General features: G+C 39.9%; 8 protein-coding genes and 2 long non-coding RNA genes across 16 annotated transcripts; 3 read left to right on the forward strand and 7 right to left on the reverse strand.

Annotated features, from left to right (window-relative positions):
• Nucleotides 1–106600: 106600 nt before the first annotated feature.
• hyal1 (hyaluronidase 1) lies at nt 106601–113561 on the reverse strand. Its single transcript, XM_061932316.1, has 4 exons — nt 113420–113561; nt 107309–108201; nt 107160–107249; nt 106601–107087 (listed from the first exon to the last, which is right to left on the reverse strand). Exons 2-4 carry the CDS (start codon nt 108176–108178, stop codon nt 106755–106757), a joined length of 1293 nt encoding a protein of 430 aa, XP_061788300.1. The 5' UTR covers nt 108179–108201; nt 113420–113561; the 3' UTR covers nt 106601–106754.
• Nucleotides 113562–114097: 536 nt separating this feature from the next.
• On the reverse strand, nt 114098–132561 carry hyal2a (hyaluronidase 2a). 2 transcript variants are annotated; one of them, XM_061932337.1, is made up of 5 exons: nt 132498–132561; nt 126669–126714; nt 124946–125897; nt 120906–120995; nt 114098–115011 (listed from the first exon to the last, which is right to left on the reverse strand). In XM_061932337.1, the coding sequence occupies exons 3-5, from the start codon at nt 125852–125854 to the stop codon at nt 114607–114609; spliced, it is 1404 nt and encodes a 467-aa protein (XP_061788321.1). In that variant the 5' UTR covers nt 125855–125897; nt 126669–126714; nt 132498–132561; the 3' UTR covers nt 114098–114606. The 2 variants fall into 2 exon arrangements, with proteins under 2 accessions (XP_061788321.1, XP_061788319.1); XM_061932335.1 differs by lacking the exon at nt 132498–132561 and having other exon boundaries at nt 126669–127242.
• A 12005-nt stretch (nt 132562–144566) lies between these two features.
• On the reverse strand, nt 144567–151945 carry tusc2a (tumor suppressor 2, mitochondrial calcium regulator a). Its single transcript, XM_061932762.1, has 4 exons — nt 151841–151945; nt 151099–151323; nt 148964–149084; nt 144567–148887 (listed from the first exon to the last, which is right to left on the reverse strand). Exons 2-4 carry the CDS (start codon nt 151245–151247, stop codon nt 148822–148824), a joined length of 336 nt encoding a protein of 111 aa, XP_061788746.1. The 5' UTR covers nt 151248–151323; nt 151841–151945; the 3' UTR covers nt 144567–148821.
• Nucleotides 151946–152010: 65 nt separating this feature from the next.
• LOC133578377 (ras association domain-containing protein 1-like) lies at nt 152011–172716 on the reverse strand. Of its 3 annotated transcripts, none has more exons than XM_061932758.2 (7): nt 171897–172716; nt 170542–170898; nt 164504–164622; nt 157512–157616; nt 157170–157449; nt 156984–157099; nt 152011–153299 (listed from the first exon to the last, which is right to left on the reverse strand). In XM_061932758.2, exons 2-7 carry the CDS (start codon nt 170855–170857, stop codon nt 153153–153155), a joined length of 1083 nt encoding a protein of 360 aa, XP_061788742.1. In that variant the 5' UTR covers nt 170858–170898; nt 171897–172716; the 3' UTR covers nt 152011–153152. The 3 variants fall into 3 exon arrangements, with proteins under 3 accessions (XP_061788742.1, XP_061788743.1, XP_061788744.1); XM_061932759.2 differs by having other exon boundaries at nt 170542–170918; XM_061932760.1 differs by lacking the exons at nt 164504–164622; nt 170542–170898; nt 171897–172716 and adding an exon at nt 161092–161442.
• LOC133578379 (uncharacterized) lies at nt 171779–174904 on the forward strand. The gene is made up of 4 exons (XR_009811849.1): nt 171779–171993; nt 172078–172190; nt 174479–174573; nt 174666–174904. It is a non-coding gene; the product is annotated as an uncharacterized lncRNA (long non-coding RNA).
• Nucleotides 174905–175653: 749 nt separating this feature from the next.
• On the reverse strand, nt 175654–190351 carry zmynd10 (zinc finger, MYND-type containing 10). The gene is made up of 12 exons (XM_061932353.1): nt 190192–190351; nt 187512–187620; nt 185173–185289; nt 184364–184417; nt 184110–184265; nt 183956–184044; nt 181192–181286; nt 180930–181102; nt 179688–179813; nt 176149–176270; nt 175957–176082; nt 175654–175883 (listed from the first exon to the last, which is right to left on the reverse strand). Exons 1-12 carry the CDS (start codon nt 190278–190280, stop codon nt 175766–175768), a joined length of 1374 nt encoding a protein of 457 aa, XP_061788337.1. The 5' UTR covers nt 190281–190351; the 3' UTR covers nt 175654–175765.
• Nucleotides 178162–180928, forward strand: LOC133578161 (uncharacterized). Its single transcript, XR_009811820.1, has 3 exons — nt 178162–178376; nt 179682–179885; nt 180431–180928. It is a non-coding gene; the product is annotated as an uncharacterized lncRNA (long non-coding RNA).
• Nucleotides 190352–194089: 3738 nt separating the features above from the next.
• On the reverse strand, nt 194090–221761 carry nprl2 (NPR2 like, GATOR1 complex subunit). 3 transcript variants are annotated; one of them, XR_009811822.2, is made up of 13 exons: nt 221317–221463; nt 220977–221120; nt 218997–219088; nt 218745–218913; nt 209823–209931; nt 208527–208663; nt 201071–201168; nt 200921–200957; nt 198262–198355; nt 198076–198193; nt 197837–197979; nt 197577–197766; nt 194090–194740 (listed from the first exon to the last, which is right to left on the reverse strand). XR_009811822.2 is itself a non-coding variant. In XM_061932395.1 (12 exons), exons 2-12 carry the CDS (start codon nt 221046–221048, stop codon nt 197699–197701), a joined length of 1137 nt encoding a protein of 378 aa, XP_061788379.1. In that variant the 5' UTR covers nt 221049–221120; nt 221666–221761; the 3' UTR covers nt 197354–197698. The 3 variants fall into 3 exon arrangements, 2 of the variants coding, with proteins under 2 accessions (XP_061788379.1, XP_061788378.1); XM_061932395.1 differs by lacking the exons at nt 194090–194740; nt 221317–221463 and adding an exon at nt 221666–221761 and having other exon boundaries at nt 197354–197766; XM_061932394.1 differs by lacking the exon at nt 194090–194740 and having other exon boundaries at nt 197354–197766.
• Nucleotides 221762–222129: 368 nt separating this feature from the next.
• hemk1 (HemK methyltransferase family member 1) lies at nt 222130–239570 on the forward strand. The gene is made up of 11 exons (XM_061932235.1): nt 222130–222303; nt 224891–225064; nt 225127–225218; nt 234568–234661; nt 234941–235069; nt 235412–235476; nt 235532–235581; nt 235678–235783; nt 238255–238350; nt 238431–238541; nt 238696–239570. The coding sequence occupies exons 1-11, from the start codon at nt 222241–222243 to the stop codon at nt 238754–238756; spliced, it is 1041 nt and encodes a 346-aa protein (XP_061788219.1). The 5' UTR covers nt 222130–222240; the 3' UTR covers nt 238757–239570.
• On the reverse strand, nt 239512–242650 carry cisha (cytokine inducible SH2-containing protein a). 2 transcript variants are annotated; one of them, XM_061932237.1, is made up of 3 exons: nt 242016–242646; nt 240323–240489; nt 239512–240253 (listed from the first exon to the last, which is right to left on the reverse strand). In XM_061932237.1, the coding sequence occupies exons 1-3, from the start codon at nt 242033–242035 to the stop codon at nt 239751–239753; spliced, it is 690 nt and encodes a 229-aa protein (XP_061788221.1). In that variant the 5' UTR covers nt 242036–242646; the 3' UTR covers nt 239512–239750. The 2 variants fall into 2 exon arrangements, with proteins under 2 accessions (XP_061788221.1, XP_061788220.1); XM_061932236.2 differs by having other exon boundaries at nt 239512–240489; nt 242016–242650.
• Nucleotides 242651–245558: the final 2908 nt, after the last annotated feature.

Consider the following 245558-nt stretch of genomic DNA (forward strand, 5'->3'; position numbering starts at 1 on the left):
GGCGGTGCCGCGGTAACACCGCATTCACCGCTAATTCTAATACTTGCCAACCCTTCCGGGAATCTTCCAAACTTCAGCGCCCCTCCCGAAAATCGCCCGGTCTGCTTTTCAGCCAGTCCAACAAGTGCTGGCCCAGTCACATAACATGTGCGGTTTCTGCACGCACACACACACACGTGAATGCAATGCATACTTCATCAATAGCGATACAGGTTACACTGAGGGTGGCCGAATAAAAAACTTTAACACTGTTAGAAATATACGCCACACTGTGAATCCACACCAAACAAGAATGACAAAAACATTTCGGGAGAACATCCGCACCGTAACACAACATAAACACAACAGGACAAATACCCAGAACCCTTTGCAGCACTCACTCTTCCGGGACGCTACAAGGTGTGTGTGTGTGTGTGGGGGGGAGGTTTGGTGGTAACGGGGGTGTATTTTGTAGCGTCCCGGAAGAGTTAGTGCTGCAAAGGATTTTGGGTATTTGTTCTGTTGTGTTTATGTTGTGTTACGGTGCGGATGTTCTCTCGAAATGTGTTTGTCATTCTTGTTTGGTGTGGATTCACAGTGTGGCGTATACTTCTAACAGTGTTAAAGTTTTTTAATACTGGCACCCTCAGTGTAACCTGTATCGCTGTTGATGAAGTATGCGTTGCATTCACTCGTGTGTGCGTACAGAAGCCACACATATCTTGTGACTGGGTCTGAACGATGTTAGAATGGATGAAAAGCGGATGTTACGATAGCTCGTAGAGTACGTTAAAGGCAGTGCATTTAAGGTACGCCCCCAAGACTGTGGTCTGGGTGGACTACGAGATATAATGACTGATGAACACCTTCGTTCGATAATGAAGGTTGCCTCAGCTCAAAGCCTGAGCCCCGACATTAATGAACTAGCATCCAAGTAAAGATGGCAGGTATCTGGCTTGGGCACATCAGATTAGATCAGTGTGTTGCAAACTCAGCAGTTTAAAGTCCTGAATGGTTGTTTTATTCATTGTTATTTTATTTTCAAATTTATTAGCCTGTGGAAAAAGTTAATGTTGATATCTACCTCAGAAGGCTGCAAATATTTCAAAATATTACATTTTTATTTACGGTAAATTGTATTTGATATTATTTGAAACTCGATTTCGCATGTCACTATAAAGTTATATAACAGAATCTGGGTATTATCTTCGACCCAACTCTCTCGTTTGAATCACACATTAAGAGTGTTACTAAAACGGCCTTCTTTCATCTCCGTAATATCGCTAAAATTCGTTCTATTTTATCCACTAGCGACGCTGAGATCATTATTCATGCATTCGTTACGTCTCGTCTCGACTACTGTAACGTATTATTTTCGGGTCTCCCTATGTCTAGCATTAAAAAATTACAGTTGGTACAAAATGCGGCTGCTAGACTTTTGACAAGAACAAGAAAGTTTGATCATATTACGCCTATACTGGCTCACCTGCACTGGCTTCCTCTGCACTTAAGAAGTGACTTTAAGGTTTTACTACTTACGTATAAAATACTACACGGTCTAGCTCCGTCCTATCTTGTCGATTGCATTGTACCATATGTCCCGGCAAGAAATCTGCGTTCAAAGAACTCCGGCTTATTAGTGATTCCCAGAGCCCAAAAAAAGTCTGCGGGCTATAGAGCGTTTTCTATTCGGGCTCCAGTACTATGGAATGCCCTCCCGGTAACAATTAGAGATGCTACCTCAGTAGAAGCATTTAAGTCCCATCTTAAAACTCATTTGTATACTCTAGCCTTTAAATAGCCCCCCTGTTAGACCAGTTGATCTGCCGTTTCTTTTCTTTTCTCCTCTGCTCCCCTTTTCCTTGAGGGGGGGGGGGGCACAGGTCCGGTGGCCATGGATGAAGTGCTGGCTGTCCAGAGTCGGGACCCGGGGTGGACCGCTCGCCTGTGCATCGGCTGGGAACATCTCTACGCTGCTGACCCGTCTCCGCTCGGGATGGTGTCCTGCTGGCCCCACTATGGACTGGACTCTTACTATTATGTTGGATCCACTATGGACTGGACTCTCACAATATTATGTCAGACCCACTCGACATCCATTGCTTTCGGTCTCCCCTAGAGGAGGGGGGGGTTACCCACATATGCGGTCCTCTCCAAGGTTTCTCATAGTCATTCACATCGACGTCCCACTGGGGTGAGTTTTTCCTTGCCCGTATGTGGGCTTTGTACCGAGGATGTCGTTGTGGCTTGTGCAGCCCTTTGAGACACTTGTGATTTAGGGCTATATAAATAAAGATTGATTGATTGATTGATAAGCCTTGCTTCTTCATTATTCAATGCAAAACTTGTTTGGGTCCCTATTAAAAGGTTAATTTGTTCAACCTTGGCCCGCGGTTTTGTTCAGTTTTAAATTTTGGCCCACTCTGTATTTGAGTTTGACTCCCCTGGTGTAAAGTAAACAAATGTGAAACACAAAAACTGTTTAGCTTTTTTGAAACAGCTATGATTATTCTTCAAATGAAAAGTATAAAATATGTTCTCCAATACTGTAATATTTAAAGTTGCAAGCAGCGTTGAGAACATTGAAGGAAAACCTGACGACTGGGTCACAATTTTCATCATGCATACATTAAAGTCACGCGCACCTGGTGTCATGTATGAGTGCTGACCTTTGCCACCACATAGTATGTGGATAGGACTGGAGCATGTGGAAGGTAGTTATGACAGTCACCATTTTCCACCAGCAAGGGGCGACACCTAATATAAGTGTTCATGCAGTCACTTCTGTCCAACGCTTTAAGCCACCATAAAATATTGTAGTCCGATCGGACCATGTACAAGGTACTTATAATGGTTATACATTTCCACCAGTTGGTGGTGCCATGTCAGTCGATACCAACATGTAATCATTATCATACTCCGACCTTTAACCCTCACATGATCTATTAATTGGAAGTGAAGTAATGAGAGTTTGATGGTTGAGGGCGAGGAGCAGTCTGCGCCACTCATCCTGGTGTTATCAATCATCATGCTGACATCATCAGTCTGTTCAATGTGTGCTGCATGAACATGAAAGTGATTCATTAGGAGAAATGGTTATATGTGTGAGGCACGTAATTTGGGGGCACTTCCCGTCACCACGAAGAAGTGTCTTCTTCATCACACATACCAAATAGACTTTATTCATCCCATTATGGCGAAATTATGTGGTTGCAGTGCAGATACAAAAAGTACACAAAAATAAGGTAAACAACACATGAAAACATGAGGAGTGTCACGTGGGGGTCGCAGCTTGCTGCGGGGTTGTTCTTCCATCGCAAAAGACGGCTGCGGACGACAGCGTGAAGGTAGGCTTGGTTTTATTATCATAAATAATCCTTGGATTTATTAATATAAATAATCCAAACTACCACAAACGCAAACAATACAAGAAAAAAAAAGGCAAACGTTAGTGATGGGTCCGGCAACACCGATGCATCGGCGCATGCGTCGAGCTCATAGAGCAAAACCCTGTGCCGGTGCGCGTACCGCTTTTAGAAAGTCACGTGACCGATCATGAGCTGTTTTGGTCACGTGACCGATACGCGAACTGTGTCGCACTGACGCCTCCTCTGTGCCCTGTGAGCGGCTCTTTTCTACAGCCGGAGAAATAATAACTAAGAAGAGAAATCGTCTAAAACGTCGGAAAAACTTTTTCTTTTTTTTTTAATAAAAATGTGTAAAAAAAATAAAATAAAAACAATTCCCAGTCCACAATCATCCACAACACGTTCTCTTAGATTTCCATGTTATGATACATGTTCACATTATTTATTGACTGTATCTAAAAAAGATACAAATATATTTTTATTTAAATGAAGATATGAAATAATCCTAAATGAAATACAATGACTTGGTTTATATTATTGTATATACTAGGGCAGGGGTCACCAACGCGGTGCCCGCGGTCACCAGGTAGCCCGTAAGGACCAGATTAGTCGCCCGCTGGCCTGTTCTAAAAATAGCTCAAAGAGCAGCACTTACCAGTGAGCTGCCTCTATTTTTTAAATTGTATTTATTTACTAGCAAGCTGGTCTTGCTTTGCTCGACATTTTTAATTCTAAAAGAGACAAAACTCAAATAGAATTTGAAAATCCAAGAAAATATTTTAAAGACTTGGTCTTCACTTGGAATAAGCGGTAGAAAATGGATGGATGGATGGGTCTTCACTTGTTTAAATAAATTCATTTATTTTCTACTTTGCTTCTTATTACTTTTAGAAATACAATTTTAGAGAAAAAATACAACCTTAAAAATGATTTTAGGATTTTTAAACAAATATACCTTTTTACCTTTTAAATGTCTTCCTCTTCTTTCCTGACAATTTAAATCAATGTTCAAATAAATTTATTTATTTTTTATTGTAAAGAATAATAAATATTTTAGCTTCTGTTTTTTTGACGAAGAATATTTGTGAAATATTTCTTCAAACTTACTATGATTAAAATTCAAAAAAATTATTCTGGCAAATCTAGAAAATCTGTAGAATCTAATTTAAATCTTATTTCAAAGTATTTTGAATTTCTTGTTCTGGAAAATCTAGAAGTAATACTGATTTGTCTTTGTTAGAAATATAGCTTGGTCCAATTTGTTAAATATTCTAACAAAGTGCAGATTGGATTTTAACCAATTTAAAACATGTCATCAAAATTCTAAAATGTATCTTAATCAGGAAAAATTACTAATGATGTTCCATAAATCCTTTTTTTTATTTTTTCAAAAAGATTCAAATAAGCAAGTTTTTCTCTTCTTTTTGTCGGTTGAATTTTGAATGATAAAGAGTCGAAATTGAAGATAAACTATGTTTCAAAATTTTATTTTAAATTTTTTCTTGTTTTCTCCTCTTTTAAACCGTTCAATTAAGTGTTTTTTTCATCATTTATTCTCTACAAAAAACCTTCCGTAAAAGGAAAAAAAAATGTACGACAGAATGACAGACAGAAATACCCATTTTTTTATATATATAAATGTATTTATTTAGCTATTCTTGTTTAAATCACACTTACGTGTAACTTACAAATGACAATATATTTATTTATTTAAGTGTGTATCAAACTGGTAGCCCTTCGCATTAATCAGTACCCAAGAAGTAGTTTTTGGTTTCAAAAAGGTTGGTGACCCCTGTACTAGAGCATCAAATCAGTGTCAGTTGAGTCGGTCCATAGGTTGCCTGTAGGGATTTTTAATGTCCAGCAGATGTCAGTATTTAGTGACACAGTATCGACACAGTATCAATACAGTTTTGCAATGTGTCGAAACGCTTCATGACGCCTCATAAACCCATCACTAGCAAGCGTGCCTAAAACACAAAAAGTTACTCTTTAACAGAAACTAGGACATGGACATGGAAACTTACTTGGTCAGAATCAGATATAAGCCGGTGTGACATCAAGACGACGAAGGCAGAACGAGTGACTGGCAAAGGCGATTTAAATAATGCCTCTGATTAGCGCTCGGGAAGCAGGTGAGCGGTCGAGCACTAATCAGAGACAGGTGAACACAATGAGTGACCATGACAACCAAAACAAAGTCACAGGAGCACAAACAAGAACTAAAGCAGTCCAAAACTAACAGAAAATAACTAAACAAACATGATCCGGACCACGAATCATGACAAGGAGAATATTTGAAGTGTATTTCTGGTCTTGTCATCCTCGTCCGGACAGAGGGATGACACGGCAGTACGGCCGGATCAAAAGAGACGTCGGAGACGCTTTACTGAACCAAAAGTTGCTTTATTATAAGCGAGCGTCATTAAACAGGTCTGCAGTACCCGGAGGAACCTAGGTGTTTTGCTGCCAATGGAACTGGTGCTTTACAGAGAGTAAATGGGACAGTGAAAAAGGAGGATTACCTCCAAATTGTTTAGGACAACCTAAAATCATCAGCCCGGAGGTTGGGTCTTGGACGCAGTTGGGTGTTCCAACAGGACAATGACCCCAAACTAGAGACGTCGGCCGATAATATCGGCAGGCCGATAAATGCGTGAAAATGTAATATCGGAAATTATCGGTATCGTTTTTTTTATTATCGATATCGGGTTTTTTTTTGTTTTGTTTTTTATTAAATCAACATAAAAAACACAAGATACACTTACAATTAGTGCACCAACCCAAAAAACCTCCCTCCCCCATTTACACTCATTCACACATAAGGGTTGTTTCTTTCTGTTATTAATATTCTGGTTCCTGCATTATATATCAATATATATCAATACAGTCTGCAAGGGATACAGTCCGTAAGCACACATGATTGTGCGTGCTGCTGGTCCACTAATAGTACTAACCTTTAACAGTTAATTTTACTCATTTTCATTAATTACTTGTTTCTATGTAACTGTTTTTATATTGTTTCACTTTCTGTTTTATTCCAGAAAATGTTTTTAATTTATTTATCTTATTCCATTTTATTAATTTTCTTAAAAAGTACCTTATCTTCACCATACCTAGTTGTCCAAATTAGGCATAATGTGTTAATTCCACGACTGTATATATCGGTTGATATCGGTATCGGTAATTAAAAAATTGGACAATATCGGGATATCGGCAAAAAGCCATTATCGGACATCCCTACCCCAAACACACGTCAAAAGTAGTAAAGGAATGGCTAAATCAAGCTAGAATTAAGGTTTTAGAATGGCCTTCCCAAAGTCCTGACTGAAACGTGTGGACAATGCTGAAGAAACAAGTCCCTGTCAGAAAGCCAACAAATTTAGCTGAACTGCACCAATTTTGTCAAGAGGAGTGGTCAAAAATTCAACCAGGAGCTTGTGGATGACTACCAAAATCGCCTTATTGCAGTGAAACTTGCCAAGGGACATGTAAGCAAATATTAACATTGATGTATGTATACTTTTGACCCACATTTTCAGTAGACCCATAATACATTCATAAAGAAACCAAACTTCATGAATGTTTTTTGTGACCAACAAGTATGTGCTCAAATCACTCTATCACAAAAAAAGTTATAGAAATTATTGGAAACTCAAGACCGCCATGACACTATATTCTTTACAAGTGTATGTAAACTTTTGACCACGACTGTACGACCATCTGCAGTCAAATTATGACTTTTTGATGGTCAATGGCGAAGGCAGAACCTTCGATGCCATGCCACTGTTCGCAACTTAAGCTCATCAGTCTGCATGTCTGACACCCAATTTGTTTACCAAGTAGTCACATAAACACTTCCTGTCCCTCACCAACCTTCTGTATCTTAGCCAATGTTCCATGCATGAAAGCTGATTATGAATGATGTATACTCTTATTGCTCTATGCTGCATTGAGGCTGCTGCACGCTGCCGATTATCAGAGCGGATATTCAAGATCTGTGAACGGCTTATCTCGATTCATCTAATGGCTCAGTAATCAAGACATCTGCGCACGTGTAAATAGGCCAGTGCAATCTCCTCCATGGTTATTAGTAGCAAATAATCAGGCTTTTAGGTTTGGATCGTATTAAATGTTCTTCTCGCATCACTGGGATATTTGGCAATCTAGCCATAGGTTGTGCACGTTTTACGCATAAAAACAATGAAGAAGTGGACCTCCTATTCATTTTGGATCTACCGTCACACATATTGGAACACGTGCTGGAGCATGCGGGTTACAACGCAGATAAACATGTTCTATAATGCATTATTTGGCTTTGAGCCTCTTCACAAATCTCCAGCCTCTTTGTTGCTGCTAAACTGGGAGGAGGGACCTGCCAGTGGCGTACTAGACAGGGGATTAAGACCTGAATCAAAAATTAAACATAAAAATCGCTGTGTGTGTGTGTGTGTGTGTGTGTGTGTGTGTGTGCGTGTGTGCTTTACCATGTGTGCATCTCAACCTCAAGCGATCATGGAGACAATCCACACAGATGTCACATGCACCATACTTCTGATGATCAATAGAAGCGTGTGAAAGATGAAAAATCACACTCAATCTGGCACACTTTCCCCAAATCTCACCTAAAAGCTCGGTGAGAGGATAAGAGAATCATCCCAGGACGCAACAGGGTGTAATCCATCAAGTATAAACAAAGGTGATGGCATGAAGTCAAAGTGCTCCCAAATACGTACATTACAATGATCAAACTGAAATCTAAATATATTCATTTGACTGAAATTACTTCCATATTAATTTTTGTTTTCCGGGTATTGAAGGAATTCCCACCTGTGCCCATGCTTCACACTTTTGCACTTATTTGAGCCTTTATCATTGTTGTGTGCAGTTACGGTAAACTAGCAAAGCGAGTTGGAAGAAAGCAAGGACAAGGTTCCAATAACTCTGCATTAAAGCAAATTTAATTGACTGTAATATTACTTTGATAACTGTTGTGATTCGCATAAACTGTAATCATTTTTTCTCCTTTACAGAAAGAATAGAATAGAAAGTACTTTCCCTGGGGGAATTCAGCACCACAGTTCGCTCACAATAGACAATAATAATAATAAATAATAATAAATAATATATATAATATATTATATATAATATATAAATACTATAAATACATTCTACATATATTCATATTACATTATTATTATTATTATTATTATACTTTCACATAAACACATATGCATGTTTTATCATGTAATGAACATAAAATATATGTTTTTATCATACAATTAACATAAATGTTTTATTATATAATTAACATAACTTTAGTTTTTATTATACAAGTACCATAACATGCATTTGTATCAAACAAATAACATGTTTTAGTGCATAATTAGCATAAAAGGTATGTTTTTATCATAAAATTACCATGTATGTTTTATTATACAATAACATAACATTTATGTTCTTATCATACAACTAACATAACATGTATGTTTTTATTAGAGATGTCCGATAATATCGGACTGCCGATATTATCGGCCGATAAATGCTTTAAAATGTAATATCGGAAATTATCGGTATCGGTTTCAAAAAGTTAAATGTATGACTAAAACGCCGCTGTACAAAGTGGTACACGGACGTAGGGAGAAGAACAGAGCGCCAATAAACCTTAAAGGTACTGCCTTTGCATGCGGCTTTTCACACACACACACACACACACACACACACACACACACACACACACACACACACACACACACACACACACACACACACACACACACACACACACACACACACACACACACACAGGGAATGCAAGGCATACTTGGTCAACAGCCATACAGGTCACACTGAGGGTGGCCGTATAAACAACTTTAACACTGTTACAAATATGCGCCACACTGTGAACCCACACCAAACAAGAATGACAAACACATTTCGGGAGAACAGCCGCACCGTAACACAACATAAACACAACAGAACAAATACCCAGAACCCCTTGCAGCACTAACTCTTCCGGGACGCTACAATATACACCCCCCGCTACCCCTACCCCCCACCCCTCCACCGTGCCCACCTCAACCTCCTCATGCTCTCTCAGGGAGAGCATGTCCCAGATTCCAAGCTGCTGTTTTGAGGCATGTTAAAAAAAACTTTGTGACTTCAATAATAAATATGGCTGTCAGGAGTTGTAGGTGACGAACCCCAAGATGTAGAGAAAGCGGAAGGCATTGTGCGGCAAAACATGATTTAATGTCCAAAAGTAAAAATAAAGAAAAGACACAAACCAGGAACTAGGGGGACAAACTGGAAACAGGGAACAGGGATCCAGCAAACAGGGACTAGGAACAAAAAGACAGTAAGATACAAACAGCTACAGAATATAGCTTACCGCTACTTCATACAGCTACACTGACATCGACACGACAGGTAAGGACGACAATAATCCAGCAGTGACTGGAGGGCAGGGCAGGTATAAATAGCAGCTGGCTGATTGACACCAGGTGTGGCCAGGTGCCAATCAGCCACAGCTGAGGGGACAGCACTCAGAGAGAACAACAGGAAACTGAACCAAAATAAGAGTGCTGACAGGAAATAAAACAAACACAGAGGAAAACTAAAACTTAACCAAACTGTCAGGGACAAGCCTGACAGTAGCCCCCTTTCCCATTACAGATACCAGACATTTTAGAAAATCCCCCAACCCCCCAAAAAAACAGTCCAAAGTCACGGGAGGGTGGAGGGAGGACAAGAAGGTGGGCCACCAGGCCAAGTGTCCCCGCAACCAGTGGGGAAGAGTTAGGTGGCAACGGCGAGTTGAACGCCGCCGCAATTGGCGAGGCGGCTCGTCCGCCGGCGTGGGAGGACCCACCAGAGACGATGGCGGCGCCCTCTGCTAGCCCACCGGAGACGATGGCGGCGCCCTCTGCTGGCCCACCGGAGACGATGGCGGCGAATGCCGGCCCACCGGAGCGCCTGGTGGCGTCTGCCAGCCCACCGGAGCGCATGGTGGCGTCTGCCGGCCCACCGGAGATGATGGCGACGTAGGTTGCAGACCCACCGGAGATGATGGCGCCGTAGGTTGCAGACCCACCGGAGATGATGGTGGCGTCTGCCGGCCCACCGGAAATGATGGCGACGTAGGTTGCAGACCCACCGGAGATGATGGCGCCGTAGGTTGCAGACCCACCGGAGATGATGGTGGCGTCTGCCGGCCCACCGGAAATGATGGTGGCGTTTGTTGCAGACCCACTTGAGATGATGGCGCCGTCTTTTGCAGACCCACTGGGGCGAGAAGTAGCTGTGCCTCCCTAGCTGCACAGCCACTCATAGCCCCCCCCCCTCAAGGGACGGATCCCAGACGTCCCCCGAGAAGCCAACATAGGACAGGGATGGGTGGGAGGGATTGCAAAACGAGGCAAAGCTTTTCCTCGATTTAGCCATCAATTCTAACGCCTCTCCGCCAAGGAAATCTCCGCGAGGTTCGTACTAGGCTGGATTATTATGTCAGGAGTTGTAGGTGACGAACCCCAAGATGCAGAGAAGGCGGAAGGCATTGTGCGGGAAAACATGATTTAATGTCCAAAAGTAAAAATAAAGAAAAGACACAAACCAGGAACTGGAGGACAAACTGGAAACAGGGAACAGGGATCCAGCAAACAGGGACTAGGAACAAAAAGACAGTAAGATACAAACAGCTACAGAATATAGCTTACCGCTACCTCATACAGCTACACTGACATCAACACGACAGGTAGGGACGACAATAATCCAGCAGTAACTGGAGGGCAGGGCAGGTATAAATAGCAGCTGGCTGATTGACACCAGGTGTGGCCAGGTGCCAATCAGCCACAGCTGAGGGGACAGCACTCAGAGAGAACAACAGGAAACTGAACCAAAATAAGAGTGCTGACAGGAAATAAAACAAACACAGAGGACAAACTAAAACTTAACCAAACTGTCAGGGACAAGCCTGACAATGGCAGTGCCATGTTGGCATTTTTTTCCATAACTTGAGTTGATTTATTTTGGAAAACCTTGTTACATTGTTTAATGCATCCAGCGGGGCATCACAACAAAATTAGGCATAATAATGTTTTAATTCCACGACTGTTTATATCGGTATCGGTTGATATCGGAATCGGTAATTAAGAGTTGGACAATATCGAAACATCGGATATCGGCAAAAAAGCCATTATCGGACATCTCCAGTTTTTATCATATACTTAACACAACATTAGGGGTGTGACAATTTGTTTTAACAACAATTCAATTTGATTCAAAACTTGTGGTTTCTTATACGATTCAGGGACAATATTTTTTTTCCAGTAGGATATGATCCGAAACGGTTCAGTGAGCTGAAATCAATATAGTAACTTTTTAGCAAAACAATGAAGCAGTGTGACTGTGAAATAAATACTGGATACTGGACACTGCAGTTTCCTATATTCCTGTTATTTCTTGTAAGGGAATTATGGATTAAAAACAAGCAAGTAAACAACATTTAATGGCCAATGCATGTACATATTATCTGAATACAGTGCAAACAACACTTTAGGTTGAATTAACCAGAGGAAACCTCACATTTTCAATGTTCAAGCAATATTCGAATAAAAGTGCAGTAACCAACATGTTACCCTTACATTTACCTGTTAAATAAAGTTCCCCGACCTGGACATACTGTACAGTATCTGTTCTCCGCTTTGCATGCCGATGAAGGACAGCGTCCCAGGTGTACAGAAGCATTTATGCCCCTTCATTCCTGTTAATGGTGTTGGTCCCTCGCTTCCTAATTTCTATAACCTCCTTCACGCATCTCTTCTATTTATTTATTTCACATCCAATGACTTTTCCTTGGCTGCCAGTTGTTGTTGTGTTCGCGTAACTTGCTCCGCTGTCACTTCCGTTTTGTCCTTTTGTGGCTTAAAGTTGTGTTACGGCTTTATCATTGTGTTGTTTTGTCTAGTCTTTGTTGTGGCTTTTGCAATCGTGCTGTAGCTGAAAGTTGTTGTGTTGTAATTCATGATATTGCGTTTGTCATGACCTTCCTCGGCCACTTTTGTATTGATGACACTGAGAGGCAAATAGACTTAATGTTTAAAATCTTTATTCCTAAAAGTGCCAAACTTCATATAAATTTTGCTGTTCTTAAAGCCAATATTTTCCTTTTTCTAGTATCGATAAAATCGATCGATTCCCTTTTAAAACTATATGTGATCGATACCTATCGTCCGGAAGGCAAACTTGCCGAGCACAGATCAATATATTTGAAATTTAAGAATATAAATCGGTCTATTGACATATCGATCAATCGTTACAGTCAGGAACTCGCATGGCTGCGGTAGTTGTGACCCCAAGATGCAGGAACCAGGAAATCGATATGCAGGTAAGTGTCTTTTAATACTCACAAATAAGGAGAAGCAGTCATGCATGCGGAGGTCCAAGACATAGTAACAATCCTCAAGCACTAAAGAACAGGCGAGACAGGCATTAATAGCCGCCCCTAATTGGCAACTGCAACCAGGTGTGCCCGGCTGCCAATCAGGGGCAGGTGAGGGGGACGAGCGCTCAGGGAGACATGCAGGAAAAGCAACAAAAATGAAGGAAATAAACATCAAACAAGGAAACATACAGAAATTAAGTGACAGGTTGTCACAGTTGCACCCCTAATAAAAACATAAATTAATACAATTGTCTAATAAAACATACAAAATGTGTTAATTGTAAAATAAGAACTTACATGCTATTTGTATTTTATGATAAAAACATAAATGTCATGTTAATCATATAATAAAAACATACTTGTCATGTTAAGTGTATGATAAAATAAATATTATTTAAATTGAATAATAAAACATGCATGTTATGTTAATCGTATAATGCAACATACATCTTATGTTGATTGCATAATAAAATCATACATGTTATTAGGGGTGTAATGATTGAACAATACATCGTTGGATCGATTTTTATTCCTAAATTTAAACTACCGTATTTTCCGCACTATTAGCCGCACCTAAAAACCGCAAATTTACTCAAAAGCTGACAGTGCGGCTTTTAACCCGGTGCGCTTTATATATGGATTAATATTACGATTCATTTTCATAAAGTTTCGATCTCGCAACTTCGGTAAACAGCCGCCATCTTTTTTCCCGGTAGAACAGGAAGCGCTTCTTCTTGTACGCAAGCAACCGCCAAGGTAAGCACCCGCCCCCATAGAACAGGAAGCGCTTCTTCTTCTACTGTAAGCAACCACCCGCCCGCGTAGAAGAAGAAAAAGCGCGCGGATATCACCGTACGTTTCATTTCCTTTGTGTGTTTACATCTGTAAAGACCACAAAATGGCTCCTACTAAGCGTCAGGGATCCAGTTCATGAAAAGACGCAATCTCTCCATCCGCACACGGATTACCGGTACTATTTCACAGCAACTGATATTCCTGTGAACCGCACTGGATACAACGGGAGCACGTACGGTGAATATTCGCACCACAGGGAATGAGAAGTCATCCTTCACTGTGGTTCTAGCTTGCCATGCTAATGGCCAGAAACTTCCACCCATGGTGATATTCAAAAGGAAGACCTTGCCAAAAGAGACCTTTCCAGCCGGCGTCATCATAAAAGCTAACTCGAAGGGATGGATGAAGAAAAGATGAGCGAGTGGTTAAGGTAAGTTTAAGTTTACGCGAAGAGGCCGGGTGGCTTTTTTCACGCAGCTCTGTCCATGTTGATATACGTATGTTTGTGATTGCACATTTGCGTACATTTTGGGAGTGAACAGAGTTGTTAGAACGCTGGTTTTTAATATATTATTAAAGTTTGACTGACCTATCTGACTGTTTTTTTGACATTCCTTTAGCGCAGTTAGATGCGGCTTACAACACCGGGCGGCTTATAGGTGGACAAAGTTTTGAAATATGCCGTTCATTGAAGGCGCGGCTTTTAACCCAGGGCGCCTTATGGTGCGGAAAATACGGTATATCGATCTGTGCCTGGCAAGTGGAATACAGGTATCGATCCAAGATCGTTTTAAAAGAGAAACGATCGATCTGATCAATACTATAAAAAGGAAAATATTGGATTTAAGAATGGCATATGAAGTTTAGCAGTTTTAATAATAAAGATTTGAAACGTTAAGTCTATTTTCCCGTCTGTGGCGTCATCAAAACAAAAATGGCGAATAGCTACAGTGGCCGAGAAAGGTCATAACAAACGCAAACGCCACAAGACAAAATCAAAAATTACGACACAAAAAATTCCAGCTACAGCATGATTGCAAAAGCCAAAGACAGACGAGGCAACGCAATAAGATAAAGCCGTAACACAACTTTAAGCCACAAAAGACACGACCGACAAAGCAGAAGTGAGAGCGGAGCAAGTTACGGCGATGCACCGACTTACGGAACAAAACAACTGGCAGCCAAGGAAAAGTCATTAGACGAGGAAGAAATAAATACAAGAGATGGATCAAGGATGTTATGAAAATTAGGACGCAAGGGACCAACACCATCAACAAGGATGAGGCAGCATACACACTCACACACCTGGGACACTGTCTGTCTTCTTGGTCATAGCCAGGCGGAGAACAGATACAGTATGTCCAGGTCGGGGATCTTTATTTCGCAGGCAAATCTACTGGTAAAATGTTAGTTACTGTACTTTTGTTAAAAATTGCTTGAATGTTGAAAATGTGAGCAGAAAAGGTTTCCTCTTGTTGATTCAACCTAAAGTGTTGGTTGCACTTTATTCAAATAATATGTAAATGCATTGGCCATTAATTGTTGTTTACTTGCTTGTTTTTAATTCATAATTCCCTTACAAGAAATAACAGGAGTATAGGAAACTTCACCTGAAGTGTCCAGTATCCAGTATTTATTTCACAGTCATACTGCTTGATTTGTTTTGCTAAAAAGTTACTATATCGATTTCAATTCACTGAATCGTTTTGGATCGTATCGCTCTAAAATATAATATTGTCCCTGAATCGTATAGGCCAGGGTTTTTCAACCTTTTTAGAGCCAAGACACATTTTTTGCGTTGAAAAAATGCGGAGGCACACCACCAGCAGAAATCATTAAAAAAAAAAAAAAACTCAGTTGACAATAAAAAGTCGTCGCAATTGTTGGATATGACTTTAAAACATAACCAAGCATGCATCAATATAGCTCTTGTCTCAAAGTAGGTGTACTGTCACCACCTGTCACATCACGCCGTGACTTATTTGGAGTTTTTTGCTTTTTTCCTGTGTTGTGTTTTAGTTCTTGTCTTGCGCTCCTATTTTGGTGGCTTTTTCTCTTGTTTTGTTATTTTCCTGTAGAAATTTCATGACTTCCTTTGAGCGATATTTCCCGCATCTACTTTGTTTTAGCAATCAATAATATTTCAGTTGTTTTTATCCTTCTTTGTGGGGACATTGTTGATTGTCATGTCATGTTTGGATGTACATTGTGGACACCGTCTTTGCTCCACAGTAAGTCTTTGCTGTCGTCCAGCATTCTGTTTTTGTTTACTGTGTAGCCAGTTCAGTTTTAGTTTTCTTCTGCATAGCCTTCCCTAAGCTTCAATGCCTTTTCTTAGGGGCACTCACCTTTTGTTTATTTTTGGTTTAAGCATTAGACACCTTTTTACCTGCACCCTGCCTCCCGCTGTTTCCGACATCTACAAAGCAATTAGCTACCGGCTGCCACCTACTGATATGGAAGCGTATTACACGGTTACTCTGCTACGCTCTAGACAGCAGCGACACTCAACAACAACACATCATTTGCAGACTACAATTACTGGTTTGCAAAACATATTTTTAACCCAAATAGGTGAAATTAGCTCATCTCCCGCGGCACACCAGACTGTATCTCACGACACACTAGTGTGCCGCGGCACAGTGGTTGAAAAACACTGGTATAGGCAACCACAAGTTCTGAATCGAATCGAATTGTTGTTGAAACTAATTGCTACATTCCTAGTTTTTTTTTATCATACAATTAACATAACACGCCTGTTTTTATTATACAATTAACATAACATGCATGTTTTTATTCTACATTTAACATAACACATGTTTTTGTTTTACATTTAACATAACATGCATGTTTGTATTATACAATTAACATAACACGCATGTTTTTGTTACACAGGTAACATAACATGCATGTTTTTATTATATATTTAACAACATTCACCCTCCTGATTGGCAATTAGAGTCAGACCAATCAGGAACAGGTGAGGAGAACAGCGCCCACAACAGGTGTAAACTAACCACCAAACATATCCACAATGGAAGTGTGATTAAGATAATAAGAGCGCAAACAGGAATTTCATGAAAACAAAAGAGAATAATGAACAAAGTATTATACAATTAACATAACATTACATTATTATGTAAATAACATAACATGTATGCTTTTATTATACAATTAACATCAAATGTAGGATGTTGCTATATTTTTTGGAATGTAGGGGGATGCCAAAGTACCAGGAGACAACAGGGCGCCTTACAATAACGGGGAGAACATGCAAACTCCACACAGATGTTTCAACAGGATTTGAACCCTTGAGCTCCTGACTGTGCGGCCGACATCTTAGTTAAGTTTCTAGGACACAGGTGTCCAACTCAAGGCCCGGGGGCCGTATCTGGCCCATCACATCATTTTATATGGCCCACGAACACTTAGGAAAATATGCATCAATGAAGTACCTTATCTTTTCATACTAATTGTATTTGTTCTTTCCATTTTGACAAAAAAAATAGATATATGAACTGCATGCAATTGCCTACCTTGTAAATTACATTATGCAATATTGCAACAAATAATATATTACCATAGTTTCCACGCATTTTTATTTGTTAAAATGTGTGATTGTGAGTGTGAATGTTGTCTGTCTACCTGTGTTGGCCCTGCGATGAGATGGCGACTTGTCCAGGGTGTACCCCGCCTTCCGCCCGAATGCAGCTGAGATAGGCTCCAGCAACCCCCACGACCCCGAAGGGGACAGGCGGTAAAAAAATGGATGGATGGAAAATAAAAATAAATACTTCAATATCTGCTTGACTCATGGTTTCAAAGCAAGTTATCCATCAAATTGTACACTGTAAAAAGGACAATAGATATTATGATGTTTTATTTTTACAGCATATTCAATTGAAAAAAACACTGTTTTTACTATAAAATGTTGCCATCTATGCTGCCTTTTTTAACTCTAAAATCTATGGTTGTTGTTATTGTTGTTTATTAAAAAATGGTGACCAGAATTTGAATGTGAAGTATACAGGTTTTTTTTTTTTTTTTTAAAGTGTATGTAAAAAAAAAAATGTAATAATAAAATGCATAGGCAAATTCGTAAATTATTCACTGTTAAATGCGGCCCTCTGATGGCAGCCATAACTGCGATGTGGCCCTCAATGAAAACTAGTTTGACCCCCCTGATCTAGGACATTTCTAATATGTATGCCACCATTATAAACTTATTGTTGAGTCGTGTCCATCCACTGCATGCATATTGCATGCTAGCAGTGAGCGTCTTCTAGGCTCCACCTGTCTGCACCACACGGTGCAACATGACAACACAGACAACGGACTACTTTTAAGCTTTTGTTTCTGTTGTGATATTTATTCACGGTCTGTAAGTCGGCGTGACTAATGGCGGAATATGTGCGCTGTCAAAGCTGGCAGACTGATGACAGGATGCCGAGCGTCTGCCGCTGACTGGACTGCAGATAAACGAGAAACTAATGGCGGGATTTATCACAGGATTTTTAAAATGAAGAGCTTGGATTAAAAATGAGTTGGGATGCAAAGCAGGGTGTTTAAAATCAGGTGGAAGTACTAGCAAATACTGCATTGGAGAACAATGTCTGGAAGATAAAGGAAATGCAGATATTTGTCCTAAAATGATCACAGGAAAGAGAGATGGTGTGTTTGTTTCCACAGAAGCTACTAGAGCAGATAAAGTGGCTAAAGTGCTTTGATGCGACATCTTCAGTCCAGTTGTGGCCATCACACAGGATATTAGCAGATCCATTTGACACCGAGCACCGTGCTTATTGATCAGACCGGAGGAGCGAGTTTATTAATTAGATTGACAGTCAATTCCCTCGTCTGATTCGCAGACGGACACCTTGAGAATCCTGATGAGCGTCCGCTCTCCGACAGACACAATAAGATGAGAAGATGACCTGCTGCTCATGCGGCGTAAACCTGCAGCACAAAGTGACATCGGCGGCTTATTCGAGCATAAAATGAGCAGTCAAGCCCCTCGCAGTTCGCATCTTCATTTTCTTGGCCTTTGCTGCATTTGAAATAACGTCTCAAATTTGTTATGAGGCGTGAAGAGAGGAATAGAAAGCCATACAGAATAGGGTTGTACGGTATACCGGTATTAATATAGTACCGCGATACTAATGAATCATATTTGGTACTTATACTGCCTCTGAAAAGTACCTTTTTGCCACCCCCCCCATACTTCTAAATCACTAATCCTCGCCTCCATGGCGACAAATAAAGTAAGTTTCTTACAAGTATCATCCCTGCAGGACAAGGAATAGCTAAACATGTTTCACTACACACCGTAGCTCACCGGCGTCAAAATGTAAACAAACGCCATTGGTGGATCTACACCTGACATCCACTGTAATGATACCAAGTACAGTAGCGTATATAGTCGATACTACTATGATTACGTCGATATTTTTTGGCATCACAACATCTTTCGTTTTTTTTAATTTATATTATGTTCATAAACTCAGGAAATATGTCCCTGGACACATGAGGACTTTGAATATGACCAATGTATGATCCTGTAACTACTTGGTATCAGATTGATACCCAAATTTGTGGTATCATCCAAAACTAATGTAAAGTATCAAACAGAAGAATAAGTGATTATTATATTTTAACAGAAGTGTAGATAGAACATGTTAAAAGAGAAAGTTAGCAGCTATTAACAGTAAATGAACAAGCAGACTAATAATTCATTTTCTACCACTTGTCCTTAATAATGTTGGCAACATAATAGAATGGAAAATTACAATATGTTACTGCATTTGTCAGCAGCTAAATTAGGAGCCTTTGTTTGTTTACTTTCTACTAAAAGACAAGTTGTCTTGTATGTTCACTATTTTATTTCAGGACAAACTTGCAATAAGAAACATGTGTTTAATGTACGTAAGATTTTTTGTTAAAATAAAGCCAATAATGCAATTACCGAAAAGTATCGATATAATTTTGGTATCGGGACAACACTAATACAGAATTAAAATGACGTTTTAGCTAGCAGATGCTAACATGAGAAGAAAATGAGCAGGGAAGCTTTTTGACTTGATTTCACTTCCTGTTCCAGGTGACACTCAAGATCACAGAAGCGTTAGTGTGATGACAAAGATGACATGAAAAATGACTTCATGTGTGTTTTACAACACGTGTGTTGATTTCTATTTGTCCTGTCTTGCCTGATACTAGTGAAATACAAATTGTGCCTCCAAGTGACCCAATAGACCAGTTTTATACAATGTCTCAGCTAATTGTTATGTTTTAGGTTGGAGCAACAATTTGGGTGACGAGCCTCCCCACCATTAGTTGGCGTAGTTCAGGGGTGCCCACAATTTTTCTTTTCAATTGACCAAGTTGAAGGGATCTACCTCATTCATATATATCATTTATATTTATTTATTTATGAAAGAGATATTTTTGTTAACAAGTTAAAGGTGTTGAATGATAATACAAGCATGTTTAACACATATAGATTCCTTTCTTTCATGAAGACAAGAATATAAGTTGGTGTATTACCTGATTCTGGTGACTTGTATTGATAGGAATCAGACAGCAGTGATGATAACTTCCACATTTTCAAATGGAAGAGAAAAAAAGTCCTTTCTGTCCAATACCACATGAAAGTGGTTGCTTTTTGGCATCTTATTTGTCCAGCTTCCATACTTGTTTTTATACACTTTACAAAAAATACATTTGCGGCAAACTCCGTAGCTTGCTAGCTTGTGCACGCTGGCTTTCTGAGACTCTTATTTTGTTAGCGCAGGCAGGATGAAGCAGGGCTTTTATTGTGAAGACAGAAACTGTGCAGTCGGTCTTAAGAGTTTTAACTGCAGGTACGGTGCGAGAGTCTGTTGAAATAAAAAGGGTTTCTCGCCTTCCTGTCGGTCATTTTTTTCTTAATAATGATCTGGCAGCAGCCAGCGTCATCTCAGAAGACCCTCGGGTGCCGTCAATGTCAATCAATCAAGTGACGAAAGTGGCGTCTTAGTGAAGATTGATGATCACTAATTTTTAGGTCTATTTTTTTAATGCCTGACACACCCTGCGCCATCGACCGGTAGCTCGATCTGGCGTAGTGAATGGGTTCAAAATCTTTTTTTCTGTTGCAAATCATTTTTAGTTACAAATCTATTTTGGGGATTTGCAATTCGTTTTTTGTTTTTGCAAATCTTTTTTTTTGGGTCGCAAATTGTTTGTGGGTTACACTTTTTCATGGAAAAGCTATTTTTTAGTTACAAATCATTTTTGGGGTTGCAAATCTTTTTTGTGTACGTATCTTTTTTCTGTTGAAAATCTTTTTTTCTTTTTTGGTTACAAATTGTTTTTTGGTTGCAATTTGTTTTTGGTTACAAATCTTTTGTCTGTTTGCAAAAAATGTTTCGAATTATAAATCTTTTTTGGTCAAACATATTTTTAGGGGTAACAATTCTTTTTTGTTGCAAATTTTTTGGGGGTTGCAAATCTTTTTTTGTTGCAAATCTTTTTTTGTTACAAATTCTTTATTTAGTTTACAGGTCATTTTGGAAGGGGTGGTTACAAATCTTTTTTTGGGATTTGCAATTCGTTTTGTTTTGTTTTTTGTGTTTGCAAATCTTTTTTGGGAGGTTGCAAATTGTTTTTGGGTTACACATTTTTGCAAATCTTTTTTGTTGCAATAATTTATTTATTTTGGTTGCAAATATTTTTTTTGTTACAAATGTTTTTCATGGAAAATCTATTTATGGTTACAAATAATTTTTGGGTTTGCAAATCTTTTTTGTGTATGTATCTTTTTTCTGTTGAAAATCTTTTTTTTCTATTTTGGTTACAAATAATTTTTGGGTTTGCAAATCTTTTTTGTGTATGTATCTTTTTTCTGTTGAAAATCTTTTTTTTCTATTTTGGTTACAAATTGTTTTTTGGTTACAAATTGTTTTTTGGTTGCATTTTGTTTTTGGTTACAAATCTTTTGTCAGGTTGCAAAAAATGTTTCTGATTATAAATCTTTTTTGGGCAGACATATTTTTGGGGGTAGCAAATCCTTTTTTGTTGCAAATCTTTTTTTTGTTGCAAATTGTTTATTTAGTTTACAGGTCGTTTTGGATTGGGGGGGTTGCAAATCTTTTTTTTTAGGTGCAAATAATTTTTTGGTTACAAATCTTTTTTTGGGATTTGCAATTCGTTTTGTTTTGTTTTTTGTGTTTGCAAATCTTTTTTTGGGGGTTGCAAATTGTTTTTGGGTTACACATTTTTGCTAATCTTTTTTGTTGCAATAACTTATTTATTTTGGTTGCAAATATTTTTTTTGGTTACAAATATTTTTCATGGAAAATCTATTTTTGGTTACAAATAATTTTTGGGGTTGCAAATCTTTTTTGTGTACGTATCTTTTTTCTGTTGAAATGATTTTCTTTTTTGGTTACAAATAGTTTTTGGTTACAAATCTTTTGTTTGGTTGCAAAAAAATGTTTTGAATTACAAATCTTTTTTGGTCAAACATATTTTTTTGGGTTGCAAATCTTTTTTGTTGAAAATCCTTTTTTGTTGCAAATCTTTTTTTGGGGTTGCAAATCTTTTTTTTGTTGCAAATCTTTTTTTGATACAAATCGTTTATTTAGTTTACAGGTAATTTTGGAAGGGGGAAGGGGGTTGCAAATCTTTTTTTGGGATTTGCAAATTGTTTTGTTGTGTTTTTTTGTGTTTGCAAATCTATTTTGGGGGATTGCAAATTGTTTTTGGGTTACACGTTTTACAAATCGTTTATTTAGTTTACAGGTCATTTTGGAAGGGGGAGGGGGGTTGCAAATCTTTTTTTGGGATTTGCAAATTGTTTTGTTGTGTTTTTTTGTGTTTGCAAATCTATTTTGGGGGGTTGCAAATTGTTTTTGGGTTACACATTTTTGCAAATCTTTTTTTGTTGCAATAATTTATTTATTTTGGTTGCAAATATTTTTTTGGGTTACAAATCTTTTTTATGGAAAATTTATTTTTGGTTGAAAATAATTTTTGGGGTTGCAAATCTTTTTTGTGTGCATATCTTTTTTATGTTGAAAATCTTTTTTTCTTTTTTGGTTACAAATTGTTTTTTGGTTGAAATTTGTTATTGGCTACAAATCTTTTGTTTGGTTGCAAAACATGTTTTGGATTACATATACATACATATTTTTGGGGGAGCAAACTTTTTTGGGATTGCAAATCTTTTTTTTGTTGCAAATCATTTAGTTTACAGGTAATTTTGGGGGGGCGAGCGAGGGGGGGTGCAAATCTTTTTTTTTAGTTGCAAACCTTTTTTTGGTTTCAACTATTTTTTTGTTGGCAGATCTCTTTTTGGGTTACAAAGTGATGCAAATCCATGTTGTTTGGTTGCATAAAAAGACAAAAATACTCTTTTGGGTTGAGTTTTTTCATGCCCTGATGTGGGATCTGAGCCGAGGATGTCGTTGTGGCTTGTGCAGCCCTTTGAGACACTTGTGATTAAGGGCTATATGAATAAACTTTGATTGATTGATTGATTTTGTTTCCAGCCCCAAGATGCTGTACTTCAGGCGGAACCCTCCATGAAAGAACCTCTCTGACATCATCATGGAAGTTGGAGATGTATCTGCTGCTGCTTGAGGTGGACTACAGCAACATCTTGCATAGTGGAGTCTGATGGAATACAAGGTTTGCTAAAGAATAAAAAGGTGTTCTTTACCGTCCTTCATGTGCTGAGTGAGCACTAATCCATCCATCCCAAGCTGCCAGGCACCTTGTTCACCTCAGATCCTCCATTCGTTTGGATTTAGAATCTGATCCCTGCACAATTTCATGGCTGCTTTGCCGTCCTCTCCTGCTGCAGAGCACCAATTACTGACGTCGCACGAGCTTCATCAGAAACATTAAGTGGTCAACTTGCAGCTTCTTCTGCAACTTGACTTTTGTCAGGCTAGAAATGGTGTGAACAAATCAAAACGACACACTTCCATGGAAAAGTGAAAAGATTACGGGACAGCAGATGCCAGGGAGAAGAAATACGTTTCCATTTCAGAAGTTCACTTATCACGTGACCTTTGACCTCCCTCTGCGCCAGGCTAATCCAGGTTAATGATAGGACGAGCCATACGTGCGACACAACAACTTTTAAGTCATGACAGGGTTTCAGAAAACTTATCTCTGTGCTGCAAAAAAGTTCTTCAGTCCCGCCAGAGAGACAGGGGTCGAAGGTTAATAAGACTGACATGTCATATGAACAATAATCTTTGGACCACACACACACAAAAAAAGAAAATCATTGCATCATTCATTCTGGGGAAAAAGTCAAATATATTTCATATTTATTCGGGATTTAATTGGATTCTAACAGGCTGACACTGAGCAACTTTATCGTTCTACTGAGCTTCTTACTCACGAAAGCTCTTTTTTTTGCCGATTACTCTTACTATCATTTTTTTAAAGACTTCATTGAAAGTAAAGTAAACGATTGCTTAATAAACTTGTAAAACACTTACTTCTAAATTGAACACTACATATATTGGAGAATACATTCTTTAACTTTTGCATGAATAGTTTATTATATTTTTAGCATGAAATGCAACAGTAGATGCATGTGAAGGTTACGCAGCATCATACACGCACACACACACACACGCACACACACACACACACACATGCACACACACTCACACACACACTCTTGTATGTGTTACCTTCTTGAGACCTCCGAATAATGCCTACCTCTTTAGGACCACCTTTTCTAGATAAATAAAGATGTGTATTTACAACATTAATAATATACACATACTATGCAAATATAAAAAAGCTTGTTGTGAAAAATTAGTTGGAATTTCACAAGAAAAAGGTCACAATTTACCAAGAAAAACGGAGAATTTTGGCAGTATTATAATAATAGTCAAAATTTCACAAGAAAAACTGAACATTTGTGCGATATGATGATAAAGGTTGGAATTTTACTCAATAACAGTCGCAATTTGACAAGAAAAGCTTAACATTTTGGCAATTTTATGAAAAGAGTCGTCATTTTACTCGACTAAAGTCACCATTTTTATAAGAAAACTTAAACATGTTGGCAATATTATAATAATCGGAATTTTACTTGGCAAAATTATGACAAAAGTCGTAATTTTACAAAAAAAAATTCACTTTTTTACAAGATCAAAAAAATTGCCAATATTGTGATAAAAGTCAGAAATGACTTTTGTCACCATTTTCCATTAAAAAGTAATACTTTTACATAAAAAAGTAATAATTTTACGAGAAAATATTGCAATATTACAGAGACAGAAATAATATGAGAAATTGTTCCCAATTTTACAAGAAAGAAGTCGACACATTGTGAGAAAGACTGCTTTTAGTTATTTTTGTAAACAAAATTTTGTCATTGGTTTTTAATCTTCATTATTTACTTCACGTTATTACAGTATGTCTATATATACATGTTTTTTTTTATTTTTGTTATTAATTTTGGTCAAAGGGGGCGCATTTCAATTTCTTACACACACTTGTTATTTCATATGTTGTCCAGAGGGGGAGCACTTCAAATTTTTAAACACACTTGTTATTTCATATGTTGACCAGAGGGGGGCGCACTTTTAAAACCGTCCATCCATTTTATACCGCTTGTCCCTTTCCGGGCCGCGGGGGGTGCTGGAGCCTATCTCAGCTGCATTCGGGCAGAAGGCAGTGTACACCCTGGACAAGTCGCCACCTCATACCGACAGTCAATTTGAAAAATCCCTCCTTTTTGGGACCACCCTAATTTTCATAGATTTCACCACCAGGGGTGCAAATGAGACATTCTCTATTACATGCAATAGTTCTCCGTATTGGGACCATGATTTATGTCCTAACTTGTTCACCGGTCCTCATATGGAAGGTACTTTTCCCTGTTGATGTCTCAAGAAGGGTAGAAATACAAGAACACAGAAGTGCACACACACACACACACACACACACGCACACACAGAGATGTCCATCCATCCATTTTTTATTGCTTGTCCCTTTCGGGTATATCATTTTTAAATGTATGTATTTATAGCCTATACATATTTAATTTTTTTAAATGCTTATAGTGTGTTAATAAAGTAGACTTCTAATTTTAAAAGGGAGATAACTTTTTCATAATTATCTACCAAATTATTGTTTAATAAATGGATTTAATTAATTGAATTTATTAAATGTTATTACATTTTAAAATGATTTGAAAAAGTTTTGTATTTCAATGTAATGTATAATTGTTGCTGATGTTGTTGTGCTATGAACAGTGTCCTAACTGAGTTGACTTTAAATGTTATTTTTTTACATTGTTATTAGTTTTAATTATTGTTTACTACCATAGGGCGCACCGGATTATAAGGCACACTGGCAGAGCTATAATTCCCAAATGGAAGACAAGATGGCTGCCAATAACCTTGGGTCAGCATGGTTCCGTATGACAACTTGAGCCGGCACACAGAACGTAAACACTTGTGCACGTCACTTTAAATCATTTTAATTCAGACACTGATTTTGCTAATGCTCTTAATTAGTTTTATATATTGACTTCTTGATTTTAGTAAGGAAATACAAGAACTCAGTCTCAAACTTCACAGTATCCAAATGTGAACTATATGATTTTAGACCTACAGTCCTGACCTCTCTGCCAATGAAAACCCTTGAAAGGCTGGTGCGACCAGAACTTTTAAAAAAACATTGAACATGCTCTTGATCCACTGCAGTTTGCTTATAGGCCTACAAGAGGAGTGGAGGACGCCACACTCACTTTGATTCATTTGCTTTTTAAACACCTGCAGGGAAATGGGTGTAATGCCCGTCTTCTATTCATTGACTTTTCATCTGCTTTTAATATGATTCAACCCCACATTTTATTTCATTGTCTTTTAGAACATTTTAACTGAAGTAATAATCTTGTGGGCTGGATTTGAGACTTTTTAACAAACAGAACGCAAAGAGTCAGAGTGAATGTTTTTTTGCCCTGTACTTTGCAGTGGTTTGTTGGGGGAGCAGCACCAGCAAAAGAGACTTAAACCGGATTGACAAACTGATCCGGAAAGCCGGCCAAACTATTGGCACACAGTTGGAGGCGTTTGTGTCAGTGAGGGACAGGAGGACACTGGACAAACTGCTCGCCATCATGGACAATCCTGCCCACCCACTCCACCTGACAATTGAGGGACAGCGGAGCTCATACTCTTATCTTACTGACAGGATGCAGTGCGTCTCCCATAACAATGTGACCTCGGACTATGTTAAGGTAACGTGCAGAGTTCCTCGGGGTTCGGTTCTTGGCCCTGTACTCTTTAGTACATCATACGCAAATACGGTGTTAGCTTTCATTGTTATGCTGATGACAGCCAACTCTACATGCCCCTAAAGCTGACCAACACGCCGGATTGTAGTCAGCTGGAGGCGTGTCTTAATGAAATTAAACAATGGATGTCTGCTAACTTCTTGCAACTCAACGCCAAGAAAACGGAAATGCTGATTATCGGTCCTGCTAGACACCGACATTTATTTAATAATACCACCTTAACATTTGACAACCAAACAATTACACAAAGCGACTCGGTAAAGAATCTGGGTATTATATTCGACCCAACTCTCTCCTTTGAGTCACACATTAAGAGTGTTACTAAAACGGCCTTCTTTCATCTCCGTAATATCGCTAAAATTCGTTCTATTTTATCCACTAGCGACGCTGAGATCATTATTCATGCGTTCGTTACGTCTCGTCTCGATTACTGTAACGTATTATTTTCGGGTCTCCCTATGTCTAGCAATTAAAAGATTACAGTTGGTACAAAATGCGGCTGCTAGACTTTTGACAAGAAGAAGAAAGTTTGATCATATTACGCCTATACTGGCTCACCTGCACTGGCTTCCTGTGCACTTAAGATGTGACTTTAAGATTTCACTACTTACGCATAAAATACTACACGGTCTAGCTCCAGCCTATCTTGCTGATTGTATTGTGCCATATGTCCCGGCAAGAAATCTGCGTTCAAAGAACTCCGGCTTATTAGTGATTCCCAGAGCCCAAAAGAAGTCTGCGGGCTATAGAGCATTTTCTATTCGAGCTCCAGTACTATGGAATGCCCTCCCGGTAACAGTTACAGATGCTACCTCAGTAGAAGCATTTAAGTCTCATCTTAAAACTCATTTGTATACTCTAGCCTTTAAATAGCCCCCCTTTTTTAGACCAGTTGATCTGCCGTTTCTTTTCCTTTGTCCTCTGCTCCCCCCTCTCCCTTGTGGAGGGGGAGACACACAGGTCCGGTGGCCATGGATGAAGTGCTGGCTGTCCAGAGTCGGGACCCGGGGTGGACCGCTTGCCTGTGCATCGGTTGGGGACATCTCTGCGCTGTTGACCCGTCTCCGCTCGGGATGGTTTCCTACTGGCCTCACTATGGACTGGACTCTTACTATTATGTTGGATCCACTATGGACTGGACTTTCACAATATTATGTCAGACCCACTCGACATCCATTGCATCCGGTCTCCCCTAGAGAGGAGGGGTTACCCACATATGCGGTCCTCTCCAAGGTTTCTCATAGTCATTCACATCGACGTCCCACTGGGGTGAGTTTTTCCTTGCCCTTATGTGGGCTCTGTACCGAGGATGTCGTTGTGGCTTGTGCAGCCCTTTGAGACACTTGTGATTTAGGGCTATATAAATAAACATTGATTGATTGATTGATTGATACTCCAACAGGCTCCTTCAGCTTCGTTCCCACAGTGTTCGATTCAAGAACTCCTTCATTCCGCACTCCATCCAGCTGTATAATCACTCGCTATACAGCAATAGATGATATCTGTCTATTACCTGACACCTGACATGTTAGCTACCTCTCTTTGTTTATAGTGTATATTTTCTGCTGGATCTACTCTCTATTTTATGCTGCAGCTGTTACATATACTGTAATATTGTACATGGTAATTGTTATATATTGTATATCCATCCATCCATTTCCTACCGCTTATTCCCTTTGGGGTCGCGGGGGGCGCTGGAGCCTATCTCAGCTACAATCGGGCGGAAGGCGGGGTACACCCTGGACAAGTCGCCACCTCATCGCAGGGCCAACACAGATAGACAGACAACATTCACACACGAGGGCCAATTTAGTGTTGCCAATCAACCTATCCCCGTGCATGTCTTTGGAGGTGGGAGGAAGCCGGAGTACCCGGAGGGAACCCACGCAGTAACGGGGAGAACATGCAAGCTCCACACAGAAAGATCCCGAGACCGGGATTGAACCCAAGACTACTCAGGACCTTCGTATTGTGAGGCAGATGCACTAACCCCTCTTCCACCGTGCTGTATATATTATATAAAAATATAATATAATATAATATATCAGTATATATTATATACTGTATATATAATGTAAATATTACATATGTTATATTTTATATTGCTACTATGGTACATTTTTAGTCTACTTTATACCTGCATTATCCTTTCCATCCTTAGTAACTGAGCTACTGTGTGGAACACTTTCCCTTGTGGATCAATAAAGTTTGTGTAAATCTAAGTTTTATCAAACAGTGTGCTCCTCGACTAGCTCCCCACGAGGATGTGTGCTCTCGCCAATGCTTTTCATTCTCTTCTTCAATTTTGTGTCATAGCACTTTTAAGAATCGGACTATTTCAAAGTAAGCAGATGACACAGTAATTGTCAGTCTCCTTCAGGGCAATGAGAACAAACATGGGCCTATTGTTGATGAGTTTGTCAAGTGGTGTGATGCTTCCTATTTATAGGTGAACAGTTTTAAAACAAAAGATATGTGTATTGATTTTAGAAGGCAGGCAGGAATTACTTATGAGGGAACCATTATTAAGGGACAAACTGTCAATGTTGTGCAATCCTATAAATACACTAGTATTTGGCCACCCGTCCAAATGATGAGAATCAGGTGTCCTAATCACGTGGCCCGGCCACAGGTGTATAAAATCAAGCACTTAGGCATGGAGACTGTTTCTACTAACATTTGTGAAAAAATGGGCTGTACTCAGGAGCTGAGTGATTTCCAGCGTGGAACTGCCATAGGATGCCACCTGTGCAACAAATCCAGTCGTGAAATTTCCTCGCTCCTAAATATTCCAAAGTCAACGGTCGGCTTTATTATAAGAAAATGGAAGAGTTTGGGAACAACAGCAACTCAGCCACAAAGTGGTAGGCCACGTAAACTGACATAGAGAGGGGTCAGCAGATGCTGAAGCGCATAGTGCAAAGAGGTCGCCGACTTTCTGCACAGTCAGTTGCTACAGAGCTCCAAACTTCATGTGACCTTCCAATTAGCCCACATACAGTACGCAGAGAGCTTCATGGAATGGGTTTCCATGGCTGAGCAGCTGTATCTGATGGACGAGTCTGGGTTTGGAGGTTGCCAGGAGAACGGTACATTTCAGACTGCATTGTACTGAGTGTGAAATTTGGTGGAGGAGGAACTATGGCGTGGGGTTGTTTTTCAAGAGATGGGCTTGGCCCCTTAGTTCCAGTGAAAGGAACTTTGAACGCTTCAGGATACCAAAACATTTTGGACAATTCCATGCTTCCAACCTTGTGGGAACAGTTTGGAGCAGGCCCCTTCCTCTTCCAACATGACTGTGCACCAGTGCACAAAGCAAGGTCCATAAAGACATGAATGACAGAGTCTGGTGTGGATGAACTTGACTGGCCTACACAGAGTCCTGACCTGAACTCGATAGAACACCTTTGGGATGAATTAGAACGGAGACTGAGAGCCAGGCCTTCTCGATCAACATCAGTGTGTGACCTCACCAATACACTTTTGGAAGAATGGTTTTCACTGTGTAACAAAATTGTCATACTTTTATGTTGACAAAACCATGATGATTTTATTTTATCGGGCTTTCATTGAATAATTTGTTTATATTTTTGTCTGGTGTCATGGTTTGGAGAGCTGCCTCTGAAGGAAAGAAACCGATTAAGCCAAATAATCAAGTGCTCAAATCGACTTATTGGTGAGCCTCAGCTGAGTTTGGAGTCCCTGTACACTCGGCAGGTACAGCGGATTGCCAACTCAATTACAGCAGAAACCTCCCACCCTCTTTATGGTGAGTTCCAGCTCCTCCTCTCTAGTCGGGAGGCTTAGGGTCCCAAGATGCAGAACATCTCGGTATAGGAACAGTTTTTGAGGAGTTTGCTACGGTGTGTGAAGACTATGAGCGGTGGTAAAGTGACACAGAGGACAAGGGACAAATTGAACAAATAGAAGAGGATCTTGTGCCCGAGTTGGAGGAAAGCCAACAACACAAAGAGCTGTGGAGTCCCGGTAACTTACCCCAAAGTGCAGTCATGGAAAAGCTAAGTCCATCTAGCCCAATGCTACTAACTGCTAATCTTGCTGATAACTGGAAGCGTTTTAAGCAAAGATTGAATATATATTTAGCAGCAAGCGGAGCAGGAGGTGATAATGAAAAGCTGAAAGCTCATATACTTTTGCATGTTATTGGAGAAGATGCTTTGGACATATATGATAGCTTTCAGCTGGATGAAGCTAATTTGACTTTGGAACAGCTAATGACAAAGTTTGAAGAATACTTTGTGCCTCGTCAAAACGTGACATTTGAGAGGTATAAGTTTTTCACACATGACCAAAAGCAAGGAGTACCTTTTGATCAGTACATGGCAGAGCTTCATACACTAAGCAAAACATGTGAATTTGACACTCTGAGAGACTCATTAGTGAGATATAGGATTGTTTGTGGTACAATGGATAATGCACTGAGAGAAAGACTGCTTCGAGAAACTGGGCTTACGTTAGATAAGTGTGTCAGTATGTGTAGAGCAGCTGAGACCACCAGAGCTCAAGCAAAAGAGCTACGGAGAGGTGAAACAACAGTGCATACCATACATAAAGAACAATGGAAAATGTGTACCAAACAAAAGGATCCAAAAGACAAATCTGTGGAATTTAAATGTGGTAAATGTGGAGGCAGCCACAAGCCAAAATATTGTCCTGCATATGGAAAAACATGTAACAACTGTGGAAGGAGCAATCACTATGCAAAGTGTTGCAAAGCAGCTTCAAGACAGAAAGTTCACACAGTTGAAGAAGATGATGATAAGGAGTTTCTTGTCAATGTGGTGCAAGCATGCACAATTGAAAAAGAAGAATGGATTGTTCCAATCACAGTGAATCAGACGACAATACCATTCAAGTTAGATACAGGTGCTCACGTAAACCTGCTATCTTTGGAAGATTACAAAACACTGACTGTAAAGAGCAAAATCCATCCAGTAAAAACCAAAGTAAGTGGATACACTGGAGAACGAGTTCCTGTTAAAGGCGGATGTATTGCAACTTTTAAACACAAGGGTCGACAAATGAGAGCACAGCTACTGATCGTGGATATGAGTGTACAACCAATCCTGGGACTCAGTGCATGCACAAAGCTCAATCTTGTCAAAAGAGTGTTTGTGGTGACATCTCAAGAAACTACAAATGCTCAGGACACACTCATGGAAGAGTATAAGGACTGCTTTCAAGGACTTGGATGTCTACCTGGACTACATAAAATATGTGTAGATAAAAATGTGTTTCCTGTTGTACACCCGTGCAGGAAAGTCCCATTTGCTCTGCGGGAAAAACTGAAAGATGAACTAGCACGAATGGAAAAGTTGGGAGTCATTAAAAGAATAGATGAGCCAACTGAATGGGTCAGCTCGCTGGTTGTTGTGCAAAAGAAAACAGGTGCCCTAAGAATATGCTTGGATCCAAGAGACTTAAATAAAGCGATCAGAAGAGAGCACTTCAAGTTACCAACCAGGGAAGAGATCATGGCACAATTTGCTGGAGCAAAATGGTTCAGCAAATTAGATGCTTCATCAGGTTTCTGGCAGATGAAGCTTGACGAGGAGAGTTCAAGACTGTGCACATTTAACACCCCGGAGGGCAGGTACAGGTTTCTTCGTCTACCATACGGCATCTTGTCAGCGCCTGAAGTATATCATAAGACCATTCACATGATTTTTGAGCACATACCTGGAGTTGAGACAATGATGGATGATATCATAGTGTGGGGCTCAACCCGAAAAGAACACGACGAAAGACTGAGACAAGTGCTAGACAAGACAAGGGAGGTGAACCTGAAACTTAACAAAGAAAAATGTGAGTTTGGAGTGAAGTCACTTACCTTTGTGGGAGATGTTGTGAGTGAAGAGGGCGTGAAGCCAGACCCCAGAAAAACTTCAGCAATCAACAACATGGAAAGGCCAACCAACAAAGATGAGGTCAGACGTTTCCTAGGGATGGTCACCTATCTTGCCAAGTTTGTCCCACAACTGTCAACACAGTCAGCACCTCTCAGGAGTCTTCTTGAACAAAAGAATGAATGGATATGGTCCCACGAGCAAGAACAACGTTTTCTGAAACTGAAAGAGACTCTTATACAGGAGCCTGTGTTAAAGTTTTATGACCCCGAGAAGAGCACCAGGATCTCGGCAGATGCATCGCAGTACGGCCTGGGAGCAGTGCTACTGCAGCAACATGAAGAGCAGTGGCTACCTGTCGCCTATGCATCCAGAGCACTGACAAGTGCCGAGACCAGGTATGCTCAAATTGAAAAAGAACTGTTAGCAAGTTTGTATGCATGTGAGCGTTTCCATCAATATGTATATGGACAGATGTTTCAAGTGGAAACTGATCATAAACCGTTGGTGTCCATCATGAACAAACCATTTAATGACTGTCCAGTACGAATACAGCGCATGCTAATTCGACTGCAAAAATATGACGTGCACATGATGTATACACAAGGAAAATATATGTACACAGCTGACACATTGTCTAGAGCAGTGGATAAGAGAGAACTTGCAGACAGTGAAAATAGCACAGAGATACAGGCATATGTAGATATGGTAGTGACATCTTTGCCGGTGACTGCAGACAGAACAGAACACATACGGAGAGAGACTATTGCAGATGAAACTATGAAAGAACTCAAGAGCACAGTACAGAATGGATGGTCTGACAACAAAAAGGATTGCCCCTTGAAAATACAAGACTATTGGAATTGTAGAGCTGAGCTCACAGTGGTGGATGACATTGTGCTAAAAGGGAGCAAATTTGTTATTCCGTACTCACTGCGCAAACAGATGCTCGAAAAGATACACAAAGGCCACCTCGGTGAAGTCAAGTGTAAAAGGAGGGCTAGAGAAGTAATGTACTGGCCAAGGATCAATCAGGATATTAGCCAAACAACAACGTCATGTGGAGTTTGCCGAACTTACAGGCCAAAACAACAAGCTGAGCCACTGATGACTCATCCAGTGCCCCACAGACCGTACTACAAAGTAGGAACTGATCTATTTGACTTTGATGGAAGGAGCTACGTGGTAGTCACAGACTACTTTTCAAACTATCCGGAAATTGGAGCGTTGCAGTCAACATCGAGCAAAGCAGTTGTCAGTTATTTAAAGACTGTTTTCGCCAGACATGGTGTTCCATGCGAACTGTTTTCTGACAATGGTCCCCAGTTTTCTAGTTGTGAGTTTGCTGCCTTTGCCAAGGAATGGGGGTTTCAACACTCCACGTCAAGTCCAACTTATCCAAAGTCCAACGGCTTGGCAGAATGCTCTGTAAAAACAGTAAAAAACTTGTTAAAAAAATCACAGGACAAAGATGACTTTCAGAAAAGTTTACTGATCTACCGGAGTGCACCTCTACAAAATGGACTGTCACCAGCCCAAATGCTGATGGGTAGGCGCATTCGCTCCAACCTACCAGTCAACGAGGATTTGCTGACACCCAAAGGCACACACAAAGTCAGACACGCTAAGGAAGTACAAAAAGCAAAGCAAAAACAGCTGCATGATAGAACGGCAAAACACCTGCCTATGCTGAGGCCGGGAGACGTTGTGCGTCTCAGAGACATTTCTACAGGCACTTGGAGACAAAAAGGACAGGTGGAAGAGAAAGTTGCTCCACGTTCGTATAGGATCCAGATGGAAAATGGACCGACTCTGAGAAGGAACCGCACGGATCTTCAACTACAGCTGACTGAAGGCAACATTGCAGCTCAGGAAAAGGCTCAACAGGACTCAGCTGGACCTGCAGAACTTGCTGACACTGAGCCTGACCTTGTTGACCAAGGACTGACAGCAGTGTCCGCGTCACCTGCTGTTGAGAGACTGTCTAACTCTAGACCTAAGAGACATGTTCAGCCACCTAAGAGGCTGATTGAGAGTTGTTAAGGACTCTGAGGTTTTGAACATAACTGTTTATGATGCTTTGACATTTTTGCACTTTGTCTTTATTGAAAGAAATGTCTATGTAGAGAAAAGTTATTTGCAGATGTGGTTGCAATGCTAAAAGAATGAAAAGTTAAACACTATTTCTTTATAGGGGGAAAGATGTGATGTTATGTGCCAGGGAATATATGAACTACACTACCCAGCATGCAACAGGAATGATGAGCATGCTCGGTAGCCCGGAAGGTGGTATGTGGCCATGCCTGCAGCTAGAATGTTGTTATGAGCACGCTTTATGAGTAAACGTTTAGAACTCAGCCAACACGCCTCGTCTGCATTATTTACTAATAGACAGACAACACAGGGTCCACTTAAATTGATTCATGATACAGATATATACTATCATATATACTATCATCATAATACAGTCATCACACAAGATACTCATCAGGGTGTATACATTTAATTATTTACATTATTTACAATTCGGGATGTGGGGGGGGGGGGGGGGGGGGGGGGGGTTAGGTTAGGTTGTTATCATCAGTCATCAACAATTGAGAACAGAGAAATGGATATTGAAACAGTGTAGGTCTGACTTGGTAGGATATGTACAGCAAGTAGTGGACATAGAGAGAGAGAGAGGGATCAGAAGGCATAAGAAAAGTATCTACATTTGATTGTTTACATTTGATTATTAACAATCCGGGGAGGGTGTTAGTTTAGGGTTGAAGTTGCCTGGAGGTGTACTTTTATTGGGGTTTTGAAGGAGGATAGAGATGCCCTTTCTTTTATACCTGTTGGGAGCGCATTCCACATTGATGTGGCATAGAAAGAGAATGAGTTAAGACCTTTGTTAGATCGTAATCTGGGTTTAACGTGGTTAGTGGAGCTCCCCCTGGTGTCGTAGTTATGGCGGTCATTTGCGTTAAGGAAGTAGTTTGACATGTACTTCGGTATCAGGGATGTGTAGCGGATTTTATAGACTAGGCTCAGTGCAAGTTGTTTTACTCTGTCCTCCACCCTGAGCCAGCCCACTTTGGAGAAGTGGGTAGGAGTGAGGTGGGATCTGGGGTGGAGGTCTAGAAGTAATCTGACTAGCATGTTCTGGGATGTTTGGAGTTTAGATTTGAGGATTTTGGAGGTGCTAGGGCACCAGGAGGTGCATGCGTAATCGAAAAAGGGTTGAACGAGAGTTCCCGCCAGAATCTTCATGGTGCTTTTGTTGACCAGAGAGGAGATTCTATAGAGAAATCTCGTTCGTTGGTTGACCTTTTTGATTACATTGTTCCAGCCGCAGTTATTCTTTTAAACAAACTATAGCAATAATTCATGGTGGTTTTATCTTACTGTCCTTTACTCTGCCTCTTTTTATTGTTCATGTGACTTGTTCTTTCATTCTTCTTTCCCTGGTAATGTATATGCATGTGACATTCTCCCCTATTTTACACTGCAAAACAAATCTACCTTTGGTTACAAATAAAGTCACTTGACCTTGATTTGTACTACCTTATACTTAGATTAATACTTTACTTTTTCCATGAATATCTTTGTGTGTAAGTAAGAATAGTGAACTAGAGATGCGCGGTTTGCGGACACAACCGCGGAGTCCGCGGATTATCCGCGGATCGGGCGGATGAAATTTAAAAAAAAAAGATTTTATCCGCTCGCGGGTCGGGTCGGGCGGATTAGTTAGATTTTTTTTTTTTTTTTTTTTTTTTTTTTTTGCGGGTGGCAGTTAAACCAATTCGGAAATATATATACATAGTTAAATGTAGTTACCCACATACGAAAAACGAGCAGGCACCTGCAGCATATGCCACAATAGAAGAAAAAAAAAGAAAAGAGATGGACACTTTTACGGAGCGGAGAAGGGACGCCTCGCCGGGGTCCGGGACCGAGGCCCCTTCCCCCGAGAGGGCCCCACCGGGAGCCGTAGCTGAGGCGATCCGCGAGAAGGGCCCGACGCAAATCCAGGGTCACTACCGCGCCCACCGCACCGACACCCCGCCTCGTCCGCTTTCGCCGCGGCCGGCGTCACGCGCAGCAGGTAAGCAGCTTACCTGCCCGCCACCCCCGTGGCCGGGGGCTCGTAACATGGGTCACTCCGCGCGCTCCGCCCGCGCAGCTTACCTGCTTGCCACCCCTGTTGCCGGGGGCGCGTAACAGGGGTCACTCCGCGCGCAGTGCGCTGACGAAAGGGGTGGGGCTCACCCTGGTTGATATAGAGAGCAGGACAGTGGCCATGGAATTTCATTTAAGGTTTGTGATAAACCATCAAACTCATTCGTTAAAAGGACTCTATAGTAATATAAAGCAAATTTTTCTGGACATTATCATGCAAGAAAAGTTTATTTTTGGGATCGCGATCACCGCGTAATGATTTTTAAAGGTTGCATTACATTATTAACTGTCCCATGTGATCAGCCAGTGCGATTGGAAGTCCATGCTCAATTATTGCCTCCGTAAATAAAACTTCGGCATTTATCACATCCAAAGAATCTGTTTGGGCGACGAAAAACGTTGAAAGTTTTCCACTTGTATCGCTAGCAATGGCATTAGACTTGTGTTTTTTTGTCCCAACGTGGTCTTTTACATGGCTAATTCCTCCGTGTCCGATCGAAAAATCTTGTCTGCACAAGGTGCAATTCGCGTAGTTTTCACCCTTTTTTTTTTTTTAATTAATATTAGATATATAACAACGGGCGGATGGCGGGCGGGTGCAGTTCTGATCAAACGTTACATCGGGTGGATGGCGGATGGTTGACGACTTTCTGACGCGGTTGCGGATGAAATAAATTGCCTATCCGCGCATCTCTATAGTGAACACAAATGTACATGAAGCTTGTATAAGTTATTTGCTTGGTCCAGCCCTGCTTTCCTGCAACCTGAATAGAAGTGTGAGCATGCTAAACATCGAGCTAAAAGTGTGAGCTGTCAACTCCACTGAGGTTTAGCAACGTACTCATAACTACATCAACGTCCTGCCTCCATGTCACAAATATTAATTATATGATTGATTATACTTGATGATATGAATGACTTTAATGTGAAAGTGGAGCACATGTTTGGACGTTTTAACCTGCGGCCTCGAGAGGGATCATAACTGGAATATGAATATGATGAACCTGCACCGGCTTGTGTTTGTGTACAAGGTGTATCGCTGCAAGCGCCTTGAGATTCCAGAAGTTAATTACGGCGTCAAAAGAAGGGCCTGACAAGTGTTGATAGAAGGTTGGTGGACGTCGTTTTAATCCCCACTTTCCTCCAACGCCACCTCAGTCTGTTTACCGAAGCACGGCTACAATCCCAGCAGCAGAAGGCAATCAGTGTGTGTGTGTGTGCGTGCTCACAATGAGAAGAAAGCTACCATGATTTAATTAAATGCTTACCGTATTTTAAAAGCAGTTTAACAGCAGGTGAAACATTTTTTTTGCGCATTTGTGCTCAAATCAGAGCCCAATTGTATTGTAATGCTTCACGTTGCATGCGTTATATCACACACAGTTCATGCTAATTTATGTGAAGGGAAAAATTATTTTCTGTTATTCCCAACCCTTGGAAGAAGAAAACATTTTGCGGCCCCACCCCCACTCTCTGCCGCGACTAATAGTTTAGCCTTAACATTAAAGTCAATTAAAAAAAAAAACTATAGATCAACTTACAACAAAAAATAACTTTATTAACATAGTTGTTTAGTCTGTAAAAAAAACAATTTCAAATGCATCAAATTGCCTGAAAAAAAATGTCATACTTATTTAAACTATTAAACATTTGTTGACCGCCTTAACCCATTTCATATTGAAAAATAACATGTAAAAAACTCAATAAATAATGATAATTTTGAATTGATCACCATTATTAAGATGACAATTTTATTAATTACATAAAAGTACCGCTAAATAATACTTTTGAGTCCATTGAATACTTTAACACTGTAAACTACAAAAAAAATGAATAAAACTATTTGTGCTTTTTACTTTCTAAAATTGAGGAAGTCAAGATTAACGGATACAATTGTTATGATCAGTTGCGCCAGATCATATCCTTTCTTGTTTGCATTATATTTTTTGCCTGTGTTTAAAGGCCTACTAAAATGCGATTTTCTTATTCAAACGGGGATAGCAGGTCCATTCTATGTGTCATACTTGATCATTTCGCGATATTGCCATATTTTTGCTGAAAGGATTTAGTAGAGAACATCGACGATAAAGTTTTAAACTTTTGGTCACTGATAAAAAAGCCTTGCCTCTACCGGAAGTAGCAGACGAGTAGCGTGACGTCACAGGTTGTGGAGCTCCTCACATCTGCACATTGTTTACAATCATGGCCACCAGCAGCGAGAGCGATTCAAACCGAGAAAGCGACGATTTCCCCATTAATTTGAGCGAGGATGAAAGATTTGTGGATGAGGAAAGTGAGAGTGAAGGACTAGAGGGCAGTGGGAGCAATTCAGATAGGGAAGATGCTGTGAGAGGCGGGTGGGACCTGATATTCAGCTGGGAATGACTAAAACAGTAAATAAACACAAGACATATATAGCCACAACACAACCAGGCTTATATTTAATATGCCACAAATGAATCCCGCATAACAAACACCTCCCCCCTCCCGTCCATATAACCCGCCAATACAACTCAAACACCTGCACAACACACTCAATCCCACAGCCCAAAGTACCGTTCACCTCCCCAAAGTTCATACAGCACATATATTTCCCCAAAGTCCCCAAAGTTACGTACGTGACATGCACATAGCGGCACGCACGTACGGGCAAGCGATCAAATGTTTGGAAGCCGCAGCTGCATGCGTACTCACGGTACCGCGTCTGCTTATCCAACTCAAAGTCCTCCTGGTAAGAGTCTCTGTTGTCCCAGTTCTCCACAGGCTAATGGTAAAGCTTGACTGTCATCTTTCGGGAATGTAAACAATGAAATACCGGCAGTGTTTGTGTTGCTGCAGTCGGCCGCAATACACCGCTTCCCACCTACAGCTTTCTTCTTTGCTGTCTCCATTGTTCATTGAACAAATTGCAAAAGATTCACCAACACAGATGTCCAGAATACTGTGGAATTTTGCGATGAAAACAGACGACTTAATAGCTGGCCACCATGCTGTCCCAAAATGTCCTCCATAATCCGTGACGTCACGCGCTGACGTCATCATACCGAGACGTTTTCAGCAGGACATTTTGCGCGAAATTTAAAATTGCACTTTAGTAAGCTAACCCGGCCGTATTGGCATGTGTTGCAATTTTAAGATTTCATCATTGATATATAAACTATCAGACTGCGTGGTCGGTAGTAGTGGGTTTCAGTAGGCCTTTAATAAGTTTTGGTTTCATGCGCCACATGGATCCTTTGTTTACCTTCTGTTAGGAGCGAAAGCTACACACCTGTCCTCTTTTATGATCAGTGTTGTCACTTGGTGTAAGTCTAATCATCAACCTTATTTATACTTAGTTGCTGGTCCATTGTTCGCTACATACGACGGTTTGTTTGTTGGTTTTGTTGTTTGTTTCACGCCAACTATGTTTTCACTTTGCTGATCTTCATGCTACACTAAGCTAGCACCGGTTTGTGTTAGGTTGCCTTGTGTATGGAAGTAAAGAATCTTCTTACCTGCACACTGCCCGAGGTCCTCCGCATCTTTGGAATCGCAAATACTTCACAACATGCCTACTTGCCAACCCTCCCGGATTATTCAGGAGACTCCCGAAATTCAGTGCCTCCCCCGAAAACCTCCCGGGACAAATTTTCTCCCGGAGGCCACGCCCCCTCCAGCTCCATGCGGACCTGAGTGATGCGTCGACAGCCTGTTTTCACGTCCGCTTTCCCACAATATAAACAGCGTGCCTGCCCAATCACGTTATAACTGTAGAATGATCGAGGGCGAGTTCTTGGTTTCTTATGTGGGTTTATTGTTAGGCAGTCTCATTAACGTCCTCCCAGCGCGGCAACAACACACAATAACAGCAGTCACGTTTTCGTCTACCGTAAAGCAGTTCGTCTGCCGTAAACAGCAATGTTGTGACACTCTTAAACAGGACAATGCTGCCATCTAGTGTACATGCATATGTGACAATAACATCTAGGGCTTTTAGGTTAGAAAAATAGTGACAGAGAATAGAACAAGGATGGACAATTCAACCCTTAACTCTACAATGAGTAGATGAGTGTTATGTGTGTGTATATATGTGTAAATAAATGAACACTGAAATTCAAGTATTTCTCTTACTTATATATATATATATAATCTTGTTGATTGTATTGTACCATATGCCCCGGCAAGAAATCTGCGTTCAAAGAACTCCGGCTTATTAGTGATTCCCAGAGCCCAAAAAAAGTCTGCGGGCTATAGAGCGTTTTCTATTCGGGCTCCAGTACTCTGGAATGCCCTCCCGGTAACAATTAGAGATGCTACCTCAGTAGAAGCATTTAAGTCCCATCTTAAAACTCATTTGTATACTCTAGCCTTTAAATAGACCCCCCTTTTAGACCAGTTGATCTGCCGTTTCTTTTCTTTTCTCCTCTGCTCCCCTCTCCCTTGTGGAGGGGGGGAACAGGTCCGGTGGCCATGGATGAAGTGCTGGCTGTCCAGAGTCGGGACCCGGGGTGGACTGCTCGCCTGTGCATCTGTTGGGAACATCTCTGCGCTGCTGACTCGTCTCCGCTCGGGATGGTGTCCTGCTGGCCTCACTATGGACTGGACTCTTACTATTATGCTGGATCCACTGTGGACTGGACTCTCACAATATTATGTCGGACCCACTCGACATCCATTGCATTTGGTCTCCCCTAGAGGGGGGGGTGGGTTACCCACATATGCGGTCCTCTCCAAGGTTTCTCATAGTCATTCACATCGACGTCCCACTGGGGTGAGTTTTTCCTTGCCCTTATGTGGGCTCTGTACCGAGGATGTCGTTGTGGCTTGTGCAGCCCTTTGAGACACTTGTGATTTAGGACTATATAAATAAACATTGATTGATTGATATATATATATATATATATATATATATATATATATATTAGAGATGCGCGGATAGGCAATTTATTTCATCCGCAACCGCGTCAGAAAGTCGTCAACCATCCGCCATCCACCCGATGTAACGTTTGATCAGAACTCCACCCGCCCGCCATCCGCCCGTTGTTATATATCTAATATTAATTAAAAAAAAAAAAAAGGGTGAAAACTACGCGAATTGCACCTTGTGCAGACAGGATTTTTCGATCGGACACGGAGGAATTAGCGATGTAAAAGACCACGTTGGGACAAAAAAACACAAGTCTAATAGATACAAGTGGAAAACTTTCAACGTTTTTCGTCGCCCAAACAGATTCTTTGGATGTGATAAATGCCGAAGTTTTATTTACGGAGGCAATAATTGAGCATGGACTTCCAATCGCACTGGCTGATCACATGGGACAGTTAATGTAATGCAACCTTTAAAAATCATTACGCGGTGATCGCGATCCCAAAAATAAACTTTTCTTGCATGATAATGTCCAGAAAAATTTGCTTTATATTACTATAGAGTCCTTTTAACGAATGAGTTTGATGGTTTATCACAAACCTTAAATGAAATTCCATGGCCACCGTCCTGCTCTCTATATCAACCAGGGTGAGCCCCACCCCTTTCGTGAGCGCACTGCGAAAGCGGACGGTGGGCGCGGTAGTGACCCTGGACGTGCGTCGGGCCCTTCTCACGGATCGCCTCAGCTGCGGCTCCCGGTGGGGCCCTCTCGGGGGAAGGGGCCTCAGTCCCGGACCCCGGCGAGGCGTCCCTTCTCCGCTCCGTAAAAGTGTCCATCTCTTTTCTTTTTTCTTCTTCTGTTGTGGCATATGCAGCAGGTGCCTGCTCGTTTTTCGTATGTGGGTAACAACATTTAACTATGTATATATATTTCCGAATTGGTTTAACTGCCACCCGCAAAAAAAATAAAAAAATAAAAAAAATATCTAATTAATCCGCCCGACCCGACCCGCAAGCGGATAAAATCTTATTGTTTTTAATTTCATCCGCCCGATCCGCGGATAATCCGCGGACTCCGCGGTTGTGTCCGCAAACCGCGCATCTCTAATATATATATATATATATATATATATATATATATATATATATATATATATATATATATATATATATATATAATATAAAATAAATATATATATATATACTGTATATAGCTAGAATTCACTGAAAGTCAAGTATTTCTTATATATATATATATATATATATATATATATATTTATTATTTATTATTTACCGTCCAGACCTGTCATCCCTCAACAAGCGCAGCGAAATTGTAACAGCATGCCGCCACAGACGGAAACACCTCCTAGGTAACACATGAGCCAATCACCACGCCCCTACGCCAGCCTGTACCCACCCACTCTGTGCCCTATATAAACCATGGTATGTGAATGCTCCCATTAAAATCTCCTGATGATTGAGGGAACCCCCCCTCATGAAACAGGCCTGTAGAGATGAAATAGTCTTGTGATTTTTTTTTCCCCACACATACATATATATATATATATATATATATATATATATATATATATATATATATGAAATACTTGACTTCTAGCTGTAAATATACTCCTCCCCTCTTAACCACGCCCCCAACCACGCCCCCGACTCCACACCTCCCGAAATCGGAGGTCTCAAGGTTGGCAAGTATGCAACATGCATGCCAGCTTACGACAACAATGAGCACGTCTTGTAGTGTTCCACTATTTGAGAAGAACTGGTATAAAGTGAAGTAAAATAAAATCCGTCTATGGATATAGCATACATTTCTGCCCCCCGTACACTCCTGAAGGACCCCCCTCCCCCCAAACCTAACGCTGCAGCCCTGATACCCACACAATTGGTATGTTTACATACACTGAATTCATGTAATATGTTTACATATATAACATGAATTCAGCTTTTTAAAACACGTGGAAATCCTTATGAGGTTTTTGACTTTTTAAAGCAAATTTATGTTATATGAAGCCCCCTGTAATTTATGAATTTACTTTGTACATGCGTTTGTTTACGCAAAATGGGCCCTTAGCATGTAGTGTGCGCATAGGCAGAGGTGGCTGTGTTACAACATATCTAGATAAATCCCAAATATAATGTAATGTTTGTTTTAAAACAAGAATAGTTTTGTTTTGTTTTTTTCCACAAAAAACGAATTAAAAATAAAGTGACCGGAATATGAATTCAAATAATCGGCTAACCTGTCAATATTCACTTAGATATGATATAAATCTTTCAAGCTTTCCTTAGTACGGGGGTGTGCAACACGCGGCTCTCGAGCCACAAGCGGCTCTTTAGCGCCGCCCTAGTGGATCCCTGGAGGCTTTTCAAAAATGTATGAAAATGGAAAAAGATGAGGGAATAATATAAGTTTTGTTTTAATATGGTTTCTGTAGGAGGACAAACATGACACAAACCTTCCTAATTGTTAGAAATCCCACTGTTTACATTAAACATGCTTCACTGATGAGAGTATTTGGCGCGCGGCATTTTGTCCTACTAATTTCAGAAGTCATTGAACGCACCGTAGTTTGTTTTCATGTACATAAAAATGGGACCCATTACCTCCCTGCTTGGCACTCAGCATCAAGGGTTGGAATTGGGGGTTAAATCACCAAAAATGATTCCCAGGCGTGGCACCGCTGCTGCCCACTGCTCCCCTCACCTCCCAGGGTGTGAGCAAAGGGGATCGGTCAAATGCAGAGGACAAATTTCACCACACCTAGTGTGTGTGTGACAATCATTGGTACTTTAACTTAACTTAACTTAACAACTTTCCTTGATACTGCCACAGAAAGACGTGTTTTATGCCACTCCTTCTTTGTCTCTATTTGTCCATCAAACTTTTTATGCTGTGCGTGAATGCACAAAGGTGAGCTTTGTTGATGTTATTGACTTGAGTTGAGTGCTAATTAGACATATTTGGTCACTGCATGACTGCAAGCTAATCGATGCTAACATGCTATTTATGCTAGCTGTATGTACATAATTGTTGTATTTTAGGTATATTTGAGTTTATTTCATTTGCAGTTTCCGTTTCCTTCAACATGAACACACACATCTTTACCTTTGGCCATTCTAAGTCAGTCATTTCCAGGAGTTATCATACCTTCTGAAAAGTCTCTGTTTTAGTAATGTTTTCCAATGTTGTAAAAATGTGTAGAATAAATATTACATTTCAACATTTCTGTCAACAAAGATTTGCGTCAGCCTGCGACACATAGTCATTTTGATAGTAGGCTAATATAGCTAATATAGACACTTACATCATGTGTTGCCTTCATTATAACACTTATATAAGACTTTTAAAGTAATTTTGATAGTAGGCTAATATAGCTAATATAGACACTTACATCATGTGTTGCCTTCATTATAACACTTATATAAGACTTTTAAAGTCATTTTGATAGTAGGCTAATATAGTTAATATAGACACATCATGTGTTGTCTTCATTATAACACTTATATAAGACTTTTAAAGTCATTTTGATAGTAGGCTAATATAGCTAATATAGACACTTACATCATGTGTTGTCTTCATTTTAACACTTATATTAGACTTTTAAAGTCATTTTGATAGTAGGCTAATATAACTAATATAGACACATCATGTGTTGTCTTCATTTTAACACTTATATAAGACTTTTAAAGTCATTTTGGTAGTAGGCTAATATAGACACTTACATCATCGGTTGCCTTCATTATAACACTTATATAAGACATTTCAAGTCATTTTGATGGTAGGTTAATATAGTTAATATAGACACTTACATCATGTGTTGTCTTCATTTTAACACTTATATAAGACTTTTAAAGTCATTTTGATAGTAGGCTAATATAGCTAATATAGACACTTACATCATGTGTTGCCTTGATTATAACACTTATATAAGACATTTCAAGTCATTTTGATAGTAGGTTAATATAGCTAATATAGACACTTACATCACGTGTTGTCTTCATTTTAACACTTATATAAGATTTTTCAAGTCATTTTGATAGTAGGCTAATTTAGCTAATATCCCATCCATTTTCTACCGCTTATTCCCTTCGGGGTCGCTGGGGGCGCTGGAGCCTATCTCAGCTACAATTGGGCGGAAGGCGGGGTACACCCTGGACAAGTTGCCACCTCATTGCAGTATAGCTAATATAGACACGTACATGTGTTGTCTTCATTATAACACTTATATAAGACTTTTAAAGTCATTTTGGTAGTAGGCTAATATAGACACTTACATCATGTGTTGTCTTCATTATAACACTTATATAAGACTTTTAAAGTCATTTTGGTAGTAGGCTAATATAGACACTTACATCATGTGTTGTCTTCATTATAACACTTATATAAGACTTTTAAAGTCATTTTGGTAGTAGGCTAATATAGCTAATATAGACACTTACATCATGTGTTGTCTTCATTATAACACTTATATAAGACTTTACATTTTTTGCGGCTCCAGACAATTTTTTTTTTTTTGTAATTTTGGTCTAATATGGCTCTTTCAACATTTTGGGTTACCGACCCCTGCCTTAGTATAAAGTCGATACTAGTTGATACACATATATTATCATCACTGGATAATATTAATACACTATTATTAATTAAAATGGATATATTATTATTATCTCCTGAGAGTTAAGCAGTTCCCTCCGGGTACTGCGGCTTCCTCCCACCTCCAAAGACATGCACCTGGGGATAGGTTGATTGGCAACACTAAATTGGCCCTAGTGTGTGAATGTGAGTGTGAATGTTGTCTGTCTATCTGTGTTGGCTCTGTGATGAGATGGTGACTTGTCCAGGGTGTACCATGCCTTCCGCCCGAGTGCAGCTGGGATAGGCTCCAGCACCCCCCGCGACCCTAAGGGGGACAGGCGGTAGCAAATGGATGGATGGATGGATGCATCTCCTGAGAGTTAAGCCTCCCCTGTCTTTAAAAACAATTGACGCCTCTTGTTCTAACTTTAATCCAGGGTCTTTGAATGCACCACAGTTATATGCAAAAGTGAAATGTTATACATAACTTTGACTGATGCTGCCACAGATAGATTCATCAATTTTGCACCTTTCTTCTATTACCTCATCCTTGTTCCAAAAAAGCTGGTGCTGGGTGTGAATATTTAAAGATGAACTTTGATGACGTCTGTGTTGAGTGAAGTGTTCCATGTTAGGTTAGCTGCTTTCCCGGTGGAACAAAACAATTGGAACTGTGATGTATGGTTTTAATTTGTTTCAACCAACCTTATTATTGAACTTTCACAGCAACATTTATTTTTCATCTACATCTACGAGGTTAACAATTTACATATTTAAATGACAGGAAAAAAATGGTAACACCTTAGTATGGGGAACACATATTCACCATTAATTAGTTGCTTGTTGACATGCAAATTAGTAACATATTGGCTCTTAATTAGTCATTATTAAGTACTTATTAATGCCTTATTCTGGATGGCCTTATTATACAACTAGTAAGCCATTAACTAAGAGTCTTCCCTCAATAACCTCAGAATTATTGCTTATTAGTAACCCTAACCCTAACCCTTATATGTTCCCCTAGTGTCCAAATAACTCTAAATTAAGTCTTTATTACTTTAATAAGCAAATAATTAATGGTGAATATGTTCCCCATACTAAAGTGTCACTGAATTTTTTTTTTTAAACTTTACCAAAACTCAGGGGTACAACTAACCTCCATATTTTATGTTAAATTAGTGGGTGTTGTGTCAAATGATTTAAGTTTTGAAAAAGAGAATAAATTGTAGGAAATGTTGATTTTGTAAAATAAATATGGCAAGAAAGAGGCTAACGTGTTGCTTTTCTAGTGCTATGTACACAAGCTAATGTCCCTGACACGCGAACGTGCAGCAGCAAATACGTTGTGTTTCTGCTCTTAAATGGAAAAGAAGGATGCAGAGGCAGCAAATGGAGGTTGAAGTGTAGTTTGTGCGGCCGCTGATGCTAAGTGATGTTGACTCAGTGAGATTGTATGTGAAGTCGCCCGGCTGGATGCTTTATATGACTCACTACACAAGTAAATACACTCTCCTCTCTGGGTCAACACGCAACACTATTCACTTCACCACCATGCACCACATCTTACCAAAACAATGCCAATAATAACCGCAAATCATTTCAATTCTGAATAGACTTTTGTCATTGCACATTGAGAACGACGGCATTGCAGATGATCCGCCAGCAGCAAAGCACATAGAGACGAGACGTTTACTGTATGTTACAATGAAAAAAAGGTGTGTGTGTTTGTATATATATATATATATATATATATATATATATATATATATATATATATATATGTATATGTATATATATATATATATATATATTTATATATATATAGATATATATGTATATGTATATGTATGTATATAGTAGAGCATCATCATATATCCTCAAAGAGATATTTTATGAACTATTTAATTATTATCACTATGCTTTTCTCACCCAATGTCCCTTTAAATCAAACATGTACAAGTCCATTTGCATGCACTCTCCTCCAAATGATGAATAATGTATTTTTACATCCCCACTTTTATGATTTGATTTAACACAAGAACTATCAACAGCAGCACTGTGATTTTTAACACAGTATACATCTTTTACACACACTACTATTAGTTTATTACTCCAAAATATTTTGTCTAGGTGTGTACCAAACCCAAAATATTGATATCGGTCTGATATCAGCAAAAAAAAAAAAAAAGGATTTGAAGATATGTGCTTGCATGTAAAATGTGTAATATAATGTCTAATACAATCAGTCAATGGTAAATGGGTTATACTTGTATAGCGTGGTTAAGAGGGAGGAGTATATTTACAGCTAGAATTCACCAAGTCAAGTATTTCATATATATATATATATATATATATATATATATATAAGAAATACTTGACGAAATACTAAGTCAAGTATTTAATATATATATATATATATATATACATATATATATATATATACACATATACATATATATATATATATATATATATATATATATATATATATATATATGTATACATATAAGAAATACTTGACGAAATACTAAGTCAAGTATTTCATATATATATATACATACTGTATATATAGATATGAAATACTTGACTTTCAGTGAATTATAGCTATAAATACATATTTATTTTATTATATATATATATACATATATATATATAAAATAAATACTTGAATTTCAGTGTTCATTTATTTACACATATACACACACATAACACTCATCTACTCATTGTTGAGTTAAGGGTTGAATTGTCCATCCTTGTTCTATTCTCTGTCACTATGTTTCGAACCATGCTGAGCACCTTCTCTGATGATGCATTGCTGTGTGGCACACACAGAAGTGCTTTCATCAAATGCACTAGATGGCAGTATTGTCCTGTTTAAGAGTGTCACAACATTGCTGTTTACGGCAGACAAACTGCTTTACGGTAGACAAAAATGTGACTGCTGTTGTTGTGTGTTGTTGCCGCGCTGGGAGGACGTTAATGAAACTGCCTAACAATAAACCCACATAAGAAACCAAGAACTCGCCCTCGATCATTCTACAGTTATGACGTGATTGGGCAGGTATTGTGTAGGGTCCGCCTGAATTTCGGGAGATTTTCGGGAGAAAATTTGTCCCGGGAGGTTTTCGGGGGAGGCGCTGAATTTCGGGAGTCTCCCGGAAAATCCGGTAGCGTTGGCTAGTATGAAACAACACATGTGTCAATAAACAAGTATCAAACACTTAAAGGTGCCATGTGTAATAATGTGGCCAGAAATGGTACTGCAATCATGGTCAAAATGTTCTAGTCCCCTCCCACTCTCCATGACTGAGGTTGCCAGATAGGCAGCTGAATCCGAATCCTACTCCAAGGAACTTCGAATGGCAATCGACGAGTCCTACTTTGTAAGTTTCTCTTGTTTATGCTTCTTGCAAGATGGTTTACTAAGTAATTATGCCACATTATACTTATGTCGATTAGCCAAATGTATTTGTAAAGTTACGCAGCAAAATTTGGGTCGGGAGTCGTGACAGATTGTTGGCATTACCCTGCTAAAATGTCTAGTTTGACTGCACGGACCACCATCGAAATATTTATATATAATAATATATAATAAATTATGTATCACATAGGTCTACTTTGATGGTAAGCCAAAGCCAACACTAAAATTAGCGCCACATTTCGTTCAGCATAACCCCATGTTGCATCCAACCTGACGCACTGCATTCTCTTCCATGTACGCACATCACAAGAGCATCATACACAAATACAAAAAGACGGAGTAGACATTGAAAGGGTAAAAGAAATTAGATTTTTGGGTGTAATAATAGATGATAAAATTAACTAGAAATCTCATATAAAAAAATATGCAACATAAGGTGGCAAGAAATATTTCAATAATGAACAAAGCAAAATAAGTTTTGGACCAAAAATCACTCCATATTCTTTACTGCTTGCTAGTGTTACCATATCCGAGTTATTGCGCAGAAATATGGGGAAATAACTACAAATATGCACTTAATTCACTAACCGTGTAACTAAAAAGATTAGTTAGACTGAAACATAATGTTGGATATAGAGAGCATAAAAAAACACTTTATTTATTGAATCAAAAATATTGAAATTCAACGATTGGGTAAAATTGCAAATAGCTAAAATGATGTACAAAGCAAACTATAATCTGCTACCCAAGAACGTGTAACAATTATCCTCAACAAAAGAGGAGAAATATAACCTTAGAGGAAAAACTAACTTAAAACATTTGTATGCACGTTCAACATTTAGGAACTTTAGCATATCAGTATGTGGAATTAAACTATGGAATGGATTAAGTAAATAAGTTAAACAATGTACTGATATGATCCGGTTTAAGAGGTTGTTCAAATTAATAGTGCTTACAAAGTACAAGGAAGAATTATGAGAAATACCTTCAACCTTATTGAAAACGTGATATTCTTCATCTCAGTATGTTTATCATGACTGACTTAATTATATATTGCAATAACTGCTGTAGTAATCATTCACTGATGCAATAACAAAAAGAAGACAGTAAATGAACATATGTATTTGTAAACGCTCTGAAGTGGGAAAGGGGTAAGATTAAATAAGCTTTCTTTCTTCCTACTCCTTTTCAGACATGATGTAAAGAGAAATTATATGAAATTATGTGTGATGTATTATACTGTAAGTGTCTTCATGTTCAAAATAAACTAAACTCAATCAATCAATCAATCACCATCTTTCAGTGCAGAGTGCAATTGTATGAGCCAACCCACATTATGCATAAACCACGTTATGCATAAATCATATAACCAACTACCATGTCAATACACAAAGTAGAAAATCCTTACATGTAATGCATTATATTGTGCCAAGCAAATACCACCCCATATGTATTTGATGCACATACAGTACTAGAAACCGTAATTCGCCGTGCTAATGTCGGAACCCCATTTCTTCAGCATATCTGCATATTGAGAACAAAATAGGTACTGACACTCCCCATATCCAAAAAGGTTTTATTTGTCGAAAATAGATTTTGCCCTGTCAGTTGGATCACACATCAACATACAGGCTTACAGGCATATATTTCTCCCATTAGCCTATATGTTGATGTGTCATTGACCGGGCTAGCATGCTAAGCATCCGTTGCACGGACCTACTAGCTTTGTTAGACAAGATCATAGACTGTATTGGACAATATAGTTTACGTACGAAATGTCCATTTCCATTTATTACAAGTAATAAGAAAATGTAAATGCCTGACTTACTTATCAAGGAGGAAATTTGCAAGTTTGGCGTAGAGATGAAAACATTTTCTCCGGCTTCAATCGTCTCCATCTTTCAAAGGCATCCCAGATACATATCTTCGTTTTGTTCCTGGCTTTGTCATGAATAAGTTGAGAATCCTAACGAGGCCTTTTAGATTTACTAAGATCTGACATGTTTAGTAACTTTACCAGTGGCAGTAGCTAGACGAAGATGGCGGTGCGTAACTGGCAACCTGGATGTGACACACTCACAGACTTTCTAATTGGTCAACCGGTGGAGGGCGGGGCATCGACATGAAAACAATAAGAAGATTTCAGGGCTGTAAATCTAATTTTGAAATAAGCATACCCCGGCTGAACTACCGTTATCAGCTACAGAGGTATTCGTAAAAGAACATGATTTATTAATGACTTTTGACAGATCAGGGCCATTTAATGATGACTTGACATGGAATTATTACATATGGCTCCTTTAAAGTTGCATATTACTTACACATACAAAGGCCCTGACTTACTAAAAGTTTGCATGTACTAAAACCTGTGCAAACCGGATAGCTGACGCAATTCGTTTTTTCATACCTACCATTGTCCTCTGAATACATTCACTTGATCAAAGCTTTTCTAACATTCCACACTACAAAATAATACAACTATGTATAATCCTATACTACTGAGTATTTATATTTTTTGGTCATTTAGCTATTTTATGTATTAAAATGATTGATTTAGGCCAAAAAATAAGTAGAATACTTCTAAATAACAAAATAAATTTGTGTGATAGAATCAAGACTCGCAAGTATGGGGGATGTACTATGAATTTTGGCATCGATCCAATACCAAGTAAATACAGGGTTAGAATCACTGATACTGATATCGATACTTAAACTTGAAATGTCATAATCATTGACTACTTTTGTGAATTTGCCTCTATTTAGTAGATTATGATTAATATACCACTGGGAAATTATTGTATACTACTTCAAAAATGCTATCAAATATGACAATACAAAACAATGTCGTATACAAAAAAGTATTCATTTATAATCTTCTTCTACACACAATTCTACCAAAAAGTCAACAATGTCACAAAATAAACATGTAAACAAAATCACAAAATTTTGATTTTTGTGAAAAATAACATCAGTAGTCAGTAGAGCGGGGAGGGGGAGGGGTAAAGTGTGCCTGAGTGAGCAGCACGGAGAGAGAACATTGAGGAAAGTTAAGTCATTTGTTAAACTGTTGAAGAGAAACTGCAAAAAAAAGTATCGCTCTCATCGCCCTAGTATCAATCCAATACCAATACCCACTTTGGTATCACATTTATGGATATGTACATCGTTACGCTCAGTCGAACTTCAGAGCCCAATGTGACGAGGGACTTTCTTATGTCACCTGTAAATTTGTCTACTTGAAGATGCCACCTTTTCCTTTTCAGCTTTTCACTATTACTAAAATGATGACATTTTTCAAATGTGTGCGTTTGTGTGTGCGTTAGAGATGCGCGGTTTGCGGACACAACCGCGGAGTCCGCGGATTATCCGCGGATCGGGCGGATGAAATTAAAAACAATAAGATTTTATCCGCTCGCGGGTCGGGTCGGGCGGATTAATTAGATTTTTTTTTTTTTTTTTTTTTTTTTTTGCGGGTGGCAGTTAAACCAATTCGGAAATATATATACATAGTTAAATGTTGTTACCCACATACGAAAAACGAGCAGGCACCTGCTGCATATGCCACAACAGAAGAAAAAAAAAGAAAAGAGATGGACACTTTTACGGAGCGGAGAAGGGACGCCTCGCCGGGGTCCGGGACCGAGGCCCCTTCCCCCGAGAGGGCCCCACCGGGAGCCGTAGCTGAGGCGATCCGCGAGAAGGGCCCGACGCACGTCCAGGGTCACCACCGCGCCCACCGCACCGACACCCCGCCTCGTCCGCTTTCGCAGTGCGCTCACGAAAGGGGTGGGGCTCACCCTGGTTGATATAGAGAGCAGGACGGTGGCCATGGAATTTTATTTAAGGTTTGTGATAAACCATCAAACTCATTCGTTAAAAGGACTCTATAGTAATATAAAGCAAATTTTTCTGGACATTATCATGCAAGAAAAATTTATTTTTGGGATCGCGATCACCGCGTAATGATTTTTAAAGGTTGCATTACATTAACTGTCCCATGTGATCAGCCAGTGCGATTGGAAGTCCATGCTCAGTTATTGCCTCCGTAAATAAAACTTCGGCATTTATCACATCCAAAGAATCTGTTTGGGCGACGAAAAACGTTGAAAGTTTTCCACTTGTATCGCTAGCAACGGCATTAGACTTGTGTTTTTTTGTCCCAACGTGGTCTTTTACATCGCTAATTCCTCCGTGTCCGATCGAAAAATCTTGTCTGCACAAGGTGCAATTCGCGTAGTTTTCACCCTTTTTTTTTTTTTTTAATTAATATTAGATATATAACAACGGGCGGATGGCGGGCGGGTGCAGTTCTGATCAAACGTTACATCGGGTGGATGGCGGATGGTTGACGACTTTCTGACACGGTTGCGGATGAAATAAATTGCCTATCCGCGCATCTCTAGTGTGCGTGTATCCTTTTTGATGTAAAATATCAGTATAATAAAAATGTGTGTATTTTTTTTTTTTTGCAGTTGTTTTTTTTGTTTAATGAATGGTGATGTAAGAAGCCACTGTATGTAGTAAACATGCTGGCCTTTAAAAGACACAAATATAGTTCACATTTCAGATGACTATTGCAGTCTGAAAAACTATAATGCCAGAGTATTTTTTACAGACGTTTTTGTCGAGCTGCTATTTTTTGTCATCAGGGTCAAATGAATAGGGACATTAAAAGTAGTTTTAAAGGTTAGTGTTTATTGGCGTAGTGACGCTAAATACAATATGTAGTCTCACATCAACTCCTAATAACAAAACATACTATTACTATAATTATGTGTGTATTTAATTGAATGCCTCACAGTTTTCATTGGTTGTATTTTTACAGTCGCATTTGATTGATAATAGTATATAAGTGCTTTACAACATGTTTCCATGTTTAAATGAACAATAAAGACATTTACAAACGTTTGCAGAGGTTTATTAATCTCAAACCATGCTAAAGATGGACGTGTGACATGTACAAACCCCAAAACCAGTGAAGTTGGCACGTTGTGTAAATTGTAAATAAAAACAGAATACAATGATTTGCTAATCTTTTTCAACCTATATTCAATTGAATAGACTGCAAAGACAAGATATTTAACGTTCGAACTGGAAAACTTTGTTATTTTTTGAAAATATTAGCTCATTTGAAATGTGATGCCTGCAACATGTTTCAAAAAAGCTGGCACAAGTGGCAAGAAAGTTGAGGAATCCTCATCAAACACTTATTTAGCACATCCCACAGGTGAACAAGTTAATTGGGAACAGGTGGGTGCCATGATTGGGTATAAAAGCAGCTTCCATGAAATGCTCAGTCATTCACAAACAAGGATGGGGCGAGAGTCACCACTTTGTGAACAACATTTCTCAACGAGCTATTGCAAGGAATTTAGGGATTTCACCATCTACGGTGCGTAATATCATCAAAAGACTCAGAGAATCTGGAGAAATCACTGCACGTAAGCAGCGAAGCCCCGTGACCTTCGATCCCCTGCATCAAAAAGCGACATCAGTGTGTAAATGATATCACCGTGGACTTCAAATAACCACTGTCAGTAACTACAGTTGGTCGCTACATCTGTAAGTGCAAGTTAAAACTGTACTATGCAAAGCCAAAGCCATTTATCAACAACACCCAGAAACGCCGCCGGCTTCGCTGGGCCCGAGCTCATCTAAGACGGACTGATGCAAAGTGGAAAAGTGTTCTGTGGTTTGACGAGTCCACATTTCAAATTGTTTTGGAAACTGTGGACGCCGTGTCCTTCGGAACAAAGAGGAAAACCAACATCCGGATTGTTCTAGGCGCAAAGTTGAAAAGCCAGCATCTGTGATGGTATGGGGGTGTATTAGTGCCCAAGACATGGGTAACTTACACATCTGTGAAGGCGCGATTAATGCTGGAAGGTACATACAGGTTTTGGAGCAACATATGTTGCCATTCAAGCAACGTTACCATGGACGCCCCTGCTTATTTCAGCAAGACAATGCCAAGCCACGTGTTACAACAGCGTGGCTTCATAGCAAAAGAGTGAGGGTACTTGACTGGCCTGCCTGTAGTCCAGACCTGTCTTCCATTGAAAATGTGTGGCACATTATGAAGCGTAAAATACCACAACAGAGAGTCAACAAGAATGGGAAAAGCTTCAAAAATCGGTCTCCTCAGTTCCCAAACGTTTACTGAGTGTTGTTAAAAGGAAAGGCCATGTAACACAGTGGTAAAAATGCCTCTGTGCCAACTTTTTTGCAATGTGTTGCTGCCATTAAATTCTAAGTTAATGATTATTTGCCAAAAAAAATTACGTTTCTCAGTTTGAACATTAAATATCTTGTCTTTGCAGTCTATTCAATTGAATATAAGTTGAAAAGGATTTGCAAATCATGGTATTCTGTTTTTATTTACGATTTACACAACGTGCCAACTTCACTGGTTTTGGGTTTTGTACTTCATGTACAGACTGTAGTAATATATGTCTTCATGAGAGGGTGTGTTTGTGTGTGTGTGTTATGTGATTGTTCTGAATGAAATGTTATTCGATGCAGATGAGCTGCATAGTCATCGATATTGTGTGAACAGTTGTGACCTCTTTCTGTTTGCAAGGACAAAAAGGGGCGAGACAGACGCCTGCGTCCTCGCCTCCCTCGGCCTTCCTTCTTCGGGCCTAGAAAACGAGGCGCGTTGGTGTGGATCAGCGCTCCTCGCCAAATGGGTCGTGTCAGCTCACAGAGAGCATCATCATCACGCTGCTTAGTTTAGACTGCATGGAGCTCCCCTGGGAGGAGGCGGCTAATGGGTTCCAATACACACACACACACACACACACACACACACACACACACACACATGCACGATATAGAAGAAGCACACATCAAGGGACAGAGGTGAACGAGACAGATTTATATAGACTGTAATGAAGAATAAAAACAAGCCAAGGCTCATTCTAGAATACCGCGCACACACACACACACACACACACACACACGCACACACATGCACGCACACACACGCATGTTTACATAACAGTACATCCTCACCAGAATATGCAGTGAAACCTCTGAAGTAAACCACTTTAAAATTGAAATAATCTGTTCCAAAATCAAACTGTCCCCATCAAACCTTGACTGATTTCATTGTTTCAGTTTCGTTCAGGCATAAAAGCGTAAAAAGCAGAAGCACATGTCATCTTTTTATCATAAGTGTAGTAAATGTGTACAAATAAATGCATGTTGTCTTCTCCTCTTGTCATATAAAAATATATGCATACAAATACTGTAAGCATTCTATAATATTGCGAGCGCAAGCAAAGTAGGCGCAGGCCCGAGTCAACTTTCCGTTGCATCCCGGAAAAGCAAACACCCAGGACCAAGTCTTGACAGTAGGACGTCAGCCGACTCGCTTTTCCGCACTAGAGTTGGACATTTTGGACGAGGCTTCTTGGGCGGTCCTGTGCGCGATGGAGGAGGAAACTCGGCGCTACTCCTCCGTGGAGTACAGAAACTCCATTTGGTCACAGGAATGCGGGGACGCAGCGCGGTGCCGGAAGCGCCGCTCCCGACGAAGGACGTCAGGTAGAACTTCCGCGAGCCTGCAGGACACGCCGCTCCCACATGCCCCTCCCCCTCCGGGCGGAAGCAAGCGGCAGCCCTAATGACGTCAAAAACCAGGATTTTTTTTTTCTGAATTCATTTTCTTTTGATTCCCCGCCCCCAGGACTCAAGTCACGCCCAAGTCACAAACAATTTTTTTTTCATCCACAATTTCACAGGTAGAAAATAGACATTTTGGACAATTTGAAGGGGAAGTTTCTGCTTCCCTCCGCCCACCCCTAGAGAGAGTTCCAGACCGCAGGGAGCGCGTCTGGTATCCGCCCCTTGAGGGGGGGGGCTAGGGCTGGGAATTGTTCAGGTGGGGTGACTCAGCATGACCATGTCAAGCCACAGCCTCCAGCACGGCCGCTACCACCAGTCTTCCGACCTGCCAAGCCACAGCCTCCAGCACGGCCACCACCACCGGTCTTTTGCCATGCCAAGCCGCATCCCCCAGCTAGGCCACCTCCACCTGCACCAGTAGCAGCACCACGGCTAGAACCACGGCTAGCTGCTCCAAGGCTAGCACCACGGCTAGCTGCTCCAAGGCTAGCTCCACGGCTAGCACCTGTCGCAGCTCCACGGCTAGCACCTGTCGCAGCTCCACGGCTAGCACCTGTCGCCGCACCAAGCTAGCACCAGCTCCACGATGCCAAGACCAAGACCAAGACCCTCCACGCCAAGTCCTAGACCAAGACCCACCACGCCAAGTGCCGCCAGTCGCAGCTCCAAGACGCCAAGTGCCGCCAGTCGCAGCTCCAAGACGCCAAGTGCCGCCAGTCGCAGCTCCAAGACGCCAAGTGCCGCCAGTCGCAGCTCCAAGACGCCAAGTGCCGCCAGTCGCAGCTCCAAGACGGCAAGTGCCGCCAGTCGCAGCTCCACGACGCCAAGTGCCGCCAGTCGCAGCTCCACGACGCCAAGTGCCGCCAGTCGCAGCTCCACGACGCCAAGTGCCGCCAGTCGCAGCTCCACGACGCCACGTGCCGCCAGTCACAGCTCCACGACGCCAAGAACCGCCATGCCAAGACCTAGACCCGCCATGCCAAGACCTAGACCCGCCATGCCAAGACCTAGACCCGCCATGCCAAGACCAAGACCAAGACCAAGACCAAGACCCACGCCAAGACCAAGACCAAGACCCACGCCAAGACCAAGCCCCACGCCAAGACCAAGACCCACTGACTGATGCGCCACGCCGAGCTTCGCCGCCTGACTCACCACGCCAAGCTTCAACGCCTGCAAAGATGACGACGCGCCTGTCTCCTCGTCGGCCACGGATATGGCCGCTACCTGGTCGCCCGCCACGCCAAGTGCGCCCACCTCCCAGTCGGCCACGGATGTGGCCCGTCCCGGGTCGCCCACCTCGCCTGCTGCAGCGGCGTTCCACTCGCCGCCGCCACATGACTATGCCTCGATGGATTCGGGGCCACTTGGGCTGGCGACCCACCGCCATGTGTCCCTCCCGCCCTCCCATGACTCTTGTTTTTTTTTTTTTCATCCACAATTTCACAGGTAGAAAATAGACATTTTGGACAATTTGAAGGGGAAGTTTCTGCTTCCCTCCGCCCACCCCTAGAGAGAGTTCCAGACCGCAGGGAGCGCGTCTGGTATCCGCCCCTTGAGGGGGGGGGGCTAGGGCTGGGAATTGTTCAGGTGGGGTGACTCAGCATGACCATGTCAAGCCACAGCCTCCAGCACGGCCGCTACCACCAGTCTTCCGACCTGCCAAGCCACAGCCTCCAGCACGGCCACCACCACCGGTCTTTTGCCATGCCAAGCCGCATCCCCCAGCTAGGCCACCTCCACCTGCACCAGTAGCAGCACCACGGCTAGAACCACGGCTAGCTGCTCCAAGGCTAGCACCACGGCTAGCTGCTCCAAGGCTAGCTCCACAGCTAGCACCTGTCGCAGCTCCACGGCTAGCACCTGTCGCCGCTCCACGGCTAGCACCTGTCGCCGCACCAAGCTAGCACCAGCTCCACGACGCCAAGACCAAGACCAAGACCCTCCACGCCAAGTCCTAGACCAAGACCCACCACGCCAAGTGCCGCCAGTCGCAGCTCCAAGACGCCAAGTGCCGCCAGTCGCAGCTCCAAGACGCCAAGTGCCGCCAGTCGCAGCTCCAAGACGCCAAGTGCCGCCAGTCGCAGCTCCACGACGCCAAGTGCCGCCAGTCGCAGCTCCAAGACGCCAAGTGCCGCCAGTCGCAGCTCCAAGACGCCAAGTGCCGCCAGTCGCAGCTCCAAGACGCCAAGTGCCGCCAGTCGCAGCTCCAAGACGCCAAGTGCCGCCAGTCGCAGCTCCACGACGCCAAGTGCCGCCAGTCGCAGCTCCACGACGCCAAGTGCCGCCAGTCGCAGCTCCACGACGCCACGTGCCGCCAGTCACAGCTCCACGACGCCAAGAACCGCCATGCCAAGACCTAGACCCGCCATGCCAAGACCTAGACCCGCCATGCCAAGACCTAGACCCGCCATGCCAAGACCAAGACCCGCCATGCCAAGACCAAGACCAAGACCAAGACCAAGACCAAGACCCACGCCAAGACCAAGCCCCACGCCAAGACCAAGACCCACTGACTGATGCGCCACGCCGAGCTTCGCCGCCTGACTCACCACGCCAAGCTTCAACGCCTGCAAAGATGACGACGCGCCTGTCTCCTCGTCGGCCACGGATATGGCCGCTACCTGGTCGCCCGCCACGCCAAGTGCGCCCACCTCCCAGTCGGCCACGGATGTGGCCCGTCCCGGGTCGCCCACCTCGCCTGCTGCAGCGGCGTTCCACTCGCCGCCGCCACATGACTATGCCTCGATGGATTCGGGGCCACTTGGGCTGGCGACCCACCGCCATGTGTCCCTCCCGCCCTCCCATGACTCTTGTTAATTTTTTTCTTGGACATCTGGGATCTGTCCGTAAGGGGGGGTTCTGTCATGTCTGTGTAATCATGTTTTGTTTTAAGTCATGTTTTGTTTAGTTATAGGACTCTTTAGTTTCTGTCTTTTCACTCCCTTGTCTTGTTTCCATGATTACCCCATTAGTTTCACCTGTTCCACGTTTGGACTCATTGTGCACTCTTGATTGTCACCATAGCAACCCATTAGTTTTCACCTGTCACGTCACGCACCTGTTTCACGTCTTGAGTCACGCACCTGTTTTCGTTAATCATGTCTGTAGTATTTAAGTTCAGTGTTTTTCAGTTTGTCTTGCTGACGACATCACCACATTTATGCTCTGTCCATGCCTGGCACTTCTTCCCATGTCCATTCTTCATGCAACTATTTTTGTCCAAGCCAAGTAAGTTTTTGTTCCATGTTTATAGTCTTTTTGTTTTTCATAGTTTGTTCTCCGCCACTGTGCGTGCTTTTCATTTGTACTTTTTTGCTATAGTCTTTTGGTTTCATAGTTTATTCTCCGCCACTGTGCGCGCTTTCATTTATTCCTTTTTTTTGATAATAATAAATAAATCATGTACCTTCATTCCCGTCTCGCCCGAGCCAACTTTCCGTTGCATCCCGGAAAAGCAAACACCCAGGACAAAGTCTTGACAGTTTGTGTGCGCACAAAATCAGCACAACCACAAATAAAGTCCACGCTAGAGCAAACAGAGCGAATACTCGCGCAAACATGAGCCTGCATGTACACACGGTCCTTAGAGGCAAAAACAGTACACGCACACAGAGTTTGCGCGAGCGCAGGGTCCAGGCACACGTCGAGTCCGCACGCACCAACAGTCCGCACGAGGGCAAACAGAGTCTGTGTGCACAGAGTCCGACCATAAGCAGAGTCCACACGTGTACTGAGTCCGCGCAAGCACGAACAAACAGTCTGTGCAAACGCTGAGTCCTCGCGCACACAAAGTCTAAGCTAGCACAAACTGAGTCTGTGTGCACGTTGTGACGTCATCGCTCCAAGAGCGAATAATAGAAAGGCGTTTAATTCGCCAAAATTCACCCATTTAGAGTTCGGAAATCAGTTAAAAAAATATATGGTCTTTTTTCTGCAACATCAAGGTATATATTGACGCTTACATAGGTCTGGTGATAATGTTCCCCTTTAAGGACATTGTTCTGAATTACCTTTTACATACACTACTGAAATGCTCTCACATAAACAACTGAAACCTTTTTCTCACACACACACTACTGACACACTCTTATACACACTACTGAAACACCCTTATACACACTACTGAAACACTCTTACATACACTACTGAAATGCTCTCACATAAACTGTCAATACGTGGACTATGATGTGGTTGTTTTCCCGAGATGCAAGTGAACTTGGACTGGACATGGCGTGAAGGTAATGACATCTTTATTTTAACACTAATAAAAGGAATAAACAAAAGGCGCGCACAAGGGCGGAAGTACAAAACTTGGCTATAAAAACAAAAACTAGCACAAAGGCAGAACTATGGACAAAAAACAAAAGACACTAACTGTGGCATTAATAAACAAAACTTACTTGCGAAGACGTGAAGAGGGCAGCATGGACTATGAAACAAGCAGCGTGAACTAAGCATGAAACCGTAAACATGACATGAAGCAGAGTGATGTCGCTAGAAAGACAGCCTGGCAACAATGGGTTTAAATAATACAGACATGATTGACAACAGGTGCGCGAGTGCAAAACGTGAAACAGGTGAAACTAATGGTCGCTATGGTGACAAAACAAACAAGAGTGCCCAAAGTGTCCAAAAACCAAACCGAACATAACCAAAACAAAACATAATCACACAGACATAACATAAACAACTAAAATGTTTTTCTCTCGCACACCCTACTGAAACACTCTCATAAACACTGCTGAATTTTTTGTCTCTCACGCACACACACACACACCTGGAATTATTTTTTACCAGTATGTGTAAAAGGATTTCACTTGTATTTGTGACAACATTTCACTCATGTGTATGAGAGTGTTTCAGTAGTGTGTGTGTGAGAAAAAAGATTACAGTTGTTTTTGTGAGAGCATTTCAGTAGTGTGTATAAGAGTGTTTCAGTAGTGTGTGAGAGAAAAAGATTTCAGTTGTTTATGTGAGAGCATTTCAGTAGTGTGTATAAGTGTTTCAGTAGTGTATATGAGAGTGTTTCAGTAGTGTGTATGAGAGAAAAAGATTTCAGTTGTTTATGTGAGAGCATTTCAGTAATGTGTATAAGAGTGTTTCAATAGTGTGTATGAGAGCATTTCAGTAGTGTGCGTGAGAGAAAAAGATTTCAGTTGTTTATGTGAGAGCATTTCAGTAATGTGAAGTGAAGTGAATTATATTTATATAGCGCTTTTTCCTCAAGTGACTCAAAGCGCTTTACATTGTGAAACCCAATATCTAAGTTACATTTAAACCAGTGTGGGTGGCACTGGGAGAAGGTGGGTAAAGTGTCTTGCCCAAGGACACAACGGCATTGACTAGGATGGTGGAAGTGGGGATCGAACCTGCAACCCTGAAGTTGCTGGCACGGCCACTCTACCAACCGAGCTATACCGCCCCCGTAATGTGTATAAGAGTGTTTCAGTAGTGTGTATGAGAGCATTTCAGTAGTGTATGTAAGAGGTAATTCTGAATAATGTCCCTAACGGCCCCTCATAAAAAACAATCTACGCGCTATGTAGAGTCTGCACAAATTTAAACAAAATCAACGCAGGAGCAAACAGTCTGTGTGCACGCACAGAGCACGTACAAACGCAGAGAACACACGCACACACAGTCTGTGCACACATGAACAGTCTCTGTGCACAAACACAGTCCATGCAAACGCTGAGTCCGCGCGCACACAGAGCCCCCGCGAGCGCAAACTAAGTCCGTGTGACAAACAATCTGCGTGATTACAGAGTCCGCAATAGCGCAAACAAGAGTCTGCGTGCACACACACACACACACACACACACACGCACACGCACACACACACAGTCAGCGCGAGCACAGAGTCCATGTGCACGTAGAGTCTGCACGGACCAGCAGTCACGCACATACAAAGTACCGTGTTTTTCAGACTATAAGGCGCACTCAAAATCTTTTTTTTTCTCAAAACTCGACAGCTTATAACCCGGCGTGCCTAATGTGCGGAATAATTCTGTCCTCGAAGCAATTTTATTTGGTACATGGTGTAATGGTAAGTGTGACCAGGAAGAATAGTCTCTAATGCAGTGTAGACTAATCCTTAATGAACTAAACTAAACTAAACTAAACTAAACCAGTAGATGGTAGTCAAACATAAGAGATACATGTAGTCTGCACTATGATGGCAGTCTCGCACACAAGAGATACGTGTAGACTGCAATATGACACAAGTAAACAACACCAACATTTTATATGTTCCATTGAAAATATAGAACATTACACACGACCCTCAAAAATCAATCAAAATGTTTTAGTACGACTTTGGTAAGCTATGAAGCCGCACCACTTGATGGATTGTTGGCGCATTAAACATACAAGTATTATTATGGTGTGTGTATAAGGTAAGACATATTATCTGGCGTTTTGTTTCACAATATTATGCAAAAGCAACTCTTCTTACCTTCTGGTAACTGCTGATCTGTATTTTGGATCTGCATAAATCCTGAAAAATTGAGCGCGTCCGCCTTTGTAGTCCGTGCATACGCCATAGTCGATAAGCTTCTTATTTTTCTCTATCTTCTTGTTATGGGACATTTATCCTCCGCTGCTGCCATTTCTAATACAAAGTAGTGTAAAGTTCTTACTTATATCTGTCAGTAAACTCGCCATGAAAGCGCTAAAACATACCGGTGTAGTGAGTTTACATTATTCACCCAAGGAACTTTAGCTATTAGAGTTCCGGTCGGACGGTTTTTCACGGGACACATTTCCACCGTTGTTATTGCACTAGTGAGCCACGGATGAGGAGATGCTGCTCCGTTATTGATTGAAGTAAAGTCTGAATGTCATTAAAACAGTTAGCTCCATCTTTTGACTCTTCTTCCACACCCGTCCTTGCACGCTACACCGCTACAACAAAGATGACGGAGAAAAGACTTTGCCGAGGGTGAGCCACGTAAATAAGACCGCCCACAAAACGGCGCATCCGGAAGCGACTGTCAGAAAGCGGCTTGAAGATAATCTGTAAAACAATCTATGCAACATTTTGACCAAAGAACTACCATTACATGTTATGTAGACCCGTGTTTTTAAACCACTGTGCCGTGGCACACTAGTGTACCGTGAGATATTGTCTGGTGTGCCGTGGGAGATGATGTCATTTCACCTAATTGGGTTAAAAATATTTTTTTGCAAACCAGTAATTATAATCTGCAAATAATGTTCCGTTGTTGAGTGCCTGTGCTGTCTAGAGCGTGGCAGAGTAACCGTGTAATACACTTCCATATCAGTAGGTGTCAGCAGGTAGCTAATTGATTTGTGGATGTCGGGACCATGGTTTGTGGTGATCACAATATGGAGACGACTGCGGGAGGCAGCGTGCAGGTAAAAAGGTATCTAATGCTTAAACCAAAAATAAACAAAAGGCGAATGCCGCTAAGAAAAGGCATTGAAGCTTAGGGATGGCTATGCAAAGGAAACTAAAACTGAACTGGCTGCAAAGTAAACAAAAACAGAATGCTGGACGACAGCACCGACTTACAGCGTGTGGAGCAGCAGACGCACACTTGCCAACACTCCCGGATTTTCCGGGAGACTCCCGAAATTCAGCGCCTCTCCCGAAAACCTCCCGGGACAAATTTTCTCCCAAAAATCTCCCGAAATTCAGGCGGAGCTGGAGGCCACGCCCCCTCCAGCTCCATGCGGTCCTGAGTGACGTGTCGACAGCCTGTTTTCACGTCCGCTTTCCCACAATATAAACAGCGTGCCTGCCCAATCACGTTAAAACTGTAGAATGATCAGGGCGAGTTCTTGGTTTCTTATGTGGGTTTATTGTTAGGCAGTTTCATTAACGTTCTCCCAGCGCGGTAACAACACACAACAACAGCAGTCACGTTTCCGTCTACCGTAAAGCGGTTCGTCTGCCGTAAACAGCAATGTTGTGACACTCTTAAACAGGACAATACTGCCATCTACTGTACATGCATATGTGACAATAACATCTACGGCTTTTAGAGAGTGCAGTGCACAACTGCGCACACAACAAGGAGACGAAGCAGAATGTATCATCAGAGAGGGTGTTCAGCATGGTTAGAAAAATAGTGACAGATCAACCCTTAACTCAACAATGAGTAGATGAGTGTTATGTGTGTGTTTATGTGTAAATAAATGAACACTGAAATTCAAGTCTTTCTCTTATTTTTATATATATATATATATATATATATATCCATCCATCCATTTTCTACCGCTTATTCCCTTTGGGGTCGCGGGGGGCGCTGGAGCCTATCTCAGCTACAATCGGGCGGAAGGCGGGGTACACCCTGGACAAGTCGCCACCTCATCACAGGGCCAACACAGATAGACAGACAACATTCACACTCACATCCACACACTAGGGCCAATTTAGTGTTGCCAATCAACTTATCCCCAGGTGCATGTCTTTGGAAGTGGGAGGAAGCCGGAGTACCCGGAGGGAACCCACGCAGTCACGGGGAGAACATGCAAACTCCACACAGAAAGATCCCGAGCCCGGGATTGAACCCAAGACTACTCAGGACCTTCGTATTGTGAGGCAGATGCACTAACCCCTCTGCCACCGTGAAGCCCCATATATATATATATATATATATATATACACACATATATATATATATATATATATATATATATATATATATATATATATATATATATATATACACATATATATATATATATATATATATATATATATATATATAGCTAGAATTCACTGAAAGTCAAGTATTTCTTATATATATATATATGAAATACTTGACTAAGTGAATTCTAGCTGTAAATATACTCCTCCCCTCTTAATCACGCCCTCTTAACCACGCCCTCGCCCCAACCACGCCCCCGCCCCACCCCGACCCCCACCCCCCCACCCCACCACCACCTCCCGAAATCGGAGGTCTCAAGGTTGGCAAGTATGAGCAGACGGCGTCCACAAAGTACATCCGTACATGACATGACAATCAACAACAAAATAGGAGCGCAAGACAAGAACTAAAACACTACACAGAGGAAAACACCAAAAAACTCCAAATAAGTCACGGCGTGATGTGACAGGTGGTGACAGTACACCTACTTTGAGACAAGAGCTATAGTGACGCATGCTTGGTTATGGTTTGAATTTATATCCAACAATTGCGAGAAGGACTTTTTTACTGTCAATATCAGCTGCTGAGTTTCATTTTTTTATGTTTTCTGCTAGTGGTGTGCCTCGGGATTTTATCAATGACAAAAAAATGTGCCTTGGCTGAAAAAAGGTTGAAAAACACTGCTGTATGTCAAGACGTGGACTATGGTGTGTTTGTTTTCCCGAGATGCAAGTAAAGCTGGACTGGACATGGCGTGAAGGTAAATACATGTTTAATATTTTAACTCAAAAAAGGAATCAAACAAAAGGCGCGCACAAGGGCGGAAGTACAAAAAAACTTAGCTATGAAAACAAAAGACTAGCACAAAGGCAATTAACTAAGAACACGAAACAAAAACACTTACTGTGGCATGGCATGTGGACATGAATATCATGGGTAGCATGGATGGGTAGATAGATAGTGATGTCGCCAGAAAGACAGCCTGGCAACTCGAAGCTTAAATAATAGTGACATGATTAGTGAAAGCAGGTGCGTGACTCAAAATGTGAAAACGTGAGACAGGTGCGTGACATGAGGATGTGAACCAGGTGAAACTAATGGTTGCTATGGTGACAAAGCAAGGGAGTGAAACCAGAAACTAAACAGTGTCCAAAAACCAAGCAAAACATAACTAAACAAAACATGATCACAGACATGACACTGTAGACCACAAGGAAGTGTTTTCAATTTAGAAAAAAAAATGGGCCTATATATGAAGAAAGATAAAAAATACACCATTCATCGGCAGTGCGCCTTATAATCCGGTGCGCCCTATGGTCTGGAAAATACGGTACGTGCGAGCGAAAAACCAAGTCCAGGTGACAAACAAAGTCTACGCACACACAAACTCCTTGTGAGGGCAAACAAAGTGAGGTTGCACGTGCAGAGTTCTGTTTTGACGCCATACACTTTCTTATGCTACCTTCCTTAACACACCTAATGTGTCATTTTTCCCCCACACGGCTCTCCTAGTACAGTGTTTTTCAACCACTGTGCCGCGGCACACAAGTGTGCCGTGGGAGATCATCTAATTTCACTTATTTGGGTTAAAAATATTTTTTGCAAACCAGTAATTATAGTCTGCACATTATGTGTTGTTGTTGAGTGTCGGTGCTGTCTAGAGCTCGGCAGAGTAACCGTGTAATACTCTTCCATATCAGTAGGTGGCAGCCGGTAGCTAATTGCTTTGTAGATGTCGGGAACAGCGGGAGGCAGCGTGCAGATAAAAAGGTGTCTAATGCTTAAACCAAAAATAAACAAAAGGTGAGTGCCCCTAAGAAAAGGCATTGAAGCTTAGGGAAGGCTATGCAGAAGAAAACTAAAACTGAACTGGCTACAAAGTAAACAAAAACAGAATGCTGGACGACAGCAAAGACTTACTGTGGAGCAAAGACGGCGTCCACAAAGTACATCCGAACATGACATGACAATCAACAATGTCCCCACAAAGAAGGATAAAAACAACTGAAATATTCTTGATTGCTAAAACAAAGCAGGTGTGGGGAATAGCGATCAAGGAAGACATGAAACTGCTACAGGAAAATACCAAAAAAAGAGAAAAAGCCACCAAATTAGGAGCGCAAGACAAGAACTAAAACACTACACACAGGAAAACAGCAAAAAACTCCAAATAAGTCAGGGCGTGATGTGACAGGTGGTGACAGTACACCTACTTTGAGACAAGAGCAACATTGATGCACGCTTGGTTATGGTTTATAGTCGTATCCAACAATTGACTTTAAACTTTTTACTGTCAACTGTGTTTCGTATTTTAATGATTTCTGCTGGTGGTGTGCCTCCGGATTTTTTCAACGCAAAAAATGTGCCTTGGCTCAAAAAAGGTTGAAAAACACCGTCCTAGTAGATAGTGGCACATATAAATATACAGTATATATAAATATATCTATATGTTTCATAAGTATAATTGCAGTGTGCAACAGCGCGCACCTTGGAGGAAATGATTAGCAGCATAAAAAGAGCAATTACTAACCTGGCAGAGACTTGCAGAGGATTTGAATGTTTGTGCCAGCAAACGTCTGCTCTTTGTTTGTTGGACTAATGGTTTCTTTTGAAGGACACAACAAGACATTTGCAGCCTGCATTCCTCACGGGAACTTCTCAGACATGAAAGATTGAAACCCGCCTCAAGCCAATACTTCATATCCTGCTGTTGATTAGCTGCTGTGTCGCTTCCCTCCGCCTCGTCTGTCACGACCGACGCTTTGTCTTCCTCGCCGCTCGCTAATATGCTAACATTACAAATGTTCCGGAAGCTTCAAAGTGGACGAATAACCTTCATCTTCCTCTGCAAAGCAAAACTGTATCGCAGGGGAGGACATAACGCCGTGCTTCAAACAACAATGGCATGTTGGATTTCATCTTTCCCCCAAAACATGTAACCACGTTTCCCCAGCACTCATGCAGCCTCAGATAATGACACAGTTATCTTTCTCCTCACTTCTGTTTATGTGTCCACTCACTTTCAGTTGTCAGAGCTGTACGCTGACTACTCTAAAGTAGGGTGTCCCGATACAGCTTTGTCAATTCCAATAATGGAGCCTGGACAATTGGCTGATACGATACTGATCAGATACGATACCAGCAGAAATGAAACGGTTATTATTTTGTAGTGTGGAATGTTTAAAAAGGCTTGATCAAGTAAATGTAACATGGTCAAGGCTGCGATGCCGGGGTTCGTCCTTGCAGGATGCGGCGGAACGACAGGAAGCAGCTTGCAGGTAAGAAGAATGATTCATTCTCATAAATCAGGGGGAAAAAAACAATACAAAAAAACAAAACAAGCGTGCCTAACACAAGGGAAGCTAACATATACTTGCCAACCCTCCCGGATTTTCCGGGAGACTCCCGAAATTCAAAGCCTCTCCCGAAAACCTCCTGGGACAAATTTTCTCCCGAAAATCTCCCGAAATTCAGGCTAATTCCGCTAACCCACAATATAAACAGCGTACCTGCCCAATCACGTTATAACTGTAGAACGATGGAGGGCGAGTTCTTGGTTTCTTATGTGGGTTTATTGTTAGGCAGTTTCATTAACGTCCTCCCAGCGCGGCAACAACACACAACAACAGCAGTCACGTTTTTGTCTACCGTAAAGCAGTTCGTCTGCCGTAAACAGCAATGTTGTGACAATACTGCCATCTAGTGTATTTGATGAAAGCACTTTTGTGCGTGCCACACAGCAATGCATCATCAGAGAGGGTGTTCAGCATGGTTCGAAAAATAGTGACAGAGAATAGAACAAGGATGGACAATTCAACCCTTAACTCAACAATGAGTAGATGAGTGTTATGTGTGTGTATATGTGTAAATAAATGAACACTGAAATTCAAGTATTTATTTTATATACATATATATATATATAATAAAATAAATATACATTTATAGCTAGAATTCACTGAAAGTCAAGTATATCTTATATATACATATATACATATATATATATATATATATATATATATATATATATATATATATATATATATATACACATATATATATATATATATATATATATATATACATACATATATATATATATATATATATATATATATATATATATATATATATATAAAAGAAAAGAAAAGAAATATATATTTATAGCTAGAATTCACTGAAAGTCAAGTATTTCTTATATATATATATATATATATGTATATATATATATATATATATGTGTATATATATATATGTGTATATATATATATATATATATATATATATATATATATATATATATATATATATATATATATATATATATATATATATATATATATGAAATACTTGACTTTGTGAATTCTAGCTGTAAATATACTCCTCCCCTCTTAACCACGCCCCCAACCACGCCCCCGCCTCCGCCCCCGCCCCCCACCTCCCGAAATCGGAGGTCTCCAGGTTGGCAAGTATGAGCTAACAGGATAGCTCACAAGGGAAACTAAGACGAAACTTAGCGCAAGAAACACAAGGAAAACACATAACAGTTGCATGAGAGCAAACAAAAGCACCAGGATGGGTGAGGCGAAAAGGCGGGACTAAATAGCTCTCTGATTAGTGCCCGGCAGCAGGTGAGCGTGCCGGAAACTAATCGGAGGCAGGTGAAAACAATCAGCACCCATGACAACCAAAACACACAAACTCAAGGGTGCTGAAAACAGAACTGAAACCACAAGTGAATCACGACCTAAATAAACGTAAACAAACTCTGATCCGGGCAACGGATCATAACAGTAAAATTAGTCAAACAGGGAACAATGGTGGTATGAAAAAGACTAAAAATATTTATTATTAACCGTCTGGAATGGACTTCCGCTGCCTTTAAGTTGAAGTGGGGTGGTAACTTCTCTGTTTGGCCACAACAATTTATGAAGGTAAGCTCATGACGTAGTAAATTATATGATGCGGACACGTTTGTTACTGGGTATTTTCTAATACGCTTCTGCCTTGGAGACTTTGTAAGTGTAAATAATATGCAACTATAATTATTTGATACTTGTTTATATTGACAAATGTGCAGTTTTAGACTGCAATGTTGTTCAATTAATTATACGTGTCTAGTCCGGGGGTTCCCGAACTACAGCCCACGGGCCGGATCCGGCACGCGGGAAGTCCCAAGTTGAAAAAAAAAAATTTGTCTTGTCTAATCATAAAAGATGCAGACAAGGCGTGTTGGCTGAGTCCTTAAAGTTTACTCCAGAGCGTGCTCATCCAAAACTTCCCGCTGCCGGCATGTCTACATTAAACAACCTAAACGGGGCTACTGCGCATGGTCTTCACTACTGTGGCATGCTGGGTAATGGAGTTTTTGTGTTACCTAGCTCATAACATAACTATATATCTGCCTTAGGTCATCGAGAAGGTCAAAGGATCTGCGAGAAAAGGTAATTGAACTGCATAAAACAGGAAAGGGATATAAAAAGATATCCAAGGAATTGAGAATGCCAATCAGCAGTGTTCAAACGCTGATTAAGAAGTGGAAAATGAGGGATTCAGGTAGACCAGCAAAGATTTCAGCCACAACTGCCAGGAAAATTGTTCGAGATGCAAAGAAAAATCCACAAATAACTTCAGCTGAAATACAGGACTCTCTGAAAAATTGTGGCGTGGCTGTGTCAAGATGCACAATAAGGAGGCACTTGAAGAAAAATGGGCAGCATGGTCGAGTGGCCAAAAAGTTCAATTTTGGTCTCAACACTCCAAATTACTTTGTTCCAGAAGTTTTGAGGCTTGTCTCTGTGCTGCTTGGCGTAATGTAAGCGGGATACTTTGTGACATTTGCGCAGAAATGGCTTTCTTCTGGCGACTCGACCATGCAGCCCATTTTTCTTCAAGTATATACATACACAGCCCGGCCCCAGGCCAGATTTTTTTTAACCCAATGCGGCCCCCGTGTCAAAAAGCTAAGCCCTAGTAGCCTACACGTTTACCTTTTGTAAATGACTTGACTAAAATAGAAGAAAAGACCAACCATGGGTGCTTATTGGAGGACATTTACATGTTAACTGACTGTCCAGCTTGGCAGTTGGCACAAGTCGGCATTCTTGTATTGGACATTTGACATGCAAAAACGCATATCGCATACTTGTTTTATTGTTGTTTTCGGACCCATATCAGATAACGCTATTGGGTCGGGACACCCCGAAATAATAGTGTTGGTTTGTAAAATGTAAAGAGTGCATCCTTGTTGTTTGAAGCGCTTGCATGGTCCCTGGTTTAATGGCGAGATGCCTAACACACACACACACACACACACACACACACACACACACTATGCCTAACACACATGCCAGATAGTGAATGTAATTTCTGTCTTGATGTAATGCTCTCAATCCTGTTGGATAATGTGAAGTACACGTTTACACGTGCGTCGTGTATGAACGTGTGTGCTTCTCACTAGTGTGTGTGTGTGTGTGTGTGTGTGTGTGTGTGTGTGTGTGTGTGTGTGTGTGTGTGTGTGTGTGTGCGAGTGTGTGTGGCGGTCCCCCTCCACTAACTAGGTTTGCTGAGGTAAATTGAGTGTGTGACTAAATAGAATTCAGTGTTAGAGCGGCCTCATTTCCCTCGGCCCGCCTGCTCGGTCACGCCGATTCAGTGGCAGCACAAAATCCATAGCAATAAACATAAACGTCTCCTCCAAACACTCGCACTCATCGTCGGCCGCAGGAAGAAGCTATTTTCAACCCGAAGCGGGGACGCTGACGCGCAATTGAAGACAACAGAGTGCAGCAAAACATTACTGCTGCTGATTCATTTGTCCTCCATATGTGGAAGTTTTTACGTGGAAGTGTGGATCAGCGAGGCTAATTATCGTCAATAAGTGTAATTGTGCAGGACAACCTCACAGCGACGTCCATTTTTTTTGCATTGTTCCTCATGCAATTAGTTTAAGCAAAATAACATTCTCTTAATTCTGCGTTCACTTCCATCTAATCACTTTTAGTCTTTTATTATTTACTTAGCATTACAAATGACTAACTGTCATACAAACATAAAAAAAAGTTAACTACCTATAAACACAAAATACTTTTTACACAAGTGACGAGCTTCCCCGCTTTGAATGTGTTTATTCTTCTTTCTTCTTTTGGACTGAGTGTCGACAATAAAAATCCAGATAAAAAGCAAAAAAAATATGCCGAGTGTGAAATTTGGTGGAGGAGGAATTATGGTGTGGGGTTGTTTTTCAGCAGTTGGGCTTGGCCCCTTAGTTCCAATGAAATGAACTTTGAATGCTCCAGGATACCAAAACATTTTGGACAATTCCATGCTCCCAACCTTGTGGGAACAGTTTGGAGCGGGCCCCTTCCTCTTCTAACATGGTCCATAAATACATGGATGACAGAGTCTGGTGTGGATGAACTTGACTGGCCTGCACAGAGTCCTGACCTGAACCCGATAGAACACCTTTGGGATGAATTAGAAGGGAGACTGAGAGCCAGGCCTTCTCGACCAACATCAGTGTGTGACCTCACCAATGCGCTTTTGGAAGAATGGTGGAAAATTCCTATAAACACACTCTGCAACCTTGTGGACAGCCTTCCCAGAAGAGTTGAAGCTGTAATAGTTGCAAAAGGTGGACCGACATCATATTGAACCCTATGGGTTAGGAATGGGATGGCACTTCAAGTTCATATGTGAGTCAAGGCAGGTGGCCAAATACTTTTGGCAATATAGTGTATATAATTTGGTATTTTCAGTCCTAACTGTAAAGCACTTTAAGTGTCCAAAAAATGCTATATAAATCCAATCAATCAAAGTTTATTCATAAAGCTCTTAATCACAAGTGTCTCAAAGGGCTGCGCAAGCCACAAGGACATCCTCGGCTCAGATGCCACATCCATTATTATTGTTAATGTTACTGTTATTACAAAGGACACGGTATGGTACATTTTCTGCATCTCAAGAGGCATATTTTCCTCATTTTGTACGACCAAATGGTTCCAATGGGGATGTTTTTGCCTCTCCCTGAGGGTGCCCCCTACAGTTGTGAAAAATCATTTAGAATAAAGTAACTGGTAAAAACATGCTTTTGTTAAAAAACTAAGAAAAAAAGTAAAAAAATTTAAAAAAATAAAATAAACATACAGGCTAACACAGGCTTATTTTGTTCATTATTAAAAAAAGGACATTACATTAACAAAATACCACTAAAGAATAATTTTTTTAAAAATCCATTAAATAGATAAAAATGCCATTAGTTACAGAAAAATACCACCTAATATTTTTCTAAATCCATTAGGTAAACAATTATTTCCATAAAAATATTAAAAACACCACTAAATAACAATTCTTAAAATCCATTAAATAAGCTAAAATACCATTGATTACATGACAATATCGCTGAAGAATATTTTCTAATAAACGGAAAAGCTATCAATTACATAAAAACACCACTAAATAATAATTCTGAAAATCTGTGAAATAAATGAAAATGTAATTATTTATATAAAACACCAATACATCATTTCAAAAACCCATTAAACAAATGAAAATGCCATTAATTACAAAAATTCCACTAAATAATATATTTTTTTAAATCCAATGAATAGATGAAAATGCTATCTTACTAATAAAAATACCACAAAGGGAGGTTTTATCAAATCCTTTAAATAAGTGAACATACTATCTATGTGTGTGTGTGTATATAAGTATATATATATATATATATGTATATATATATATATATATATATATATATATATACACACACACACACACACACACACACACACACAAAATTCCAAAAGATAACTAAAAAATGTTTCTTAAAAACAATTAGTCAATTAATATGTAATGAATAATGAAATTGATATATTTAGTCAATGGTATCAATATCATTGTTTAATATTGACACCATTTAATCAATAGATCGAGAATTTATTTGACTTATTTTACATCGTGATTATTCATTTAACAATAGCAAACAAAGAAAGTCTATTCCAACTGCATTCGGGAGGAAGGCGGAGAACACCCTGGACAAGTCGCCACCTCATCACAGGGCCAACACAGATAGACAGACAACATTCACACTCACATTCACACACTAGGGCCAATTTAGTGTCGCCAATCAACCTATCCCCAGGTGCATGTCTTTGGAGGTGGGAGGAAGCCGGAGTACCCGGAGAGAACCCACGCAGTCACATCACGTAAAAATCAAAAGCCATGAACACAACATTGAAACAGCTGAGACTCAACACTAAATTCAGTCTTGACCAGATTCAACACACTTTTGATTCATTTTCATTCATTTGAAAGGACAAAACACATGTAAAAAATCCTGGAACATTAATAATAATTATAATAATAATACAATTATTACAGATTACAATAATAGAATGAAAAAAATATAAACACTATATTTTTTGTGTAGCATTTTGCGTTTGCCACTTGCCTGAGTACGACAAGTATAAATAAAGTTTGATTTGATACAATATAGATGGATTTTTTAAATTATTATCAAATGTCTTCCTTTTTTAATCCTCTTCACTTGTAAGGCTTTTACAAAAAAAATGATATGCTGATATACTGTATGTAGATATAAATGTGATATATGACCAGGTGAAGCATTTTTAAGTTTAGTGAGAAGCAGACAGGAGGAAAGAAGAACGTGTTCTGATGAAAGCTTCTCTCATTGTACTTCTTTTGTGTTTGCGCTGGAATGGCTCACTGCCTTCTGACAAAAACATCATGGAGACAATCTTCTCCTCTCAATGTTCTGATAAAAGTGCTCAAAGACGAGCAGTCGGCTTTTTCATCACACTTTTCTCCGCGCCACTTTCCTGCTGATGAGGTTTTTTTTCTCTTGCGTCACATGACCATCATCACACGCAGCATGTCACATGATCATCAAACTCACTTGTAGCCTAACAAACAGCAGAACTGACCCGAGTGTGTGAACGTGAGTGTGAATGTTGTCTGTCTATCTGTGTTGGACCTGTGATGAGGTGGCGACTTGTCCAGGGTGTACCCCGCCTTCTGCCCGAACGCAGCTGGGATAGGCTCCAGCACCCCCGCGACCCTGAGAGGGACAAGCGGTAAAAAATGGATGGATGGAATTCTGTTAAAGGAGCCACCTCCAGGAAAGAGAAACCACACGTATGATGTATGTACGAGTCTAAAAGTTCAGAGATTATTATTAATAATAATAATAATAATAATAGTATTAAAAGTGACTACTTTTCACATTTCTGCAAATATATTATCACAATACATCTTGTCAACAAACAATACTGTACATAGTAAGAAAGAATGGAAGAAACGCAACAATGGAGAAAAGAAGAAAGGATGGAAAGAAGGATATAAGCAAGGAAAGAAGGAAACAAAGTAAAAAATGAAGGAATGAAGCAAGAAAGGAAGAAACACAATAAGGTAGAAAACAAGGAAGGAAGCACAGAAGGAAGGGAACAAGGAAGGAAAAAAGGAAGCAGAGAAGGAAGGAGTCAAAAGGAGAAAACTAGGGGGGTCGGGGAACAAGAAAGGAAGCAAAGAAAAAAGCAAGTTCTGCAGGAAGGAGAAAGGAAGGAAGGAAGAAAGGAAGGGTGGAACAAAGGAAGGAAAGATGGAAGAAAGGAAGAAAGAAGGAAGGGAGGATCACAGTAACTATGTAAGGAAGGAAGAAATTCAGGAAGGAAGGCAGGAGAAAGTAAGGAAAGAGGAAGGGAGGAACGGAGGAAGGGAGGGCGGCAGGAGGAAAGGAATGATGAAAAAAGGAAGGAAGGAGTGAAAAAGGAAGGAATGAATGAAGGAATGGAAGGGGGAAGGAAGGAGAGGAAAAAAGAAGGCAGGAAGGAGGGGGAAAATGAAAGAGGGGAGGCTGGACGGAAGGAAGCAAAGAAAGAAGCAAAGAAAAAAGGAGGGAGGGGAATAGAAGGAAGAAAGGGAGGGTAGAAGGAAGGAGGCGAGAGGAAGGAGGGGAAAATGAGGGAAGAAAGGGAGGGAGTGAAGGTGGAAGGAAAGAAGGGGCCAAGGAATGAAAGGACAAAAGAAGAAAGGAAGGAGGGAAACAAGAAGGAAGAGAGGGAGGAAGGAAGGAAGGAAAGATGGAGGGGGGATAAAGGAAGGAGAGGAGGGTGGACGGAGAGAAGGGAGGAAGAAAGGAAGTAAGGAAGGTAAGAAGGTGTGTAACATGCAGTAGTTTCATCAGTGATGTCATCATGAAGAAGATTTCAGTAAAAAAATGTTTTGATTAATTCTCGTCCAAGAGGATATGTTGTTATGTTCACTGTGAAAAGTACCCATTAGTCTTGCAAATATTCACACAATCATGTTTGTGTGTGGATAGTCCATCTGATGTACAAGCTGTACACTGACTACTCTCGAGTATATCTATTGTATCGTCCTTTGAGAAGATAGGACGAGGAAATAAACACAAATGTCACTGAAAAAGCATCTCCACTTTGTGTCACTTAATGCTGACTTTAAGGCGCTTTAAAGGAGGTCACGTGCACCACTGATGAAGATGAAGGACCGTGAACATTTCCACAGTGAAGTTACACACAGAGAAGACTTAAAGGCCTACTGAAACCCACTACTACCGACCACGCAGTCTGATAGTTTATATATCAATGATGAAATCTTAACATTGCAACACATGCCAATAAAGGCCGGGTTAGCTTACTAAAGTGCAATTTTAAATTTCCCGCGAAATATCCTGCTTAAAACGTCTCGGTATGATGACGCCTGCGCGTGACGTCACGGATTGTAGAGGACATTTTGGGACAGCATGGTGGCCAGCTATTAAGTCGTCTGTTTTCATCGCAATATTCCACAGTATTCTGGACATCTGTGTTGGTGAATCTTTTGCAATTTGTTCAATGAACAATGGAGACAGCAAAGATGAAAGCTGTAGGTGGGAAGCGGTGTATTGCGGCAGGTGTTGTGCTGGATAACGCACCCCCGCCGTAGAATGCACCCCTTGACTGTTGTGCCGGATAACACAGCCGGTGTTTCATTGTTTACATTCCCGGAAGATGACAGTCAAGCTTTACCATTGGCCTGTGGAGAACTGGGACAACAGAGACTCTTACCAGGAGGACTTTGAGTTGGATACACAGACGCGGTACCGTGAGTACGCTTCCAAACATTTGATCGCTTGCCCGTACGTGCGTGCCGCTATGTGCATGTCACGTACGTAACTTTGGGGACTTTGGGGAAATATATGTGCTGTATGAACTTTGGGGAGGTGAACGGTACTTTGGGCTGTGGGATTGAGTGTGTTGTGCAGGTGTTTGAGTTGTATTGGCGGGTTATATGGACGGGAGGGGGGAGGTGTTTGTTATGCGGGATTAATTTGTGGCATATTAAATATAAGCCTGGTTGTGTTGTGGCTAATAGAGTATATATATGTCTTGTGTTTATTTACTGTTTTAGTCATTCCCAGCTGAATATCAGGTCCCACCCGCCTCTCACAGCATCTTCCCTATCTGAATCTCCCCCCTTCACTCTCACTTTTCTCATCCACAAATCTTTCATCCTCGCTCAAATTAATGGGGAAATCGTCCCTTTCTCGGTCCGAATCGCTCTCGCTACTGGTGGCCATGATTGTAAACAATGTGCAGATGTGAGGAGCTCCACAACCTGTGACGTCACGCTACTCGTCTGCTACTTCCGGTACAGGCAAGGCTTTTTCATCAGCGACCAAAAGTTGCGAACTTTATCGTCGATGTTCTCTACTAAATCGTTTCAGCAAAAATATGGCAATATCGCAAAATGATCAAGTATGACACATAGAATGGACCTGCTATCCCCGTTTAAATAAGAAAATCGCATTTCAGTAGGCCTTTAAGAGTCTCACGTGAAATAACTTCTTTGATTTCTTCCCTGGTCTTCCTGCAAGACACATTTGCCAAGGTGAGTGACAGAAGAAAGTTGAGAGGAGTGACGTGAAGGAAAGGCTGGCTTGGACAATGAAGGTGGAAAAGAGGAGAAGATGTGTGACGAGAAGAGAAAAGCACTTAAAAAGGAGCTCAGTGCGCCTTAATCGATTGTGAACGGCGCCGGGCGGCCAATTACAGCGCCTGCAACACTTCCACGCCACCACATGACGGAGAATACCGTAAAAGATTACAGCCGGCTTGAAAGTGACTTTGTGTTGTGTCATCGTGTACCTTGTGTTGTGTCATTGTGTACTTTGTGTTGTGTCATCGTGCACTTTGTGTCGAGTGTGTGCGTGACCTTCTTCCCGTCGCATGACATTACAAGCTCATGTTGGACGCCATAACTGCACATGACATTTTTAAATGTTTCTTTTTGTCTGCTTGAAACATTCTGACAAGCTCGCATAAACCGTGTGACCTCTGACCCAGCCACATGCTTATTGGATGATTTAAAAAAAAAAACATGATGAACGCAATCATTTAACCTTTGACCTGCCACAGTCATCTTGCACGATGGCCACAAAATCAATAGTGGTCTTCCTTACAGGGGTCACACAGTAAAAAATTAAAAGTCAGTACATTTTATGGCAGAAAAAACTGCAGCTCAGACGCTAGAATTTTGCCCCAAAAAAGGGTACCGTTTCTCTTTTTACAGTAATGCACTGTAAAAACAACCGTAGATTTTACGGTCCAAAAACGGCAACCAAAATTTCACCATAAAGATAACAGTAGTACCCTTTTTACATTTACAGTAATGCACTGTAAAAACATCAATCGTGGATTTTACAGTAAAAAAGCTGCCAACTCAATCACCGTAAATTAAACAAAAACGATTGTAGATTTTACGGTAAAAAAAAAACAAAAAAAACAGCAGCTTAGTTGACATAATTTTACCCTAAAAATAACAGTGGTAGAGTTTTTCCACTTACTGTAATTCAATGTAAATAACTGGCAACTGATCCGCCAGTTCTATACTGTATGTATGTATACTGTAAATGTACAGCAATGCACGGTAAAACAAAAACCATGGATTTTACAGTAAAAAAAATAAATTTAAAAAAATAAAAATTTCAGCTGTCCAGAAGTTTAGTGTGAAAATAAGAGTGGCACTGTTTTTTTTCATTTACAGTATTGCACTGCAAAAACAACATCCGTAGATTTTACGGTAAAAAAAAAAAAAACAGCAGCTTAGTTGACATCATTTTACCCTAAAAATAACAGCGGTAGCGTTTTCCATTTACTGTAATTCAATGTAAATAACTGGCAACTGATCCGCCAGTTTTATACTGTAAAACATTAAAAACATTTTTACAGCAATGCACGGTAAAACAACAACCATGGATTTTACAGTAAAACAAAATTTAAAAAAAATTCAGCTGTCCAGAAGTTTAGTGTGAAAATAAGAGTGGCACTGTTTTTTTTCATTTACAGTATTGCACTGCAAAAACAACATCCGTAGATTTTACGGTAAAAAAAAAAAACAGCAGCTTAGTTGACATAATTTTACCGTAAAAATAACAGTTGTAGCGTTTTTCCATTTACTGTAATTCAGTGTAAATAACTGGCAACTGATCCGCCAGTTTTACACTGTAAAACATTTTAAAAAAATGTACAGCAATGCACGGTAAAACAACAACCATGGATTTTACAGTAAAAAAAAAAAAAAAAAAGAAAGAAAGAAAGAAATTTCAGCTGTCCAGGAGTTTAGTGTGAAAATAAGAGTGGCACTGTTTTTTTCATTTACAGTATTGCACTGCAAAAACAACATCCGTAGATTTTACGGTAAAAAAAAACCCCAGCAGCTTAGTTGACATATTTTACCCTAAAAATAACAGTGGTAGCGTTTTTCCATTTACTGTAATTCAGTGTAAATAACTGGCAACTGATCCGGCAGTTTTATACTGTAAAACATTAAAACAATTTTTACAGCAATGCACGGTAAAACAACAACCATGGATTTTACAGTAAAAAAAAAATTTAAAAAAAATTCAGCTGCCCAGAAGTATAGTGTGAAAATAAGAGTGGCACTGTTTTTTTTCATTTACAGCATTGCACTGCAAAAACAACATCCATAGATTTTACGGTAAAAAAAAAAAACAGCAGCTTAGTTGACATAATTTTACCGTAAAAATAACAGTTGTAGCGTTTTTCCATTTACTGTAATTCAGTGTAAATAACTGGCAACTGATCCGCCAGTTTTACACTGTAAAACATTTTTAAAAAATGTACAGCAATGCACGGTAAAACAACAACCATGGATTTTACAGTAAAAAAAAAAAAAAAAAAAAAAAAGAAAGAAATTTCAGCTGTCCAGGAGTTTAGTGTGAAAATAAGAGTGGCACTGTTTTTTTCATTTACAGTATTGCACTGCAAAAACAACATCCGTAGATTTTACGGTAAAAAAAAAACCCCAGCAGCTTAGTTGACATATTTTACCCTAAAAATAACAGTGGTAGCGTTTTTCCATTTACTGTAATTCAGTGTAAATAACTGGCAACTGATCCGCCAGTTTTATACTGTAAAACATTAAAACAATTTTTACAGCAATGCACGGTAAAACAACAACCATGGATTTTACAGTAAAAAAATTTTTTTTTTTAAATTCAGCTGTCCAGAAGTTTAGTGTGAAAATAAGAGTGGCACTGTTTTTTTTCATTTACAGTATTGCACTGCAAAAACAACATCCGTAGATTTTACGGTAAAAAAAAAAAAAACAGCAGCTTAGTTGACATCATTTTACCCTAAAAATAACAGCGGTAGCGTTTTCCATTTACTGTAATTCAATGTAAATAACTGGCAACTGATCCGCCAGTTTTATACTGTAAAACATTAAAAACATTTTTACAGCAATGCACGGTAAAACAACAACCATGGATTTTACAGTAAAACAAAATTTAAAAAAAATTCAGCTGTCCAGAAGTTTAGTGTGAAAATAAGAGTGGCACTGTTTTTTTTCATTTACAGTATTGCACTGCAAAAACAACATCCGTAGATTTTACGGTAAAAAAAAAAAACAGCAGCTTAGTTGACATAATTTTACCGTAAAAATAACAGTTGTAGCGTTTTTCCATTTACTGTAATTCAGTGTAAATAACTGGCAACTGATCCGCCAGTTTTACACTGTAAAACATTTTTAAAAAATGTACAGCAATGCACGGTAAAACAACAACCATGGATTTTACAGTAAAAAAAAAAAAAAAGAAAGAAAGAAATTTCAGCTGTCCAGGAGTTTAGTGTGAAAATAAGAGTGGCACTGTTTTTTTCATTTACAGTATTGCACTGCAAAAACAACATCCGTAGATTTTACGGTAAAAAAAAACCCCAGCAGCTTAGTTGACATATTTTACCCTAAAAATAACAGTGGTAGCGTTTTTCCATTTACTGTAATTCAGTGTAAATAACTGGCAACTGATCCGGCAGTTTTATACTGTAAAACATTAAAACAATTTTTACAGCAATGCACGGTAAAACAACAACCATGGATTTTACAGTAAAAAAAAAATTAAAAAAAAATTCAGCTGCCCAGAAGTATAGTGTGAAAATAAGAGTGGCACTGTTTTTTGTCATTTACAGCATTGCACTGCAAAAACAACATCCATAGATTTTACGGTAAAAAAAAAAAACAGCAGCTTAGTTGACATAATTTTACCGTAAAAATAACAGTTGTAGCGTTTTTCCATTTACTGTAATTCAGTGTAAATAACTGGCAACTGATCCGCCAGTTTTACACTGTAAAACATTTTTAAAAAATGTACAGCAATGCACGGTAAAACAACAACCATGGATTTTACAGTAAAAAAAAAAAAAAAAAAAAAGAAAGAAATTTCAGCTGTCCAGGAGTTTAGTGTGAAAATAAGAGTGGCACTGTTTTTTTCATTTACAGTATTGCACTGCAAAAACAACATCCGTAGATTTTACGGTAAAAAAAAAACCCCAGCAGCTTAGTTGACATATTTTACCCTAAAAATAACAGTGGTAGCGTTTTTCCATTTACTGTAATTCAGTGTAAATAACTGGCAACTGATCCGCCAGTTTTATACTGTAAAACATTAAAACAATTTTTACAGCAATGCACGGTAAAACAACAACCATGGATTTTACAGTAAAAAAATTTTTTTTTTTAATTCAGCTGTCCAGAAGTTTAGTGTGAAAATAAGAGTGGCACTGTTTTTTTTTCATTTACAGTATTGCACTGCAAAAACAACATCCGTAGATTTTACGGTAAAAAAAAAAAAACAGCAGCTTAGTTGACATAATTTTACCGTAAAAATAACAGTTGTAGCGTTTTTCCATTTACTGTAATTCAGTGTAAATAACTGGCAACTGATCCGCCAGTTTTACACTGTAAAACATTTTAAAAAAATGTACAGCAATGCACGGTAAAACAACAACCATGGATTTTACAGTAAAAAAAAAAAAAAAAAGAAAAGAAAGAAATTTCAGCTGTCCAGGAGTTTAGTGTGAAAATAAGAGTGGCACTGTTTTTTTCATTTACAGTATTGCACTGCAAAAACAACATCCGTAGATTTTACGGTAAAAAAAAACCCCAGCAGCTTAGTTGACATATTTTACCCTAAAAATAACAGTGGTAGCGTTTTTCCATTTACTGTAATTCAGTGTAAATAACTGGCAACTGATCCGCCAGTTTTATACTGTAAAACATTAAAACAATTTTTACAGCAATGCACGGTAAAACAACAACCATGGATTTTACAGTAAAAAAAATTTTTTTTTAAATTCAGCTGTCCAGAAGTTTAGTGTGAAAATAAGAGTGGCACTGTTTTTTTTCATTTACAGTATTGCACTGCAAAAACAACATCCGTAGATTTTACGGTAAAAAAAAAAAAACAGCAGCTTAGTTGACATAATTTTACCGTAAAAATAACAGTTGTAGCGTTTTTCCATTTACTGTAATTCAGTGTAAATAACTGGCAACTGATCCGCCAGTTTTATACTGTAAAACATTAAAACAATTTTTACAGCAATGCACGGTAAAACAACAACCATGGATTTTACAGTAAAAAAAAAAAAAAAAAGAAAGAAAGAAATTTCAGCTGTCCAGAAGTTTAGTGTGAAAATAAGAGTGGCACTGTTTTTTTCATTTACAGTATTGCACTGCAAAAACAACATCCGTAGATTTTACGGTAAAAAAAAAAAACAGCAGCTTAGTTGACATATTTTACCCTAAAAATAACAGTGGTAGCGTTTTTCCATTTACTGTAATTCAGTGTAAATAACTGGCAACTGATCCGCCAGTTTTATACTGTAAAACATTAAAACAATTTTTACAGCAATGCACGGTAAAACAACAACCATGGATTTTACAGTAAAAAAAAAATTTTAAAAAATTCAGCTGTCCAGAAGTTTAGTGTGAAAATAAGAGTGGCACTGTTTTTTTTCATTTACAGTATTGCACTGCAAAAACAACATCCGTAGATTTTACGGTAAAAAAAAAAAAAACAGCAGCTTAGTTGACATAATTTTACCGTAAAAATAACAGTTGTAGCGTTTTTCCATTTACTGTAATTCAGTGTAAATAACTGGCAACTGATCCGCCAGTTTTACACTGTAAAACATTTTTAAAAAATGTACAGCAATGCACGGTAAAACAACAATCATAGATTTTACAGTAAAAAAAACTGACAATTCAACTGTCCAGAATTGTATTGTGTAAATAAGAGTGGCACTGTTTTTTTTCATTCACAGTATAGCACTGCAAAAACAACGTCCATAGATTTTACGGTAAAAAAATAGCATTTCTGTCATCAGAATTTTACCATAAAAATAACCATCTTACCGTTTTTCCATTTACAGTAGTGCGCTGTAAAAATGGCCGTAGATTTTACGGTGAAAAAAAAATGGCAGCTCAGTCTCAAGAATATTACCGTAAAAGTAACAGTGGTACTGTTTTTCTATTTACAGTAATGCACTGTACAAACAACCATAGATTTTACAGTAAAACGCTGGCAACTCAGCTGCCAGATTTTAACTGTAAAAATAAGAGTGGTACTGTTTTCACTATTTACAGTAATGGTCTGTAAAAACAACATCTGTGGATTTTACGGTAAAAAACAAAACAACTAGCATTTCGTCACCAAAATTTTACCATAAAAATAATACTCGTACCATTTTTCCAATGTACAGTAATGCACTTTATTATAAAATTTTGTGTAGAATTCTAGTGACTGAGCTGCCAGTTTTTTAAAGTTAAAGTACCACTGATAGTCACACACACACTAAGTGTGGTGAAATTACCCTCTACATTTGACCCATCCCCTTGTTCCACCGTCTGGGAGGTGAGGGGAGCAGTGAGCAGCAGCGGTGGCCGTGCCCGGGAATCATTTTGGTGATTTAACCCCCAATTCCAACCCTTGATGCTGAGCAGGGAGGTAATGTGTCCCATTTTGATAGTCTTTGGTATGACTTGGCCGGGGTTTGAACTCACGGCCTACCGATCTCAGGGCGGACACTCTAACCACAAGGCCACTGAGCACGCTGTATTTTACTGTACATTTTTTATTATTTTTTTACAGTGCATCATCTGAAGGTGTCAAGAGGTTTGTTTGTTTATAGCTCGATGCTTACAAGCAATGTGTGCACATTTCACCCTTCACCTGCCATTATCTGCCAAATGCGGTGAAAAATCAATCAGGTTCTTTATTGGTCTTTGTCTTTTACAGCAGTGTTTTTCAACCTTTTCTGAGCCAAGGTAAATTTTTTTCCATTGAAAAAATTATGAGGTACACCACCAGTAGAAAACATTAAAAAATGAAACTTAGCAGCCGATATTGACAGTAAAAAATCATTCTCGCACTTGATGGATATGAATTCAAACCATAACCAAGCATGCATCACTATAGCTCTTGTCTCAAAGTAGGTGTACTATCACGACCTGTCACATCACGCCGTGATTTATTTGGAGTTTTTTGGTGTTTTCCTGTGTGTAGTGTGTCAGGTTCAAACACTGATGACATCTATTAAACAAGACAAGAAGCAAGGAATTAAACAGAGACAGAATTCAATTTAGCTTATTGAGGAGAAACGTCTGGGCTGTACTCTTTGTACAGTCTTCCACCACGCTCTGACGAAAGGTCGCACGCCTCCTCTTTTATTTGGACTTTCCCTGATTACATGGCAACAGCTGTTTTGTAAACAGCCGTCGTCTTTGGTTACAAAACAGTTCAAAGAAAAGGTGCCTGGAGGGGGGTCAGGTCCTGCTTCCTTTCCGCTTTGTAGATCTTGGGTCAAGACAAAATATTCCTATGGATAACAATAGATCAAAGAAACCCACACCTTCATGTCGCTTCCCATCCTACACAGTGGAGTTTTTACAAGCCTTTTACTTGGTAAGATCAAAGACAGCTTTTGTCTGCTCGCCGGGAACTCGTGGCAACACAAGTTTTGTGATAACTTAGATACAATTATTGTGACATAGTGTTGTGGTTATTGTCTTGCGCTCCTATTTTGGTGGCTTTTTCTCTTTTGTTGGTATTTTTCCTGTAGCAGTTTCATGTCTTCCTTGAACGCTATTCCCCACACCTGCTTTGTTTTAGCAATCTATTTAAGTTGTGCGGACGCTATCCTTCTTTGTGGGGACATTGTTGATTGTCATGTCATGTACGGCAGTGGTCCCCAACCACGGGGCCGCGGCCCGGTACCGGTCCATGGATCGATTGGTACCGGGCCGCACAAGAAATTTAAAAAAAAATTCATAATAAAACTTTTTTTTTTTAATTAAATCAACATAGAAAACACAAGATACACTTACAATTAGGGCACCAACCCAAAAAACCTCCCTCCCCCATTCCACTCATTGTTTCTTTCTGTTATTAATGTCTGGTTCCTACATTATATATCAATATAGATCAATACAGTCTGCAGGGATACAGTCCGTAAGCACACATGATTGTATTTTTTCATGACAACAAAAAAAACACACAAAAAAAAAACCATACAAACCCCCCCCCCCCCCCCCCCCCCCCTCCAAACCCCGGTCCGTGGGACACATTTTCAAGCGTTGACCGGTCCGCAGTTACAAAAAGGTTGGGGACCACTGATGTACGGGATGTACTTTGTGGACGCCGTCTGCTCCACACGCTGTAAGTCTTTGCTGTCGTCCAGCATTCTGTTTTTGTTCACTTTGCAGCCAGTTCAGTTTTAGTTTTGTTTTGCATAGCCTTCCCTAAGCTTCAATGCATTTTCTTAGCAGCACTCGCCTTTTGTTTATTTTTAGGGTTTAAGTGTTAGATACCTTTTTACCTACACGCTGCCTCCCGCATATTGTGATCATGACATTAGCTACCTGCTGCCACCTAGTGACATGGAAGAGTATAACACGGTTACTCTGCCGAGCTCTAGACAGCACAGACACTCAACAACAGTAGTATTAGCGGATTATAATTACTGGTTTGCAAAAAATATTTTTAACCCAATTAGGTGAAATTACAATTACATAATCTCCCACGGCACACCAGACAATATCTCACGTTACACTGGTGTGCCGCGGCACAGTGGTTGAAAGACACTGTTTTACAGAACAACTGAAGTAGGCCAGCAGTGAACTTAAACAAGTTGGGAGTATTAAGGCATAAAAGTATCAAAGTCACCTGGAGCCATTTTTTTTTGGCAAGTTAAAAGTTGAACAAGTTATCATCTAATCTCAAACTTCATCATATTAAAAACGGAATTTCCTGGCGAGAGATAGAATTAAAAAGAGGACGTGTGGTCTCTTTGTTCTTGTAATACGTGTGAAGCCACTTGAAGTTCTCTTACTCACGTTGTCAAACACGCGACTGCTTGGAATGATTGAAAGCATCAGACACAATGTGCAAAGATAAATGTGTGATCATTTGAAGTACTACCTGTCTGTGGTGGTGCACGTTCAAAATCAATAGAATAGCGTGTTCCAAGAACCAGCGTGTCTGCGAGCTCCAAAGCTGAGGCATCATTGTGGGCGAGAGACACTATTTTTTCTCGCTTGACTGCTTGCATTTGTTAGTGATTCATTTCGCCGTAATCGTTCGTCAAAGCAGCGAGACGGATGGTCGGATGGAGACGTCTCACTCTGCATTGGTAATCGAACACGCTCAAGGACGGACGACTCTATAGCTGAGCTTGTTTTGTGTTGCTTTTGTTTTTAGCATTGGGACAGTACAGTACCGCATAGTCACTTGAAGACCGGCACACCCCTCTCTCAACACACACACACACACACACACACACACACACACTTGTATTTGTTACCTTCTTGAGACCTGAGAAAAATGCCTACCTCTTTACGACCACCCTTTCTAGATATATAAATATTTGTATTTACAACATTAATAATATACACACACTATGAAAATATAAAAAAGGTAAGCTTTTACTAATTTTTTTTGTTGTTGAATTTTTTGTTTAGAATTGGTTTTTAATCTTCATTATTTACTTCAAGTAATTACAGTATGTCTCTATTTACATAGTCTTTTTTTTTTTTTTTATTAATTTTGGCCAAAGGGGGCGCATTTCAATTACTTACACACTCTTGTTATTACATATGTTGGCCAGAGGGGGAACACTTCAAATTTTTACACACACTTGTTATTTCATATGTTGACCAGAGGGGCAGCACTTTTAAAACCGCCACAGTCAATTTTAAAAATCACTCCTTTTTGCGACCACCCTAATTTTGATAGATTTCGCCACCAGGGGTGCAAATGAGATCTGTATTTTTTGTTTTTTGTAATGTGCTTAAGGTCGATGACAAACGACTCACGGACCACAGATGGCCCCTGTGCCGCACTTTAGGCAACACAGCTGTTAAAGCTAACTGTTAATGGCCACTATAGTCTTAGTACCGTAGTGTATTTGTTCATCCTATGGTCACATATGGGACACGGGTTGTCTTACGTCAGCACCAGAAGTTGTAAAGTCAGCTGTTCACCTCGGGGGTTTTTCCGGGGATGAATAGGGAAGTCCTTCTTTAGCTGCTGTCTTGTTTTATGATATATTGCTGACTTTGCACCTGACAATGTTTACTTTTGCATGCACATTAAATCAACAAAAAATCCTGACTTTGGAGCAATGTTCAGGGACTCTAATATTTGGCTCTCTATTAGATGCAATGGTTTTCCATATTGGGACCATGATTTATGTCCTAACATGTTCACCGGTCCTCATATGGAAGGTACTTTTCCTTGTTGATGTCTCAAGAAGGGTAGAAATACAAGAACACGCACACACACACACACACACACACACACACACACACACACACACACACACACACACACACACACGTATCGCAGGCCAGCCATGTGTACATTTGTAAACCTCACCCCCTAACTCGGGGGTCAGCAGCCACATGTGGCTCTTCAGCGCCGCCCTACTGGCTCCCTGGACCTCTTTCAGAGATGTGTGAAAATGGAAAAATATATTTTTTGTTTTAATATATTTTCAAACATGACACAAAACTTCCTAATTGTTAGAAATCCCACTGATTATGTTATACATGCTTCAATGATGAGAGTATTTGGCAAGCACCGTTTTGTCCTACAAATTTCAGTGATGTTTGAACTCATAGTTTGTTTACATGTACGACTTTCTCCGATGCTGCCACAGAAAGACGTGTTTTATGCCACTCCTTCTTTGTCTCATTTTGTCCACCAAATCTTTTATGCTGTGCGTGAATGTACAAAGGTGCGCTTTGTTGATGTTATTGACTTGTTGGAGTGCTAATCAGGCATATTTGGTCAGTCCATGACTGCAAGCTAATCAATGCTAACATGCTATTTTGGCTAGCTGTATGTACATATTGCATTATTACGCCTCGTTTGTAGGTATATTTGAGCTCATTTAATTTCCTTTACTTATGACCCTTGTGTATTTAATTTATATTTGCATGTCTCATGACACATTATCTGTATGTAATATTGGCTGCATTTCTGATAGTTGTTTGTGTGCCATGTTGTTCCAGACCACAGCAAACATTACAAGCTTGCAAAGATGTAATAAATCCACTAAAAAAAGACAGCCTGCCATTTCCTTCAACTTGGACACACACATCTATAATTTTGGCCATTCTGAGCCAGTCATTTCCAGACGTTATCTCATCCTGTGAGAAGCCTTCATTTTACTAATGATTTCCAATGTTTCAAAAATGTGTAGAATAACAATAAAATACAACATTTCTGTCAACGAAGATTTGCGTCAGCCTGTGATAGTAGGCTAATATAACTAATATAGACACTTACATAATGTGTTGCCTTCATTATAGCACGTATATAGGGCTTTTAACTTTCTGCGGCTCCAGACAGATAGCTCGGTGCCGTGACCCGGATAAGAGTTAGGTTTAGAGCGGTGAGTGTAACAAACGCCAGCCATGTGTATGTGAGTAAACCTCATCCCTAACAGCTTAACCTCTAAAGGCCTTAGTGGCCACATGCGTGGACAGCACCTTTTAGCTCTTATTTCCAAAATTGTGTACACTACTGAACTGGGGTCTTATGTGCTTATGTGGACACTTATACTGCCATCTGGTGGTGTCAGAAGAGTATAACATACAGTGGAATTTGGGGGGGAAAAAAGTGTAAAAATAAGAATTAGCATGTCACTAAACATGAAGTACACGTTTGTTACTTATGGACTAAGTATATCATATAAAAAGATGATTCTTAGTTGTTTATTCTAATAAGGGTCCAATAAGCCCAAATAGCAAAGAGAAATAAAAAAAAAAGCATGTAAACAAACAGCTTGGGCCGTAAGAGGTGTTAAAGGGGAACTGCACTTTTTGGGGAATTTTGCCTAACGTTCACAATCATTATGAGAGACAAGAAGACAAAAGTGGGGTTTTTTTTCGCTTCCTAACATATAAAAATGGGCTCGTTCTAGGTGGCTAGCAATGCAGCTAACAGGAGCAAATCAATTTAAAGGCCTAATGAAATGCGATTTTCTTATTTAAACGGGGATAGCAGGTCCATTCTATGTGTCATACTTGATCATTTCGCGATATTGCCATATTTTTGCTGAAAGGATTTAGTAGAGAACATCGACGATAAAGTTTGCAACTTTTGGTCGCTGATAAAAAAGCTTTGCCTGTACCGGAAGTAGCAGACGAATAGCGTGACGTCACAGATTGTGGAGCTCCTCACATCTGCACATTGTTTACAATCATGGCCACCAGCAGCGAGAGCGATTCGGACCGAGAAAGCGACGATTTCCCCATTAATTTGAGCGAGGATGAAAGATTTGTGGATGAGGAAAGTGAGAGTGAAGGACTAGAGGGCAGTGGGAGCGATTCAGATAGGGAAGATGCTGTGAGAGGCGGGTGGGACCTGATATTCAGCTGGGAATGACTAAAACAGTAAATAAACACAAGACATATATATACTCTATTAGCCACAACACAACCAGGGTTATATTTAATATGCCACAAATTAATCCCGCATAACCAACACCGCCCCTCTCCCGTCCATATAACCCGCCAATACAACTCAAACACCTGCACAACACACTCAGTCCCACAGCCCAAAGTACCGTTCACCTCCCCAAAGTTCATACAGCACCTATATTTCCCCAAAGTCCCCAAAGTTACGTACGTGGCATGCACATAGCGGCACGCACGTACGGGTAAGCGATCAAATGTTTGGAAGCCGCAGCTGCATGCGTACTCACGGTACCGCGTCTGCGCATCCAACTCAAAGTCCTCCTGGTAAGAGTCTCTGTTGTCCCAGTTCTCCACAGGCCAATGGTAAAGCTTGACTGTCATCTTCCGGGAATGTAAACAATGAAACACTGGCTGTGTTATCCGGCACAACAGTCAAGGGGTGCATTCTACGGCGGGGGTGCGTTATCCAGCACAACACCTGCCGCAATACACCGCTTCCCACCTACAGCTTTCTTCTTTGCTGTCTCCATTGTTCATTGAACAAATTGCAAAAGATTCACCAACACAGATGTCCAGAATACTGTGGAATTTTGCGATGAAAACAGACGACTTAATAGCTGGCCACCATGCTGTCCCAAAATGTCCTCTACAATCCGTGACGTCACGCGCAGGCGTCATCATACCGAGACGTTTTCAGCAGGATATTTCGCGCCAAATTTAAAATTGCACTTTAGTAAGCTAACCCAGCCGTATTGGCATGTGTTGCAATGTTAAGATTTCAAACTGTCAGACTGCGTGGTCGGTAGTAGTGGGTTTCAGTAGGCCTTTAATGTTCATTCAAAAACCGCCAACAATACTTTATTCACGTTCCGTAACCTGTGTAATAACCAAACTGTAGCGACATTGTTATTGTAAGAGCGAACACTGAAAAACGATTTCTTGCGTAGTAACACATCGGCGTGCTACGGTATTAGCCGAAAAAAGCTAACTACGGCAAGTCATAAGCTAGCTTCTACAACAACACGAAACACATTTGAGCTTGTAATGCACAACACAATGCGATGGGACGCCAATCTGTACTGACTGAAAAACATGAACAACCATATTACAGTATCTGTAAAGTATCAGCCCACATTTCATGTTTTGTTTGTACACATCTAGCCAGACAGTGTATGTACTGTAGTGTATTATGAACAATGGTATAGTGACTTACTCGATGGACAGTTGTCCGTTTGGTCAAGCTGGCCGGGGTCATTTCCTGTTGATTTGGGCACTCCAATAATTCGGCATAGCTTGGCTCAAAATGTCCACATTTCCAGCATGGCCAAATCGCACCAACCTCACTCTCTGGGCTTCAGTCTGCTCTAACGTTTCAGCCTCTTCTTCATGCTCGCTACATCGGTAGGTCGTGAGTTCAAACCCCGGCCGAGTCATACCAAAGACTATAAAAATGGGACCCATTACCTCCCTGCTTGGCACTCAGCATCAAGGGTTGGAATTGGGGGTTATCACCAAAAATGATTCCCTGCTCACTGCTCCCCTCACCTCCCAGGGGGTGATCAAGGGTGATGGGTCAAATGCAGAGAATAATTTCGCCACACCTAGTGTGTGCGTGACAATAATGGGTACTTTAACTTTAACTTAAATAAGCAGCAGTTCATCCTCCGTTCGTATATTCAGCTTCAAAAAGATAAGGTTGTGAATCCTCATTTGTCCAAAAATAGTCATCTTTGTTGTCTGTTGCCAAGTCTGCCATGATTAGAACACACTTGCGTGTTTGATTGCGGAAGTAGGAACACACGGTAGACGCCGGAAGTCAAATGGAAATGGAAATAAACGCGCCAGAGAAGGAAGTGCCGCTAATAATTAAAATGAGCAAAATATGGTTTATATTAGGGGTGCAACAACCAATCGATTAAAATCGATTATAAAAATAGTTGGCGATTAATTTAATCATCAATTCGTTGGATCTATGCTATGCGCAGAGGAATTTTTTTTTTATAAACCTTTATTTATAAACTGCAACATGTACAAACAGCTGAGAAACAATAATCAAAATAAGTATGGTGCCAGTATGCCTTTTTTTCCCAATAAAATACTGGAAAGGATAGAAATGTAGTTTGTCTATTTTATCCGATTAATCGAAGTAATAATCGACAGATTAATCGATTATCAAATTAATCGTTAGTTGCAGCCCTACTTAATATTGTACATATTGTTATGAATGTGTCTGTTACCACATGATGTATAGGCTTGCAGTGTGTATATAAACTGTTTTGATGGAGGGTTTTGAAGTTGTTTAGAGGCTTTGAAGGCTGCTCCCATTAGCCGCATCTTGAAAGCATGTTTTATCATCTTTAAACCCCCCCCACAAAAAAATTACGTGTGTTCTTGTCTCTCATATCGATTGTGAAAAATAGGCGAAGTTCCAAAAAAAAGTGCAGTTCCCCTTTAAGAGCTTGTGCGAGATACCGAGTTGACAGCGCAATGCCCAATGCTCCAGACCGGGGATGTCAAACATGCGGCCCGTGGACAAGTTTTATCCAGCCCGCGAGGTGAGTTTGCTAAGTATGTAAATCGAGCTGCATCTTTTAATTAAAGAAACAGCTGTTTTATTGCTGGATGTATCAATTCTGTTAGGCAAGCAAATAGTTGAGCATATACCAAGCAAGATGTACACGGCAACGTTCCCTCTAAAGGTGCGCGCCTGTGCAATTGCACACTGCTCAAACGTCCTCTGCGCACGGCAAATCTATGCCACGCACAAAATCAAATAAAAAAATAAGCGCATAACAATTTTCGACACGACAGAGAAAACAGTTTTTGTCATCATTGTTCAAATATTGTAACGTCTGTCGAGACGCTTTGAGACATGAATTCCATCGATCACTTTACTGAGCAAAACTCTTTATTGTCAGCCATAAACACATCACCAAAACATTAGTAAAAAAAATTATATCTAGCAAAACTGGTCATTTTCTGCAGTACAAACCAGACCAAAATCAACTTTGTTATATCAACAGCAGCCACTCGCTCTTTCTCACTAGTGCCAACACATGCACATATGGCACTTAGCCAATGATGCGTTTACAGCCACACAAAAAGTCGGACAACTCCAACACCACACATAAAGTGTCATTCCAGGTCGTTACACTATGATTTACCAATCAAATGTGTGCTTTTTCTAGTGTCATTTATTAGGAATCTTAATTTATAAATATGAATCATGAAATGCTGTTAGTATATTAAATAAATACTAATAAAAATATATTTTGTGTAATGTACACATGATCCCCTGCTTACATCTCATTGTGCAACATGTGAATGTTTTAATGGGACCTAAATGCAATGTCTGAAAGGGGTACAAATTATTTCCAAATCAGGACCTCCACCCAGACAAACAATACAAGTACACAGTTCATGAAAAACAATATTTGTTGTTATTGTCATTGTAAGTGGGCCTAAACACTTATATTAGAAAATAACCTCATGGAAATGACTGCTGTCATTTGATTATAATAATAAGAGAATGTTGTCTGTCTATCTGTGTTGGCCCTGCGATGAGGTGGGGACTTGTCCAGGGTGTACCCCGCCTTCCGCCCGAATGCAGCTGAGATAGGCTCCAGCACCCCCCGCGACCCCGAAAGGGACAAGCGGTAGAAAATGGATGGATGGATGCAGGGCCGGCCCGTGGCATAGGCCGTATAGGCAAATGCTAAGGGCGCCGTCCATCAGGGGGCGCCACGCCAGTGCCACAAATGTTGGAGAAAAAAAAAAAAAAAAAGAAGTTGGTACTATTATTTCTAAATACAAAAAATAATCCCACGTTAATTAAAATGCAAAGTAAAGCCTATTTAATAGAAATATTATTTGTTACAACATTACCCTCCCCCCCCCCCCTCGTCCCCCCGCACGGTGCGCCCCCTCCCTTCCCGTATCATGACTCTTTTTGGACGTCACCACATCAAAAAATCAACACAAGATGTCAAAACGGCCAAAACTGTCAGGTGCCCAGGGAAGAAAAAAGAGAAAAGAAGAGGAGGAGAAACAAGAAAAGACAGAGGTAGCAGGTAGGTAACGTTAGCCTACATGAAATTATTTGTCTGTTACAGCTGTGATAGTAACCTGGCTTTTTAGCATTAAGCTAATGTTACATGATTCGGCAATTGCTAATCAATAAATAGCTAATTCTGTTTTAACGTCGGGTTAATATTGTGGAGGGGCTAAATTGTTATGGAAAATAATAATGTCACGTTAGGTAATTACAGTACTCCCACCTTACATTCCTCAGGGACATTTCTTTCTTTCTTTAGTTTATTTGGAACATGAACACACTTACATCATAATACATCACACAATTTCATATCATTTCATTTGACATCATGCCCGAAAAGGAGTAGGAAGAAGCAAAGCTTATTTAATCTTACCCCTTTCCCACTTCAAAGCGTTTACAAATATATAGAATCATTTACTGACCTTTTTATATAATAAAATAACATCTATGAATTAGTATACAACAGTTTTCTAATATGTAATTAATTAATTAATTCAGTCATTATTAACATACTGAGATGAAGAATATCTTATTTTCAATAAGGTTGAAAGTATTTCTCATAATTCTTCTTCTTTGTACTCTGTAAGCACTATTATTTTGAACAACCTCTTAAACTGGATCATATCAGGACAATTTTTAACTTCTTTACTTAATCCATTCCATAATTTAATTCCACATACTGATATGCTAAAAGTTCTAAGTGTTGTACGTGCATATAAATGTTTGTATTAGATCTTTTAAGCAGGTGTTTTTTGTTTACATTGTTATTGCCTTCTGGTTAGCTAATGTTTGCCCTGCAGGTAATAGTCACTTTTCCACCCCTTTATATATTAGGTATAGTTGTAAGTTAAAAAAAAAAGGTCAAAGACAAAGCTATTCGGGTTCTTGTGAGTATATACACTTCACTGCCGATGTGGGGGGGCGCCACCTAAAATCTTGCCTAGGGCGCCAGATTGGTTAGGGCCGGGCCTGGATGGATGGAGATTGAACTTGTTATTTAGTAAGGTTTGGGACAGGTGTGCTGCTGGTGTAGCCACAGTGTGCACGTCTGATGTTGCTCACATGGGCTCCACTGAATGCTCTGGGAGTTTTTGCGTTTGCTCACACAAATGAAAAACTAGAGGGAACATTGGTACACGGTAAAGCGGGGCTGTGACTCCTCCCCCTTGACCCAACGTAAAACAAACCGGAGTAAAATAAAAATTGGTAACCCCACTTTAAACGCTGCAAAAAGTCAGTGTTCAAAAACAAGAAAAAAAAAATACAAAAATTAGGGGTATTTTATTTGATTTAAGCAAAATTATCTGCCAATAGAACAAGAAAATGTGGCTTGTCGAGACTTTCCAAAACAAGTCAAATTAGCTAACCTCAATGAACCCCAAAATACCTTAAAATAAGTATATTCTCACTAATAAGTGCACCTTTTTGCTCAATAGAGACCTTTTTGCTCAATATGTTGAAAAATATTCTTAAATTAAGAAAATGCTAGTGCCATTATCTTGACATAATGACATGCGCTCGGCATTACATTTCTTGAAACCAGCAAACTTATACTAAAAACTAATTTAATGTTCTTAATGGAAAGGCAACAAGGCAAGCGCTTGTTACTCTCGGGGTCTCCTAGCCGCCCAGGCAAATCATATGGTCTAAAAATGCATTTTTCCATTGATAACATGACATCATCGCGCCAAATGCGTGCTCTTTCAGTCAATTAGTGCGCATATATACAGCCCGGACCCCGGCCAAAAAAATGTTGATTGTAATTTTGAGGAATTTATCTGAATGTGCATGAACTATTTCTGTTCAAAATTGTTTGAAATGTTAAATGTTTGAATATTAACTGTCAGTTTACTGTACTGTGCCAACTGTACTACTATATGAGTACATCTTTTCTATTGTTTCATTGAAAATAAAACAGCAAAGTCAATTTGGCTGTCATCTGTTTTAATTATGAGACACAATTGTGTCAAAATCATGATTTTTTTTTGTTCATGCTTGAAATATGAAATGATTACTTTAAAAAAACAGTTTTATACTTGTGAGTGTTGATGACACAGCTTTGCAACTCTTGATATTCTAGTTTCAAGCATGTTTTACTCAATACAGGTCATAAAATCTCAGCTCCAAGCTGTAATATCTTACTGAGATAATTTAGGACCAAAACCCTTAAAACAAGTCAAATACTCTAACATAAAATCTGCTTAGTGAAAAGAATTATCTTATCAGACAGAAAATAAGCAAATATCACCCTTATTTGAGATATTTCATCTTACTTAGATTTCAGTTTTTGCAGTGAAGGCTGCATGAGACACTGCACATTGATATAGTTCTGTGAAAATGATTGTCTTCTGTGCAAACTTAAAGAAAGTCAACAGTGTGTGATTTACTGCAACACTGTCAGTCTTTTAAGGTTTTATTTTTTGTTTGTTAAAATTGTTCACACATTGCACAGCTTTTATTTATCTATCGATACACATTGATCTTTAGAAGACAGGGAATAACTCAACCCTGTTGAAAGGTGTCTACCTCTGTTTCTTATGGTTTGTCGAGTTAGCACAGATTAATATGTGGAAATGACAATTGAGGTAGTTGATACATGAAATAGTTTTTATTTAATATAAAGTGCCAATGATTGTCACACACACACTAGGTGCGGTGAAATTATCCACTGCATTTGACCCATCTCCACAAGGGAGCAGTGAGCCACGCCCGGGAATCATTTGGTGATTTAACCCCCTATTCCAACCCTGATTGCTAGGTACAATAAAGTATTTACTGTAAGTCAGTGCCATTTGATGCTGTCTGTTCACATCATCACCCAGAAATATGGTAAAAAAAATTAAAAAACACTACTTTCGGAAAGCACAATTCTCTACTGCCCCCTGCTGTGAAAACAGCGCATACACGTGGACACACCACTGACCCCACATACTGCCACACCTCAAATACACTTTAATAAATACTATGACTGGTCAGACACTTTCATTATATATAATTGCAATGCCATTACTAGTCCTTCGTAATACCATGTTCTTGGATTTCTTATTAAAATACTATTTTATCATTTATATTATTTTTTTTTTTTTACACATATTCTACAATGATGGTGTGAATTAACATTTGAAAGAATAATTTGGTTGACAATAGTAGTTTGCTTGTGGGCGTAGTTGAACAAACTGCTGTCCACTGATTGCCCAAAATGTGAGGCGAGCCAGTAAATCAAACTGTGGGCTGTATCTAGTGGTATGCCAAAGAATCACTTCATTACAGCAGTGTTTTATTTTCCTATATTCAAACTAGTGTTGTCCCGATACCAATATTTTGGTATTAATTCGACACTTTTCTAAATAAAGGGGACCACACGAATTGCATTATTGGCTTTATTTTAACAAAAAATCTTAGGGTACATTAAACATATGTTTCTTATTGCAAGTTTGTCCTTAAATAAAATAGTGAACATACAAGACAACTTGTCTTTTAGTAGTAAGTAAACAAACAAAGGCTCCTAAATTAGTCTGCTGACGTATGCAGTAACATATTGTGTCATTTATCATTCTATTATTTTGTCAAAATTATTAAGGAAACGTGGTAGAAAATGAATTATTAATCTACTTTTTCATTTACTGTTAATATCTGCTTACTTTCTCTTTTAACATGTTCTATCTACACTTCTGTTAAAATGTAATAATCATTCATTCTTCTGTTGTTTGGATGAAATTTGGGTATCAATCCGATACCAAGTAGTTACAGGATCATACATTGGTCATATTCAAAGTCCTCATGTGTCCAGGGACGTATTTCCTGACTTTATAAACATAATATACAAAACGAAAGAAGAAAATATCGACGTAATCATAGTAGTATCGACTAGATACCCTCCTGTACTTGATATCATTACAGTGGATGTCAGGTGTAGATCCGCGTTTGTTTACATTGTGACGCCGGTGAGCTACGGTGTGTAGTGAAGCATGTTTAGCTATTCCTCGTCCTGCAGGGATGATACTTGTAAGAAGCTTACTTTATTTGTCGCCATGGAGGCGAGGATTAGTGATTTAGAAGTAGCTAAAACACTGCCGACAGAGGCTGGACTTTAGCAGCCAGCTAGCTAGCCATGTCTTAAAGCACCTCTTCCTGAGGGCGTTTCAGTGTTATAACTTCACCTTTATCGGTAGTTTTTAAGCCAAAATGCGTCCGTTCTCCCTTTTCTGTCTACACACTGTGTCTGCTTGTAAGTACTCCGTGATTGTGCGCTGCCGAACATGCTTCTCTGCTCGTAAACCAGCAATGACACGACGTTACGACGACGGGAGCACGGGGGGGTGGCGGACCGGTACTTTTCAGAGGCGGTATAGTACCTAATATGATTCATTAGTATCGCAGTACTATACTAATACCGGTACACTGTACAACCCTACTTCAAACACAGTGTTACTGTTCAAACGTTGTGTAATGTTACTGTGGCCAAAAATATTAACTATACTTGTTAAATAAAATGGTCATTACGGCAGTACTTGGAAAACCAAGTTTTTTCTGAGGTGGTTTTGGACAATACAGTATAATCATTTAATAATACTCATTATTTTCATTCCCTTGTTTCATTTTGCCCTGTACGTACTGCAGACGCGTGTGCTCGTTGCAAAACTATGTATTTACTGTGTCATAAATATGTCATAAGAGTAAAGTCTCGATGGCAAACAAACATTGTTTATGTAAGACAGCCTGTCCTTGCTGCAATGAAGGATATCAGCGATGAGGGCGTTGTGAGCGAGGAGGCGCCATTGTCGCCTTGGTAGCTCCTAACATACACTGACAGACTCCCCCGCATCAGCATTTTTGCTTCCGATACCGACCTCATCTCGTACGACTTTTCCTTGTTGAAATCCAACCTCATCCCATCTCTTTGCATCCTTCCGTGCTCACCTGGCAAAGGTGCCAGGCGGATTAATCGAGGCCAGAGCGACGGCAGATCTTTAACATCATCATGTTGACGCTGCTCCGCTGCCAAGTCAAGCTCGCCGGTGGCTACGACGCAAATGGGGGACCTTTCAAAACCAATCGCGTCGCTCACGCCCCTCCCGTCTCCTCGCCCGCCTCATCCCGGGCCGCAGCCCCCGCTATCAGGGCAGACAACGTGCTTCGGTAAAGGTTACGACTCACCATGACATTTGTGTTGAGAGGCAGAAATTATTCCTAACGACAGGTCTCCAGTTTGTGTTTGTTGTTTGGAATAAAAGCTTCCGGAAAAGAAGCGAATCAAAACGACCATTTTAGTAACATACTTTCTCACTAAAGTAAGCACTGCCTTTTTACTCTCAATCTTCTCGGGAACATACAGAGACATGCAACTTGGATAAACTTTAGAGTAGTCAGTGGACAGCTTGTATGGCAGCATGGAAATACATTTTGATGAGGATGACTTTGTGAAGGAGACACTTTACTGATTGGTCGCTCTAATTGTCCACCTAATCGACTTTGTGCAAAACTTAGTGTTAGTTCTTCCTTAACACTATTCTTTAAAGCCTCTAATGGGCTCTGGCGAGGGTGTGTGTGTGTGTGTGTGTGTGTTCTGGCAATGCTTACTTAATGGGGACATCGCTGTGTTTACACAGTCACCTTTAGGGGACCTCTAACGGTATGGGGACAAAAAAACAGGGAAACCTTTTTAAATGATAGTCCGATCCATTCTGAAGATGCCTAAGTGAAAAGTGAAACATTTGTTATCCTGGCATTAATAGTTATGTGATTCTGTATGGTATCCATCCTTAGTTAAAACTAATATATTTTTCCAAAAACAAAATCTGGTTTAGTGTTCCTTAGGATGACATTTTCATACAGCATGATTATAAAACATTATTACCTTAAAGTATGATTCACATTCAGAATTTTCCAGCCTTCTATATATGGTAGTTGGAGTTGCAGACAACTTCATTACTGCTAAATAGCAGTTTTCAGTAATGTCACAGAAGATGCAGGATTTGCTTTAACATTTAAGTGGTGAAACTTCCTATAAGAGGACAGCTGTAGTGCTGTATTCTGAGGATCATGTCATATTTAATTTGAACTTTTTTTCTTTTTTATATGGTCCTCACACGTACAAATTTGTGTGAATTATGCAATATTATTTAAATTTGGCCCCCATGAACCATATTAACTCTTTTTCCCCAGGGTGCCCAATAAGAATGATCAGCACATTACTTCATCAATCCAGAGATTTAAAGACGTGTATGAGCTAACTGGGCAGTGGCCATTTCACCTAATTTGTTTTATGCCTCCACAACCTGTAGAAAGGGTGGTGCCCACAAGTGATGATCAAAAACGTGGTCCCTATTCCAAATGATAACCAGTATATGTGTGTGTGTGTGTGTGTGTGTGTGTGTGTGTGTGGTGCAGGCAGGCAAAGTCAGATGTGACAGTCGTGTCAGGTCAACTCTCATCAGGGAGCTTTTAAACAGAACTATCGCTCAAGAACACAAAAGATGCACAACAGCCAGCATTTCCTTCCAGAGCTTTTCGTGTACAAAGGCGGCACTGATTTACCAGCAAATGTATTGATCAGCTTCACACCCTCACCCTCACTGATTCCGCCTGTTGGCAAGACGGTGAGGAGATATCCCAGCTTTAGCTCGTCAAAAATATCTACTCGATCACAAGCCAAAATACACCTATGTGCAACTTTGAATGTGCTCGTTTGTATCATACTAACATGTAAAACAAACTCACTGGACACTTCATCATGTACCGTATTTTCCGGACTATAAGGCGCACCTAAAATCCTTTTTTCCCCTCAAAACTCGACAGTGCGCCTAATAACCCGGTGCGTCTAATGTACGTAATAATTCTGGTTTTGCTCACCGACCTCGAAGCAATTTTATTTGGTACATTGTGTGACCAGTAGATGGCAGTCAAACATAAGAGATACGTGGTAAGCGGTATGATGGCAATATCACTCAAGTAAACAACACCAACATTTGATATGTTCCATTGAAAATATAGAACATTACACACGGCGCTCAAATATCTATCAAAATGTTTTAGTACGACTTTGGTAAGCAATGAAGCCTCTCCGCTTGGTGGATTGTCGGCGCATTAAACATACGAGTATTATTATGGTGCGTGTATAAGGTAAGACATTATCTGGTGTTTTGTTTCGCAATATTATGCAAAAGCAACTTTTCTTACCTTCTGGTAACTGCTGATCTGTATTTGGGATCTGCATAAATCCTGAAAAATTGCGCTTCCGCCTTTGTAGTCTGTACTGACGACATAGTCGATAAGCTTCTTCTTTTTCTCTATCTTCTTGTTATGGGACATTCATCCTCCGCTGTTGCCATTTCTAATATAAAGTAGTGTAAAGTTCTTACTTATATCTGTCAGTAAACTCGCCATGAAAGCGCTAAAACATACCGGTGTAGTGAGTTTACATTATTCACCCAAGAAACTTTAGTTATTAGAATTCCGGTCGGACGGTTTTTTCACGGGACACATTTCCGGCCTTGTTGTTGTTTCCGGATGAGAAGATGCTGCTCCGTTATTGATTTAAGTTAAGTCTAAATGTCATTAAAACAGTTAGGTCCATCTTTTGACACTTCTTCCACTCCCATCCTTGCACGCTACACCGCTACAACAAAGATGACGCAGAAAAGACTTTGCCGAGGGTGAACCACGTAAATAAGATCGCCCACAAAACAGCGCATCCGGAAGCGACTGTCAGAAAGCGGCTTGAAGATGATCTGTAAAACATAATCTTTGCAACATTTTGACCAAATAACCACCATTACATGTTATGTAGACCACAAGGAAGTGTGTTCCATTTACAAAAAAAATAATAATAATTTGACTCTTTTATTGTGCCCTATAATCCGGTGCGCCTTTTATATGAAAAAAGATCGAAAATAGATTATTCATCCGGTGCACCTTATGGTCCGGAAAATACGGTACACCCTTGTCAGGTAAATGCCTCAAATCCTCACACTGTCACTAATACAAAAGGACACAGCCAGAAAACATCATTAAGAAAAGATGAAATTCGGATGAGCGCAGTGTTAATTTTTTGGACTAAAAATGTTTGTCTTACATGAACAACCTATGTTCCCCAACTAAAATACGACAAGAACGAGTCAAAACAAATGCACATTGACGAAAAAAACGACAAAATTAATTGACAATTTAGCCGACAAATAAAAATGAGACAAAAATAATTGACAGAGACGAAATCCAATCATATTTAATTTCGTCTTTAGATGGGTGGGAATCTATCCAATCTGAATATGGAAACAATGAAGGAAAAAATTATAAAGAAACGACGATTAAGGTAAGAAGTAGGTAAAAAAAGATGGAATATGGCTAAAGGAAAATATGTTGGGAAGATATAAAGGAAATTAAGGGAACAAAGGAAAATATGAATACAATGTGGAAAAGATCATGAAAAAACTAAGGAAACAAAGGAAAAGATTAAAGAAACAATGATGAAGGTAAGAAGTATGTAAGAAAATGTATATGTTAAAGAATGAAGGTACGAAGTAGGCAAAAAAGGTTGAAAAAAAAGATGGAATATGGATGAAGGAAAAGACGAATGATACAAAGGAAACAATGATCGAAAAAATGAAGGAAAATAAAGTAAAAGGATAATATAAACAATGAAGAAAATGAAGAAAAAGATGATGGAAACAAAAGAAAAGATGAAAACGAAGTAGGAAACAATGAAGGAAAAGATGAAGTACAAAAAAACCCGAAGAGAACAATGAAGGAAAATATGAAAATGAAGGACACAAAGAAAAAAATTAAATGAAGAAGGAAATAATGAAGGAAAAGATAAGAACGATGAAGGTAACAATGATGGAGAAGATGAAGGAAACAGCAATGAAGTTAAGAAGTAGGGAAAAAATTGGGATTGAAGGAAAAGATCAAGTAAAGGATAAAAAAAATGAGAGAAACAAAGAAAAATCTGAAATGATGAAGGAAAAGATGAAAACAATAAGGTAAACAATGATGAAAAAGAGAAAGTAAGACAAAAGTAATGAAGGATATGATGAAGGAAAAGATGAAAACAGTAAAGGAAAAGATGAAGAAAACAATGAAGAAGGAAAGAAGTAGGTAAAAGGTAGGTAAAGAACATAAGTAAGTTGAAAAAGGTAAAGTAGGTAAAAGAAGAGAAGAAGTAGATACAAAAAGGTAAAAAAAAGAAGGTAAAAAGTAGGTAAAATATATAAAGTCTGTAAAAATAGGTAAAATATATAAAAGAAAACAAAGAGGGTGGTGTTGCACAAGACAACTTGAGCTATCTTTGATACACAAACGAGTGTGGCGTTTAATCAGACATCAACTCAGCTCTGCCATCCGGGGGGAGCTCAAAGTAAAGCCGCTGCTCCTCCACATCGAGAGGAGCCAGATGAGGTGGTTCGGGCATCTGGTCAGGATGCCACCCGAACGCCTCCCTAGGGAGGTGTTTAGGGCACGTCCGACCGGTAGGAGGCCGCGGGGAAGACCCAGGACACGTTGGGAAGACTATGTCTCCCGGCTGGCCTGGGAACGCCTCGGGGTCCCACAGGAAGAGCTGGACGAAGTGGCTGGGGAGAGGGAAGTTTGGGCTTCCCTGCTTAGGCTGCTGCCCCCGCGACCCGACCTCGGATAAGCGGAAGAAGATGGATGGATGGATGGATGGATCAACTTGTACCTTCAGCAATTCAAAATGGCGGTCAAAACAAACCAGCACCCTTTTTAAAATTTTGATGTTCATTTAAAGAGACCGCGCGGAATTAATCGCTCTTGACTGCAAAATTGAATGGTAACCAACTCACAACATTGTTATGTGCAGCAAATAATTACGGCAAAGTCAAGTAAACGGGTGTGGTCAATCATGTCATCAAAGCAACCGCTACAAAGGTAAGAAGTAGGAGGTAAAAGAAGGTAAGTATGTTAAAAAAGGTAAAAATTAAAAGAAGTTAAAAAGTACGTTAAAAAAGGTAAAATTTAAAAAAAAGTAAAAAGTATGTTAAAAAGGTAAAAAGTAAAAGAAGGTAAAAAAGTAAGCGAAAAAGGTAATAAAATAAGGTAAGAAGTAGGTCAACTATATAAAATTGGTAAAAATAACTGACAGAAGGTAAAACATAGGTTAAAAAGTTAAAAGGCATAAAAAAGAAAAAGGAAAAGAAGGTACAAAATAGGTCAAACGGTAAAATGTAAAAAGTCAGTTAAAAAAAAGATAAAATATTAAAATGTAGATAAAGAATTTAAAAAATACCTACTTTTACATCAGTCCCTCATCAATTCCTTCTACATTATGGCAGTGATACATACTTTGGTTTAGCGCCTTAGCATCTGTCTTTGCCCTGCTATTTGTCACCTGGAGTCCACTGCCTCGACAGCGGTTGTGCTCCATCGGTTGTTCCCAATTAAAAGGACATTTTACTGCACGTCGCCTGCCGTCTCTGCATCCTACAGGGTCCCGCCGCCAGCTGCCAAGTCGTCCCGTAACAAATTTAGCACTATTACAACATTAGTTGTGTTGCACAAGATACTTGTTGATAAATCTACATGCGGTCAAAGAGAGCTCAGTTTTTGGTTCCACTTTCTCATGAACTCCTTAATATAATTAACGTTACAGAGTAAATTGTTAAATCATTTTAAAGTTTGTAAAAAATCCGCCGTCTAATATATTATTTATCTTTGTCGTTAAAGTGAATAAATGCCTCGCTTTTAGTTATAGCCTTTACGGTATATGAGTTATTCTCTATCTATTCAGAAGTAAGTTAATTATGAATGATATATAAAAACAGATCATTGCAAGTGTTACAAAATATGAGAAAAATAATAGTAATTTGATTAGAATCAGCAAAGCACAATCAAAAAATTGAATAATTTTAAGTGGTTATGCTGTAAACAAGACAAATCGTTTCAAAATTCATTTTGTAGCAAGAAAAATAAATCTTCTCTTCACTTTCAAAACCATCCAAAAAGGCGGAATGAACACAGTGCTGTCTTTTCTTGGAAATGACTGAAAAAAATCAAAGTGACAGGAAAAAATAATACAAGATTGTTCACAGCACCACTGAATCTACCAAGGTCGCCATTTTTTTTCTTTTTTTTAGTCCTTTTATTGTGTAATTGCTGTAAAATGAGCAGGTATTGACTTAATCTGCAGAGTATTTGACCTCCATGAAGCGCCCATTAGCTGTAGAACTGCCCCCCCTGCTGATAGACAACAATACTACACAATGAAAGCTTTTCATTTCCTTTCAAAAATGTTGGATTTGGTTTTATTCTTGCTTCAAAAGCATTTTGATAACACACTTGGCTTACGTGGCGATGTTACAATGGCAACCCATGCATACATTCTAAAAGACTCGTGTCAAAGTTTAAAATAAAAGTCAAATCTAAAAGTATCTGTTGTTGGGTGTGGAGCAGCGCTCCCCAGCCCAGCCTGGGTAACACCTGCACTCAAACTGGGCCTTCATGTGCATTACCTCCTGTGTGCTGACGCGTCCCATCACGGCGTAGCCCGGCCCGCCTTCTGCCTTCCTCGCGGCCACCACCTTCCACCATGCGGGGTCCAGATGGAGGTAGACCCGCGACTTGGGGTCCTTCCTGGCGCACCTCCCCCTTGAGGAGCATACGGCTTGGCTGCAGAGGATGGCGGCCGAGGTGACGTTGACCACATACGGACCTAGAGTGTTATCGACGTACCACTTGACGGCATCGCAAGTTGCCTGAGAAGAAAAAAATATTTCTATTTCATGCAGACTGTGGAGGTGTGGATGTGACCGCGAGTTTGGTGGTACCTTAGAACTGGATAAATAGTTGTTCCCCCACAGCACCACCCCTGCAGATCCCAAGGCGGCACTCTCTCCGATGGTGTAAATAAGATGCTCCTGTGGGAGACCAAACAATGACTTTCTGGAAGCTCCAAAGTGTTTTTCCTGTCGCTTGCCTGTGAGAGAAACTCCAGCGAGTAAGTGTAGACGATGGAAGCGTAGGGGATGACAGGCCGGGTGTGCAGAGACGCCTGAGCTCCGACCCTCATGGCCTCCAGGACGCGGTAATGAGCGTAGAGCGACACCTCCTTGCTGAGGCCTCGCAGCTCCAAGCTTAGGTAGATGTCGGGATAGAGAGCGGAGGAGACGTTCCATAACCACGCCAGCTGGTCGTTCCTCCCGGACTCCACGGCCGAACACTCACCTGAGTAGCTGGTGTTTTTGTAAGAGTTATAGCAGCCGGGGAAGCCATAAAAACCCCACAATCCGCCCGGCCTCTCCTTCTGGCCCAGTTTCAGCGTCTCCTCCATGAACTTTCTAGCCGCCGCCTCAAAGTCTGCGTGGGCTAAAGCGTCCACCTGTGCAGGCTTCCAGTCTGGATGCCTAGACCTGACGAGGGTTTTTGATGCTTCCCAGTACACCTGCTTCGTGTCCCAGTTTCTCTCCCACACAGGCCTCCAGCTCTCCCAGTCCACCACAGCCAAGCCTTGGAAATCCTTGTCAGGGATACATGCACTAATATTCTCTCTGGCAACACTCAGGTGATCATCCAGACTGGCGTTCTGAGGCACCCCGCCGTAAACCGCCTTCCCTTGGCTGTACCTGGGATACAGACCCAGTTTCTCTGAATAAAAGATGGTTATGTTTTCACCCATGAAGGTTAGGTTCTGGTTCTGGCCGATGCTGAACGTTCCCAGGTCAAGATCCACGTTGTACTTGGAAAGGCAGTCAGCAGAGGGGGCGTTCCATACAGTCCGGAAGGGCAGCTGGAAAGAAGATGAGGTCGCCATGGAAACATGGCTGATCACAGTGAGGAACAGCAGCATGTTAGGATGAAGACGCCGTATCCCTATTAGGAAGAGAAAGGCAACATCACAAACTACCACATTTTGAAAAAAGCAGGAAGGGCTTACTTCTCCTTTTAATATTATTTTAACTTTGAAAAATGCAGTACTCTCGAGCTTTTTAAAAAACTACTGCATAAAATGCTTGTCAAAGATCCTAGATCAAGGGACCAGATGACAGTACTTTGGTTTTAGCAATGTGCTGTGGAAACGATAGCCCCTCTCAAGCCTTAAAAAAAAAAAAAAAAAAAGAGTTATTGGGCCAATGCGTTTGCGCATGCGTGCGGCAAAATAACTTTCTGTAGTGCTACTAGAGATTTACGACACTATGAGTTGTAAAAAATATTTAAAAAATAACGTGCATTATTCAGATAGCAAAACTTATTTTGAAAAATTCTAGCAATTAATGTCTTAGCATGAAATGCAAGCTTATTTAGTTTGGGCAATATAACTGGAGATGAAAAGGGCAGCCTCAAATTTGAACAATGAACGATGTGGATGGATACAAGTTGTTTTTTTTAAGTGTATCCATCCATTTTCTACCGCTTGTCCCTTACGGGGTCGCGGGGGGTAACCTGACTCTCGCCAGATCCTTGTAGTTCACTCAGGTTACGCGGGGGTGGCGCTGTAGTTGTCGAATAATAGAGGTTATCAGTAGATACTTTTGCAAACCGTTGTTTAAAAAAATAAAATAGTAGAAGGCCTATACTTGCATTTACCAGCTCAGTTTTGTAGTGTTTGCTACCAGCACCCTTGTTTTTTTTTTGTTTTGATTTTTTGGGGGGGGTTTTAAATATAAAAAGTCTTTATTTACCTAAATGCAAGTAGGTAGTTTTAAACTTGATTTGAATAAAACATGCACAAACTAACATTCTTACATCACTGCTGTACATTTTTATCAATTGTGTGGATAATCTTTTCACTGGCAACGCTATTCATGACACTTTTAATACAAGTATTCATGTTATGTTGTTATTGACGACTATTATGTTGTGTTGTCAATGACACTATTAATACATGTATTAATGTTGTGTTATTGATGATACTAATTCATTTTTCATGATGTATTGTCAATGACAGTATTTATACAAGCACCCCTGTTGTTTTACTGTACAATTAATAAAAGTATTCATGTTATGTTGTCAATGACACTATTGATACAAGTATTTATGTTGTGTTGTTATTGACAGCATTTAATACACGTATTCATGTTATGTTATTGACGGCACTAGTAAATTATTCATGTTGTGTTGTCAATGGCACTATTCTTACAAGTATCAATGTTGTGTTGTTATTGACAACACTATTAATGCAAGTATTCATGTTGTGTTGTAAATGACACTAATAATGCAAGTATTCATGGTGTGTTGTCAATGACAATATTGATACAAGTATCAATGTGGTGTTACTATTAATACACCAATTCATGTTGTGTACCTGCTTTTTCGTTTTGCCGTGACGTCATAATTTCTCTGATATCATACTAGCGCGTCAGTTTAAAAAAAAGCTGTGAATCAAGCTAAAAGGGAGCATTATCACCACCTTGTTTTTCTGAAAGCTTACATAGAAAACCCATTTATGTAGTAAATGTTTTTATCTCTATCAAGTCTCACAAAATCAGGCTGTAAACTGTTGTATTTATGTACATTCATGTTTAAAATTGCCCTTTCTTGGTAAGTGACACATGCCTAAATACCCTGGCAGAGGCTGTTGCTACACTATAATTGTGTGAATGCTCCAAAGTATTCACACGTGTGATTTTCTACACCAAAATCCATCTACCGTATTTTTCGGAGTATAAGTCGCTCCGGAGTATAAGTCGCACCGGCTGAAAATGCATAATAAAGAAAGAAAAAAACATATATAAGTCGCACTGGCGTATAAGTCGCATTTTTGGGGGAAATTTATTTGATAAAACCCAACACCAAGAATAGACATTTGAAAGGCAATTTAAAATAAATAAAGAATAGTGAACAACAGGCTGAATAAGTGTACGTTATCTGACGCATAAATAACCAACTGAAAACATGCCTGGTATGTTAACGTAACATATTATGGTAAGAGTCATTCAAATAACTATAACATATAGAACCTACTCAGTGGCCTAGTGGTTAGAGTGTCCGCCCTGAGATCGGTAGGTTGTGAGTTCAAATCCCGGCCGAGTCATACCAAAGACTATAAAAATGGGACCCATTACCTCCCTGCTTGGCACTCAGCATCAAGGGTTGGAATTGGGGGTTAAATCACCAAAAATGATTCCCGGGCGCGGCCACCGCTGCTGCCCACTGCTCCCCTCACCTCCCAGGGGGTGATCAAGGGTGATGGGTCAAATGCAGAGAATAATCTCGCCACACCTAGTGTGTGTGTGTGACAATCATTGGTACTTTAACTTTAACTTTAACTTTAACATGCTATACGTTTACCAAATAATCTGTCACTCCTAATCGCTAAATCCCATGAAATCTTATACGTCTAGTCTCTTACGTGAATGAGCTAAATAATATTATTTGATATTTTACGGTAATGTGTTAATAATTTCACACATAAGTCGCTCCTGAGTATAAGTCGCACCCCCGGCCAAACTATGAAAAAAACTGCGACTTATAGTCCGAAAAATGCGGTATTTATTATTCAACTTCTTCTTCTCCAGATTTTGGCACGCTCTACCTTCCACATTTTTCACCCGATTCAAACCGTCCCAACTTTAAACTGTTCAGCTTATTACGGAATCGCGGGCTTTCCCTTGACAAATTCCAAAAATTGCCAGAATTCCAGGTTTTCCGGGACATTTTTCCCATTCAAAATGAATTGGCCATTTTTCAAACTTCCACCATTTCCAAATTTTTCAACCAATTCAAACCATTCCACCTTCAACACATTCCACCATCCTGGGAATTCAAACCACCCATTTTCCAAGTTAAAAAAAATTCCAGGATTTTCCAGAATTCTTAGTTTTCCAAAGCCCTATTTCCACCCTTTTTTCTGGCGACTACTCCTTCCACATTTTTCAACCCACTTCAACCGTTCCACCCTCAAAACATTCCTCTTAATTAGGACAAAAAAAACAAAGTTGTTTTTTGAACTGCAAAAATTCCCGGTTTTCCCGAAATTCCAGGAATTCCGTAATACCATTTCTCAACTCAAAATGTTACTACTTCAACAATTCTCCACCGATTGGAAAAATTCCAACACCAACCATTTCAACTCATTCAGAAGTTTTTTACCATTTTGAAAAAAATTCCCTTTTTTCCCGAAATTCCTAAATGTTTTGGAAATTCCCGTTGAAATCAATGGGACATTCAAAGTTCCACAATTCTCACATTGCTCATCTGATTCAAACTGTTCTAACTTCAAAATATTCAGCCTGTTTGGGAATTGTGCGCTCTACTTAAAAAAAAAAAATCCAGGATTTCAATTCACCAATCACAATTCCTTCAGGAATTGCCTCGTCTAGTATGTTGTAACTTTGATCTTGACCAAGTGTGTCCAAAGTACGGCCCGCGGGCCAAAAGCGGCCTGCCCGCGTCTTCAAATTGGCCCGCGAGACGTCATGAGTTTTAATAAGGAATCTTATATTCATTTAAAAAGTACAACATTTTTAATGCTCCTATTTTGACACAATTAAGTGGATAACATGAGTTTTTCCTGGTCAAAGACTTTTCATGTTTGGAATGTGCAGCATCTATTCATATAACCGAATGCAAACAACCTTCCTAAATCCCCCAAAAATGTGTGGATATTATAAAAAAAAAATGTCCATTCACCATAAAAAAAGAAAATCTAAATTACACCCATTACAAATCCATCCACATCCATTACAAAGCATTATGGGAAAATGTTTTACACTCTCCACACTTATCCATGTTTGGTGCATTTAAGCTGCTTGATCATTGTGGTTGATTACAAAACTTTGGTTGTCACAGAAGTAAACAAGGTACTTTTGCATACTCTTAATGTTGGAATAATTGTTTGTAAGTTATCACAAAAGAAATGTTGTATTATGAATGCTGTATTTCGAGGCCTAACAAAAGGATGAAGGCTCGGGAAACGCCACTGTGATTTCAGCACGGACAGATGGCAGGATGTGCTCAACTCCTGGAGGAACTCTCTTTGAAGTGTTAAACGAACTCTCTTTGAAGTAATTCACAAACTCTCTTCCAACTATTTGGTCAACGCTATTTACGACACGCTGCCCTCTTGAAGTCACTGTGGACAGGAGACGGGAGGGGTTGTCCATTGTCCTCCAACACCTGCCCCAGCTGGATCCAGGAAGAGCCAAGCCCGAGAAGTCCTCTTCTTGGACTTCAAAGCGACTGAAAACAATGACTGTTTTACATACCTCCCCATTCCTATTGTGACATATGTTGGTGCGTGAACATGGAACATCTGAATTAAAAGAGGAGACGAGAACCTTCTTCGTCAGAGCGTGCTAAGACACTGTAAGAGGTTACAGGTTGAAGCCGTCTCTCCTCAATTGAGTCCAAATTGAATTCTGTCTGTTTGATTCCTTGCCTTTTGTCTTGTGTAACAGATGTCCTGTATTTGAACCTGACATCTAATTGGTCCTTCGAGCCGGATTCCAACATGTCTGACGATTCCAGCATGACTGAGTGAAACCAGAGGACCATGGCAACCAAATCCTGATTGAGGAACTGCTTTTTCTTCATTTCGGGCTGGAATTGAAAGACTTGACGGAAATCCAAGGACAAGAGGAAGGTAGGCAGAGAGTACAGTGACCACGTCTCTCCTCAATTGAGTCCAAATTGAATTCTGTCTCTGTTTGATTCCTTGCCTTTTGTCTTGTGTAACAGATGTCCTGTATTTGAACCTGACACTTAATATCCAATTATAATAATATATTAGATAAATAGTACTTTTTTGATTCCTTCAGGAGAGTTCTCTCAGGAAAATTAAAATATTGTGGGTGTATATATATATAGTTACTTTACATGCAGCCGGCTTTCGGCCCTCAACGACATTTTTTCAGCCCAATGCGGCCCCCAAGTCAAAATGTTTGGACACCCCTGTAAACTTGACGGACACCAAGTCACGTAACTACCACTTTAAGACAGAAAAATTCGATGTTGACTTTTAAGCACTCATTATTACTCGAAAGTTATCTAATGAGAAACACATGTCGTGGAGAAGCCGGCATGATTTCTTAACAAGCAAATAAAGTACAACGTGAACTATTGGTTATTTGCTAAAAAACGTCACACTTACCGACTTCAAACGCAAAAAAGGATGAATTGGTCGATTATAGTTTAGACATGCTCGGAGGGGAAAAACACATATAATCAGTCTCATGACTAAATGATCAACAAGAAAAGGGGAAGCGCTCAAAAACAGATGGGGAAGTGTTACAACCAATCAGAATACGTGTTGTTTCCGCACAGCCAACAAGAAGACGCCTACTGGATGTCTCACAGCCAATCAGAAGGAGACATACGAGTCGAGATTTTTTAAAGTGACAGACCGCTTAAAACTTGGTCATTCCTTATTTAAGTAAAATGAATGCTGCATTACATAAATATGGAGTGGGGCAGACACACATTATTTATAGATATCCAGGGAAAAACGGAATGTGTACCAGATCATGTATACTTTGCACATAACAATAGTCTCATATAAAAGACAGAGACCCACGTACACAAACTAAACTCACCCCGATTATGTGTCCCCCTAATTAGAAGTAAAAAATAGCTCTTGGTTTAACAGCAACCTGCAATTACTTGAGGAGGGGGAAGAAGTTAAGAGCCTTTAAAAACAACATGACAAAGCTGATAGTAGCGCCCCTAGTGGCTTACACTGCAAGCTACAAAGGTTCTATAATGTACTGTGTTCTCATAACTAATCCAATACATTTCATAAAGGCGCTTTTCACAGAACACAAACACAAAATCATGTAAAATCAAGTATTTATAAAGGACACCTTTACATCTGTTGTGCTTGCAGATAAAATATGCAGTTTCTCTTAAGAATAAATTGAGCGACAGAGTACAATTTACAGGAGTAGTAAAGTAGTAGTCGTCATGTTTTAGGCATGGAAAAATACATTCAAATAAATACTGCCATGGCCTTCATAAAAAAATCTATCCAAATTTTCAGACCATAGTGAAGAAAAAGAAATATCAGGATGTTCTTCTCTGAGGAAAAAGAAATATCAGGATGTTCTTAACCGTTGTGGTCGCTTGGCAACCTACATCCATGCACTCATTCGTCACATTTCCCTCAATAAACATCCTGGCTGTGAGAAAGGGAATCTGACACTTTGGGGAGAGCAACACCATGTTCCATTGTTCCAGCAGTATGTGAAAAAGTTACAATAATAACTTTTTTTCCCCAACTTGCACAGTGTTGCAAATTTGTGTTTTTACAGCATTTGAAAGACACTTGACTCGGACCTGAGTCTACAGCACGTGCGACACGCTGACAGAAAGAAGCAGCAAGATCACACCTGGCAGTGTCAATGCAGACGCCCGATAGGCCGCCCCTTTCTGGTACTGAGGGTCCTGCTTCTCGCAGCGCTCCCCCTCAAAGCCGCTGTAGCACTGGCACTGAAAATTGTCGGCAAAACCCGTTGCTTCCGCTTGGCCGGGCTGGACCGTGACGGTCAGCTTCCCGCCGGCGCTGGCCCGGACGCTGTGGGTGAAAGGGTTCAGGTGCAAGTAAACATCGGCGTCCGGGTCGCGGCGCAGACAGCGCCCGTGAGAAGTGCACAAGCTGTGGCTGCATAACTCTGCTGCCGTGGAGACGTTGAGGAGGTATTTGCCCAGAGGACCCCGAAGATAAGCCGCCAGCTCTGAGCAGGTGGTCTGAGAAGAGAAATAAGAGTTAGCGCTTGAGGACAGGAAGGATTTATGCACAGGCTCGGCTGCAAGGCCTTCCATTGGATAACATTGGTGTCCAATGTGCAGCCCAGGGGTAATTTGAACTGCTTTAGATTAGCTGAAGGAATATTCTAGAACTATAACAATACAAAAGAGGATGAGAGAGAGTGAAAATTAAAAAAAAAATGATAAAGTCGAAGTAAAAGTTGTAATGTTCCAAGAAAATGATGATAATTAAAATGCTAAAAACAAACTTAATAATAATAGTATAATACTATTAGAGCTGCAACAATTAATCGATTCAATTAATTTGACTTGGGAAAAAAAAGCTTCTATTTATATTCTGTTTCTTTGGCTTTTCTTTTTACAATTAATTTCTTTTTTCCCCCTACACTTTTGAGTTTTGACAATTAAAAAAAAAAAAAAGGTAAACATATATATATACATATATATATATATATATACATATATATATATATATATATATATATATATATATATATATATATATATACATATATATAACATATTTATATATAAATATAAACATTATTTTCTTTCACAGGGGCTCCAAAGCCCCTGTGAAAGAAAATAATGTGCTGATTCCCATCCCTGTAGGATGGGAATCAGCACCTCCAAGTCCGAGTCCATGGTTCTCGCCCGGAAAAGGGTGGAGTGCCATCTCCGGGTTGGGGAGGAGATCTTGCCCCAAGTGGAGGAGTTCAAGTACCTCGGAGTCTTGTTCACGAGTGAGGGAAAAGTGGATCATGAGATCGACAGGCGGATCGGTGCAGCGTCTTCAGTAATGCGGACGCTGTATCGATCTGTTGTGGTGAAGAAGGAGCTGAGCCGGAAGGCAAAGCTCTCGATTTACCGGTCGATCTGCGTTCCCATCCTCACCTATGGTCATGAGCTTTGGGTCATGACCGAAAGGACAAGATCACGGGTACAAGCGGCCAAAATGAGTTTCCTCCGCCGGGTGGCGGGGCTCTCCCTTAGAGATAGGCTGAGAAGCTCTGTCATCCGGGGGGAGCTCAAAGTAAAGCTGCTGCTCCTCCACATCGAGAGGAGCCAGATGAGGTGGTTCGGGCATCTGGTCAGGATGCCACCCGAACGCCTCCCTCGGGAGGTGTTTAGGGCACGTCCGACCGGTAGGAGGCCACGGGGAAGACCCAGGACACGTTGGGAAGTCTATATATCCCGGCTGGCCTGGGAACACCTCGTGATCCCCCGGGAGAAGCTGGACGAAGTGGCTGGGTAGAGGGAAGTCTGGGCTTCCCTGCTTAGGCTGCTGCCCCCGTGACCCGACCTCGGATAAGCGGAAGAAGATGGATGGATGGATGGATGGATGGATGGAGGGGCTCCAAAGCATACACACACACATTATATATATATATATATATATATATATAGATAGATATATACACACACACACACATATACATATATATATATATATATATACATAATAAATATATATATGTATATATACACACTATATATATACACATATATATGAATATATACATGTATACACATATGTATATATACACACTATATATAAACACATATATAAATATATATATATATATATACATGTATATATACACATATATATGTATATATACACACAGATATATACATGTATATATACACACATATATACATGTATATATACACATATATATATATATATATATATATACATATATATACACATATACACATGTACATATATACATATATATATACATATATATACACATATACATATATATGTACACATATACATATATATATATATATATACATATGTATATACCGGGTACACATATACATATATATATATATATATATATATATATATATATGTATATTGTGTGTGTATACATATATATGTATGTATATATGCATACATTCATATATATGCATGCATGCATGCTTTGGAGCCTCTGTGAAAGAAAATGTTTATATATATATATATATATATATATATATATATATATATATATATATATATATATATATATAATAATGGATTAGATTTTATTTCGCGCTTGTCTATTATTGGATACTCAAAGCGCTCACAGAGAAGTGGGAACCCATCATTCATTCACACCTGATGGTGGTAAGCTACATTTGTAGCCACAGCTGCCCTATATATATATATATATATATATATACACACACACACACACACACACACATACACAATATACATATATATATATATATATACATATATATACTTTGAGTACCTTGAAGATAGAAAAATGCTATTCAAGTATAACTCATTTATATATAATAATAATATATATATATTATTACAGCATAATATATGTATATATACATATGTATATACACACCCACATATATATATATTATATGTATACACACACATATATAAACATTATGTATATATATCTATATATACAGTATATATAATTACCGTATAATATATATATATATATATATATATATATATATATATATATATATATATATATATATATATATATATATATATATATATATATATATATATATATATACATACATATATGTATATAGATACTTACATTCTATATAAATATATATATTTTAATTTTCCTAAGCGAACTCTCCTGAAGGAATCAATAAAGTACTATCTATCTATGGTTCTTTATGCTGATGATGCAACCTTATATCATGCTGCACCATCATGCAGTGTACTTAATGTAGTATTGAGTGAGGAACTAAAAGCTGTGCATGACTGGACAGTATGTAACAGACTTGTCCTTAACATCTCAAAAACAAAAAGTATTATATTGGGGACTAGGCAAAGGTTATCTTGTGACCCAAAGTTATATCTGAGGCTAGGTATTTCAACAGTTCAACAGGTCAGAAGTGCCAAGCTCCTTGGAGTGATGCTGGACTGCACTCTATCCTGGTCAAAACATATCAGTGATATAGTTACAAAGATGGGAAGGGCTGTTGGTATTTCCAGGAAATGTGCTGCTTTTGTTGATCCACCTCTTCTTTGTCAGATTGTTAAGAGTTTAGTCTTGAGGCATCTTGACTATTGTTCTACAGTCTGGGCATCTGCTGCAAGTGGTGAGATCAGTAAGCTCCAGATTGTCCAGAATAGGGCAGCAAGCCTGGTTCTTGGTTGTTCACTAAGAGCCAATGTGAACCAAATGCATGCTTCTCTTTCCTGGCTAACAGTGCAGAACAGGTTGTCAGCTAATACTCTTATGTTGTTCAAATCAGTAACAGGTAGTAAAACTCCTGCTTTTCTCATGGCCCAAATAGTTCACAGTAGCACTATACATAATCATAATACCAGGGCGTCCAGTGAGGGGCATTTTGTACTCCCTCGTCCCAGGAAGAATGCTTTGCGGAAATCTTTTCTTTATAGATCTTTATCGCTCTGGAATAACCTGCCTCAAATTCTCACCGGCATTGAAAGTACCGTATTTTCCGCACTATAAGGCGCACTTAAAAACCACAAATTTTCTCAAAAGCTGACAGTGCGCCTTATAACCCGGTGCGCTTTATATATGGATAAATATTAAGATTCATTTTCATAAAGTTTCGGTCTCGCAACTTCGGTAAACAGCCGCCATCTTTTTTCCCGGTAGAACAGGAAGCGCTTCTTCTTCTACGCAAGCAACCGCCAAGGTAAGCACCCGCCCCCATAGAACAGGAAGCGCTTCTTCTTCTACTGTAAGCAACCACCCGCCCGCGTAGAAGAAGAAAAAGCGCGCGGATATCACCGTACGTTTCATTTCCTTTGTGTGTTTACATCTGTAAAGACCACAAAATGGCTCCTACTAAGCGACCGGGATCCGGTTCATGAAAAGACGCAATCTCTCCATCCGCACACGGATTACTATTTCACAGCAACTGATATTCCTGTGAACCGCACTGTGGATACAACGGGAGCACGTACGGTGAATATTCGCACCACAGGGAATGAGAAGTCATCCTTCACTGTGGTTCTAGCTTGCCATGCTAATGGCCAGAAACTTCCACCCATGGTAATATTCAAAAGGAAGACCTTGCCAAAAGAGACCTTTCCAGCCGGCGTCATCATAAAAGCTAACTCGAAGGGATGGATGAAGAAAAGATGAGCGAGTGGTTAAGGTAAGTTTAAGTTTACGCGAAGAGGCCGGGTGGCTTTTTTCACGCAGCTCTGTCCATGTTGATATACGTATGTTTGTGATTGCACATTTGCGTACATTTTGGGAGTGAACAGAGTTGTTAGAACGCTGGTTTTTAATATATTATTAAAGTTTGACTGACCTATCTGACTGTTTTTTTGACATTCCTTTAGCGCAGTTAGATGCGGCTTACAACACCGGGCGGCTTATAGGTGGACAAAGTTTTGAAATATGCCGTTCATTGAAGGCGCGGCTTATAACCCAGGGCGCCTTATGGTGCGGAAAATACGGTAAACAGGTTTTTAAAAAGAAAGTAATATTTTATCTGAGTCTTTAAATTAGTTTGCTCGTTGATGATTTGTTTGGTTTTATATTGTGTAGTTATATTTATATGGTAATTATTATTCTGTGACTGTAAATTGTTTGCTTGTTTTCTTATTGATGCTTTTATTTTTTATCTTTTTCTGTATTGTGTAGTTATAATTATATGCTTTTACTTGTAATTGTATTGAATTGTGGACCCCAGGAAGACTAGTGGGTTGTTGAGGCAACCAGCTAATGGGGATCCTTAATAAAAGTCAAATCAAAAATCAAATCAAATCTATCTATCTATCTCTCTATATATAAATATACATATATATATATATATATATATATATATAAATATACATATATATATATATATATATATATATATGTTTCAAACAAATATACTGTATATGTGGTTTGGTCTGAAGTAGTTCGAAAATCTAATGTGGTAAAATAAAAATAAAAAATAAAAAATTCTATGTTAAAAACTGTAATTTGATTTTCAAAGGGTGTGAAGGGTTAAGGTAGCAGAACAGAATATGTCCATCCATGTGACTGCAGCTGCTAACTTTGAAGTGTGGCCCAGAGGAGAAAGGCGATGAAACAAGCACACACACACGACAACACTGGACTGGAGCAGCTGCCTTCAAAGTCATGAAGTTTCATTTACTAAACACAACATTTACTCAACACAACATTCTCGTCCTTTACTCAACACGTCATTTATTCCATACCACATTTACTCAACATCGTTTACTCAACGTGTCTTTTACGCAACACTACATTCTTCTTAACTCGACACGTCATTTACTCAATAAGACATTTACTCAACACCACATTCTTGTCATTTACTCAATACGACATTTACTTAACATGTTACCCAACATGACGTTTATTCAACACGTCATTTACTCACCACGTCATACACTTAAAACGTAATAACACAACATATTCATCTTTCACTCAACACAACATTCTTGTTATTCATTTACCACCACATGCTGGTCATTTATTAAACACAACACACTCGTTATTTACTCAAGGCAAACTCATCATTACTCACACAACATACTCGTCATTTAATCAACAAGATATGTTCGTCATTACCCAACACGACATACCATATTTTTCGGAGTATAAGTCGCACCGGAGTATAAGTCGCACTTGCCGAAAATGCATAATAAAGAAGGAAAAAAACATATACAAGTCGCACTGGAGCCCGGCCAAACTATGAAAAAAACTGCGACTTATAGTCCGAAAAATACGGTACTCATCATTTACTTAACATGACATCCATCCATCCATTTTCTACCGCTTGTCCCTTTTGGGGTCATATACATCATTTACTCAACACGAAATACTCGTCTTTTATAAACGCATAACACTCTGCGTTTACTCAACACGACATGCTTGGTCATAGAGGCTCACTTTGTTGCTTGCGTAGGCTACGTCTCCCCACAGGATGATGCCTGCTGCTCCCAAAGCCACGCTCTCACCGATGGTGGACACCAGGTCAGTCTGGAAAAGAAAATGTCACAATGAAAGCGATGAGTGTCAGGCTTGTCCCTGACAGTTTGACTGTGTTTTAGTTTTTTCTCTGAGTTTGTCTTAGTTTTCTGTCCAGCACTTTTATTTTGTCTTTATTTCCTACTTGTCTCCCTGAGTGCTGTGTCCCCTCAGCTGTGGCTGATTGGCACCTGGCCACACCTGGTGTCAATCAGCCAGCTGCTATTTATACCTGCCCTACCCTCCAGTCACTGCTGGATCATTGTCATCATTACCTGATTGTCATTGCCGATGTCATTGTAGTGTCTACCTGTCATTTCTACTTGTCGTTGTCAGTGTAGCTGGATGCGGTAGCGGTAAGCTATATTCTGTAGCTGTTTGTAGTCTGCTGTCTTTTTGTTCCTCGTCTTCCAGTTCTTGTTTCCCTGGCATCCTGTTTCCTGTTCCTAGTTCCTGGTTTGTGTTTTTTTCCTTTATTTTATAAACATTAAATCATGTTTTCCCGTATAACGCCTTCCGCCTTCTCTGCATCTTGGGGTTCGTGTCCTACAAACTCTGACATAATGATCCAGCCAAATTCGAACCTCGCAGACATGTCCATGGCGGAGAGGATGAACAAGGCTTTGGAATTAATGGATAAATTAAAGAAAAGTTCGGCCTCATTCCAAGCCCTCTCCCACCCACCCCTGTCGTCTGTGGGCCTATCTGGTGATGTCTGGGATCCGTCCCTTGAGGGGGGGGCTATGAGTGGCTGTGCAGCTAGGGAGGCACAGCTACTTCTCGCCCCAGTGGGTCTGCAAAAGACAACGCCATCATCTCAGGTGGGTCTGCAACAAACGCCACCATCATTTCCGGTGGGCCGGCAGACGCCACCATCATCTCCGGTGGGTCTGCAACCTACGGCGCCACCATGCACTCCGGTGGGCCGGCAGACGCCACCATGCACTCCGGTGGGCCGGCAGACGCCACCATGCACTCCGGTGGGCCGGCAGACGCCACCATGCAGTCCGGTGGGCCGTCAGGCGCCACCATGCAGTCCGGTGGGCCGGCAGACGCCACCATGCAGTCCGGTGGGCCGGCAGACGCCACCATGCAGTCCGGTGGGCCGGCAGACGCCACCATGCAGTCCGGTGGGCCGGCAGACGCCACCATGCACTCCGGTGGGTCTACAACCGACGGCACCACCATCCTCTCCGGTGGGCCAGCAGCAGACGGCGCCACCATCCTCCTCTCCGGTGGGCCAGCAGCAGACGGCGCCACCATCCTCCTCTCCGGTGGGCCAGCAGCAGACGGCGCCACCATCCTCCTCTCCGGTGGGCCAGCAGCAGACGGCGCCACCATCCTCCTCTCCGGTGGGCCAGCAGCAGACGGCGCCACCATCCTCCTCTCCGGTGGGCCAGCAGCAGACGGCGCCACCATCCTCCTCTCCGGTGGGCCAGCAGCAGACGGCGCCACCATCCTCCTCTCCGGTGGGCCAGCAGCAGACGGCGCCACCATCCTCTTCTCCGGTGGGCCAGCAGCAGAGGGCGCCACCATCCTTTTCTCCGGTGGGCCAGCAGCAGAGGGCGCCACCATCCTCTTCTCCGGTGGGCCAGCAGCAGAGGGCGCCACCATCCTCTTCTCCGGTGGGCCAGCAGCAGAGGGCGCCACCATCCTCTTCTCCGGTGGGCCAGCAGCAGAGGGCGCCACCATCCTCTTCTCCGGTGGGCCAGCAGCAGAGGGCGCCACCATCCTCTTCTCCGGTGGGCCAGCAGCAGAGGGCGCCACCATCCTCCTCTCCGGTGAGCCAATAGACGCCGCCACCATGCACTCCGGTGGGCCAGCAGAGGGCGCCACCGCCATCCTCCCCGGTGGGCCAGCAGAGGGCGCCACCGCCATCCTCCCCGGTGGGCCAGCAGAGGGTGCCACAATCGTCTCCGGTGGGTTCTCCCACACCGGCGGACGAGCCGCCTCGCCAATTGCGGCGGCGTTCAACTCGCCATCGCCACCTAACTCTTCCCCGCTGGTTGCGGGGACACTTAGCCTGGTGGCCCACCTCCTTGTCCTCCCTCCACCCTCCCGTGACTTTGGACTTTTTTGGGGGGGGGGGGGGGTTCTAGAACGTCTGGTATCCGTTATAGGAAGGGGGGCTACTGTCAGGCTTGTCCCTGACAGTTTGACTGTGTTTTAGTTTTTTCTCTGAGTTTGTCTTAGTTTTCTGTCCAGCACTTTTATTTTGTCTTTATTTCCTACTTGTCTCCCTGAGTGCTGTGTCCCCTCAGCTGTGGCTGATTGGCACCTGGCCACACCTGGTGTCAATCAGCCAGCTGCTATTTATACCTGCCCTACCCTCCAGTCACTGCTGGATCATTGTCATCACTACCTGATTGTCATTGCCGATGTCATTGTAGTGTCTACCTGTCATTTCTACTTGTCGTTGTCAGTGTAGCTGGATGCGGTAGCGGTAAGCTATATTCTGTAGCTGTTTGTAGTCTGCTGTCTTTTTGTTCCTTGTCTTCCAGTTCTTGTTTCCCTGGCATCCTGTTTCCTGTTCCTAGTTCCTGGTTTGTGTTTTTTTCCTTTATTTTATAAACATTAAATCATGTTTTCCCGTATAACGCCTTCCGCCTTCTCTGCATCTTGGGGTTCGTGTCCTACAAACTCTGACAATGAGTTGACAAGAAGCTGACTGCAGTGCGTGTAATTTCACCTCTCGGGTACTGTAACCACGCGGTCGCGAATGATACGGCAAGATAAAGGAATGGGCCAAACTGTACAGCTTAGTGGAAAAAATTTGCTTTTTCTGTTCTTGTAAATGTAGTGAGACCAGTTTCACACCAAGTATACTTTATTCTGTATTTATTTTACAGTTAAAAAGGCTGACAAAATATCCAAACTGTGCCGTCTCAATTGTGTGTTGTGCCAGATTCAGCACGTAGTACAGTACATCGGGGTGATGGAAAAATGTATTCATATCTGAATAATGATTCTTATTTATTCCGATTCTAAATTCATTCCTAATTTTCAAGATTTTTTTTTTCTTTAAAGAATCTATTTTTTAAAATAAGTTTACCAGGCCATCTCTGGGCTTATTTGCTGAACACATACGTCATACGCCAAGAGGAGCTTTTATAACTTGTAACCTGTTTCATTATATTTATGTACAAAATAATACATTGCAAGAATCGGTTTGAATCGAGAATCGATTCTGAATTAAATCGTCACCCCAAAAATCTGAATCGAATTGTGAGTTGAAGATTTACACCACAAAACGTAGATTGCTTGTGTTGGGTGGAGCTGATTACTGAAAACATGAAGTTCAATCAAAGATTATTTATATAGCCCTAAATCGCGAGTGTCTCAAGTTAGTTGTTATTAATCTCAAGGTATCTCAGTAGAGTGTTTTCCCCCTATTTAACGAGTTGTGCCTCTGCTATGATGTAGCAAAGAGGATACGCAGGACTAAACAAGATTCACCAACACTAACAAGGAATGGGTTTCTGATTACATGTCCTAGGTCGACTTAATTAACCAATTTAATTGGATAAGAATGTTCTGGACTCCTGTTTCCAAGCCAGTGCTGTGTAAAACAGAACATCGCTCCCAGAAGGTATTGTTAGCTGGCGTTGTGTTGGGGCTTCTTTAGGCAGCAAACTAGTTGAGACGGAATCAACAGCACCTCTGTTGGCTGCAGCCAAGTACTGCACTCTATTTTGCGTCACCCTAAATAATCACAAGTAATCAGGTAGAGACAGGATTAATCAGTTATGGTGATCAGAGACTCCGTGTGACATATAGTGGCAGCCCTGGTTGGTTTCTCCCTCTAAAGGAAGCTGTCAACACGGCGTTCTTGAAGAAACGCCACCCATCCGTCCAGGAAATGACTGTGCTTGCTGATAAGTCCGTGACGATGGCGCTGATCACACAGAGGGGAAGAAAAAAAAAAGACACTTGTTTGTCCGAGAGATCACGTGTGCGCTCACCTCTGTCAGCTGTTCCAGAGAGTTGATGTACGTCGGCCGCGTGTACACAAAGACGGGCCGAGCCAGCCCGTCGCCGGACGATGCCAAGCGCATCCCTTCCTTGACTCGGTTTCTGACAAACTGGCGCCCGGACGGCAAGGAACGCAGCACGGTGCCAATGTAGATGGACGGGAAGAGGGCCGTGCTCTCGGTCCACAGCCACTTGAGCTGCTCATTTCGCGCCACCTCCACGTCAGGGCAGCGACCCGTATAGTTCTCCAGCGTGCGCCTGTAGTCGTGATTGTAGCAGTCCGGGAACAAGTAGAACCCCCACAGCTGATTGGGTCTTAGGCTTTTGGCCCGCTTCAGCGTCTCCAGCATGAACTTCTTGGCCGACATCTCGAACTCCTGCTGGGCCACTTTGGACACCATCTCAGGCGGCCAGGTGGGGTTCTTCTGGCGCACCAGCTCGCGGGAAAGTCTCCTGTAGACGTCCTTGGCTTCCCAGTTGCGTATCCACAGGGGGCGCCATTCTTCCCAGTCGATAACCGCCAGGCCTTTGGCGTCTGGTTCTCGTATGTACTTCTTCACCCCCTCCGGCATCTTGTCCATGTGCTTAGTGAGACTGGACACCTGCGGGAGACCCCCGTTCACAGGCGTGTCATCTGGCTCAAAGTAGGGGTACAAACCCAGACGGTCCTTGTAGAAGATGGTCAAGTTTTGTCTAACGAAGCCTTCGTTGGGAGAGGCCACGATCTGAAACTGCTCCAGCGGAAGGGCGACGCGATGGCGAGGGTAACAGTCCTCCGTGGGGGCGTTCCATGCTAGCAGCAGAGGCTTCTGGGAGTACAGTGGCCATCTTGTGGCTTTCAGTTGAAAAGCAGCCAGTCCATCCCGCAGCAAAACAATCAGCAGCAGAGTCCAGCGCATGTCTCCTGACAGCTACTGACGCAATAGACTGGCACTCTCTGATCTACAAGTAGCACACAAATCTGTCACTTTTCTGCCCGGCACACACACACAATGACATCTGTTAACACTGTAACTTCACTTTATTTAACGATGATGACGCTGGTTTGTTCTGTATTACAATGAAAGTGGTTTCTAATTGGATCATTTCCCTGACAAAAAGATCCAACTGTGCCACAAGTAGGTGGGCTCAGTTTAGTGATACTCCATCAAATAATATGAGAAACATATTTGTACAAATACACTTTCATAAATCAATTATTGAATTATTGAATTCAAATGGAATATTATTGTCACATATTCCCTCCTGGTACTTGGAGGTAATACTTGGGAAACTAAGTACAACAGTGCAATACATTTTCATAACATGGTCACTACTGCATAGTTTCTCTTGTTATATTCTTATTTTTACTGTTATATTTGTATTCCTATTGTTGCTTTTTATGTTTATTCTTATTGTTATATTTTCTATTGTATTTCCATTTATACCCCCATTATTTACTTTTTACTTTTTAAGTTCGATCTCAATTCTGTACACTGCTGCTGGAATTTTAATTTTCCTGAGGGAACTCTCCTGAAGGAATTCATAAAGTACTATCTATCTACAATATTGACCTACAATTATAGTAAATGACATTGGCAATGAAAAATTAGCATTTTCAGCTTTTTTTGACATGATTATATCGAATAAAAGTTATTTCCTGTGACTGGTCGTTGACTTTAATTCCTAAAAAGTGAATAAATATAAAGTGCAATAATGGTCGAACTTTCTTACCTTTCCTGTCAGAGAAGCATTCCCACAGGTCTGCCTTGAATGGATCCTGCGTTTGTGTTTATTCGAATTAAAAGAAAGTATTTGTCAGTTAAAAAAGGTGAAATAAAGAAGCAGGAGTAGAAGTTTTAGTAGTGATCACATCGTGTGCCGGCAGACTGCAGACAGCAGCAGCTGCCCCCCCTGCGAGCTTGGAGCTCCAACGACTCGGCAGCTACCATTCCAGCATGAGGGCATAACGCACAAAATGTCCTATTATCTCATTTAAAACATAGCTTATGAATCACAAAAATGTATTAGAACACATTTTAAATATCACTATATATGTATTTTTGTGTATTTGGGGACTTTGCAGCCTTATTTCTGGTGACTTCTACTTAACGTGTACATCTGAACTCCCCTATGAAGAAGCCGCAAATGAGGTCGTCCACAAAGTGACTTTCAATATAATGCAAATGCAATCATCACTAATAATATCAAGTACACTATGTACTACTACACACACGATTACTATTTTTGCTCCAAGTACTATGTCCTTTGAATGCATATACTGTACGTCTTATACTACATATACTGTAATGCATCTTTACTACAAACACAATTACTTCTTTTAATACAAATACTATATGTCTAATTATTACTATAAATACTGTTATGTAGTTTAACTAAAATACTATGTATTGTACTACAAATACAATATGTTTCTTTACTACAAATACAACTGTGTATTTTTATTACAAATACTATCATGCATTGTCTTTGGAGGTGGGAGGAAGCCGGAGTACCCGGAGGGAACCCACGCAGTCACGGGGAGAACATGCAAACTCCACACAGAAAGATCCCGAGCCCGGGATTGAACCCAAGACTACTCAGGACCTTCGTATGAATGTTGTCTGTCTATCTGTGTTGGCCCTGCGATGAGGTGGCGACTTGTCCAGGGTGTACCCCGCCTTCCGCCCGATTGTAGCTGAGATAGGCTCCAGCGCCCCCCGCGTCCCCAAAGGGAATATGCGGTAGAAAATGGATGGATGGATGGATCATGCATTTTTACTACAAATATTTTCATGCCTTTTGTCACTACAAATACTATCATGAATAATACATATCTTTTACAACAAATATAATATGTATTTTTTACTGCAAATACTATGTCTCTTCAATACATATACTATTATTTATTTTTACCACAAATACTATTGTGTATTTTCACCACAAATACTATTACAGATTCTTACTACAAATACTATCATATATTTTTACTACAAACCTTTTGACAACAAATATGAATACATATTTTTACTACAATTACAATTATATATTTTCCTACAAATACTATCAGGTCTCTTTCACACCAATAATATTATGTATTTTTACTACAAATACTCTAATATGTATTTTTACTGCAAATACTATTGTATGTCTTTACTACATTTGTACTACATGTCTTTTTACTACACATATACTGTCATGTATTTTGTACTACGAATATCAAATCAAATCAAATCAACTTTATTTATACTGTACTATTATGTATTTTTACGACAAAGACTAGCATGTCTCTACTAAAAATACTCTCATGTATTTTTTACTACAACTACAATAATGTATTCTAATACAAATACTATAGATCTTGTTTACTACAAATACTATATGTCCTTTTACTAACAATACTATATGTATTATTACTACAAATACTATTATGTCATTTTAATAAAATTACAATGTATTTTACAACAAATAAGATATTTGTACTGAAAATACTGTATGTCACTTTACTGCAAGTACTATCATGTCATTTTACTACAAATACTATTGCGTATTTTTACTATGAATACTATATGTCATTTTACTACAAGTACTGTTTTCTTTTTACTACATGTATTGTATGTATTTTACCACACATACTATTATGTATCTGTACTACAATTACAATTATTTATTTCTACTACAAATATGTTTTTGGTAAAAGAAATACATATTTGTAGTAAATTGTGTATTTCTAGTAAAAAAATACATAGTATTTGTAGTAAAAAATAAATAATTGTATTTGTAGTACAGATACACAATAGTATTGGTGGTAAAAAAATAAATAGATATATAAAACACCTAAAAGTATTATAGTATGTATCTTTACTACAAATACTACTATGTATTTTTACTAAAAATACTATGTCACTTTACTACAAATACTATTAGGCAACTTTACTACAAATACTATTATGTATTTTTACTAAAAATACTATTATTTATTTTACTACAAATACATTCATGTCTTTTTACTACACATATACTGTCATGCATTTTTACTACAAATATTGTACGCCTCTATGAGAGAGACCACACAAGTGCACACAGAGGTCACGCGACTGTAAAAAGAGTGGTTGTTACAAGGATTTTGCCACTGTTTTGACGCCACAGGGGTAGGCTTCACTACACATGGTAAAACACACCCCTGCTATCTAGGATTTGGAATATTGTTGGACATATGAGACATATTTGAAATGATTGAAAAGGACCAAATTGCTGAAAGCTACTTTGAAATATTGCAGGATTGGCTGAAGTCTCGTGTGTGACATCACCAAGTTATTGCAAGGCCTTTAAGGCATATTTTTGATATTTTGTAAGGATGAGTTCTAAAAATGTTCATGTCCTGCGAGCATGAAACGCGTGCGTTTTGAAGGTCGTGATTGCTACTGTGTTGTATCGTCGCTCTACAATCTACAATTAGTGGCATAAGAAGCATCCGGAGGCCTGACTTTGTAGCGAAGGAACAGCGATGTGAGTCCAAAGATAGTTTCTACCAACAAACACACTTTTGTCTTATCGGAGGAGCAGCAGACACAATCAATGCTTTACACAACTCAATGACTACTTTGCCTTCTACTCCTTTATTGCCGTAGAATCACAGCTTTTCTTCAAGACTTGTGATAGGCTTCTTCTTGGAGCCTATACTTAAACGCGGCATTTATTGTTGTCTTATTGGCAGGCATTGGGCATCTGCTGTCTCTGGTGCCCGGGGCCTGTGTTGCCAAGCCAGGGCGTCACGGCGCCAAAGACGGCAGATAAAGCGTCAAAGTGTTTTCACAGTTTGAGGAATGAAGGCCATGAGGCCATCCAACACACATTGACAGACAACATTCACACACTCGGGTCAATTTAGTGTTGCCAATCAACCTATCCCCAGGTGCATGTCTATGGGATATTTACAGACTGCTTATACTGTGTTAAAACATATCCTGGGTTAACATACTGGTTATACTGGGTTAACATACTGCTTAGACTTAGACAAACTGTATTGATGCCCAAGAGAAATTATGCTTGTTAACATACTGGTTAACATACTGGTTTTAATGGCTTAATATTACTGGTTAGACTCGGTTAACATACTGCTTGTACTGTGTTAAAACATATACTGGGTTAACATAATGGTTATACTGGGTTATCATACTGCTTAGACTTAGACAACTTTATTGATGCCCAAGGGAAATTATACTTGTTAACGTACTGGTTACCATACTGGTTTTAATGGGTTAATATTACCGGTTAGACTCGGTTAACATACGGCTTGTACTGAGTTAAAACACATACTGGGTTTACGGTTATACTGGATTAACATAATTGTTGTATTGGACTCAATCATATACTGGGTTTACATTCCGGTTATACTGTGTTAACATACTGGCTGTACTGGCCTAAAAGACATACTGGATTAACATATTGGTTATACTGAGCTAACATACTAGTTATACTGGATCAACATACTGTTTGTATTGGATTCAAACATATACTGGGTTAACATACTGGTTATATTGGGTTAATGTACTGGTTATACTGGATTCAAACATATATTGGTTAATATAGTGGTTAAACATACTAGTTCTACTGGTTTAAAACATATGCTGGGTTAACATACTGGTTATACTGCGTTAAAATACTAGTTATATTGTGTTGATATACTGCTTAGACTTAGACAAACTTTATTAAATTATACTTGTTAACGTACTGGTTAACATACTGGTTTTAATGGGTTAATATTACTGGTTGGACTTGGTTAACATACTGCATGTACTGAGTTAAAACACATACTGGGTTCACACAATGGCTATACTGGATTAACATAATGGTTGTATTGGACTCAATCATATACTGGGTTTACATTCTGGTTATACTGTGTTGACATACTGGCTGTACTGGCCTATAAGACATACTGGGTTAACATATTGGTTATACTGAGTTAACATACTGGTTAAACTGAATCAACATACTGTTTGTATTGGATTCAAACATATACTGGGTTAACATACTGGTTATATTGGGTTACTGTACTGGTTATACTGGATTCAAACATATATTGGTTAATATAGTGGTTAAACATACTAGTTCTACTGGTTTAAAACATATGCTGGGTTAACGTACTGGTTATACTGCGTTAAAATACTAGTTATATTGTGTTGATATACTGCTTAGACTTACACAAACTTTATTGATGCCCAGGGGAAATTATACTTGTTAAAGTACTGGTTAACATACTGGTTTTAATGGGTTAATATTACTGGTTAGACTCGGTTAACATCCTGCATGTACTGAGTTAAAACACATACTGGGTTCACACAATGGCTATACTGGATTAACATAATGGTTGTATTGGACTCAATCATATACTGGGTTTACATTCTGGTTATACTGTGTTGACATACTGGCTGTACTGGCCTAAAAGACATACTGGATTAACATTTTGGTTATACTGAGTTAACATACTGGTTATACTGGATCAACATACTGTTTGTATTGGATTCAAACATTTACTGGGTCAACATACTGGTTATATTGGGTTAATGTACTGGTTATACTGGATTCAAACATATATTGGTTAATATAGTGGTTAAACATACTAGTTCTACTGGTTTAAAACATATGCTGGGTTAACATACTGGTTATACTGCGTTAAAATACTAGTTATATTGTGTTGATATACTGCTTAGACTTAGACAAACATTATTGATGCCCAGAGGAAATTATACTTGTTAACGTACTGGTTAATATTACTGGTTAGACTCGGTTAACTTACTGCTTGTACTGAGTTAAAACACATACTGGGTTTACACAATGGTTATACTGAAATAACATAATGGTTGTATTGGACTGCGATGAGGTGGCGACTTGTCCAGGGTGTACCCCGCCTACCGCCCGAATGCAGCTGAGATAGGCTCCAGCGACCCCCCGCAACCCCAAAAGGGACAAGCGGTAGAAAATGGATGAATGGATGGGTTGTATTGGACTCAATCACATACTGGGTTTACATTCCGGTTATATTGTGTTAACATACTGGCTGTACTGGCCTAAAAGACATACTGGGTTAACATATTGGTTATACTGAGTTAACATACTGGTCTTACTGGGTTAACATACTGGTTATACTGGATCAACATACTGTTTGTATTGGATTCAAACATATACTGGGTTAACATACTGGTTATATTGGGTTAATATACTGGTTATATTGGATTCAAACATATATTGGTTAATATAGTGGTTAAATATACTAGTTCTACTGGTTTAAAACATACACTGGGTTAACATACCGGTTATACTGCGTTAAAATAGTAGTTATATTGTGTTGACATACTGGTTTTAGTGAGTTAACACAGATATTATCTACTTCTTTGTGCTCTGTAAAAAACAGGTAACTTATAAGATGTTGAACTTTTAAAAGTCATGCACGTTTGTGCGGAGAAAAGCTCCCGACAGGACTTTTTAGCACCCCATGACGGCAGTGAGGTGGAAGTGAGACGTTTTCCGCTGTTTGTTTGACAAAAATGTTTGCTGACTCACCTTTTGGTGTCACGGGGGTCTCCTCGCTCAGAGCCAGTAAATGGCAAAAGCAGGGCGGGGGGTGCGTGGGGGGGACAATGGGAACAAAGAACTGGTCTGCTTTCCCTCATGGTCGTCCTTTAAACTCTTTCTTTCTGAACATGACACCAGCACAAGTCAGTGGCAGACAGGAAGTCCAAACAATGGCAGGGAAAACTGGGAGGATAACCGACCACCTTCACTTTGAGGCTAGAATAATGCACCATAAATTCCTCTTCAGCAGATTGAAGCATTAGTTTACCAGTTTAACTGCTTCTGTGACGCAGTTCCTACCTGAAAAAACTCAAATTACGAAACAGCATCTCCCACTGAAATAAATCAAAATCAATTAAGTGAATAATTGGCCCCCCAAAAGATCACAATTTTAACATGTATCGTGCCTTTTAAAAGATAAAAACAAACTTTTAGATAATACACATTATATACAGTAGTAACAATATAATTTAATGTAGTACAAACAAGTACAGTAGTTTTAAGTAATGTAATAATATTGTACTGCATTCACCTTGGACAGTGGACCGCTAAAGTAGCTCCTTCTCTGTCAAACACACCATCAGCAGCTTCTCCATATTTGCATGAGTAAATGTTTAGACATTACCATAAATACCGGACTTTGTTCCGACGCTTTGGATCCTGCAGATTATAAAATGGATTTTATTTGGCTGACGGCCATAATGCAAATAGTTGTTTTTTTTAAAAGACCCTGAAAAGGTGTATTGTTGTTTGTGCTATGGCACCATCTTCTGGACGAGTTTGCTCACTGCAGGTGCTTCAGTGCCCTTTTGTTAGAACTTTCATCAGGAAGTAAAGGTGCCGTTCCGTCTTTTAGTTGTCCATAGCGTTTCTACTCTTATGGATTCTTCCTTCATCACTCCGAGCAATGTTTGTAAGTTTTACAGTATACTTAAAACTATTTATACTTACTAAACCATTCCGTGTGATGTCTGTAGGGGTGTTTTTATGCATATTTGTACGTGCTATTGTAATGTACTCAAGCAAGCGTTGTTTGCATTAGCTAATAAGATAACACGTTTACGAATGTTTGTGTTAATATTATTAACTTACAATGGCATTCTTTTTGTGTTGTTTCAGTTTCACAAATCCCCCAGTAAATTCACCACGACGTTACCATGGACTAATATAGTCTCTTAACCCTTGTGTGGTGTTTGGGTCTGTGGGACCCGTTTTCATTTTTTATTAAAAGAAAAATGATACAATTAATTAATTTTTCAAACTGAGACTCACTGACTTTGGCTCATTTTCTGTGAAGAACATATATCAGAATACATATTTAATGACCATACACCATACACCCCCCCTACACATTTCTATTACATATAAGATGTCCGGGTCCACTGGACCCGGGGCTAATAGAAGTGTGGAAATTGATGTTCTGTGTACCACACGCACGCACGCAAACACGCAAACACACACACACACACACACACACACAATCCCACAGCAGGCCTAGACAGGAGGAGGACAGAGTGTAGGTACACAGAACATCAGAGGGTCAAATGTGCGAGAAAATGAGAGCAGACAGTGTTGACAAACAATGTTGCAACCTTGTGTGGGAACCGCAGGTGCAGAAACACAAAAGAAGAATCCCTGCGGGATGCAGAAACTGGCAGAGAAATTTTCCGTGCAACGTTCATATTGTTGTTACTCAGCCAGCGTTTGTGGGTCTGATGGACCCGTTGCATTTTGTGGCTTTTAATGCCTCACAATCAAACTGTTTTATGTTAAAATACTGAACAGATGTTTATTGGGATAAAGTAAACATCTGTTGAGTATTTTAACATAAAAGTGTTTGATTGTGAGGCATTAAAAGCCAACGGGTCCATCAGACCCACAAACGCTGGCTGGGTAACAACAATATGAACATTACACAAGGGTTAAGCTAATTGGGGAGCTAGTTTCCGTAGCTAGTGGGTTCATAAAAATGCCCAGTTTTGCTAGGTATAAGTTTTTTACGAATGTTTTTGGTGTATTTACGGCCAAACAAACAGTTTTGCTCGATGAAGTGATGGATTGAATTCATGTCCTCCTAAAAGCGTCTCGACAGACGTTACAATAATTGAACAGTGCTGATGAACATTGTTTTATCTGTTAATGACGCTCACATAGTTGCATTGCAAAATCCTACAGAAATTTTTTTATGAGTTTATTTTGTTAAAAGTTCAGATTGTGCGCAGAGGACGTATGAGTTAGTCACACGCACACACTAGGTGTGGTGAAATTATCCTCTGCATTTGACCCATCCCCTCTTTTCATCCCCTGGGAGGTGAGGAGAGCAGTGAGCAGCAGCGGTGGCCGCGCTCGGGAATCATTTGGTGATTTAACCCCCAATTCCAACCTTTGAAGCTGAGTGCCAAGCAGGGAGGCAATGGGTCCCATTTTTATAGTCTTTGGTATGACTCGGCCGGGGTTTGAACTCACGACCTCCCAGTCTCTAACCACAAGGCCACTGACCAGTGCGTAATTGCAGAAGCGCAGACCGGAACGTTGCTCACCTTTTACAAATACAGTTTTTAATGCCCTGGGCCCCTGCGGTGTTGCTTCTACTCCTGGCCTCCTTCCCAACTCTTTTCTGATGTCCGACTTGTGCTTTTTGGGGAACATCCTAACCCTGCTGGAGTTCGCTCGCAGTCACTTAATTGCAATGAGGAACTATGGCGGGATGAACGAACCGCCATGTGGACCAAACCATTTTTAGGAAGAGGCCAAGGGATTGTTAAACTAATTAAGTTAGAATATTGTATGACTTGTGGCTTTGTTTATTAACTCAGCTTCATTTGAATGAATATGTATTACTTCAGTGTATGCATTATAATTTTGTCATGGAGGCAACGGCTGCGAGTTCTTCGAATTGTCATCACTTTTCCCCCTAGACGACCGCCTTGGCTACACGCTGTCATGTTTTTGATTATTTATTTATTTTATTTATTTGAATATCATCTTCTAGGCCAGGGGTCGGCAACCCAAAATGTTGAAGGAGCCATATTGGACCAAAAATACAAAAACAAATCTGTCTGCATGGAGCCTCAAAAAATTAAAAGCCATATTACATACAGATAGTGTGTCATGAGATTTAAATTGAATTAAGAGGACTTAAAGGAAACTAAATTAGCTCAAATATACCTACAAATGAGGCACAATGATGCAATATGTACATATAGCTAGCCTAAATAGCATGTTAGCATCGATTAGCTTGCAGTCATGCAGTGACCAAATATGTCTGATTAGCACTCCACACAAGTCAATAACATCAACAAAACTCACCTTTGTGCATTCACGCACAACGTTAAAAGTTTGGTGGACAAAATGAGACATAAAAAGAAGTGGCATAAAACACGTCCTAGAAAGTTGGAGAAAGTTGTACATGTAAACAAACTAAGGTGAGTTCAAGGACCGCCAAAATTAGTAGGACAAAACGGCACTCGTCAAATACTCGAATCAGCGAAGCATGTTTAATATAAACAGTGTGCTTTATAACAATTAGGGAGGTTTGTGTCATGTTTGTCCTCCTACAGAAACCATATTAACACAAAAAATATATTTTTTTCCCCTTATCTTTTTCCATTTTTGATTCATTTTTGAAAAAGCTCCAGAGATTTTTCGGAGTATAAATCGCTCTGGAGTATAAATCGCACCGGCCGAAAATGCATAATAAAGAAGAAAAAAAACATATATAAGTCGCACTGGAGTATAAGTCGCATTTTTGGGAGAAATTTATTTGATAAAACCCAACACCAAGAATTGACATTTGAAAGGCAATTTAAAATAAATAAAGAATAGTGAACAACAGGCTGAATAAGTGTACGTTATATGACGCATACATAACCAACTGAGAACGTGCCTGGTATGTTAACGTAACATATTATGGTAAGAGTCATTCAAATAACTATAACATATAGAACATGCTATACGTTTACCAAACAATCTGTCACTCCTAATCGCTAAATCCCATGAATGCTTATATGTCTAGTCTCTTACGTAAATGAGCTAAATAATATTATTTGATATTTTACGGTAATGTGTTAATAATTTCACACATAAGTCGCTCCTGAGTATAAGTCGCACCCCCGGCCAAACTATGAAAAAAACTGTGACTTATAGTCCGAAAAATACGGTATATATATAATAAAATATATATATATATATATATATATATATATATAACGTATTTTCCGCACCATAAGGCGCCCTGGGTTAAAAGCCGCGCCTTCAATGAACGGCATATTTCAAAACTTTGTCCACCTATAAGCCGCCCGGTGTTGTAAGCCGCATCTAACTGCGCTAAAGGAATGTCAAAAAAACAGTCAGATAGGTCAGTCAAACTTTAATAATATATTAAAAACCAGCGTTCTAACAACTCTGTTCACTCCCAAAATGTATGCAAATGTGCAATCACAAACATACGTATATCAACATGGACAGAGCTGCGTGAAAAAAGCCACCCGGCCTCTTCGCGTAAACTTAAACTTACCTTAACCACTCGCTCATCTTTTCTTCATCCATCCCTTCGAGTTAGCTTTTATGATGAAGGTCTCTTTTGGCAAGGTCTTCCTTTTGAATATCACCATGGGTGGAAGTTTCATTAGCATGGCAAGCTAGAACCACAGTGAAGGATGACTTCTCATTCCCTGTGGTGCGAATATTCACCGTACGTGCTCCCGTTCCACAGTGCGGTTCACAGGAATATCAGTTGCTGTGAAATAGTAATCCGTGTGCGGATGGAGAGATTGCGTCTTTTCATGAACCGGATCCTTGTCGCTTTGTAGGAGCCATTTTGTGGTCTTTACAGATGTAAACACACAAAGGAAATGAAACGTACGGTGATATCCGCGCGCTTTTTCTTCTTCTACGCGGGCGGGTGGTTGCTTACAGTAGAAGAAGAAGCGCTTCCTGTTCTATGGGGGCGGGTGCTTACCTTGGCGGTTGCTTGCGTAGAAGAAGAAGCGCTTCCTGTTCTACCGGGAAAAAAGATGGCGGCTGTTTACCGAAGTTGCGAGACCGAAACTTTATGAAAATGAATCTTAATATTTATCCATATATAAAGCGCACCGGGTTAAAAGCCGCACTGTCAGCTTTTGAGTAAATTTGTGGTTTTTAGGTGCGGCTAATAGTGCGGAAAATACGGTATATATATATGTGTGTATATATATATATATATATATACATATACATATATATATATATATATATATATATATATATATATATATATATATATATATATATATATATGTATATAGCTAGAATTCACTGAAAGTCAAGTATTTATTCCATTTATTTATGTATATATATATATATATATATATATATATATATATATATATATATATATATATATATATTTGTATGTATATGAAATACTTGAATTTCAGTGAATTCTAGCTCTAAATATACTCCTCCCCCCGCACACCCGCCCCCCGCCCACCTCAACAACCCCTCCCCCCAATCTCCCGAATTCGGAGGTCTCAAGGTTGGCAAGTATGTCCTAACCTAAAGCATAACATTTAGCTAAGACAACTCTCAACCTAAAAAACTTCGAATTTGGGGCATTTGTATCAAGGAAGTGAATTGTGAATTATATTAATATAGCGCTTTTCTCTAGTGACTCAAAGCGCTTTACATAGTGAAACCCATTATCTAAGTTACATTTTTAAACCAGTGTGGGTGGCACTGGGAGCAAGTGGGTGAAGTGTCTTGCCCAAGGACACAACAGCTGTTACTAGGATGGCAAAAGCCATACCAATACTACCAAATCGGTACTTTAAAATGGTGACGGTTTTTAAATGGTGCCTGAACCAGTACTTAAAAAATGGAAAACATGCAAAATAATAAAAAAAAACTAAAGAATGAATAAATGAGAATGTGACCATAGCAGTGAAGTAACCATGAAACAACCTTTTTGTCTCATAATAATTATCATATTAATTGTGTAATAATTAATTTACACACACGCACACACACACAAACGTGTGATGGAGCCCGGGTGGTCCTCAGAGAAAAGGGGTTGGTCTTGGTGCTGAAAAGCAGCACTGTGAAAGTCAGTGGAGCACAAAAAAATCCCCCAGCTAACCACATTGCACCCAAGTACAGGTCAGCAAAAGAACAGCAGGCCTTTTTTGTGGATTTTTTTGTCCGCTCACATATGTTTACATTGCCATTAAGCTTTGGTTGGCTTCCCAGCGGCAACAGGATCCTCAAATTTGAAGGACTGTCGTCTATGCGTGCTGGTTAAAGACTATCATCATCATTATCATCATCATATATCATTAGTGTGCAGCACAATAGCCAAGGATTATGATGAAGAGGAAGCAACACATCCTCCGATGCCTTTGCTGCCATCTAGCGGTGCAACACTTCATTGCATGTGTATAAACTTATATTTCAAAACAGCTGTCAGCCTGTCACGTAGTTTGATTTGCAATTTTTGCCAAATATACTGATTGCACACGTCCACAATGTGCACCAGCGAATTTGTAGTGTATTTTATAACACCAATAAAACAATGATATAGACAGACTTAGACAAACTTTATTGATCCACATGGGAAATTGTTCCACACAGTAGCTCAGTTACAAAGGCTGGAAAGGGTAAGGATGGAAAGGATAATTAATGCAGGTATAAAGTAGATTAAAAATGTACGATAGTAGCAATATAAAATATGTAAAATGTACATATTATATATACAGTATATAACATATACTGATATATTATTATATTATATTTGTATATAATATATAACAATTACCGTGTACAATATTACAGTGTATGTAACAGCTGCAGCATAAAATAGAGAGTAGATCCAGCAGAAAATAAGAGAGGTAGCTAACATCAATCAATCAATCAATCAATATTTATTTATATAGCCCTAAATCACAAGTGTCTCAAAGGGCTGCACAAGCCACAACGACATCCTCGGTATAGCCCACATAAGGGCAAGGAAAAACTCACCCCAGTGGGACGTCGATGTGAATGACTATGAGAAACCTTGGAGAGGACCGCATATGTGGGTAACCCCCCCCCCTCTAGGGAGACCGAATGCAATGGATGTCGAGTGGGTCTAACATAATATTGTGAGAGTCCAGTCCATAGTGGATCCAGCATAACAGTAAGAGTCCAGTCCACAGTGGGGTCAGCGGAGACGGGTCAGCAGCGCAGAGATGTTCCCAACCAATATACAGGCGAGCGGTTCACCCCGGGTCCCGACCCCGGACAGCCAGCACCCCATCCATGGCCACCGGATCTGTGTGTCTCCCCTTCCACAAGGGATAGGGGGGAACAGAGGAGAAAAGAAAAGAAACGGCAGATCAACTGGTCTAAAAAAGGGGGGCTATTCAAAGGCCAGAGTATACAAATTAGTTTTGAGATGGGACTTAAATGTTTCTACTGAGGTAGCATCTCTAACTGTTACCGGGAGGGCATTCCATAGTGCTGGAGCCCGAATAGAAAACGCTCTACAGCCCGCAGACTTTTTTTGGGCTCTGGGAATCACTAATAAGCCGGAGTTCTTTGAACGCAGATTTCTTGCCGGGACATATGGTACAATACAATCGGTAAGATAGGCTGGAGCTAGACCGTGTAGTATTTTATACGTAAGTAGTAAAACCTTAAAGTCGCATCTTAAGTGCACAGGAAGCCAGTGCAGGTGAGCCAGTATAGGCGTAATATGATCAAACTTTCTTGTTCTTGTCAAAAGTCTAGCAGCCGCATTTTGTACCAACTGTAATCTTTTAATGCTAGACATAGGGAGACCTGAAAATAATACGTTACAGTAATCAAGACGAGACGTAACGAACGCATGAATAATGATCTCAGCGTCGCTAGTGGACTGACACTAACGCTTCCAACTGCGTGCCAATAGTTTGGCCGGCTTTCCGGATCAGTTCGTCAATCTGGTTTAAGTCCCTTTTGCTGGTGCTGCTCCCCCAACAAACCACTGCAAAGTACAGGGCACTGGCCACAACAGACTGAAAAAAAATCTCCCAACAGCTTGCTGCACACATTAAAGGACCTAAGCTTCCTCAGGAAAAAGAGTATGCCCATGCCCTTCATGTATGCAGCTCTGCTGTTGTCCTTGCAGTCAGGGACGTGCACATGATTATAGAGGGGCAGGGGCTCAAAGTCAGAAAAGGGCAGGGAAATTTTTTTTGGTCATTTGCACAATATGGAAATTAATGTAGAATTAAATTTGCTAATAGGAAGCTAACTACTTAGCTGTGTGTCCTTTGTAGGTAAAAGTGATTGCCACTTCTTTTGTGTCAACAAATTATTGTCATAATGAGTTAATTCACATTATCATAGGCTTGGAAGACATGAAAAGCAACAAAACACTGGTTTATTATTAGGCTATTTATTGTTAAAGATAAGCACTTTAATATTGAACATTGAACAGTGCAACATGAACTTTGAAAAAAAATACAAAAATAAATACTCAAATGGAAAAAAATTCAATGAGAAAATCTGTCCTTCTTCCCTTAACTTGATGAAAACACCATCAAGTTGTAACTTATGGTCTTTCTCACTTAATGCTCAGACTAAACAACTGAAACGCAATACAGGCCCAAAAATATGGACCAGGGGCCAGTAGAGGGCTGTAGAATGGAGGCCACCCATACCCAAATATGCTCCTCAATGTAAATTCAGGGCTTCCATGATGCTAGTACTTGGTTTTAGCCATGCATTAAGAGGTCTGCTACCCTTAGCTTCTTCCTGGCGCTCCTTCTCCTTCCTTTTCTGTATCCTTTCTTTTTTTGGCATTGTGCTGCAGGCATAATCAACATGAATCAAGTTTAAATACAGATGGTAATATTCCTAACAGATAACCTACATCTTATATCCCCAGAATGCTGAAATTATTATTATTAATAATAATAATAATCATTATTATTATTATTATTACTTTAATTATTATTATTATTATCATTATCATTATTCTTCTTATTATCATTATTATTATTATTATTTTGTTAACCCACACAGTAATAGCAAAGTCACAATAAACTTTATATCTAAACCTCTACTGTGAGAGAAATGTGATCCGCCGTAAACACAGTGCATTTTATTTTGAAAATTAACCTGGTGTTTTATTTTGTATTTTTTACACTACTTCCTGTCCCGCACGATCCGCTCTGCTCTGTGTGGACTTGATGTGCCGTGCTCAATTGATGCGCTGTGCTCCGACGTCTGGCAAAAACAGAAACTGATACATTGAATAATACAGCGTTTTTCTGAAATATTACCCATATTAGATGCTGAATAAGTGGACGGCGACTAGACCATAACTTACTGGTTCAAGTTGCTCCATTGTCACGTGACGTCTCCTCAGGGGCGCAGTTGGCTCTCTCTCCTCTCACTTACTCACTCACTCGCCCTCTCTCTCCCTCTCTGGCGGAAGCGGCAGGGTCAAACAACCCGGTATTACAAGAAAACGTGGAGCTTTTGTACCGCTGTTTTTTTTACATCCCTGACAGGAATTTATTAATGTGATTTAAAAAATTAAAAAAAACACACACAGGCAAAGGGCACTTTTTAAGACGAGGCGAAAAAGGGCAGGGGCTCAAGCACCCATAGGGCCCTATGTGTGCACGTGCCTGCTTGCAGTCCAGTCTGCTGTTCAAGTGGACTCCCAGGTACTTGTACTAGTGCCACCTCCGGGCCCTGGATTTTGATGGGCTCCACAGGGGTATTTCTTCTTGATATAGATAAAAGTTGGTGCTACACTTTGTGGCATAAAGGTGTTCATTAATTACGCTTCCAGTAAATACGATAATAAATAATAATGTTGAGCTCTATTGAAATATACAATATAGTAATAAAAATATCCAAATAAAATAACATTTTATTTAAATTTTTGGTTGTAAATGAGAAAAATTATTTAAAAAAAGTTTTTTAAATAAAAGTTTATTATTGAACAATTGTCCACACAACATATATTCACAATGTACACACACACATTAGGGCACTTTCAACACATCTATGGTTTACAATTATCCATCAAATCTTGGAGAATGATTAAGAGTACAAAAGCCCTCAAATTGATATCTTTGTTAAAAACATTTAAAATGATTTATGTAGCCCTTTTTGGTCATGTTTTATTATTATTATTATATTTAATACTCTATCTGTATTTGCTTTTGTTTTCTTTCCTTGATGTTGAAAGTGCCTTGACTTTTGTGTAAATTATAAATGTATGTTTGTTGTTCAATAAAAAAATAAAATGAAAAATAAAAACTGTCAACATTTTCAAACATCCACACATTCATCACTTGCAACTTTTAAAAACAGTGCTTTTCTATTAAGAAACAGTTTAATTAATTGCCATTACATTTATTAAATTAATGGAAATGTGTGCAAAAATGTGGGTAGCACGGTAAAATAGAGGTTAGTGTGTGTGCCTCACAATAAGAAGGTCCTGGGTTCAATCCCCGGGCTCGGCGTCTTTCTGTTTGGAGTTTTCATGTTCTTCCTGTGACTGCCTGGGTTCCCTCCGGGTACTCCGGTTCCCTCCCACCTCAAAAGACATGCACCTGGGGATAGGTTGATTAGCCCTAGTGTGTGAATGTGAGTGTGAATGTTGTCTGTCTATCTGTGTTGGCCCTGCGATGAGGTGGCGACTTGTCCAGGGTGCAGCTGGGTTAGGCTCCAGCACCTCCAGCGACTCCAAGAGGGACAAGCGGTAAAACATTGATGGATTGATGGTGTGCAAAACTAGATCCGACCAGCTCCTAAAGAGGTGGCTCAGACACATTTTACAACTGTCTGCAGTACTTCATTTACAATAAATAAATAATCAATTATTTATATTTAGTAATCGATTTACAAATTGCGATACATCTAAAAAAAAATGTTTTCCCATACAGTGCAGGAAATATTATAGAAAAGGGGAAATAACGAAAAATAAGTTAGTGAAAGAATAGGTTAGTTGAGCAGTAGAGGATTATTTAAGATTGCATTTGGAACATGTAGTGTACAAAACAATACATACATTTTTTAAAAGATAGGGTTGAATAAAATAATTTAGAGTACGGTATTGGCAACACTAAATTGGCCCTAGTGTGTGAATATGTGAGTGTGAATGTTGTCTGTCTGGGATGTGGTGACTTGTCCTGGGTCTACCCCGCCTATCGCCCAAATTCAGCTGGAATAGGCTCCAGTCCCCGCGCCCCTCTACTGTAAAACATTTCTCAATCAAACAGTGCAGGGAGAGCTGCTGGAGGTGAGGATATTGGTCTTAAGGTATATATCGATGTTAAAACGGGCTAAATCGATTATAAAAAAAGGCCCTACATTTTTTAACGTATTATGACACTAAACTTAGTGTCACTCTTGTCATTTTATGAAACTTTGCAGCCCTGCAAATTCCTTTGGCAAAAATGACGCTGATTGGCCAAAATATACGGGGAAGTTCTCGGCATAAATTGTGAGGCCGCACATAATTTGTGGGGATTGGTTGAATTTGTAGACATTCTTGAATTCCATCATTGTTGTTCTGGTATCAAGCAGTGGTGTGTCGTCAGGGCCAGCAAGGCCTTCTCTGCTGGCCTAACATAACCAGAAATCATGATCATAATTAATGATAAAAGTACTTTTTAAGTTACTTTCCCCAAATATCTAAAGGTATTCATAATCTCTTCATGTCATATTATGCTCCTTCCAATGCTGTTGTTTTTAGTTTTAGTTTGTATCCAATCAGAATTCAGATAGCTTATGTTGCCATGCCGTACGAAATCTACCCGGGGCCTTCAGAATCAACAATGCAGGCATCTATGCATTGTAAGTGAACGGACACATAGAGTTGATAGACAATTGCGAAAGCCAATCAGTTCACGAGTTGTTGTCAGCAAGGCCTTCTAGCTGGCCTAATGCTGTGATTGGATACTCACTTGGGAGCCCCAAGTGAGTATCCAATCACAAGTTGCAAAAACAGGAAGTGGCACCGGAACATACAAGCCATAGAAAACTCACCGGTACAATAACCACGAAGATAAAGTGTTTTTGTCTTACACCTAGTAATCCGCTGTGGACAGACGAAGCCAAGCAATGCAGGTTTAGCGAGCGGAGCACGCTTCCGCGAAGGAAAATACATTTTTTGCAGGCAATTTCATTTTGGCACAACACCGGCGGTGAAATTGGGAAATGCCCGCCACTTTCACACAAATCAACCAACTACGACAGTACCACTGGCTTATACGGGGTCGGATGGGTGATACAAATTGTGAGTTAAAATATTTTATTTATTTTTTCATGTTCATTTGTTTTATAAAATTATTTAAATTTTGACAGTACCACTTAAGATATGTTTTAATTGCTGAAGCTGGTTTATTGAATGTTAAATGCGCCGAAAAATAAGACCCTTTTATACACTGTTGAGGGGATTCAATACACAGTAGTGTGCTCGTGTGTTTCTGTATAGTATCTCCAGCTGTGTCCATGTGGTGACATACATTACGGTATTTTGAGAGGTGAAGTCGGACTAAGTAGGACATCAGGAAAGGCCTGGGTGAGAAACGCACAGCCCGCCTCTGGTATCAAGTAAAGAAATGTGATACGTGACTATTGATTATATTTCTTGTGTCTTATTCGAAAGCAAAAGTCATGCTGTGAATACATTTATTACGTCTTCTTACTTACGACACTCGTCTTCTGTTAACACATGATTTAGGACTGCAGATAAAATATGAACATATCGAAGTAAAAACCTTTCTCTCCTATCACTGAATCTTGTCTCAACATAAGAAAGTGAAAACTTCAAACATCTGAAGAAAAGCTGTCCTGACTGGAGACATTGAGCTCAGTAAATCATTTATTCAAGTATTTCCAACGATTATGTCAAATATGTACAGTGCATCAAGTTCACTAGTGCAGGTCTGAGCAAACGTGATTGAGAAGGCTGACACACACAAAATGTATTTTACGTACAATTATCCTGGAACTACACAACCCATTTGCGCACGCGCGCGCACACACACACACACACACACACACACAAACACACGAAGTTGCTACAATTCCACGTTCCACAAAAGGCATACACTTACTTTTAAACTGTATTTCTGTACAAAGAAGTTTTAGGACCACAGTAAATAAAGACAAATAACAACAAGACATAACAATATTGCAATATTACATGAAACATGAGACATTTTATTGAAAATATTACCAAAATAAAGTAGTAAACTACAAGAAATATTTTTATGGTACTAACACTTCTCATATTTCAGAAATAAGTGTAATATACAATTTTTTAAAAGTCATATTTCTATGGTAATGATATATAAAAATAAAGTAGAAAATTACACAATAAATATAGTTTATTACAATATCGATGTAATATTACAATGAAAAGAAAATGATATATTTGTAAGAAAAACTTCATAATATTACCAGGATGAAGATAATGAAATTAAGTTAATTAAATTATGTAATATTACAAGACAAACAATTTAATTTTATGAGAGTAAAATATATTAAAGAAAAAAATTGGTTGAGAATATACAAATATTTTGAGAATGAAAATGTTGTCATTTGACTCTTATGACATTCTCACAATATTATTAATTCCATCAAAAAAAGAGCACTTTTCTCATAATACCACAGGTATATACACAGTCGTGGTCAAAAGTTTACAATCACTCTATTTTTTTGTGATAGAGTGATTGGAGCACATACTTGTTTGTCACAAAAAACATTCATGAAGTCTGGTTCTTTTATGAATTTATTATGTGTCTACTGAAAATGTGACCAAATCTGCTGGGTCAAAAGTATACGGTTTGGTTACATGTCCCTTGGCAAGTTTCACCGCAATAAGGCCCTTTGGGTAGCCATCCACAAGCTTCTGGTTGAATTTTTGACCACTCCTCTTGACAAAATTGGTGCAGTTCGGCTAAATTTGTTTTGTTTTTCTGACATGGACTTGTTTATTCAGCATTGTCCACATGTTCTCAATGGCATTTAAGTCAGAACTTTGGGAAGGCCATCCTAAAATCTGAATTCTAGCCTGATTTAGCCATTCCAGAATTTGGAGGTAATCCTCCTTTTTCATTGTCCCATTTACTCTCTGTAAAGCACCAGTTCCATTGGCAGCAAAACAGGCCCAGAGCATAATACTACCACCACCATGATTGACTGTAGGCATGGTGTTCCTGGGATTAAAGGCCTCACCTTTTCTCCTCCAAACATATTGCTGGGTATTGTGGCCAAACAGCTCAGTTTATGTTTCATCTGACCACAGAACTTTCCTCCAGAAGGTCATATATTTGTCCATGTGATCAGCAGCAAACTTTAGACGAGCCTTAAGGTGTCGCTTCTGGAGCAAGGGCTTCCTTCTTGCATGGTAGCCTCTCAGTCCATGTCAATGCAAAACACGCTTGACAGTGGACACTGACACCTGTGTTCCAGAGGCTTCCAATTCATTGCAGACCTGCTTTTTGGTGGTTCTCGGTTGACTCTTGATCATCCTGATCCATTTTCTCTCAGCAGCAGGTGATAGCTTGCGTTTTCTTCCTGATAGTGGCAGTGACAAAACTGTGCCATGCACTTTATACTTACAAACAATTGTCTGCACAGTTGCTCTTGGGAAATTAAGCTGCTTTGAAATGGCTACAGTGACTTTCCTGACTTGTTTAAGTCAATGATTCATTTTTTCAGATGTGTGCTGAGTGCCTTTGACTTTCCCATTGTCGTGTTTGTAACCGAGTCTAATGACTGCATCACATGAGCCCTATTTAAATGGGCTCAGAGAAGTCAACAGGTGGCCTCAATCATAATCACTCACATGAAGGTTAGAGGCCATGCCATGAAGCTAATTTGATTTGATTGTAACTTTTCTACATCACCAAAATTGATCATGTATGTTGCTGTATGTATACTTTTGACCCAGCAGATTTGGTCACATTTTCAATAGACCCATATTACATTCTTAAAAGAACCAAACTTCTTTAATGTTTTTTGTGACAAACAAGTATGTGCTCCAATCACTCTATCACAAAAAAAACAAGAGCTGTAGAAATGATGGGAAACTCAAGTCAGCCATGACATTATGTCCTATGTAAACTTTTGACCACAAATGTACATTAATTTCTGGCATTTTTGTTTATTTTCCTCGTGGCCCTAAAAGTCCTTTTTGTTGTTGCCACAACATCAGAGAGAAAAGCAACGCAATTACGTGTTGGTAACGCTAGCTAGCTCCTCCATGACTATGTGTGAATGATATAATTATTAATATTGTTCACTATGATGACAATACTTGACCTGTTGGCAAAGCTAGCTAGCTCCTCCATGACAACGTGATTATTATCATCGATTATTATTGTTATTATTATTATGTTGTTATTGTTCATTATGACCACAATATTTGACATGTTGGCAAAGCTAGCTATCTTCTACATAACTACATGATTATTATCATTATTATGTTATTATTGTTCATTATGATGACAATATTTGACATGTTGGCAAAGCTAGCTTTCTCCTCCATGACTATGTGTGTGTGTGAAAGATATCATTATTATCATTGTTCATTATGATAATGTTAAACTTTGGGCGAAGCTGGCTAGTTTCTCCACAACTATTATTACTATTGTTGCTGTTCAATGCTCATTATGATGCCAAATTTGACATGTTGGCAAAGCTACTTAGCTCCTCCACGACTATGTGTGTGTGAATAATGTAATTCCTTTTGACAACAATATTTGACGCTTTGGCAAAGCTAGCTAGCTCCTCCAAGACCACGTGTGTATTATTGTTCGTTATGATGACAATATTTGTTGTGTTGGCAACGCTAGCTCGCTCTTCCATGACTACGTGTGTGTGAATGATATTATTAATATTCGTTATGACAATATTTGTTTTGTTGACAAAACTTGCTAGCTCCTCCATTACTACCTGTGTGTGTGAATGATATCATTAACATTATTATTCATTTTAATAACAATGTTGACGTTTTGGCAAAGCTAGCTAGCTTCTCCATGACGATGTGTTTGTAAATGATACTATTATTCCTTTTGATAACTATATTTGACGTTTTGGCAAAGCTAGCTAGCTCCTCCATGACTATGTGTGTGTGAATGATATTAATATTATTCTTCACTAAGGTGACAATATTTGATATGTTGGCAAGGCTAGCTAGCTCCTTCAAGAGTATGCGCGAGTGAATGATATTATTTGTATACATTATGATGACAATATTTGATGTTAAATGTCCCAAAGTAAGACAAGTTAGTCCTGCGCTCTTCAGTAGAGTAGGAGTACTTGATATGTGGGATAAAAAGCTTCACACCTCAGAGAGGATGATGGGGAAGTCCACATGGATGCAGGGATGGTCGAGCTTTACAATTCCCTAAAAAACAGTCCAAAATATTTACAGTGATATCTAAAGTCGGATTCACGAACAGCGCTCTTTGGCTCTGGCTCACCTGTGGAATCAGATTCTTTTGAATCCTCTTCAATTTGGACTTTTTCCTGCCATTTTTCGTCACCACCATCTCTTCGTAAAATTCGTGGGCGAGGTCGCCATCCTCGTCGTAGTATAGCGAGCTGCCAACAGGAAGTCAAGTAAACGGCATGTCAGTAATAAAATACAGTCGTGGTCAAAAGTTTACATACACTTGTAAAGAACATGATGTCATGGCTGTCTTGAGTTTCCAATAATTTCTACAACTCTTATTTTTTTGTGATAGAGTGATTGGAGCACATACTTGTTTGTCACAAAAAACATTCATGAAGTTTGGTTCTTTTATAAATTTATTATGGGTCAACTGAAAATGTGACCAAATCTGCTGGGTCAAAAGTATACATACAGTGAAGTGAATTATACTTATATAGCGCTTTTCTCTAGTGACTCAAAGCACTTTACATAGTGAAATCCAATATCTAAGTTACATTTAAACCAGTGTGGGTGGCACTGGGAGCAGGTGGGTAAAGTGTCTTGCCCAAGGACACAACGGCAGTGACTAGGATGGCGAAAGCGGGAATCGAACCTGGAACCCTCAAGTTGCTGGCACGGCGACTCTACCAACCGAGCTATACAGCAACATACATTATCAAGTTTGGTGATGTAGAAAAGTTACAATCAAATCAAATTAGCTTCATGGCATGGCCTCTTACCTTCATGTGAGTGATTATGATTGACGACACATGCTGACTTCTCTGAGCCTTAGGGCTCATGTGATGCAGTCATACAATCGCGACAATGGGAAAGTCAAAGGAACTCAGCACAGATCCGAAAAAACGAATCATTGACTTGAACAAGTCAGGAAAGTCACTTGGAGCCATTTCAAAGCATATTAAGATCCCAAGAGCAACTGTGCAGACAATTGTTCATATGTATAAAGTGCATGGCACAGTTTTGTCACTGCCATGATCAGGAAGAAAACGCAAGCTATCACCTGCTGCTGAGAGAAAATTGGTCAGCATGATCAAGAGTCAATCGAGAACCACCAAAAAGCAGGTCTGCAATGAATTGGAAGCTGCTGGAACACAGGTGTCAGTGTCCACAGTCAAGCGTGTTTTGTATCGCCATGGAGTGAGAGGCTACCATGCAAGAAGGAAGCCCTTGCTCCAGAAGCGACACCTTAAGGCTCGTCTAAAGTTTGCTGCTGATCACATGGACAAAGATAAGACCTTTTGGAGGAAGGTTCTGTGGTCAGATGAAACACAATTTTAGCTGTTTGGCCACAATACCCAGCAATATGTTTGGAGGAGAAAAGGTGAGGCCTTTAATCCCAGGAACACCACACCGACCGTCAAGCATGGTGGTGGTAGTATTATGCTCTGGGCCTGTTTTGCTGCCAATGGAACTGGTGCTTTACAGAGTAAATGGGACAATGAAAAAGGAGGATTACCTTCAAATTCTTCAGGACAACCTAAAATCCTCAGCCCGGAGGTTGGGTCTTGGGCGCAGTTGGGTGTTCCAACAGGACAAAGACCCCAAACACACTTCAAAAGTGGTAAAGGAATGGTTAAATCAGGCTACATTTAAGGTTTTAGAATGGCCTTCCCAAAGTCCTGACTTAAACCTCATTGAGAACATGTGGACAATGCTGAAGAAACAAGTCCATGTCAGAAAACCAACAAATTTAGCCGAACTGCACCAATTTTGTCAAGAGGAGTGGTCAAAAATTCAACCAAAAGCTTGCCAGAAGCTTGTGGATGGCTACCAAAAGCGCAGTGAAACTTGCCAAGAGACATGTAACAAAATATTAACATTGCTGTATGTATACTTTTGACCCAACAGTTTTGGTCACATTTTCAGTAGACCCCTAATAAATTCATAAAAAAAAGAACCAAACGTCATGAATATTTTATGTGAGAAACAAGTATGTGCTCCAATCTCTCAATTAAAAAAAATTTAGTTGTAGAAATTATTGGAAACTCAAGACGGCCATGACATTATGTTCTTTACAACTTTTGACCACGACTGTACATGCCAAAATGGCTTGAAAAAAATGGACGCTCTAAAATGTCCCTTCAATTTTGAAAGTGAATAATATTCATAATAAAATATATACGTGTTCAAATGCATGCCAAACAGGTGTGCTGTTGCATGTACCTTCTCCTGGTAAAGACAAAAGGTGTGGCAATACTGGAACATTTGAGGCGGGCCAATGTCTGCTCATTGGCTTCACAGGTAGAATCACCTGCAGCTCCACTGCCTGAGAAAGGCCACACACCTTTGGCTTTGGATGCACTTCCTCCCATCCTCAGAGGGAAGACATTGTTACTTCTCAGGCGAAGCTCTCATATAAGCCTCTTTATTCCTCAATAATCGGGCGATCTGCAAAAGACAAATCATATCATTATTAATCATCATTGTATCTCTTGTGTTACTGTGCATTGTATTGTGAAGGTGCATACAATACTAGGATTTATGTTATGTAAAATGCAACTATCTTTAAGATTGAGCAGATTTAACTAAATAAGATCTTTATTTTGACCCACTTGTTAGCTTCGTATGCTAGCCTACAGAAATGATAACCAACGAGACCATTCGTCATATCAAATACGACGTTTTTGTTAGACTTGAACGACTCGTGGCGCTTCATGAACGTCTCACCATGGTCTTACTGATATATTACATTATTTACTCAATTATACGTAACAACTCAAAACGTGTCCCGACAATAATCTGCTAGGTGAGCTAAGCTAGCTCATTAGCTTGTTGCGCAGGTTAGCAACAGGAGCTAAATCGCGCAAAGCACCTGTCGTTGAAAAAACAAAACACATTGAGCCTCTTAAATCACAACACCGCACACATAGTTCTATAAAAATGTGTCGCAGTTGGGACGGTTTACCTTCTTTTACACCGTTTATTTGCCATGACGCGAAGCTTTCGTTACTATGGTGGCTGTGGTGGTGACGATCAGCTGATCTCACGCTAACAGTTGCTAGCAAGCATCACCAAACATAATCCATCAAGACTTTTTGTCGCACTAAAACTTTCTCTCAACACACAAACACCTGATTTATAGACAAGTGTGTTTATTGAAAGTAGTGCACATTTGAATAACTGTGAAAAGTGCACTTGTTGTCACCAATTTAGACCAGCCCTGCTAACCATATTTTGATATTCATTGATTGATTGATTGAAACTTGTATTAGTAGATTGTACACAGTACAGTACATCCATCCATCCATTTTCTACCGCTTATTCCCTTCAGGGTCACGGGGGGTGCTGGAGCCTATCTCAGCTACAATCGGGCGGAAGGCGGGGTACACCCTGGACAAGTCGCCACCTCATCGCAGGGCCAACACAGAAAGACAGACAACATTCACACTCACATTCTCACATTAGGGCCAATTTAGTGTTGCCAATCAACCCATCCCCAGGTGCATGTTTTTGGAGGTGGGAGGAAGCCGGAGTACCCGGAGGGAACCCACGCAGTCACGGGGAGAACATGCAAACTCCACGCAGGAAGATCCCGAGCCCGGGATTAAAATCAGGACCTTTGTATTGTGAGGCAGACGCACTAACCCCTCTGCCAGTACAGTACATATTCCGTACAATTGACCACTAAATGGTAACACCCAAATAAGTTTTTCAACTTGTTTAAGTTGGGGTCCATGTTAATCAGTTCATGGTATCATTATGACAATATAGAAGACTATTTTAGCAGCAGGACTGATGATTGGCCTTGTGCATAAACACAAATATAGAAAGTGACATGATAGATTTGAGTGACAATACAAAACATTGAAGTAGGTACAATACATACAAATGCATTCACAATCACAGTCAACCTGTGTGACCTTTGACACCGTGCAAAACAACAAGACTAGTAAGAGTTGCAGGGAGGGCGTGAACACACGTTGCGGCTTCGAGGACGTGGCATCGTTAAAACTGCAAATCGTCAGCTAGCCGACGCCGACGCCAACATCCACCGTGTGTTCCGCCGCTCCTCCTTCCTCTCAACCCATTCTCTCAGGCACGTCAGACTCTCCAGGTGGAAGGCACTGCTCATATCTCGCATCACTTCACACGCACATCCCGCGCCAGCTCTGGCTCGCTTTCATCGTCTCTCTTTCGCTCGTGCCCTTTCACACTCGTTCAACCAAGAGGCGCTTGGATTCTTTGAAGACGTCACATGGATCCATGACAGGTGCTCGTCATCCGGGCGTGGAGCCTTGCAGGGCGTCCCGCATCTTGGCTCGAGCTGCAGCGTATTTTTGCATGATCTGCTTGACGTGCTCCTCTTCCTCGCGCTGCAGAATGCGCAGGAAGTTGTTGAGTTCGGGCATGGAGAAGGCGTGCCACTGCGGGGAAGAGAAGCACAAAGATCGGACGCCATTTGAGCAAAATAAATGCACCTGGATTGTTTTTGCAATTACGGTGGATCAATAAAAGCATGCAGATATTGATGGGCAACAGTGCTATTGTGTTTATTTAAATATACATATTTTCTTAGTTTATACTATTTTGCAATATAGTTACCCAATTGCAGAAATTACCAGGCTGCATCTGTTAGTTTTTTTTAATACAAATATATGTATGCACAAGTTAATATTAGGTCTGTAACAATAAACGGTATTATTAACCGTGGTAAAACTCCCGACGGTTAGTATTAGGGTTTTAAATTTCTATTATGGAAAGATCGTATTGCACTTTAATCAACTCATGGACTCGCTAGCTTAAATGCTAATAACATGAAAACAAAAGTCATTAACATCTTTCCCCCATTATGAAAAAACACACCCCAATATAAACTAAGATATTCAATTGTGCAAATTAACCTTACAAGCTGTGCTCTCCTTTAACAGAGTCACCGTTTTACACTCAGAGGAATAAAAGACAGAGGTGTTTTTATAGTGTGTTCAATGACTCCTGAACAGAGTAGGACACAGCAACACCCCCCAGATATAATAAATAATAATAATAGATTTAAATTGTTACACACTTTTCTTTTAAATAAATCTTAAAGTGCTACCATACAAACCAATATTAAAAACAATAAGAGCTTAGCCATTAAAACAGATGTAATCCTAACACTAAAATACTTTCAGTGAAGAATAAGCAACACAAAACTTGCGAAATAGGGGCTTTTCTAACCGTGTGCATATTCTAAAAAAAATCTATTAAAAAAGATCTTAATGCGTGTATAAGTATTTTTTGAGCACATTTACCAACACAGGGATAATGATAACCGGGATAATTTTGGTCATGATAACCATGATATGAAATGTTCATATTATTACATCCCTAGTGTATTTATATGGATGGAAACTGATTATAGAATAATTTTCCCTTTACAAAAGGTCAGAAAAAGAAAAGTCGAAGGTCTAGAGCAGTGGTTCTTAACCTTGTTGGAGGTACCGAACCCCACCAGTTTCATATGCGCATTCACCGAACCCTTCTTTAGTGAAAAATAAAATGTTTTTTTTTTTTCAAATTCAAGACAGTTATATGATTTTTTACTGGTGCACAAAATGAACTGTGCATGAACATCACCTTGTTCAAAGAACAAAACCAACACAGTGCATGAACTCACAACAAATTACACACCTGCAAATCAGTTTGACTTCTGCTGTTGCTGTATCCATTATATGCCAATAGGGAGAAGTTTTTATGTACACGATGAGTCGGGTGTGGCTCGACCTCCGCGGCGGAGGCTCCATCGAACCCCTGAGGCCGACTCACCAAACCCTTAGGGTTCGATCGAACCCAGGTTAAGAACCACTGGTCTAGAGAGTTCTACATTCGAACCAACAGATGGCGCTAAACGACTTTACCCGGAGCAAAACCCCAACAAAGTGCACTACCGGGTGCCTATTAAAGCTACAACCTTTTTACAAATACCAGACTGACCCAAATCATAATTTTATTCTAATAAAAATGGTAAAAAAAGGTGTCTTGTGTTCAGGTTATGAAGATCAATACTTGCGAACGAACATTTTAAAATCAAAAAGGGACGACCCAAAGTGTAGGGGTGGGTATTAAATTCAGGGCTGAAACAATTTGTCGACAAATGTGAACAATAAAATTTGTCGCCGACAATTATATTTATCGTCAATAGTCGTGACGTCATCACTCGTGTTTTTCCGGGCAGAAGTGGGTCACTCGCAACAACAACGCCAGTGATAACATGTACATTTTGAGGATATTTCCTCTTATTCTTGTTAAAAACATGAATACCTTGCTCATTATGTAAAATGGACCTTGTTCTTATGGCAGTGTATCTGTAATACGCCTGCATTTAAAGCGGAGTCATGACGTCCTACATTTGGAGGGAGAATGCCACTCAACTCACCTTGCTAGCTAGCTAACCAGAGTAAAACGAAGTTGTGTGAAAAATAACCAACCATCATTTTAGCCAAAGGCAGCCACCGAAACTACATCAATTCCAGTAGATTTAAAGCTACGTCAATTTGCAATGCCAAAAAAAGGCACGTTAACAAATGCGAACTGCGCGTGCATGCGCACACAGAGAAACTGACAAGCACTAATGCGTAGGTATCATAAAATTAAACATACAATCTATTAAATAGCCAATATTATAAGAATTAATCAAAGATAGACTTCTAAACATTGAGTCTATTTGAGTGCTAACTGCCAAGAGTTAATCAATAGTCAATATACCAGTGTGCAGCTTTGTAAACATCACAACATGCTTTTCTTTTCAAGGAAGTTACATTTTGTGTTCTGTTGTTTGTTTTCATTGGTGCTATTTTAACTGTTTTTAAATACATAAAACAAGGTTAATTGCTTTGTTTATTTTAGCACTTTGCCTTTCCTTTCTTTCAAATGGACATTTTATTAGTCATTTTATGTTTTGTAACATCTGAATGAGCAGCACAGTTACAGTATGAATAAATATTTGTGAATTAATTGGTCATCTGTGTTGCTGGTAAGCACATGCCTAAAATAACTTAAGCTGCATTTAGAAGTCGGGGGAAAAATTAGAGCCATTAAATACAAGTACGCTTCATTATCTGATTAGTCGACTAATCTTTAAGATAATCGTTGACAAATCGACAATCAAAATACCTTATTTTTCGGACTATAAGTCGCAATTTTTTTCAGTTTAAACAGGGGTGCGACTTTTTCTCAGGAGCGACTTATGTGTGAAATTATTAACACATTACCGTAAAATATCAAATAATATTATTTAGTTCATTCACGTAAGGGACTAGACGTTTAAGATTTAATCGGATTTAGCGATTAGGAGTGACAGATTGTTTGGTAAACGTATAGCATGTTCTATATGTTATAGTTATTTGAATGACTCTTACCATAATATGTTACGTTAACATACCAGGCACGTTCTCAGTTGGTTATTTATGCGTCATATAACGTACACTTATTCAGCCTGTTGTTCACTATTCTTTATTTATTTTTACATTACCGTACCTTTCAAATGTCTATTCTCGGTGTTGGGTTTTATCAAATAAATTTCCCCAAAAAGTGCGACTTATACTCCAGTGCGACTTATACATGTTTATTTCCTTCTTTATTATGCATTTTCGGCCGGTGCAACTTATACTCCAGAGCGACTTATACTCCGAAAAATACGGTAATCATTAGTTGCAGCCCTAATCGAATTCAGTACTTTTACAGGCACTACTGCTGGGTATCAATCCACATAAGATACCACGGTACCATATTTGATACCTTTGTTGCCCGTAAAATCAAGTACGGTTGAAAACTTGGCACCGGCTCAAACAGTTGGCGGGGAAACAAGCAGAACTCAGTGCAAATTTAGTAGGACATTCTCTAAGTGAACCTGTAATTTTCCATGCCAACAAAGCAAGCATGCCTGATAGAAAGTAAGATGTGCTAACTTGATGCTATTATACATTGAATATGCCATATACATGCTACTGAGTAGCATAAGAAATTTCAACACCTCCGATTGTGTTACTGAAAACTACAACTACGATGCACACTATAATCAAACAGCTGGAGTATAATAAGTACAATGTGGTAAAGAATGCTACACTTACGTTGACGTCACCAGTTTCGTTCTCTTTGAGCACAAAGCTGAGAACTTTCTGGCTGGGTCCAGCGCTCAGTCGCAGGGGGAGGGGCCGCTCGGTATCAGACATCTTACGGATGTAAACTAGAAAGCAGTACAAATATGCTCGCTTTACAAATTCTCCAAGTAAATGTCGCGTGACGCAAGGCCATACCTTGTTCGTGACGTTCCCGACGCTCAAACAGAGCAAACTTAGCGGGGTTGTCCACGACGGTGAACTTCTTCAGCAGAGCCTCGATGACCTCGCGAGCAGACGTGTGCGAGCTGATGTGAAGGTGCTTGGACGTGTCCTTCGGCAGGTAGAAGGAGGTGCGGCGCTTGACTCCGCTGCGCCTCTTCTCGCTTAACGCCTTCTTTTGGGAAGGAGAGACGGACACGGGCCGTGCCAGCTTGAACTGCACTTTAATGAAGCCGATGTATGATCCATCCTTGTTCTGCGCCCAGCAAAGCAAAGGTTACGAACATGACAATAATAAACGTACACACACACACTTACCATGTGCATGAAGAGGTTGCTGTTGATCTGGGAGTTGTACTCCTTCACCTGCTTCTGAACGTCGCCTGTGCTCAACTCCTGCTTACCACACTCGGTCGCTTCATCCTGCAGTTACATGGGAAAACCACTAAGTGTCAGTGCTCAGCACGCGGCAATTTTCAGGATTTACAATTAAACAATACTTTCTTCAATGGTCAAACATTAAATATGTCAGTCTTTGTTAAACCAAGTCTTTATTATTCAAACCTTTCAATCATTTTTCCACAACTTCTATGGATATTCACATTGTTCAGGTCATTGAATTGTCAATCAACTACAACTGGGCTGTTCAGAACATCTATTAAATGGTCTGTATTTATATAGCGCTTTTACTATACCTGGAATGATACCCAAAGTGCTTTACATTATACGTCACATTCACACACACACTCAACACACTGATGGCGGAAGCTGCTATGCAAGGCGCTAACCACGATTCATCAGGAGCAAGGATAAAGTGTCAATAGGCCGTGAATAGGATGACGGAAGCTGGGATCAAACCGGGAACCTTAAAGTTGCTGGCAAGGCTGGTCTACCATCTGTGTCACGCCTATTACAACTGAACAGAGCTGCTCTTGTGAGCTGTTAGCTTTCTATGCTAGCCTCCAGATATGCTAACCAACGCAGCCATTTCGACGCTCACGTTAATAAGGAACACTCACCTCGATTTATAAACATCCCAACAAGGTCTTACTTTAGGGACGTAACAATTACCGGTACAATTGATAGACCGCCATAAAATTCCCAATGGTTAGTATTACTGTTTCAAATCAAAATGATCGTAAAACCGTGATTGATAAACGCAATTCAATAAACTCATGAACTGTTGATACTGCTCATTTCACGGAGAAGAAAGCTAGCGAAGTGATCTACAGGCTGGCAACGAGAGCGCTGATCGCTAGTGTGTGCACGCTATGAAGTGGAAAGTGGGTATGATTAAATAAGCTTTGCTTCTTCCTACTCTTCTTTGAGCATGTTGTAAAGAGAAATGGAAAATATGTGACGTATCATGTTGAAATTGTATACATGTTCGAAATAAACTTCAACCAACCAACTTTTTTGTAAGTTATTAGTTTTGGCTAAATTGTCTTTGTTCATGTAATTTGTTATTTTCAGACAATAAGTTACAGTATTTTCTCTCATAAATTACAACTTTCTTTTCTTTCAATAGAATACTTTTTTTTTTTGCAAAATGACAATTTTACAATCGTAGAGTAACATTTTCCTGTTGCAATTGCACATTTATTTTTGTAAATTTGCGCATTTACTCTCAAGATGTTTCGTTTGTCATTTCAAAATGTTCAACTTTACTTCTCGTAATTGTTCTCTTATAATATTACGCTATTCTTAAAAAAATTACTACTTTTTTGCAGTAAAATTATTACTTTTTATTTTCTTAAATTTGCAACTTTTTGAATATTTCAACATAATTCTGAAAAGTCCTTATTCTAAAATCTTACTACTAAAAATTCTCGAATGATTTGGCTTTGTTCTCCAGATTATGATTTGTTTTATTTTGCGTGGCCTTAAAGGAGCTGTTTGCAACTTGCTCAAAGTTATTTCTTTCAATATGTTGTTTTCAGACAATTAATTTATTCTCATAATAGGACAACTTTGATATTTTTAGTTGCAAAAATTACAACCCATACGGGACATGCGGTAGAAAATGGATGGATGGACAATTGTACTACTGTACAACATTTCCCCCTTGCAATAGCACATTTATTCTTGTAAAATGATGTACTTACAAACTGTCCAACTTAACTTCTTATTTTTCTAAGAAAATGTATTTTCCTCTCATACCATCACTCTATTCTCAGAAATTTTTTTATTCCAGTAAAATTACATCTTTATTCTCTTAAAATTATAACTTTTTAATATGTTTACTTATTATTATTATTATTATTACTTATTATTCTAATATGACAATGTTTTTCCCTCATGACTATTTCCTCCAAAACATTCACTTTGTTTTCATAAAATTCAATTGTCTTAAATTGTTTAGCTTTCTTCTCCTGATTATGAGTTGTTTTCTTTTACGTGGGGTTTTAAAGCGGTGTTTGCAACTCGCTGAAAGTTAAATTTTTGAGTTTGTTGTTAATACTCCTTGAAAAAACACGACCTAAACTCAAATCCAAGATCACACAGATGGTGTGTTCTAGAAAAATATTGATTATAAGCTCATGTACACAAAACAGTGTTCACGACTAGATTCAAACAGAAAACAATGCTGTTCATTATAGAGAAAAAAATGGCCTCCATAAAAACAGTGAACGCTTGTTGCGTCAGTCCCAACACTTCCTGCCAACGCAGCCAAAGTGATGATGTCAGCGTGGACAAATCCTGTCACACCGCAGCCCTGCTGGAGGAGCATGATGGAAGTAATTAAGGAGTAATGAAGGGAGCAATAACGGTAGTAATAATGGGAGGGGTGCATGTGCCACCTGCAGCTGTTTGCAATGAGTGTAGGTTCAACACACTGCATTCCTTCACTGTCTATCGATGTAAAAATAGACTCCAGCAGAGATACAATGTTTTCCTTGTGTAGCAGACACATCCTGTGAGGTCATCTGACTCCCCCACCAGTCATGTTCCACTTATGTTCACATTTGGCTGCCGGCATCTGCAGTATCATTAGTAGCATGAAATGGCCTTTTTCCTGTGTGAACCCACACAATGGCATTTCCTGCTTGCACGAACTGAACAAACATTTATTTCCACAACTGGGGAATAAGCCCGCCAGAAATCAATGTCCATCACTTTTCCTAATACTGCAGTATTTAACTTAATTGATTGGCAACACTAAATTGGCCCTAGTGTGTGAATGTTGTCTGTCTATCTGTGTTGGCCTTGTGATGAGGTGGTGACTTGTCCAGGGTGTACCCTGCATTTCGCCCGAAAGCAGCTGACATAGGGACAAGCGGTAGAAAATGGGATGGATGGAATACATATGCTAGATAGACCAAGTACAGCCATATACTGTCAAATAAACTCCTTGATATTTGGAACTCATGTATGCACATAAAGCAGAACATCTCAATGGAAGGACTCTTAATTGTGCTGTAAACCAATCAATACATCAATGTTGACGTCTATTGACTGAATGCTAATGATATACACAAATAATGCAAAAGCGGTCCGTAAAAATGTGTGTGTGGTTTACTACGATACAACTCCACACATTTCATGAGTCAAACATGTGTGGGGGAAAAAGTATTATGAATAGTGGGTGTAGCCATGGAAACAGTCTTGCATCATCAAACATTTTTAGCTGAATATGTTTTATATTTGTGTTTGTTTAAATATTGCATTTGAATTGTCCCGGTGTGAAACCATTCTGCTATGATATGTACATGAAGTTATTATACTTAAATTTTGGGTTTACTTTCAAACTGCACAGAAAGGGATTTAACGGCGAATGCTGCTGCGTTCGCGGACAACTCGGAAGTTTTAGCACTCTATAAAAAAAGAGGAAGCGCCCATAACGGATTGGAATGTAACTTCCACGTTTGGTTTTTTTTTTCGTAGTTTCGCATCTCACCTTCTTTGCCGGTGCTTTACATTTCTGGCGTTTTGTGAAAAAGGATGTCTTGGCAGTGAAGAACTGTTCGAACTCCGAGTCGGAGTCATCCGCGCTGCAGTAGCCGCTGCTGGTGGAGCTGCCCCAGGTCTTCTCAAATGAAGGCGCCTTATCCGAGTCGCTAACCGCGCTTGACATGGTTGCTATTATTACGAAGCCGGGTAAAAGTGTACAAGCCTTATTCTAATGTTAGCTAATGTAGCACTCGCACGGTCAGCTATTAATAGATATTAACTTTAGCTTCTAACCGGCCACGTTTCCGCCTTCGTAGAGGAGAGTTGCTCGTATGAAACAGGATGTGCTGACACTTCCTTAGCCCCGCCCGGGGGAGGCGTCATTTCCTGAGCCCCGCCCGTGTAAAAAAAAAAACAAGGCGTTGGATTTTAGAAAATAAACAAATCCAGCACAGCGATTTCTGATTGGATCTCAGTACAGGAAGTGACGTTGGAGTCAGGCCAATCACCTACTCACGTGGCCAATATCACGTGGTGATCCCTTAAACTTCGTTAAAAAAAAGCAGATAATCAGCACACAGCCAACTGTCATATTTGTTCTGAGGTTTTTAGGCTGTTATATTGTCAGCTGCATAGTTTGCTGTCTCCCACTGGGAACACAGCATTTTAATAACTTTGGTTTTCATCAACTTATTCACGTTGTATTTGATACACTGACATTTTCTAAAAAAATAAAAAAAATAGAAAAATAATTAAAAAAAGACACCAGTTAAACACCAACGTTCATCCTTTCAATTATAGTAATATTCAGGTATGTAATTTTATTTTGATACAGTACTTTTGAGGTTGTGATGTCACTATAAAGACTATAAAGGGTACAATAATAGGAACATGTGCAAAATAGGCTGCTTGTTTGGGGGTGTCCAAATGTTTTGACTTGAGGGCCACATTGGGCTAAAAAAAGCAGACTGTATGAAAAGTAACAATATATACATATATATACACACATATATAGCCTATACACGTGTATATACATATGTTAATATAATATCATACACATATACAGCATAATATATATACTGTATATAAGGTAAGGTAAGTACCAATGATTGTCACACACACACTAGGTATGGCGAAATTATTCTCTGCATTTGACCCATCACCCTTGATCACCCCCTGGGAGATGAAGGGAGCAGTGAGCAGCAGCTGTGGCCGCGCCCGGGAATAATTTTTGGTGATTTAACCCCCAATTCCAACATACATAAATACAATATATATGTACTATATATGGATATTAGGGGTGTGGGAAAAAATCGATTAGAATTCAAATCGCGATTCTCACGTTGTGCGATTCAGAATCAATTGTCATTTTTTAAAAATCTTTTTTTTTTTAAATTAATCAATCCAACAAAACAATACACAGCAATACCATAACAATGCAATCCAATTCCAAACCCAAACCCGATTGCTCTGCAATAAACAGAGCAATTGAGGAGACACAAACACGACACAGAACAAACCAAAAGTAGTGAAACGAAAATGAATATTATCAACAACAGTATCAATATTAGTTACAATTTCAACATAGCAGTGATTAAAAATCCCTCATTGACATTATCATTAGACTTTTATAAAAATAAAAATAAATGAACAATAGTGGCTTACACTTGCATCGCATCTCATAAGCTTGACAACACACTGTGTCCAATATTTTCACAAAGATAAAATAAGACATATTTTTGGTTCATTTAATAGTTAAAACAAATTTACATTATTGCAATCAGTTGATAAAACATTGTCCTTTACAATTATAAAAGCTTTTTACAAAAATCTACTACTCTGCTTGCATGTCAGCAGACTGGGGTAGATCCTGCTGAAATCCTATGTATTGAATGAATAGAGAATCGTTTTGAATCGGGAAAAAAATCGTTTTTGAATCGAGAATCGTGTTGAATTGAAGAAAAAAAAAAAATCGATTTAGAATCGAATCGTGACCCCAAGAATCGATATTGAATCCAATCGTGGGACACCCAAAGATTCACAGCCCTAATGGATATATATACAGTATATACAATAAATACAGTTCTGAAGTTAATGTAGTGATACAGATAATACATATAAGTAATGTAGTTAGATAAAGCACCCAAATACATTTGATATCTAAATCATTAAACTAAATTCAGTTGTAGTTATTATTTTGAGGCAAAACCTCACTTTTTAAAACTATTAATGCCAACTCTGTGTGCTTTTTCATTCAGATTGCCAGTGCGCTCGTGTTGATCAACTTTAGACAGCTCTTTTAACAGGTAATCAGTAATCTGAATGATTTAAGTCTGCATATTAATTTCATACTAAATTGAAGAGGGAAGTTTGCCAAACATGTAAAAATATTGTACAACGTTCAGTAAAGCCCTATTTTCAAAAGTAATCGCCAAAACGCTGTAGTATGAGTCATAGACACGCACACACGACAACACTTTTTGGCCATACAGCAGGGCGTTGCATATCATTTGTACAAAAATAAAAAATGAAGGATTTATAATATTATCAGAAAGTACTGTATATAAATATGATTATTTTTTTATTGTATTTTTATTCTTACCTAATAAAAGCTACTAATTGTTGTTGTTTCTGTCATTGAAACCTTAATTTATCAAATGTAATCTAATCTAATTTCCATCCATCCATCCATTTCCTACCGCGTGTCCCTTTTGGGGTCGCGGGGGGTGCTGGAGCCTATCTCAGTTGCATTGGGGCGGAAGGCGGTGTACACCCTGGACAAGTCGTCTAATCTAATTTGTCAACAATAAAAATAGTGGAATGACACGTAATTCCTGTTTTGGCTTTAGAAAAGATTGAAAATGCACTTGTATAATTTTACACATGAATTTAATCTTAATCCTATTAACCAGCACACCTAGTCAAACAGTTAAACTCATTGGTAGGATGGAATCCCAGCAGGCACAAGACATTGATACAACGTTAATTATACATACATGTCCTTTAAAACTGACTTCGAAACAATGTTGCAAAACAGTATTTTGGAAATTGAGACAACGTTGATGTCCAACGTTGGATTCACATAGTGGGTTTGGAAATGACCAAATTCCAATGGTCAAATCAACGTCACAACCTGACATTGAATAAACGTTGTGAAAAAGTATGCGGTTTCAACGTTGTATTTAAGTTGTACAATATTAGTTGGGAAATGACCAAAATTCAACGGTCAAATCAACGTCAGAACCCAACATTGATTAAACGTAGTCAAAAAGCATGTTGTTTCATCGTTATGTTTGAGTTGCTCAATGTCAGGACCTAATTCAACAAGTTCTCAACGTTGTTTTATTGTCTGGTGCCTGCTGGGATGACAGTGAAAAGTGCTTTATACATCAAGTGTATGTCGTGTAACTTTGTCTTACCACATTTGTGTCAGTTTCTATGGTGAGCTCTACCACACACGCATGGTCGCAGCCTCGGTCCCAGCTGCAGTCTAAGCGGATGAGCGGACGGCAGCGGTAGTGACATGTGAACTTGCAATCTGGAAGAGATTCATGAAACATAACAAACGTGACGTTAATGTACAGCTGTTCACCAGTGTGCGCTACACGCACGGTAATGTACATCTTGTTCTATGATTTCCTAACAGTGTCAGGCATTGATATCTATTTTCAGTGACTCCAGGGTTTGGCGGATGATTGTTGCAGCCTAAAATGAATGCAGACAGAAACTTTTTCAGAGCGCTGCAGAAAAAGTTAGATGTTTTGAGGCTTTTTTAAAATAACATTTAATTAACTTGTAATTCTATGACTTTGTTATCAATGTTTTAAGTGTTTCTTGTAACCTGAGCCACAAAAAGCACAGGACTTCCAACAAAAACATGGAAAACAATAGGGCTGTGAATCTTTGGGAACCACACAATTCGATTTGATTCTTTTCTATTCAGATTTGATTCTCAATTCAAAACGATTCTCGAAACAAAATCTACACTTTTTTTTCAAATAACAATGAGGTGGCGACTTGGCCAGGGTGTACCCCGCCTTACACCCGAATGCAGCCGAGATAGGCTCCAGCACCCCCCAAACGGGACAAGCAGTAGAAAATGGATGGATGGACATTGAATGGCAGTTGCATGATTATCTACATTCCTCTGTAAAATAGATAAACAGCTCTGATTAATTTCTATCTTACTTAAAACAAAACTAGTTTTGTTCAATAAAATGCTTCCCAAACATTTAATGAAGTCAAATACAAATAAGTCAACAAGAGAAGTATCCAACACTTCTCTTTTCTAAAGTAAATCTGGACAGCAAATATGGACATCTACATCAACAATATGATATGCCTGAGTGGCTGGACAGGACAGATTGGGAAAATAAATAAATAGATTTTTGAATCAATTAAGAATCGTTGCAAATAAGAATCGTGATTAAACTTGAAAATCAGCTTTTTTTGACAACTCCTAGAAGTCAAATTTCTGAATTTGCTGAAGCCCTTTTCTTAGAAATGTTGTGGCAAAAGTTGCAATGTTTTGAGGCTTTTTAAATAACATTTAATCATCTTGTAATTCTTGGAAATTTATCATCAATCTTTTTAAGTGTTCCTCAAAACCTCAAAAAGCACAGGATTTCAACAAAATTGGAAAAATGATCCTGTATTGGTGTTTTACTCATTTTATACCACACAGACTTAAAAGTAGATACTTGATGGCAGAAAAAGCATATACTTAGAACTCATTGTCAAATTACTGTACTCTTTTTGTTCATTATATCTAATAATAGTAATAATTTATTCTAATTACAATCAGAATCACCACCAAAGGCTTCCTTATTGTCCGCTATCTATTCTGTAGTCCACAAGTTGCAGCCATTCTTTGTGTATGTTTTACACTTAAAAAGTACTTGTCCATCTTAAACATTCATTTATGTTCCAACACATTTACCCCCACACGATGAGAGCACTTGTGAACTGTTGAGAGTCATCTATAGCGCTAATTTTGGTTAGTAAATAAGAGACAATGAGAGATTATCATCACACTTCACCATCTCTAACATGTAAATGCTGCCTCTTTTTTAGGTCAGCATTGCGAACGAAAATATGTTCTTAATTGTCTTACCCTGGATAAATAAATGTTGGGTAAATATATAAATACATGGAAATTAGGAAGTCAAATGTTTATATACTACACTGTAGACTGGAACAGGAAGTAGGTCTGAGCTATGTGGGAGGACAACAGTTGTGCGGTTTGATCAATAAAGAGTTGATATATTGTTACAACTTACATGTTCCTGTTTCGTCTACATGTGAAACATACATAAATTTAGATAAGACAGTTGACAAGTTTGAGCGCCACACAGAGACAGATTGCATTGGCAAAAATGACGATTATGGGCTCTGGACAAAGTTGCAAGGCCGCACATAATTCTGTGCAAATTGCGTGAATTATTATTATATATATAATTGTACCTAATGTGTCTGCGAAGTTACAGGTTAGCCGTCAAAGTCAGTGGGCGTATCCTAATCTCTCTGCCGACTGACTTTATTGGTGAGTTTGACAAATAAAATAATGTGTTCATGGTATGATTTATTAAATCGTGAAATAATTAATCATGAAATTGTTATTTAAAACAAAATTTTCTTCACGGAATTGTGAAATAATTAAATAAATAATTGATTAAATATTAAAACAATCAATTGAATTGTGAAATAATTACTTAAATAGTTAAAAATATATATATTTTACATTAAATTAATGAATGTCACATTTAATAACACCTATATATATTCAATCACAATTCTAAATAATTAATGACATGTTTAGTTAATTAATTATGCAAAGATGTATTATTTTATTCTGTTCCATTTGACCCTCTGTGCCACACAGGCTCATGGAAATAATTACATAATTAAATAAACAATTAAGTATAAATACATGAAAATAATGAAATAATCATTTAAATCATGAAATGTAGAGTTAAATTGTGAAATATTTAAACAAGTGATGACATAATTAATAATATAATTAAATATTTGTGTTTTAACATTAAAATAATTCATTAAAAAATAACAGGTTTAGGCATTTACTTCGATTGTAATCAATTAATAACACATGTAAGTAATTTAGTATCTAAAGATTTATTGATTTATTTCATTTTGTCCCAGTTTACCGTTTATACAGGAAGTGTTTTAAATTGCTCGTGCAGCATGGAAAGAAAGAAACACTTTAATGTCCAATACTTTATGTCCTGCTGTTAGATAAACTTTAAATCATGACAAAATATTTCTTATGACAAAAACCAGAAAGCTCAGTTTAGCTGGCTTCATGCAAATTAGACGCTAATGTCATCTACCAAACCCCCTGAAATCCGACAAGCCAATGTGGTCAATACTGTACCACTACAGAGGGGCCTGGATCTCACTCACATATTTACACCTATTTAGTAATCTTACTCTTGATTTTAATCATATTCAATATCTATATTTAACCTACTTACAGTTTATCAGGATAAACCTTATCAAATGATATAAAAACATGTTATTCACAAAGATTAAGATGAAGGATTCTGTCAGGTTGGTTACAAAAATAAATACTAATCAAATACACTGCAAAATAAGGGACTCAAAAAAACCAGATGAAAAAAACAAAATTACAATTACCCAAAGCTAAAATAAATAAATGATATCTACATTAATAATAAATAATAAAAAAATATATATATATACAGTATATATATATATATATATATATTTTTTTTTTTAAATAACCTGTCAGTAAAATTTAAGGACAAATGAAAATACAGCTTCATCACTTCATTCATAATTTTTGCCTTTAAGAAACGTATTTATGACTTTATCTCCAGACTTGTTCTGTTTGTTTGAGATCAGAGTCATGTATAAAGAGAGTACGGCCAACTAAACAACAGGCACCATGACTGCTACCAAGGACGTGCCTGAATGCATGCAATTGCAGTTGTTTTGACGTTAGGTTTTCTGACAACATAAACCAAAATAATATGTCAATAAATAGTTCCAAACATACTTAATATAGCTCATAAACTTACAATAAAACATGCTTTTATATCGTGAAAGTATAATTTTGTGGCCATATTTGACATATTCTGCTGGTACATTCCTGCAGTGTTTAGTGCCCAGCAGGCACTCTAACACGCACTTGACGGTGCAGCATGGAACTGTCATAGGATTCCACCTGTGCACAAATCCATTCGTGAAATTTCCTCGCTCCTAAATATTCCAAAGTCAACTGTCGGCTTTATTATAATCAAACCACGAAGTGGTAGGCCACATAAACTGACATAGAGGGGTCAGCGGGAGCTGAAGCGCATAGTGCAAAGACTTTCTGCACAGTCAGTTGCTACAGAGCTCCAAACTTCATGTGACCTTCCAATTAGCCCACGTACAGTACGCAGAGAGCTTCATGGAATTGGTTTCCATGGCCGAGCAGCTGCATCTAAGCCATACATCAATCCAATGCAAAGCGTCGGATGCAGTGGTGTAAAGCACGTCGGCACTGGACAATTCCATGCTCCCAACCTTGTGGGAACAGTTTAGAGCAGGCCCCTTCCTCTTCCAACATGACTGTGCACCAGTGCACAAAGCAAGGTCCGTAAAGACATGGATGACAGAGTTTGGTGTGGATGAACTTGGCTGGCCTGCACAGAGTCCTGACCTGAACCCAATAGAACACCTTTGAGATGAATTAGAACGGAGAATGAGAGCCAAGGCTTCTCGACCAACATCAGTGTGACCTCACCAATGCGCTTTTGGAAGAATGGTCGAAAATTCCTATAAACACACTCCGCAACCTTGTGGACAGCCTTCCCAGAAGAGTTGAAGCTGTAATAGCAGCAAAAGGTGGACCGACATCATATTGAACCCTATTGGTTAGGGATGGGATGGCACTTCAAGTTTATATGTAAGTCAGGCAGGTGGCCAAATACTTTTGGGTAATATAGTGTATCACTCATTATATAATATTCTAACTGATCTTTCTCTTTTTTAACATGCACAATTCTCGCGGGTGGAGCAGCCCCATCATGAACAACAGGATATTTTCACATGTCGAAAACCTAACGAGGAAGTGCCGCAAACACACAGGATCAGTTCAAAGTTAGTAGTAGCCATGGCGCCCTGTAGTCACGTGAGTGTCTTTTGACCAATCATTGATGAAATCGCCTGAGACCGAGTTGGTCACACTCTCTTTACACACGATTCTGTTTGAGATTGTCAATGACTGCCACAAGTGGTAGAAAATGGTATTACAACTGGTTACTGCTGCGGCCCATAAGGACCACAACTGAGAAACTGATATTTTTTGGTGGCCTTCTAGAGGGCGCTCACAGCCCAACAATGGGCCACGGCCCTATGGTTAGGAACCACCAGGCGTGTTTATTTAAACCAGTGGTTCTCAAAGTGGGGGGCGGGCCCCCGTTGGGGGGCGCGGAGGCATGACTGGGGGGTGTGGGGGGGGGCACGAGTGACGAGAATTTTTTTTTAACAAATTGTTGTTGGTTTTTTTTAGTTTTTTTTTATACAAATACATATGTCATTTAATTTAAAAACCCAGACAAGCATCAAATTAACATAGTATAAAAAGAGGAATAAATAATGTCTCTTACTGCGGAACTATGCCGACGTAATAAACAAATCGCGTTGTCCCGCTCACCCACCGCGAGTCACGCCCACCGCAAGTCAGAAAGCAGAAGACACAAACCGCGCTGAATATCAGAAAGTAGCCAGCTACTCTAATTTCTAATCTCAACTCAATGTTGAGCATGACTTAAGAGTGGCAGTATCAAGCCTGCAACCTCGCTTTGAAAAAATGTGCAGTGCAAAACAGGCTCATTGCAGCCACTAACGCTGTGATAAAACTATTTTTTTTTAGCAAGGTAACTGTTCATCTTTTTACCAAATTTGCACAGATTGTGGAGTTCAATACTTTAAGAAAAAGACATTTATGTTATGTCAACAAATCTAAACTTGACTAATTCTGTGACTATTGTGACTTTTGTTGGTGTGGGGGGGGGGCCCAAATTTTTATTTTCATCCGAAGAGGAGCCTGACAGAAAAAGATAGAGAACCACTGATTTAAACCAATGTTTAACAAACATAATTTCTTGTCTACCGCATTAATTTGAAAGAAATATGTGTAAGATATTTGCAAACACTTTTAACTGTTGCTTTAATACAGAACAATTTACCTTTGCTGTAATAATCATCAGAAGTGTTGCAGCACACTGTATGCACAACAAACCGCAGGCTCTTTTTGTGAGGCTTTCAGTTGAAGAACAGGAAGTTAAAGACTTTGTTTCATATTCAAGCGAGAGATGAGTTAGAGACGAGTACTTTACATAAGTGTGAGGTTACTGCAGAGTTCTTAAAGTAAACATTTGAACACCAGCTTTGGCTGAAGGAAAGAGAAAGATGGCACAGGCAGACTCACTGGCACAGCGCAGGCTCTGCTTGTAGAGACCCCAGATGAAGTCTCCACACAGGTCACACCAGGTGGGCTGAGCGTGGCTGCAGGGTTGAAAGTCATGACCTGCTCCCGTCTCCTCCGTGAGGTGGTGGTCCAGCTCAGAGCTGCTCAGGATGCGGATGATGCCCACTCGGCTCAGCATATCCGGGACCTTCCCCGGGCTGATCCTCAGGGCGTTGGCTCTCTCCAGACGCGGAGGCCAGCATGGCGAATGTGCGGCCGCCAATCGGACGTGATTCTCACCTGGCCTCAGGTCCTGGAGTTCGATGAACTCCCCCATGGACTTTGCGCCGCGCTGAAACGTCTATCCGTCCATGATTGCTTTTAGAGGCAGAAAAAGACTACCATAAAACAAGAATGTCAAATTCATCATCATCATTTATTTGTATTCCTATCATGAAAATGCATATATACAAGCCACATACAGTTCACACTTTCATTGTTTTTGTTTCTTATACAATTCCATGATCAGAAAGGAACAGATGGAATAATAACATTCTTATATTTATCTGCCCCCTTTTTTTAACACATTATTTTAGATGACTGTATCACTGTTCCCTCCACCAACACCCAAACTCCAACATACTTTTAAGTTTGGTTTAAGCATTTTCACAATGACACGTCCAATCAAAATCAAAAACTAATTTTGATATAATGCCAGTTGTCTCTTTTTGTAACTCTTTTTAAATTCAAAAATATTCTTGCAACTTTTTAATTAAATCGGAAGTGAAAAAGTTGTATCCAAACACCCCTGGTTATTAGTAAAACAGTCAAAAGTTGTATTTAAGGAAAATGTAATGCAATTTAATTATGTATTTTTGTGTTTATTTATCATTTACTTTTAGAAGTTTGGTGTTTTATATGTTATGTATGCGACACTAGTTATCCCACCAATTAAGAAATGGTGAAAATGGCGCAGTAACGCCTTGATGTGCTGATGCCTTCAGGTGTAAACATAATTTTCACTGAACAGTTGTAATACAGCAACAAAATACTTGATTGTACATTTTCTATTAACCTCTCGTTGTATGTGTTTTAAGGAAAAACAACGCCTCTAAACAAAACAGCCAAGACTGACTGAAGTATGAGCTCGAAGTGTAAGATTGAAACTTTACAAGCAAAGTTTTTTTACGGGACACGAAGTGTACACTAGTCGCAATATATTAGCCTAGCATGAACGCTTGATTTCCATGAAGAAATAGCCACTTTTTATTCAGACACGCTAAGATGTAAACGCCGACCGACTGAAGTCATTAATAGACACCATTTTCCAAATGTAACGTAAAATAGCTATCGTTCGGCGTGTTTATTTAACTCACCCGACCGGAGGAAAGATCGCTTTGTCTCAAAGACATCTTCCTTCTGAAGGAAACTTTCCCCGCAGTTAGAAATAACGGCGGTGAGCAGCTTCATATTGTGAGTGAAGAAGGCATTAAAGCAATACTGTAGTACGTTAATTCAGTAGTAAAGCAATAATGCAGCAAAGTAATATTTTCCCAGTTCAGTCACGGAGGAGAGCCTCCTGGGCGCTGGGTTGCAAACATTAGTGCGTGAAGAAGACGACATCTAGAGATGAGCTACAGTAACATCCGGGACCTTCGCAACTCTCAACAGTAAGAATTTGCCTATATCTTTGTGTGTGCGTGAAGTGAATTATATTTATATAGCGCTTTTCTCTAGTGACTTTAAACACTTTTACTCAGTGAAACCCAATATCTAAGTTACATTTAAACCAGTGTGGGTGGCACTGGGAGCAGGTAGGTAAAGTGTCTTGTCCAAGGACACAACGGCAGTGACTAGGATGGCGGAAGCGGGGATCGAACCTGGAACCCTCAAGTTGCTGGCACGGCCACTCTACCAACCAAGCATCCATCCATCCATCCATCCATTTTCTACCGCTTATTCCCTTTGGGGTCGCGGGGGGCGCTGGAGCCTATCTCAGCTACAATCGGGCGGAAGGCGGGGTACACCCTGGACAAGTCGCCACCTCATCGCAGGGCCAACACAGATAGACAGACAACATTCACACTCACATCCACACACTAGGGCCAATTTTTAGTGTTGCCAATCAACTTATCCCCAGGTGCATGTCTTTGGAAGTGGGAGGAAGCCGGAGTACCCGGAGGGAACCCACGCAGTCACGGGGAGAACATGCAAACTCCACACAGAAAGATCCCGAGCCCGGGATTGAACCCAAGACTACTCAGGACCTTTGTATTGTGAGGCAGATGCACTAACCCCTCTTCCACCGTGAAGCCCACCAACCAAGCAAACCGCCCCAAATATTGCTGCACATTTCACACACACGCGTGTGTGCAGAAATCTTTCCTTCACAAAGTGCTGAAAACGATTCATATTTATACAGAAAATACATTTTTAACGGAGTTCAAATGTTTATTTTAGCTTATTGTATTATAAATGAAAAAAAAGACTGTCTCAGCGGCCTCCCCTGACCGCATATCACTGATATTATCCCCCGACAAGACATCTGTCACAAAAATGGCTACTGGAATTCGAAGGGTGACTTTACACCAGTGGTGTCAAACGTACGGCCTGCGGGCCAGATCAGGCCCGCTAAGTATAAAAATGAGCCGAAATAGTTTGAATAAAAGAAACCGCTTTTCTAAATGCGTCCACTAGATGTCACAATAACAATCCTTTGTATCTTTGTAGATGATGCTACATATGTAAAAAAACAACAACAAAAAAAAACATGTTAGTTCATCAGTCGAAGAAAATGAGAAAACTACATTTTGATATCATTTTTTTTATCTTTATAGATTGAAAATTGACACCAATGAGTTGACTGATGAACATTATCACATCATTTATTCAGAAAGTATAAATAAAGACAAATAAAGATAGAATACTATTAACCACAACATGTAAGTGTAAAAAAAAAAAAACAACGTTATGATTTGTGCATTTTTAGAATCTGCTTGTTCTATTTTTAAACAAAGAAAACAATCGGAAGTTGTCTTTATTTTTAAGTTATCGTGCCGGGATTTTACCAGTCCGGCCCACTTGGGAGTACATTTTTCTCCATGTGGCCCCCGATCTAAAATTAGTTTTACACCCCTGCTGTACCTGTAATTAAAGAAAATACATACAGTACAATTGATAGCAGAGGTGTGTAATAAAGCACAACATTTACTAAGTTGCATTCACTCAAGTAACTTTTTGTATAAATTGTGCTTGTCACCGTAGTTTTATTTTTGTATAAATTGTAGTTTTAATGCAACATAGTTTTTATTTTTACTTGAGTATTTTTGTGAAGAAAGCTTCTTTGACTCTGTTACATCAACTTTCATTCCATTCACTATTTATTTACATCATTATATATTTATTTATAATCTATTGACAAGCAGCAGAACATAGATGGATGGATTGCTTGCAAAGATGTATTGATTTGGCTTGTGAGAGAGGCTTCTGTCACCAATCCAATGTAAGCATTAGTGACCTTTGTGTCACGACGCAAGCGCATGCCGCTGCGCATTAAACAATGAGCCCCGCGGAGCGCACCTCAGGACACGCCCACAACCACTCATCTCCTGCGCGCGTCACTCCGGCGGCAGCAAGCAGCTACTCAGTGGCCTAGTGGTTAGAGTGTCCGCCCTGAGATCGGTAGGTTGTGGGTTCAAACCCCGGCCGAGTCATACCAAAGACTATAAAAATGGGACCCATTACCTCCCTGCTTGGCACTCAGTATCAAGGGTTGGAATTGGGGGTTAAATCACCAAAAATGATTCCCGGGCGCGGCCACCGCTGCTGCCCACTGCTCCCCTCACCTCCCAGGGGGTGATCAAGGGTGATGGGTTAAATGCAGAGAATAATTTCGCCACACCTAGTGTGTGTGTGACAATCATTGGTACTTTAACTAACTTTTTTAACAATCAATCAGCACTCCGCGCACCTGTCATTGATGATCTTCCTGGGCTTCTTAAGCCAGTGCAGACCTGCGTTCCGGGCCACAACGTAATCGTCTGTTCCCATACAGTAAGCCGTATTCCACGCCATATGCAATCCTGCTCTGTTTTCTTTCTCGACGTATTGATTGTCTCGTGTCGTCCTTGTCATTCCAACTGCAGACCTTGTTCCCGCGTTGACGAGCTGTGTGGCTCGTCTTTCCTTGTTCCCTTGGCTTCCCTAGCTGCCTCTTGTATCTCGACCTCCCGCTTGGACACAGACCTTTTGACGCCTCGCTATACCCCCGACTACCTGCCTGTCTCACGGACATTCGAGCCTGTCTTTCCCCTCCAGGACTTCCACCTTTCGCTCAACACTCCCGGTAACCCACAACAGTTAATTCACACATAGTCGCACACCATACACCCTTGGATATTTGTCACACTCCATTCCCTTGTTCATTAATATTATTTATAAAGTATATATATAATAAATCATAGAGCTGTACTATGCCCCTTGTTGTCTGTGCCGTCTACTCCTCCTGTACACAACATTATGCCTCCATTTAACCAATAAATTGCAGCCATGACTGCGCTTAAACTACACACTGTAAAACGTGACATGATGTCATAACTCTGCAATGTTTACTTACAAACTATGAAAAATAACATTTATGTCATCGGTGTCAGTAGAAATGTTCACATTTCAGACTACAAAAATTCCACTTACAACTAGAGAAAACATGTTGCGGTAAGTTTGAGATGTTTTTTTGTTTTGGCTGCGCATATGCTAACATCAGCCCTGTTACATCATTAAGTGACTGTAAAATGTGTATCTTTTGTAGTACATGCTGTTCTCTCTCTCTCTCGCTCTCTCACTCTCTCACTCTCACATATACACACACATGCCACCAACTAAAGTTGTAGTGTAAGTACTATTAAAAAAAGTACTAAATAACTCAGTTACTCGGTAATTAAAAATTACTCTAAAGTAACAGTACTCCTACTTGAGTACAATGTTTAGCTATCCTATCCAAATATGCTGCAGCTTACTGTATTTGTGACCTTAAAAGTTAAAGTACCAATGACTGTCACACACTGCATTTGACCCATCACCCTTGTTCACCCCCTATTTAGTACAAGCAGTAAAGAAAATGTTTACAATTAAAGATATGATTTAAAAAGTCTGTAATAAAGCTGTCAATGTAAAGACTGGTTTATTAGAGTAATTATGGTACTTGTGAAAATGTGAACAAATGAGCAGGGTTCTTGAGCAGTTGGATTTAGGTCTGGGCTTTCTGGTTGTTGTTATTGCACAAGTCTGTCTGGATCCGCCTGTTGGCCTCGACCATGACCTGGCAGGCCTTCTTGTGTTTGGGCCACTGCTTCACCTGACATTCTCTACAAACAACACATGGACGTCATTGAAAAACTGGAACTAGTGGTACTGGCACTGTGTCTGAGGTGTGCTCACCTGTGACAGTACCACTCCTCTTGACATCGAGAGCATCTCTTGGCCGCTGCTTTTCCGCAGCATCCACACTTTGGCTTGTCAGGGAGTAGACTCTCCATTACGTCCAGATTGTACGTCTGAGCCAGCCTGGATCAACAGTTCCTTTTATAACTTACAGTACTTTATCGTTTCAGGCTCTTTTAGCAGTGCTACCTCCGAGCTTGGTGTCTCAGGTCCTCTTCAGAGGCGCTGAACGTTTCCTTGACTTGATACTTGGCTATTGCCTTCCACTTGCCTGCATTTTCCTTCACGATACGGTTCCACATTTCAGGCACCTACACATGATCGAAACAACAGTATATAGTAGGTCTATTTCATGACATCTAATACAAGAAAATAGGTAGTCATCGAATAATATGTTGTTGCTTGTGCATCTTACGTAGTACATTATCGATTGATTGATTTATCCACATAAGAGGAACAAAACAATAACTGTTACTGTTAGAGCCATTTACTCTTTCTATCCGTCAAAGTCATGACGTCACTAAAGGGGTTGGCTCAAGGCCAAGTGCCAGTCTACTTAGGGAGGGGCTGGGATCTTGCTCAGGTGTTGCTGAGTGGAGGCGCAACAGTTTTTGACTGTGCCAGGCTTTGATTTGTTTGCTCCCGTTTATTTTTCGGTTTTGTTACAAAGTAAGTTTGATTTATGTGGCTGTATGTTAATAAATATTTTTGTTAAACATGGACACAATTCTGGACATCAATTATTAGCCAGCCGCACACGTCTAAACTAGCTTCAGTTTTATCCGGCAACCAGTAGCAGTAATAGTTTAGGACTTTACCGCTACAGTCACTATGATATTATGGCGGGTTAAATGGGGAAAAAAGGAGACAACTACATCTTTAATAATAAATAATAATAATAATAAATAAATAAGTGAAAGTGTCATTAATTAATGTAATATAGAATTATAATCATGTAGTTAAGTACTTGTTTATTTAAACATTTAATATATTTCAATAATTACTTATTATTATTGTATAATTTAATATTTCACAATTTAATTATTTCATGAATTATTTAATCAATGATTTAACTCCATAGCTCTCTGTCTCTGGCATCCTTCCATCTACGATAGACGATGGTGGTGTAGCTCCAAACAGGTATTAAAAACGAGATCGTCGTGAATGGCTGAGGGCGGAAGGAATTAGCACAATGGAGTGCCGTCTGCTGAGCATTTCTTTTGGCGGTCATGAGGGCTTCCAGCGTGTTGGGGTTTGGCGTTAGCTTATAGTTGATAAGAGCTTGTCTCTTTCTCTGTCACTGGTTCCAATTCCTCAGATTATACATCGTACCAGTCTGAGTTTTTGTGCTCCTTCTTTCCGTAGACAACAATGGCCGAGTTGTACACAGCGTCTCGAAGATGAGACCATCATGACTTCCTTGGCGAAAGATTCTTTGAATAGTTCCCCGAACTGTTGGGTCTTCTGTGTCTCAATCTGCACTATGCTAACTGCATGTTAAAATCACACTGTTGAGTTGTTTCCTTCTAGTGATAACTAGATCGAGCTGATGCCAGTAGCCAGAACGTGGTTGTCTCCAGGACACTTGGTGGATATCCTTACATTTGAAGAAAGTATTGGTAACACACAGTTTGTGGAAGCAGCATAGTTCAAGTAGCCTTTAACCATTTTCTTTACAGTTCCCTCGTCCATGAGTACCAAGGCAGTCTGGCTATGCTTCATAATGTCTACCAACTCTGACGTTGAAGTCGCCTAGCAAGTAGAGACTATCAGTGTTGGGAATCCTGTCTGTCACTCCAGTCAGTGCTTTATAGAACCAATCTTTTTCCTCAGGAGATGAGGTAGAGTTGGTGCTATCTGGGCTATTCCAGTATTTGTTGACAGACGAAGGGCCAGTATATTCTCAGAGCTAAATGGCGGGATCTCAATTGATGCAACCAATTTGTTTTTTTTACTGCAAACCCAACCCCGTAATGCCTAGGTTCACTTTGGGATTTACCCTGCCAAAAGAAAGTGTAATTAGCTTCTTGATTGCTGCCACTTTCAGCTAATCTTGTTTCTTAGAGAAATGTAATGTCGATGATCAGACGGTTTAGTTCTTTGTCAATGATTGTTGACTTGGGCTAGACTGGTGTTGACATTGGTTATTATATAGCCCAGGACACATGATCCTGACATTAAAGTTTTCAATTCGAAGAGCTGGAGTCTTCTTTTTGAATGTAGTATGTTTTTTGTTAGGTGCACACAATTCAGCCCGCTTTTCAAGATGGTTATCTGGTCTACGCACCTAGTGGAGCAGGCAGGCAGTGGATTTATGTTACTGTTTATTTTATTAACCTGTTGTCATGTTTGGGTCGCATGTCTGTGAAGCTTTTGTTCCCTGGTACGCGAAAAGACTGCTAGGAAGCAGCGTGCAGGTAAGACAGGCAAAATACAAAAACAGTGCGCCACAAGGAAGCATGCGTGGAGCTCACGGCAAACTTGGCATTGCATGAATGACAAGAAAAAAGGGAGTAGTGTGGAGTTAGCCTAACAAACTAACAGTAGCAGAGACTGTAACAAACGTAACTGTCCTCAAGGAAGATAAAAAATCCTGCAAGGACTGGCAGGGTCAGATGGACATATAAAGAGTGATTAGTTGTGGACAGGTAGGAACACAAATCATAACACAGGGAAAGGTGAGGACAACAGCGCTTGGTGAGTGGTTACGTCAACGCAGCACAACACACACAGGAAGGAGAAAACAAAATAGGAGCGCTCTACAAGAACTAAACACTAACATAAGCAATATATACAACAAACACAACACAGAAAATTACCGAGAGGGACCGGTCATGACACCTGTGACACAGTGCAGCTCTTCACTACAATAACAATCAATACATTGAACAAGTGATTGCTAAGAATTCTGTCAAATAGAATGTTAAGTATATTAATCAACCAAGAGGGGCGCTGTTGGTTAACAATTTACTGTCCGAAAAAGTCAAACATCCTTCCGCTGAGTTAAATTGAGCAATTGCATTAACATAAAATGAAACAGGTGTTCAGAACTTTCCAAGAGAGATTCTCCCATTCAATTAAGAATAGTATTTACAAGTATATTAATTTGGGTGAACACACAACACTGCAAACAACAATAAACACAATTATTTGATAATATTAATTATTTCTGTCTTATGGTTGTCCAAGTCTACCTGATCATGTGTCCAAATGTACCTAATCATGTGTCCAGATGCATCTAATCGTGTGTCCAGGTGTACCTAATCGTGTGTCCAGGTGTACCTAATCATGTTTCCAAGTGTTTCTAATCATGTGTTCGTGTGTATCTAATTGTGTCCAGGTGTACCTAATCAGGTGTCCAGATGTACTGAATCATGTGTATCTAATTGTGAGTCCAGGTGTACTTAATCTTGTGTCCAGGTGTACCTTATCATGAGGGCAGGTATACCTAATTATGAGTCTAGCTGTCCCTAATCCTGTGACCAAGTGTACCTAGTCATATGTCCTCGTGTACCTAATCATATGTCCATGTGTACCTTTATCCGGGTGTACTTAATTGTGTGTTCAGGTGTACCTATTCATGTGTCCAGGTGTACCTAATCATGAGGCCAAGTATACCTAAATATGAGTATAGGTGTACATAATCCTGTGTCCAAGGGTACTTAATCGTATGTCCATGTGTACTTAATCATATGTCCAGGTGTACCTAATCATTTGTCCAGGTTTACCTGTTCTAGAAGAAAACTCTTCTTTGGAGGTTCAGCTTCTGTCACTGCAAGATGAGCCAAGAAGCGCTGAAGCTCCACCAAGTTTGGAAGTTGGTCAACCAAAACTTCTGTCAGGAAGCTGCGCAGCTGTCATACATCATCATTATCATCATCATCATCCCAAACATTCACACAAATGCATGAAGAAAGTGTGAGAAGGTGATGAAGAAATATGAAGAGGAAGTGAATGAGTAAATTTGTCATAAGAAATGTCTTGGTCTAAACAATTATAGCATGTTTTTTTTTATACTGTACTAATTTACTCTAAGGTATTAATATACTAATGTACTGTATTGTACAATCCCTGGAAAAAAAAAACAATATAATCAGCAGACTTGGAGGATGATTATTTAGTTGTTTAATTTTGTAGAAATAAAAGAGACACAAAACTATAGTCATTTCAAAAGGCAAAATTTCTGGCATTTAGAAACACTAAAATACTGTAAATAAAAAAATTAATAATTGTGATAGTAACAGTTTAATTGTCAGATCAAGAAGAATGAAAAAACATGGAATCACTCAATTCTAAAGAAAAAAAGATGGAATAATCAAAACAAAGAAAAAAACACTACTAGTACTTTGTTGAACCACCTCAAACAGTACTCTTCATCAATCTTGCACCAACTTTCTTTGATTGCTGTTGTCAAATCAGCTTTGCAGGTTGCAGTCTTGTCATGGGCTATTTTTGTCAATTTCCACCACAGACTTTACATTGGATTGAGATCGAGAGGAGCCAGATGAGGTGGTTCGGGCATCTGGTCAGGATGCCACCCGAACGCCTGCCTAGGAAGGTGTTTCGGGCACATCCGACCGGTAGGAGGCCACGGGGAAGACCCAGGACACGCTGGGAAGACTATCTCTCCCGGCTGGCCTGGGAACGCCTCAGGATCCCCCGGGAGGAGCTGGACGAAGTGGCTGGGGAGAGGGAAGTCTGGGCTTCCCTGCTTAAGCTGCTGCCCCCGCGACCCGACCTCGGATAAGCGGAAGAAGATGGATGGATGGATGGACTTTACATTGGATTGAGATTTGGACTATTTACAGGCTATGACATTAACCATGTGTACCTTTCTTTAAGGAAGGTTTTTAATGAACATCCTCCAAGTCTGGTGATTCCATCATTTTTGCAAGGGGTTGTAGTATACTGAGGTGTATTGTACTAATATATTGCAAAGTACTTAATGTACTACTGTTTTTTCCACTGACCTTCAAAAGCTGACTCTTATTAAAAGTGTTGAAGTCATATTTTCTTTGGCAGTCTTCCTTCAGCAACAGATTGTAAAGTGAAAGCCACACCTGTCCTTCCACTTTTGTCATCTTCACTCGGTCCTCCACTGGAATCGTCTCCCATTTCCCGTTCATATACTTTTCTACTTCACCTACAGAGGGCAGTAGTCGGCGTGAAAGCAAGTGAAGCAGCGCTCATTTTGTAGCACAAGAAGAAAAAAAAGTGTAGTTTGAGGTTGACCTGATCTGCAGCGAGTCCATGGACAAATCTCCAACAGGCGCACCAGTAGACACGGCACGTTGTGTGTGCACAGCATGCGGTTTATGGCACTGATACTGTACATCAACACATTTCATTCATTAATGACTGGCATAAAATCAGAGAAACAAATATTACTTCTACCAAGCAATGTGGTTTTATTATTTGGAAATGGGGGATAAATCACCAAAATGATTCCCGGGCGCGGCCACCGCTGCTGCTCACTGCTCCCCTCACCTCCCAGGGGGTGATCAAGGGTGATGGGTCAAATGCAGAGAATAATTTCGCCACACCTAGAGTGTGTGTGTGACAATCATTGGTACTTTAACTTTAACTTTAACTTTTTACAAAGGGCAGTGTTTGTCCCGTGCACTTTTTAATGTCCAAAAATAATGTAACGCTATTGAATGGAGGCGAGTCAAACACTTGTGCCAGGCGCAAAACCACCGCTCAGAGAAAAACATGTCCATTTCGATCGCCCACAAGCTCATTAAATTGGCTTTTTAAGGTTGCCTTCCTTCTTGCCAGCTGGCCAATCAGTGGTCAGATGCGCTTAAGAGCCAGTCATGATCGTTCATAGGAGATTTAAACTGGTGAGTGAGATCATAAACTTAAGTTTAAAGTACAATATATATAGGGACAAGAGCAGGACCATCGAGAGATTTATACAGTTTGTAAAATGTCAATAAAAAAAATGACAGGGTGCTTATATAAATATACACACACACATATATATATATATATATATATATATATGTATGTATATATATATATATATATATATATATATATATATATATATATATATATATATATATACGAACCCCGTTTCCATATGAGTTGGGAAATTGTGTTAGATGTAAATATAAACGGAATACAATGATTTGCAAATCATTTTCAACCCATATTCAGTTGAATATGCTACAAAGACAACATATTTGATGTTCAAACTGATAAAAACATTTTTTTTTGCAAATAATCATTAACTTTAGAATTTGATGTCAGCAACACGTGACAAAGAAGTTGGGAAAGGTGGCAATAAATACTGATAAAGTTGAGGAATGCTCATCAAACACTTATTAGGAACATCCCACAGGTGAACAGGCAAATTGGGAACACTTTAAGAAAAACCTTTCTCAACCAGCTATTGCAAGGAATTTAGGGATTTCACCATCTACGGTCCGTAATATCAGGGTCGCCGAAAAGGGGGGGTAAAGGAGACGGATTCTAGGGGCCCATGATGGAGGGGGGCCCAGAGAGGCCCCTAATGATGATGAAATTATAATACAGAAAAAATAATGACACTGTGTTGGGGGCCTTGTAAAGATTATTTTCATGGGGCCCAAAATCCCTAGCGGCGCCCCTGCGTAATATCAAAGGGTTCAGAGAATCTGGAGGAATCACTGCACGTAAGCAGCTAAGCCCGTGACCTTTGATCCCTCAGGCTGTACTGCATCAACAAGCGACATCAGTGTGTAAAGGATATCACCACATGGGCTCAGGAACACTTCAGAAACCCACTGTCAGTAACTACAGTTGGTTGCTACATCTGTAAGTGCAAGTTAAAACTCTCCTATGCAAGGCGAAAACCGTTTATCAACAACATCCAGAAACGCCGTCGGCTTCGCTGGGCCTGAGCTCATCTAAGATGGACTGATACAAAGTGGAAAAGTGTTCTGTGGTCTGACGAGTCCACATTTCAAATTGTTTTTGGAAACTGTGGACGTCGTGTCCTCCGGACCAAAGAGGAAAAGAACCATCCGGATTGTTATAGGCGCAAAGTTGAAAAGCCAGCATCTGTGATGGTATGGGGGTGTATTAGTGCCCAAGACATGGGTAACTTACACATCTGTGAAGGCGCCATTAATGCTGAAAGGTACATACAGGTTTTGGAGCAACATATGTTGCCATCCAAGCAACGTTACCATGGACGCCCCTGCTTATTTCAGCAAGACAATGCCAAGCCACGTGTTACATCAACGTGGCTTCATAGTAAAAGAGTGCGAGTACTAGACTGGCCTGCCTGTAGTCCAGACCTGTCTCCCATTGAAAATGTGTGGCGCATTATGAAGCCTAAAATACCACAACGGAGACCACCGGACTGTTGAACAACTTAAGCTGTACATCAAGCAAGAATGGGAAAGAATTCCACCTGAGAAGCTTAAAAAATGTGTCTCCTCTGTTCCCAAACGTTTACTGAGTGTTGTTAAAAGGAAAGGCCATGTAACACAGTGGTGAACATGCCCTTTCCCAACTACTTTGGCACGTGTTGCAGCCATGAAATTCTAAGTTCATTATTATTTGCAACAAAAAAAATAAAGTTTATGAGTTTGAACATCAAATATCTTGTCTTTGTAGTGCATTAAATTGAATATGGGTTGAAAAGGATTTGCAAATCATTGTATTCCGTTTATATTTACATCTAACACAATTTCCCAACTCATATGGAAACGGGGTTTGTATATATATATATATATATATATATATATATATATATATATATATATATATATATATATATATATATATATATATACAAACCCCGTATACCTGTATACATCAAAGTATATATATATATACACATTAAAAAACAAAACATTTAAATAATATAATGCATTTGATCTTTATTGAATAGGGACAAAGAAGTACGGTAATGTATAAATATAATAGTTTTTTCATGTTAGCGGCTTTATACATTGAATAAATGAGTAGGTGACAGATGCTAATGCTAATGCTAAACACCCACCTGTCAGTGTTGTCAGTGATGTATCGCAGCACAGACAGAGCCTTCAACGAGATGTCAAACTCGAGCTCAGCAGCCTGAATCTGCAACTCCTGGAAAATAAGAAAAGGCTCATCAAGACCATCCCATTATTGTATTTGCTTTATTATTATTTTACCTCTTTGGAACACAGAAGCGCCTCGCCGGACGCGTTGTTGTGCGTCTTACGAGTTACGTTGCCATCTTTGCTGGTGTTGGCGGCCAGCGGGATGAGCTTGCGGTGGCAGTAATCCACCAGGTCGAGAATGGCGTCATCAGCGGCCTCGCAAGATTCCTACACAAGACAGAAAATGTCCTTTAAAGGCCGCAATTACGCTGCAGCTGACGCCTGTGACGGTGACAGGTGATCAGGCAGTGAGCCTCTGCACTCACCTTATGAAACATGATGGTCTCCAGCAGGTTGATGATGGTGGCTTCATAGTGGATCTGCCACGAAGACACACACATACTAGACAGATTACTCGACAGACATATGGTAAGTAGCGGGGGGGTGTATATTGTAGCGTCCCGGAAGAGATAGTGCTGCAAGGGGTTCTGGGTATTTGTTCTGTTGTGTTACGGTGCGGATGTTCCCCCGAAATGTGCTTGTCATTCTTGTTTGGTGTGGGTTCACAGTGTGGTGCATATTTGTAACAGTGTTAAAGTTGTTTATATGGCCACCCTCAGTGTGACCTGTATGGCTGTTGATCAAGTATGCCTTGCATTCACTTATGTGTGTATAGGCCGTAGATATTATGTGTCTGGGCCGGCATGCTGTTTGTATGAAGGAAAAGCGGACGTGACGACAGATTGTAGAGGACGCTAAAGGCAGTGCCTTTAAGGCACGCCCCCAATATTGTTGTCCGGGTGGAAATCGGGAGAAATTCGGGAGAATGGTTGCCCCGGGAGATTTTCGGGAGGGGCACTGAAATTCGGGAGTCTCCCGGGAAAATCGGGAGGGTTGACAAGTATGCATTAGGTTAGCATATTCACTGGCGAAGAAAAAAGTGATCAAAATTTCAACTCTCACGTCTGTAACTACTGACGAATAGTTAGCAGGGCTGCAGGCTTTATTTTAGGATGTGTAGAGAAGCCTTCTGTTTTTTCCTTCATATTTTAGTTACAAGGGTGAGTTTGAGACGTCAGAAAACACCTACAAATGCGTGTTTTCCAGATTTATGACAAGTTGCTGATCCACTCACCACCATGTAAAGAGGAAATGTGTTCTTGGGGGTGAAATCCTGCAGTTGGCATAAGATAGGGAATATTCTTTGCTTCCATACTTCAGTCAGGATCATCTCATGGACCAGGACTGGAATCTGCAAAGGAGGAAAGACAACATTTTAAGTTTGTTACATTGTCGAGAGAGTCCAATACTAACATTTCCTACAAACAATTGCCTTTCAAGGGATCCAAGGATGCTTGACAGCATACACTATATTGTCAAAAGTATTTGGCCACCTGCCTTGACTCACATATGAACTTGAAGTGCCATCCCATTCCTAATCCATAGGGTTCAATATGATGTCGGTCCACCTTTTGCAGCTATTACAGCTTCAATGATGTCGGTCCACCTTTTGCAGCTATTACAGCTTCAACTCTTCTGGGAAGGCTGTCCACAAGGTTGCGGAGTGTGTTTATAGAAATCTTCGACCATTCTTCCAAAAGTGCATTGGTGAGGTCACACACTGATGTGGGTCGAGAAGGCCTAGCTCTCAGTCTCCGTTCTAACTCATCCCAAATGTGTTCTATCGGGTTCAGGTCAGGACTCTGTGCAGGCCAGTCAAGTTCATCCACATCAGACTCTGTCACCCATAGCTGTGTCCCAATTTAGGGTCTGCATCCTTTGAAAGACCCGGCCTATGCCGCCTCAGAATGCTGGACCTTCGGAGGCACCTCCTAAGGATGCGTCACCCATTGTTAAATGGGACAGTCTAGCATTCGGAGGATACTTACATTTGAAAGTGTATTTGCTGCCGGTGCCGCTGCCGCTGCTTGTATTTGCTGCCATCGTCAAAAAGATCCGGGTTGAACAAAGGCGCACAAAGCATCTTGGGATATGGTAGGCCACGAAGGATAGTCGCGGTGCATCCTCAGAATATAGGGAAAAGGAGGGCGCATTCGTCGGCTGCATTTGGAGGAGCCTTCGAATTTTAATGAATTGGTACAGCCTCCGCGCAGCGTTGTGACGTAAGCGGCCTTCAAATTCGCCCTACAAAGGATGCAGACCCTGAATTGGGACACAGCTCATGTCTTTATGGACCTTGCTTGTCATGTTGGAAGGGGCCCGCTCCAAACTGTTCCCACAAGGTTGGGAGCATGAAATTGTCCAAAATGTTTTGGTATCCTGGAGCATTCAAAGTTCCTTTCACTGGAACTAAGAGGCCAAGCCCAACTCCTGAAAAACAAACCCACACCATAATTCCTCCTCCACCAAATATCACACTCGACATAATCCAGTCCAAAATGTAACGTTCTCCTGGCAACCTCCAAACCCAGACTCGTCCATCAGATTGCCTGATGGAAAAGCGTGATTCATAACTCCAGAGAACGCGTCTCCACTGCTCTAGAGTCCAGTGGCGATGTGCTTTACACCACTGCATCTGACACTTTGCATTGGACTTGGTGATGTATGGCTTAGATGCAGCTGCTCGGCCATGGAAACCCATTCCATGAAGCTCTCTGCGTACTGTACGTGGGCTAATTGGAAGGTCACATGAAGTTTGGAGCTCTGTAGCAACTGACTGTGCATAAAGTCGGCGACCTCTTTGCACTATGCGCTTCAGAATCCGCTGACCCCTCTCTGTCAGTTTATGTGGCCTACCACTTCGTGGCTGAGTTGCTGTTGTTCCCAAACTCTTCCATTTTCTTATAATAAAGCAGACAGTTGACTTTGGAATATTTAGGAGCGAGGAAATTTCACAAAAGGATTTGTTGCACAAATTTTCCTTGCCCTTATGTGGACTCTGTACCGAGGATGTCGTTGTGGCTTGTGCAGCCCTTTGAGACACTTGTGATTTAGGGCTATATAAATAAACATTGATTGATTGATTGATTGACAGGTGGCATCCTATGACAGTTACACGCTGGAAATCACAGAGTTCCTGAGAGCGGCCAATTCTTTCACAGATGTTTGTAGAAACAGTCTCCATGCCTAAGTGCTTGATTTTATACACCTGTGGCCAGGCCGAGTAATTAGGACACCTGATTCTGATCATTTGGATGGGTGGCCAATTACTTTTGGCAATATAGTGTATTACAGAGTTAATTTAAATAACAACAACTTCTAAAAGGGTGTCGATCCCACTTTTAAATTGTTCAAATTGAGTGAGCAATTATTTTTCTCAGCCAAAAGCAAACAAAGCATCCAGTCAGGTTGCTGTCATTATGATGTCATCCTTCATATGTGCAAAATATGCAGATCTTTATGATATACTAGGATGTATCGTCGCTCATATGTGTGTAATGTGAGACTTGCTACGATAGACTGAGAAAAAGCAAACCTACTCAGCTGGTTGTGTAATAAGTAGCATGATGTCACCTTTGCAAAAGTCACCAGCATGTCTTTGATGAACTCGTCATGCACGGCAGAAGCACTCAGTATTGCTTGCATGTTGAGTTTTTCAATGTGCTCATGTTGTCTGAACCACCTGCAAAAACATCAAATAAGCTTTAGATTAGGGACGTCAAACATGCGAGATGAGTTTACTAAGTGTAAAATTGAGCTGCATTTTAAATTAAAGAAACTGTTGTTCCAAATGTGTCCACTGGAAGTCGCAATAGCAATTCTGTTAGGCAAGCAAATGGTTCACACCGGGGCGAGCAAGTACACCAAGCAAGAGGTACATGCTAAAGCGGAAAACAAACAGGTGTAAAATAAAAATTGGTAACCCAAATATAAAAGCTGCATGAGACAGCACATTGATATAGTTCTGTGAAAATAATTGTCTTCTGTGCAAACGTAAAGAAAGTGAACAGGGTGTGATTTACTGCAACACTGTCAGTCTGTTAAGTTTTTTGTTTGTTAAAATTGTTCACACATTGCAGAGCTTTAATTTCCCTAGCAATACACAGTGATGCCTAGAAGACAGGGAGTAACTCAACCCTCTGGAATAGTTTCTACCTCAGTTTGTATAGTTTGTTGAGTTCGCACAGGATTATAATATAATGTTATGTATATTTGCACAAAGTATCGGATCAATATAGCCGATATAACAGACTGAATTTGACTCAGTATCTGATCAGAAAGACAATCCATGGTATCGCACATCACACACAGAAACATCACAAATGACTACAGTACAATAAGTGCACTAATGTACTTTCTTCAGCACTTTTGACCTTTATTTTCAAATCATATCGCGTTTATTTCTATTTACCTGTAAACGAATGTTTAAAACGATATATTGATCAACTGCTGCTTGCCACAAGTTACGCTAGCTTAATTTGCAATCAATTCATTCATTCATTCATTTTTTATTTATCTCCTTCATTGCATCTTTGATCAATAGACAATTAAACCTCAGCAACTAAACACACATTTACACAGCAATGCCTGAGAAAGAACAGGATGAAGAAAATCTTATATTTTCCTGCCCCCTTCTACATAATACGTAGTCTTACTTAATGGATAGCATACACACCAAACAAATACATCCAAATATAATGAAAACAAACAGAAAACACACAAAAAACACAACAAGTGTTTCATTAAGTACAAACCGAACAAAAAAAGTAATATAAAGTTAAAGTTAAAGTTAAAGTTAAAGTACCAATGATTGTCACACACACACTAGGTGTGGCGAAATTATTCTCTGCATTTGACCCATCACCCTTGATCACCCCCTGGGAGGTGAGGGGAGCAGTGGGCAGCAGCAGTGGCTGCGCCCGGGAATCATTTTGGTGATTTAACCCCCAATTCCAACCCTTGATGCTGAGTGCCAAGCAGGGAGGCAATGGGTTCCATTTTTATAGTCTTTGGTATGACTCGGCCGGGGTTTGAACTCACAACCTACTGATCTCAGGGCGGACACTCTAACCACTAGGCCACTGAGTATGATGGGATGATAAAAAACAAATACAAAACCAGACAAAAAAATAACTAAAATAATTAGAGATGTCCGATAATATCGGCCGATAAATGCGTAAAAAAATGTAATATCGGAAATTATCGGTATCGGGTTTTTTTATTATCGGTATCGGTTTTTATTTTTTATTTTTATTTTTATTAAATCAACATAAAAAACACAAGATACACTTACAATTAGTGCACTAACCCAAAAAACCTTCCTCCCCCATTTGCACTCAGTCACACTCATTCACACAAAAGGGTTGTTTCTTTCTGTTATTAATATTCTGGTTCCTACATTATATATCAATATATATCAATACAGTCTGCAAGGGATACAGTCCGTAAGCACACATGAGCGTGCTGCTGGTCCACTTATAGTACTAACCTTTAACAGTTAATTTTACTAATTTTCATTAATTACTAGTTTCAATGTAACTGTTTTTGTATTGTTTTACTTTCTTTTTTATTCAAGAAAATGTTTTTAATTTATTTATCTTATTTTATTTTATTAATTATTTTTTTTAAAGTACCTTTTCTTCACCATACCTGGTTGTCCCAATTAGGCATAATAATGTGTTAATTCGGGCAGCACGGTGGAAGAGGGGTTAGTGCATATGCCTCACAATACGAAGGTCCTGAGTAGTCGGGGGTTCAATCCCGGGCTCGGGATCTTTCTGTGTGGAGTTTGCATGTTCTCCCCGTGACTGCGTGGGTTCCCTCCGGGTACTCTGGCTTCCTCCCACCTCCAAAAACATGCACCTGGGGATAGGTTGATTGGCAACACTAAAATTGGTCCGAGTGTGTGAATGTGAGTGTGAATGTTGTCTGTCTATCTGTGTTGGCCCTGCGATGAGTTGGCGACTTGTCCAGGGTGTACCCCGCCTTCCGCCCGATTGTAGCTGAGATAGGCTCCAGCGCCCCCCGCGACCCGAAGGGAATAAGCGGTAGAAAATGGATGGAATGTGTTAATTCCACGACTGTATATCGGTTGATATCGGTATCGGTTGATATCGGTATCGGTAATTAAAGAGTTGGACACTATCGGAATATCGGATATCGGCAAAAAGCCATTATCGGACATCCCTAAAAATAATAAATATAAAGCAAAATGTAAACACTTATCGCTAATCGTTAGCTATGAGCTTCTTACCTCGTCGATCCCACGTCTTTGAGAGAAAGTATCTCTAAACTTTCGACAAAAGCCTCTGCCTCCACTGGTAAAAGTACCGAACCTTCCATATTCTGTACCGGTAACGAGTTTACGGTGATGAATGAACAACAGTCGAGCCCAAGTTGTTGTTACTCGGCGGTCGTCATGGCAGCAGCATGCCGACCGAGTGCAGTACCTAGAATTCGTCACTAAGAGGCGCTACATCATAAAGAGCTGGTCTCACATTAGGACTCTAGATTAGGTACCAATATTTGGGCAGGCAACGGAAACCCAAAATGTTGGAAGAGCCATATTGGACCAAAAATACAAAAAACTAATATATCTGGAGCTGCAAAAAAATTAAAGCCTTTTATAAGTATTATAATGAAGTCAACACATGATATAAGTGTCTTTATTAGCTATATTAGCCTACTATCAAAATGACTATGTGTCGCAAATCTTTGTTGACATAAATGTTGAAATGTAATATTTAAAACAGAGGCTTTTCAGAGGGTGAGATAACTCCTGGAAATTACTGGTTCAGAATGGCCAAAAGTATAGATGTGTAAATGGGTTATACTTGTATAGCGCTTTTCTACCTTCAAGGTACTCAAAGCGCTTTGACACTATTTCCACATTCACCCATTCACACACACATTCACACACTGATGGCGGGAACTGCCATGCATGGCGCTAACCACAACCCATCAGGAGCAAGGGTGAAGTGTCTTGCTCAAGGACACAACGGACATGATGAAGTTGTTAGAAGGTGGGGATTGAACCAGGAACTCTCAGGTTGCTGGCACGGCCACTCTCCCAACCGCGCCACGCCGTCCCCATGTGTGTGTCCAAGTTAAAGGAAAGGCTGTCTTCTTCGAATGGATTTATAACAATCTATGCAAGCTGGGTAAAGTTTGCTATGGTCTATAACAATTATCAGAAATGCAGGCAATATTACATACAAATAATATGTCATGACAAATGCAGATATACATTAAATACACAGATGTCATAAGTTAAGGAAATTAAATGAGCTTAAATATAGCTACAAATGAGGCATAATGGTGTAATATGTACATACAGCTAGACTAAATAGCATGTTAGCATAGATTAGCTTGCAGTCATGCACTGACCAAATATGCCTGATTAGCACTCCACACAAGTCAAAAACATCAACAAAGTTCACCTTTGTGCATTCGCGCACAGCACAAAACGTTTGGTGGACAAAATGAGACAAATAATGAGTGGCATAAAATATGTCTTTCTGTGGCATTGTTGAAGAAAGTTATACATGTAAACAAACTACGGTCAGTTCAAGGAAGGACAAAATTAGTAGGACAAAACGACGCTCACCAAATACTCTCATCAGATAATCATGTTTGATATAAACAGTGGGATTTCTAACAATTAGGGAGGTTTGTGTCATGTTTGTCCTCCTACAGAAACCATATTAAAACAAAAATATATTTTTCCCCCATCTTTTTTTATTTTCATACATTTTTGAAAAAGCTCCATGGAACCACTAGGGCGGCGCTAAAGAGCAAGTTGCAGACCCCTGATTTAGGGTATCCATCCATCCATGTGTTACCGCTTATCTATCTCGGGGTGTCGTGGGGGAGTCGCAACCTATCACAGCTGCACTGGACAAGTCGTAAACATCCATCCATCCATTTTATACCGTTTGTCCCTTTCGGGGTCACATCAATTATAAAAAATAGGTTAAATAAATACATTACATTACATTATAATAGGTGTGAATGGTTGTCTTGACTATCTGTTTTGGACCTGTACTTGTCCAGGCTGTACCCTGCCCTCCGCCCGAGAGGGACAAGCGGTATTAAATGGATGGATGGATTATATGTAGAAATAATGTAAATGTATAAGAATACAATGTGTAACCTAGCTGGGGGATCCAACCAGAATCCATTGATCGAGAGGCAAGAGTGCTAGAAAACGAGCTATAGCCATAGCTGCCAGCTCCATGTCCAGCAAACTGGTGCACTAACATCATGTGGTTTATTTAATATTTTTTACATATGTAGCATCATCTACAAAGATACAAAGAATTGCAATTGCGACATCTAGTGGACACATTTAGAACGGCAGTTTCTTTCATTCAAAAATTTCGGCTTATTTTTATACTTAGCAAACTCATCCCGGGGGTCGGATAAAACCTGTTCGTGGGCCCGATCTGGCCCGCGGGCTGTACGTTTGGCACCCCTGGTTTACAGTCTCCATTAGTTTTTTTTTCTTGTTTTCTGGCAATTTTCAGCCATAACTGTACCGGAGTATGGTGAGGTTGCTGCATGATACTTGGGATTGGGTGATCGACTTTGTGGGTGATTGTTTTCTACTGCCGCCTGTCTGCTTGCTCTTGCAATACCTCCTGTGGAGTTCCGGGGCGGAGCCACTGGCACACACCTGGCGCACCTGAGGCAGTTGGCGCTTAGGCCTTCCCAAGCCTGCCTGGGAAGGATGATGGACTAAAGCGTCCTATTTATTGCATTCTACACCTAGTTATCTTATGGCCTCATTATCCCTCGTACTTTACTTTAAATTTACTTTACTCAAGTACATTTTTGTTCATAAACTTTGTAAAACATTTGACCTGTTGTTCTGTTTTTGTGGGTAAATCAGTTTAATTGTAACACAGTTGGCACGCCAGCCATGGCGTCAAGTAACAAAATATGCGAGTCATGGCTGCATGCCTACTAAAAAACTTTTAGCAAATCAACATTCTAATGGTCAACATACGTATAAAAGTGACTCTGAGGCATGTACCTGCAAAATTACAGAAAAAGCAAGCATGCTTACAGTAAACATGCGTGAAAGAACCAAATACTACGGGAAGGCGGGGAATCCAGGAAACCTTCTGACATAAAAAAAAATAGCCTGAATGCTTTGAAATTGGTTGAAAAATGTGAGAGACATAGTCCAAAAAAAACAACTGGTATTGAAACATGGGATTTTTTTAAGAGAAGCAAGAATTTTTGGAAATTTGAAAGTTCATTTTGAAAGTCCAGGATGAGTAGAGTGGTCGTGCCAGCAACTTGAGGGTTCCAGGTTCGATCCCCGCTTCCGCCATCCTAGTCACTGCCGTTGTGTCCTCGGGCAAGACACTTTACCCACCTGCTCCCAGTGCCACCCACACTGGTTTAAATGTAACTTAGATATTGGGTTTCACTATGTAAAGCGCTTTGTGTCACTAGAGAAAAAGTGCTATATAAATATAATTCGCTTCACTTCAATTCACTTCACTAGAATGTGTTGGTCGTGGTTGAGAAACGCAGATGTTGGAAGTATTGTCCATTAATTTCGAATGGTGAAAATGCCTTGGGATGAGTAAATTCCTGGAAATGGGGGATTTTTTGGTAATCTTGTTAGAAATGTTAATTCTGAAAAGCCGATGCCCAAGTGAAATGCTAACAGCTCGTTGGCCAGATAGCATCAAGTTACAAAATGTACGACTTTTGAGTGTATACCTGCAAAGTGCGCAAAACAAGTTTGCATAGTAATGTGACCCTATAGGCCAGGGGTGTCAAGCGTACGGCCCAGGTTTTATCCGGTCCGCAGGATGAGTTTGCGAAGTATAAAAATGAGCCAAAATTTTCGAATGAAAGAAACCGCTGTTCTAAATGTGTTCACTAGATGTCGCAACAGCAATTCTTTGTATCTTTGTAGCTTATGCTACATATGTAAACAAAATAAACCACGTATGTGCACCAGTCGAGGAAAATGAGCAAACTACATAAATAATATCCTGTAATTTGATTTTGATATTATTTTTTGTATCTTGATAGACTGAAAATTAACACTAGTGAGGTGACTGATGAACATTATCACATAATTTATTCAGAAAGTATAAATAACGACAAATAAAGATAGAATACTATTAACCGCAACATGTAAGTGTAAAAAACCCCAAACAACATTATGATTTGTACATTTTCAGAATGTGCTTGTTCTATTTTTAAACAAAGAAAACAATCTGAAGTTGTCTTTATTTTTAAGTTATCGTGCTGTGATTTAACCCGTCCGGCCCATTGGGAGTAGCTTTTTCTCCATGTGGCCCCCGTTCTAAAATAAGTTTGACACCCCTGCTATAGGCGTATACTTGCAAAGGTAGCTAAATTGATAGCACAAAGTACCGAAATACAGTATTTGACTGGAGTATGTTTCAGCATTCGCACAAATGGTGCGATTATTTCAGGGTAATCTTTTATTTACCACAGACTTTTTTTAAATTTATTTACAAAAAATTATAACACTATATTTCTGGAATCTCAAAGTGCTATAGAGTGGAAAAGAAACAAGAAAATATGTGATTATAAATTAATAGTAAACAGTATTGTAGAGCAAAAATCCAAAGTTGTGGGGAGAACCTACAGGGACTTTTTAGCAAAATGCTTTCTTAAGAAGACAGGTTTTTAAGTTTTGTTTAAAAGCAGCTGTAGTCTGTGGGGCATTCAGCAGAGGAAGGCCCAGACACCTTGGTGGGTGTATGTGGATGTAGGGTAGAGGGAACGTGTGGAGTCTGAGTGAAGAGTTCCTGGAGATTAAAAAAAGGGCATGTCCATGAATGCACTGGTGGGTAAGTAGGGGGACCTTGTTTTCGATTCTGGAATCAAATAAGAAGCCAGTGAAAAAATGTTCATAATAATAGTGATGTGGTTGTATTTGCGCACCCTCATCAAGATCATAATCAGAAGTCAGAAATACTTAATTGATAATCCCCGGGGAGAAATTTGGGTTTTCAGCACAATTCCGTTCAAGAGCAGACATGCATTGTACAGGAAGACAGAACCAGAACGCTGTTAGGTCTGCCACTTTTGACGGCCCTTAAAGGTGGTGAAAAGGTGGATAGCCACCAGCACACAAAAACATGTTACACAGACACCACAAAACTTGCAATGGGGGAGGAAAGGGTGCTACGGTGGCAGGCTGCTGCTATCGAAGCGCTGCTCAGCCGTCCATCACCCCGAAGGGCTTTAAGTGTTGGCGTGGGGTGGAGGTGTGTGTGCTTATGCCCATTGTCTATGGTGTGAGTGTTATCCGTTCAAGATTAGACAAACAAACATCGTACAGGAGCAAACGCTGGGGGAGGATGGGTAAAAAATAAAAGCCATCCTCAAACTGGGCTCCTATGGGGCAAGGGCAGACGGTCCGATGTTTTCCAAGTCTGAGCATCCTCCAATCATTTGTGGCAGCTTTGGGGTACTTTGAATGGCTTCTAGCATCAGGCAACGCTTACTCCAATTAGCAGATGTCCTGTTATCATGGTTCCAAATAGGTACATATTAAGGGTGTAACGGTACGTGTATTTGTATTGAACCGTTTCGGTACGGGGGATTCTGTTCGGTTCGGAGGTGTACTGAACGAGTTTCCACACGGACATATTATGTAGCGTACCGCACGTTGTGTAAACAATGCACACTGAGGCACAACACACGGCATGCTAGCAGCGACCGGGCTACTACAACATGCAAAAAGCCAGAGCTGGAAGACCCTCCTGCCTCGTTAAGATCTCCCGTTTGGGAACATTTCGGTTTCGCGGTGCGATACAATGGATAACATCGCTTCAACGAAGAAAAAGACGAACAAACACAGCTCCCACCGCATTCAAGCAGCCTCTCCTCGGCGAGTCAGGCAGGGCTAAAGCAATAACAAATGTTTTTATAGCAGCAGATTTAAGACCATATTGCATTAAAAACTAGATTTTGACCCACTTCTATGGTGGAACAACAATGAGCCCATATATCCTCTTACTGCCAAGTTAGCCAGGCACTACCTCGCCACACCTGCTACCTCCGTGCCCAGCCAAAAGGTATTTTCCACAGCTGGAGACATTTTAACTGCAAGCAGGTCTGCTCTTTCTGCGGACAATGTGGAGAAACTGATTTTTCTGGCAAAAAACATGAAAATTGAGTGAATGTCACCAGGGTAAAAGGCTGGGGGGGAAAAAGAAAAGTTAATCTGTGGCTCAGTTGACTTGAAACTGTTTAATGTTGCACTTTTTGTATGTAGAAGAAAAGTTTTGTCATTTTATTTAATCTGAGCAACAACTTGAAGCAGTTTATATGCACTTTATATGTGGAAATGTTGCACTTTATATGTAGAAAGGTTTTATTAAGAAACCATTTCTGAGCCTTATCTTATTTAGTTTTTATTTTATATATGTTGACTGCATTAACCCTGGCAACCGACCCTGTGTGTATATGTATGTAATTGTTATGTTAAAAGAATAAAGCCATTGTTTACAAATTTTGGTAAATAAATAACCAGAAAATGTATATTTTGTTTTTTTCTTACTGTACCGAAAATGAACCGGACCGTGACCTCTAAACCGAGGTACGTACCGAACCGAAATTTCTGTGTACCGTTACACCCTTAGTAGATATCGTCAACGTCCTCCACTGAAATGGTCGCAAAGCACGCAGCACTCCTCTTCTCCCAAGAATCCGTCGTGTGTCCAGCAACAACCGTTTTGACAGGACAAACAGGTTCCCCTAAACCCGAGACCTTGTCAATTTTGTTGAGAGGAAAGTTGATTACCGTATTTTTCGGACTATAAGTCGGAGTTTTTTTCATAGTTTGGCCGGTGGTGCGACTTATACTCAGGAGCGACTTATGTGTGAAATTATTAACATATTAGCGTAAAATATCAAATAATATTATTTAGCTCATTCACGTAAGAGACTAGACGTATAAGATTTCATGGGATTTAGCGATTAGGAGTGACAGATTGTTTGGTAAACGTATAGCATGTTCTATATGTTATAGTTATTTGAATGACTCTTACCATAATATGTTACGTTAACATACCAGGCACGTTCTCAGTTGGTTATTTATGCCTCATATAACGTACACTTATTCAGCCTGTTGTTCTCTATTCTTTATTTGTTTTAAATTGTCTTTCAAATGTCTATTTTTGGTGTTGGGTTTTATCAAATAAATTTCCCCAAAAAATGCGACTTATACTCCAGTGCGACTTATATATGTTTTTTTCCTTCTTTATTGTGCATTTTCGGCCGGTGCGACTTATACTCCGGAGCGACTTATACTCCGAAAAATACGGTAATTCCATTTTGGAGAGCGGTGCAAAAAGAGGCAACAAGAAAGTTAAAGTTAAACAAGACAGGACGAGACAAAGAGGCAAGCAGGATGCTGGCAGGGATGTTCTGGGTGTATTGAAGCTTCTGGATACCTTTCTCAGATGAGGAGTATATTTTAACACACTAAATGCCCGCAAACACTAAAAAAAGGCAAATATGAGCGATGCAGAGTTTTCAGTACAAGCAAAGTGTGGACATAAGTCATTTGTGGACTCAAATTATACACAGTAAAGTGGAAATTCCATGAATAGGAAAACAATCATATTGTTGTACCTTGCGGATTTGTTCATTTTCATATACTTGAATATCATTTGTTGCCATGTTTCAGTGCGTCCCTCCTTGGCCCATCTGGTAAAAATGTGTCTAGAACCGTTCTTGAGGAGCACATTGTGATGTCACTTCCAGCACACAACGATGTTGGGATCATTTTCCAAGCGGTCATCCAGCTCCTTGTAGCTGATCCCTGTAGAGCAATCAATCATCAATAATCGATCGTCAGCATGATTCCCTCATTGAAAACAAAGGAGCAGTGCCTGTCTTGCAGCAGATCTCATCGTAACTGTGACAGCCCGTATAAAGACGAGGAGGCCTGCTCTTCTCGTCACGCAACACCTTGACTGGATACTTCTGCAGCCGCCGAATGAGAGACTTCATCAGCCCGAATTGAATCAGCCTCCTGAGGGAGCACAGTTAGCGTATGACCCAGCCGAACGCCAACTGACATTAACGCATTTTTTTTCCTTTCCTGGTGTGTGAGACGAGTGCCACTGACCTCTCGTCAACTCTCTGCAGCTGCTGCGAGTAACGGGAACAAAGGTCTCGGACCGTGGTTCCCGGGCTCAGACCGCAGTACAGCTGGAAGACGTCTCTCAGACTGGCACGCTTCTGGCCTGACGGGCATAAAGTGTGTCTTATAAAGACGCGGAGGGACATATTACACACGTCAGGCTTTACCAACCTTGCTTGGTGACGTAGGTGAGACAGTCCTCCTGGATAAGCTTGTCATCCATCAAACTCTGCACCTTGGGGGTGGTGCAGTACACGTTGGAATACTGGAGGACACAAACCACATGGACCATCAATGAATGACCACCACGTTGTCTTTTCAAAGTTAATGCTTGAACCCATAGGGCCCGTTGAAAAGATTTGACATTTTGCCATTCAAAATAAATGATTCAGTCCATTCCACCTCCAACAGATTCAACACATCCTATAAATTTTAACTACCAATGTTCCAATTAAAAAAAATTCCCATTTTATTTTATAACCCTATTTCTCCCTTTTTTTCTTTTGACCACTCCTCTCACATTTTTCAACAGATTTGAACAATTCCACCATCAAAACATTCCACTTCATCAGAACATTCATGCTATCTATTTTTTATCCAACCATCAATCAATCCATTTTCTACCGCTTGTCCCTCTCTGGGTGGCGGGGGTGGCAGGAGCCTTGTTCAAAACATTTCACAGTTTTACCTAAATTCCGTAATATCAAGTCTTAATTAAAATTGGAATTCATAACATTTCAGTTCAGCATCGGTTTTTCAACATTCACATGCAATTTCTACAGAAACTGCTTTATCTACTTATACAATATTATCATTATGATGGTTATACTATGTGGAGATTAATTTGCTAAATATTAAATATTATTAAAGCTTTTTTGACACCGAATTTGTAAACAAATTTTTTTTATTTTTTTTAACATTAAATCATGCTGGCAATTTTATTGAAAAAAATTGTTGGCAAAATGGGTGTGCTTCAGTGTAAAAAAATTCAGTGCTGAAAAATTCAGTGTCAAAAAATGTGCTGCTTCAAAAAGCAAGACTCACTTCGGGTAAATTAAGTCATAAGCAATCGATTCCGTCTCAAAACCAGCCAATGAGGTGTCAAGTTTGTCACGTGACACGGGTCTTGCAAAACCGCATTAAAAAAAACAGTTAACTGTGCTACCTGGGCATAATACAACATAAATAAAATCCTTTCAAACTATAGAAATGTTTTTTTTACCCTTTGCGTTTTTGTTTCGCCGTGTTTGTTGCATCTTTGTTCTTGCTCGATTATAAAAGATGTCAATCACGTAGGTGGTCTGCAGTAGAGAAGGAACGTTAAAACAATTCTCAATATTCAGTGTTTTATTGTTCATTGTTAATATTGTAAATCCCACATTCTATATTTGTATGTACATTCTGACTGTCATTTAATTCAGTAAAAAACTGAAGTCAGTCCGTTTTTGAGATGGGCTGTTTATTTTTTTTTACTGAATAAGAAAAACACTCAGAATGTACATTAAAATACAAAATGCAGGGTTTACTATTCTAACTATGAACGATAAAAAACAGAATATTTAAAATATATAAACGTTGCTCCTCTACAGCAGACCACCTCCTTTATTGACATCTTTTATAATCAGGCAAGAACAACAAAGATGCAAGAAACACGGCGAAAAATAAAGGCAAAAGGGTAAAAAAACAAACACGTATTTTATCTAATAACACTGTTCTGCAGAACTTTGCTGTAGAAATCTGACTCCGTCTGACACTCACATTTGCGAGGTCTCAGGCTTGTTGCTGCCCCGCCCACTTTGTCCCGTGCCATGCGGGCATGAAGCAGCGCTTCCTATGGTCACCGTAGTAACCCGTATGTCACTCAAAAGTGCAGATTCTAACCATTGGAATCATTTCTATAGTTTGAAAATATCCAGTGGGCCACATTGAAATTGTTGTATTATGTCCAAGTAGCCCACTTAACTACCTTTTTATGCTGTTTTAAGACCTGTGTCAAGTGACTTCAAACTTGATACCTCATTGGCTGGTTCTGAGACAGAATCGATTGCTTCAGTCTTAAATTTAATAATAATATTTAATTTTTTTTTACAATGAATGTTTAAAAACTACATTCTTAAACACAAGCATTTTGCGAACACAATTTTCAATGAAATTGTCAGCGTGATTTGATGTAAAAAAATTCTAATGCAAAAAATTCAGTTACATAAATTCAGTGTCAAAAAAAAGCTTTCGTAATAAAGACACAAATTAACCACCATATTATTATTATTAGTGCATATGCTAAGAGTTCCACTTGTCTTTAAAGCTTGTTAACTATAAACAAGGGTCCTTCAACGCACCATGGTTATGTGCAATTAGATGCAAAAGTGAAACTTATACCTAACTTTCTCCTATGCTGCAACAGGCAGAAGTAGTGTACTTTTACCTTTCTTGTATCTCCTCATCCTTGTTACAAAATACTGTTGTGGTGTGCAACTGTTTCAAAACATACTGAGTGAAGTGTTGTATGTTAGGTATGCCTCTATACAAGTGGCACATATCATTTTGTATTTTTGGTAGGGGGGTTTAGATAGTCTTAGACTTAGACATTTTTAATTTGATTCAAGCAAGCTTATCAAACTTTTGACAGCAACATTTAATTTATCTTAACATTGATGACGGTTTTTTTTTTGTTTTAAAACTGACATTTTTAATTCAGCACCAAAATGTAATGGCGTCTTCCTTGACACTTTTGCAACGCTTCTACCAAGTTTCATGGGAATGTTACGTAATCCTTCTTTGGACAAATAACACAATATGTCATGGAAGAGACTTTTGCTGAGTGTTGTACCTGAAATATGGACACTAAAGTCACCAAATCATAATACCTGGAAAAGGAGAGTTGGAATTTAATCTCAATACAATTGGAATCAAATAGTGTCTGAATCTCTCAAGACATATTTTGCTGTGAAGTACACAATACAAAGTACTCAGTACTCACAGGAGATTCTGCACAGCAATACGAACGATATTTAACTCCACGTCTGCTTCAGCTGAGATTTTCTGGACATGTCGAAAGCCGTCAATATAGGGCAGAATCTGAGGACAATATGGAAGAAGACAGGATTTTACTGACCTGAAGACAAAACAATGAATAATTTATGAACGACAACGTACTGTACATGATGATGAGCTCCATTTGAAGTACTTTGCAGCTCTCTTTGCAGGTGCAAGTAAGCGATGAGCAATTTGGCCTAAAACCTACATTGCGATATATACTGCACATTGCAGCCTCTTGCTTTAACAATATAAAGTGCATCACAACATATTATTTGTGGAGTGTTCCTTACCAATCATCCACGAATGAGATCGGCTGATACCAATACCGGTACTGATCACATGTATTAACAGTAGATTTTTCAGTTTGATTGTGGTGAGTGCTATTGCCAGTTTAACAATATCAACACAGTATTTAAACCAGTTCTTTATTCTCTTTTATTACATACAATTGCTTGATCAAAACAAAGTCAATAGTACACAATAACACAATAACTATCTACTACTCTTTTAAACCATTTGGTTTTTGCTTTCAAAGTCCTTCTGTGTCCAGGGAATTGTTCCCTGAATGTGTTAACATTAACACACAAAAAAAGACTTTGAGAAAATAAAAATATCGACCGAATCACTCTAGTATCGATCATGTACTGATAAATCTCTTGGTATCAACATCACCAATTTATGGATGGATTTGCCATAAATTATGTGTCGTGTATTGTCTGTGACAATGCTGACACACCAACAGTTGTTGTTATATTATCCTCTCTTTAACTCCTATTAATCTACTTGTTAACAACTGCTTACTTTCTGCTTCTACCCGCTACCATCTACACTTCTTAAACTTCACTAAACACTTATTTCTTCTGTTGTTTCAAGTTCGCTTAGTGGCTGGCTTAGCTATTACATGCCTGCTCCTGGCTTGTTCTCGGTGTGTAACATGTTTAGCCTTGTCTTAATACTTGATAATAATACTTAAAGTATAAAGAGATGCAGTTTATTTCTTGTAATGAAAGTGATAATTATCAACTTAGGGGAGAAGCTTCACACTGTGATAGAGACAGCTTGTCAGCCAGAGTACTAAAAATAAATACAGTGACATCCAGAGGGATTGGCATTTGTGATCAGCATTTATAGGCATTAATCTGCAATGACGATCACATTATATTTTATGAAAATCGGCTGATGTTGATTGTGGCCGATGGATCGGCATGTCCCTCATTATTTGGCATATAAATGATACTATGGGATTTCTGCAGGTATCACCAGCAAGTCAAAATTCAATGCTTTTTCATGCCTTTTTAATGTCACCTAAAATACATTCATTGCTCATGTCCTACTGCAGAAAGTTATTACATATAAGCAAAATCTTACAATTGTCTTTATAGACAAAATGTTAAGTATTTCCATCCATCCATCCATTTATTTGACAATGATAATTTAGAATATTTGAACATTAACTGTTGCTTTAGGGAATTAGAATGGGTTCACAAGACTGTTTAATGTGAGAATTTATTCCTATTTTAATTGATTTTATAAGCAAAAGTTGTTTTGTAGGTCACGCCAAAAAAATTGGACACTTAACTGCTGCCTGCCTTTAAATCGCAGACTTGTGATTAGCTAAAGGCCTGTGTGATTTCACCGCGTTGATGCCCATTGAGAAAAGTTTGGAGGTCATTTAGCACACAGCGCAGAATGCCTCTCTGGGTTTACCATCGAAGGGCTTTGACCAGCGTTCACTAATGATGACGAAGAAAAACAAAATGGTCATAAAAACTTTCCACATCCTAAAATACATTTTCAAAGTTAAAATAAAAATAAAAATAATATAATGCTTTTAGTTTTTTTGTTCTATCTTCTTTTGATACCCCTTGCACATGTTTCATGTTTCTTTTGTCTATTCTTTCCTTATGGTAATAAGGAAATAAGTAATTTTAATTTCTTAATTAGTTTGAAAATTATAGAGAAAAATTATTTCTATGTATGGTGCATGCTTTGAAAAAATGTATAAAGACATGTTTACTTGTATGTTCTGATTGTTTGAATGTTGTTCGTTATGTTGTTGAAATATAGTTTAAAAAAAAGAAGTTGTGATTGGTCACCTTGTTACGACATATTTTCCGGGATTCACATAGCCCACTTTTGCGAACGTCTTTTCCTACGATTTTAAAGCAACAATGTGCACATTAAATTTCGGACATTTTCTGAAAGTTTGATGAAAATCTGCTCATAACATTTTGAATTACAGTAACTATAGTGGAATGAAAAACTCCACCGCGCGCACACACACACACTGTCATAGACATACGCACACACACACATACGCAGAAGCATAAAGTAACATAGCAGATAGGGATGGGAATTTTACAATAACTCACGATTCAATTCGATTCTGAATCTTAGGGTGACGATTTTTGATTGAGAATCAATTCTCAATTGATTCTCGATGTATTATTTGGTATACAAATTATAATAAAACATTTTCAAAACAGGTTACATAAGCTCCTCTTGGCTGCTGACGTATGATGTACCGGTATATCAGCAACGAGTGAGCGCATTTCTAAAAATCGATTGACAATTTTGACGTTAATCGGATGTGAATCAATTTAAACTAAAATTGAAAATCTCCAAATCATCTGTTCTTCGGACATTTTTTAAAAGTTTCATAAGAATCCGGCCAAAACTATAATAAAAGTCAGAACAAAGACAGCACAGACTACCAAGTCAAATTCCTTGTGTGTTGATAAACATACTTGGTCAATAAATCTGATTCTGATGTAAAATAACAAACTGCTATTGGCTTTGATTTAAAACATTCGGTTTTTGACCTTAAATCCCCTCTGTGTCCAGGGACTTATTTCTTAAATTTGTAAATAGTAACCAAAATTAGAGATGTCCGATAATATCGGCCTGCCGATATTATCGGCCGATAAATGCGTTCAAATCTAATATCGGAAATTATCGGTATCGTTTTTTTTTTTATTATCTGTATCGTTTTTTGTTTAAAAAAATATATATATATATTTCAATTTTTTTTTATTAAATCAACATAAAAAACACAAGATACACTTACAATTAGTGCACCAACCCAAAAAACCTCCCTCCTCCATTTACACTCATTCACACAAAAGGGTTGTTTCTTTCTGTTATTAATATTCTGGTTCCTACATTATATGTCAATATATATCAATACAGTCTGCAAGGGATACAGTCCGTAAGCACACATGATTGTGCGTGCTGCTGGTCCACTAATAGTACTAACCTTTAACAGTTAATTTTACTAATTTTCATTAATTACTTGTTTCTATGTAACTGTTTTTATATTGTTTTACTTTCTTTTTTAATCAAGAAAACGTTTTTAATTAATTTATCTTATTTTATTTTATTATTTTTTTTTTTAAAGTACCTTATCTTCACCATACCTGGTTGTCCAAATTAGGCATAATAATGTGTTAATTCCACGACTATATATATCGGTTGATATCGGTATCGGTAATTAAAGAGTTGGACAATATCGGAATATCGGATATTGGCAAAAAGCCATTATCGGACATCCCTAACCAAAATGACGAAAAAAAGCATATACTGATACTCTACTTTGTAACGTTACAGTCGATATTTTGTATCTGTTTACATTCAAAAGCTTTACCATAATGGTTACCATGGCTTCTTGCATCGTCTTACTGTGTGCAGTGTAGCATGTTTAGCTACTATTCATTGTCTTCTAATGATAATTATGCTTATATTTAGAAACATACTTTATTTATTTGTGACTTAGCTTAGCTTCACACTTTGGAGGGACGTTGGCTGTTTTGAATGATTGAAACTTTTATTAGTAGATTGCACAGTACAGTACATAATCCGTACAATTGCCCACTAAAAGGTAACACCCGAATAAGTTTTTCAACTTGTTTAAGTCGGGGTCCACGTTAATCATTTCATGGTAAGCTTGCTAGCGAAGACTCCACATAGCGTTGTGCATGCGTTTGTTGCAGCTTGTTGCTGTCAAATCTGTAGGACACAGCTAGAATGTGTCATCAACATGGATTATCAGGATATGGCGATAGAATTAAAATCTGCATCGTCAGCCAACATTTTTATCATATCATGTAAATATTGCACAACCCTAGTGTAAATATGGGATTTATTTTGTATAAGAAGCCAGAATTTGGAATTTTGTCACAATACTGCATGGTTGCTGAGGTCATTGGTGAAATCGCTGCCTCATCTTTTTCAAACGTTCAAGAACCCCATCGATTTTGACATTTGCCACATTATGCATGGAGAAAAAACATGTTTATAATTAATCAATCTGACAAGATCGTTAACTTCTCTTGTGACATTTAACGAGTTTTTGTCAAGTTAACACTTAAAAAATATATAAATTGACACAGGATCGCAAAATAAGGGAAGTCAAAGGTGTAAGTACAAAATAAGGTGTCTCCAAATTTTGGACTACTGAATCTACTGGTAACTTTTTAAAATTGTCATCAACATTGCTTTGTCAGTGACAAATACGAGTTGATGTTTCCTCGCAGGCAGACATGATGGATTAAATCGGACATCATATATAACCAATAAATACGTTGGCACTTAAAACTTTCTCATGCTATACAATTAGAACGTGTTTGGAATTTCAACTCTTTGAAACATTTCATGCATTTTTCTTTCTTTTGCGTAAATTCTTGGTTATGGTTAACACACAAAAGTTGCAAGATGTATTATTTTCCTCACTGCTACCTCCTTCCCTGTGAATTATTTACCCTCTTCTGCTTCTGCATGAATGATTTCTCAGTCATAGATGATAAGAGAGCTTTAGAATCTCCTCTCTGGTCAACAAAAGCACCATGGAGATTCTGGCGGGAACTCTCGTTCAACCCTTTTTCGATTACGCATGCACCTCCTGGTACCCTAGCACCTCCAAAACCCTCAAATCTAGACTCCAAACATCCCAGAACAAGCTAGTCAGATTACTTCTAGACCTCCACCCCAGATCCCACCTCACTCCTACCCACTTCTCCAAAGTGGGCTGGCTCAGGGTGGAGGACAGAGTAAAACAACTTGCACTGAGCCTAGTCTATAAAATCCGCTACACCTCCCTGATACCGAAGTACATGTCAAACTACTTCCTTAACGTAAATGACCGCCATAACCACAACACCAGGGGGAGCTCTACTAACCACGTTAAACCCAGATTCCGATCTAACAAAGGTCTTAACTCATTCTCTTTCTATGCCACATCAATGTGGAATGCGCTCCCAACAGGTATAAAAGAAAGGGCATCTCTATCCTCCTTCAAAACCGCAATAAAAGTACACCTCCAGGCAACTTCAACCCTAAACTAACACTCTCCCCGGATTGTTGTTAATAATCAAATGTAAACAATCAAATGCAGATTTTTTTCTTATGCCTTCTGATCTCTCTCTCTATGTCCACTACTTGCTGTACATATCCTACCAAGTCAGACCTACACTGTTTCAATATCCATTTCTCTGTTCTCAATTGTTGATGACTCATGATAACAACCAAACCTAACCCCCCACCCCTTCCACACCCCGAATTGTAAATAATGTAAATAATTCAATGTATACACCCTGATGATTATCTTGTGTGATGACTGTATTATGATGATAGTATATATGATAGTATATATCTGTATCATGAATCAATTTAAGTGGACCCCGACTTAAACAAGTTGAAAAACTTATTCGGGTGTTACCATTTAGTGGTCAATTGTACGGAATATGTACTTCACTGTGCAACCTACTAATAAAAGTCTCAATCAATCAATCAATCAAACTTTGTCCTGGTCTTTCTTGGTATTTTGGGATGCCTTATCGTGTCACATGACTTTGACCACACCAACAAGGACATTTAAAAAAATGCACACTCCTCCACTGTAAAATGTATATGCATTCAGACGAGCGTATCTTAAACAAATGACACCAACAGATGAAAGTCAACAACCTCCTGTTCTGTTGGTAGAGAAGGTTTAAAAACTTGAGATAATGTTGCACATTTTTTAAGGAAAGGGTATCAGTTCACCGCCAAGTCCTTTAGGTTCATTAGAAGGTAAATAACTTGAATTAAAAATAAAAACAATTCAACAAATGTCATTCTAAATTGTGTAATATTGAATATGTCGCAGGTCAAAAGTCTGAAACATACAATATGTTATTTAACTACGAAAATGTCAAATAGCTAAAACGAGCAAAGAAAAACCGTGATTGATAACTGCACATCGATGAACGCAAGGACCAGTATTGCTCATTTACTGGTGAGGCAAGCTAGCGCGGTAATGTCTAACATAAAAGCTAACATTTATGTATTTCCCCATTCAGAACCAACATACCCCAATCTAAACTTGTAAAAAGACATTAATGTCAGAGCAACTAATTTATTGTGCATATTGAACCAATGTGCTGTCTCAGAAAGAGTGATCCTTTTATACTCTATACTAGGAATATGACAGAGGTTTCTACAACAGGAAGTGAACCCTTGTGACGTCACATAAACCTGGCATTTAAACACCTGTTTTGCCTTTATCATTAAAAAAAACACTTTAAAACTTTTACAAATTAAAATGGAAAAATATACACATACTTAAACAGTCAAAAAATAATATTGCTCTTAAGAAGCCAGAAAAATATTAAATGTTTCAATTGACAAGAAATTATATTGTCTTTTTTTTTTTTTAAACCTTTGTTAAAATATTTTTGTGTGCGTGTTGGTACTTTCTAAACACATTCAACAATACCGTGATACTAATGGTAATGCTAGTGGGGGAAGAGTGGATCGTGAGATCAACAGGCCGATCGGTGCACCGTCTGCAGTGATGCAGACCGTTGTGGTGAAGAAGGAGCTGAGCCGGAAGGCAAAGCTCTCAATTTACTGGTCGATCTATGTCGCCATGCTCACTTATGGTCATGAGCTTTGGGTTATGACCGAAAGGACAAGTTCGGGTACAAGCGGCTGAAATTAGTTTTCTCCGTCTGTTGGCGGGGCTCCCCGTTAGAGATAGGTTAAGAAGCTATGACATTCGGGAGGAGCTTAGAGTAAAGCCGCTGCTCCTCCACATCGAGAGGAGCCAGATGAGGTGGTCCGGGCATCTGGACAGGATGCCCCCCGAACGCTTACCAGCCGGCCTAGGAACACCTCGCGATCCCCCGGGAAGAGCTGGACAAAGTAGCTGGGAAGAAAAAACTCTGGGCTTCTCTGCTTAGGCTGCTGCCCCCACGACCCGATTTCGGATAAGCGGAAGAAGATGGATAATTAATAAATCCTAATTTGTGGAAATTAATTTACCACGGTCAGCGATAAACAAAGGTTTACTGTATGTTTGTAGTCACCTGTGACCCCAAACAGGAAGGTTGGTGTAGAAAATGGACGGACGTAAAGCTCACCTGCTGAGTGGTAAGATCCCATTGGGATTGAATGAAGTGGTCTTTGCTCTGGGTGAAGACAGGAACATCGTACTCCTGGACCACTAGGGGATCCTTTCGTAGGGGGATCAACTTTAGGTGGATGGTGTTAGATTCGTCTAAAAACACACAGATATGTGGTAAATTTAGACCAAATAATATAAAAAAAATAAGAGCAGCTTTTCAATGTTCATGCAGTCTAGCGTTTAATAACATTGAGAGCCGCACTTTTTACAATCAGACTGAAACAAATTGAACATTTCCGCAGTCTATTTCTACACATGACAGAATAATAACCACAACTAATATAAATTGTAAAACAAATTTTTCTGATCCATTTTTATCATTTGAGATGCAGCACTAAACTGCAATCATAATATTACATCATAGATGGACAACACTTTTAAGCAGTCTTGTCTAAAGTACTTGAAAGCAAATCACTTTAGTCAAAGTTAAGGTCATTTTTATTATTGTATATTACTTGAGTAAAAGTCCAAAAGTACCTAACGTTTATTGTACTGAAGCATCAAAAGTAAAAATTATTATTATTTTTTTTTTAAGTGTATAACATCACTTAAGATGCATTGATCCACATTTGTTCCACATAGTGTTGCTATGACAACAAACAGGAATTATGTCACTAACTCAATTTTTTTTTTTGAGTAACAGATGGTTTAGGGTAAAAACTGAGTAAATTACAGCTATGGGAAATGTATGCTTGAGTGGGCTGTTTGCAACATTTACACATATACCTAGTTAAAGTTAAAGTTAAAGTACCAATGATTGTCACACACACACACTAGGTGTGGCGAAATTATTCTCTGCATTTGACCCATCACCCTTGATCACCCCCTGGGAGGTGGGTGCTAACGTTCCAATATATTTTACACATACCCCGTCGTCTTTCGGCTTCTAGAATGTAATAAAGCACACTATATACGTATGTAACACATGCACGCGCATTAGCTTTAGGTGTTACTAGCTAATGATAGCAATTTGGATAGCTATAGCTTTAGCTGTCATTGAATGAATATTTTATCATAACATCAACATGACTGCAAATTGTTAGTTACATCTCTTCGACTGCTTTTAAATGTGCGCACACGCTCCCTGTGCGTATGTGTGTACGAGACAGGGTGAGCGATTGCCATAAACACCAATCGTTTTATTCGGGCCGGTAAAAAGTTTTACGACTTAAACTTAGTAATTGTGAAAAATATAGACAAGGTTAAACTGTGTTTAGAGACACAATAAACACAACAGGAGGAATATTTCTACCTATGGGTAAGGTGCAGGCTCCTGTCGCGTTGAGCTCTTCCAACAAGGTGGACATGATAGGCAGAAGTTTCTGTTTGCTCTCCTCTTTGGAGATGAAGCCACTTTCCAGCTGCAACAACCAAAAAAGCAATACATACAGTAGTTACTACTACACAAATAATACACATTATTATGTATTTGGAATGTAACGTTATCAAAATCTCACGATATTAAAGCCACGGTACAGTATCATTGTGGTATTGCCCAAAAAAATAAAAAAACTTGGTGAAAACGTCAGTGTGTAAAATGAAATGGCAAGAATGTTTAGGATAAACACATTTACTGTAATTAAACACAAACATAATGCTCAAATGTTCTAATTATGGCTATCAACCAAATAAAATATTTAATCGCATTTTTGTCAAAGTTAACTCTAAATTAATCGCTCTTAATCGCAGCTAGGAATTTTTTTTTCATCATTAATAAGTAGGGATGTACACCGACTCCCGGTATTTTTCGATACCGGTTCCTAATTGGATTGGTCCAAGTGGATAGTTAAAATTCTGGACTAATGATACTGCTATCGGTACTTTTTTCATGCAGCTGACCGTTGTAATTATGACATGCGTGCGCTGTCACATTCATTCAGGTAGCACTGCAAAGCATAAAAAAGACACGATGCAACAGCCCATCAGAGTCCAGTTTTGACCGTGCCACTTGCGGTTACGTAGTATGCAGAAGTAAACAGAATCATATATTTACGTGTCATTGGAATCGCATATGAAATCAACGTTTGCTAAAAACAGAATCTAAATGCGGAAAGTCGCGGAAATTGGCATAATGTTACTGAGATGCTGTAATTGAGAAAATTGAAAAGAGAGAATCATGTTTACTTGAAAAACATTCACCTCCATGGAGCCAGGGGCCAGGACTCTATATATGGCAGCCCTGCACACTTCTGGGGTCATTTCTATGCACCTCGAACTACCAAACTGACTCCAAAATACAGAGCCGAATATTTCCCAAAACTGATATACTTTTTGCAAATATGATGACGACTTGTCGCTACAAAGCTGTGTGAAAAATACCTGCTACTAATGCAGCCAGTTGTAGAAGCAACCACTGATTAGACATCTTCATTGGTAAGTAAGTTATTGATAACTTGACAGCTTCTAATACTATAGTTGGACCATTAGTGTTGAAATAATGTTTTACTTGGAAACATGTGAACTCAAATTTATTGGTGCATTGTTTTTGTGCCATTTCTTATTTAATTTACTTTTTTATTTACTTAAAATGTTAATAAAACTAATTATTTCACAGTTGATTTGGTTTTCAGTATAGATGCTATAACACTGGCAGGTTAAAAACAATGTACAAAATCTTGATATTAATTGAGATTGGATAATTTTTTTCCGTATCGCCCAACCCTAGGATGTGATAATTAGCTTGAAGTAATCACAATTAGGCAGCACGGTGGAAGAGGGGTTAGTGTGTCTGCCTCACAATACGAAGGTCCTAAGTAGTCTTGGGTTCAATCTCGAGCTCGCCGTCTTTCTGTGTGGAGTTTGCATGTTCTCCCCGTGACTGCGTGGGTTCCCTTCGGGTACTCTGGCTTCCTCCCACCTCCAAAACCATGCACCTGGGGATAGGTTGATTGGCAACACTAAATTGGCCCTAGTGTGTGAATGTGAGTGTGAATGTTGTCTGTGTATCTGTGTTGGCCCTGCGATGAGGTGGCGACTTGTCCAGGGTGTACCCCGCCTTCCGCCCGATTGTAGCTGACATAGGCTCCAGCGCCCCCGCGAACCCAAAGGGAATAAGCGGTAGAAAATGGATGGATGGATGGGATAATCACAATTAAGGAGGGAACACCCCACAAAAGTTTGTAACAACAATATTTAATCCTCAAAAGACCCTCAAATTCCAGTGACTACCGATCCAGTAATCCAAAGGCCAATAATTAATCCACTCAAAAAAGTGAAAAATTTAAGTAACATACATAAATAAATATATAAATAAACATAAAAAATAAACATACATAAAGGTGCTCAGAAGCAAGATAGCATTCACTGACAAGTCTCTAGTCACAGTCCGACGTCACTCCATGGGCCACGTTTGCGTGACATCAAAACACCTTGCTTAACTGCACACCCACCTAATATGCTAATTGATTGTATTGACTTATATGATATATTTGATATGTGGGCTCTGTACCGAGGATGTCGTTGTGGCTTGTGCAGCCCTTTGAGACACTTGTGATTTAGGGCTATATAAATAAACATTGATTGATTGATTGATTGATTTACATAAATTATATGATCGACAGTACCATGTAAAAGGTCTGTGCTCTGCCGAAATATATATTATTTCCAGCTCAGTGTAATTGTAACAAATAGAAACACAGTGATGGACCTGTGTGGTGTTTACAAGATGATGACATAACTGCATTGCACCTTGCACTGCAAACATATTTGACTTATTAAAGACTTAAAAAGCAGGTATTGATAAGACTTCCCTGCTGTGAGATGTTACATGATGTTAACCTTGTTCATTTTGTGCCAATAAAAATTGTAAAAAAAAAATGCATTTTTTAACATCTTTATTTATTACATCAATTACATATAGTACTGATAACATGACCGATAAATACCGGTATTAATAAGGAATATTGAGGGTATAGTATTTATTGATAGAATTATAATGATACATAACCCTATTAATAAGTGTACCAGAGACATATCATTTTCAGGTTTTTAAAACTATGACTGGACAATTAGTTAGCTTTAATGACATGTTTATTATTTGTATGCCTTTTTTTAAACAGCTCAACACAAAATGGACATAAACACACTTATCGACAGTAAAAAAAAATGTATAAGCAGTGCTTTGGAGAGTTAACATTTCTGCTGTAGGATAACTTACATTAGAGAGGGGCTACACTTCCATGTTTGATACCAGTTTGAGCAAAATCTGGATTGTTACAATCATGGTTTCATTGTCAAAGATGTTTGATAATGTACAAACCCCGTTTCCATATGAGTTGGGAAATTGTGTTAGATGTAAATATAAACGGAATACAATGATTTTCAAATCAATTTCAACCCATATTCAGTTGAATATGCTACCAAGACTACATATTTGATGTTCAAACTGATAAACATTTTTTTTTTGCAAATAATCATTAACTTTAGAATTTGATGCCCGCAACACGTGACAAAGAAGTTGGGAAAGGTGGCAATAAATACTGATAAAGTTGAGGAATGCTCATCAAACACTTATTTGGAACATCCCACAGGTGAACAGGCAAATTGGGAACAGGTGGGTGCCATGATTGGGCTTAAAAGTAGATTCCATGAAATGCTCAGTCATTCACAAACAAGGATGGGGCGAAGGTCACCACTTTGTCAACAAATGCGTGAGCAAATTGTTGAACAGTTTAAGAAAAACCTTTCTCAACCAGCTATTTCAAGGAATTTAGGGATTTCACCATCTACGGTCCGTAATATCATCAAAGGGTTCAGAGAATCTGGAGAAATCACTGCACGTAAGCAGCTAAGCCCGTGACCTTCGATCCCTCAGGCTGTACTGCATCAACAAGCGACATCAGTGTGTAAAGGATATCACCACATGGCCTAAGGAACACTTCAGAAACCCACTGTCAGTAATCACAGTTGGTCGCTACATCTGCAAGTGCAAGTTAAAACTCTCCTATGCAAGGCGAAAACCGTTTATCAACAACACCCAGAAACACCGTCGGCTTTGCTGGGCCTGAACTTATCTAAGATGGACTGATACAAAGTGGAAAAGTGTTCTGTGGTGTGACGAGTCCACATTTCAAATTGTTTTTGGAAAGAGTGGATGTCGTGTCCTCCGGACCAAAGAGGAAAAGAACCATCCGGATTGTTATAGGCGCAATGTTGAAAAGCCAGCATCTGTGATGGTATGGGGGTGTATTAGTGCCCAAGACATGGGTAACTTACACATCTGTGAAGGCGCCATTAATGCTGAAAGGTACATACAGGTTTTGGAGCAACATATGTTGCCATCCAAGCAACGTTACCATGGACGCCCCTGCTTATTTCAGCAAGACAATGCCAAGCCACGTGTTACATCAACGTGGCTTCATAGTAAAAGAGTGTGGGTACTAGACTAGCCTGCCTGTAGTCCAGACCTGTCTCCCATTGAAAATGTGTGGCGCATTATGAAGCCTAAAATACCACAACGGAGACCCCCGGACTATTGAACAACTTAAGCTGTACATCAAGCAAGAATGGGAAATAATTCCACCAGAGAAGCTTAAAAAATGTGTCTCCTCAGTTCCCAATCGTTTATTGAGTGTTGTTAAAAGGAAAGGCCATGTAACACAGTGGTGAACATGCCCTTTCCCAACTACTTTGGCACGTGTTGCAGCCATGAAATTCAAAGTTAATTATTATTTGCAAAAAAAAAAAAAAGTTTATGAGTTTGAACATCAAATATCTTGTCTTTGTAGTGCATTCAATTGAATATGGGTTGAAAAGGATTTGCAAATCATTGTATTCCGTTTATATTTACATCCAACACAATTTCTCAACTCATATGGAAACAGGGTTTGTAATATGCGATATTTCTACCTGAATAAATGCTTCTAAAATGTTGTACCAACCCCGTTTCCATATTGGTACCTGTTGATGTGCATTTGGGCTATGCAAAAGTCCCAAACATTTGCACATGTCTGCTATTGTAGCCCACACTGTAGTCAATAAGCTTCTTTATTTTTCTATCCTTTTGTTGTGGGGCATACATTCCTCACTGTTGCCATTTCTAATGCAAAGTAGCGTATCTATCCATCTATCCATCCATTCATTCAATTCCTACCGCTCGTCCCTCTCAGGGATCAAGGGGGTGCTGTAGCCTATTGTTCCTCTCGGGGTCGCGGGGGTGCTGGAGCCTATCCCAGCTGCAAAGTAGCCTATTCAATCTTAATCTGTCAGTAGCCTCGCCATGGAAGCGCTAACAACTACAACAATTATGACAGGGAGAAGACGCTGTCGAAGTGGAGCCACGTAATTAAGATCTGCCTTACCACGGCGCCTCCTAAAGAGTCGTTCAGAAAACTGTTTAACATCACATTGGGATGGGAATTGGTAAGATTTTTCCAATTTTGATTCCACTTTTGATTCTGCTTGACAAATGGGTTCTTTTAACGGTTCTCTTATCGATTCTTATAAGGTAAATTAGTATCAATTGTAATTAGTTTAGAGCTAACATGTCCTTACACACCAACAGTGAGTCCTTAAGAGGCACATAGCATGGAAAAAAAATAATTTTTTTCAAATAAATTTAAGACATAAATATTATTTTGTAGAATAAAACAAAATTAAACTTAAGTGGTAATCACTCAAGAATGTAACATTTACAGTACCGGTATATCAACATTTTCAAAACACTCAAGAATCTTTTGTCAGCTCCCTAGAAAAAAATACAAAAAAACAAAACCAGTGAAGTTGGCATGTTGAGTAAATCGTAAATAAAAACAGAATACAATGATTTGCAAACCTATATTTAATTGAATATTAAAATCAGTTTTGAAAATGCTGATTTTAAGAAAAGTTAAACAATTTGAATTCAAAGACAGTAATGTAAATACCTCAAAAATTTATGTTTAGCCTCACTGGCTTCAAATATATTTTCCGGACGATGGTTTATCAAGTAGCCTCTCATATTACTCGTATTCCCTGCGGTGTGCAGTGTCTGTGCCACCTCCAGGCGCTTTCCCTCTGTGTTGGCTTGAAAAAGTGGCGCGCTTTGCTTTGCAGTACGCAGACTTTATTGTTTCCGCCAAAGAGGTTATATTTTCGCCAGGGTTTGTTTGTTTGTTAACAACATAATTAAAAATGTTATGGACAAATTTTGATGAAATTTTCAGAAAAAAACTATTTCTCTTATCTACTATAAACCCACTTCTCCTACATGCTTCCTCTTCTTTTCCTCCTTACGCCGTTCCACGGCCCCACTTTGCCAGTGCTGCGCTGCGCAGAACATTTTGGGAAATGGTGGTAGAGGGGTTAGTGCATCTGCCTCACAATACGAAGGTCCTGAGTAGTCCTGAGTTCAATCCCGGGCTCAGGATCTTTCTGTGTGGAGTTTGTGAAGTGAAGTGAAGCGAATTATATTTATATAGCGCTTTTCTCTAGTGACTCAAAGCACTTTACATAGTGAAACCCAATATCTAAGTTACATTTAAACCAGTGTGGGTGGCACTGGGAGCAGGTGGGTAAAGTGTCTTGCCCAAAGACACAACAGCAGTGACTAGGATGGCGGAAGCGGGGATCGAACCTGCAACCCTCAAGTTGCTGACACGGCCGCTCTACCAACCGAGCTATACCGCATGTTCTCCCCGTGACTGCGTGGTTCCCTCCGGGTATTCCGGCTTCCTCCCACCTCCAAAAACATGCACCTGGGGATAGGTTGATTGGCAACACTAAATGGTCCCCAGTGTGTGAGTGTGAATGTTGTCTGTCTATCTGTGTTGGCCCTGTGATGAGGTGGCGACTTGTCCAGGGTGTACCCCGCCTTCCGCCCGAATGCAGCTGAGATAGGCTCCAGCGACCCCCCGCGACCCCAGAAAGGGACAAGCGGTAGAAAATGGATGGATGGGTTTATTTTCAGATTGGCTAACACAAAAGCGCCAGGAAAAACTACACTCACCATTAGAGCTCCACAATTTTGTGAAAAAACATAATAGCCATTTTTCTCTCCAAAATTCCGATTAGATTTGAGATTTTTTTATATTTCATATCTGAAAATGCATAAAACTGCAAAAATAACGAGTGAAGGAAGACATGTTACTTTTAGACTGTCAATCAGCTTTTGTCTACATCATGGTCTTTAACTGAAAAAATTATTATCGATAAAAACTATATAGTGTTTATAATGTAATGTAATCATAATATATAATAATAATGCAAGGAACCATTTAAAAGGATATAAACTTTTATTTGTCATTACTGTAGAATTGCTTACCATTGTACGGTGATTGGAAGGTGTATACTTTTGTTATTCTAAAGAAATAAAGAAACAAAATGATCAAATGGACTCATTTCAGTCAGCAAAAATGTTCCTAAATAGATATTAAACATCTTAAAGTGCATTTTTTTCCCAGTTGGAAAAATGAGGTCAAATGTTGTCTTTCTGTTTATTGCTGTCACATGATCATGACGGCATTTTCGCTCGTTCATCCGTGTTGATGGGCTCATATTGCCCATCCGATTTGAAGCTGAAATCTTACCACAACGTGACATTTGGCTTTGTAATCTTATGTTTTTCCTCCAAATTTGTGTTACTTTGCGACACTTCTCATTGGCGAGTCTAGAGGCTCTCTGTACTGTGAGTGTGTTGGCGGAAGGCGCTGGGACAAAGATTGTGAATGACTAAGAAGGGTCACTCTGTTTAGTTAATTCCACTGTTAAATAAACACGCTCAGGTGTTAAGAGCGTTGCACAAAGTAAGACGTCTTTCTTCCTGTTTGAAGCGAGAGATGAACAAACGCGAGGCTCAACAATTCTGATTGGCGAACATGGCTGTCAAAAGCAGAGAAAAAAACACCTCAGCCTCCTGTGGCTATTTACCGCACTAATTACAACTTTGATGCTGATCCAATTTCAATTAATCCTGCAGCCATACTAACAGAATTGTCGCTTGATACAGTCACACGTCACAGCATTATTGAGGAGATTTTGAAACCGCAATACAGTGGTATCTACAATATAACCGTGAGTTTTTAAATATGTTGTAATCAATCACCTAAACAGTAATACTAAGAGTCTAGAATTTTTCGCAGTTAATTATTATACCAGTAATCATTACACACTGGGTAAATGATGATGATGATGTTGTGAATATTGACAAAACAAAAAGCATTCTTTTTGGATGCAGGCATATGCTTGTTGATGACCCTCAGCTTCATATTTCAATGTCAGATATACCTATTGAGCAGGTTAAAAAAGCAAAACTGCTTGGTGTGCTATTAGACAGTCAACTGTCATGGTCCGATCATCTTGATGGTATTTTAATGAAAATGGGAAGAGGTTTAGCCATGGTCAGGAAGTGCGCCCCCTTCTTGACATCCTCAACAATGGGTCAAGTCATACAGTCCTTGGTTTTCTGTCATCTTTATTACTGTCCTATAATATGGTCCGCTACGACTAAGTCTGACCTGAACAAACTGCAACTTGTTCAGAACAGAGCGGCTAGACTGGTAGTTAAATGTTCTTTGCACACTAATATTTAATTTAGGCATTCCCGCCTGTCCTGGTTGTCTGTTGAACAAAAGATGCATTGTAGTCTCCTTATGTTCTTTAGAACTATCATGTTGGATCAATCACCAGATTACTTTTACAAACAGTTTTTAAAATAAACTAACACACATATTCATGACACTAGGAATGCCAGCAATGGCTATTTGGCACTTCCTGCTCCCAGGACAAATCTCCTCAAACATACAGTCATGTATAGATGTACTGTATATCATTCTGGAATCGGTTGCCATCTCAGATTAATCTCTCACAAAGTAAATTGTCATTCAAGACAGCTTTGAAGATACACCTATTGCAGCTGCCCACATGACGTGCATTTTTAATACTGGGTTTAACTAGCTTTTTTATCTTATGTTGTATTTTTCTTTGTATAATGTTTGGTAATGCATGTATTCTTTGTATTTTTATTTTGTATGCTCCTATATGGACCCCAGCAAGACTAGCAGTCGCCTTGGCGTCGGCTAATGGGGATCCATTCAATAAACAATAAAACAATTACACCGCTATTGCCTACTGGGCGTCAGATGTTGCGTAACGTTGCTGTCGTACAGTGTTTGACTCTGAAACTGACTTTTAAGATTTTTTTTTTAGTGTTCCACTTTTAAGGTTCCATAGGAAAATGAAATGATATGAACAATTGTACCTCCAGAGTTGTGAGATAGCCAGAGAGCTTCTTGACAATTGGCTCCAAGACACAAGTGTTGGCTTGCGCATCACAAACAAAGCCCAGGTTGAAGAGGAGGGCGTTGCGGCTGTACTTCTTATGTTCTATGCAAACTGGACACCCGATTAACTTCTTGCCCATCGCAGTGCTACAAAAGTAACAAATAGGATGTTAGGTTGCATAACAATGTCAAACTATTCAACATGATCAAATTGTATTGAAGTTTCATACACTGTTATTAATTTGTTCTGCAGCTCTGGTTTGGTAATAATATAAACCTGAACTGTGTCAAAGAGCTCCCTTGAAATGTATTCCTCTGGGACCTGCAAGAAGACACAATCAGACATATCATGACCATGAGGGTGCATCTCCACCTCAAATGAGAGCAATGAATGTAATTTTTCATTTCTTTTTGTCGAAGGCTGCAATCCTTATGTTAGGGGTGTACAAACATTTGCGGCCTGCGACGCATTCCAAAAACAAAATAAACAGAACGGATAAGAACATTACACACAAAAACAAGGAAAAAATTTAACCGGCCCAAATCCCCCAGAAAAATGGCACCTGATAACCAAAAAAGGCCTGTATATGTATGTTGATTTCCATGCGTCCTGCCATCATAAATATGTACAAATACACTTTTGAGTTTTCTGAGGCACTTTAAAAAGGTTTTAGGTGGCGCAATAATTCTATTTGTAGAGATGAATAACAAATGTAATATTTCAAGGGGGTAGGTTAAATATTACACTGATTTATTTGGTCAGCTATCACACAGCACTAAGAGCTTGTAGGTTTTGTTCAGATAGTTTAGCATTTATTAACCTACATTTTAGTATCTTTATGCATACAACCAGTGAAGTTGGCACGTTGTGTAATTCATAAATAAAAACCGAATCCAATGATTTGCAAATCCTTTTCAACATATATTTAATTGAATACACTGCTAAGACAAGATATTTAATGTTAGAACTGAGAAACTTTTTTTTTTTTTTGCAAACAATCATTAACTTAGAATTTAATGGCAGCAACACATTGCAAAAAAGTTGGCACTGGGGCATTTTTACCACTGTGTTACATCTTTTTTTTCCTTTTAACAACACTCAGTAAACGTTTGGGAACTGAGGAGACCAATTTTTGAAAATTTAAGGTGAAATCCCTAAATTCCTTACAATAGCTCGTTGAGAAATGTCCTTAAACTGTTCGAAAATTTGCTCACGCATTAATTCACAAAGTGGTGACCCCCGCCCTATCCTTGTTTGTGAATGACCAAGCATTTTATGGAAGCTGGTATTATACCCAATCATGACTCCCACCTTTTCCCAATTAGCATAGTAGAAGCATTTAAGTCCCATCTTAAAACTCATTTGTATACTCTAGCCTTTAAATAGCCCCCCTGTTAGACCAGTTGATCTGCCGTTTCTTTTCTTTTCTCCTCTGCTCCCCTTTTCCTTGAGGGGGGGGGGGGGGCACAGGTCCGGTGGCCATGGATGAAGTGCTGGCTGTCCAGAGTCGGGACCCGGGGTGGACCGCTCGCCTGTGCATCAGCAGGGAACATCTCTGCGCTGCTGACCCGTCTCCGCTCGGGATGGTGTCCTGCTGGCCCCACTATGGACTGGACTCTTACTATTATGTTGGATCCACTATGGACTGGACTCTCACAATATTATGTCAGACCCACTCGACATCCATTGCTTTCGGTCTCCCCTAGAGGGGGGGGGGGGGTTACCCACATATGCGGTCCTCTCCAAGGTTTCTCATAGTCATTCACATCGACGTCCCACTGGGGTGAGTTTTTCCTTGCCCGTATGTGGGCTTTGTACCGAGGATGTCGTTGTGGCTTGTGCAGCCCTTTGAGACACTTGTGATTTAGGGCTATATAAATAAAGATTGATTGATTGATTGATGTTCACCTCTGGGATGTTCCAAATAAGTGTTTGATGAGCGTTTCACAACTTTCTCAGTCTTTTTTGCCATTTGTGCCAGCTTTTTTTAAACATGTTGCAGGCATCAAATTCCAAATGAGCTAATATTTGCAAAAAAATAACAACGTTTTCCAGTTCGAATGTTAAGTTAAACTGTTAAAATCTTTGCAGTCTATTCAATTGAATATAGGTTGAAAAGGATTTACAAATAATTGTATAATGTTTTGTTTTGAGTTTTGTACATCCTTTAATTTTTCTGTACACAAAACACCAGAAACATTTCACTTACCTGATATGTTATTTTGGGACCCAAAGTAGGGTGAAACTCGCTAAAGAAGATGCATTCTAGTCGAGTGTCCATGCTTTTCACTGAGCTTCCACTTTGATGCCTTTTGTTACTCTCTCCAGAGCTCTTCCTTTGGGGGAATCATTGCTGTACAAATACAAAATATGATTAAAATGTAAAATAACACAATATCATTCTCGTAGAAAATATTAAAAACATATTCACAACTCTAATAGAACGTGTACTTGAGTAAAATAATATTACTCTAGTATGTATAGCACACACTTATTGACGTTAAACATAGTATCTTCAAATAGCATCTTAAGAGTACAAAAATAATTGCCTTCATGTTCCCTCATTGGCCGCATGCGCACTACAGGAGTAAATCAAGCTTGTTTTGGATGGTTCCACAGGCAACTTGAGAGTGACTTATTTCTCTGTGGCACATAGTGCACCAATCATTACTGCCCCACAACAGAACACGCACGAACATGGTTCCGCCATGGAATCAACCCACATATGTCATAAAAAAAACAGTATCTTAATAATCTAAACATTTATATGCTTCAAAAATATGTGTTTAATATATAATTTTAAATATATTAAACGACCCCGAACGGGACAAGCGGTAGAAAAAAAATGGATGGATGGATGGATTTATGGACCTCAAAACTGTCTCAGATGACCTATACCTTTCTTCTTATTTTAGCGTCTCGCTTTTCCGAAACTAAAACAACAAACTACAGAAACATTTGCAATTGTTTTGGAGTGACATAAAAACCCAAAATGATCACACAGAGTATTTGTATATGTTATTGATGTCTTGATGCCTTCAAGGACTACTCGGGGAATACAAAGTCGTAGCTACATCTATAATTGACATCAATAACAAACCCACTCATGACAACTGCTATTTGGGTTTGGACTTTCCATTACATTTTAGAACCGTCCGTGGTTGTTTCACGGTTGTTCGAACTTCATACAATTAGTGAGAGCAAATTGTAAATAAGCAAAATACATTTTTCTTTATCGTTCCCAAACGCAACTCTCCTCAACAGAGTCAATTTTGCGCGGCCGTTGCGCAAAAACTGCAAGTGACGTCACTTGTAGATGTTGAAGAGCATTGTCGCTGCGTCTAAAAAGCTGCAATACTACTTCCTGCCAACGCCAAATAAATCGAATAATCTCAACGATGGGCGTTAAAATGAACTTGAATACGTATAAAAACGCTTAAATGTATTTCCTTTAAACTGCAGCGACTGCAAAAATGTGGAGGAAGACAGTGAGTGCAGTAAATACTTTTTTAGAGGGAAGGAGTAGCGGAGTTAAGGTAAGTCTCATTTGACCCACGTGAGAAGGCTGTGTTATGACTAATGAATAATGAATAATATTATTAATTATCTGCGATGAGGTGGCGACTTGTCCAGGGTGTACCCCGCCTTCCGCCCGATTGTAGCTGAGATAGGCTCCAGCGCCCCCCGCGACCCCAAAGGGAATAAGCGGTAGAAAATGGATGGATGGATGGATTATTAATTATCAGTAATCATGTGATTAGTTATATGTTACTCGCTAACTAATGTTTGACGAATACGCCTAATAACTTATTAGGGACGCCTTATTGTCACTAATATTTAACAATTATCACAATCAACAGTTATGTGAACTTTTAGCCTTTTGTGTCAAAAGTCCATTTACAAAACACCTTTCGGTATTACACAGTTGTCCTTATATGTGTGTACAGTACAACCCTACTGCATCACCCAATGACACAAATATGCAAATGAGTTTGCACCAATGACGGTTGTCAAATAATTATAAATTAGACATATTTTAAGGCGGGGGTCAGCAACTCTTGAGCCACATGCGGCTGTTGAGCGGCGCCCTGGTGGCTCCATGGAGCTTTTTCAAAAATGTATAGAAATGGGGAAAAAATGGGGTGAAAAATATATTTTTTGTTGTAATATGGTTTCTGCAGGAGGACAAACATGACACAAACCTTCCTAATTGTTAGAAAGCCCACTGTTTAGTATGTTTGTGTTTATGCTTCACTAATGAGAGTATTTGGCGTTTTGTCCTACTACCGTATTTTCCGCACCATAAGGCGCCCTGGGTTAAAAGCCGCGCCTTCAATGAACGGCATATTTCAAAACTTTGTCCACCTATAAGCCGCCCGGTGTTGTAAGCCGCATCTTACTGCGCTAAAGGAATGTCAAAAAAACAGTCAGATAGGTCAGTCAAACTTTAATAATATATTAAAAACCAGCGTTCTAACAACTCTGTTCACTCCCAAAATGTACGCAAATGTGCAATCACAAACATACGTATATCAACATGGACAGAGCTGCGTGAAAAAAGCCACCCGGCCTCTTCGCGTAAACTTAAACTTACCTTAACCACTCGCTCATCTTTTCTTCATCCATCCCTTCGAGTTAGCTTTTATGATGATGCCGGCTGGAAAGATCTCTTTTGGCAAGGTCTTCCTTTTGAATATCACCATGGGTGGAAGTTTCTGGCCATTAGCATGGCAAGCTAGAACCACAGTGAAGGATGACTTCTCATTCCCTGTGGTGCGAATATTCACCGTACGTGCTCCCGTTGTATCCACAGTGCGGTTCACAGGAATATCAGTTGCTGTGAAATAGTAATCCGTGTGCGGATGGAGAGATTGCGTCTTTTCATGAACCGGATCCCTGACGCTTAGTAGGAGCCATTTTGTGGTCTTTACAGATGTAAACACACAAAGGAAATGAAACGTACGGTATATCCGCGCGCTTTTTCTTCTTCTACGCGGGCGGGTGGTTGCTTACAGTAGAAGAAGAAGCGCTTCCTGTTCTATGGGGGCGGGTGCTTACCTTGGCGGTTGCTTGCGTAGAAGAAGAAGCGCTTCCTGTTCTACCGGGAAAAAAGATGGCGGCTGTTTACCGAAGTTGCGAGATCGAAACTTTATGAAAATGAATCGTAATATTAATCCATATATAAAGCGCACCGGGTTAAAAGCCGCACTGTCAGCTTTTGAGTAAATTTGTGGTTTTTAGGTGCGGCTAATAGTGCGGAAAATACGGTAATTTCAGCAGCCCTTGAACTCACCCTTGTGTGGACTGTGACTCAACATTTTGTTTACATGTATTACTTTCTCCGACGCTGCCACAGAAAAACTTGTTTTATGCCACTCCTTCTTTGTCTCATTTTGTCCACCAAACCTTTTATACTGTGGGCGAATGCAAAAAGGACAACTTTGTTGATATTATTGACTTGTTATGGAGTGCTAATCAGGCATATTTGGTCAGTGCATGACTGCAAGTTAATCAATGCTAACATGCTATTTAGGCTAGCTGTATGTACATATTGAATCATTATGCCTCATTTGTAGGTATATTTGAGCTCATTTAATTTCCTTTACTTATGTTAATTTTTATGTGCATGTCTCATGACACATTATCTGTATGTAATATTAGCTGCATTTCTGATAGTTGTTTGTGCCCCATGTTGTTCCAGACCACAGCAAACGTTAGCCAGCTTGCAAAGATTATAATAAATCCATTATAAGAAGACGGCCTGTCGTTTCCTTTAACTTGGACACACATCTATACCTTTGGCCATTCTAAGACAGCAATTTCCAGGAGTTACCTCACCTTCTGAGAAGTTTTACTAATGTTTTCCAATGTTGTAAAAATGTGTAGAATAAATATTACATTTCAACATTTCTTTCAACGAAGATTTGCGTCAGCCTGCGACACATAGTCATTTTAATAGTAGGCTAATATAAACACATACATGGGTTGCCTTCCTTATAACACTTACATAAGTCTTTTAATTTTTTGCGGCTCCAGACAGATTACTTTTTTGTATTTTCGGTCCTGTATAGCTCTTTCAACATTTTGGGTTGCCGACCCCTGCTTTTAACCTAATACCTTTAGGAACTGTGGGGTGCCTGTGCAGTGCGACCATGCAGTACCGAGACATCTCCTGCAGCCAGGATGACCGCAAGACAGGCTGCAGACTTTTGGAGGAGACGCTTTGAGGTCAAAAGTATGACAGAACCTGACCTCTCCAGCCACTACATCATCGCTCATGTGCTCGGGGCTAAAACTGTGAGTCATAAAGGTGCTTTATTCTCTACTATTTGATTTGACTTTAATCTTCTGTCGCTCAGATTCAAAGTGTTGATCCGGAGCGATTGTCCGCCTTTCTCACTCAAGAGGAAACAGAGCAAATATGGACGCTCTGCAAGAGGCGCCTTTCCAGGTTCAATGTTATACTATTTTTTGACTATTGTGATGCATTTGAACATACTTTATCGATGCCCTGGGTGTATGTTCTCAGGGAAATTAAGGTTCCAATAGCAGCAACATTGTATGCAGCATACAAAACAATAGTAACAGCATGTGTCTGGCATCATCTATGATGGCCAGCAGTTTGTCCAGAAATGTTCTCTGTGCAAACATCACTAGAGTCCAGCTTCATGCTAATTACAGAACTAGTCCTACGTATTAGCTTACTCACTTTGAAGGTGCGAAATCCCCAGCAGACAGTTAAAGTTAAGTTAAAGTACCCATGATTGTCACACACACACACTAGGTGTGCCGAAATTATTCTCTGCATTTGACCCATCACCCTTGATCACCCCCTGGGAGGTGAGGGGAGCAGTGAGCAGCAGCGGTGGCTGCGCCCAGGAATAATTTTTGGTGATTTGCCACAGAAAATGTTGCCATAATGCTAGAATTTAGACCGTTTCACAATGTTCTTAATAAGCCCTACGGGGACACGCTAATGCCCTATGTTTGTCTCCGACAGAGCATGTGCTTCTCCAAGAATAGCTCTTGTGTAATTTATTTACTTTTGACATATACACTGTAACTCTTCACTAATGTAATGAATGCCATATATTACATACAACAAAGTAACATTAAGGAGTAGGACAGGAGGACAATAATGTTAGCACATGAAAACTGAATGAATGAAAACTAAATGGTTTGTCTTAATATGTATAGTGAAGCCTACTTTTATTTTATAAAGCAGTCTTGTGAAGTGGTGGGCATATACAGGTCAGAGGTGCTTTATATTTTGGTTTAGCGCAGGGGTGCCCAAATGGGACTCATGGGCCAAATCTGGACCGCCAAGTCAATTTGTTTGGCCCACAAAAGAATGCAAACTTTATTGTTTACATTTAGGCGAGTTGTGTTTTTCATTGTTAAAATCAATGTATTCAGCCTGCCCATTTTGCCATTGGCCCATTTTTTTTAGTTTTGCCCTTGAAGGTAAAAAGTTTGGGCACCCCTGGTTTAGGCGAGAGTCAACTTCAACTTGAAAAGCGAGCATTTGAGCGCCTTTTAAAAGAAAGCAAATAAGTGAGAGAAATCATACATTTTTATCTAATTTGGAGCAAATTGTTACGTTTGAGCATGCCAACGTAACTCCAAGATGCAGAGACGGTAGGCAAAGACAACCAAAGGAGCATCCGCATGGTCGAAGTGGTGGACCACGAGTGAATACAGCAGGGCAGAGAGCATCGCTAACACAGATAAGATAGCACAATAATTTGCATACATACATCTAGCAACGGCCCTGCGATGAGGTGGCGACTTGTCCAGGGTGTACCCCGCCTTCCGCCCGATTGTAGCTGAGATAGGCTCCAGCGCCCCCGAAGGGAATAAGCGGTAGAAAATGGATGGATGGACATCTAGCAACATGCAGCAAACAGAATCAATCATCTGACGATGCTGGGCATAAGAAATCTCCTGACTGACAAACTGGGACATGTGTCCTCTGATTGTCAATCAGGAACAGGTGAGGGAACCAGTGCTCAGACTAGAGGCCTATGGAAGCAAACAGGAAATGGAAAAAAACAAGTAGACTTAGACTTCCTTTTTATTGTCATTCAAATTTGAACTTTACAGCACAGATAAGAACGAAATTTTGTTACATAAGCTCATGGTAGTGCAGGATAAAAAAAGCAATAAGGTGCATATATAAATAAATATAAATAATATATAAATATATATATATAAAATAAATAAATATATATATAAATTGTGGTACCTGATTCTCACCAAGACACAGGATTGGTTTTGCAGCAAGCCGAAAAGGGCATTTATTGTACAAGTCTTTTTAGGAAGGGCGGGGTGTGGAATCAGCAAACTTAAAGTGTCCATTAATAAACACAAATATCTCCCATCTGGGACTCTCAGTCCTTCACACAGCACACTTCTTTAAAGGTCAAAGCTCATTGCCTATCAAACATGAGAAACACAACATAAGTAAAACATTTCACCAGTAATGTCTTTAGTGGGGAAATAGTGGATGTCTCACTTACCGCCTGATGCACCTGCCTTGACACAGAGGAGAGCCAGACCTGAATGAGGCAGAGTTAAGTAGGGTTTGTAGCTGGGCCCCACCTGGCCGCACAGCTGGTGGCACTTCAGGCTGATTGAGCAGGTACAGGGGAATGTACCGCCCCTCGATGATGCGGCCAAGGCTGGGGCGTTGTCTTCCTTGTTCCACTCTGCCTCCATTCCCTGGCTCCTCCCCTGTGAGGTGCCTACCTGTCAGGCGGTGCTTGAGTGAGACTCCACATATCCCCCCCTAAGCTCGCCGGTCGGTCCGGGAGCTTCTTTGTCCTCTTCATATAGGCGGGACATGGCGTCTGCATGTGGGATGGCCTTCCCAGGCCGATATTCCACGGTGAAGTGGTAATTTTGGAGTTCCAGGAACCAGTGTGTGACGCGATCGTTTCGGTCCTTATTTGTGGACATCCACTTCAAGGGGGCGTGGTCTGTCACCAAGGTGAAGGTCCTACCCCATAGGTAGTAGCGGAGGTGGTGTATGGCCCACTTGACTGCCAAGCACTCCTTTTCTACTGTGGCATAATTTCGCTCATGGCTCTGGAGCTTCCTACTAATAAATGTCACTGGGTGCTCCTCTCCATCCACGAGCTGGCCGAGCACGGCTCCAATTCCTGTGCCTGAGGCGTCAGTGTGGAGGATGAACGGCTGACTGAAGTCGGGGGCTTTCAACACCGGTTCTTCACATAGGGCTTTCTTCAACATCTTGAAGGCAGTCTCGGCCTCAGCCGTCCATGATGGGGCAATTTGTTCCGTGTCAGTTCATACAATGGTGTTGCAATCGTAGAGACATTTTTAATAAACTTTTGATAATATGATACCAGGCCAATAAATGATTTTACTTGCTTTTTCGTCAAGGGTCGGGCCATTCCCTGATGCGCTCCACTTTGCGGGCCTGGGGTTTTACGCAGCCTCTTCCTATGGTGTAGCCAAGATAATCAGTCTCAGTCAGACCCACTCGGCACTTCTTAGCGTTGACAGTCAGTCCGGCACGTCTAAGGGCTCCTAGGACTGCGTCAAGATGCTGGAGATGGAGAGACCAGCTGGTGCTGTGAATCACAATATCGTCTAGGTAGGCGGCTGCGTATTCTTGATGGGGCCGTAGAACTCGGTCCATCATCCTCTGGAATGTTGCCGGGGCCCCGTGGATCCCGAAAGGCAAGACGGTATATTGGAATAGCCCCTCTGGTGTGGAGAAGGCCGTTTTAGGTTTTGCCCTTTCCGTCAATGGCACCTGCCAGTAGCCCTTGGTCAGGTCCAGAGTGCTGACGAAGCGAGCAGGGCCAAGCCGCTCTATCAGCTCGTCTACTCTGGGCATGGGATAAGCGTCACACAGTGATATCTCATTCAATTTACGAAAGTCATTACAAAATCTCAGGGACCCGTCTGGTTTTGGCACAATAACAATCGGGCTGGACCATGGACTATGGGATTCCTCTATTACTCCAAGTTCTAACATTTTCTTTACCTCTTCTTTTATAGCCGCCCGCCTGGCTTCTGGGATTCGGTAGGGCCTTTGTCTTATCACCTTTCCGGGTTTGGTCTCAATGTCATGTTTGATCGCCTGGGTCCTTCCTGGCAATTCCGAGAGGCGGTCCTGGTTCCGTCCCAGAAGTTCCTTCACCTCCTGCTTTTGGGATGGGGAGAGGTCCTCTCCTATAGGTACCGGGGGAGTGGTCTGGGGAGAGTGTGCAGTTAAAAATGCAGTAGATGGCAACGGCTCTGCCGCATGCCATTTTTTCAGAATATTTACATGGTAAATTTGGTGACCTTTCCGCCGGCCTGGCTGGTTTACCTTGTAGTTGACGGGGCCCATTCTCTCAATTACCTCGTAAGGCCCCTGCCATCTGGCCAAGAACTTGCACTCGCTGGACGGAACTAATACCAGCACTTTTTCCCCAACTTGGAACTCTCGGAGTGTGGCACCTCTGTTATACGTTTTCGCCTGTTCTCTTTGGGCTTTTTCCATATGTTCTCTTACCATGGGCCAGATTTTGCGAGCCCGGGCTTGTAGTAGGGCGACATGGTCGATCACACTGCGGTGTGGCGAGGGTTGGTTCTCCCAGGTCTCTTTCGCAATGTCCAGCACGCCTCGGGGACGTCGGCCGTAGACTAGCTCAAAGGGGGAGAAGCCAGTGGACGCCTGGGGAACCTCTCTGATGGCAAAGAGGACATATGGAATGAGGTGATCCCAGTCTTTCCCGTCTTCGTCGGCTACTTTTTTTAGCATCTTCTTCAACGTACAGTTGAAACGTTCCACCAGGCCATCTGTCTGAGGATGATATATAGAGGTTCGTATGCGTTTCACTTTCAGCCATTTGTACAGCATGGTTAACACTTGTGACATAAAACATGTGCCCTGGTCCGTTAAAATCTCATCGGCAATTCCCACTCGGCTAAACATCATAAACAGTTCATGTGCTATCGCTTTGGCTGAGGCTGTGCGTAATGGTACAGCCTCAGGATATCGGGTGGCATAGTCTAGTATTACCAGTATGTAGCGATGTCCTCTGGCTGACTTTGGGAGTGGTCCAACGATGTCCATTGCCAGACGTGAGAATGGGGTGCTGATGATGGGGAGCGGGACCAAGGGGTTTCGATAGGTGGGTCTCGGTGCATTCTTTTGGCATTCGGGACAGCCCTTGCAAAAGTCTTCTATGGCTCGTTTCACACCGGGCCAATAGAAGCGGGTTATTATGCGGTCATACGTCTTTTGTACACCTAGGTGAGCTCCCAGCTGATGAGTGTGGGCAAGATAAAGCACTCGGGAGATATAAGACTTAGGCACCAGCAGTTGCTCAATTATGTCCCTGCCCTTTGTTAGCACCCCTCTATACAGAAGGCCATTTTTTATCAGAAAATACGGTGAATTAAGTGCACTCACCCCTTCACATTTCTGTCCGTCAATTTCCACGACTTGCTGTCGGGCCCAGCTGAGGTTCTGATCATTCCACTGGGCAGTGGCAAACTCGCCCGTTTTTTGGTTGATGCTCTCTTCTGGTACGGGGAACTCCACAAAGGGGTCCCCTTCCTCTTCTGCCTCCTCCTCCTCCTTCCTGCTCTCCCGTCGCTCCTCTTCAGCCGAGCTGTCACTCCATGGAGCCTCTGACGAGGGCCTAAACGCAGGGCAGGCTGCAAGCGGTCTCATATTTTTGAGTCCATTGTTGCGACGGCGACGCTGCCGTGGAACGGCACTTGGAATGTAGCTTGGGGTCCAGTAACGGCCAAAGAGAACACAGTCGGACCCGATGAGTAGGGGAACAGGCAGGTTTGGTACCACTCCAGCTGCTACCAGTGCATCCCCTCGGGGTGTCTGAACGTGTATATGGCTCACCGGATACTGGCGGACATCTCCATGTACACACGTCACTGGAACAGTGTCTTCGCTGAGGGGTCCGGCCAGGTCAACATGTACCAGGGTCACGGCGCTCCCATTGTCCAGCAATGCATGTGCATCGGTCCCCCCGATCTTCACTGGAAGGCTTGTATGCTGTCGTCGTCCACTCCCCGTGTGGAGGCATGGTTTTCCTGCATCTGAGCTGGGGGCTGTGGCCATGGAGACATCACGGTCGCGTTCCGGGCACGCCCAAGACATGTGGTCCGGGTGTCCACACACATAACATTTCCAATGTGGGGCCCGACTGGGTCTCTCGGGGGCAGCGCCCTGAGGTCGGGGTGGGGACGGAACTGGCGGTGGCGCTCTTCGGCGGTCACGCCCTAGCTTCTCTTCCCCGGTGGCTCTGGCCGTTTCCATACGGGTGGCTCTCAGCATTTCCATGCTCACTTGGTAGTTCTCTAATAACGCCACCAACTGCTCCACAGTTAAAGGGCTTACTTGTGCGGCATACTTCCGGGCATCAGGCGGAAAGGCTCGGATACAGCGGTCTATCACCAGTCTATCTACAGAGGGGGGGTTCCCTTCGGTTGTTAGCCAGCGGTGTGTTAGGCGGAGCAGTGCGGCTACCTGCTGTCGCGGGGGTTGTGTGGGCTGGAAGGTCCAGTTGTGATATCGCTGGGCCCCGGCAGGCAGACTGCACCCTTGGCTGTCGAGAATGGCTTTCTTTAGTTTCTTAAAGTCTCGAGCATCCGCCAATGCCAGGTCGCTACACACCCGCTGGGCTTCTCCAGTGAGGAAAGGTGCCAGAATGGATCCCCATTCAGCTACCGGCCACTTCTCCCGGGCCGCAGTGCGCTCGAAAAGCTCCAAGTAGGCTTCCACATCATCCTCACCCGATAACTTAGTTAGGACTGCAGCGGGTGGCCGTGTACTAGCCACATCTTTAGCAATTTTTTTTACTAATTCTTGTACCGCACCTTGAAGTTCAGCTTGGCTTTTTAACAAAGCACTCAGTGCTTCCGTGTGTGACATCATCAGAGGTTGACGTGAATCAGAATACCCGCATTCTCCACCATATGTGGTACGTGATTCTCACCAAGACGCAGGATTGGTTTTGCAACAAGCCGAAAAGGGCATTTATTGTACAAGTCTTTTTAGGAAGGGCGGGGTGTGGAAACAGCAAACTTAAAGTGTCCATTAATAAACATAAATATCTCCCATCTGGGACTCTCAGTCCTTCACACAGCACACTTCTTTAAAGGTCAAAGGTAGTGATGGGTCCGGCAACACCGATGCATCGGCGCATGCGTCGAGCTCATAGAGCAAAACCCTGTGTTGGTGCGCGTACCGCTTTTAGAAAGTCACGTGACCGATCATGAGCTGTTTTGGTCACCTGACCGATACGCGAACTGTGTCGCACTCCCGCCTCCTCTGTGCCCTGTGAGCGGGTCTTTTCTACAGCCGGAGAAATAATAACTAAGAGAAATCGTCTAAAATTTAATACGTTGGAAAAACTGTTTTTTTAAAATAAAAATGTGTGTAAAAAAAAATAAAAAAATTCCCAGTCCACAAGCATCCGCATTCACAACACGTTCTCTTAGATTTCCATGTTATGATACATGTTCACATTATTTATTGACTGTATCTATCCATCCATCCATCCATTTTCTACCGCTTATTCCCTTTCGGGTCGCGGGGGGCGCTGGAGCCTATCTCAGCTACAATCGGGCGGAAGGCGGCGTACACCCCGGACAAGTCGCCACCTCATCGCAGAGCCAACACAGATAGACAGACAACATTCACACTCACATAGATACAGTCAATAAATAATGTGAACATGTATCATAACATGGACATCTAAGAGAACGTGTTGTGGATGATTGTGGACTGGGAATTGTTTTTATTTTATTTTTTTACACATTTTTATAAAAAAAATGTAAAAAAAAGTTTTTCCGACGTATTACATTTTAGACGATTTCTCTTCTTAGTTATTATTTCTCGGGCTGTAGAAAAGACCCGCTCACAGGGCACAGAGGAGGCGTCAGTGCGACACAGTTCGCGTATCGGTCACGTGACCAAAACAGCTCATGATCGGTCACGTGACTTTCTAAAAGCGGTACACGCACCAACACAGGGTTTTGCTCTATGAGCTCGACGCATGCGCCGATGCATCGGTGCATCGGTGTTGCCGGACCCATCACTACTGTACTAGGTCATAAAATCAGTGTCAGTTGAGTCGGTCCATAGGTTGCCTGTAGGGATTTTTAATGTCCAGCAGATGTCAGTATTTAGTGACACATTATCGACATAGTATCAATACAGTTTTGCAATGTGTCAAACGCTTCATGACGCCTCATCAACCCATCACTAACACTTACTGTGACACGAAGGAACTACGACATGAGCAGAGTGAACAAAAGTAGACAGAGCTACAACAACAAGTATTATGACAGGTAGTAGTGACATCAACAATGACAATAATCCAGCACTGACTGGAGGGGAAGGCAGGTTTAAATAGCAGCTGGCTGATTGACACCAGGTGTGGCCAGGTGCCAATCAGCCGCAGCTGAGGGGAAGCAGCACTCAGAGAGACAATGAGGAAATAACCAAAATAAGAGCGTTGACAGGAAATGACAGAGGAAAAACTAAAACTTGACCAAACTGTCAGGGACAAGCCTGACAATGTTACTGTTACAGCATTACTGAAACAGGTGCTGAAAATGTGAATTTCCCCTCGGGGATTATTAAAGTATTTCTGATTCTGACTAAAAAGCCACCACGTTTGCACATTAGGGGACTTTTTAATGTTTCTCTTTTGGTCCGAGAACCTTGCAGTAATGTGTGTACTAGAGATGCGCGGTTTGCGGGCACAACCGCGGAGTCCGCGGATTATCCGCGGATCGGGCGGATGAAATTTAAAAAAATTAGATTTTATCCGCGGGTCGGGTCGGGTCGGGTGGTTGAAATAAAAAACAATTTGATTTTAAATAGATTCAGGCGGGTGGCAGTTAAACCAATTCGGAAATATATATACATAGTTAAATGTTGTTACCCACATACGAAAAACGAGATGGACACTTTTACGGAGCGGAGAAGGGACGCCTCGCCGGGGTCCGGGACCGAGGCCCCTTCCCCCGAGAGGGCCCCACCGGGAGCCGTAGCTGAGGCGATCCGCGAGAAGGGCCCGACGCACGTCCAGGGTCACCACCGCGCCCACCGCACCGACACCCCGCCTCGTCCGCCTTCGCCGCGGCCGGCGTCACGCGCAGCAAGTAAGCAGCTTACCTGCCCGCCACCCCCGTGGCCGGGGGCTCGTAACAGGGGTCACTCCGCGCGCTCCGCCCGCGCAGCTTACCTGCCCGCCACCCCTGTTGCCGGGGGCGCGTAACAGGGGTCACTCCGCGCGCAGTGCGCTCACGAAAGGGGTGGGGCTCACCCTGGTTGATATAGACAGCAGCTAGGACGGTGGCCATGGAAGTCGGAACCCGCTAAGGAGTGTGTAACAACCCACCTGCCGAATCAACTAGCCCTGAAAATGGATGGCGCTGGAGCGCCGGGCCCATATACCCGGCCGTCGCCGGCAGCGAGACGCGCTTGGAGGTGCGCTCAGCGCGGCTCCCATATGATTGCGCACTGGTGTGCGTCTGGGTCGTGACAGCGTGGCACGCGAATGTCTGTGCTGCATTGGATCAGTCTCCTTTCTTTAACAGGCAAAAGCTTTATAACCTCACTAATGCCTTGCATCGTCTATATTAGATATATAACAACGGGCGGGTGCGGGCGGATGGCGGGCGGATGCGGTTCTGATCAAATGTTAGATCGGGTGGATTGCGGATGGTTGACGACTTTCTGATGCGGTTGCGGATGAAATAATTGCCTATCCGCGCATCTCTAGTGTGTACTGTATGTGTTCCAGCATGCCTGTGCAATATGTGATTGAGGAGTGGGACTTCAGAGATCTGACACTGAAGATGAAGCCTCCTGTGTTCATCCCACGACCAGAAACAGAGGTTAGAAAGGACACTCTACAAGTGTGCGCATTGGTGTGCTGTTTGATTGACTCCAGTGAGCAATGCGGTGTTATTTGCTTCAAGTGCAACATTAGTTATTGGCAGATTACAAAGGCTCTCTGGTGACCTTTTCTCTTGCTCCAACATGTGTCATTTAATGTTGGTGTCTATAGTAAACAAAACAATGACCTCTCACACACACACACCAACAGGTTGAGCTGCTGGTTTCTTTTGTGAAACAGCACCGACGTGCATCAAGTGGTCTGCTGTGTGTCGCAGGTGTTGGTAGAACTGGTACTGAAGGATCTGCAGAGGAAAAACGACGGCAGACGAGGCTCACCTACATGTTTGGAAGTGGGATGCGGCTCTGGGGCCATTTCTCTCAGCCTGCTCAAGAGCCTGCCTCAGGTCACTTCTTCACACATAATGCTACACATACTTAGATGGGATGGGAGAATCAACTTGAATTTTCTGAACTACCGTTTCCCTATCAGTGAAATAGGGAGATTGAATCTACAGCACCTGCTGGTTGCAACTAAGTGGTGCACCTCCTTTCGACTCAATTGCACACAATCAACCAAATTATTAACCATCAATTATTCGATTACCGTACTATGCCCATCCTTGTTAATATTTATATTTTTCTCAGTAGATCTTTGAAACATCTCAGTGAGATGCAGTTCTCCTTTGATGTACAATAACACAATCATGCCAATTATGTGTGTTTACTTACCGTACTTCTCTCTTTAGCTTACAGCCATTGCACTAGATCAAAGTCTGGATGCTGTGGAACTGACAAAAGAAAATGCATCAAGGTAATGCAAACTTCAATCATTTCAAAATACTCAGAATGACGGATTTCCTCAATAGGCTGGGACTTCAAGATAGATTAAAGGTTTATCATGTGGATGTCATGGAAAGTAAGTAAATGCAACAATACCATACTGTAGATTTTACTGTACTGTACTGTAGATTCAAAAACATAATAGCGAATTGATGTTTTTGTGTCTTGCCAGATGCGGACACTGTGTTGAAGCTGTGCCGCAACGTGACTGCATTAGTCAGCAACCCTCCTTATCTCTTCACGGAGGATTTGTCATCACTGGAACCGGAAATTTTTAGGTAAAAAATAAGTGCAGAAATTGATAATATTGTGTAAAATATTTGTGCACAAAGGAAGTAGCCATCAGTATGTAATTGATCCAGTTAAAGAGCTGTGTCAAAATATTTACACTCAGTGAGACACAGCAAACAAGGCTGGGCGACCTTGAACATTAAATGCCACCTTTCTTTTTTTCCACATAATTTTAGGATGCTCCAACAAGGTTTTATGTTGCTGATTTCAACACCAATCCCATGTATTAACTGTACATTTTTATGTATAGCGAGGGCTATTGACAGTGTAACAATATCAATACAATATATAAGCTGGAGCCTATCCTAGCTGCACTCAGGCAAAAGGCAAGATACATTCTGATTCCATACCATTGTTTGATCAAAACAAAGTCAATAGTACACAATGAATAAACAAAAGCAAAACTGAGTAATTAATCATGGTTTATCTTTAATAAGTGTACCTTTGACAGATCATTTTCAAGTTTTTAACAGTATCAACAGGATACCGTTTACATTTGAACCTCGGCTACCTGCACCGATACCGTACCTGGGAATCGATACTGGTACTCAACGGTACTTTTGTGTGTGTTAATAAATATATATACTAAAATAATTTTTTGTGCAACATTTAAGAATGAGCTGATTTTGATATTTGCTGTCCTGTTGCTATATATTTTTTTATTATCACATTTCTGAGTCTCAATTACAGTTGCAAGTCCAAGACGTTAGATGGCACTAGTGCAGTGGTTCTTAACCTCGTTTGAGGTACCGAACCCCACCAGTTTCATATGTGCATTCACCGAACCATTCTTTAGTGAAAAAATTAAAGTTTTTTTTTTTTTAATTCAAGACAAAGTTATATGTTTTTTTACTGGTGCACAAAATGAACCGTTCAAAGAACAACACCAACACAGTGCATAAACTCACAACAAATTGCACACTAGCAAATCAGATGGAAAATTAGAGGGAATATTGTTTGGGGGTATCCATAGTACGCCGATAGGGAGAAGTTTTTATTTACAAGATGAGTCGGGTGTGTCTTGACCTCCGCGGCGGAGGCTCCACCGAACCCCTGAGGCCGACTCACCGAACCCCTAGGGTTCGATCGAACACAGGTTAAGAACCACTGCACTAGTGTATAGATTATGGTGTGTTGGCTGGTCAGTTCAGTCTTTGCAGTTTAGTCTTTTTTTTTTGTGCCCTAAAAAGTGTTAATACTGTAAATATTGTACTCATTACCCATTAGCTGTTTGCCTGTAACATGCATCTTAGTTGTAGTTTTTATTAACAAATTTGGAATGGGTTGAAATTGCCATGTAAAATCACTAATGCTCCCCAGTAGCAAAGCCAATGTATATTAGCAACAAGTTAGTGCATTTTTGGAAAAATGGAGCCTTACTTAACTTATGTTGGAGCATTTTTTTAGTCAATTGCTTTGTTGGCATTGGAAATGACAACATTACATATAGGTAGTTTGGCTGAGTCCGTTGTCAGTGCTGCTGGAGTGATCGCCAAGGGCCAAAGTGCGAAGAGTCAGCAACCATGCAGGATGTCACGCACAACCCAGGTACCGTAAAATGGCATAGTTGGATTTTACTAGGACCGGCGGGATTTGGTTGTTGCCAAACAAGTACCAGATTCAGTACCCATCCCTAGTCATGAGAATAGAAAATTTGTCTGCGCTATGCAAATCTTTGTTGAACTGTGAGGTAACAAAATTTAGGAGGAAAAACGATTGCAAAGCCAAAAGTCCTGTCTGGGAATATTTCAGGTTCAAACCGAATGAACAACTTGAGCCCTTCAGCACGGATGATCGCATTGGTCAAATTGGTAAAAATATTATTGCAAAAAAGAACAAAATAAGCCATACTACCCAGTTTTTCCAACAGAGGAAAAACTGCAATTTAAAAAGTTCAATATTTAACCAACAGAGATTTAGTGTTCATCTTGTTTGTTTGTGTACGTATTTACGATGATTAAATCAATGAAAATAAAAAAAGTTCCTGATCTTCCAATTACAATGATAAAAAAACTAATGAGAAATCAATGCATTGATTTTGAAATGAATTACTTTTATTATTATCTTTATTACATACTATATGATTACATTTGTGCTTAATTTGGTCTCAAAATAATGCTGACAGTGATACCATTTATCGGCAATAGTTTGTGGGACAATATATCATCCAGCAAACACACAAACAAACAATACTGTCTTTCAAATGCTTACCACTTCTGGCACTGGCTCACTTTAAAAAGAAACCTACTATAAATAGCAATAAAAAAATTGCCTGGGTTCGCGTGTTGACAGGGTGCCTCCTCAGTCTTCACGATAGTCGAGGCATGCGACTGTTTTGGGCGACCCTTGTACTCCACAGCGTTGTTAAAGGAAATTAACATTATCACCGTGTTAACTTTGACAACTCTTATATTTATATATGAAAACAAATGAATGAGAATGTCGACTCCTTTGCCAGGTTTGAGGACCACGCCGCTTTGGACGGAGGCAAGGACGGCTTGAAAGTAATCCAGAAGATTCTGACTCTGGCTCCACACATTCTGGCAGACGACGGGTGAAATGACGGGCATGTTCCAGTAATAATATCATAAGAGTTCAGGTTAATTGATATGCCATTTTGTTTTTCTTCAACAGCCATGTTTACTTGGAGGTGGAGCCCAGACACCCCGGGATCATTGGGCAGTGGGTGGAGACCAACGTGAAGCAGCTGCATTTGGTGGAGACGCATCACGACATCAGCAGCAGGTCCTGTCCACACCAAAGTTCATATTGCAGGCCCATGGCTTGTCTATTAGATTTCACCATCTGTAATTTCATTTCAAAATTAGAGATGGTACATTCGTGCTGTGTGCGTCCAAACTCAGAAAAGATGACACTCATTTATTTTTTTCATTCCTAGGCCCCGATTTTGCATCCTTCAGAGAAAGAAGTCCAATGTCCACACGCTGGACCTGGATTGAGAAAGTCAGATCCTATTACGCTGGCTTTCGTCCAGGTGGCCATAGCCTGATCCCCCGCCTCCACCCCTGCGTAAGCCGTTAAACACGCTTACTAGCGCCACCGCTTCCATCGTTCCACATTCTCACTTGTTTTTTTGGAGCACAAATCCTTTAAATCGCTCATTTTGTGTATTTTTTTTTTTTTGCGTGTCCTGTGCTTCAATAGCACAAAAAATGTGTGTGTCATGGCACAGAAGCGGCTCAAAGCTGAAGGTAATTACCAAGGCTTTTCTTAGAACACTCCCTCTCAGAATCGCACCCTCCTCCCAGGAAGCATTTTGTAGTTCTGTGAATCGGCTGCTGAACGTTCCTCCCCTTTGCCCGTCCACTCAAGCTGACTCAGATGCAGGCCCCGTGTGCGTGCATGTGTGTGTTGTTGAACACACACACATGCACGCACATTGTGGCCTTTACAGCCTCACACAATCTCACTATGGAAGCTCAAAGGCCACACACAGTTTTAATTAAGGGAACAATACGAATTTGAATCAACACCTTTAGCGTCGTTACCTAAAATGTAAAACGATACTTTTCCACGGAAACAAAAAAGGTGGGGAAATTCCCTGATCTTTTGCCAAATGTAATGACCCGTGCTCCACCCCTCGTGTAAAGTTTTGTGCCAAAGTAGTAGTGCAATCCTGCTAAAAAAACAAAAACACCTGCTTGGAAGACGTGTCAGAAGGGGCAAAAAAAAAAAAAAAAAAAGCCTACACGTGTAAAAGGTAGAAAAATCATTTACTGAGAAAAATAAAATGGCAACGGTGTGTAAATAGAACCACTGTATGTACAAATAATGCAATCCAGTCCAAATGTGACACACTCACTCACAGAGGAGGATATAAAGTGAAGTGTTACATAAAAATAATAACCCTGTGTCCAACCTTTTTTGACGTCCTCCTCCGCCATGTTCCAGAGCAGCATTGTCATTCCCAGGTTTAGGAAAATAACCTGTTTGTCACACCTTGAAGGGATATTCCTGTAAGAAGCGCAGGAGTGGCCGAGGGAGTGGTAGCTGGGCGCAGTGGTCTGAGTGCCTGTTGATGACCAGGCGAGTGAGGTGCTGCAGGGACGGCAGGCTCTGGGGCTTGTACACGGCCCGCTTTAATTTCAGCACTACCGACGACGACGACGCCTCATCTTGGACGCTCGCCTTGGAGAGAGCCTGCTGCTCCGCCGCCCGCCCGTCTTCCGGTCTCCTTTCTGAGCCCATGTAGTGCTGCACCAGGCTGGGCACGTCGGGGAAGGACGACAGGCTCGGTCTGGCCGGGGAGCTGCAGTCCAGCAAGAACTGAGTGCAGCTGTACTGGATGCGTATGCTGGTGGGACCCCGCGCTGTCTTGACCGACAGTGTAAGCATGTATAGAGGGTGGCTGCTGTCCCGTACCAAAAAAGCCCCCTCCGAGGCCCCTTGAAGTGCATTGTGGGCCTGAGCTGCACTTATACCCCCCCAGTACCATCCTGCACACACAAACACAGGCATCAATGTTACTTTCAGTCGCAAAACTGACATGCAAACAGTCTTCATACCTGACGTTTCCAGGTAGCAAAAGTTGCTCGCAATCGCACGCAAGTCTTTGGTGGGGTCCCACAGCGGCGAGCTGCTCTGAAGACAAGGCATCGCTGCCCCTGTGCCCGCCCGCATGCCCCTCTGGGGCGCCTCAGTAGATGGAGCCGCGGGCAAAAGAGCTCGGGGACTGGAAAACAAGACAATTATGGTGAAATGGAATAAACAAAGACAAGGAATCCTCACAACAGACTTGATTTACTATCCAGGAATCCACATACCAGCTACTTACTGTATAATACAGTAAGGAACAATACTTTTTACAAGGCCAATATGTCAACATCATAGTTTAATTAGAACAACAGGAATACAGTAATCCAAGTGAATTCAATGATTAATAATAGTATATTTAATAGTTTATTTGATTTAAATAATATACAGTAACACCACTGGTAAATACAATCATTAATAGTAGTACATTCAGTAGTTTATTTGCTTTATGACAAACTTACAGTCATGCTACTGGAAATTACAGCCATTAATACTATTAAATTCAATAGTTTATTGAATTTACACATAACACAAATACAGTAATCATACTACATATAGTAAATTCAATAGTTTGATTGCTTTATGACAAAAATACAGTAATCCTACAAGTAAATGTAATAGTTTATTCTGTTGTTGTAACAAAATACAATAGGTAAATTCAATAGTAAATTCAATAGTCTTGATTGCTTTATGACAAAAATATAGTAATCCTACAAGTAAATGTAATAGTTTATTCTGTTGTTGTAACAAAATACAATAATACTACTGGTAAATTCAATAGTTAATTTACTTTATAATAATAATAAAAAATACAATAATCCTACCAGTAAATGTAATAGTTTATCTTGTTGTTGTAACAAAATACAATAATACTTCTGGTAAATTCAACAGTTTATTCACTGTATATTTTTTAAAAAACAGAGCCCAACTAGTAAATTCAATAGTTTATTTACCGGTACATTATAAATAAAAAATAAAATAACCTGAGTATTTACTTTATAAATAAATAAAAAATACAATAACCCTAAAATGTATTATTCATAAATTGTTTATGTTGATTATCCTGCTATTAAACTCAAGTGTTTATATACTTTATCATTGCAAAAAAAATACAATAATCGACTTGTAAATTCAGTAGCTTATTTACTCTATAATTAAAATAACTCAATACTATTAGTAAATTAAATAGTTTTGTTTTACTATATAAATTAAAAATACAATAATACTGTAAAATCAATAGTTAATTTTCATATAATAACAAAAATAGTTAATTTAACTATTTAACCCCTAAAAAGCAAGGTCATGCCGTGAATGTTTAAATGTGACAATACTGACTTTTATTGAACTTCAATGGGACGTCGTGTTTGCGCGAGAGTTCAGCTTTGAGAGGCTTTGTGCCTTTTTTTAATGACACTTATGCAAAAGTGTCATTCATAATACAAAAGCTAATATATAAGTAGCTCATTCATTATCCACATGAATTATTGCTTACACTGATTATTTGTTTAGATCTTACAATTAGTCAGAGTTGATTGTAATAGTCCAACATATGTTTACATTTCATCTACATAAGATACTTTTTAAGGGGGTGCAAAATCATCACAGTTTTTACGTATGTAACACTAAAGCAATATGTTAGAAGGTGAACAAAGAGAATGTACTCACCCTGGTACACAGAGAATCATACTATTACAGTGTATACTATTGTATATTTACTATTTCTTCAATCCACCGAGTTTCATCCAGTCGGTTTACTTCTTTGTATATATATTAAAAAAAAAAAAAAAAAAAAAAAGTCCTGGGGAAAAAGTCAAACTTCGACGTAATTGTGAACATAAAGGGACAAGCGGTAGAAAAAATGGATGGATGGATGGAAGCAAATAAATTACGGCCAACAAAAAGACATCAATGAAAATATGTCCGCGCGTTCTTGAGTTGAAGGAGAAATGTGTCCGCACAAAAAAAAAAGGAGACAAAAGTGTGCGGTTGGAGTGTGTCTCGAATGTGCGAATGAGAGAGGAAAGGCTTCTTTTAAAAAAGGGTCATTTCCTAGAAGTCTATTCTCAGAACGCACCGGCGGCTGTGACGTCATCGACGCCGCAGAGTCCACAACTCGCGCGTGTGCGCGCGCGGGTATACGTCCTCCGTTGTCGCATTCTCTGTAGGAACAATCGACAGGGGAAAAGGCCCACGCGTGATGTCAGATCGGCGCAATAATCCCGCGGTTCTTGTCAGCTTTTCGTGTTTAGTGCGAGTCCTTCGGTGCCGCGCTCAGCTGCTGCCTTCGCTGAAGCGGCGCGCGCGCTCCCGAGAAACTCGCGCTGCCTCTACAAGCTTTCCAGGAATCGGCCGCGCTTAAGCCCCGCCCCTCCCTGCTTGCCCCGGCGGAGGCTTCATTCCCGGAATGAAGGATACTGGTAATGCACACAATCACTAATCTACTCTATACTTCTAACACTTCAATATATATCATCCATCATTCTAAACAACATTATTTTGTATCATTGAAAACAAAAGCTAGTTTGTACTTTCATTCTTTAAACATATTTTATACTCTATTGTGAATCAGATTTATTCAAGCCTTTAAGCATGCGATATGTCCTTAAATGTCGAAAACAAAACAAGTAACAATATGCAGGCTTTTATTATACAATAAACATCCATCCATCCATTTACTACCGCTTGTCCCTTTCGGGATCACAGGGGGTGCTGGAGCCTATCTCAGTTGCATTCGGGCGGAAGGTGGTGTACACCCTGGACACGTCGCCTCTTCATTGCAGGGCCAACACGTACACATACGTTTTATTGTATAATCATAACAAAACGTGTATGTTTTATCATATTATTATAAAACTCCCATACGATATACATGTTTTTAGTATACAATAAACAACATTTATGTTTTTGTTATATAATAAACATAACGTGTATGTTTTTATTATACAAATACCATGTCTTTATTATACAATGAGCATAGTATGCATACTATATGCTCATCATAACATAACATACAATAAAAACATATGTTTATTGTATAATAAAACGTGCATGTTATGTCCATTGCAAAATAAAACATTCATGTAATTCTAATTGTATAGTAAAACATGCATGTTATGTTCATTGTTTATTAAACCATGGTTTAATTCATTAAACCATGGTTTTATCATACAATTACATGAATGTTGTATTTTGCAATGGACATAACATGCATGTTTTATTATACAATCAACATAGGTTTTTGTTATATAATATAACAAAACGTGTATGTTTTATTGTACAAATTACATAACGTGCATGCTTTTATCATAAAAGTCACACAGTATGCATGTTTTTATTATACAATAAACAACATTTATGTTTTTGTTATATAATAAACATAACGTGTATGTTTTTATTATACAAATACCATAACATGCATGTCTTTATTATACAATGAGCATAGTATGCATACTATATGCTCATCATAACATAACATACATGTTATGTTATGATTATACAATAAAAACATATGTTTATTGTATAATAAAACGTGCATGTTATGTCCATTGCAAAATAAAACATTCATGTAATTCTAATTGTATAGTAAAACATGCATGTTATGTTCATTTTTTATTAAACCATGGTTTAATTAATTAAACCATGGTTTTATCATACAATCACATGAATGTTGTATTTTGCAATGGACATAACATGCATGTTTTATTATACAATAAACATAGGTTTTTGTTATATAATATAACAAAACGTGTATGTTTTATTGTACAAATTACATAACGTGCATGCTTTTATCATAAAAGTCACACAGTATGCATGTTTTTATTATACAATAAACAACATTTATGTTTTTGTTATATAATAAACATAACATGTATGTTTTTATTATACGAATACCATAACATGCATGTCTTTTTTATACAATGAGCATAGTATATGTTTTAATAAACAATGAACATAACATGCAAGTTTTATTATACAATAAACATGTTTTTGTTATATAATCATAACATAACGTGTATGTTCTATTATACAAATTACATAACGTGCATGTTATTGTAAAAGTCACACAATATGCATATTTTTTCTTCGCAATAAACATTTATGTTTTTGTTATATAATAAACATAACTTCTTTATGTTTATTATACAAATACCATAACATGCATGTCTTTATTATACAATGAGCATAGTATGTTTTGATAAACAATGAACATAACATGCATATTTCATTATACAATTAGAATTACATTAATGTTTTATTTTACAATGGACATAACATGCAAGTTTTATTATACAATAAACACATGTTTTGTTATATAATCATAACATAACGTGTATGTTTTACTGTACAAATTACATAACATGTATGTTTTTATTATAAAAGTCACACGATATGCATGTTTTACTATACAATAAACAACATTTGCTTTTGTTATATAATAAACATAACATGTATGTTTTTATTATACGAATACCATAACATGCATGTCTTTTTTATACAATGAGCATAGCATGTTTTAATAAACAATGAACATAACATGCATGTTTTATCATACAATTAGAATTACATGAATGTTTTATTTTGCAATGGACATAACATGCAAGTTTTATTATACAATAAACACATGTTTTTGTTATATAATTACAACATAGCGTGTATGTTTTATTATACAAATTACATAACGTGCATTTTTATTATAAAAGTCACACGATATGCATGTTTTTATATGCAATAACCCACATTTATGTTTTTGTTGTACAATAAACATATCGTGTATTTTTATTATACAAATACCATAACAGTCATGTCTTTATCATACTTTGAGCATAGTATGTTTCAATAAACAATGAACATAACATGAATGTTTTTTATACAATTTGAATTACATGAATGTTTTATTTTGCAATGAACATAAAATGCATGTTTTATTATACAATTAACATAGTACACATGTTTTATTATAAAGATAGCATGTATGTTTTATTATACAATGAACAAAACATGCATAAATTAATATACAATTAGAGTATACATGTGTTTATTATACAATAATATAGTGTACATGTGTTTATTATACAATTAACATGCATATTTTATTGTACAATGAACAAAACATGCATTAATTAATATTACAATTCATATAGTATACATGTGTTTATTATACAATGATATAGTGTACATGTGTTCATTAAAAATTAACATAGTATACAC

This window comes from Nerophis lumbriciformis, linkage group LG38 (assembly GCF_033978685.3).
Source record: "Nerophis lumbriciformis linkage group LG38, RoL_Nlum_v2.1, whole genome shotgun sequence".
Taxonomy (NCBI): Eukaryota; Metazoa; Chordata; class Actinopteri; order Syngnathiformes; family Syngnathidae; genus Nerophis; species Nerophis lumbriciformis.

Bases quoted from the DNA above. Each gene is read 5' to 3' on its own strand.
- hemk1 (XM_061932235.1), top strand. From the start codon at position 222,241: ATGTGGAGGAAGACAGTGAGTGCAGTAAATACTTTTTTAGAGGGAAGG. The intron at 235,070-235,411 runs GTCACTTCTTCA...TTCTCTCTTTAG, and splicing joins TGCTCAAGAGCCTGCCTCAG to CTTACAGCCATTGCACTAGA. The intron at 238,542-238,695 runs GTCCTGTCCACA...TTTCATTCCTAG, and splicing joins CATCACGACATCAGCAGCAG to GCCCCGATTTTGCATCCTTC.
- hyal2a (XM_061932337.1), bottom strand. From the start codon at position 125,854: ATGCGCTGGACTCTGCTGCTGATTGTTTTGCTGCGGGATGGACTGGCT. The intron at 120,996-124,945 runs GTGAGCGCACAC...TTTCTTTTCCAG, and splicing joins CTCTGGAACAGCTGACAGAG to ACTGACCTGGTGTCCACCAT. The intron at 115,012-120,905 runs GTGAGCCTCTAT...TTCTCTTCTCAG, and splicing joins TAGCCTACGCAAGCAACAAA to ACCACCTGCTCAGAGCTGGC.
- tusc2a (XM_061932762.1), bottom strand. From the start codon at position 151,247: ATGGGAGGAAGTGCATCCAAAGCCAAAGGTGTGTGGCCTTTCTCAGGC. The intron at 149,085-151,098 runs GTACATGCAACA...TCCTGTTGGCAG, and splicing joins TTTGTCTTTACCAGGAGAAG to CTCGCTATACTACGACGAGG. The intron at 148,888-148,963 runs GTGAGCCAGAGC...ACTGTTTTTTAG, and splicing joins AAAAGAATCTGATTCCACAG to GGAATTGTAAAGCTCGACCA.
- cisha (XM_061932236.2), bottom strand. From the start codon at position 242,035: ATGATTCTCTGTGTACCAGG. The intron at 240,490-242,015 runs GTGAGTACATTC...CTTGTTTTCCAG, and splicing joins ATGATTCTCTGTGTACCAGG to TCCCCGAGCTCTTTTGCCCG.
- hyal1 (XM_061932316.1), bottom strand. From the start codon at position 108,178: ATGCTGCTGTTCCTCACTGTGATCAGCCATGTTTCCATGGCGACCTCA. The intron at 107,250-107,308 runs GCAAGCGACAGG...GGTCTCCCACAG, and splicing joins CGCTGGAGTTTCTCTCACAG to GAGCATCTTATTTACACCAT. The intron at 107,088-107,159 runs GTACCACCAAAC...TTTTCTTCTCAG, and splicing joins ACTATTTATCCAGTTCTAAG to GCAACTTGCGATGCCGTCAA.
- nprl2 (XM_061932395.1), bottom strand. From the start codon at position 221,048: ATGGACACTCGACTAGAATGCATCTTCTTTAGCGAGTTTCACCCTACT. The intron at 201,169-208,526 runs GTGAGCTTTACG...TATTGTCCTCAG, and splicing joins GGGATCTTACCACTCAGCAG to ATTCTGCCCTATATTGACGG. The intron at 200,958-201,070 runs GTGAGTACTGAG...CTCCTTTTCCAG, and splicing joins ATTGCTGTGCAGAATCTCCT to GTATTATGATTTGGTGACTT.
- LOC133578377 (XM_061932758.2), bottom strand. From the start codon at position 170,857: ATGGGGGAGTTCATCGAACTCCAGGACCTGAGGCCAGGTGAGAATCAC. The intron at 164,623-170,541 runs GTGAGTCTGCCT...AATCTCTTCCAG, and splicing joins GCAGAGCCTGCGCTGTGCCA to ATTGCAAGTTCACATGTCAC. The intron at 157,617-164,503 runs GTAAGACAAAGT...ATGTAACTGCAG, and splicing joins TAGAAACTGACACAAATGTG to GATGAAGCGACCGAGTGTGG.
- zmynd10 (XM_061932353.1), bottom strand. From the start codon at position 190,280: ATGGAAGGTTCGGTACTTTTACCAGTGGAGGCAGAGGCTTTTGTCGAA. The intron at 184,045-184,109 runs GTAAAATAATAA...CTTATTTTCCAG, and splicing joins CGCTTCTGTGTTCCAAAGAG to GAGTTGCAGATTCAGGCTGC. The intron at 176,083-176,148 runs GTAGCACTGCTA...CTGTTGATCCAG, and splicing joins CTGAGACACCAAGCTCGGAG to GCTGGCTCAGACGTACAATC.